General features: G+C 40.9%; 37 protein-coding genes and 1 non-coding gene across 60 annotated transcripts in view; 14 read left to right on the top strand and 24 right to left on the bottom strand.

The window, feature by feature from the left end:
• Nucleotides 1-1,535: 1,535 nt before the first annotated feature.
• LOC108059820 (uncharacterized) lies at nt 1,536-2,514 on the bottom strand. Its single transcript, XM_017145254.3, has 2 exons — nt 2,353-2,514; nt 1,536-2,298 (listed from the first exon to the last, which is right to left on the bottom strand). Exons 1-2 carry the CDS (start codon nt 2,375-2,377, stop codon nt 1,604-1,606), a joined length of 720 nt encoding a protein of 239 aa, XP_017000743.2. The 5' UTR covers nt 2,378-2,514; the 3' UTR covers nt 1,536-1,603.
• Nucleotides 2,515-4,799: 2,285 nt separating this feature from the next.
• Nucleotides 4,800-5,853, bottom strand: LOC108059823 (uncharacterized). The gene is made up of 3 exons (XM_017145258.3): nt 5,695-5,853; nt 5,459-5,638; nt 4,800-5,393 (listed from the first exon to the last, which is right to left on the bottom strand). The coding sequence occupies exons 1-3, from the start codon at nt 5,743-5,745 to the stop codon at nt 5,109-5,111; spliced, it is 516 nt and encodes a 171-aa protein (XP_017000747.2). The 5' UTR covers nt 5,746-5,853; the 3' UTR covers nt 4,800-5,108.
• Nucleotides 5,854-11,575: 5,722 nt separating this feature from the next.
• LOC108059821 (cilia- and flagella-associated protein 299) lies at nt 11,576-12,535 on the bottom strand. The gene is made up of 2 exons (XM_017145255.3): nt 12,119-12,535; nt 11,576-12,064 (listed from the first exon to the last, which is right to left on the bottom strand). Exons 1-2 carry the CDS (start codon nt 12,422-12,424, stop codon nt 11,669-11,671), a joined length of 702 nt encoding a protein of 233 aa, XP_017000744.1. The 5' UTR covers nt 12,425-12,535; the 3' UTR covers nt 11,576-11,668.
• Nucleotides 12,536-32,270: 19,735 nt separating this feature from the next.
• Nucleotides 32,271-103,309, bottom strand: timeout (circadian regulator timeout). Its single transcript, XM_070216236.1, has 18 exons — nt 103,145-103,309; nt 102,761-103,084; nt 98,639-98,896; nt 98,170-98,489; nt 96,120-96,305; nt 91,855-91,978; nt 90,954-91,120; nt 83,700-83,871; nt 81,308-81,441; nt 81,084-81,164; nt 76,231-76,331; nt 38,063-38,152; nt 37,896-37,944; nt 37,065-37,206; nt 34,838-35,043; nt 34,476-34,564; nt 33,918-34,121; nt 32,271-33,754 (listed from the first exon to the last, which is right to left on the bottom strand). Exons 1-18 carry the CDS (start codon nt 103,244-103,246, stop codon nt 32,349-32,351), a joined length of 4,155 nt encoding a protein of 1,384 aa, XP_070072337.1. The 5' UTR covers nt 103,247-103,309; the 3' UTR covers nt 32,271-32,348.
• On the top strand, nt 40,505-57,239 carry LOC108059827 (uncharacterized). Of its 2 annotated transcripts, none has more exons than XR_006412380.2 (3): nt 40,505-40,660; nt 41,451-41,834; nt 56,607-57,239. It is a non-coding gene; the product is annotated as an uncharacterized protein (transcript). The 2 variants fall into 2 exon arrangements; XR_006412381.2 differs by lacking the exon at nt 40,505-40,660 and adding an exon at nt 40,683-40,718.
• Nucleotides 57,301-64,706, top strand: 2mit (leucine-rich repeat-containing protein 2mit). The gene is made up of 2 exons (XM_044394298.2): nt 57,301-58,287; nt 61,301-64,706. The coding sequence occupies exons 1-2, from the start codon at nt 57,319-57,321 to the stop codon at nt 63,758-63,760; spliced, it is 3,429 nt and encodes a 1,142-aa protein (XP_044250233.1). The 5' UTR covers nt 57,301-57,318; the 3' UTR covers nt 63,761-64,706.
• On the bottom strand, nt 101,984-102,761 carry LOC108059829 (E3 ubiquitin-protein ligase RNF125). The gene has a single exon (XM_044394297.2). The coding sequence runs from the start codon at nt 102,693-102,695 to the stop codon at nt 102,138-102,140; it is 558 nt and encodes a 185-aa protein (XP_044250232.1). The 5' UTR covers nt 102,696-102,761; the 3' UTR covers nt 101,984-102,137.
• Nucleotides 103,310-105,126: 1,817 nt separating the features above from the next.
• LOC108059817 (uncharacterized) lies at nt 105,127-105,795 on the bottom strand. Of its 5 annotated transcripts, none has more exons than XM_070216880.1 (2): nt 105,721-105,795; nt 105,127-105,650 (listed from the first exon to the last, which is right to left on the bottom strand). In XM_070216880.1, exons 1-2 carry the CDS (start codon nt 105,755-105,757, stop codon nt 105,313-105,315), a joined length of 375 nt encoding a protein of 124 aa, XP_070072981.1. In that variant the 5' UTR covers nt 105,758-105,795; the 3' UTR covers nt 105,127-105,312. The 5 variants fall into 5 exon arrangements, with proteins under 5 accessions (XP_070072981.1, XP_017000740.2, XP_070072980.1 ...); XM_017145251.3 differs by having other exon boundaries at nt 105,127-105,671; nt 105,733-105,783; XM_070216879.1 differs by having other exon boundaries at nt 105,127-105,677; nt 105,733-105,783.
• An 8,879-nt stretch (nt 105,796-114,674) lies between these two features.
• Nucleotides 114,675-137,941, bottom strand: sim (single-minded). Of its 3 annotated transcripts, none has more exons than XM_044394188.2 (8): nt 137,518-137,941; nt 120,728-120,922; nt 119,342-119,511; nt 118,922-119,023; nt 118,592-118,783; nt 118,241-118,440; nt 117,210-117,316; nt 114,675-116,691 (listed from the first exon to the last, which is right to left on the bottom strand). In XM_044394188.2, the coding sequence occupies exons 2-8, from the start codon at nt 120,900-120,902 to the stop codon at nt 115,382-115,384; spliced, it is 2,256 nt and encodes a 751-aa protein (XP_044250123.1). In that variant the 5' UTR covers nt 120,903-120,922; nt 137,518-137,941; the 3' UTR covers nt 114,675-115,381. The 3 variants fall into 3 exon arrangements, with proteins under 3 accessions (XP_044250123.1, XP_070073664.1, XP_070073663.1); XM_070217563.1 differs by lacking the exon at nt 137,518-137,941 and adding an exon at nt 132,652-132,835 and having other exon boundaries at nt 118,592-118,759; XM_070217562.1 differs by lacking the exon at nt 137,518-137,941 and adding an exon at nt 132,652-132,835.
• A 1,173-nt stretch (nt 137,942-139,114) lies between these two features.
• Nucleotides 139,115-144,139, bottom strand: pic (DNA damage-binding protein pic). Its single transcript, XM_017145288.3, has 7 exons — nt 143,838-144,139; nt 143,289-143,700; nt 141,690-142,614; nt 141,279-141,630; nt 140,022-141,216; nt 139,565-139,961; nt 139,115-139,502 (listed from the first exon to the last, which is right to left on the bottom strand). The coding sequence occupies exons 1-7, from the start codon at nt 143,896-143,898 to the stop codon at nt 139,422-139,424; spliced, it is 3,423 nt and encodes a 1,140-aa protein (XP_017000777.1). The 5' UTR covers nt 143,899-144,139; the 3' UTR covers nt 139,115-139,421.
• A 709-nt stretch (nt 144,140-144,848) lies between these two features.
• On the top strand, nt 144,849-146,881 carry LOC108059853 (methanethiol oxidase). Its single transcript, XM_017145310.3, has 5 exons — nt 144,849-144,892; nt 144,998-145,161; nt 145,376-145,845; nt 145,911-146,403; nt 146,462-146,881. The coding sequence occupies exons 1-5, from the start codon at nt 144,880-144,882 to the stop codon at nt 146,780-146,782; spliced, it is 1,461 nt and encodes a 486-aa protein (XP_017000799.3). The 5' UTR covers nt 144,849-144,879; the 3' UTR covers nt 146,783-146,881.
• A 312-nt stretch (nt 146,882-147,193) lies between these two features.
• Nucleotides 147,194-148,844, bottom strand: LOC108059854 (uncharacterized). Its single transcript, XM_017145311.2, has 5 exons — nt 148,681-148,844; nt 148,176-148,430; nt 147,789-148,121; nt 147,379-147,704; nt 147,194-147,320 (listed from the first exon to the last, which is right to left on the bottom strand). The coding sequence occupies exons 1-5, from the start codon at nt 148,837-148,839 to the stop codon at nt 147,230-147,232; spliced, it is 1,164 nt and encodes a 387-aa protein (XP_017000800.2). The 5' UTR covers nt 148,840-148,844; the 3' UTR covers nt 147,194-147,229.
• A 900-nt stretch (nt 148,845-149,744) lies between these two features.
• On the bottom strand, nt 149,745-152,630 carry Hsc70-2 (Heat shock protein 70 cognate 2). Its single transcript, XM_017145278.3, has 2 exons — nt 152,221-152,630; nt 149,745-151,561 (listed from the first exon to the last, which is right to left on the bottom strand). The coding sequence occupies exons 1-2, from the start codon at nt 152,392-152,394 to the stop codon at nt 149,828-149,830; spliced, it is 1,908 nt and encodes a 635-aa protein (XP_017000767.2). The 5' UTR covers nt 152,395-152,630; the 3' UTR covers nt 149,745-149,827.
• Nucleotides 152,631-152,809: 179 nt separating this feature from the next.
• LOC108059846 (small lysine-rich protein 1) lies at nt 152,810-153,217 on the bottom strand. Its single transcript, XM_017145301.3, has 2 exons — nt 153,010-153,217; nt 152,810-152,939 (listed from the first exon to the last, which is right to left on the bottom strand). Exons 1-2 carry the CDS (start codon nt 153,199-153,201, stop codon nt 152,871-152,873), a joined length of 261 nt encoding a protein of 86 aa, XP_017000790.1. The 5' UTR covers nt 153,202-153,217; the 3' UTR covers nt 152,810-152,870.
• A 140-nt stretch (nt 153,218-153,357) lies between these two features.
• On the bottom strand, nt 153,358-155,528 carry LOC108059844 (venom protease). Its single transcript, XM_017145298.3, has 5 exons — nt 154,978-155,528; nt 154,630-154,739; nt 153,764-154,181; nt 153,529-153,658; nt 153,358-153,466 (listed from the first exon to the last, which is right to left on the bottom strand). Exons 1-5 carry the CDS (start codon nt 155,503-155,505, stop codon nt 153,381-153,383), a joined length of 1,272 nt encoding a protein of 423 aa, XP_017000787.1. The 5' UTR covers nt 155,506-155,528; the 3' UTR covers nt 153,358-153,380.
• A 251-nt stretch (nt 155,529-155,779) lies between these two features.
• Nucleotides 155,780-158,240, top strand: snk (snake). Of its 3 annotated transcripts, none has more exons than XM_044394023.2 (4): nt 155,780-155,938; nt 156,006-156,389; nt 157,263-157,530; nt 157,586-158,240. In XM_044394023.2, exons 1-4 carry the CDS (start codon nt 155,860-155,862, stop codon nt 158,169-158,171), a joined length of 1,317 nt encoding a protein of 438 aa, XP_044249958.1. In that variant the 5' UTR covers nt 155,780-155,859; the 3' UTR covers nt 158,172-158,240. The 3 variants fall into 3 exon arrangements, with proteins under 3 accessions (XP_044249958.1, XP_070073679.1, XP_070073680.1); XM_070217578.1 differs by having other exon boundaries at nt 157,263-157,526; nt 157,586-157,751; XM_070217579.1 differs by lacking the exons at nt 155,780-155,938; nt 156,006-156,389 and adding an exon at nt 157,000-157,032.
• A 177-nt stretch (nt 158,241-158,417) lies between these two features.
• Nucleotides 158,418-160,156, bottom strand: LOC108059845 (trypsin). The gene is made up of 5 exons (XM_017145300.3): nt 159,618-160,156; nt 159,256-159,398; nt 158,956-159,191; nt 158,734-158,891; nt 158,418-158,591 (listed from the first exon to the last, which is right to left on the bottom strand). The coding sequence occupies exons 1-5, from the start codon at nt 160,134-160,136 to the stop codon at nt 158,418-158,420; spliced, it is 1,230 nt and encodes a 409-aa protein (XP_017000789.2). The 5' UTR covers nt 160,137-160,156.
• A 415-nt stretch (nt 160,157-160,571) lies between these two features.
• ry (xanthine dehydrogenase rosy) lies at nt 160,572-183,062 on the bottom strand. The gene is made up of 5 exons (XM_044394189.2): nt 182,815-183,062; nt 178,991-181,585; nt 161,013-162,158; nt 160,779-160,946; nt 160,572-160,713 (listed from the first exon to the last, which is right to left on the bottom strand). Exons 1-5 carry the CDS (start codon nt 182,866-182,868, stop codon nt 160,663-160,665), a joined length of 4,014 nt encoding a protein of 1,337 aa, XP_044250124.1. The 5' UTR covers nt 182,869-183,062; the 3' UTR covers nt 160,572-160,662.
• A 1,415-nt stretch (nt 183,063-184,477) lies between these two features.
• On the bottom strand, nt 184,478-185,220 carry l(3)87Df (lethal (3) 87Df). The gene is made up of 3 exons (XM_017149517.3): nt 185,086-185,220; nt 184,830-185,017; nt 184,478-184,766 (listed from the first exon to the last, which is right to left on the bottom strand). The coding sequence occupies exons 1-3, from the start codon at nt 185,113-185,115 to the stop codon at nt 184,652-184,654; spliced, it is 333 nt and encodes a 110-aa protein (XP_017005006.1). The 5' UTR covers nt 185,116-185,220; the 3' UTR covers nt 184,478-184,651.
• A 333-nt stretch (nt 185,221-185,553) lies between these two features.
• LOC108062746 (traB domain-containing protein) lies at nt 185,554-189,198 on the top strand. 2 transcript variants are annotated; one of them, XM_017149529.3, is made up of 5 exons: nt 185,554-185,790; nt 186,046-186,272; nt 187,419-188,083; nt 188,147-188,266; nt 188,325-189,198. In XM_017149529.3, the coding sequence occupies exons 2-5, from the start codon at nt 186,140-186,142 to the stop codon at nt 188,988-188,990; spliced, it is 1,584 nt and encodes a 527-aa protein (XP_017005018.2). In that variant the 5' UTR covers nt 185,554-185,790; nt 186,046-186,139; the 3' UTR covers nt 188,991-189,198. The 2 variants fall into 2 exon arrangements, with proteins under 2 accessions (XP_017005018.2, XP_017005019.2); XM_017149530.3 differs by lacking the exon at nt 185,554-185,790 and adding an exon at nt 185,820-185,974.
• Nucleotides 189,199-190,135: 937 nt separating this feature from the next.
• On the bottom strand, nt 190,136-205,502 carry CtBP (C-terminal binding protein). 10 transcript variants are annotated; one of them, XM_017149537.3, is made up of 8 exons: nt 205,363-205,502; nt 196,820-197,298; nt 196,451-196,756; nt 195,335-195,595; nt 194,774-194,905; nt 194,440-194,662; nt 191,244-191,470; nt 190,136-190,947 (listed from the first exon to the last, which is right to left on the bottom strand). In XM_017149537.3, exons 2-8 carry the CDS (start codon nt 197,012-197,014, stop codon nt 190,864-190,866), a joined length of 1,428 nt encoding a protein of 475 aa, XP_017005026.1. In that variant the 5' UTR covers nt 197,015-197,298; nt 205,363-205,502; the 3' UTR covers nt 190,136-190,863. The 10 variants fall into 10 exon arrangements, with proteins under 10 accessions (XP_017005026.1, XP_017005024.1, XP_017005022.1 ...); XM_017149535.3 differs by having other exon boundaries at nt 191,259-191,494; XM_017149533.3 differs by having other exon boundaries at nt 191,244-191,494.
• Nucleotides 205,503-205,934: 432 nt separating this feature from the next.
• On the top strand, nt 205,935-208,736 carry LOC108062750 (protein MEMO1). Its single transcript, XM_017149544.3, has 6 exons — nt 205,935-206,105; nt 207,528-207,609; nt 207,670-207,738; nt 207,793-207,905; nt 207,966-208,077; nt 208,140-208,736. Exons 1-6 carry the CDS (start codon nt 206,057-206,059, stop codon nt 208,600-208,602), a joined length of 888 nt encoding a protein of 295 aa, XP_017005033.1. The 5' UTR covers nt 205,935-206,056; the 3' UTR covers nt 208,603-208,736.
• Nucleotides 206,146-207,366, bottom strand: LOC108062751 (uncharacterized). The gene is made up of 2 exons (XM_017149545.3): nt 207,180-207,366; nt 206,146-207,064 (listed from the first exon to the last, which is right to left on the bottom strand). Exons 1-2 carry the CDS (start codon nt 207,257-207,259, stop codon nt 206,281-206,283), a joined length of 864 nt encoding a protein of 287 aa, XP_017005034.2. The 5' UTR covers nt 207,260-207,366; the 3' UTR covers nt 206,146-206,280.
• Nucleotides 208,737-208,806: 70 nt separating the features above from the next.
• On the bottom strand, nt 208,807-220,610 carry LOC108062749 (uncharacterized). 2 transcript variants are annotated; one of them, XM_017149543.3, is made up of 15 exons: nt 219,581-220,610; nt 218,942-219,025; nt 218,693-218,871; nt 218,472-218,633; nt 218,266-218,411; nt 217,285-217,867; nt 215,977-216,789; nt 215,882-215,908; nt 215,377-215,457; nt 215,130-215,266; nt 212,593-215,064; nt 211,727-212,536; nt 210,379-211,235; nt 209,908-210,094; nt 208,807-209,442 (listed from the first exon to the last, which is right to left on the bottom strand). In XM_017149543.3, exons 1-15 carry the CDS (start codon nt 220,106-220,108, stop codon nt 209,063-209,065), a joined length of 7,446 nt encoding a protein of 2,481 aa, XP_017005032.2. In that variant the 5' UTR covers nt 220,109-220,610; the 3' UTR covers nt 208,807-209,062. The 2 variants fall into 2 exon arrangements, with proteins under 2 accessions (XP_017005032.2, XP_017005031.2); XM_017149542.3 differs by having other exon boundaries at nt 218,693-218,883.
• A 1,715-nt stretch (nt 220,611-222,325) lies between these two features.
• LOC108062855 (cytochrome c oxidase assembly factor 4 homolog, mitochondrial) lies at nt 222,326-222,587 on the top strand. Its single transcript, XM_017149700.3, has one exon. The coding sequence runs from the start codon at nt 222,393-222,395 to the stop codon at nt 222,585-222,587; it is 195 nt and encodes a 64-aa protein (XP_017005189.2). The 5' UTR covers nt 222,326-222,392.
• Nucleotides 222,571-223,044, top strand: LOC108062854 (peptidyl-tRNA hydrolase 2, mitochondrial). The gene has a single exon (XM_017149699.2). The coding sequence runs from the start codon at nt 222,571-222,573 to the stop codon at nt 222,988-222,990; it is 420 nt and encodes a 139-aa protein (XP_017005188.2). The 3' UTR covers nt 222,991-223,044.
• Nucleotides 222,983-224,267, bottom strand: LOC108062853 (GTPase Era, mitochondrial). The gene is made up of 2 exons (XM_017149698.3): nt 223,287-224,267; nt 222,983-223,231 (listed from the first exon to the last, which is right to left on the bottom strand). Exons 1-2 carry the CDS (start codon nt 224,221-224,223, stop codon nt 223,044-223,046), a joined length of 1,125 nt encoding a protein of 374 aa, XP_017005187.2. The 5' UTR covers nt 224,224-224,267; the 3' UTR covers nt 222,983-223,043.
• Nucleotides 223,468-227,217, top strand: yellow-f2 (L-dopachrome tautomerase yellow-f2). Of its 2 annotated transcripts, XM_070216936.1 has the most exons (5): nt 223,468-223,606; nt 225,167-225,277; nt 225,487-225,876; nt 226,171-226,826; nt 226,901-227,217. In XM_070216936.1, exons 2-5 carry the CDS (start codon nt 225,178-225,180, stop codon nt 227,039-227,041), a joined length of 1,287 nt encoding a protein of 428 aa, XP_070073037.1. In that variant the 5' UTR covers nt 223,468-223,606; nt 225,167-225,177; the 3' UTR covers nt 227,042-227,217. The 2 variants fall into 2 exon arrangements, with proteins under 2 accessions (XP_070073037.1, XP_017005114.2); XM_017149625.3 differs by lacking the exon at nt 223,468-223,606 and having other exon boundaries at nt 225,029-225,277.
• Nucleotides 227,218-227,286: 69 nt separating this feature from the next.
• LOC108062798 (L-dopachrome tautomerase yellow-f) lies at nt 227,287-229,119 on the top strand. The gene is given in 5 exon segments (XM_017149626.3): nt 227,287-227,554; nt 227,846-227,972; nt 227,974-228,182; nt 228,249-228,904; nt 228,962-229,119. Coding segments are annotated over 5 exon segments (1,296 nt in total). The 5' UTR covers nt 227,287-227,391; the 3' UTR covers nt 229,103-229,119.
• LOC108062796 (uncharacterized) lies at nt 229,100-235,264 on the bottom strand. Its single transcript, XM_017149624.3, has 8 exons — nt 234,883-235,264; nt 234,602-234,822; nt 233,948-234,528; nt 233,407-233,458; nt 230,909-232,291; nt 230,658-230,799; nt 230,137-230,295; nt 229,100-230,079 (listed from the first exon to the last, which is right to left on the bottom strand). The coding sequence occupies exons 1-8, from the start codon at nt 235,099-235,101 to the stop codon at nt 229,864-229,866; spliced, it is 2,973 nt and encodes a 990-aa protein (XP_017005113.2). The 5' UTR covers nt 235,102-235,264; the 3' UTR covers nt 229,100-229,863.
• On the top strand, nt 232,348-233,495 carry LOC108062799 (uncharacterized). Its single transcript, XM_017149627.3, has one exon. The coding sequence runs from the start codon at nt 232,403-232,405 to the stop codon at nt 233,396-233,398; it is 996 nt and encodes a 331-aa protein (XP_017005116.2). The 5' UTR covers nt 232,348-232,402; the 3' UTR covers nt 233,399-233,495.
• A 330-nt stretch (nt 235,265-235,594) lies between the features above and the next one.
• On the bottom strand, nt 235,595-240,098 carry Paip2 (polyA-binding protein interacting protein 2). Its single transcript, XM_017149683.3, has 4 exons — nt 239,800-240,098; nt 237,372-237,523; nt 237,202-237,302; nt 235,595-237,141 (listed from the first exon to the last, which is right to left on the bottom strand). Exons 2-4 carry the CDS (start codon nt 237,513-237,515, stop codon nt 237,012-237,014), a joined length of 375 nt encoding a protein of 124 aa, XP_017005172.1. The 5' UTR covers nt 237,516-237,523; nt 239,800-240,098; the 3' UTR covers nt 235,595-237,011.
• A 634-nt stretch (nt 240,099-240,732) lies between these two features.
• On the bottom strand, nt 240,733-243,389 carry LOC108062864 (sialin). The gene is made up of 6 exons (XM_017149710.3): nt 242,851-243,389; nt 242,166-242,399; nt 241,795-242,103; nt 241,443-241,725; nt 241,048-241,289; nt 240,733-240,989 (listed from the first exon to the last, which is right to left on the bottom strand). The coding sequence occupies exons 1-6, from the start codon at nt 243,142-243,144 to the stop codon at nt 240,825-240,827; spliced, it is 1,527 nt and encodes a 508-aa protein (XP_017005199.2). The 5' UTR covers nt 243,145-243,389; the 3' UTR covers nt 240,733-240,824.
• A 7,294-nt stretch (nt 243,390-250,683) lies between these two features.
• On the top strand, nt 250,684-261,494 carry LOC108062848 (prion-like-(Q/N-rich) domain-bearing protein 25). Its single transcript, XM_017149690.2, has 10 exons — nt 250,684-250,795; nt 252,195-252,502; nt 252,564-252,681; nt 258,504-259,106; nt 259,468-259,587; nt 259,647-259,766; nt 259,830-260,234; nt 260,480-260,611; nt 260,675-260,827; nt 261,010-261,494. Exons 1-10 carry the CDS (start codon nt 250,732-250,734, stop codon nt 261,108-261,110), a joined length of 2,124 nt encoding a protein of 707 aa, XP_017005179.1. The 5' UTR covers nt 250,684-250,731; the 3' UTR covers nt 261,111-261,494.
• A 96-nt stretch (nt 261,495-261,590) lies between these two features.
• The window catches only part of grsm (granny smith), a 24,267-nt gene continuing 8,055 nt past the window's right edge, over nt 261,591-277,802 (top strand). Inside the window, exons 1-4 of one of the 2 annotated variants that reach the window (XM_017149630.3) lie at nt 261,591-261,800; nt 261,864-262,091; nt 274,528-275,561; nt 275,631-275,787. In XM_017149630.3, the coding sequence (XP_017005119.2) occupies nt 261,654-261,800; nt 261,864-262,091; nt 274,528-275,561; nt 275,631-275,787 (1,566 nt within the window). In that variant the 5' untranslated portion in view covers nt 261,591-261,653. Of the gene's footprint in view, nt 261,801-261,863; nt 262,092-273,295; nt 273,475-274,527; nt 275,562-275,630; nt 275,788-277,802 lie in introns of those variants that run through there. The other variant, XM_017149631.3, reaches the window with a different exon arrangement.
• On the top strand, nt 266,542-267,569 carry LOC108062806 (uncharacterized). The gene is made up of 2 exons (XM_017149635.3): nt 266,542-266,731; nt 266,937-267,569. The coding sequence occupies exons 1-2, from the start codon at nt 266,682-266,684 to the stop codon at nt 267,538-267,540; spliced, it is 654 nt and encodes a 217-aa protein (XP_017005124.2). The 5' UTR covers nt 266,542-266,681; the 3' UTR covers nt 267,541-267,569.
• Cyp304a1 (Probable cytochrome P450 304a1) lies at nt 267,891-270,313 on the bottom strand. Its single transcript, XM_017149632.3, has 4 exons — nt 270,188-270,313; nt 269,877-270,128; nt 268,376-269,232; nt 267,891-268,321 (listed from the first exon to the last, which is right to left on the bottom strand). Exons 1-4 carry the CDS (start codon nt 270,279-270,281, stop codon nt 267,992-267,994), a joined length of 1,533 nt encoding a protein of 510 aa, XP_017005121.2. The 5' UTR covers nt 270,282-270,313; the 3' UTR covers nt 267,891-267,991.
• On the bottom strand, nt 271,302-272,792 carry Spc25. Its single transcript, XM_017149634.3, has 3 exons — nt 272,630-272,792; nt 272,348-272,564; nt 271,302-271,862 (listed from the first exon to the last, which is right to left on the bottom strand). The coding sequence occupies exons 1-3, from the start codon at nt 272,754-272,756 to the stop codon at nt 271,535-271,537; spliced, it is 672 nt and encodes a 223-aa protein (XP_017005123.2). The 5' UTR covers nt 272,757-272,792; the 3' UTR covers nt 271,302-271,534.

The raw sequence follows: 277,802 nt of genomic DNA on the forward strand, positions 1-277,802 counted from the left end.
AAAATATTTACGATTTTTAAATACTTTTTAAAAAAGGTCTTCTTCCCTACGCTACAAACTTCTGACGAGACTTCTTATACCCTCAGCAAGGGTGCAAAAATAAATAGCTAAATTTCGCTAGAATCTAGCCCCACAGACTGCACTAGTTCGACCGTTGGCTTCCGTAATTATGTATACGTCATGTGTTACATGGCGGCATAATTTAAGTTGAAATGTCTGCCCAAGCTCGGTGATATTTGGCAGAAAGACGAAAGGGAACAAAGTAGCACTCGTGACGAGCAATTTACTAGCGCTTTGTTGTTCAGCAGGCGGAAGATTTTAATGATGCCACCAGAGGCTGAAGGCTGGAGGCAAAAAGCAGGAGCCGCTGGCTTTTGGCATTTCCTGCAGCCATTGCTGATTTAAATTAATTACTGCTAAATATTTGCTCAGGCTGCAGACGCCGATCGCAGACGTCGCTCAAATTGGCCAGAATGGCAGAGAAACTAAAGCTGAAAGTTGGCTAAAAGCCGGCAATCGATACACGTAACTCGGAGCTAGCGTCATAACGCCAGACGCCCCGAGAACAAGGCAAACAAAATTAATTTAATTTGCACACAGCGCTGGCTTTCGGGAGCGTGTCTGTGTGCGAGTGGCTGGGATTACGTTCCATGGAATTTAATGCAATTTAAAACGCATCAATTTTCTGTGATGCTGCAGCGGACATTGTCATGTCCTCGCAGAGGCGGAGAAAGGATTTTCCATTCTCCATTTTCCACACACTCACACATGCAGGCTGCTGGCAAATGCCATTTAAGCTGCCATAATAAAGCTGAATCACAGGATGCATCTGCATCCGCTTCCTTTCGATGTCCGTGTCGCTTTCTCCACGTAGCTGTCGCATTAACTTCTGACGCTTGGCTTGCGGATATATATCCTTACGGATTTCTCGGCACTCGCTTAATTAATGATAAATATTGCTCAGAGCCAAGCCACCAAGGCCAGCACGCAATTCCCATTCCCATGCCCCCGATAGAGCTGTCATCGAGTGTTCGTCCCGACAAAAGGCGTATAACAACTTAATTGGGCTAACCCAATTCCCGGAATATTCGGTTGACCATGGTTCATTAGCCGGAGTGCTCGGTTGACTCCTCAGGTATGAGCACTTTAAGCCTGCGACTTTAAAGCAGCTTACTTTCTCGGGCCGACTTTGTCTGGCTTCCTAACTGCCCCTGGAATTTATTGTTTCAGCTGGCCACGACGCTCCGGGACTTTGCGATGTTGCATGCAACAACTTTGACTTGGCCGGAGAGTTCATAAAATATTTCTGTGTTTCCTCCAAGTTGCAAGAGCCGGTTCTAAACAAAACTCTTGGCTGCAAGTTGTCTTGATTTCGGTTTTAATACTAACACGAATTAACACAGAAAAATCTTCACAGAAGAAATCCACATTTGGGTTAAGAGGCGCAGATTTAAAATATTTCTAGCTCTTCGTTTCTTTAGCTACCTGGAATTATAAGAAAAATGGTATAGAGGAGAACAATAAATGTAATAAAATTAGGTTTTAAAACGCCTGTATTTACAGAAATTTATTGCGGTATTGTCAACTCTAGCCAAGCATTGATTTAAAAGAAACACGTCCACCCATTAATAACGAAGTAAATTGAAATAAATAGCACATTTACCTCTGTGCTCAACGAGGAGATGTACCACATCAGGATCATAAGGATGGCGCAGCCCAGTTGGAACCACCTGAGGTATTGCAGTTGAGTTCCGATCCAGGAATGTTTCACAGGCAAAGACCGCACCGCGGAATAAAAATCCCTCTCCCTGGTCGACTCTTTGAATATCCATTCGCGCGCCTCCCTCGGATCGTTGACCAAAAACCAGCCGGGAACCTTCGATTCGCTGAGGTACAGGCCCGTGGGTCGGGGCACCGAATCGGGCTGGGCCAGGATTTCGTTATCATCTGGCTTGGCATTGGGCCCCTCGGCGTGGAACGGCATGATGTCCTCGTGCAGGATCAAGCGTTGCCCACAGCTCGGGCACCTCGGACCCTTATCGCCACTCACTTTGGGCCACAAGCAGGCCCAGCAGAAGAGGTGACCACAGATGGTAATCACGGCACAACGCACATACTCGTGGCACTCATTACACTTATACGGTGCCAGGTGTCTGATCCTGCGATGGCGACGACGCCACGAACCAACTTCCGTGTCTCCGAGGCCCAAATCAACTAGAGCCTGGAGCCTAATCTCCAGCTGCGCGAAATCATCAGCAAAATCCAATTCGGGTTCCCTTCGAATCAGCTCCGCCACATCTAAAAGCCAATATATGTCGATTGTATTAAATTCAGTTTACCAATCTTTCATACCTGGTTCCTCTTCTCTGTGGTTCATTTCTCAAGCATAACCGTCCAGATTAATATAGTTGATTCGAGGTAACCTCTTCAAATTTTTCGGAAATAAAAAATAAATGCTGCCACTTGGACAAGAAAATACAAGTTTCGGACCAAATTCTAAACAGGCAATGCCTAATTGAGCTTGACAGAAAATTAAGTGGTTACTTATATTTATAGGTTTTATTTTCTTATTTTACGTTATATTTCGGATAGTTCTATTAACCAGTGCTTTTTAAGAAACCTTTTCAAGCAGGAAGCGTTAATAAGCCTACTGGGATTTTTGTTACCAATAAATAAGATTTGTATATATCTTTCTCTATATATGTTAGACATAGTTTAATTTTAATTTAAATTTTTTTCCCCTTGGTCACCGAGAGAAAAAGGCAAGTGACAAGACATTTTCAGTGATTGACACTGGATGGTATGGAATTGATGACACATTTCCAACGCAGTGCAGTTAATGCCTGATTTGGTTGGTTGTAAAAAGCATTTAGTGACTAGTATTAAATGTAGCCCTACATTTGGCACACTGCCAGTCGCAATTAGACGAAAGCTGTTGCCGCCTGTCCAAAGCTCGTAAAATGGCGACCTGACAGCTACGAAAAAACGGGGGAAAATCGAAACTGGGAGCCCGAGCGTTCATTCGCCAGATGTCTGACATATGGCGGCATAATTTATGCGAACATTGAACCGGATAGCGAGTGGAAACTTTGCGGTCCACTGCCGCTGCATTTAAATTCTGACAATTGTTTGCATTGTCCTGGCAGCACGTCTGCGGCATTGTTTAATCCCGATTTTTCGACATCGATTCGACGGGGACCCAATACGGCGGCTTGTTAATTGACCCACTTTTGTGATCGGAGTACATAATTAAAAGAAAATAAAGCGCCAGCCGAACCAAATAAACCCACGGACAAGCGTTCGCAGTGCACATAACAATGATAATAATAATAAAAGTGAAGCCTCACAACGGAATTACACACTTGAACAGTATTAAATAAGTGATGATTGCGTGGCTATGTAAAATATTCCGTACGGATTAACTATAAGTGAGAGTGTTGTGCGGTAAAATATTAAAAATAAATTCTTTATATGTGATTTCAAGAACCGGATGGCTAGAGGCACTGAATGGTTTCTGAAAACTCTGGACCTGTCGTGCCACATTTAATTTGGCCAGTGAATTGACAACTAGGGGGAAATAATGCATATTAATTGCGACTTTTTCACATTTTACCAACTGCCGACATTTATCAGGCATTAATAATTACGTGTTAATACGCGAAATATGATTAAATTTTTATCAGTTTACATGAATCACTTTCGCACGTTTGCGTGCGAACAAGGCCGTTTTATTGGCTTCATTTGGCGACGGACCGCAGCGAAACTGACGTTTGCCCAATCGGAATTACAATCGCAATGCCTGTGGTTCTGCGTCATTTGGCATCCTATATTCCTGTCCACAAAGCGGATCCTTTGGCTGGGTCATTTGCATGGGCTGGGTCGAAGGGCCGTAATACACTGCGTATACGCGGTGGCGACTTCGCTGCGTATACGCAATAAAAAGTGGTAAAGGGGTGGGACAACCGAAGCCGCCTGCGCTGGCCATTAAATGCAACAATAAATTCAGCAGTTCAACTTCAGTGGACTTCTCCCGCTGGCATGCCCGAAATTTAATTAGTTGGCATTTAACATTAAGCATTTCCACTGGCGCCACTCGCGGCTGTCATTCGGCTTTGTTTTCGTTTTCGCTTTGCTTTTTATGTTATTTTTCAGTTAATTAAACGCACGCCAACATTTCGCCATTCTAAATTGTGCGCAATTAAATTTGGAATTACTTTTAACTGAGTAGCCTGCGTTGCTTTTGGCAGCGGCGCGGCAATAACTTAACTGGAAATTTTATTGTAAGCCCCTGCCTTGCCAACTGTCACTTTTGATGGGCGGCCATTGGAGCGTAATTAGGCTACTCCGCGGCCCCCTAACAACCATCCCTTCCCCAGGATACCAACCTCCTTGAGTTGAAAAGCCAACTTAAACTTTTACGCCCGGCAAGCCTTTAAGTTTGTTGTTTAACTTCGTTTGTCTGCAGCTGAAAATTGCACTGTCTGCCGGTTTCATTATGCAAAATGCAATAGTACACACGCCGCTGTGAAGAGGCTGCTTGTCTTCCTTATGAGTTCCACTGCTCCGACTTATCCCAGATGGATTTTTCCTTTTTTCGGCTCTGAAGGTGCCCCAGCACTCACACATCAACAGCATCCGTCTGATAGCATTTTCCATACTCTCTGGCAAAGAAATGTTCACGTTTTTATGACCATTACTCTTAAAGTAAAATGAGGAACATATGCTTTTTCTTTCTTTAAAAAATACATATAGTTAAGCCAAAAATATTATTTAAATTATTATTTTTCAATATATAAAATACAAAATATATTTTGTCTTAAATCCTATGTTTTCCTTGCAGTAAGCGCATACATCCTGCGACCTGTGAAAGCAAAGACAGAGGCCCTTTTATATATTTTTTATATCACCTGCGAAGAAAGCACACAGACAGAATCTGTGTGTCAGGGGCGAAAACATAAAGGAGGTGAGCGGCAGTTCGTGTCTGTCTGTGCCAAACGACGTGGGAGTATAATATTTATATTATTGCAACTGCGGCGCCACATTGCAGCGACATGAAATATTTGGCGTTGCATGAAAACCAAACTTAATGCACACTCCCGCTTGGGTGACTACTTTTTCAGTTCCTGCGACTCGATACTCCCATGTTTATCCTCGCGATTGTGTCTTCTCCTTGACTGCACCATCGTCACAATGACCACCACCATGATCAGGAAAAGCAGCAAAACGGTGACGACCGATATGCCCAAGCTGACCGACTTTGAGGCGACCGAAAATTTGCTGAATAGCAAAAACAGATTCATCGATTCCTCCAGCCTGGCAAAAGACACTTTCTTATAGAACAGATAGGTGGTTATGCAGTTGAACAACACCGTAAACACAATCATGGTCACCAGCTGAAAGAAATAGATATATTTAAACACTTGGCAGAGACTCTCCCCATCGGAATTGAACCACCCACCACCATTCGCATGTGGAAACGGGTCCTGGAATAATTCGAGTGGTAGAGCCAGGTGCTGAAGGCGTAAATCAGGCAAATGTAGGCGGTTCCCACGCAGACAACCTGGTGGGCCAGCTGCTCATAACTGACGTGGAGGGGCAGGATATTCGCAAAGACCGACGCGTTCAGCACACTAATGATCTGCGGGAATTCAAGAGGGGGACAAGGTCAGTCGTTTTTACTCAGGTGCAACTAACCGCCGTTAGCAGGAGCAATAGCGATACGATTTCCTTTCGGGAGAGAAACATAATGGACCTCAAACTGGTAATTTAAAAGTACAGCAGCAGTAAATGATGTTAAACTCATGGAAATAATCTGATACCTTTTTATTGAAGTGGGGAAAATGTTTTGAAGAAATAACATAAAATATATCTTTGTAAATGCCCTTATATTGTAACAAAATATTAAATACGTTACTTTAGAATTTTCTAAAAAACATATCAACTCCAAACAATATTTATTTAAAGCTTATGTACTTCAAAATTAAATATAATACTTTAAATATTATTTTCTCCTTTTAGCACAAACTATACCCTTTTGTATTTTCATTTGTGCGTTAATGGTGTAATTATACCAAATATATACGCCTGCATTTCCATCTCCTTTTGATCGATTGCCCCACCTTTTTGCTTCCGCCTCGGTTCGGTTTCTTTGCAGCAAGGTCGTGTTGCTGTCTTCCTAAATTGCCGGCCTATTTGATGAGCGCAAAATCATTCAGAACAAATTGAAATTTGCACCCATCGGAGAAAGCTTATCTGCGCCGCGCAGGCACTTGCACTGCCGCCCATTCCGCTCAAATGGGAACGGCAGGCAGCCGGCGCTAATTCATCAACAGTAAAGGCAATTTAGATACTCATCTAACCGGATATCGACAGCCAGGCAGCCGGCAGGAGGCATCCATGTAAGCAGATACCCTCGTCCTGCTCCAAGGACCCACCATCCAACCCATTTCGAACCATTCCTATCCACTCCTATCCATTCCTGCGGCTGCGAGCATCGCGGAGCGTCCTGCAGACAGGGTTTCATAAAATATTGATGGACGTGAAGTTGGCAGCGCATACTCGCTTCCTGTTCCGTGTCTGTCGCAGCCATAAATAATTTGCTGTAAATGCAATCGTGGGGTTACATGGGCCATGGGCATGGAGTTCCGTGTGGTTCAAAGTGGGTGTTTTGGGGGTGGATGGTGGCTTTTTGGGTGGCTGGGCGACCGCCCAGTGGCTGGGGATACGAGTACGATGCTAATGGCAAGGCGCACGGTGCGAAAGTGTTTCGTATGAATTATTCGCCGGCAGCCAATTTGGAGTCACGTTTGCCGGCACAATTGAAACTGAACACCGACCATCGAACCACCGGCCATAATGCTGGTCCAGTGCTGGCGATAAAAGATAAATATATAAAAATAATTTGAGAATACCAAAAGACTCTAAGGAGAGATTTAAATAAAACAATAAGTAATTATGAGAACTTTATAAGAAAATTATAGATTTATCTGCATTAATAGTATGCATTACTTAACTTTGTTTGATTTAATTTGTAGAAAAGAAAAATATATATTACACTGTTTAATATACATTTTATAGTATAATTTAGTAAATATATGCATTTTTATTAAGTTTTCCAACTAGGAATATTGTTTATATGAAACATGAAGCACATATAAATATTTCATGAATAAAAATTAATATTTAAAATATATTTATAATTTCAGAGCATAAAATTCAAACTGTTTTAAAATGTTTTCCACTCTCCGGCAAAAAACACCAAAAAAAAAATAGAGCTAGAAAAAAGCCCATTTGGCCGCACTGTGCTTCTGTTCAGAGCCGCCTGTCGAAATGGTGTAATTTGTTATGTCTGCCACTGTAGCCGACCATGTCTATCTTCGGGCCGGGCTGCTTTTTAATAGCCATTCTCCCGCTGGCCGACTGTTGCGTTGCGTTGCTCGGCGGTTGTTGTGCCTTTATCGCCGGACTTTCCTCCTCCGCCGGCAGGGTAATGTGTATTTAATGACGCCATCTCATGTACAATGCCCGTATCCGTGCTGCCATGATCCCGGCCTTGTCCACGGACACCGGTTGTCCTCCTCCAGCGCCTAATGTCCAGTGACCGCAGCCATCTGCAGGATAATGCCCCACGGTCCTCCACGACTCCCGGTCGACGGGTGCCAATAAAGCTGCGCCTGTTGGCGAGCATTTCAATTTCGTGCCTCCGCCGCTTTTTTCAATATTTTTAAAACGGCAGCCATAAAACGTGAGCGGTAATGTGCGGACAAGGCAGTTTAATTGTACCCCTGCCCTAAGGGCAATCAGCTGCTGCTTGTCTCAGATTATGAGGGCTAGTCCTCGATGTGTTTAAACAATAATTCAATTTAAGTCCGTTCACCAAACAATGGCAGTCGGGGCAAGCAATTGAAAGCTAAGGCTGAGGTGCACTGAAAAAAATATTCCTATAAAAGCTATTAGACAAGCACTTGAAATTTAAAATAATAGGCTTAAAAGTAATTAATTTCATTTTAAAAATGGTATTATTGGTTGTTTCTTGAAATAAAATAAACTATTAAACATTTTAGAATTTTATTTTGCATTTATTTGAAAAGAGTTATTAATAAAAAGTTAAATTAGTTAGTTTTATTTTTATCAAATGGTCCCAAAAAGTAGTAATTTGTTCATATTTTTATTTTTAAAATAATATTAATTTTAATAAATTTTCCTTTACTACGCAAATTCAATTACTTTTTTTCCTCCGTGCAAGTCTGCTCATTTCATGCAAGAGCACATGCAGTAGTCCGACTAAAATTAATTAATTCGCCACACTTATCTTGCCGATCCAATAAGAAGCTTTCGGATGGGTTGTTGCTGGAGTAATCATAATACTCCTAAGGAGGGTTAATAAGTGCCCTGCGTGTTCAAATGCTTAGCTGAATGACACTTCCTCTCAAACAATTGCACCTAATTGCAGACACTTCAGCTTAGTTGCACATCCATGTCCGCCCCCCAGGCAACCCCTCGATATAGGGTCTATATATAAATGAATTCAAACGTACATATATATAAACCACCCCCACAATGCAATCTCGTCCCCCAGTTCAATACAATTTCCATTCCTCTTGCAGCGCAGCAAAGGGAATATGATAAGAAGCAAAGGAGAATTTGCATAAAGCTTTTAACCTAACGACGCGACATTTGCTTTTTATGTGATTCATGGACTACTCCCCTTCTCCATTTTTTTCCATTCCAGAATGCAACAGCGACCAACTTCCGCACAATTATTCAGCAATTTTAAACACAACAATCGGTGGGCGGAAAGGGGAATCTGAGGAGATCTGGCTGCACGGCTGATTGCCTTCGGGCCAAAAAGCTAGGGCCTTCGATTGCAACCTCGACTTGGTCGCTTAAGCAGATTGAAACAATCTCCGGGGTGGGTAAGAGCTTACAGCTGACGAGGGGTTTTCCTTGGCTTTTAACTTTCGCCTCGCCACGGCTGCCATTATTATTATTCTCCGGCGTCTGCCTGCAACTGTCAGTTGGGTAATTTATAATGAAGTTTCCTTATTGACAGTGGCAGCCAGGCAGCTTCCAACTCCGACTCCGAATTCCAACTCTGCGTTTTGCACTTCCGCTGCAGTGATTCCCGATTCTCCTGCAGCCGGGCATAAATTATGGATCCCAGCTACTTGTATAATATATCGCCATAAATTGCTTGTCAAGTCGCGAGTCGACAGGCGGGCAGCTAACTAAGATGCCGGCAAACAAATAACAATCAAAATCACTTTTCGACCCCAAGTCGATTTATATGGGCGAAAATCTCGGCACTGAGGCCTTAATCGCTGAGGCCAGCCGCATCATGAGATCGTCAATCGTTTTGATTTATTGCCATTTTATTTGCGCATATCCTTATTTGCCTGGGCATTCGCCGCAAACTTCGAACCCCAATTCGAAAAGCCGGGGCGAGGCTATTTTATTGTTCGATAGCTTATCAGGCAAAGCAAACAGGCCGAGCGGCGAGCGCCTCGGAGGATGGCAAATATCATAATTTTCGCAGGACACGCTGGCTTGTGTTTGCTTTCGTCCTGTCACAATGCCGTGCAGGGCATAAATCTGAATTAAATGCCTTTTTGAGCGGCTCCCAAGGAGGCGGGAACGAGGAGAAAATGTTTATATTCAGCACATTGTCACTTGTTGTGGCCACTTTCTTGGACTCGGGCCCTGAAATTCCACCGGGAACGGAGAATGGAGAACGGAGAAACGGGAGCCGCTGCTCAGTGGCCCGGGCAAATAAATATTAATCATTGTGTAATAATTTTCTGCTGTCAGCTAAATTCAAGCAAAGTATTCATAATCCACAAGTAAGAACCGCCTTTGACAAATCGCTTTGCGGGCCACTCGCATAAATATTTATATTTGTATTCCAAGTTTGCGACGGCAGTTAAAATGCTTTTAAAGTTGCCGAAAGTTGGGCGCCACTTGCTGATTTGATTTTTTCAGCACCGGCGATGTTTCCATTTGTTTTTTCCGCCGACTTTCGGCAACTGTAAATCAGTTTGAGATCCTTTGATGTGTTCACGGGTCCTGGGAAACGAGATTGCAATAATCAAAATGTAATAAACAGGCCCTCGCACACACACACACACACACATCCGCCTTCAACTCCTTGGGTCAAACGAAAGCGTTGTTTATGCACGGGTCCTGTGGACGTGATTGTGTGAGTGTGGGTGTGGGATGGCCTCTCGTCTTGTGTCCTTTGTGCGGCTCTCGGTATTCGATGCACGTAACGCATTGTTTGAATTTCATGGCGACTTTATGAGTTTTGTAATCAGGTTTGTGAGCAAACAGACCCAAACACACACGCCGCTTCGTACTCACGTGTTAACCTGCACATAAATATTGTTTCTGGTCGTGGGTTTCTCGGCTCTCAGATGTGGGCGTGTTGACAACCCGGCCGACCAGCCAACCGCCCGTTAATGCTAATGAAACCCAAAGTTTTGGGTCCCCTTCCTCGCTCATCTCCTCTCATCCCCATCAGCCTATTAAGCCATTTTGTGGTCTACAAAATCCACTTAAAACGTCTGGCGGCAACAAAATATTTTATTGCATACCTTTATGCGCAGACATTACCTGCACCTCAGCCTTAGCAATCGGTAAAAATGCTCAACAATGTGATTTATACACGCTGGAAGCACTTAAAACTAGACACACACTTTCACAATAGACTGTCCACGCCCCCAGAACGCCCCCTTTGTTGTTTGCTGGCACTTTTGGAGCTCTTCCAAGGCTCCGGGCTTAGTCAGCACACACAAAAAATATATATATATTGGTTGAATGTCCGTTCTATAAATAAATGTAGTGATAAATAAAATATAACAAAAATATTCAGTATCGGTATTGGAAATTCTTGATTTTTAAGTTATCTATAAAACATGATCGGGCTTTCTTTTTTTTACTTTTTTAAGGTATTTCTAAATGTATACCTTCTTACAATTTCTTCCGGTGATGCCCCATTGTCTGGGTGCCAAGCAAAAGCCGCTCTGCAGTTGATGACCAGAAATTAACTAAGCAGCAATGGCAGCAACAAAGTTGCCAAGACCGAAACAATGGGCCAGACTCAAAGACTAGGCCCACCCCCAGAAAGCAAACAAGTAGCATGTCCAACCCCTCGGTTTGCATGTCTGGCTATCGGCTGTCCACTCCGGAGCATTAAATAAATATTTGCCATGCTCTGCAGGAATTTTGAGACCCCAATCCCCAGGAACACATATCCCAGGCTGTGCGGCTGAGAAAAAATGTTCTAAATATCATATCATCAGCATTTTTCGATAGAGTCTCGCCCTGGACATGGGGCCATGTGGTCTCGGGGGTTGGGATCGTCCAGTGTTTACCATTTATTTTTTGATTTGGGTATTTAAGGTGTGGATGGATGTGCGAAGGCGGGCGTGCGTGTCCAACAGAGTGTCTGTGTGTGAGTTTGGGGGTGACTGTATGTGTGTAGGCAGCAGATTGTTGACAACTTAAGTGGAATTTTGCTTGCTCGAGCGTTGCAAGCATTAGCTTTTATCAGATGACATTAATATGAAACGAAGGACAGTTATTAGTTGGGATAAAAAATTCGTATTATTCATTCTATATCCCAGAATTTGCATTTTAGTAAAGTCAAGTTTGAACTCTAATCAAAAATAAGTTAGGTCTTCTTCCGTACATGATGGTCATACAATATTATAAAACCATACAGACCAGACTTGATCATGGAACGCCTTACGTTGGAAGAAAACGGATTCTTTTTGGTGGTCACCGGGATGTTCTTGTGATCGCCTTTGTGGGCAAACATGAGGCCATGCTCCGGATGAGCTACCACTGTATAGTTGTCGTTGTCATTGGCAAAAATTTTCCTGGTTTTCCAGTCATAGAAAACGATGTCGCTCGGCTGGGGTTTCAGCATCTTTCGCTCCTCGAAAACTGCACGCCAGTCGACGGCGTTTGGTCCCTTGAATCTATAGTTACGCAGGCTGGCCTCAAAGTCGATATAGCCGGACTTGGAGAAGCCACTTCTACCGCTAATTTCAAGAAAGATAATAGTCTGCAAATTGGGAATAATTATAATCTTATAATTTAATATTAGCTAATGACTTACCGATATCTCCTGCTGGACATTGCCATGTTCGCGTTCGGCCAAAGCCCATAGAGCAGGATCGGTTCCCTTGAAGTACTGACTGTAGTATATCTGGGCAGAAACTGTGGGATTCAGGAGCTGTTCCACCTGCTTCTTTACGTTCAGGAACTCATCCTCCTCATAGAAAGTGCGGTGCTCCCGATAGCCGAGTTTCGTGAGAGTAGTGACTGTTTTGTGGAACGGCAAGTACCGAAAGTCCTCGACGGTGGTAAAGGAGAGCAAATACTCCTGATAGTTACTAAACTTGGCAATGCTAAAGTCCGTCATTATGGGTTAATATTGGTAGTTTTTATTTCGTGTTTTTATAAAAGTGTTTCTTTTCCTGAGAATCGATTTATTTGATTCAATAAGGATTACTTATGACTGCATGAATACGGACTACTAAGTCCACATTGTTTCATACCTATAACAATTTCTATACTGTCAATTAGCTTAATATCTATGGTGAAGCCAACCACAAATTATGGTCCTGAAGTTTTTGAACACACTACACCAAATACGCATTTTATATAACAATAGGAATTATGCATTAAAAATTATATTTCAAACATTGTTACAAACTTTATATCTTTAGTAATGGACAACATTATTTTATCCCAACTACAGATTAATATTTACATTTATTTATCCGTCATCTAGAACTAATTTTCTTCAGTGATTATAATTTATTTTCATTTGGTATAGGGCCGGACTTAATTCGATTTTGCTACGGTGGCTCCAGCACGTTTTGGCCAAACCGCAAATATTAAAATAGTTTAAATAATCCGGATCATGAATATGTCGATTTTGTGGAATTTTTTAATAAATTTCGGTTGAACAGCACTCGTTGTGGCGGATTTTCATTTGGCGCATTATACAAATACCGCAATGGGCAAAAATATGCATTTATTCGTTTGTTTTATTTTCCTTCGCTGCCGAGCGTGTTTAAATGAGGGTGTCCGAAAAATTCCACACAGCACAGAAAACATGTTCTTATAAAGTTCCACTCCTCAGTGGTGGAAATAATAAATGCTCGACATACCATATTTGGGATATGTAGATGCCAATGGAGGGATTGTGGGCTAGAGTTCAGTAACCTGCGGAACATCCATTTAAATTTATCAACACTTTCACCAGTGACGTAATTTCCGGTTCGGCACGCACACATAAACAATCGTGCAGCTGACATAACAATAACAAAATGGCCGACGCGTGCTCAACATTTGAATTCGAAATAATTAACTTGAATGCTAATTAGTTGAATTATCAATAGCGGGCTTTGTTCATAAGTCCGCGTCCACGAGTATTTATTGACATTAAATCGACACGAACACGCACAAGGGGCGGGGGCCACAACGTCAAAGGGGCGTGGCAGTCGATGTTTATGGCCCAATGGGCTTTAGGCCCGTGATAACTAGAATGTGTTTTAGCCGCATAAATCCCCATTCAGGCGGTGGGCTCTCTGGCAGGCATTTAAATATATCAAGTGGCAGCCCAGATACTCACTATTATTTACATGGCCCCCATCAACAACTGCAATATCAGCAAGTTCTCCTCTCGGCGTGTGTAATTTAAGACCTCGGCATAAATCATCAGGACACCCGCTCAGACAATTTTGTAAAACACTCTGAGTGTCCTTGCCTCTCCCTTCGTTTTGTTTCCTTTCGCTTCCTCGGCTGACTTGGCATGTGTTGAATAAATTTATTGTTGTGCATAATGCTGCCCAAGATCGCAAGCGTAAAAAATTGCCATTATGAATATGAAGTGCATTGCGTTTAAGGATGCAAGATGACTGCTCACACGCATGCGAGTGTTGGTGTGAATGATGGCGGCATTTAAGGACACGTTGCATCAGCAGTCGCAGCTCGTAATTATGAATATTAATTGCAGGGTAAGCGCCAAAAGTGCCAGCCGCAGGATGAAGGCGTGACCCTGTGGAGCTATGCAAATGTACGCAAAACTAATGGTGCAAAAACGGAGTCTATGAATAAATCACAGAAGATTAGGTCCCAAATGATGTGAAAAGGGATAAGGGCGCAAAAGTGTCCATCTTACCAAAAAGCAAACACACACGCACACAAAAAACACCACAGAGAACCTAAACAAATAGGACCAAAAAGTATTGGCTTAGAAAAAGATACGAGACCAGAGGAAGCACACAGTTCATATCTGCCTAAATGCAAGTCTTCATTAAATTTGCATATGTCGATATTTTGGGGCTTGCCACATGCCTCCATACAGTATATCAGAAATATATGCGAATGTCTGGACGGCTTTCAAGATTCCCCATTTGATGGATGGAAATCGTCAGTCCAATTAAAAATCCCCCTACACTTCTGATCCTCTTACTCGACTGCCTGTAAATGGTGAATTCTAACGAAATTATTTCATAAAGCATTTCACAACAAGCTATTCCAGCTGCTCAATATAAAACCATAAATTCCGAATCGAATGACGTCGAGTCGAAGTCGTATTTCATGGAATTCGGTTTACGGGTATATTGAATTTTATTTTGCTACTTGGCAGGGCTGTATTTGGATTTTCTGTAATTATTTGCCATGTGCGTCGAAAAACTTTGCCATTTTTGTGAACGAGTGCACTTCAAAGTTTATGCGCCAAGTGTTACATGGCGTATACGTTATTTTTCATTTCGTACCCAGATTCAAGGCACTCACAGTATGCCTGTATCTCCATCCCTCCCCCTTCGACTGTCATGTTTTACATGGCCCTGTGCGTGTGTGTAGTTTCGAGTGCTCCTTTTCCGTGCCCTGTTGATGTTTAGTTTTTAGACAAGCCGGCAAATATATTCGAATTTTATGCAAATTTTAATTGCTTTACTTTGCGATGGAAATTTACGACCGCAGCCGTGGCAAAAAAAATGCAGGAAGAGGAGTTCAGTGAGGGAAAGGAATCATCTGCATAAATATTTTAGTGGTGCTAAAATAAATAATAGCCATTCTCGGTGGTTAATTCTCGACGTTGTCGGCAATTAGCCAAGGAGTCAATGGGGGTCGGAAAAAACCGGGATAAAGACCATGCCACTCAGAAAGATTTTATTGCCCATCTCCTTGGCGAGTTAAGGAGCTTTGCTCGCACAAGCTCGCCAACAAACCCCAAGGACTGGCGAAAAGTTTGAAATTAATTCGCAGAAATCACTCAAAAGGATTGCCAGCTTCACAGCAGCACATGTGTCCATTTGACTTCTACTCCACAGTATTTCCGGCTTTTTTATGTCCTCCCACCATCCTGGACAGTTGACTCGCTAGACAATTGACCCAGCTGAGTTTTTTATTTGAATTCCTTTGACTGACTTGAATGCTCTTTTAATGGTCTTCTAATGGCCGACCATGACGTTTTTATCGTTCCCAACTTGGACAGTTTGTTAATTTATTTCTTCTGCTTACTGAATTGAAACATTTTGTTCTTAGATTTTTCAGAGGCACCTCTTAGCAAACTATTATTTAACATATTCTCTTTGTCAGAACCATTTTTTATGAAGGTATTTAATTAATTATTTGTTTAAGTCTGTAACATTATTACAGGAAGAATTTAAATCATTTTTATCAGTATTTTTTCGTTGTAATTATGTTAAAATGGGTTTCCCAGCTCAAAGCCGAATTGTTTTGACCAGATAATAACCTATGCTAATGATTCCTATCACTTTTGGGTATATTTTAAATAATTGATATTTTGCCATATTTTTGCTTTTTTTATAAGGGGTGATATCACATTTTTTTAAAAAAAATTGTCAAAAAATAATGTTTCTAGATTTGAACGCCAATTGATTGGGAATTTCATTACGAATCTAATAATCATATTTGGACACTTGGTTGCTTTGTTTTGAACCAAAAACTGTTTTTTTTTATGTAAATAGGGATATAAAATTTATGGCAAAAAAAAATTTGTTTTCTGCGTCTTTTGTTTAATTTTGGTTTAATAGCTAAACTTCCGAATGTTTTGTTCTGTAGTTTTTTTTTTTAACAAAGTGAATTTAGGTATTAATCAATAAAAATGAACAAAACAGCTTCATATGCGAATATATTTTTTATGAGACCAAATCGAATATGAATTCAGCTCGGCCCCTGTTTAATACACATTTTGTTAAGCCATTTAATAACATTTTAATCTTTTACGACTCGCAATATTGAAATAACATATTGTATTGGCCCCAAAGTCCTAAGTCTGGGCCTTGGGGGCGTTTCCCTGCAGTTGTTACTTTTTACGAGCATCAATTTCTGCCACATTGACATAAATGTGCATAATAACCGAAATGCTTTTTACATTTCCGCTGCAAAGGAAGTCATAAATAAGCCAAACGCTGACGGGGCAGCCGAGAATCCGGCGTCTTCGTTGTCCGGCTTTATCCGGAAAGGAAAGGGGCGTGTCCCCGCCCCGTTTTTTTCTGCTGCATCTGCGTCGCCACAATGGGCGCAAATCAAGTTATTACGGCCCATGGCTGGACTTTGCGACTGCGTCACATATGGCGAGCATAAATAGCCCCAGCACTTTGCACCCATTCACCCGATCACCCATCCGCCCCGTTGGCCGGCTGGCTGGCTCACTGGCTACAAACTTTCTTTATGCGCTTTCCATGAACATTTCGTGGCAGGTTTATGTATTTAATGGACTTTGCACAACTTTCTTTTGCTTTCGTTTTGGACCCTCACTCGCTGGCCCTTTCTTTTTGGCAATTGAACGGGCTTCTGCATCGCAGAGGGAAGTTTGGAAGGCTCGGGCGCATTATGTCCATTGGCAAAGTTTCGTGACGCCAGCATTTATAAGCGAACCGCTTCGGCGTCCATTTTGATTATTAGCCAGCGACACAAAGGCACAATGCGTGGGATTTTATGTTCAATTATTTCTGTCGCCTGCGCAGCTCATTCTCTTTATTCGCGGCGCCAGACCATCCATAAATAGTTAGAGTGCATTTAATGCGCTTTATGGGATCAAACATCGATCAAAATTACAAAATTAATTTATTTAGGATGACATGTTCAATGCTTTTTCTTTGGAAAATCTACCAAAATAACCATTTTTAGTTTTTCTCTTATATTTAGAGAAATGCTTTCACTCTGGCTACCGCTGGAGGCCTTTCACCGTCAGCCTTGGCCTTTTACGCAGCTTTCGGTTCACCTTGAACTTTTTTTTTTGCCAGGAAAAGGAACTGAGATAGCCCAAAGGCCACTTTTTGTTCGCTAGGTTTGAAAACATCTTTTGAATGGCTCGCTGAAATGGAAAAGTTCAAAAGTTAAACCAACAATTCGCAGGTAAATATGGTAAGCTTTCAACTGCCAATGAATATGAGAAATATTCCTTCTAAATGCTGAAGTTATCTCAGCGTTTAGGTATGTGGATATCTGCTCCTATTGCGATGTTTAATATCCAGCTTGTAAATGCGTGGTCATACATTTGCCGATTTCACAGAAGGCATTGGACTTGGCAAAGAGCCTGCGTCGAATAGACATCGTGAGGCAGCAAAAAGCCAACACATAAGATGGCATTCTGCTGTCGTCTTTTGCCTCCGGCGAATGTACTCGCAACATTATTAAAATGTTGTCAGGCATTCCGAGCAAGTCAGTGTGCAGTTGCAGTATATTTCATATTTGCAGGCACACAGGCCCTACTCACTTATGTGTATGTTGCATGTAGCGATTGTAACACCAAACGCAATAAGAGGCAAACAAGCTGCCTTATTGCTTTAATAAACCTTCGACGTTGCTCTGATATTGAAGTATTTTCACTTTTAACTTTATTCAATTGATCTTTTATTTAAAATAAACTCATTTTATTTAAGCTCAGAAAGCAATATTGATTTTTATTTCAACTGGAAAGATTTTAATAGATCAACAAAATGATGGTATGACTAAGTATTTGCTGATGCTATGGAGTGAATAAAAATCGAACATAAATGGACGAAATGAAATGGTGAGTATCAACAAGCGCTGACGACACTTATCGAATGCGAAATTGATGAGCTAGGCAAATGACAGTCCGGCTGGGATCGTTCACGTCCCTCGTCCTCATCAGCAGTCCCAATACCCCAACCAACCAACCGACCCCAAGGCATAATGAAAGCCCCGCGGACTGTGTTCGATAAATTCCCGAAATTGGTTCTGACTTAAAGTCAATAAAAGTCCACTTAAGGCTTCATTGTTGCCCGCTTTTCGTCCGAGTCGGGGTTATCCTGCTGCCGCTTTGCTGTTCACAAAAATTGTTTTTTAATGCGCGCACATCAATAGACAAGCCAAATAGTCCATCGCAAATTTAACTACTACCATTTTCGTGCTCAATTTTGTAGCTTCTGCAGCGTTCAGCATCAGATATTAAGCGACAGCATGAATGGAGCTGCTATTCCAGGGGTTTGGTTGGGGGACGGCATGGTCCAAGGAGGGTCCACTTGGGGGATGGTGTTTTCACAGTCACCCTCACCGCCTTTTACCTGCGAGGGCAGGGATTAATAACAGCGATGCCCAACAACTGTCAGCGTCTAAAAACCAGGGATGAAAAGATTTCAAACTCTACCAAACTGAACCCTTTATTCAGCTCACAAAACTTAACATTTTGAATTTAAAAATAACTTCCCTTAGTTTTTTAAACTGATATGTTAATAAAGGAAAAAATACAAATAATAATTTTATAAATATATTTAAAAAAACAATTTTCCATTAAATATTTTATACACTGAACATAACATTTTCTTTGCATCCCTGACTCAAGCTTTCAAACTCGCCCCCTATAATTGAAAGTAGCCCCAGTTTACGGCTGGAAATTTCGGAACGGAAGCCTATTGCTCTGTATCTTTGTAGCGCAAACAATAAGTTTCGTATGCCCCTTTGCTCTTCTTCAACGGGCTAATGCGAGTTTAACAACAAGTTTCATCAGCGCTGAAGTTGCCCCGGCGAAAACAGGTTGGAAAACCGGGGATGAGGAAGTGAAGGCGCGTGTGTGGCTAATTAGAACACATTTCTTCAATTTAACCCCCACAAAAGTCAGGGAAAGCACGAGCAAGTTTCGGGGAAAGCTAAAAACTCCGGGTACAGGTAGCTTTAATGAAACCAAATGGGGGTTGAATACGCACTCATGATGAATATACGCGCAATTATGCCCGAAGGTAATACACTGTCATACCTTTGTTAAGTCCTTTCCAATGAAAACGCTTGAAACTTTTCCCATGAATGTTATTGTTGTTGGCTGGTTCACGGGCTGCGTTGTTGTATTTGACAAATATTTATGCTAATAAAGGCCGCATCACCGGAGCGGGGAAGGGGAATCTGGGGAAAATGTGACCTCCCCTGAAACAATGTAGCTGCTCTTTGCGGCCAAAAACTTTCCACGAGAGTTCAAACTCCAGTTGTGAGCCAAAACAACCAAACAACCGAACAACCACTGGGGGACAACACACTGCTGCGGTCGATGGAGCGGACTCAGTTAGTCCTGGCTTTTATGGTAAAATTCATTTACGAATTTAAATGTTTTTTTTTTAGGTTTAAAAAGGCAAAACTACAGGTGGGACATGTTTCAAGCTAAACTTTAATTTATGATTTTAAGGAATATCAATTTTCTAATGTTATTTAACGCTTCTAGCGCTTGACTTCAAGTTTAATATTTTTCAATAAATAAATAGCTCCCCGATGACATCTGTAATCATAATATCTTCAAAAACTGGTGATTATCCACAACATATAATAAACAATTTAATTCGCCTTTTATGTTATTTTGCTTCTCATTTACCATTCGCCGAGGAAAACCGAACTGTTGCTCAATTAGAAATGCCACAACCCTCTAGCCAAACGGGCTTCCCGGCTCGACTTTATTAAATTAACGTTTCATGTTCGTTTAATGAACAAAGGAAGACGAAAATAATGATGCCGCCAAGAAGGAGGCGTGTTCCACAAGGAGGAGATGAAATTTGGGGGGCAAGTAAACGTGTCGCATACTCACCGAAATACAAAAATAAAAGACGCAAATGCGAAAAATGCCGCAAGATGTTGCCGATGGTGCTGATGTTGCTGCTGCTGTTGCTGTTGTGGCTGCTTTTTGCGTAACAAGCCACTCTAATGACAATATTGGCACTTACAACAACAATAGCAACAACCACAGCAGCCGCAACAACGACAACAACAATAATAATTTTTGTGGTTATTACCAAGATTACAACGGCAGGAGCAATGGCAACATTTTGTGCCCCACACCAAAAACATTTACACTTGGAGATAATAGGAAGGTCAAAATGAGAAATATTTTCATGATTTCGTTCTCGAGAACTAAATTATAGAACCAAAACTATTTATAGTTTTAATGTATATAAAGTAAAAAAAAAAATATCCGTATGTTTAATTGAATAAATCAAACTATAACAAATAGAATTAAATATTTTTTATTTATTTCATTTAAACATTTTTAAAATATTTCTATAAAATGTATTATCTTAGTTTTTATTTAATGTATTAATTTGAAAGTTTCCTCACCTATTTTTCACAGTGCACTCATACAAACCGCCGAGAAAAGAAAGAGAAACATGTCGCACCCAAGGAAGTCAAACCCACACACGTGCAGACGTACCTACACATGTACAAACATTTATAGTCTACTTAGAATTTAGCGACATTTGCCGTGGAGAACAAGTATCAAAGAAAGGCAAGAAAAGCGGGCAAGAAAGAAGAGCCGACGACGGAATGTTTTCATTTTTAATGAAGGCACGTAAAATGCGAAAAAGTCCTACGCACACTGAGGCGCACACTCGCACACATGGACGGGCTTTCATAGATTTGCTTTAATTATAATTCCAGACGCGTTTATCACATCAACAACAATACGAGGAGACCCGCACACTTGTACTTGAATTATTATATGGCACTCACACAGTAAGCCATTACATCTGTGTGGCCACAAAATGTTTTTTCATAAACTAACACACACACGCGCAGCGGGGCTGTTGAAATTTTAGAATGTCCTGTAGGTGGTAAAAACCCTGAATGAGACCACCCAGCCACCCCACTGTTGTCTCGCCTGTTATCCTGTTTTTTGGTATTATTTTTGGCCCTTTGTTCGGCTGAAATATTTATGCATTCGTATGACAAAAATTTTACAACAGTTGTTTGGTATACATATTGTATATTTGCCCTTTTTGCATGCTACTCATCCAACTTCTTGGGCTTGTGAATTCTTGATGCGGCAATTTTGCAACAGAAATTATCTTTTCTCCCTTGGATTATCACAAACTTTTGCCAAATTGCAATTTGCTTAAAAGAAAACATAACAAAATAATGGTGTAGTAAAATATGTTATGCCTTACGTGCTGAGTTTACTTGCACGAAAAATTGAAAGTTCTAATTAGTTCTTGATTTTATGTGTGCAGCCAGTGAATGTAAAGCTTACTTATTTTTCAGTGAACTTTATTCTGAATGTGTAGAATAACATGAAGTATACCTACAATTTAAGTTATTTATACAGTAGCCTTATTTTGGAAAAGTACAGAATCTGTCCTTTGTTTACTTTAGTCAGTAAGCAAGCAATATGTAAATTGTTTGGTATTCCTAACAAAATATTTATAAAACAGAATGAGCTTCAAAATGTAACTGACATTCCGTCTAGCAAACCATTTCATGTGTTTTATTAAATTTTAATTTACAAAATACGAACAGTAAACCAGTAAATTCTAATGATTGTTTTTATCATCCATTTTTTCATTATCCGTGCAAACAGAGTAATGTGTATGCTTTGGCAAATAATTTTGGTATTTTGAAAATTTATATTGCAGCATATGCAACAAAAGGCACTAATCCTGGCCTAAGCCTAATGTGTTTCAAATAGCAGCTGTGCTTTATGGTCCCATCAACCCAAATAGCAGACTCCCAGGCGACACAAATGTTTTCTGGCTGCGGACAGATTATAGGCGGAATTTGTAAACACAAACTCATTTTCAGAAGTGATAAACACTTGACTCTCAATTGGAGAATCCACAGACACCTGGATGTCAAAAATATTCCTGCCGTAAGGGGGTTATGCAAACACTTGAAAGCCACGCCAAAGACTAAGCTGACAAAGAATGTACTCAAATATGAAAGGCAGGACAAGAACGATATGCAGCCAAGATTGGAAATAATATTTATTTGATATTTCCCGTTGCCATCGAGGCCAACAACAAATGGCAAACATTTGTGCAAGTTTGAAGCAGCAAACTTAAGCCAAAGTGCACACAATCCATCCTTCGATTCCATCGGCCCATAGGATGTGCTTAGGCATGCAATAATCTAATGTGCAAATATGAATAGTGAATGTGCGAGGCGGGCGAGCACAACATGTTACATGCCACTAAAAATCTAAATAAAGTGGCAGAAGGGCGGCGAGGAAAGGGCCTTCTTTCATAAAGCGCAATGCAGTGAAAGACGTTGGTTCAATAGCTTCATCACACACACATGCAGATATATGTACTCCATGCCAAATATATGGAAACTTTGCCTTCGGCCTGTTTGCAGAGACCCCGCCGCAGACCGCCAGACACGTGCACTTGAAAACGCCAAAGTCAAACCCAACATCGACGCCAACGCCCGGGCCAAAAGTCAATAATAATAAGTTGGGGGACCCGGAATACAAAAAAAATCCAGCCAGCATCTGGGATAAAGGGAACCAGGGGAGTACAAAATACTCAGACAAATTCGCTTGAAAAGGGTAAAGGAATGTAATAATACTTAAAACTTGAAATTCGACTATGTTGAGCCGGCTGCAAGAGCAGTAATGCCAAATTGGAGACAAAATATAAGAAATTTTGTACTCTAAAATGTATAAAAGGAAATAAATTATTAGAAAAATATTATTTCCATAAAAAATGTAATTTCATTGTTTTTGTATTTAATGATTTTTTTTATATATAATATAAAAATTACAAATTTAACTATTATTATTTTGTAAAATTAGTTATCAAAGTATGTATTTTTATTTATTTTTCGGAATACCTGTTTTTTTGTTTTGAATAGGTTTCTGGCATCACTGGGCCGCACTGATCCCTTCCCCGGCCCACTAGGCGTATGAGTTATAAGCGAAGTTGCTATAAGCCTTTCAGTGAGTTCTGTCCGCCCCGTTGCCCTGCCCAACTGTCTGACTAGCTGGCTGCCTGGCAGGATTCGAGCCCAGAGGAGAACGAGGACGAGGACTGGTGGGCACGTCCCTATCTTCGGCTGACTGTTAGCGCTGCCTGCTTGACTTCCAAGTGGCATTTACTCATTCTTTTCTTCACATGTTTGCCCTGCCTCCACAGTCGCTGCAGTCTGCCTGCCTCGATTTGTCATTTTGCTGCCAAGACGAGACAGAGGCTGGGCGGCTGGCAAAAAAAAAGAAAATAAAATTGAAAAAGCCCTCAATTCTGTGCATACTTTTGTGTGTCGAATTCGAATTCAATTTCCGACGCTGAAAGGTTTTTAATCTTGTTATCAGGCAGCTGCTCAACCGCCCCGCATGCAAAACCCGAGGATTTTCTGGCCAGCAACCCTTGTTAAACGTTGAGCAGTTGATTAGCTTAACCTTTTTGCTGTTATGCAATGCCCTGTGGCAGGCGATTGTTATTCACATATTAATAATTCCACATATTCAGTTATTTTGAAGCTTGGTAGCAAGGAATTCCCTTATGTCTTCTAAGAGAATAACTTGGTTATTGATTGTGGGGGAAATTTCACACCCTTCCCCATAAAAACACTTCCTGATGCTCAAACGGAAATAATTTAATCATATAAATAAGATTGGGATCAGCTATTTCTATAAACAGATTGCATGTAATGACCAGTGGTTTTATATTCGCCCACATTTTAATGCCAATGGGTTGAAAGGTAAATTCCGATCTATCTGATAGGACGGGCCCATATATCAATCCTCAAAAAAAGAGCATTTATCAAACAATTTGGAAAAGATGGGTAAAAGGATTCCAATGTCCAATGGTCAGCGGTTGTCAGGCAGTTAGACAGCGTTCAGGTGTCCTTTTTTGGGGCTTAATTAATTTCTTGATAGTATGGTGACCGCACACGTGACATTCGCCTGTCTGAATCATGGAAAATTCCCAGGCAGCAGGGGAACTCGACTTTTTTCTAAATTTGGCAAAAAGGAGATTCCGTATAGACGAATGGTGAACCGAGCTATCGATCCCGCGCTGGGACTTTATTAAAACCACCTGCAGTTGTATATTGCCAGTCACCGGGATTTATTTGCGGCCATTAAATGTCAGAGTGGAGTAACTGGAGATTGCACCGGCCTATCCCAAAATCGCAGCCGGATAGTCAGCTCACGCATTTTGCAAATTTACCACCGCCCAGCGGGCCAACACCAGAGTTGCGGCAGATTATAAACGTAATCCCGGGCGCGGGCCACGTATTCCGGCTCCTATAAACCGTAAACTCACGCACTCGCCCGCAGCGGTGGCAAATGCCACGTAGCTCGGGTAACGGAGGGCCCAGAGCCCAGAGCACAAAAACATAAAAGAAGCGATGCAAAACACACATTAAAAATGGCAAACAAAATGGCAAACATATTTCTCCTCGACGCGTCGCGTTGCCACAGAGGTGAATAAAAATAAGCGCCGTTGCCAAATTCCACATTTGTTTAGTGCTTAATGTTTAGCCACCGCCGATTTGCATGCCAAGCAGGTGCTACATAATTTATCAGCGGGTGCCCGTCGAGAAGCTACGGATCTGATTTATATAGTCCTACTATTACGCCGGCTGTAAAATGCTCGGGCGGAAATTGTTTTCGACATTTAAATGCCAACTGACAATCGGCAAACCGACACCTGGGTCGCCATTTTGTCTGGGCAAATAAGGGAAAAATTCGGTGATAAATGGGGGAAAAGCCCTTAGTGTTCCCAAGAACTCAATAGCTATGGGAAAATTAAAACTATTTGAAGATGTACAATTTTACTTAATTTATTTATGGAAATTAAAATAGGTCTTGGAATAAATGATTTCATGTTAGATTTTAAAAGTAAATCTTATATTTATACTAATCACAGTTTTCATATAATTTTCAAAACCCACTGAGGTTTTGGGAACACCCCAGCGACTGAGAAAAAGTGCAGTGATTTCGATCTGCGATTGCAATTGCCATCAATTTAATCAACAAGGTTGCAACGCCAGTGCAAATAAAAAGCGAGGGCCGCCGCCATAATTTTGGTTTATAGCCGGGAATCTGTTAATGCGATGACTCTCAGTCGGCGCTTTACCCCGCCTCCCCGGGCCACCTCATCCATTTCCAGCCTCTGTCCAATGGCGCTCATAAATAAAAATCACTGAGGCTTGAATTTTGCATAATTCCATTTTTTACTTGCTTTGGTTGCACGCGTAGCGCTGTGAAAAAAAAAAATGGTTGGGAAAATTGCCCGTGTACATATAGCCAAAAGGTGTGGGTAAAAATCTGGGTGTGTATTTCTGCATGGACGCAGGAGAAGGGGCGTGTCAACGGCCTCTGCCACTCCCCCTGGCTCGTGTGGTTCATGCATCATGGTGTGGCAATTTTCAGCTTGTATGTATTTATTGCACATGAAATGCATTCCACAATGCGCCGGTAATTTACGTAGTTACGTAGCGTTACCACCTCCACAGCCCACTGGCAAGCACTTTCAATGCAACTGCAATGTGCAAATACCAGATATTTGCAGCTAGGGCTTCTGGGAACAGTGAAAGCCGGTTATTTCATTTGTGCGTTCCAATTTGTTTCTACGAAACCATGCTTTCAAAGCTTCCATGACAAATTTCGACAGATTTATAGACGATACAAGACATAAGAACAATTAAAATGGAATTCAAGGATTTTGCATTTAAAACAAATAGATACTATTTATATCATATTGCTAGCCTTACACGTAATATAATTTTAGTATTTTTAAGTAAAAATAATTTTTTTTTCGATAAGATTTTTTTCTTTACTAGGTTTGTCTCCGAATCCACTTATATTTATTTTTTGGCTTTTAGTTAATTATGGACTATTAAAATTAACAGGGACTTTATCTGTTCGAAAATAGTTAGCTGGCACTTAAGAAGTTATTAGTATTTTTGAGTGGTGCATATAATATGTTAGCTGAGAAAAACTATAATAATATTCTTTAACCACAGCAATTAGATAAGCACAGTAAAACTTTCTCATTCGTTTCCTTAATTCCAGTCCCTTAAAAGCCGAACAAAAACACAAGTTTCCCAGCTTTGCAGATCACGAAAATCGTTCCACTCCCAACCACACTGCTCACTTCAGAAAAAGAAATTGGCACATTCGCCATCCAACCGCATTTCGCCTACCATAAATCCAGACAAAGGAAACTTTTTGGCAAGCGAGAATTTATGCCCGGACTGCCGGCCGACTTCTTAGCGATTTGTTCGGGCTTATAATTCATGTTTTAATTGGCAAAAGTCGAGGGGTGAAACGGCGACGTCGAAGAGGCGCATTTATTTATGACTCGTTAAGTGTAAAATATCTGGCGCAAAATCAAAAGATGCAGAGAGCCCACTCCCAACCGCCACGCAGTCCAATCTAAATCATATGTCTGTTTATGGGGAGACTCCTCTTGTAAAACCATCAAAATAGGGCTGAAAAGGCCGCTGCCAACTTGGCAGCCATTAGGCTAATTATAAGCGTTCTACTAAAAGCGGCCAACACAATGCTAAGCCCCCTACGAGCATTTGAAACGATAAGTCCCGTATACGGGATCACAAGGGTCACTAAAAGCCCCTTGTACCGGGGCGCAACATAAACTACAATAACAATTAGTCGGCTTACGAAGTCAGAACTCGGGGCCCGAGTCCAAAACCCAACCCTCATCAGGCGTAAAGGAAAAGTGTCCACAAAGTTTGTGCGTAAGCCGTTGCAAACAGAGTGAATTTTTCGGGGGTTAGGGCTGGCTAGTTAGTTCGATCCATTGGGGTTAACAAAGGCCGTTCGAGATTGTCATTGTGCCAGAAGTGGGCCGGGCTAAAGAGTGCATGGCATACGCTTTTTACAATTATTTACTGACACTTCCGAGTCACGCCCTTAGGTGTCCTGAGAAGGGACCCCAAAAACAGAGACTCGGTTTGCTGCTGTACACATGTGTAGATTAAGGCCTGCTTTTTGCTGCCCTAAAACAAAGCATCTGCAAATAGATATCCTGAGAAGGACACTTAAAGAAAATCTTAACATCTTTGGATTACCTTAGTATTTATTAGGCATTATTAAAAAAATATTAGGGCCCCTTAAATAAATTATAGTTTCAGATAAGGCAAATTTCAAACAATGCCAATTAAGTCGTATATAAAAGAGTTTTAAAATAAATTAAATTTATAAAAGAATACTATTTTTTTTAAGCACTGCTAAAAAAAAATATAAATTGATTGAATGATTTTTAGGTACTTTTTTCTGTAACTCTTTCGATTGCATTTACAATTCAAGCACCTCGTTTGTAAGAAGATATGCAGCATCCTATATTTAAATATAGGTAAATGATTTCAAGAAGCCCGATTTATTTAAATTCCCAGCTCCAATTCACAGTTTTTGGAGAAGTTCCTCTGCAGCGGGCTGCTAATCAAAGCCTCTTCATCCGGAGTGCAAAGACTAAGAACGCCGGCAAGTGTATCTCAGCCTCAGCGTTTTGAAAACAAACTTTGCCCGGCTGCCTTTGTTATGATTTCCCAAAAGCCAAGACGGGACACTGAACTGTGTTTGTCATCGGGCGACAACAAAGACTGGGAAGAAGAAAGACTTCTCCACAGGCAGTCGGGGAAGTTTTTGCCAAAGTGCTTTCTTTGCTCGCAGTTCTCTCCCAGCGAATCCTGTGAGTCCTGTGAATCCGGCGAATCTGGCAGTGTGTTTATCACACGTCAAAGGCGCTTTTTGTCTTTGCCCAAATCTGCTTCAATTTGAGCCGAGATGAGCGGCATATAAAAAGTTTCTGTTGTATAAACATTGTGTGATTGTTAGAAAAACATGTGCCGGGGGCACAAAACACACGCTCGCAAAGAGAAACGCCCACACAGAACAGAGACTGAACAGAAAATCATAGAATGGAGGTCTATTGTTAAAATACACTGCCCAATTTATTAATCATTTATTGTAGAATAAATAATTATACCAAACTTTTAAAAGAATTTAAAATTTATAAAAATAACAATATTGTAAGCTTTTTTGCTCTGATAAATATTCCATTCTTAATAGTTAAATTGATTTCATTTGTAACTAGGGTTTAACTGTTATTCCTAACAAGTTAACTAACTAAAGTAGTGATTCCACTGTTAGTGTATAATGAGAGAATAGTAGAGAAAAATCGAGAAAATCCGGGGAAAGCGGTGAAACGCAAAACGAACTCATCAAACAACGCCATCATCTGCATATGCCACGTCCTTGTCAGCGACATCCTCATTCCCGTTATGATGAAAAGTCGCAAGTTTTCCGAGTGTAGAATGACAGGGTGTGTGTGTGTGTATGGGTCTGTGTCACAATAAAGCCGCCTTTATAGTCCCCAGATTAGGTTAATCCGCTGGCTGTTAGCTGTTGGCATCGCTATCTGCACGGCCTTTGTTCTAATGATGGAAATGAGCGTGTGAAAAGCCCGGGCAATAACTCTTTCTGTTTTGTTGCCCTAATGAAAGCAGTTACAGTTTATTGTGCTCACGCACACACATTCCACAGCGAACTCGGTTTAATGAACCGCTCCTGCTCACAGCGAAAAAAGGATATTCAAGTCCCAGGCCGCGCTTTATCATAATTTACGATGCATTAAGTGATTTTAAACATGATGTTTGCTGTTGCCTTTGTCATTACTGCTGTCTTTTGCAACCTCTTCGGCCCACTTACAACTACAATTTGTTTTAAAAGATTAGAATATTTATTTAAGAATAAGTTAAAAAAATAAATTTGTTTCTAAATATTTTATTTCAAACTAATACTTTAACTACAGAAGTATATTTTGAATTTTATTACTTACAGATCAAGATTTAAATTCGTAAGAAATACTATTCACTTAACCGCTGCTGTAAGAACCGCCACGCTTTCTCCATAAAAAGGTGTGGCATTCTTTTGAGGGCTCATGCAGTTGACATGTGCCAAGGAGGTTGATTAAATTAATGAAATAAATTATGAGCTGCTCATCACCGGCTCACTCGCTGTTGCCTTTTAAATTGAGTGCGCGCCATCTTGAAATTAATAATGTGACATGTCACAGGACGAAGTGGAGGGGGGGCAAGGGTCCTTCGCCTTGGCAGGTGCCACACACGTGTGTCGAGTCCTTTTAATTCTGTTGCAAAATAAATGAAGTGCCTAAGCCAACGCAGAGGTAAGTCGCCTGTCTGGGTTCTGATTTATGCACGATCTTGAATTTTTCGCAGCCCGCTCAAAATTTATGCACTTAATTTCATTAATCCGACCAGTGCGACATCACGCATTCGCCCCGTTGCAACCCAGTTGCGGAAGCAGCACAGACAGTTGGCTCTGATTACACTGGTCGACAAAAAAAAAGCCCAAGAATAAAAGCTACCAATCCTGAAAGGATTTTAGCTGTAGATTACTACCTCATACTTGAAAACTTTCCATCACGTCGAAGTTTTGAGAAATCCGTGGTCAAAGTTCCAAATTTTCGATTTTTAGGCACTTTTTGCGACTTAATAGTAAGAAAACCTTTCGTAGCCCAGAGCAGTGCTGCCATCACTCAGCTTGAAAAACAGGACAGATAAGCCAAAAAAAACAGGGAAAAAAAGGACAAAAAATTTTAAAAAAGGACAAAAAAAGGGACAAAAGTAAATGCGCCTCCATTTTTCTGTTTTACCTATGGGTTATATAATTACTTAATTTAAATGGATTTTATATTAAATTCAATTATGTAATGACCTACTGCGCCCGACTCACATCCTTCTTTGTTTGATCATTTTACCATGGTTAATTTTTGTGCGTATACGTAATAATCTAAAATTATTAAAATAATAAAAGCATTTCAAGTAACTATATTGGTAATACAAAAAAATGCAATATCTGCGTCAAACCCGAATAAGAGTCGTTAAAATCTGAAAATTTTTTCTGACAAAAAAGCAGAGAGTAAAAATTGAGAAATTTTTAAAGTGTTTTCCTCTTTTTTTGCTACAGAAAAAATCGTACTATATAGAAAATCCATCGACTGCTTTACGTCTCTTTGATCATTTGTAAAAATAATTATTTTTTAAGTGCCGAACTGTAAGATTGATGGTTAAAAAGGCGTTTTAGCATATAAAAACAGGTTTACACACTTTCGACTGGCAAAAATAACACTCAAAACCTTATTTTTGAAAAAAGGACAGATTTCCGGATAGGGGATGTTTGAAATTTTTTCCGGATAAACCCGTTAAAAAAAGGACAGATCTGTCCGGAAAGAGGACAAAATGGCAGCACTGGCCCAGAGCCACAATTTAGCGGAAAAGGTACTTCGAACCTTTAACTTCAAGATTGTCCAATCACAAAGTTGGGCGACCTCTACTTCTTTAGCTACAATGGATTTTACTGAAGTACTTTTTGTCACTTTTTTTCATCTATAGTAGCCTGATATTTTTAATGTATTGAATGTGTACGGGTCTCAGTTCAACAAGGAAAATATCAGGCTACTATAGATGAAAAAAAGTGACAAAAAGTAGTTCTGTAAAATCCATTGTAGCTAAAGAAATAGAGGTCGCCCAACTTTGTGATTGGACACTCTTGAAGTTAAAGGTTCAAGGTACCACTTCCGCTAAATTGTGGCTCTGGGCTACGAAAGGTTTTCTTACTATTAAGCCGCAAAAAGTGCCTAAAAATCGAAAATTTGGAACTTTGACCACGGATTTCTAAAAACTTCGACGTGATGGAAAGTTTCCAAGTATGAGGTAGTAATCTACAGCTAAAATTCTTTTAGGGTTTGTAGCGTTTATTCTTGGGCCAAGAAAAAGTCTTGATTTTGTCGACCTGTGTTATTGAATTGAATTGAATTTGCTTTTAAAGTGGCTTCCCAATCAAACCACATTCTCATCTGTGGCCGAGTAATTTCCAATAAAAGTGTCACAAAATAAAAGTTCCTCTCCGACTGCGAAACGCACCACAAATTCGTTAGACGTGCAGCCCCAAAAATCCAATAAAAGCACAATAAGACTGAGGCCACTGGCCAGTGACTCGTGCTTTGCTCTCTGCTCGCCCTCAGAAGCTGCTACAATGCAATGCATTTAAGTGCGATTATTTCTTCCGACAATGTGGATTGTGTGCGAATTGCAACTGCCGTTGCACAATGCTCAACTGGAGCATTTGCATACAACGGAGGATATGTGGATGCTACACCTGAAAAATAGCATATCTGGAAGGTAGGATGTTTTACAAGAAAAATTAAAAACTACACGACAATACATGTTCCGAACATTTAATATTATAATAGTAACAGTGCCTAAGAATGAAAAAAAATAACTCGATATATGTTTGAAAAATTCTATAAATCTTTCAAATAAATATACTTATTTTCTGTGGAGGCCGATGAGCTTCTAAGTTAGATTTTCCCAAGTGCATGCCTTTTGAACCTCGATCCCGAAGTGAACCTGGTACATGAACCGCCTCGCCCCGGCCAGAAATTAACAAAATGCATTGCACGAAGCGAGGCGAATGCTCACCCCAGCTGGAGCATCGAACCAACAAAAGCCACCAAATTAGCAGAAGCACACAAAAGGCTCCGGAGGTGGAGTTGTATGTGCTTGCTTACAATGGACCAGCACGAAATGCCATCAAGTCGACTGGGGAAATGGCAGAGGTAATAGAACTTCCCTTGAGGGGCGTCGGTGGTAAGAAGGGGCTGGAGTCTAGGCCATGTTTGCTGCCAGACAGTTACAATGGCGTTGGTTGACTCTTGTTACCCATGTGCTTCCCTGAGGCTGCCACATTAGGTATATACCCTAAATAAATGGAACATGATAAATCTAAACACCCAAATTTAACATATTAATTAATTACGAGATTTAAGCATTAACAAAAATAAAATTCCAACAAATTTAATATTGTATAATATCTCTGATAAATCTTTAAAATCTAGTAATCAAATAGAATAGAAAAACATCCTTCTATCCATCTTGATACCCTTTTCTAGGGGAATGCGTAATGCATAAAAACAACACTCAGTTCGGACGAACATGACAAAAGAACAAACAAAAGCAGATATGCAAATTAAAAGTTACATTTATTCGAACTTCCATTCCGGTGAGCTATAAAATCACAAGCAGAACGGGGGAGTGCATTAAAAATCATCCTCATCATCGTCATCGATGATGGCCAACCGACGCCGCTTGGCCGGCTCACCATCGACTTTGGCTGGCTTTTTGCGAGCCAGAAAGTTGGCCTCCTCGTCCTCGCTGTCCTCGTTGGCGTGGGCATCACCATCCCCATCCTCCCGATCGTCATCGCTGCGCGGGCGTTTGTTTGTCTTGTCGGCAGGCAAGGCGCCATCATCGTCGTTGTCGCTATCCGAGTCAATTACATTAACGCGACGTGCACGCTGCAGGGACTTATTGGTATTGTTCTCTTTGTCCTCATTGGCACCGGCATCCTCGTCCTTCTGCTCCTCCTCATCCTCCAGCTCGAGCAGCCGGGCACGATAGTCCTCCGAGTTGAAGTTAAATGCATCATCGTCCGCCTCTTGAGCGGCCTTTGTTGACTCATTTAGAGCCATATCGCTCAGCTTGATTTTAGTGGCTCGCTTGGCTCTCAATTGATCAAATAAATCATCCGTGTTGGGTTTCTCCAGCTCTGGTTTATCTGCCCCTTTGTCACCAGAGTCCTTCGACTCGATGCCTTTATCTTTGACCTTTCGCTTGGCCTTCTTTTCGCTGGCCTTGGGCTTGTCCTTGGCTTTTGGCGGAGCACGCTGCTCGGTTTCGTCATCGCTCTGGTTGAACATGAGGCTATCAAGTTTTCGCTGCTGCTCAGCCGCTATGTTCTTCTGCCGCTGCCTGCTGTGCTTCTCTAGGAAGTCCTCCTCTTCCTCGCTTTCCTCCTCCTCCTCATCATCATCATCGTCGGCTGCCTCGTCTTCGGCATTCAAATTCACCTCTTCTCCCAACAAAATCTTAGAACGGACTTGCAAATCCGCAGCATTTAAATAGGTGGGAATTCGCCAGTAGGTTTCCATGCCCACAATGGGCGGCTGCATGCCCAGGGCGACCAGTACCTTTTGAAAGTCCCCATCCTCCATGGCATCCTTTTGAGCCTCCATTAGGGGCAATAGTGGTACGCCGTCGTCATCCTCGGCTGGTTCCTCTGTATCCTCGCTGGCATCCTGCAGACATTCCTGTAGCCACTCAATGGCGGATTGATACTTGTCGCCATCCACCTGAGCGATTAGAGCCTTGACAGTGCCCACATCCAAGGGTGTTCGGACCACCTGGCGTTTCTGGGATTTTTTAGGTTTCGCCTTGGGCTTTTTATAACCCTCGTCCTCGAACATGGGCTCCTCGGCAAAGTCGTACTCATCGCCCTCGCCTCCAATTTCGGGCAACTGCTTCTTGGCCTTGCCCTTGCCACGCCCCTTTTTGGCGGGCAGAATCTCCGACTTGTCCGCTATCAGGTGAATCTCCAGCATCCGCTTGATGATCTGCTGCTTGGAGCGCCGCTCCTCAAACTCATGGACAATTCGCTCCAGGCAGTCTGAAAGGATAAATAAGTACATTAACCATATATTTCTAGCCTACCATATTCTATTAAATTTCTTTTCAAGAAATAAAGAGCTAAAGAGATTTTGTCTTATGCCCTCAATTTAGGCCTACACTCCATCATCTCCCCTTGGCACTCAAACTGATTGTCCACTTACCCGGTTCAATGCGATGCTGATCGTATAAGCTCCTTAGCTCCTCGTCCTCTTCCGGCTGCCAGAGGTTTTTGCCGCCCTGGGCCGACTTGGTCGAACGTTTGGTGGGTGCCTTGAACAACAGGCCCAATTCCTTTAGCTTCTTCAGTACTGTGCGACGATTGCGCGTCTTGTCGACCAAATTTTCCAGAATCCAATCAATCACATCTGAAAGAACAGACAGGAAAATGGCTAGTTGTTTTCTGTCTATTTTTGGCCTGCTGCATTTCGAGTGGCTCGAGTGCCGGAGCTCTGATTGCTTCTATTCATTTACTCCGTATCGAGTTTTAATTCACACTCTAGGTGAGTTTCCGAAACTGCAGATGCAGGACAAAAAGGCATGCAAAGCCGATCAAAAATTAGCCTATATTGGGTTGGGAATTTTACTGGATTTTAAACTTTTCAATTTTGGTCTAATTTGATGGCAACAACCCAAAATTGACTAACATTTTTCAAAAATTTCTGTTGGTTGGGCTTAGAAAGGCTTTGTGTACCCTGAATACCTAGACCCGTAATAGTTACCCTTATCGGTCTCAGGATTGCGTTGGTTCTCCTCGAAGAGGAAGCGCAGCTCCGACTCCTGTTCCTCGCTCCAGGCTCCTTTGGTGCCGCTGCAAGTAAAGTTAATACAATAGGGATATAGGAAGGACTTTTTAGCAGACTATCTCCCCGTGATTTTGACTCCCCATGCTGAGGATGTGACCCTTTGGGGGAGGTGCAAATACAATAGAGACTTCAGGCCCGGCCGTTGGCCATCATTTATCATGTGCCAACTAAACGACAGACGATGAAGTCCCGGCTCAGTCAATCATGCGCCCATTGTGATGGGTCAGACCATCCCGACCACCCGAGGAATAGACAATGCCAAAGTGACCCATACTCACGCTTCGTAGGCGTCACAATAGCCCGTCTCCAGCTCATTCGCCTCCCTGATGCCTTTGTAAAATAATAACTCTGCATAGATTTTGGGATTAGTCGGGGCCACCTCGACAAATTTGCGCACCACAAAGATGGCCAGGCGACGCAGCTCCTCCTGATGGACGTCACGTTCCACGCTGAAGACTTGTTGAAAGATGCGAAACAGCTTGGCCTGTGGAAGGCGGGAGAAGACGGAGAAAAGCGGGAAAACGCTGGTTAGGTTGTGCTTGAAATTCAAATGAAAAGTTTCTGGAAAGACAGCCACAGCAGCCGCCACCTCGTCCTTCTTCTCGAGAATCTAGAATCCTCTGCGGTTGCCGCCTGCGGTTGTCTCTCTGCTGAGCAAGATATCATTTGCAGTTGGCAAAAACTTTATAAATGCCACCCCAAACCCCGACAACTAACCCTAAAAACCCTCTCCACACATCTCCATCCACCGACCATCCAACCGAAAGCCCCTGTATCGTTGTCGACTGTCGTCGTCCGTATTTGGAATTTAATTTATCCTATGATTGCGCAGACCCATTAGTGGTTTTGACTTTGCATATGATGCTACTTTTGTTTTGCTTGTGGCCAGACTGGCAAGCAGCAGTCTGCTCCTTTTGATGGCCTCATGGACATGGATAGCTGCAGCCGTTGCGCACTGGGGGAAAAATCTCATTTAAAATTAACAAACCAAAAAAAAAAAATTAAAGGCAAATAATATTAGTAAACAACTAAGAAAAAAATTCATCGTGGATTGACTATTTATTTTTAAGATATACCAAGATATTCTTTGAATTTTTTGATACCGCTTTCTTACACTTTTTAAAAGAAATAAATCATTTAACTCTTTATAACTCTGTTTTTAGCATATTTCTGTTCTTCTTTTCAGAGAATCATTATGAAATTTTTTAAGTTGATTTTATCAGGTATTTATAGGTATTTCTCCCAGTGCCCGGTTCCTCATTCTCGTCATCGTCCTCGTCATTGTCGTCTCTTAATCGTCGCTTGTGCACAGCAGACAGTGAGCCGGCTTAGATGACGCTGATAGGGAACCAATGCCGCCTGAAGAGAGGGACGCGAAATGGACGAAGGATTGAAGACGGAGGACGGAGACACTCGACATCGGCTTTGTTTCCCCCCCAAAATGCGATGCCGTTTTTGGCCGCTCCAGTGATTAGCCATTCTCCGTTCCCCCGGCGACTCTGCTCTCTGCAGCGGTTGCATGCCACTCTGTGCTGCCCGAAACCAAAAACCGAGGGCTTTAAGCACCGCTTTAAGCCGATGAAAACGGAAAAGCCTCGCTGGTGGGCGAGCGAAGGCCGCGCAGCCTGCTGCTGAATGTGATTTATGAACTCTGCCCGAAAAGAAAAGTTTAATTGCCAGCCGTGAAAAGCAGCATAAGCAGTTGAAAAGAAATCCGGAAAGAAGCGAAAGGCAATTTGTGTAAGGTACAAAGTGAAATGCTCTTTAAAATAATATTTTAAAATTGGTTAAATTTAATAACCTTATTTTACTTTCGGAACCAAAAAAATGGGAAACGAAAATGCTACAACAAATTAAAATTGTAATGCAACTAGGGACAAGACGAGCTCGCATTAAATTCAAAGTAAAAGCGTCAAATAAATCTGGCGAATATCTAGAGCGTCCAACTTCAAGACAATCGCGTTAGACTTCTCCCAAGGGTCTGCGCCCACCCAAACTCAAACACAGACATTTGAATATTCGAGTCGCTATAGAACCCAACCGATGCTGCGGCTCAAGGCAGCGCGTGAAAGGCTTAAAAAGTTCAAATTCCAGCTGACAGCGGAGGGACCAGAAAAGCGAACCCGCCGAGCCCATTGCCAAACCAGCTTAAAAAAATATATATATGTATACGTACGGCGTACGCGCAGAGCAGTAAATATCGTTTGTGGCTTTGGACAAATAGAAAAAAGGTCCGCTTAATTTGTACAAATTACCATAAAAATGAAATGAAAGCAGCGACAGTAAAAGAATAAGAGAGCAAAAGGAAAATGAGCGGCAGCTAAGCTGTGGCATTTGTTTTTTGCATTTGACTTTGATTTATGTACAGGTTCTTTAAATGGTTTAAAAGAAAAAAAAGGCATTGCATCGTTTCATTGCTGAAGAGTATCTACTTTAAGTAGATTTAAATTTCGAAATTATTTTTTTAGATTTAATAGTATTAAGTTATTATTATCATTCACTCACCTGAAAAAGCATTCCCGAGCATTTGCAGCCGTAGGCGATGCGATGTAATATAGTAACTGCCGCCTTTAAGGATTTCGTGGGTATATCTGCCCAATCCGATAGCACTAATGTGCAGGCGCGAACAATTTTCGGATTCAGCAATCTAAAGATAGGGGAGAAGCAGGAACATTATAAACCAAACTCCAATCAAATTATGCTAAATTTAACTAATTATGATTTAAGAGTTTATCCAGGCAGCCGGCACACCCGAAATAACCATCGACCACGACAACCGCAAATGTTCTACACTCGGCACAAAAGTTTTAGAAACATTTGAAGCAACAACAGCAACAACGAGGGGAATGGCAGCGCAATTAAAATACAACCGGCAGGACCAACTTGACGTCATTTTATTATAATTGTTGTGGCAGGGTGAGCTGATGTTGCTGCCGTGCGGGTGATGTTGCTGTTGCTGCTGCCATTCTAAGCTGCCCGCGGCATCTGTGTGCGCCGGTTTCGAGTTCGAGTTCGCGGCCATAAAACTTTTGGCACAAGTAATTTCTGACACTAATCCTTAATTAGTAGCCACGAGCACTGACTCTGCTCGGCTCTGCTCTGGTCTGCCTTTCAATTAAAAACACAATTACAATTTTCAACACGACCATCAGCACACAAAACCGCCGTTCAACCGAGCGGGCGACCATGATAACTTTTCAAATAACGGCAGTAAAATTTAAGCGTTCGTCCCCCACTTCCTGGTTTATATTTCCCCGAAATGGAAAAGTGTCCAAGCGGTTTGGCCTTGATTCGAAAACTTTATGGGCTTGAGGGCCTGGGTCTAGGCCTATTTACCTGCGAGCGAAATCATCAAATTTGAACGTTTTCTCGGTGAGTCCATTATCTGTCCAGGGGGAGGAAACGGAAAAAGGGGGTGGGAAAACAGGCAAATGCCATTTATTAGTTGAAATTTCCTCAAATTATTTTCATATTTATCACAGATTTATGCGATGAGTGCTTACCCTGCTCTCCGAATTCCTCGTTATCCAAGTCATCGTCCTCGTCTTCGTCCTGCTTGTCCCCGTTTTCGTCTGCCTTCTCCTCGGGCTCAGCTGAAATTGAAAATATTTATAGAATATCAGGATCTAACCAGAATGCCAGTAATGGGGATTAAATTTCGCTGGAAATACTTAATTGTAGTCAGAGATTTAATGACGAAAAATCATCAAGGAGTCAAACATTAAACATTATCACTTAAATACATATTCTGAAGAAGTGTCAAAGAAATCTAAAGAGTGGAAATAAAATACAAATTTTACCCAAACCCATATTAAACTCTACTATTTTACAATTTAAGGCCAGATTTTAAATTTAAAGCAAACAAGCATCCTTTGTGATTTAATCAATTATGCAGGAGGTGCACATAGAGATAGATGAGGGTCCTACGGGGAGGACTCACTGTTCTACCGACTGCAACACAAATGGCCATTAACAATAATTATGACTGCTGCAATGCATAAACAAGTGTACTTGTGTGCCAAACAACCGGGCTCAAACACACAGAGAGTTATACAGAGCGGGATAGCGAGGGTCCTGTTCTGATAAAATGCAAAGCCAGTCGAAAGCACACTTCACAGGATCCCTTTCGAAACAGTGCAATTGGAATGGAATAGGCACTGCACTTTCGCATGTATGAAAGGCCATCCGACCCTGGGCTTTCGCTTGGAGGTGGAGGTTGCTGCTGATGTTGCACCTGCTGCGGGCCAAATGCCCCAAAAAATGTCAGTCGCCGGACTTTGGGCAGGTAACAACTTCATTTTGGAAGTGCCATCCCCTTTCATCCCCTCACACCTTTTGGCACCCTACACCCATGGAATGTGCTGCGTGTGCGTCGCTTTATTAACGTCTTGAATGGGGGCTCCACTGGCATGTCCTTGTTCCTGTTCCTGCTCCTGTCCCTGTCGTTGGCAGTGACGCTATGCTCCGTCATTAAAATACAATTTTCTGTGTCAGGTTCAAGCTGTAAGCCCAAAAACATGGCACACAGATGGTGGATGGGCGAAAGGAGGCGAATCTGAGGGGATTGGGTGGAAATGCAACACGGACAGCACACGATATTAGTGCATGTCTTTTGGGCTGCCTTTGTAGCTGCATTTGTTGGCCCGACACCCGACAGGACTGTGGATATAGCCCTCCTCTCCGGCACAACAACACCTTACTCCATCCGAAGGACTGCGACTGCACGGCCATTAAACATGAACCTCGTTACGGCGTTGTTGATGTTCTTGTTATAAGCGGTAACTTCAGGGTAGTCAGGCTATGTTCCGAGCAGAACTAAAGTCTGGAAGTCATGATGGCACTTTCAAACTCTCCCTGACAGGCTTTTGTAAGAAATGTGGCTGGTTAACGGAGAATTACTGGTTAATAAACAGGGGCTCTACCGCTTTTCAAGGGAAAAGGAAGCTGGTAAAAGGTATAATCATTTAAGTTTTCTGTTTCCAGTATTTTAAAAACTCAGCTTTAATATTAACACTAGTAATAATAAATATTTTATAATTTTGTTTTACAAAAATCTGCTGTAATTTGAAAATTTATTTTTATTAATTTTTTGTAGTGTTTCAAGTAGTCTAGTGTAGTTGTAATCTGAATACTAAGAGTTTAGCGGCTAGTATAAAATAACTTTTTAAATGGATCAGTTGTATAATGGGTACAAAAGAGGTCCAGTTAATTATGCTTAATAGTTTGTTCAGCTTTGCAGGCCACACTTAATGACTTTTGCGCGTCGCTTGCACCTGGACAACACCTGAACGCATTCCTGCCACGCCCTCTATGTTGTGAGACCACCCACTCGCCCCTCATCACATGACCTTCACTGAGGGATATTATGCACACATCCTGGTAGCATGCAAAACGGGAACGTGCCTGGTGTTTGGCCTGCGGTCAACAGCAGACAATGTCCTGCCATCCTGTCCATCCAAGGACCATGTACTCATCTACTCATCTACCATACCCACATCCAAACCCACACCCACAGATTCCTATACTTTTGGGTAGCAATTAATTTGAAGTTTAGCACGTGTGTGTGTCTTTGTGATTATTACATAATGGCAAAGACAATGTCAACAACAGACTCAGCTAACCGAGGTGGGATGGCCGGGTGGATTTTGGTGGCTCAGGTTGTGCAAGAAGCCTGAGCCGGATTTCAAGGACTCGCAAATGCTAACAGGTGATGACAAAAACACACAGCGAGAGAGACAGAGAGAGAGACTAACATCCTGCTGGCAGGGACATAAACAAAATAATAACAAAACGCAGTCAGCAGCTTGAAGAGCAAAAGTTCTTGGTAGCCGCAATACGAAAGAGAAACCGCGCCGGCGCCCAGCGACCATTTCGAATTTCGAACTCCACAGGCTGGCTTAAAAGCATGTCCTGGCCGAGTGAGGAGCTCAGTCTAGTGCTGAATACATCGAGGCCAGGACACGCGACCCGTGACAGTGTCGAACTAACCAAAAAACCCAAGTGCCAAGTGCCAAGTGCCGTGTGAAGAGGCCACCACAAACAACTAACTAACTAACTGCCTCCAGAAACTGTGCGATTTAAGCTAAGAGCAAAACAGAAAGGTAGCATAGCAGTCCCACTGTGTGCTTTGCGTGTGTTTGCGGTGTGCGTGCTGTGTTGGTATGTGTGAGATGTTAGCCAACTTCCGGTGGCAGAAGCCGAAATGTCAAACTTTTTTTGCTAGCAGACAGCAAGGCGTCGAAACGGGAATTGGGATAGGAGCATCCTCGTATACAATATATTATTTACTTATGGGTTAAATAAATATAGTGATCTATTGCCCAGTAATAATATTTGTTCAAGCTTTAACAATATTATTTTTTCTTTAACCAGATATATTTATACATCCATGAATTTCTAAGATACCGTTTGTTGTTCTCTAAAGTGTGAAAGAGGATTTAATAAATAACAAAAGAGGTATCCGGCGATGCTCACTCGTAATCTGTTGTTTTAGAGTTTAGCAGGCAAGAGATTATATACTTAATATATAAATTTCACATTGTGCAGCTTTTTTGGCTTAAGCTCAAGAGCTGTTCATTTAAAATGTCTAAAAATTAAACAAAATATACTGCATATTCACAATGAATTTTACTATTTTTTTTAATCCTAAATAGTAAAGCTTATTTTATAATCCAAGCTGTTTATTTTAGATAAATTCTCAGGACTTCACAAGCATCCCTGCTAAAGTATTTCGCGTATTTCCCTTATTTCCGACAGCTGCATGTCTGTGTGTGTTTGAGTGTGCATAATGCGTGAGTGTGTGTGTGTGTTAGAATCTGCTCATTTCCGCTCGCCTGCCAAAATCAGGTGAAAGCTAGCTCGTAAAGTTCACGGTGAAATATCCATTTGCAGTGCATCAGTGCCCGGGAAAAACCTTAAAGCAAACAGCCAGCGAAGTGAATTAACCATAAACAAAACCCCCCAAAAAAAATAAACCGAAGCAAGGCAAAAACGAAATTTAAACGTCTGTGCATATTAATCAGAACAAGGAACGTGAAACGTGAACAGGATCAGGTCCTAGACAACTTATCACAGAGGATTTACGCAGCAGACAAACGCAGGACACGAATGCGAGAGTAGAGCGAAAGGCGGCGCTAATCAACGGCCAAGGCAGACGACATCCTTACCACGCCCACAACTCCCCCTTTGGAAAAAAGAGAAGCGAAAAAAAACAGGAGCCACCGAGCTGAAGAGCAGGAGCCGCCTCATTTGGCCACTGCGGATTATGTTAATTAGGTAATTTTTGCTTTGATTACTCATACCTTGGGGGCTGTGCAATTTTGTTTGCCTTACTCCCGCCTTTTTGTCCACGGACCCTGTGTTCGACACCCCCACAAAGCGCCCACTGTCCAGCTTACATATTTATGAAATTCTCATGCAAATCGAGCTAATTCATTCACATTTCTCCTCTGTCGCTGCTCAGCTTTTAATTCGCTACCCTAATTGCAAGACGATTTTTTCTCGCCCGCCTGATTTGTAGTTAAAAACTCATAATTAACAAGCAGCGGCGTAAATTGAAAAACTTTTCAGTATCTCGCTCCCCTAAAATAAACAGGAATTACAATTATTTTTGGCAAATGTAACGACAACACCGTGAGTTCATTAGGAATGCTAATCAAGAGCAAATGAAAAAGTTAAAATTAAATGCAATATAATTATCACTTGGCAAATCGATTTATAGCCCAGCAATTATAATGTATAAAATAAAATTACTAAAATTCGACTCTTTTTGAGTGCTGCTAATGGAATCGGAATTAATTACAGGCCCGATAATTTATTTAACAGCTGACATTTCATGGTCAAATAGTTACGGCCTGTGTGTCAAGTCGTCCGCATTTAGATTTGATTTAGCAAATAAAACAATTTGCAGCCACAGCACTATCAAATATTTCTCAAAACTAAATACGACCCAGGATCCCAATTGAGTTGCCAGTTGAATTATTATGGCCAGAACAGAACAGCCAGTCAATTGCACAATTCGATAAATTGAGGCCTAAATTCGGGGAGCAGAATGGAAATTGTGGGCTAAAGTCCAAGGCTCCTGGGACAGGACAGAGGTCAGGGGTTCGGAGCCAGGACAAAGCCGAAACAAACTTGCGAATGGTAATGGAAACAAAAACTGAAAACTGAAATTCCCAGTTGCCTGCCGGGCATTCAAAACTTTATGCTCTACCATTTCAGCATCGATAATTAAATTGTGAAATTGTGAGTTTTGCATCGACTATGAAAATGTGGCCAGAAATCATGCTCAAGTTTCTGCCATCCGTTCACTTGAGTGCTGGGATGGAGGATGTGGGATCGAGTGGGAGCTTTGCGATTTTAATTTTCAATTTAATTTGATTGATTTTTGCCTTGTTTGGGCGACGGCACATGAAATTCATACTCTTGAATTATGCATGCAAAGCCGCCTCGCAAAAGTATTATGAAATTCCTGTGGGCAATTTATTTATTTACGAGTATATTGCGCACAAGCGAGCCAAGAACATAGAACACCATGGAGGGTAAATTATGTATTTATAAATACCACTATATATACTGTATATATTTCACCGACAAAGAGAGTGTGTCTATTCTCCGGTAAAATGTCAAGCGCAAATTAAGCAAACGCTAATTCGACTTTTATCTGTCATGGCAATAAAACTTTTCGTATCCGCACCAAAGAATCATCTGCCTCGAAATGCCATAAAGTCCAAGTTTCTGGCAATTAATGCAGCCACAACGTCTAATTAGTCGGCAACAAAAGTGCCGCCAGTTGAACTCAGATAGCGCACGCACCCCAAACTCGGGTTGGGACGTCTTGTACAGGTAGCTCTCTGTATAGGGGATGCTATTTTAAGGGCGGCGGCGGTCGCCCCAATTAAGTGTGCCAGGGTGTGGCGCAAGTGCCTCTTGTGCGGTTAAGATGCCGGCACCATGACATCGTAACCTGATATCACATCAAAACACACGCTCACAACTCAATTTATGTTGACTTTCAATCAAGTCGGGGGGCAATAGAATTATGGGAATTCATTGACAGCAACGTTATTTATTCATTTAATTAGTCACTGAAATAACTAATTTTTTGCTGACGACTTTGTGAAAATTAATAAAAATAAAATTTCATTTGGTACTAGTATATAATTTATAGATTAAAACAAGAGAGAACGCTATAGTCGGGTGCCCCGACTATCAAATACCCGTTACTCAGCTAAAGGGAATGCGAAAAAGATGGAGATAAAAACTTTGATCCGTCGTAACTTTTTAACGAATGGACCGATTTAAAAAATTTCTTCTACATTTCGATAGGTATTGATAAACACAACAAAACTGCATTTTTACTTTTCCAAAATATTGAAATTTTTAAAATCGTATATAAGCGATTGTGGGCGTTAGAGGGGGCGTGGCATCCTTTTGAAACAAACTTGCGCTGCGTAGGAACTCCTAGAATCTGCATGCAAAATGTCAATCTTCTAGCTTTTATAGTTTCCGAGATCTCAGCGTTCATACGGACAGACAGACAGACAGACAGACAGACGGACAGACAGACGGACAGACGGACATGGCTAGATCGACTCGGCTAGTGATCCTGATCAAGAATATATATAGTTTATAGGGTCGGAAACGCTTCCTTTTACCTGTTACATACTTTTGCACGAATCTAATATACCCTTTTACTCTACGAGTAACGGGTATAATTAATAATTCCTAGAGCTTTTATTGTTATCTGAATAGCTACAGCTTTATGTTTTTAACAAAATGCAATTTAAATTATTTGATCTAAAGTGGTTCATTATGCTAATTGAAATTCATATTTGTAAAATAAAACTCTAATTGAACTCCATTTATTATCATGAAAGGTTACTCAATTTTAATCATTCAATATAAGAAGGTTCATTAGGCTAATTTCAATACATATTGGTAAAATTAAACTATACAAAATTGAATTCAATTTGTTACTTAAAAAGGTTATTAAATTTGAACTTTTACCTAATTATTTTCTTCACAGAAAAAATAGGTAAATACTTACACCTTTTTGTCAAAGTCTAAAGTCGTAAAATGGTGTTAAAATTTAAAATATGATATTAAATAAAATCTGTATTTTTAAAGCTGAGATTTGTGATTAATTTTAAATGAGCGACCAGTAATAACTGCAAAATGAATGGAAAATTCAACCAAATACCAGTCGCTTCCACTGTGCGTATGAGTGATGCGGGTGGCAGGCAACCGCAAGCCGTTCCAGATGGACCGGGTTTGTCAGCACACAGACAGAGTGGCAGCATTGTTTGCGGCCAACTCGGGCACTTGCAATCACGTGCCCCGTCTCGTGGCAATCAAAGTCGTTAGCTGCAGCCCAGGGGGGAAAGCAACGGAAAGCAAAGGAAAGTGGGTTCTCGTACACCCATCGGCGCCGAATAATCAAATATTTCCGTGACTACAAAGGACTCCGCCCCGAACCCACACGGATGGCAAAAGACAGGCTGCTGAAACTTAAAGCCAGTAAAAGTAAATCCGATTTAGAACTGGCAAACGGCAGCGGCAGCAGCCGCAGCGGAAGAGAAATGCCGAGAACGAAGAAGGCTCCAGACAATTTGCATATTTATGAAGAAGAACGGCCTTTGATAAAGCTGCAAGACAGCCCGCTCTCGGGCTGCTTTAAGCTGATTCAAATTGAAAAACGCAGACAGCAAAGGCAAGAGATACAAATGTAAATGGTTGTGAATCTTTGGGGGGCTAGGGCTAGCAACAATAATCTGTGCTGATTTACGATTTACAGGCGCGAAATAGACAACGAAAGTTTCCGAATGGGGAGCAGGCAGACAATTTGCGTGCGCAATTTGCAGTTGATGGGCGACACACGCCTCAAATCCTCCCGCCCCACAAAAAGAAGAACGGAAACCAACCCCCCAAATGGGCTAAATTGTTTAACATTTTTGCGAATGCGAAAAAGCGAAAAATATTACACACTGATTTTGATCGCTTCGCTTTTTTCTTTAAAATCAACGGCTGCTGAAAATGGCAAATGGAAAGCTGTCTATCCACGGCAAATGTTTCACGCTGAGTTTGCACAAATATGCCACAATTTGAAGCAATCAAAAGCAAATGAAGCATCGGGAAATGTTCTATTCAGATTTTTCGTATAATATTCAAATACAAAAAAATAAGAAAAGAAGTTAAAATTTATTGATAGTCCTCCTACAAATTTCTAATAATCCTCCTCGCTCTCGAATACCTATAAATAAAATAATCTAATTACAGTCGAGCAGCTTATAACAGTACTCAAAGGACACTCCCGAGAACACATTAAATAATTACCCAAAACTCACACACATAATTTTCAATCGAAAAGTCAGCCACATTTGCACTTTACTCATTTCGAAAACTTGTCTTCATTTGCAAATATTTATAATTAGTTAAATGCATGCAAATCCCAAAGTCCCCAACCAGTTCACCTCAATCTGTCTGTATGAGGAACTCATTTCGCAATCACTTCTGGTATGGAGCAAATTTGGGTTTTTGTTCAAAATGTGCAGTAAAAGCTTTCGGCTTGGCTTTCCCACTTGACATGTTCCCTGGAACTGTGTCAACATAGTTTTTCAATAACGCTCCGACATGTGTGCATTTACGTATTTAGTTCAAATATGGGTAAGCAGTTGGCATATGAGGTTGATATTACCAAAAACCCACTTCCGTTTTCCACACATTGCCTTGCACTTAGGCAAACACACACGCTGATGCACATGTAGAAATTTGCCTTCCACAGAATGACTTTAACAATGCAAATGGAGCACTCAAATATATATGTTGAGAGTAAATATATAGAAGAGATCTGCTAAATAAAATCAGGAGCGTAGTTTTCAATCTAAAGGGGGTTTATTATTTAAATAAAAATAATATTGGAAAATTTTTATGAAAATACAAAAAGGTTCCCATTGATCTTGAAAACGTTTTGTTTTCCCTTTAACAAATATCTACTATTCTTTTAGAGGTATCCCCTTAACAACGCTCCGGTATATGAAACACTTGGAAATCTCACCTTAATGCCTAATCCCTGACATTAAAGTGTTGCGCCAGCAAAGTGATTTGTTGTATACAAAGCGGCCGCATGCTGAGACACCCGGGCACCCAGAAAACCCCCCTTAAGACCCCTCGGAATCACCATTATTCCCCTTCATCAGCATCGCACAATGGGAACGAGAACGAGTGCGAGAACGACGGCATTGCAAATAATCTTTGCAGTAAATACGCAACAAGAATGGAGAGGAAAAAACCCCCGGCTGGGGATCATTATTTGGCCAAGTGGGAAACAAAACGTTCGTTCGTTGGGTTGAGTTGGCAAAAAGAGTCCTGCGAAGCAAATGTCGCACATGACTGCGGCAACTGTGTGCGTGTGTGTGTACGTTTGAATGTGTAATTTAAGCATTAGAGACGCGTAAAACCTTAACTCAGCGCACACGCACGCATACACACAGAGACATGAAAATTGAATCAATTATGCGTGTCATCACATGCCGGGAACGGGAGGAAAATGGGTGGAGGACGCTCCCCCCAGTCAGCCTGGATTTTCCTAGGAAAATCGCAATTTGTGTGCGACGACGGCATTTAATTAAGCATTTTGTATTCATCGGAAATGTCATAAAAATGACGACGACAAGCCGGTGGCATTCACGTTGGGATTTCACCGAGGGGCTGCAAATGTTGCAGGATTTAAGTACCTTTCATGTTGCATCTATGCCTGCAATGCGACCGGGATTTGCTAGAGAATAATTACCCAGCATCTGTAGGATTTTTGACTTTTATATTTTTGGTAGCACTGGTAACTTATCTTCTATGCCTTTGGGCATCCCTTAAACGCAAAGTCACGTATCTGAGCGACAAACCAGAAAGAGGAATAGTGAAAATATGCAAAGTAGTTGGGCGCTACGAGAGTATCGGATTTCAAGGTCTCAGCTATCCAAAAAATGTATGTGTAAATCGAGCTATCGGATATCCTGGCATTGGCTTTCAACCTTGTTCTGGGCTGAAAACCTTTCCATTTAAAATATATTGTATTCGTACACCGATGAAAACGAAAACAATCGAACAACAATTTTACTTCTACGGTTTACTACTGTTTACTACTATTTACTACGGCTTACTACGTTTTACTACTGTTTAATACGGTTTACTACGGTTTACTACTGTTTACTACGATTTACTATGATTTACTACGGTTTAATACGATTTACTACGATTTACTACGATTTACTACGATTTACTACGATTTGCTACTGTTTACTACCGTTTACTACGGTTTACTACGATTTACTACGGTTTACTACGATTTACTACGATTTACTACGTTTTACTACAATTTACTACGTTTACTATAATTAGCTGCAAATGTTGCAGGATTTAAGTACTTTTCATGTTGCATCTATGGCTGCATACTACTGTTTACTACGATTTACTATGATTTACTACGGTTTACTACGATTTACTACTGTTTACTACGGTTTACTACGATTTGCATCTATGGTTGCAATGCGACGTATCTGAGCGACAAACCAGAAAGAGGAATAGAGAAAGTATGGATAGTTGGGTTTACTGCGGTTTGCAACGGTTTACTACTTTTTACTACGATTAACTACGATTTACTACTGTTTACTACGGTTTACTACAATTTACTACGGTTTACTACTGTTTACTACGATTTACTACGATATACTACGATTTACTACGGTTTACTACGATTTACTACGATATACTACGATTTACTACGATTTACTACGATTTACTACGATTTACTACGGTTTACTACAATACATACAAAAAACTCTGTATTTCTTTTATGCATTCCAAATATTTCTTTTGGTGCATTAATGTTTTGTTACCCTTCTGCCGAATGCGCCTCCAACGAATGTTAATCCGTGGGAGAAAGCGGGAAACAAAAACAATAAGCACTTGGGCGACAAAGTTTTGGGTCGCATACATATCCTGCTTCCGTATGCACATGTATGAGTGGGTCGTGTAAAGTTATCCTTGAAAATATTTAGCAGCCACTCAACTGCGTTACGTATACGCACAGTTAACCTGGCATCATCACAGCTCAGGACACCCGGGGGCACCACCTACAAGTCACCAGGCACCTATTCCTGCTGTTTGTGCGAGTGTAGAAAACTTTTTTAGACAGCAAACACTTTCGCATCGATTTTCCTGGCCTTTTTTTCCTTTTTCGTTTCAGTTTGCGTCTGCGGTGGCTGCTATCTGCCAGATGCCTTAGTGCTGTTTGTTTTTATTTTCACACTCTGGCTTTGGCTTTTAGTGCTTCGCACAGTCAGTGAGACGGGAGACAGAGCATCATCATTTCGTATTCAACGTGGCATTAAGGTCAGGATATCTGGGATTTATAAGTTTTGTTAGCAGCTCCTTGAAGGCCGACGGCACGCGTTTATTTATGCAGGTCAAAGGAAATTCCAAGAGGCATGTGTTCTGCACTTTGCCACATCATTCATAAATACGTACATACCTAAGTGAGCCAGCTCCTTTCGGTTGGCTTTCATAATTTAAATCAAATTAAACGCCTGGTTATCAAATAAAGTTAAGACTTGCCGGCAACTTTCGGGGCACTTTCGGCATAATTTCCTTTACATTTTTGCGAGCGATCCACGCATAACTCCTACGTCTTTTCTTTAAACTGTTCTTTTGCCCGCCATTGTTGGACAACAAAAGTTTCGTGGCACGCCCACTTGGCCCAACGCCCACCGCCCCCCACTCGCCTGCACTTTCGACACTTTTATGCCTCACGGTCAAATTGTTATGGCTTATAATGAATGCCGGGGAACTCGAGAAAGGCGAACAATAAATGTTGGAAATAAAATATGCGAAATGCAGCACACAGCCAGTGGGCGTTGGGAAACGCAAGCAGCATAACAAATTAAAAACTTTGCCCAGTTTTTCCGTTTTTTTTCGTCTTTTCGTTTCAGTCGAGAAATGACAGCAAAATGTTTTGCCATTAAAATATGAAAAATTGCTTAATAATTCAAGCTGGCCGGGGGCACGTTAAAACGGCAGCAAAACAATTCAGAAGCTACGGATGCCGATGATTTCTGAATTCGATTTACAGCTTACCAAATGAACAGAAATTCTTGACAAGGAACTTGTCAGTTTAAGCATCATAAAATGCCAATTTTATCTTTCAAATTTAAAATGTTTGGCAGGAATGAGAATAAATAAATATAGGAAGTACAATTTAATATTAGAAATCGAAAAGAAACTGTTTCTAAAAATATATAATAAATATGTAAGCAAAGAGAAATATGCCAGATATATCTAATTAATTTTAAAATAATCCTTAAAATAAGCAACTAAGCAGGGGATTTATAGGAACAAGTTTGTGTACTTTCAATGATTTTATAAATTCCCAGAAAACTCATTTAAAGATGGCTGCCGCCTGACAGGCCTCATTTGAAACACATTAGACATATTTCGTATGCTAATTCACTAATTGCCAGTCTAATCATCGGCGCACAACGGGAATTACCAGCATATATCAAACGGCTCAAGTGCTCTGCTCTGAATGGGACGGGTGAACCCTTGCAGGCCGCGTTTCGTGCTCAACTTGTGATTTCCGCCACATTAATTTCAATTTCACAAAAAGACGCCCCCGGAAAGGCGCAGCCCTGCTTAGAGGAAATGACAGGGCGAAAAAGCCAGGCCAGTTCGGGGACACGGAGCATTTGGTAAATGCCTTAATGGCCTAATTTTTGTTTTCCAGCGCCGAAGACAAAACGGGCGAAGAGCAGAGCAACAGCAAAAAAATATACGACAGTTATGCGTGTAATATTTTTCCTTTTGCCAGGACCCCGGGAAAATCCGGGGGTGGAGCTGGCAAATTATCATTGAAGTCGAGCGGAGAGAAAGAGAACAACAATCGTTAAGGGTTCGTCGTGGGCCGGGGCTCGTCCTGCCTTGTGGCCCATGAAATGATGTCGTAAAAATTTAAAGTTTGCCGTCTGCCTTTTGTTGCCTGAAACCTCGGAGCAAACAACGGAGCCCCAGAGCTTTGCCATAATTTGATACTCGAAAAATTGAGCGTAATGTGCGTTAATGTAAATGGCGCGTATTACTGACAAGTGCCCCAGCCTGATAAATGGCCCACACTGTAGATTTATGCGCAGACACATGCGCTAATTGTCAACGCAACTGGGGTTTAAGTTCCTGTTTCTGTACCACTTCCCCGTTCCAAAAACCTTGGCATATCAATGACACAACTTGTTAGTCGGGCAAATAAGGAGAACTGAGCACTGAGTTTTCCTTTTCGCCAGCCAATCTGTCAGGGGATCCGAAAACCAGAGCCCGCCAGCTATGAAAATTAAAAGACACAAAATGCCAAAAGTTGAGGACACAGCCGGCAGGAGGAGGTGGAGCAAACAAGCGCCGTTGACAACCACAATCAAAATAACAGACGAAATTTGCAGATGGGGATTCAGTGATGTCGAGAGGCGAGAGGACAAACACAAATCTACTTTAACTGCTCGGATTTGCTCTATTTTTGGCACTCTCAGCCGCAAAAGTTATACACACAAATGTTTACCTCGTTTGAAAACAAGTATTGGAGCGGATAAATTTGGCATCCAATAAATTTTTTGATTTTTATTGCTATATTTTATTTATCCCTAGCTGAACTGAATATTTAATTAAAGAAATATTGCTGATTCCTTAAAACCAATCTTTAGAGAATATATATTTTTTACATATTTTCCTCTTCAACTACTAAACTTTTAGTAATGCTTCTCAATTTTACTCATAAGCCGCCATCAATTTATAGAAAGAACACTTTCAAGAGTATCATCCGCTTCGCAACTGGAAATCTCCTTTCGTCAAGAGAACAATGGCTCTGGACCAAGTCGACGACACCCAATCCGAGTACATTTTTGGTGCAGTTTTTTCGTTTTTCCCTTCTTATTTTTATTTCTCGATTTTCCTTTGCAATACGAAACCACTTGAAAGGGCGGAAGGAAAAACGCACCAGCCCAGCCAAGTTATTGATTTTGCACTAGTCACAGATTTATTTTCACGATTTTCCATGACCCGCTGAGCAAAGAACTTTAAGGACCACGGCTTTAAGGGCCCAGGAGAAGGACGTGGAGGCGAAACTCGATGACACCACACTCGAGGCGAAGGATGCTGCCAAAAGTCTCGAGTTATGTCCTGGCCAGAAGAATTTCGTCTAGCTGACTGCTCAGACATGTGGGGGCATGTGGGCGTGGGGGTGTGGGGGTGTGGGCGTGGTCCTGTGTACAAGAGTATCTGTGTGAACATAATCCGGCTATCACACAGACACGTATCTCAGATTTAATGGTCAACCAAAGGCAATTTGGCAAATTATTAGAAAATCATTGTGTCACTTTATGTGCCGGACAAGGAAATATGAGTGCCAGCGGCTCGGAATCAGGTCCACTTCAGTGTCTGTCAGCCGCACAATTTGTTGGGGCTGTTGACCCAAAGTGGAATTGGTTTTCGCATCACCAAGATGGCATTCCATATTACTATATTAGCCACGAGTAATATTTTAGCTCGAGAGCTGGACAAAATGAGCCCGAAAGATGGGACTACTTTAAGTAATCGAACAATGGAGTGGGGGTCAGCAATTTATGCGCAGTTATTGAAAAAGTTTTTCAATTTCATAAAAAGCTTTGCCACAACCAGAACTAAGCCACGACAAAGGGGTTAAAATATGAGAAAGATAATAAAAATGAGTGTACCCATGGCACTCAGCATCAGCGTTCCCTTCTCTTCTCCTTTATTTTTTATCACAAATATTCTTTTGCCGCATTCAAGGTCCCAGGGAAGATAAGCTGCTGCGAGCAAAACCAAAATTGGGCTACCAAAATAAAGCCCAAGACGAAGTCAAGCACACAAACACCCAAAAACCCAAAAAATAGAATGAAACGGAACAAAAAGCGACCAAGTAAACATACACAAGAGGCCCGGCTCTGTTGCGGCGGCCCTGAGCCTTCAGCGATTTTTCACAACACAATTTAACAAATAAAAGCAGAAGGAAAACTACAAAAAAGAATAAATAAAAAGAAAAGCAGAAATAAAAACTTGCCTGAAAGGACGCACACAAATAAAACAATAAAAGCCCCACACACTCACCCACTGACAAGGAGAGAGAACAACAACAAGTTTATTACAGATTTTACTTATGTGTTTTTGGTTGCTTGGGATGGGCCTTGGGTGGGTGGCCTTTTCCCGGTGTGGGTTGTCCCCGTTTTACCGCAGGGCATTAATAAGGAGCACAACATGGCGGCAGAATGCGAACGGAAGTCAATGACATGTGCTCCCCAGAAATCTCCCGCTGATGGGAATGACAAATCTCGTTCATATTCTAGGCCTCATATATTTTCAAGAAAACCAGAAACTTGTATATTACAAGGCCATGCATAATAAATATTGTAGAGATTCTGGCCAGGCAATGTTAGTATTTACCTTTGGAAATATTTTAATTACTTTAAAAAATGTATTTATTTCTTTCTTTTAATATTTTAAATTAAGAATGACAGAATAATTTCTTAAGTCAAATATAAAATCTTAAAAAATAATCACAAGTCCTCCATCCAATTCACTCAATTGCTATACATCAATAAATCTCCTAAACTTTTTGTGCGAAACATGAAAAGAAACCCATTTCCAAACACCTACGACTAGGCGCACAATTTTGCTCGATTTTTCCTTATCGTTACGCTTTTTCTTCCACCCACTTTATCTGCCAATATTACAGTCAGTCTAGGCCGTCGAACTGATGCTGCTGCCAAATTGCCAGCTCGTTCTGGCTCGACAGTCGAAAGCCAGAAATAAACTTTAATTTGAAAACTTTTATGCTCAGCAAATAAAAACAAATCGATGGCTGAAAATCGACCAAGTGTCGTGGCAAATTGTTCGCCAAGTGTTGGACATTTTGCTTAAAGATGCCAGACCTAAAAGCGGTTTAAGTCCCACATGCATATCCACGTGCCCGCACGTGCCTGACATTGACACAGATGCTGGGTTGCAGGGTTCTTCTGCAGGATAGCTGACGCGCACAAATTCCCGAACACTTGCACAAAAAAAATGGACAATATATGAAGAAGGATATTAAATTTTTTTAAGCCAAGCATCCAAATTGTGTCTTAAAAATCAGGAATAAATTGAGATATTTTTTAAAAACGTGTTTTTATCTTAAGGACCTCTAGAAAATTTTAATTATTTTTGATTATAGTTTTCAAGACATTTTTTCCAGTGCAGTACCGCACCAGCATCGAAAGCATGTCGCTCACACAAGGCGAACTCTATGAAGCCAAGGGTAAAGCGGAAGTTTATTAAAACTACAGCAAACAAAAGGGCGCAATGGGATAGTAGGTTGAGAGAAAAAAGGAGGGTAAATGCATTGAAAGAAGCGCAGGAAGCGCACTTAAACAATAAACATGCCGTTCGTGCTGAGCAAAGAAGATCCAAGTACAAAGACACCGCTCGGGCCAGCAGTAACATTTCCATACAAATAAAGCACACAGAGCGCGATAGAGGAGTAAATGCAGTGCATTACGTATACGCCAGCGTGTCTGGAAAAATGCAACCAGCCGCGACGGGCATAGAGATACAATTTTTGGCTGTGTGTGTGTGTTTTGTTGCACCATTGAGCGCACCACTGAAGCAAAAAGCAGTTGCAAAGGAAAAGAAAAAAGCACCGACTCAATGAAATGCAATGGCGCAGGAATGGAAGGACTGCCATGTGGCCATGTCCTTGCCCCGTCATCTGCATTTCGCATCCGTTGATAAAGCCATGTTTGGTTCGGGGATTCCGGTTCGGGGAACTCGGGTTTGGGGCATCTAAATACGTTTAAAATAAATCACAGACGTATGCTGGGCGCTCTGGGAAAAAAGGAGGGGCTGCGAAATCCAATTTCAGCTTTCCCACTGAGTGCGCCTTGACTTTATTTAAGCAGCTTCCTTTCTATATCCTAGTAAAGGGCATAGAAAGTCTCTATGAGCCTTCAAGCTACCCACTAAAAAATGTTATTCACAACTAATGTAAAATAATAAATTTGGTAAAAGTCTAAAAAATAAATCGGCTTATTAATAAATATATTTTAAATTTTTGTAACTACTGCTATTGGGATAAGATTTCAACCATTCATCCTTTTATTTAAATGTATTTTTTTTAAATCTTTGTGAAAAGCACTTAAAAATATTTTTTTTTTAAACTTCTAAACTAACAGAAAGGAAATTAGAATTTTTTCGTTTCCATGCTGCACTTTTTCCTTTCATGCCAAAGTTTTCTTCTTCTTTGTGCTCTTCTGGCATTTGCATCTACGAATAATGTACTTGAACATTGCAGCAGTGCAAGTTATTTGCTTTGTGCCGGGCATTTGATTAACTTACAAAAATATGCACTAAAATAATAAAGAAAAAAAGGGGGCAGGTCTGACATATAAATATGCAATAAAGTCGCTGACAAATTTGAGCAAACAACCCTCGCTTATGTCTGATAATAAAATACAGGCCAGAAGTACGAGAAAAATATGGCACAGCAATTTGCAAATTATTTTCAAGCTGGCATAAAATAAAATGACAGGCACCCTTCGAAGGCCCCTTTCCCACACAAATAAAGGACACCACCCCCTGAGAAACTGTGGGATGCGTCAATCTTCTCCTGGCAAACAGACAGAGCTCACGTTGTTGCTGCTGCTTCTGCTGTTGATATTTCCCCCATTTGTTGTTGGTTTTTGAAATCGACTTTCATGTCAATTGACTTGCGTACATCTGCCTGTCTGAATATCTGACTGAATTGAACGTCTGGGAGCAGGGGTGTTACGTATTAGGGGGGTGGGTGTAAAGGATGGGTGGCTGAATGTCGCCAAACTTATGGCCCAAATTTTACTGTTATGTAAGCAAACGGCAGCAGATGAAATGAAACGCCAGCTTCTTGATGATATTTGTCAATAAATTTAACGGAAACCAGCCAGAGCCTTTTTGTCCCCGTATTTGTGTTTGTATATAATATATATGTAAGTAAAAGTCTCTGGAATGTGGTTCAACATTTTTGTGTGTAATGGCAAGGAAACCATGTACAAATAAAGCTAAAATATTGATAACTAAGTAAAGCTTTAAATTTTTGGTACTTAAAGAGTCCATAAAAAGTTCGCAACAATATTAGGAATGTAAAGCGATAAATATTTAAATAAATTCAGCAATTTTTTTACATACACTCTCTATAAATCCAATACTATTTTGTAATCATATAAGCAATAAAAACTTTCCAATCGCCTTTCGAAACCATCCATGAATGGGCTGCAATCTTCCGAAACAAGTTATTAAATCTCGCTGTGTTGGGTTATCAAAATGCCATGCTCGATTTTAAGTAGACATTGACAAATTAATTTGCCAGAATTGGGTTGTCCAAAGCCCAAAAGAAGGAGGGATGCCCGAAATACACTTGGGAGGGACGACAAGAAAGGCCAAAAACGAACGTGTAGCATACATTCGAGCGTCATTAGGCCGGCAATGAGTAAATCAAATTTGCGTCGTTTTGGGGCCAGCTGCTGTGGGTTTTCAGTTGACAGTCGGGTTGCTCAGTGGCCTTCCTGTCGCTTGTCTACGCCGGAAATGAAATGACCCAGTTAAATGATTTATGGCAAGAGCACACAGACAGTTGGCTGGGGTTTATTACCGGGGCTTAGTGGCAAGCGGCTGACAGGATTGGAAAGTATCCCCTTTCCCCATTAGCTTGTATCGTGAAAACCGTGGCGTGTTGAAATTATAATTTCATTAGCTGCAATCAACATAAAAATAACACTAAAGGCAACTGCCAAAGCGCTCTGAAGTCGTAAAGCCAAAGTAGAAATTAAAATGCGATGAAAAGAGGAGAGAAGAAAAGGAGAAAGATATTTAAAAGCAAGTTTTACCTTTTGCCACCTTTTTGCATTCACACACACAGAACAGCACAGCACAGCACAACACAGCCAACAAGAGCGTAATTACAAGCAATTTTTTCACGTTTTATTACAGATTTTAAGCACGCGACGACAACGACGCCGGGGGAGCACTTGGCATTGTAATGTGACAACAGTTGGCTAAAAACAACAACAGGACCAAAACCAGGGGCGTCAGGAGTAGCAGGAATGCTCGCTTTTTAATTGACATTTGCTCGAGTTGAGTTGCGTTGCGTTTTGTTCAACAGCAATTAGCATCACGAAAAAAAACAAGAACAAAAAACGCAGAAACAAAACACAAAGGAGCGCAATTAAAATTGTAAAACAATTGCAGAACGTTGAATTGAAAACGCGGAGGGGGTGAAAGAATAACAGACGACCCGGAATAGAATGATCAAGTTGATTTAATTAAAAATTCACCATCAGCATCACAAGCATCCCGGGTGCAATGGAATTCGAGCACGCAGCTTGAGCAATGGCCGCCGGACCGGAAACGCAGCCATTGCCCTCGGGCAACATCCGCCTCTGACTGCCGCCGACACTTGTCACATGTTTGGCCAAAAAGGCGCGCACGTGACGCCCCTGAGTTCCATAGACCGATGAGCGAACGGATGAACGAGGAAATGAATGAGCCAGCAGCCATATTCAAAATTGAACGTTAAACGTTCGCACGTACCGAGCATAAATTCCAAGTGAAATAAAAGAGCTGGGAAAAAGGACAAAAACGGAAAACCTTCCCATTTAAACCAAAAAAAAAAATAAAAACGAAAAAAACGACGGGGCGCAAAATGGTGAAATTGGTAAACCAACACTGTGATCTAGGCCTGGTCCTACTCCTGGCCTGGACATGGCTAACAAGGCTGGTGGTTTCGGCCCATCTGCTCGAAGTGCCCACCCCATCGCGCCTGGCCGCCGAGCGGGAGGAGCGACAGTTATCCCAGCAGGATGTGGGTGGTCTCAGCTACCAGAGCATCCATCGAATGCTGAGGGACGAGAACGAACCGGCCAGCTTTCGGGGGGAGTTGCGATACCAGCAGAAACGCCACAAGAGGGAGCTGGAATTAAATGCCCCGGCGAACAAGCTAAATCTCACCCACCGCGACCTGAGAACCTTCAATAGCAGCGGTGGTCAGTGGAAGGGCGACTTCCAGGTGATTACCGCCATGGATCTGAGTGGCAATCGACTCGAAAGCCTCAGCTTGGACCACTTCAATCAGCTGAGGCAGCTGGATCTGGGAAACAATTCGCTGGAGGTTATACCTCTCAGCCTTGCTGATTCCAATGAATCACTTGCGCTCGCCACACTCGATGTTTCGTGCAACAAGTTCAGCCAGATTTCCACGAGCTTCTTTGCCCAGCGATTGCCGCAACTGAGAAATCTAAACTTGGCTCACAACCGATTGATAAACATTTCCCGCGAGTCTTTCTACAATTTGGTGGAGCTACAAACGTTGATTCTCAGTCACAACAACATTTCGGACATAGACTACGAAACTTTTCTGGCCCTGCCGAATTTGCAGCATCTGGATTTATCCCACAATCGCCTGAGTGGCTCTGCCATTCGAGCTCTGCAGGGAATTCCCGATCTGGTCAGTCTTTCGATCGCCTTCAATCCGGAAGTGGGAGTGGCCATGCAGGAGTTCGTCGCCTCCTGGAGTCTCAAGGAGTTGGATGCCAGTGGCACGGGATTGTGCCAGGTTCCCGCTGCTCTGGCCCAATCTGTGAGGACCCTCAAGCTTTCAGACAATTGGTTAAAGGTAAGTCAAGGGAACTAAAATATTAAAATTTAAAGAATTAAGCAGCTAAAAAAATTATTTTATGTATATTTATAAAATTGTTTTATGTTTATATTGGTTATATTATTTTTATTTTTATTGAGTAATAGGTCCATCCTGACTTGTAGAAAGGTTGGAAAAATTATGGGGGAAACGCTTTGCTTTGATCGATAAATTACCAACTCGACTCCCCGAGTTGAGCAAGCCAATGAACCGCAATTCGACGCATTTGTCGGCAATTAACGGCACATTCCCGACAGACACTTGCCATCTTTGTCCTTGTCCTTGATTCAGTACTCAGTACTCGGTACCGAGTTCCTGCATCCTGCAGACTCCTTTACGGTGGCTCCCTTTGCCGCAGCCGCCATTAATTAGCATCTGTTATGTGGCCTGTGCTCCGTGCTTGAGTGCGTTTTCCTGGGGCCCCCTGAATTTTCGCTCAGCCCTGGCCCCATCCACATAGATTTTCCACCCACTCACCAGCGGAGCAACCGCCAGGCAATCTTACCACGCGTATGATTTACACTTTGTTATTTTTAAATTTTTTCCCCCCACGCCATTTTGTGCGGGTTCCTCTTTGCTTCCGCCTTCGGGGCGGAAGTAGGAAGAGGAAGCAAGAGGAGAGAGCGTGGAAAATTGTATGTGGTGTTAATTTTAGCATCGGGAGTTATTACATAAAAACAGGAAATTTATATTATTGATTCTTTCGACACTCGATTTTGGGGGATATATTTTGGCTATATCTGCTGTTGTTTATAAATACTTATGGAGATGAAGAATGTATCGAATATTTAGAAAGAAAAATAAGTTTGGCTACTTAAAAATATTTCTCTTAATTATTATTTTATTACGCTAGATAAATAAAAGAACAATGCCTCCGCAGTAAAGCTATATACATGAAATGGCTCATTTTAGCCAATAATCTCCAGGGAATAATCCAATTTAGACCGTTGGGCGCTGTGAGAATGAGACTAGAAAAGCATTTTCCTTGAGTGGCAGTTGCAGGCATTGTTAAGCTGTTAGTCCGGCTAAGAGGACACGCCACTCAAGTCCAGTTAAGAACGTAATTAAGACACAATGTGGCCACACAATGGAATAGCAAAGTGCACTTCTCACTTTTCAACAAATGCGAGTGGAAAACAAAGGGAAAATAATAGAATGGGCGCTCAAGTCTTAATAAGAAAGGAAAAGCAATAAGAAAGGGAGGCGGAGGTTGTCCAACTGGACGAGAAAAATATAGAATAGGGGAGGCACAGAGCGCCAAGTCTTGATTGACATAAGCAGCAACACGAGCTGCAGATTAGCGCTCCTCCCTTAAATTGCCTCAAACATTTACACACACACCGAACAGCTAGAAAAACAGCAAACAGATTTATAAGGGGCACAAAAATAGACAATCCCGATTGCATTATGGGCATAAAGCTCAGCAGGTCCGCAGGCTTCGTTTCCTTGCGCCCAGGTATTATCCTTAAACGGCTTCAAGTGTAGACAAACAAATGCGGCGCATAAATTGAGGCTGCCGCCGTCGCTTTTGCTTTGGCTGCCTTTGTCGCTCTGTCGATTATGGCGGAAGCCATAAAAGGTGCAAAAATACCGCTTCGTAAGCTGTTTAGGGCCAGAGACAAAGGCTCCCAGCCGGGGAGGTGGAGGCGAGGGAGGAGCAGGATCCTGGGCCTGGGCATTAATAAAATAAGGATAATTGGCATAAGCATAATCACGTTTAAGCCAACAGCCAACGTGCAGCTGAGACGGCTGAAACGGTTGAGACAGGAGCTGGAATTAGAAGTACACTTAAAACAAACAATTTTTAATGGGGTTTAGATTAGTAGCCGACATTGCCTTAAATTTCATGTAGGTCTATTAAGATTTTATGACAATTGCAAACCTAAATTCGACTAATTTACTGGATATATTTTTTTTTAATTTTGTCTTTGAAGGGAATACTCAACACAACATGAAAAAATAGTAAAATGGCAATATTTTTCCTAACTCTAATCTTAAGGTCTTAAAAATCTCAATTTTTACTGTATTTCATTTTTATTTGATAAAATAGTTTAATTATTTTCAAAGAAGCTATGGTATTTAAGTGTTTTTTTTTTAAATTTCCTGTACATTTCATTTAAAAGATGTTTCGTCATTATGCTAGCACTGTTATTTATTATTTTACAAGGAAATAATTGTTGGTGACTTTTTTTCGAGTGTACTAGCCAACTATCTGTGCAGTCGCTGCTGCCACTCCTGCTGCTCCTGGAGTGGCTCGTCACTGCTCCCGGGTGCCTTTGTTGCCAAGCCATTTTAATTTGTTCGCCGGGCCAGGCCGACTGCCTTTTGCCACCGCCTTTATCGGCAGTCAACACGCAGCCTTTTCATGGCAAATTATGGCGTTTAGGGGCCGCTGGCTGCCCATCCTGAGCCCCTGATGCTCCCCACCCCAATTTCTATACCATAGACTATCATACTTTCATTTCTTCGGTGGCCCCAGGACAGAGACGACGGCAGGCTGTCTGGCTTCCTGGTTGCCTGGCACTCGTTTCATTTAACGAGTCGCGTCTATGTTTACTTTGGTGCCAGACGAGCATGGCTCGGGGCATTTCAGGCATCGCAGGGATTACAAAAGGGGCAAGTTCGCTGTCGAGTCGAGTCCTTTGAAGTAATTATAATGGCAGATTTAAGTTAATTTTTAAACAATGTCGCATGGGGGCATGCATCTCGCACTTTCGCTCTTTGTCAGCCACTAATCAAATTTCCTCAGACTTTCGCCCAGAACAATAACTTTCTGAGTGCTGGCAAAGTCAGTGGCTAGACGGGGATTAAATCAGAAAAGTTTTTCCTAACCACAAAAGGGGTCAGATTTTGAAAGGAAAAAAAATTAAACATATATTAAGGAGTTATTTTTTAAATTTCAGAAAATTTTAAAATTTTTTATACAATTTTTTAAGTTTCTAATTTATTATATTACATTAAAAACTTATAGAATTATTTTCTCACTTTTTAGGCAATCAATTGCGGCGACATGGACAGCTATCCACTGCTGCAGTACCTAGATCTCTCGCATTCCCGCATCGCCCAAGTGGAGGACGATGCATTGGGGCGACTGGAGTTGCTCGAATCCCTTTTCCTCGATCACAATCTTCTGCAGCGAGTGCCCCAAAGTCTGCCCACCTCGCTGGAACACTTGTTCCTGCAGCACAATCAGATAATGGAGCTACCGCCACAGGCCTTCGTGGGTCTGGTCAATCTGCAGACCCTCGACCTGTCCAACAATCGTTTGATATTTCTGCCCGCCCTCTCGCTGCCCAAGCTGCTCACCCTGAATCTGCAATCTTCTGGCGTGGAGAGCGTCAGCCAATCGATAGTGCACACATTGCCCCAGCTAAGGGATCTTTTGCTGGATGAAAATCCCATCAAATGCAGCGATTTGCTGGGCATTGCCGAGTGGGCCAGTCCCTGCAGGTCAGTGGATGTGGGTCAGTCGTCGTCGACGGGGGGGAGTGTGCTGAGTGGGCGGGTGGATCTGAAGCAGGAGTATCTGCAGTTCCACAATTTTTACGACAGCTTCAGCAGGCGAGAGTGCGGCAAAAGGCAACCGGAAGATGACACAAAGCCGCCATCTTGCAGCCTCGCAAGTGCAATGGCAGCACCAACAAAAACAACAACAGCAATTCCGAGAACTATTTCAAAAGTTAAAAAGTCAAAGGGAGCAGACACGGCAGCAGCAGCAGCAACATCAGCAGAAAAAACAACAGCAGCACATACGACGGAAACACAGGCTGCAACAACAACAGCAATCCCAACAGCAACACCAGCAATGCAATCAGCTGGCAACAGCGTTGCCCAGTTAACCACAAAAACTTTGCGGCCAACAGAAACAACTTCGTTAGAGCAACTGCAGCAGCGGCAACAAATGCCTGGCATGCCAGCCAAAACAACAGCAACGCCAGCAAAGAACCTGCCAAGTTTGGTCCAGACAAAGGCAGCAACAACAGCGGTTCCAACCATTTTGGCAACGCCAGCAGCAACACCAGCAACAACAACAGCAACACTAGCAGCACCAACAACAGCAATAAATTCCAACAGGCCAACGAACATTAGCGGTGCCACAAAAACAGCAGCAACATCAGCAACACAGCCAGCAATTGAAGTGCCACAAACAATTTTGGCCAGTAAAAAATCTGACAAAATGCCAGCCGATAAGGAAGAAGCACAGGAGACTTTATTAAAATACCCAGGGATACCGAGGGACACTGCATCCGGTCAAGTGGCAGCACCGACACACAAACATGCAACATTGCAGCTGCACGTTAAGGATCGACATCTAATTGGCACACCGCTGCTGATGCACAAGGGCGATGTCCTTTTAGTGGACGCCGAACAGTTGTTGCTGCCCGGAACGGCCACCGTGGCGGATGAGGATTCCAGTTCGCATTCGGAAGTCCTGGCCGCCAGCCAAAAGCAAGAAAAGCAGCAGCAGTCAGCGGCTGATAAGCGACTAGCGGAAGCAATAAACGGCGACACAAAGACGCCGGCGAAAAGCCACAAGAAGAAGCCATCGCTGAGCATCAAGAAGATGACCTACAGCACCAAGCATGCGCCTAAGACCGTTGAGGAACTGGCAGTCACCTCAAAGTCACCAATATCAGAGCTACAGCAGCTGCATCAGCACAGCAGTGTCAACACACCGAAGGAGGCCTCGCCGGAGGAGCTCAGTACTTTTGCGCAGCTAAAAGCCTATGTCGAGCTGAAGAGCGAATCGAAACCGGAACATTTGATGGACCAGCGAGAGGAGAGTCTACACAATCTGACGGGAAATCATCCGGGTGTCATGTTGCTGGTGGCCTGCGTTCTTTTCATCGTTCTGTTGGCCGGTTTGGCTCACGTCTATCGCTGTGAGTTGCCCTGGCAGCGGAGCAATCGATCCGGCCAGCTGAGACCGCATCATCAGAGGCATCTCAGCGAAACCGATGATGCCCATAGCTTTCTGCACTATCAGGGATCCGTGAGTTCCGCGGGAGATCCGGCTCGGCTGCAGAAGTGGCATCACAGCACCAGGAGGGAGGCTCCCTACAGCTCACCGCTGCACAATCTGCAGGCTCGCGAGTTGCAACAGCAGCGCTGTCAGCAGTTCTACAGCTCATCCCTGGCGGACAAGAGCTCCTCCACAGGGTCTTCCTCCTCCTCCTCGGGTAGCAGTCGCAGTAGCCTGCATTCGCCGAGCAGAGATGACAGCTACTACATAGAGATGGCGCCCAGCAGTCCAGCCGCCACCCTGCCCAGTCTGCCCATGGAGCTGCTGGGCAGCAGGAGTAATGGTAATGGTAATGGTCGAACGGATCGAGTGGCTGCCACCGATCTGGGTGGTACAACAGCAGCGGTACCTTTAGCAGCGGCGGCTCCCATCAAATCGGTGAGCAGCAGACTGATGGCCCCCAGTTCGCGGCGGCTGGGCATCTGGTGACAAACCGTCTTTGGCCAGCGGCAATACGCACCCTTTCAGTAGAGTAAAAGTGTAGGAAAGAATGGAGTACGACCGACAATCGTCAGTTGCCAACAAACCCAAATGAGTCAGAAAACCAGGCCTAAATAGATAACCTCTGAAATATCCTAAAAGATTCCGAAATATTCCCAGTTCATAGATATAAACATACAATACTGTAAATGAAAATCGTTTTCGTTTAGCTAATAACTCTGAAATGCTATTGAGAATTAATATTTACGTGTCGCCTATTTTTAGGACGATAATCAAAAATGCAAAAGGCTACAAATAAAACTCCCTAGAGAACTCCAAAAAAAGGAATCATAAATGCCAGACTCTCTCTACATATTTTGAGTTCCTGGCTTGATTTATGATGCCTCAGTGCCCACACGTTGCAGGCCTCTTAGCGATTCGGTTAGCAGCAACAATTTGTCATAAATTCCTCTTACGTTAAGTTACGTATACGCCGCGTAGACAAGCGGCCGAGCCAAATGGCCAACGGGCCAAATAGCCAACGCCAGCAAAGTTTTTACGAGCCATCCGAAGTCAATGTCCATCTTGCGGTCGTATTTGGGTCAGTTTACTGGCCAACAGACCACCGTGTGCGGCCCAGTTAACTTTATATAAGTGCCTGTCCGTTTGCCAAGATTAAGTGTTTCGATAGTCATGCATATAAAAATGAAATATCGATCAAGTATTAAATAACAATTTAGTTTATGACAGCCCCAATTCAGTAATCACAAGTTGTGGCAGCAGATGCTTGAAAGCAAGGCGGATAAATCGAAGGAAATTGTTCGAGAGTAAATTTAATATGGTAGTTGACACTCAGCAGGGATATAATTTCAACTAAATTGGTAATTGTGTTTTTAATTTATTTTGATTACAAACAAAAATGTTGATAAACATGTTACTGGGACTTCTGGAGCTAACTAACTACAGAGTTTATTATATTTTCTGTGTACCAAACTTTCAAGCATTTTCCTGCTTGTTTCTGTTATCCTTCAAGGCTGCCTGTTCTCCCAAGTCCGGTGCTCGGCCAGATCTTAACCCACTTTTCCTGCTGCTTCAAATGCCAGAGTTTAAATTGCAATCTAATTAAAGTTTCGCCCCTTGTTCCTTCGAAAATTTCCACCCACCCTCTGGATGGCAGAAGTGTTTTCTCTATCTGCACTGGCATCTAGCATTCTTCACCCCATTTGAAAATGCTGCAAAGGGGGGAATTGGGCTTCAAGAACACCCTCCCTCGGAATCAGACCCGCACTTAACCTCATTTTACAAATTGACCAACACAACATATGGTGTAAATCCAGCCAAATGGCCAGACATCTAATCCGCAACGCCAAAAGTGAAATGTTGTAAAACTATTTGGGGGCTATATGTGGTGCTATGTACATGTATCTAACGGACATCAAAATAATGTGGCAGCAAATCAAATTACAAGACACGCGGCTGGATCTCCGGGGGTGGGTTAAATGTTTAAGGGAATGGCCAAAGGAACGTTGAACGAACAGAGAACACAACAATTACATTAAGACACGATAAAAAGTTGTGCAACAATCTTGCGACCCCAACCACTGAACTAAACCGAACTGAACTGAGCTGAACTGAAGACGGACCACAGTCATTGCACAGCTTTTTCAACTTTTTGTGGCTTTGTAATTGGAATACAAGAAGAAGGCGCGTGCACACAAGCGACAGCAACAGGAAACAGTCGGCGAAAGTGAAAGAGAGAGGTTTGGATTCGGGTTAGAAAGCACTCGGAAAAATAATGATTTCTAATGAACTTGAATAAGGTCACTAGGGATTTACTCAGCTTAAAGTCTTTAAGAACTTTTAAAAATAACATTCTCTGAAATGTAAGCTTTAGAAATAATTTTTTAAAATTTGCAATCGTATGAATATGAAGTTTTTAATGCATACTAACTAAAGCAAAAATCCCAAAATCTTTAAATTTGTCCTTATTCGAAATATAAGATTCTCATAAAACCAACAAGATTCTGATATTTCGAATTTGTGCTGAAAATGAACCAAACATTTTGAAGTATAAAATTCGATACCCAATTTTGTCAAAGTGCAGATAGATAAAACTTTTTTTGGGCAGGAGGTTGGAAGGCGTTCTAGCAGAGTCCGCTTAAGCAATTCAGAAGGATTTATTTTCGGCCACAAAAGCGAAATGCCCGACAAAGCGCTCCGAACAACAATTAAAGTAATGCTGACCAACAGCCCACGCCCGATTGGGTGGGATTAGATGACGAAGGCAGCAGAGAGAGCGAGCTGGCGGGGAGTCCTTCTCCTTCGAGTGGCGTCCGATGCCAGGACGCACAAAATCTTAATTAAGGAACTTCCACTTCCAAGTGGGCAAGTGTCGAAGGGTGGAGGGCATTTTTTGAGAGTTCCGCAGGAGGGCGAACCTTTTTATTTGCCGACTTGCCAGCACAGCACAAAATTCGCCTACAAAAGAAACCCTACGGCAGAGTGTGTGGGGCTTGAGTGACCCAGAGAGTCCGAAGTCCGGTTGGATTTAGTCCTGGAGCATTGTCAAATTTAATGAAGGTTTCCCTTTGGACTTTTTGCTTATGACACTGGCCAGCTGGCCAAGATTTAGGAAGTTCTCCAGAGCAGCGGCGTAGCAAGTGAAATGAGTTAATTCGATATTTGACACTTTCGGAGCTCGCATTCCACACAATCTCGGCATGTGATGGGTTCCAGACCCCGGGACCCTCGGCTTTTGTCTCCCTGCGCAGTTAATAAAGTTGGTCCGGGCCAGGACGTAATTATTTGCCTGCTAAATGGCTTTCGGACGACATTTCGGGGCCGTAAATGGGGGCGATTTAGAAAATTATGTGAAAATAAGTTGCCTTTTGTTTGGCCATTGGGCAGTTGGCGGTTGTTGGGATCGTAAATAACGTTCATAATTGGGCAGACTCGAAAAGTGGTCGAAGGGGAGGAGAGGAAAATAGAACTCGAAACAAACATCTCGACCGTATGGATAGCAAACAATAATTAAACTTAATTGCGCTGTACATTGAAACGTCAAACTGTAAATTATAGTTATAACATTTACTTGTAGCGAAGTTTACTTGAACTAACATTTCAATTCTGAATATTGCATGTACAATTTCCATAGAATATGTATTTAAAGTTTACCAAGGCAAAACAAAAGGATTAAAAGTAAAATAGAACAAAGCGAGAGACAGGAGAAGCACAATTCGAGTAACGTTAATATTTGCATTTAATTTGTCGAAAATCAAAGTAAAATGCGATAAAAACCCACAATAACTACAAAAACTAATTGCCAAATATTTGACGTACAGTTTGTAGCGTTAGCCATTAAAACCATTGTATGTACGGTTACAGATACATATATATATATTATACAGAAACAAGGAAATGAGAAAAAAAAGAGATACATTCTAGCATAAAGCCGAGCAAATAATTATTAAACAAATACTTCTATTTACAAAAACACAGCAAATATTTAGTTAAGCCCAAATGACGCGCGCAGCATTTTAATTAAACAACAGAAAATCGAGAGCTCTCAGAAACAGATGCGAATTGCAGAAATTCCAATAAGTAAAGGTAAACAATAGTTGCAGCATAATTTTTCATGTGTATTTGTAAATAGACAACTAAAACCGAATGTGAAAATATAGTAAAAAACGCTGGGGCAACCAGCAAACAAACAAAGAATATTCCACAAAAAATATCTGCTGGAGGAAAAATTCCAAATATATACATATATATATTAATGTTAGATTTAGTGCTGCCAAAATCGTAGCGTAAAGGGTTGATAAAACAAATTAAAGAATATATGTATGAAGATTAAAAATAACAGTAGCATTAAGTGAAATGTATTATTGATATAGCAAATATGGATAGCATTTAAAAGTGTAAAGATAACATGGCAAACATTTTATGAAATCTTCTCGAAAAAACCCAAAACAATTTTAATGCAAACAAAGAAAAAACCGAAAAAATGTGAAAATAATAAAATTGAGAAATTTAATTTGAAAGAGTAAAATCACTATGGCATCACTGGCATTCTCATTTCATTGGGGGGAGGGGATTAAGTTAACATATATTTTATATAATGGCAGAATGGATAAAGACCGTTATTGTTGTGCTGCGAAAGGGAATATCAATTAAGTGAAAGGAAATTCCATGAAAAGCCAGGGAAATTGAAGATGGAAGCAGTCGAGCCAATAATATTGTATTTTTACGGTTTTTCAGGACTTTAAACGATTCCATATGGAAAACAATTGCCTGCCAAACTCCTGGAAAACTTTATAGTGAAATTTAAATCCGCTTATTATTTTCAGAAATGAAATAAAACCCCCGTTTACCGTTTAAATAAATTAATTATATTTTTATTTAAGCAATTTCAATTCCACTTGCTAGTTATTATTATTTTTAATGCTTGGTATTTAACTGAGAAATTAACTATATTTATTGCAGTGAAACAAATGTAAATCATGTACTTATTTTAAAATATTTCAACTATTATTGGTTGGGGCTTGGCTCGAAAAACATGCAGTTACACCTTTAAGATTAAGAATTACAACCCATATTGAAAATGAAGATCAAACCAGGCGAGCAGGGCAATAAAAATAAACGTTAAATTAGTGACACATGCGCCAGTTAAAAAGGACGTAAATGTGAATGAAGCCACGGCTAAATTATGCCAATACACACAACCCAAAGGCCAGAAACCCAGAGAAATTCCCGGGAGGAAGTCAAATGGTCAGGACCCAACAAAACGGGGGGACATTTTTATTTCAAATCCAATTATTTCACATCGAAACTGCAATCAGATGATTGCGTTCAGCAACAGGAAGCGTTCACATGTACATAAATACGTGGGATGTGAGTTTGTGTACAAACGTATGTGTATTGGTGGACAAACGACGCTGTGAAAATGGCCGACAAAATGAAAGTCAATTGGTTCTTTTTATTCTTTTTTTTCCTGTTTCTCCTTCTGTTTTCATCTTTTTGTTCTCTTGCCCTTTTGTGGCGTTTTTGTTTCTTTCGATATATAAATGTCGTTAGCAGCGAGGAAAAGCGGGGGGAAAAAGAGGAAAAACTGTCGCCACATTGGGGAACTCGGCGCACATGTCAAGAAATTGTTATGCGCCCTTGGACATTCATTCGTATGGGCGGGAATTAAATATTCAATATTGCATCGGGACAAACACCCGGCATTCAATATCGTCAAAATTCCTTCATGTGGTCGAGGGGGTGTGGGGAAATGCGTGCGTAATAAAAAGGTTAATGGTAAAATAATAAAAATATAACGAAATTTGTGACATGCGGCGACAGTTTGATGAGGAAATGCCATTTCGTATCAATTTTTTTGCTTCAAAGGTGAGAGGCAGTGTCAAATTGTTGCCCACTGGCTTGGCAATCCACTTTTTGCGATTCCCATCGCTGGTTTATAAGTGCCCTGTCAGCAGTTAATGCAGTTGGCATTTGACTGATGGCAAAGCCATCCACAAAGTCTAGGCCAGAGAGACACATTATCTCTGATTAACCCAAATAAGCACTGAGCGGTGGGGAAAATGAGAGATGAAACCGTGAAAGTCCTTCCAGACCACACGGAAAAAATATGACTTTTCAGTTGATGTTCTCAGCTTAACTGTTAAATGACATGTTAATTAAAATTAACCAATTGATTACAAATTGCATTTATTGCATTTATTAAATTAATGTAAATTCTTCCATGTTTTCCTTTAGCAAAAATAATTTATAATTTAAATTAACTATTTCGTACAAATTTATACTTTACTTACTTTTACATAAAAAATGTAAATATATTTGAATTATCATTACAATACTGCTTGATGACTCATGACTGCTTGATTTAATTTCCAAAGAAAAAAAATCATGATGACATTTTCCATGTTTTCTTCAGTGCAAAACCACTTTAAAATGGTCTTAATTTTTCCCCTAATGAGCATGAGAAGATAAAGAGAAAGCGGGAGATTCCGAGCAGTAAAGTGCAGGGCAATGGAATAATTGCCCGGGCAGCCATTGAACTGTTAATTTTTATGCAATTTACTGCAGCGGCTGCCCAAACTGAAATGAAAAATGTTTGACTTTGTTTGAGCGAGAGAGTGTGTGCATTTTTTCTCCATCTATATATATGTTTGTATGAAAGCACACAGCTGGGGGAAAACTTTATCTAATTGATTTTCGGAGCAGTGCAGCCAAATGGTGCTCCATTAGCGTCACTCATGCCGAAAAAAAGAAACGGAAGGCAAACTAACGTGTTTTTTCCGTTCGCTTTTTATATATAAATATGCAAAAAATTCTGCGGGTTCTTGATGTGCTTTGGGACCCAAAAATAAACACACAGATAGCCATACACCGAGGGGGTGGCGCGCTGGCAACTTTAAATTGCATTCATTTTTAATGCATCGCCGCCAAAAAGCACGGCCACATTACGTATACGCAACGTAGTGTACTCTAGGGACACATTGCTTAATTTCAACCACCGCCCCGGCCATCATCCGCCCAAGTGCGTGCAGGGAGCAGGGAATCGGGAGCAGCGATCCTGGGGGTGTCGCATCCATGTGTGACACTCCCAGGACATCCAGCACACACTACTACACACCGGCACACCCACAAATGTCGAATGTAAAAAAGGCGAGCTCGCATTGTACAATAAACCGCGAGTTTTTATACGCTTGCAGAGAGTATTTTCAACCTGACCAAAAGTTTGCAATCCTATTAAATTAATTGAAAAAAATTGAGATATCATTTTTAAGCCAATATTAATGGATTCCTGAGCTCTAGCTTTAAATTTGCATATAGAGTTATATTTTAAACCTGTTAATATAATAGCTATATCTTTACTTTATGATTTCAACATTTATTACATTTTAAAATTAATTTGTGCAGATGTTCTACAAAATTAATTTTATAACCCTAGTTATTTTTATTTATTTTAGTAGAAATTGTGTGGTATTTTTAGGCATATATTTTTATTTAATAATATTATGGCTTTTCGTGGTTAGGTTTTTGAGGCTCAGACCAGAAAAAATAAAACCCACATGTGTCAGGGCTTGATAAGGGTATTCCAATAAGGCCGCATGTTCGTGGAAAGTCAGGTGTGTGGGTTGGGGCGGGGTAACGATTTCATTTCATGGTTTTGCACTCGTTATGACTTTTGCCTCACGCTTTACCTCTTTCTATTCCCATTCCACAGGACTCCCCTATCGGGTCTCTCCGCTTTGCTTGCTTTTTATTGTCGCCCAGTTGCGAACTAGTGTCCCCAAAGTATGCAGCGTTTTATGTTTACTAGAGGTAAAATTCCGCACACGAGTTTTTCCGTTTTGTTTTTTAAGCAGCAGCATTGTAAAGTCGCTGAGAACAAACTTTTTTTTGTTTTTCAATTTAAAGTTACATTTTTGGCTACCTTTTCACATTACATATTTTGAATGTCATTGCCGCCAACTGTGGCCGAACAGTGCGAGGCCCGAAAATCCCAGGAGAAAAGTGAGAGCGCAGGTGTGGTTTGTTTGTGTGTTATTTATGAATAGTAGAAAAAACAGCGAGACGAGTGGACAAATGAAAAAACGGAAGCTAAACGAACAAGGGCAATGTAAATTCAGGTAAATTTAATCTCGTTCTATCCAGAGCTTAATTTAGTAGATTGTTTACAGCCTAATGAAATTTAAAAGCTTACAATAAATTATTTATTTTAATTTACACTATACTACAAATAGATTTTTATATACTAACCATGCATAACTAAACAAAAAGGTCTTAAATCTCGATCACTTGATTACAGTAACCAAATGAAAACATAACTCACAAAATTAAAATACGAGAATGAGGCCTTATTGAATTATTTGGAAAATTGAAAAACTAAAAATGAATTCTGTATGATGAAAAGCCAACACAAGAGACGACTAAACTAATCAAGGTAAACGAACAGGATGGCTCTCTGGCAAAAAGTTACGACCCAATAAAAATGGCCAGCAGAAAGGCAAATCAGTGTCGAGGAAAGTCACCTAATTGAGTAAGTGTCATCACCGGACCATCCGCATCCAGAACCGGAACTCTGAGATCCCTCCTTACACACACATATGCACATATTGTGTGCTGATGGGTGTTGTGGTTGACGTCTGGTATCGCACTCTTTGTGGCACTGGATTTGGAAAACGGGGACAGCAGACACGACACGTCAACTTGCAAATATACTGCTGAAAGAGGGGCTAAGATTCTTACACCCAGAAAAAGTATTTCAATATTTCGAGATTCGAATGGGATACCAAAGAGTATTGAATTCAAATCAGAAAATTGTTGAACAGAAAATGTTTTAAAGGTTCAGCGGTTGATATCGCATTTGGGTATCATAATTAATTTTTCATTATTTGATCAATGATATTATATTTTATGTATGTAAGGTCCTGCTTTTCTTTACTGTGTACCGTTCAGTTGTGGCCAAATGACTCTGTTCTTGCTGTGTGCTGTTGTGGATATTTTATTTCATTTTATTGTATTTTATTCCTTTCCTGGCTCGTATTTTTTTGCGCACTTTCTGTTGTTCTTGGGCGAGCTTTGTTGTGTGCTTTTGTTTTTATTTGTGTTCATAACATAAACTTTGTATTTTTATGCGAGAGAAAGAGCGGGGACAGTAGACAGGGGACACAGGATTCACAGGACTCGGGACCAAAACAACGACAACTGGAGAGACCAACTTGTTTGCGCTGGGAAATCAGTTAAGGACTTGGCGCACAGACTTGGCAGGACTTGAAATAATACACATATACACAAATATATTCACTGTCCCCGTTAGCGCTTGGCACTTTTTTTATTCTGCTCCTGGTGTTGCTGTTGTTGTTCTTCTTGTTTTAACGCTTGAGTGGATTTTTGTGTTATTTTTGTACGAGTCCTGGGCGTTGATTTGGCTTGCCGGGGGAGTCCGGAAGCGGCGGGACAAAGGACTCCTCATTTATTATGCGCGCCACAAATCGAAATCAACGAAGCAACTTGATTAAGATTTAACTAAGCAAACAGACTCGCATGCAGCAATCTCACACCTCCTGCGATGCTCTCTTTTTCCTACGGAATTAAGTTTGCATTTCAATTTGAAATTGAAACAAGGACTGCATATGGGTATATGTGTATACACTGTATATCCAGGGGTACGAGAGAGCACAGGCAAGTGTTATAAATTATGCAAAGTGTCAATGCACTTGCTGTTTGTCTTGCCCATTGGCCGGGGCTTTTACACAAAGCCAATTAAATATAAAGTGCAATAATTAAATGGGAAGGATACAGTTCGATACAACTCAATTACACCCAGTTGGATGGATAAATAAATGATTGGTATTGTAAATAAATGTTTAAGGCACTTAAGTAAGGATAGGAGCAGTATTAATACAGATATAAATGTATACAATTTATCAGTTAAATTTTTTAAGTAGTTTAAACCTTTCTTAAATTTTCTTAAGGATAAAATTTTTATTTTTAATTATTTTGCTTTACAAATAACTGATATACACCGCAACTCAAAGGGTACACTTTATGTAAAAAATATTAATTAAAGCCAAACCACAGGCAGGGAGCATACTACACGAAGTTTGCGGTTGCCGGTAATTAATAAAATGTTCGAGGGCAAAAAGCGAGAGGGACAGACAGTTCTATTCAATGGCCACTTTGGGGACTGATTCGGTTTTTATGGCCCGGGCATTAGCATGAGCATTTTATATAAATTCTGTGGCTGGCGCAGGGGTGTGGAATGATTTTTTTTGGTAAATTGCATATTGTTGCAGCCGGCAAAACTGTCAACTGAACATCAATCTATTGCCGGCGGGCGTTAAGCTGGCCATCAAATCCCATGGTCGCTATTAGATCGAACGGGTCACGCTTTTGTTCGGGAGCTTAACGAGCTCAACCCTCTCGATGGGTTGGTAAAAAATAAAACCGATGACGCAGACATAAAAGAGGGTTTCAAATGCTTTAAGCGCTGCGTTTGAACGCCAACGGAGACTCTTTCATGTGGACTTCTGGACGGATGGCAGGACTAGCGGACGGATTGCAGGCGCTCCAAGGCACAGACACGGACAAAACAGTAAAAGGATGCGCACCTCGCCCTCGCCCACGCACACACACGCCCACACAGCCCTTTAAGCCACGCCCACTCGCACACCCAAAAGGGGCAATGTCCGACCATTGTTCAATCCATTTGTAAGGGAATATGGGTATGCTACTTTAAATTGAAATTTAATTAAATTTACCACACAAAGAGATTCCTTCAGCACTAAAACCCTTGTATGACGGCGTATTGCGTTTCTATTATATTAAAATTTATAAATAAAATAGTGTTTTTCGGTTTACAGGAAGGATCTTTCTTAAGACGCTGTAGTTAGATTTCAATAATATTCAAAATGGCAATGGAATTGGCTAAAAATTTTCACTTCAATAATTTACTCAACACATTTTTTTATACCCGTTACTCGTAGAGTAAAAGGGTATACTAGATTCGTGCAAAAGTATGTAACAGCTAGAAGGAAGCGTTTCCGACCCCATAAAGTATATATATTCTTGATCAGGGTCACTAGCCGAGTCGATCTAGCCATGTCCGTCTGTCCGTCTGTCCGTCTGTCCGTCTGTATGAACGCTGAGATCTCAGAAACTACAAAAGCTAGAAGGTTGAGATTTCCCACACATATTCTTTGGCTTCCTACGCAGCGCAAGTTTATTTTAGCCGAGCGCCACGCCCCCTCTAACGCCCACAATCGCCCACTAACGGTTTTCAAATGGGTCCTGCGCCCACATCTTTAAAGATTTCCGAGAAGTATAAATGCAATTTTGTTGTGTATATTTATACCTATCGAAATGTAGAAGACAGTTTTCAAATCGGACCATTCATTAAAAAGTTATACGCAATCAAAAATTATATATCTATCTCCCTCGCACTCCCTTTAGCTGAGTTACGATTATTAGTCGGGACACCAACCCGACACAGCGTTCGCACTCCCTTTAGCTGAGTGACGGGTATTAGATAGTCGGGACAACAACCCGACTATAGCGTTCTCTCTTGTTTTATGACTAAGTTTTTACTGCTTTAAAGCTCTCATAAAGATTATTCGGTTTTTTTTGGGAGGATAAAGTATGAACTTTTCTCAAATAAGTAGTTCACTTGGCTCGTAACTCTTTGTTTAAAGACCAAACCTCATATATACGGAACACAAAAACTCATGATATAAGTTTGCTTCTACGGCGGAAATCATAAATTTTCGCACACAAAAATCCCGATTAACTGCACGGCGCAGTCGAAAAGTTTTCCGTTGGCAGCGACATCTTTGGCGTCTTTGTATTGTATGGTATATATTTCATTAAAAGACATAAAAAAAAAGTGTCAGCCATGGATGCGCTTTAAAGCGCTTGTCAAAAACTTATCCGTGCTACCGCTGCTTTCAAATTCTGCGAAGCAAAATGCACAGAAACTCAAAACTGCACCGAGACGATAAGATACACAAATGTGGGTATATATATATAGAAAAGGTAAAGAGTCAAAAATGCAACTTATGGAAAGCTTGTCAAAAACCGAAAAGCCATTAGACATGTCTAAGCAAAATCGCGGGGCTTTTGCATTTCAGGTGCTCTGAGGGCAAATTGAAAAGTCATGTCAAAAATCAACAAAATATTCAGAGCGACGGCAGCGAATTGTCAACGCTCCGCTGACTTTCAAATTGAACGAATCCAAACAACAGGAATTTCACAAACCAATGCACTTGGCAGGATGGGAAAACAAAAAAAAAATAGAACAATTACGCGTTTAATATATTTTCATTTAGTCCGGCAAGGCGAAGCGCTGCCAGAAAAACAGCGAAGGAAATATGTATAGGAATAAGGGATCAGGGATAAAGGGAGTGGCAATGCTCGTCCTTTGCTGCCTCATTTTTTACTTTTAATGAAGCGCAAGAATTTCTGTTGGATAATTTGTTAAGCGAACTTCGGCGGACCGAAGGACGGGGCTTCTTGGCCAGAAGGCAAAAAGCCAAACGGGGCCTGCAAAAACTTAGACAATGCAACAAGGACATTCACACACACACCGACAGACAGCGAGAGCTGAAAGTTGCGCTATAATTTGGCTTATTTCAGCTAGCAAATTTATAGAGTGGAGATGCAAAATGCTGCACCGGAAGTGGCCCCAACTGTCCAGGACTGCGAGAGGCAGCAGCAAGGACGAAGGACGAGGGACGCAGGTCAGGGAATCAGACAGCGCAAGATAAATGACACGCAAAAGCCAAGTGGCAGATTTTCATTTTTAATTAAAGCAACGGTCAGGCGAAGCTTGTGCGAACACGCTCCTCCATAATGTATAGTAATAAACAATAATTAAAATGCCGTGCAGCAAATGGGTGGACTTGTCCTCTTTTTTACCGCACCTCCGCCACTATTTTTTTCACTCCCTCACCCAGTCGCTTTTTTCCACTCACCTGTTGTAATGTTGGACATGAAAATCTCACGCAGGAGCAGCAGCTCGTCTTCCGGTGCAGCGGAAATTGCACCGAACACTTCGTTCTCCGGCCAAACTTCCCTGTGGAATATAAAAACACAAAGGGGATGCGTTAGAATAAAAGCAGAAAAATATATACCATTAAAGTTAAAGCTTAAAAGTAGAGAGGAAATTGAATTATCAACCAGGATATGCCTTTACCATAACTAATATAAATAAAACAAGAGCTAATGGAAGTGTTGACTGCTTGCACTGCTGGAATTTCATTATTTGGTCATAAGTTTGATTGGTCCGATTTGAAAAATTTTCTCATAGCAACTCGAATTGGGGCTCTCAACTTTAATATATTTTCTTATGTTCATTATGTTCATGCAATCATTTAAATATTTTTTTATTTCTACAAACAGATACTGCTAGCTTTTGGCTTCAAAATTAAGCAAATGTTTTTCCTAAAACACAAAGCTTGTTTATGGATCAAAAATATAAACTCATGCCATAAATTTCCTGAAGATTATTCCTTATTTTGCATGGAATGCAGAGGCAACCAAGTTTTGATTACACGGAATTATGGGGCTTGCCATTCATTCGCCCTGTTTTCGCTTTGATTAGCAGTTATTCAGTTATTTCATTTATTGAGCCAACCAATAAGCCAACACATAAAACGTCATGTAAATGCCGAATTTCCATTTAATTCTCCATTGGAAACATAGACAAAACCTAATACTGGCAGCCTAATAAAATAGTTCGATTTAGACGAAAATTCCCCCTAAATTCAACAAGCATAACTCTTTCAATAGGCTCACAGAAAACATTATTTCCATCTACATCGCATTGGTAACCAAAAGAAAAAAGTAACTGAAATAACAAGCGCTCAACCACATCATGCTGCAAAAATCGGTGCGCTTTTAGCCCTGCCAAACTGAAATTGATGCGTTTAAAATTGCGTCAGTATACAATACACACCCCGTTCTTCTTGGCCAACATTTCAGATGTTGTGTGTGTCCTGCTTTCCTTCATTCCCTTTTTGGAACCCAACCCCCCACACAATATAATCCCCACCGCTCTCTGATGATGCAACGCTGCAGGCTTTTCGCAACGTTGCCGCTGTTAATTTAATATTTGAAAGCAGCTTAATATGCAACGCACAGCAAAAACGTAACGAGAAAGAGATGAAACAAAGAATGGAGAGGAAGAGATAGAGGAAGTGTGGGTGCTTGCGATACACTATAGATTTATAATATTTTGCATGTTTATTTTAATTCTATTATGAATATTTTTAATACCTATAGTTTTAAATACATTTAAAATAAGAAAAGGTTAAAAAATAGTTTAAGTATTGGTTTGCCGTAATATTACATAAATATAACCAAATGAATACAATTTACTAAAATGTCTAAGAATAAAATGATTATTATTTTCATTCATTTTTCACCCGAGTGAGGGGGATTTATACCCCATATCCCATACCATGGATTAGCGCATGGTTTCAATATAATAATTTGGACTCCAAAAAACTCATACTAAATTCCAACACTTATTTCTTCAAGTGCCAAAAGCTGCCATATTTGTGTTTCAGTGCCGTAGAACGGCCTTGCCCGCTGTGCCAGTTCAAAGCGCGATGTTCTTGGCCATATCAGTGGCTGGCAGGCAAGCCAGGCAGGAGGGAATATGGAGTAAGTCCCTCTAAGCGACATATTTATGCTTATTTGTGGCCATGCTAGTAGGCGATAGTGCAACTTATGTTTCCCGCTGTCGCCCAGCCAATAAATTGACTGACATGCCCATGGCCACGCCCCCTGCACATTGTGTCCTGCATACGCTATGTGCTCTCCCTTGTAATCCTGCGGGTCTCATTTTCGGAGCTCGTTAGTTACCACCAGCAGGATACGACAATGTGCAACACACCAGCATCATCCATGGAATGGACAGAATTTTTCGCTTTTCGGTTAGCGTCAACATTTGCCTGCGCTCATTTAAAAGTTATGCGACATATTTTGCGTACAACTTTTACAGCGATGCTGCCTGGCGATAATTAGCGGTTTTTAGTATGCCACCATACTGGTCGGCGGGGCGAATATTGGTTAATTATGGACCATGAAAAATCTATGAAAACCAACGGGGCTAGCGGTCTGGGGCTTTTGGCTTTTTAGTTCGATTATATTCAATATTGTTTGGCTGCACGGCCGGCAGATAAACTATTTATTGCAATGCAAAAAAACGAGCGGGGTAAATTCGCGGAGCAAGGCTAAACATTTTTAATCACATTGAACGAAACTGGATTAATTATGAATCGATATGGTGACCAATGCTGGATTATGTGAGCTCAAATTCCAGGTGTTTTTAACACAAATTCTATGATTAAGTTTATAATAACGCCCGTAATAAAATGTTTAAAAATTTTCTGCGCTTCTCACTGAAACCAAATTTAATTTTGGATATTAGGAGAGTAAAATGTCCTCTGACAAACAATTAAAAATAGATAGCACAGCAATTGCATTAAGGTGATTAAAAGCATAGGCAAAACATTTTTAGAAAAGGCAATTTTCATTTTCTAAATTGCATTTTAAATTAATGCTATAGCAATATTAATATACACAATTGATTGAGGTGTAAGAAACCAAAAGGGGCATATTAAAATCACATACATTAAACCTGTTTTTTGGCTTTGGATTTTCTAAACTTGAGATGGTTTATTTGCATCAGTAATGAACGTTTGTTGAAATGGGCAAACGCGAAGCGAACACTTGCTTAAAAGCTGCAAATGCTAAATATTTCCAGTCAACAAAATCAACAAGAGATGTGCAAAGGCGAAAGCCGTTGCTATGCTAAATAAGCGCATCAGCAGACGCTTAAATAAGCTCAGTTAAAAGGCGGCCAAAGTGGGAGGAGCGGAATGGTGGGAGAGGAACTAAAAGTTGCAGCCAAAGTGAAGTTTGAATAAACATTTTGCGCATTTACTTCACTTAAAAGTTTGTTTTTTCCAAGCACATATTTCTGGGCACCCATTAAGCCAACGTCGGAGAAAGCTAAAGCAAAAGCAGCAGCAGTAGCAGAGGGAAAAACCAGCAACGCTACCAATTTTATTTTTTCCCTTTCGCTCAACTTAAATGAAAAACCCCTAATAGTGTGACTTGGCAAGTATTTAAAAATTCTGGACAGACACACACATACCCCCCACACATCATCCTCAATGCACTTACATGCCAGACCAGACTCAAATTTACGAATGTGTGTTGTGCCCACAAACTCCAGTTTATTTTCAATATTTTCCTTACCCAAAAAACGCTCTCATTGCCAGCAGATAGAAAATAACGCAGAGACAAATAAAGTATATTATATACCCTGAAAAATATATTTATGCATGTTATATTTTCATTTCAAAGAGCTTTACAAAAATATCAAATTTAATATTGGAACAATGTTGATATTAGAGCCCGGAAAGCCATAAGAATATAATAACTATAACACCGCTTCTTTTGAAATAAAAAGGCAAGTTAGTTGGACTCTTCCTTAGGGTATGGAAAATAAAGTGAGTGTAGCCCCAGGACAAAAAGTGCTAGGCAACGGGGCACAAAAAAGTCCCAGACAATGGCCAGACAAAGGAGGGGGTCCCGGGGGCGTGGGTGCAAGCTTCGGGACTGCTCTATATGCATATCGCATTTTAATTTATTAGCACAAAAAGCGTCTAGACCTTTTTAAGCTACCACTGCAGTAGCAGCAGCAGCAGCAGCGGAGTGGCAAGCAAAAATTGTATTCATTTTAATGCAACAATTTTCGCTGGCAACAATTAAAATGTACATAAATTTCGAGGAAGCATGTACATGATGGAGGCGGTGGGCTTCACACTGGCAAACACTTTCTCCCAGTACATCCAATCAATTTACACAGAGGGCACTGGAGCCTCCAGCAACACGGTCTCCTATTTGCAGATGCCATCGATTGGATTCCTTTGAGACGAATCCTCCGACCAGAACCAACAGGCAGGCAGCAGGTGGAAAATTTTAATGAGGTTGTAATTAAATGACTTGGAAATATTTAAGCCACGTTTTCGATTGCTCCGGCACAAGCAGCCTTTGACACTCGGCGACATCTGCCGATGTTTCTGTGTGCGAAGGCGAGTGCGGGTGTCGGCCTTATTTAAATGTTGACGCGCAAAAGATAAATTATTTTCACGCAATTTTCCCGAGCAAACAATAAACATTTCTTGAGCGCGTCTTCAATGGGCTTTACATAATTGAGCGGGCAATTAAATTGAAAGACGAGCAGCACATCCACTGGAGCTCCTCTGACCTGGTTGCTCCACCATCTCGCACCTGGCCGACTCTGTGGTTTGTTGACTGAAAAATTGCAGGCGACTGGGACAAAACCTGGGCACCGAGAAATTGTCTGCCTGAAATGCAGGGCACCGCCGCCGACTCTTATTATCTGGGGAAAAAAGGAGAGCAAGGACAAGGAATTCCGGCACTGCCATTATCTGTAGTTACCGGGGTGCCAGCCAGCCAGCGTGCTCTGCCTTAACAATAAATAAAAACTATTTAATTTGAGGGCAGTGCAGAGCAGCAAAAGGCTTCGTGGCAGGGAGAAAAAATATGAAAAATAAACAGGAAGAAAATAAAATTCGATAAAAGCCAGGAAAGTCGCGCAAAAGGACGCGAACCAAGCGGATTTTTTCCCGTTTCGACTAGAGTTAATTTATTTTGCGAATTGCTTTCGTACCTTTTCTGTTTTGCAGTCAATGTCAAGTTATTAAAGAGGGGGATTTTCAAAGGGATTACGTCTTGAGCCCTAACAACAGGGTTCAGAGACCAGCCAATGGCATTTTTAAAAACTCACCTGGCAGCCCGAAGAAGGGCGATGGCCTGGTCCACTTTCTCGGAACGCAGCAGTTTATTTATGCGAATCATGCAATCCTCGCTGAAAGTAGAGAAAGACGATGGAACATAATAAGAACACGTTATACAATGGGAAATCGAACTGGCTCTGCACGTTATAATAATAATGGGTTGTTCGGGAAGGTAAAATAAAAGAAAAAATAGGAATAGTTGCAGCTAACTCACCGCTGATCATCGATGGATTTCTCGGATGCGGCGTCAAAGGGCATCGGCTGCTCATCCTCCGGCATTTCCAATTCTGTAGCCAGCAGGCTGCACACTTCCGTTGCCAGTTCAGCCCATTTGCTCGACAATTCTTCCTGCAATTATGCAGTAATAAATTATTTATGGTTCGCCATTGTTTGCAATTGGATAATCACAGAGGGAAATTAGTCGTTACGTAAATATGAAAGCAGCAGAATTAATTATACCATAGCCATTGGTAATTATAACCAAATATCTAATAATACTTGTCAGGCATTTGCAAGTGACAGGGAAAAAAAAACCAATAAAATAAATCCAATGAAATAAATATATTCGGTTGGAGGTAAAAAGCCAATAAAAGAGTTTTTATAATTGAAATTCTGTTTTGTGAAATAACTAACGTACCTATGCTTTTGACTTATAAGAATTTTGACATCGGTTCATAGTAAACATTTTTGCCTTTTTGCGGGTATGATATTTGGGAATATAAAACACATTCAATAGGAAGCAACGTTACTTTTCTATCATTAATGAATATTTAATTTATTAAAGTACTATACATTTTTTTGTAATTACATTGTATTAAATCAACATCTGAGGTATGTATGAATTTTAAATTTGATGATTGCATTACTCTTTGCAAAAAAAACGATTCACATTTAAACAATTGTTTTCGCTTTTTTGCCTTTTTCGACCTGTTAACAATGCAAATTAATTGAACATCAATGCAGAAATCCTTCTAAATACAAGGACATAATGGCAACGTATTTTTATTTCATTAAAATTGTCAATGGAACGGGGCAAATTACTATTTAAAGGCAACAAACAATTTAATACGGATTAAAAATAAAAAGAGTTAACATTTCAAACAAATTTAAACATTTTAAGGTTTATCTATTAAATGTTTTTCACTCATGTATATCAAGGCAATCTGAATGTATCTTTAAATCGGGTCCCTCAACAGAAATTTTTGTTTTACTTGATGTTTGCTTATTTTACACGTTACACAATTCCATCCTTTTTTTTAACGCCCGTTTAACTTTTTGCATGCTGAACTGGGAGGAACATGCAAATATTTGTGTCCTCGTGGCGTTTGTCATGTTTTTCGCTCGCCGGCAAGGACAAATATTTATAAATTAATTGTTGAAAAATTGATGCGCTGAACGCATGTGCGTGGACCAAAAACAATAGCACAGCAACGCGACCGCAACTATACAAATAAATATGTCAAAAATTAACACAATTGAAGGTAGCAGCAAAAAATAAAATTAATCTTGTTCGCGTCAGGCTCCGCATCCCTGTAAAAATGTTCATGTCCTTGCCCGACGACCACCTCCCGGCCAAAAGGGCTAAATCAGAGGCCACAAAAATGGTCGGAAAATGCCCAGCCCTCGCAGGTTGCAGTTGCAAACAGTTGTGGAAAGCTCCAGAGGCCAGTGGCTACTGCCCGGAAATCACGCTCAGCGGTGCGTCCCTTACCCTACGCGACAAAGTGTGCAAAAACAAAAGATGGTTAGGAAACAAAAGGTTCTAGGGATACTTCAAAATATGCGACTTCAAAATACTCTAACAAGTTGAAAATTATTTTTTTGTTTGTTTTAATATCAACACATTTTATTATATTGTGTTTTAGGGTTGTTCTTTTTGAAATTAAAAGATTTTGAATGGTAAAGTAGCGCAGTAACAGTTAGAGTACTATAATCTAACTGCATGACTGAAAAATAAAAACAAACAGGTCTTTAACGCAGAACAGAACGTTTTGAAAAGGGTCAAAGGGGCGTAAAAACAGCGGAAGCTTGGAAGGCCCACTGGGCAAAGTTTTTCACAATTTCCGCGAATGTGAGAGTAATGTGGTGAGCAGGAGTGTTAACTAAGGTCACATGAAATTGTCCACCATTAAACTAGTACGCAGACGAAGTAGAAAATACAAAAAAGCCGCAGTCATAAAAATTGAAAACCGTCGCTGAACCAAACTTCTACTTTTTTTCGGTCTGTTTTCCTCCATATTTTCAGTCAATTAAATTTCACGATCAGGCACATAAATCTTCAACGGTCACAGAATAGACGACAATTGTTTTTTCTGTAGGGCTTTCTCTTTGCTTTGGCTTGCAATTCGTTTTAAATTTTATTGGCAATTTAGGGTATATTTTATGGCCTGCACAGCGGGTGCTGACCAGCGGGGTTAAATAAAGTTATTTAATGCGGCCATTTATTTTTAAAAATCATTAAACAGAGTTTATGTATATCGGGCAAGCTGTAATATTTCCCTTTAGACAAGAAATTTCGATGGTGCAAGTAGATAGATTTGATTTTTAATAGTTACTTAAACCTTTGAAAAATAGCAGTCCCGTTATATAACTAATTTGGCTCTTACCTCAGTGGGTTGTGGAATAGTTGACGGTTTGGACTTGGTCGCCGTCTGCTTCTTCTTTCGGCCACCGCCACCACCTCGCCTTTTGTCCTGCACCACCACAGAGTCCTGGCAGAAGCACTCCATCATTTTAATGAAAACGTTGGCCGTTTCCACCACATCGCGCAGAAAAACCCTGTGGAGTTGGAGAGTAGAGGTTAGTTAACAAAATGAAAATATATTGTAATTAAATTCTTTATTATATGTGTGCACTGCACACGTATCCAAATTGAATTTGTTGCCTGTTGGCCTCGTCGTATATTTATGAAAAATGCATGCCACATTGCTCAAAATTCAATTAAATGTGGCAAATGCTTAATTTTTTCAACTCAATTTCATTGGGTTGCATTCAATATACAAATAAATATTTATGTTCATTCTACACCCTCAGTAATTAAAAAGGTGCGCTGTCCAATATCGAGATCGACTCAACATTTAAATGGGCCGGCACACTTATATTTTAGTTTTAACTGATTAACACCTGGGTTTTTAATTTTCAAACAGAAAATGAAAATTATTTGACAAAATGTTAATTAAATTTCAGTATTCAGCCAAAAGTTTATATGAATAAGTCGAAGTCGAATAAAAGTTTTGCAGCAAATATAAATGTGTTATTCACACAAGTCGAAGAGAACACTTTAGAACAGATATTATGTATATTATGTAGAAAAAGGTCCGTCGCTCGAATAATTTTCTACCATCTATATAAAAGGGAATTCCTTTGGAAATGTTCTATCAATTTTCTTCTCTTTCGAAGAATTTCATTGGAATAAATCAAAGTCGAACATCAATAACCTTTTGGCCGGCCCAAAAATATTTATTGAATATCATCGAGTACATTAAAAAAAGGGCCAAAAGCCTGCCCCGCCCATAGCCTTTCCGCCCACTCACCGGCCCCGAGGAAAATTCCCCATCATCACTGACTAACTAACCCAACTCGATTCGGGCTGACTGATGATGCGGCGCAGCCTTTGCTGTCGAAGCCGATGACGCCTCCAATTAGCAAATTACCCTCAAAATGTGAAAAGGCAACCGACAAAGGGAACAAAAAACCGTGGCAGAAGACAGCCGCCAAACTGCCAAATTCAGCTGCCGCTATGCAGAGCTAACTTCCGCTTTGTTTTTAGCCAACGCGAACCCGAAAAATAAAAGCCAACGTCATTGTGCACGTCAATTTGTTAAAATGATTGATTGCCGTTTGAATAATGAAAATCGCGCGAGTCACCGAAAAGGACAATTCGAAACAGGCCGAGTATGCAAAGTGGGTAGTCTGTAATGGGAAGCTAGAATTAGTAGCCCATAAATAGATATGAAAAGAAGAACAGTTTTTAAATGTTTTGGTTAGGAGGGCTAAAAATAAATGTTGAAACATTTTACTGAATGGAATCCCTAAAAATGTTATACTTTATTAATTCTGAAATACCAATTATTTATTATACCATTTAACAAAAATGCTATAAAAAAGCAAGCCTTTTGTGGAAAATGAACGGTTGTACCCTAAATACAGAAGCCCCACTTTAAACATGATTTTCAAATATTTTCATCAGCATTCGTGGGAGTAATCCATATTCAAGTCGTTCAGCATTCGCCACTCTAATTGCCGGGTCCCAGGTCCATAAAAATGACAACATTGCGTTGGCGATGAAAATGGCGAAATGTCCAAAAAGGTCGCTGCGTTGGCGCCGAAATTTATGCAAATTCATTGCGAATTTTAATGCCCCGCGTGAGCTGCGCTGCAGGAGCTTCCGACATCATCGGCGTTTTCGAATGCGGTCAATGTGCCACAACGCAGCTGGCCTGGTGATCATAAGAGCAGGCGACCGGGGAAATGAATTTGTAACGAAAGTGGTTATCCGGCATTCAGTGACCCGGCCAACAGGAATCGATGGCCCAGACGCATAGACATTTAGCCAAATGAAACAGGCAAATAATTCAAATGTGTGGATTTCTAGCAATACCCAATAAAAATCAAACGCATGTTTTTCCCATTCATGTATGTCATTTTAATGGACAAATCTGATTAGTGGATGACCCAAAAGTTACAGTTTAGGTTCCTGAGGGGGAGGGTTCAGTTTTTGCCATTGTCAATAATAATTGGGATTCATTACTCCTAAACTTGAATTTAAATTCTTTGAATAGATTTTCGAATCTAGAGAAATTAAAATTACTAGTCACAATTAGAAGACGACTATGTAAAACGAGTAAAAGTGATCACAAATCTTAGAAACCCGAAGAAAGTAGCTTCAAAGCATATACATAGTTCAGCCCCTGGAAAAACCACCAGAATTATTCAATGCAATTAGGAGTCCGATAAATTACACGTCTATAATAGAGCTAAACAAGCCCGAGATTGAGCAGCCGCATGAAGCAGCAGATGAATAGAAGCCAGTTAGCATTCGCATTCAACAGCCAATTCCAAGATATTTGACCATTTGTATTGATCAAGAACTGTCAGCAGTGACCACAACTGACAGGAGGTTGAGTCTGGAGCCATTGGCAATTGATGATAAAAGGGCTCAGTTGACTGCAAGGCGCAACCGATGTGGCATGGGAATGGGTATGGGAATGGTGTGTGGTGCACGTGGATTTGAAATTTGAGTGGTGCTATGTGGATGTGTGTGAGTCCCTGTCTCCCCAGTCCGTATCCATATCAGAGCTCCTGTCTAGTTTGCGGGTGCTGTGTGGTGCACATTTGATGATAACTGAAATGCGAAATGAATCAAGCGCAGCCACGATGACGGCGATGTTACCGCAAAGATGTCCGTGGTGGCAGCATAAACAGCAGGCGTAGTGCAAAAACTGCTGGTAGCTGCGGACAATGATGGCTTCTAATATTAACTAGGGCTGTAAATCTAGCTATTTTTGTTTAATAAAAAAAAAACTAGGAAAAATACAAATCATATACCGATAGATGTGGACTAGATGTACACGGCTTTCTAAAATGAGCAGCTTATCAAAAAAATTATAAAACAAAAATTCGACAAAATATTTTTAGATATTTAGAGCCGTTTTCTCGTCCGCATGTAAAATTTTAAGTCGTTAAAGCCTTGAAAATATATGGCAATTCGGAGTTTAAAGAATTCTTAAAATCTACCATGCCCTTAACAACCATAGTAATTATTGGTTTTATTCATTATTTTTCTCTCGGAATCTTTGTATTTTAGCTTTTTTCTATTTATGCAACTGCGCAACACTACTGTTGGCAGACGAAGATGGAGGTGGCGGTGGTCCTGCTGCAGATGCGGATGCTGGTGGCACCTGACCACAACGCCAAGTAACCGCAGCGGATAAGCGGGTGGGCGGTTTGATAGTTGCACAACATATTGCATGCCACAAACCATTTTACAAGCGGATCCAAATCGATTGCCCACCTACTCTGCCCTAATGATGCGCAGGTGCAAATCGAGTCACCCCCACCTATTACTTCAGCTCCCATTTACACTTATGCACAAAGAGAAAATGTTTAAATTTCACATCAAAATTTTATTTTTAAAATTAATTAATAAATAAATCGTAAATTTTGAACTTTCATCACGATTTTCTCATAATTTGATTTGATTTCGTTTCTAAGTTTTGAGTATTGGACCAAGAAAAACTCACATTTAAAAAACATGCTTTTAAATTCACGAATTCCATTAACTTTTTTAGTGCATTTCGAAAACAACTAAAATATCATTTTTATAATCATTGAAAATTCTAGTAAAATCCCTTTGTTTTTCTCTCTGTACACATACTCAATCTCAAGCACATGTGACCAACGAAGCCTGGCAGCAGGACAAAGATAAATCGTTAATAAATTATTTATAATTAATTTGTATGCACGCGGTTTTGTAACTTCTGGCTGCTTTTGCTATTGCTCTTGTTGTTGTTGTTGTTGCGCCTGATTTGATATTCGCGTTTACGCTGATTAAATGGGCGCCAACCGCCACAAAATGCGAGGGAAAATGAGAAGAAGAAGTTCAAGTGGCAGCAGGTTGAGCATACAGAATTAATTAGAACACTTGGGTGTTTTTGGGGTTGGTCAGCGTTCATGGCTTTGTTTCGAGGAGGTCAGGGGTCGGGGATCGGGAATCGCTACTTGAGATTCGTGAGATGGGGATTGTCTTCGCGCCGAGCTTGAGCGCATGTTGAATAAATGATAAAATGTAATTGCGCCCAGACACCCACTGGCAAGCCGACTATTTGCGGGTTGTTGTTGGCATAAGACGTTTATAATGAAAATATTATTAATTATGACAGCCACAACAACAATGACTGATGGCCGTCGATTGCAGGTCGGAGCTGGCGGTGTCGTTTTAGCCTTTTAAAGGATATTTTCAGCGGTTTTTAAAAGTGAAAAACAAAATTACTAAAGTGTTTAAGAGCAATACAATTTTATATAATTTTAAAACACTCGATAAAATTAACTAGGTAATTTTTAAATAATTTAAGAGGTATTCCATAATAAACTATTTTTAATTACTTGAATTTGTTATGATAATTTTGCATAAAACTATATTTCAATACAAACATCCCATCAACATTTTTAAATTCATAGTCATAATGGTCGCCAAAATCAAGACAACACTGCTTAGTGCCTCCAGATCGTCTGCCAAATGGGAGGCATTAATGTGATAGTGGGCAGATAGGTGGCATGGAGCCCGCTAGCCGGGATCATAAATTATTCATCTTGACACCGAAAAATCTTTAATCTGTCAGACACTCAAAACACTGATTGCACGTTCAAAAGGCATCAGGATTTACATGATTGGCCCTGCTTAATTGAAAGCTGTTCAACTCGCTGATGACGCAACTTAATGTTTAATCGATTAAATTGTATAAACCAACTATTTTCAACTCGCTCCGCATTAATCATGCTCCAATTAAGGCACAGTTGCTGTTCCAGCAACATCCCACAGCTGCAGTTACATGCGAGTAGTATCTATATATGCGTTTTGTATCTGGCATCGCAACGAGCTTCCTGAACCCGACTCACCCTCTCCTGCGAACCTCTGTCAATTTCATGTTTGCGCGCTAAATTAATTTAGTCAAAGCTTCGAAATTGCCAGTGCCCCAACTAACAGACCCTCAGACAGACTAACTAGAGCCCGTCCGACTGGCTGATGTGATGCGTTGATAGTCGACAGTAAAACCCAACAGGCACACAACAATTTGTTTATCTGTTTATGTGTCATCTGATACAGTGGAACGTGTTTGAAATTGTATCTCATACTTTAAGATCTACATAAATAATTTTGTAATATATTTGCCTTATTAAAATCATGTAGTAGCTGAGTCTAAATTTATGCTTTGTATAGGAAATTTCAACATAAGAGTAATAAGCTTTAAAATGCCAATATCTAAAACTTTAGTGAAAAACATTTGCATATTGGCATATTAAAGAATGCAAAGCATCGCATTAATAATTCAATTTAATCAAAAATTTTAAAATGCTTTCGGGCAAGTTTGTTTTTAGTTTTGTGTCAATTGTTTAGTGTTTTATACACAAAACAAATCTGAGACCCCAGTTGAACGCATTAAATAATAAATAATACAATTCAGGGTTCAAAAAGAATTTTGATTTCATCTATTTTTCGTTTGCAGAAAAACGTGTGCTTTTTAGAAACTTTTTAAGCCAGCATAAAAGGTTCTTATAAGCACGATTTAAATAATTTAATTGAATGCAGACTGACAAGCCTACAAACTTCATCGACCCATGGTATATCTTTATCGAATCTGTGACACAGAAATACATTTTCAGGCATTTATTGCAGGTATCACTCTACACAGAGCACTCGGAGTCGAGTCTGTTTGACAGGCGAATTTGTGCAGCCATTTAGAAATATTCAAGTGAGTCTAACTCTTCATGTTCGGCACTAAAAAATTGCAATTATTCAAATGGATTGCGCAGTGGGAGACACTTTGAAAAGGGTTGCCAATACCCATGTATTTATTTTCTTTTCAGAGCCATTTTAAAGAGCAAAACACGCTATACGCTGATATAATTTGATGTCTATCCAATTGCTCAAAATAAATGGGTGTTTGCTGTGTCAATAACCCCAATAAACTCAATAAAATGTAGGTAATGTAGGTAAAATACTGCAAACCTGCGAGTAAATCATGAAAATCCTAGTTGAATCTGTTGATTCTGCACTATATTCAATGCTCTGCAGCGATTTATCAAGTACCCGCAGTGTGGCACACGCTTCGATTGAAATAATCCAGATTCAGCTTTCGTGCGGAGAACGCGCTGTTAACCTGGCAATTAGGATGCAGCCAAGGTGCACGATTTACCCTTAAAAAATATTCTGAGCTACACTGGGTTGGCTTGTGCGAAATGGCATAATTTTTATGCCAGAGCACGCGTACAACACATGCTTGTTAAATCAATTAAACTTCTAGCCAACTCCCAATTCCCACCTCGCGAGGAATGTGCAACTAGTTCATTTAGCGATGCCAGCTTTTGGGGGAACACACGCATATATAAACCACATTCACCGAACCTATTTTGAGGCTAGTGATACCGGGTATAAGTTGGCCTAAAATAGCTAAATAAATACTAAATAAATAAATAAAAAATGGGATTATTTATAAAAGTTTGATTTAAAAACCAAAGAACTTTTGAAAGCAATATTATTCACAAAATTACGTTTAAAAGTGAAACCATTCAGTTATGCAGCTATTAGGAAATGAAAAAAAATATAAGCATTAAAAATAAATATATATATAAAATGTTCCTAAGCACTATGGAGTTGTCTAGATAGAATGAAATAGGGAAACCACCAGTTTGGCAGCTCTAATAGGATGCTTTTGGCGACCCAGCAGACATCTGTGCAAATAGCCGAACAAACAGAGCAGGACTCAAGACAAAGGCATGCCGCCAAGACAAACAATGCCTGATTGTCGGGGCTAGAGATCCTGGCAGAAAGGGCGATATCCTGACAGCCGGCACTGCATATTTCGGTGGGGAGCAACTACATCGAGTGCTCGTAGTAATCCCATTAGAGGATGTGTGTTTGGCTTGCTTATTTGCGGATGCCACGGGGTCGTGCCCTCCGTTATCTATCAGAAATGCAGCCAGGCCGGGATGGTTTCCAAATTCGGGTCGGGATGTGGAATTGGTTGGATGATAATGGGAATGGCAATGGGGATGAGGGCTTTAGCATGGCCGGAAGGGCAAGTTATTTTCAATCGGAATGTATGTGCATAGTTGGAATGGTTATTCGCTCGGGTACTCACTTTGTGCTGTGCGCCTCATTGTAGTTCATTAACAAATGCAGCACCGTCTCCCGATACTCCAGGACATAGCCGACGTTGTTCAATAACATATCGAAGAGGGCCATCGCGTTGTTGTCATCCTTTAGCCTTTGCAGTGCCAGCAGGCTTTGAAGCAATTCCCGGAATGTCTTTAATTAAAAAATTGGTAAGCATTAACTTGGCAGACGTTCAAGCACTTGATTGCAAAGCGGTGGTGCGTGTGTGTCGCATTGTAATGAGTCTTAGATCTGACTATTAAAAGGAGACTTCACACATGTGAGTAATTATAAGAGGTCCTTCTTGCTTGTGGCCAAGTATCCTAGGTGTGAACTAAATTGATTGGGCTTTGAACTAGGTACTGTGTCTTATAAATGTTAATGAAGCTGTTCCTTGGATAATTATTTTAACATTTCTTTAATTTGGTTTACAGTTTAAATTCTATCTCCTTAAATATAATCCAAATATATTTGTAACGCCATTTCTTAGTCATTTAATTGGCGTGATACAAAAGCTCATATCTTCAGCAAACGAAGCAAAGAAACCGTGAGTGCCAGGCATTTTTAGCTAATCCCCGGCAAAGCTCGCTGTTCATTTGAAGTTTCTCCGTCATTCCGGCGGGATTAAAGGATGCGTGGAGCTTGGCTTGAGTACTGGGAACGGAGTACCGAGCACCAGGCCTTAAGCTTAATCCAAGGCAAACGTCGAGCGGCAACAGAGTGCCCCCAAAAGTGCACTTACAGCGCCAAGGCAAACAACAACAGACCCGCACACACACACTCTCTTCACACGAGGGGCTTAGATGGCCACCAGGATCAGGATGGCGAAATGGAAGGATGGGGCCTGACCTGGAGCTGCAGATGCTGTTGCTGCGGGAGTGACTTACCAAAAGGGCTACATGCAGTCGCTTGGCCCAGAGACGCGCCTGTTTCTTGTCGCTCACAATCATGTCCATGTCATGTTGCATGCGCGTCAGGACCCAGTGGAAGCATTGCACGCTCAAGGATTCGCTGCGAATGAAATGGAAAAAGCCAACACGGTTGCGTTACACTCGCTTATACAGACAGATAAATTTCAGATGAACCTATATATAGAAAAAGTACTTAAAAACTTACACTTAAACTATAAACTATGATAGGAATATTAAAACAAAATTAAAATAAAATGTGTAGCATTATACTTCAAGTAAATAACAATTTTAAAAATATTTAAATTTAATTTTTAATAAAATAATAAAGAATTAAACAAATATCTTGCTTGTAGCCGAATTTTTTTTAAATATAACCTAAATCTTTATTTATATTTAAAGATTGTTATAATTAAAATATTAAGGAAAAACAGTTGTTTCTTACTACTATTATATAATATAAATTATAATACTTCTAACGGCAAGGTAATAAGCAGATTTTCATTTATAAGTGTACGATGATTCATCATATATGGTATAAATGGTTGTGTTTGAGTGCATATTTAAGTAGTTGAATTCTGCATTAAAGTTGGCCAAAGTTGGCAGCAAGGAGCAGAAAAACAGGTAAGCAGCTTGCCGCCGTCTGCCACTCGCAACTCGCACAGCGAAAAACTCATTAACAAAATTAATTTTTAAGTAGCGCTAGAATTGAGCGCCAGCCAGCCTAAGTTTCACTCGCCCCTTCGCCTTCAAGGAAGCGGGGACCAGTGGGCGTTGACATGCCGCACGTTTCCTCCTGCGCCACCCAAAACTAAACCACCCACTTCCGGTGGCTGCAGCATTTGCCTGCAACTTGGCTAAATTAGCAGCGCAACGTCGGCTGCGACCACCATTAAAGTTTTGCGACAACGTCGAGAGCGTTTGAAGAGGCATTAAAAACAAATTAATTACAGATGTGCGGCAGCAATAAGAACCTAAATAAATAAATTATAAAATCAATAAAAGTGCAATGAGCAGCAGCACGATAATGTGGTAAAGGGAACCAGCGGAAAAACGCTTTGATTGATGCTGCAACTTTTATCGCAAATTTGTAAAAAGCAAGCAAACTAATTGAGATTTTACTGGAGCATTTTTACGAAGCAAGCTAACAAAATACAAGTTTTAAGGAGCAGAAGTGCTTTGCAACATAAAATTGCTGATATACTTTTTATTCAAATATATTTAATAGTTTGTAAAGCTCTTATCCCTTTGATACGACAAGTTCTTGAAAGTTTTTTAGGGAGCCTCAATATTTGATTGTTTTTATTTTACTTGGGCACCGCCATTGATTTCATCAATTGAATATGTGAGCCTTGTTTTTCTCCATAAACCTGATCACTCTCAGACTTCAGCGATTGATTTCTGTATCAATGTATTGTACGTGTACTCGCATAAACAAAATGACAAACTCAATTTCACTTTTTTTTCGGGCTGCTGGTTGGAAAAGTTTGCCCATCCGAAAGCCCATACATTACAGCAATGCCATGCTTTATATAGTGCAAAATCAGTAGAAAATGGCAGACGATAAAGAAAGTTCAGGGCGGTGCGGGGCCAGCGTCAAATTGCATTTGAGGAAATAAACAGAAAGTTTTATGGTTGGCGAGTATATATACATAGATGCGTACTTTATATATATATCCAGAGAAAAATGAGACTAAAAAGTCTGATAAAAGGCAGAGGGACATTGCTGAAAATGAAAAACAGGAGCAGGAGCTGCAGAAGCAGAAGCAGAGGCAACCAACTTAGAATAGTGCGAGGGAGTCGCCTACAACCGGGAAAGGGCGAAAAACGGGTCTGGGAAAACTTTGCGCCAACGGAATGACAACATTTTTGCAAAGCTTCATTGTTGTCATTCAGAAACTAATTTGAAAGTAACCAAAACAATTTTAAAGAAATTTCCCACCACACAGAGCCACCGAAAGAGACCAAAAGGGAGCCGGATACGGATCCGGAGAAGGAGGAGGAGCAACGTCAGCCGGATGACAACATAAAGAACGCAAAATTTTATTAACAGCATGCTGGACAAGAATGAAAACAACAACAGTAGATCAGAAATACCGACGAGGGGCAAAGTATCACAGAAAAATAATGTGATATGAAATAGGATCAATTCTACCTTAAATCATATCAATAAAAACCCGTTTGATATATTTCATATGTATGATTTAAGCTTATTAACTTGATATTTTATCTTATCCTTTAAAATCCCAAATTAGTATTTTTTGAACCAATAATGTAAAATAAGATAAACATAATCCTCATTCATATCAAAATGACATGAATAACTTGATTTTGAAAAAATATAAATTTGACCAGCACATATCAATCTGATCTTTTGTCAATTATTTTTCTTCGCACTGAACAATATACCTTATAAAATAAAACAATTTAATTGATATTTTTGAACAGAAAAATAAATATACAAGATTTTTAATAAATGTCATTTGCTCAAAAAAATAATAAAGATGTAAAAAAAATCCTAAATATGCATAATATCATATATTTTATAAGGTAATTGTTTTCTGTGCCCCAAAATCGCGGTATCGACACGGTTTGTTTGACAACTTTGGCCAAGAATATTATGGGGCATGTTGTGCAGTCCAAAGTGGAATTCTGGAGCCTTGCAGTGGTTGAGCAGAAAAGTGACCAAGTGCCGTGGGTAAACAATTGGCGTCATGACTTTGATTTGTGCATGTGTTTGTTGTCCGCTGCCAAAAAGTAATGCAATAAAACTCTAGTGACGAAGCGCGGATGTCGAACAAGCGAGGAATGACATACAAATTGTGTTGTGACCGCACAAAATATTCTGGGGGTAAAAGCAAGCGAGTCGCTTCACATTTCACATTGACACTCTGCTTGACCATTTTCGTGGCAAGTGCTAAAGGCAAAAGTGCGACTGCCAATGGAAATTGTCATCATACTAAAGTTTATTTGCTGCGCACTTTCCACTTTGTTATAAAAAAAAATAAGAGAAAGAAAACTAGCAAATGGAAACCATTGAAAATACCCCCATAAGTGGTCCCTGCGTTTCTCGCCTCAACAGTTCAGATGATGGATTGCCCTTTCGACAGATAACAAATAAGTATTCGAAGCTTATTTGCTGGCGAAAACATTTCAACGAAATCAATTTTAAGTTTATAGAAAGCGGTTGCAGAAAGTGTCTGAGAGTGAAACAAAATCTTTTCTTAAAGTTTTAAATGAAGACAGTAAATTAAACTATAAAATATTAACGGCATAGACAATTTTGAAACATAAACCGCTCATTGAAAACGATTTGCTAAAATAATAATAATGCTGAGCTGTAAAATCAAAAACTAATCCTATAATTAATTTGCGTAATCCTACTTGCAATTGGGGTATGGAACTTTCCTAATTTCTTCAAAGCTGCAATTTAAATTATTAAAGCATAAAATAAATTTATTAGGTAAGCACTTTCTTAACTTTTCGTATTTTTTATCCTATGGCTTTAGCTTTAGCTTTTGCGTTTTAAATTCCAACACCAGTTTGATTTGGCTTCTTTGCAAGCAAAAATGTTCAAAGTGAGTGAGTGGCCACCGAAATAAAAGTTTGGGTGAAATTCCCATCATTTGAAGAGTGTTGCGAAGTAATTTGATTAAAAGCCTTGATGGAGGCGGTTTGAGAGAGTAGCTTGTGTGCCCGGGATTTGCATATCTGCTGACTTGGCCAGAGGACGAGGTCAACGTTTCATTAGCTATTGAAGGCGGAGCTCGTTCATCAGCAGCATCATCATCATATCACTTGTGAAAACTCGTCTGGGTCTCCTTTGAAACTTGTAGGCAATTAATTTGAACACTTTAGGCCACCAGTCGCATATTTGGGGCAAGACATAGAATTTGGCCAACGGAAATCATACGGAGTGATGCTAAAATATCTCTAAACCTAAGAGAATTTTCCGTTTGATTAAATTAAATTCGAGTACTAAATTATATAAATAAAAGGTCAGAACAAAATAATATTCAAAAAAAAAATTTAAACAATTTTTCTCTCTCTTTGTGGTGATTTTTTCTCAAATTTTAAATGTATACCTTACCGCTAAATCTACTTATATAGATTACGAATTAAAAACTTAAAACAATTGTGGAATTTTTAGGTGAAAAACCACAGCTACTTTTACTTTTGTTGTCGGCTGCATTCGTTCGTTAAAATACGCAGCTCTGTTGCAGACCCACTTGAACGGCACTCACCTGACTAACTGCAATTGTAGACCACTCAAACGATTGAACTCCATGAAAAATCGTATGGCCCACAATAGATAGGAGTCATCGTGACTCGACGAGCCGGCGTTGCGTTCCAGGACTCGACGCACCTGCCTCACCAGCGTGTTGTAAGCGGAGCGCAGCACCTCGATGCAGTATTCGCGCAGGCACAATCTGCCAAAGCCAGGAAAAGTACGGAAAAAATGTGAGAAAAATCCAAAAGCTAAAAGCTGAAAGAGGGGCTAAGAGGGGGGCGAAAGACATGAAAAATGGTTATACCACAATAATATTGATTGAAAGCGAACGCCCTCTATCAGTTTATATAACAAATGCGGACGGTGCAACGGCATTTGGCAGCGCTGATGCAATAAATTTCGCCTGGCCAATTTATTTGTGCAAAGCTGGCTAAAAGATGCAGTCAGCCAACCAGCCAACCCAACCCCAATCCTTTCGAGCGGAGAGAGCAATCTCTGCCGGCAGGCGAAACACAAATCCAACGCATCGATGCCGACGCGGATTAATTTATGCCAAAAAAGGAGGCGAAACAGAGGAAAAAAATGGCTTGCCCCCTTGGTCGGCTTATTGCAACATGCACTTGTGGTTGGCTAACAAATTGTTGGGGCGCACGGTGCTCGGTGCTCCAGCACGTGACATTGATGAACTTTCGCCTTTTCCGCCTACGTGCCTCGACGGCCCTCTGACTTGGCCATTCGTTTGCGGTCTGCAACTGGGACATTTGGAGTTGTCTAATCACAGCCACCGGCGTCGCCCCGGTCACATTTGTTCAGCTCCATCAATTTATGGGCGCCTAAAGATTTGGCCAACCGACGGGGCTAAGCATCTTGGCCCATAAACCAGGCCAACCACTGGCCGACTAACAAGCAAAAATGTTGCCAGCCCGTTTCGAAATCGCAGCGGCAAATGGGAGAAAAAACCTTTTGAGGATTTTACTTGAAAATCCCAATCCTCGCCGGCCAGAGATCCCAAAGTCGATGCCGATGGCAATGGCGATGCAGAAAATGCCGATGGCGCCGCCAAGTTGCTGCTGCAGTTTTATCTCTGCACGGGTTTTTATGCTCCATGCCACAAATTGAGGAAGAGTCCAGCTTATCGCAGGCGAACTACAAATGCTCTAAAGGGTTGAGAAGAAATATTTGGAAAATATTAAAAAAAAATAAATATTTAACATTGAACAAGTAAAATAATAAAAGCAGTTAATATTTTTAAGTTGAAGCCCTTTAGAATTCTAATAATTGGCCTGAAAGCATAAAGCTACTTATTGGGAATCAATAAGCGGATAAAAATGTACTTATAATTGTATTTTCTTGGTTCTATTAATAATTTTATACACCTAAAGCTGCCTCATTTTAGAGCCACACCTTTTATGAAAACATAAGATAGGGTATATTTTTCTGTAACCAAAAAGAAAGCCAAGACCGCGGCGAATGCATTTACTGTAACTGTTCGAGAAGGCCCCGATAGCGGCATCCCGAGCATCTTGGTCTGCGGGCGAGGAGGCAGATCCTTTAAGTAGTTTGTTGGTTAGCGGAGGAGCATAAAATAGCTGCACCTGGTGGCCATTAGGGGGAGCGGCGACAGAGGCGCTCGGCGCCAAGATATTGTTTAGCCCGGCCAAGTCAGGCGGAACCCGAGAGCCTGGGCGCCCCTAGCAGCCAATATCGTTTGTGCGATTCTATAAAACAGCAGGAATTACAGGCACTTGGGAGGGGCGGGAAACCGAAAGGGCCAAAAGGAAATGGCTTAATTTATTATTGAATATTATTTTATACGCTCGCTCGGCTGCTCACTCGCTCCGGTTCAATCTCTCGGATACGGCTGTCCTGGCAGCGTAAAATCGAAAATCAATGGCCGGGATGTGGCCCGCAGTCGTTGGTTGGTGGCCATAACAATTCCGATGCTAATGGCCACACCAGCAGCCGCACAATAGGCACTCGGCCCGGTGCCCAGAGCCAAAGTGCAGGAAGTGGCCACAGACAAATGGATATGGCTAAGGGGATACGATGAACCCGTGACTCACCTCACGGTGAACGCACTGCGGCGGGTCACCTGCGCCTCCTCCTGGACGTGGCGATGCGAGCGCTTCTGGTGCTCCTTCTCCCGGTCAAAGTCGATCGATGTAACGCGCTCCAGGGCCTGGTGGCATATAACGTCCCGATCGGAGACGGATTTCATGTTCCGGATGACGTAGGTGCCGCCGAAGCGCGAGTGACGACCCGGCGGCGGACGAGCCTGACGGCGGGCTCGCTCCCGGCGACGTGCCGCCAGAAGTTCCTGCTGATCCCGCTGCTTCTCGCTGAGACTGCGCTGCAGGGAGGCATCCGCTAGGGATTCGGCACTCTGAAATTATATAAACTTAATTAGAGAATTTATAAAAAATATATAAAAAATCATTGAGCGAATTATTTTAGCATTTCATATTTTTTTGGGAATTTAAATGATATTTTCAAATATTTTTTACAACATTTTTGAGATAATAATTATATTACCTGTTCCCTAAAAAGCAGGCACACAATCTCCAGTCCGTGGAGATGGAACTGCTCCTCATCCGGCGAGGAGATCACAAATAGCACCAGATCCAACATTCCAGTTTGGTGCAATGCCCAAATGACCTGATCGTGGAGACTGGCATCGTTGTCCGCCCGGCACTCGGCCTCCGGATTTGCTGGCACCTGCAGGACATTCCGCACCAGGACCAGGATGCGTTCAATCAGCAGATTCTGTTCCTCGCTGCGAATGGCAAAGGCCTGGAAAGAAAGCATCAAGGCGTGCCATTAGATGTCAGTGTAATAAAATGCTGTAGCAAATCCCTGTGTAAAAATCTAAGCACCAAATCCCGCGAGTCAAGTAAAAATAATCAAATGAAATTAAATTAAATTAAATTGCAAATTTATGTAGCTCGACTGTAAAACGGAAGCCCCGACTCAGAGGAAGACAAGCGATGGGACCACAACAAAGTCAAGTTGAAATCAATTTGAGAATGGTGTGGGCGATAAGAGGAAATGCCTGGGTGGTGGCCTTTGGGGTGGCAAAAAATGTGGGTGGATGGGCTCCAGGGTTAGGGTTGGGCGGTTCCGGGTTCGGGGTTCCAGGGGCGCAGCAGGACATTACAGTTGCTGCTGTGAGCTTAAAAATAAATACAACTAATGCGGCTTTTGTGCCTACAAGCCAGCTGTGACTCCTCCGCCCGGACATGGACACCCACACCCACGTCCACATCCACTCCGCTCCGCCCATGTGCCAGGGAACTCGGGGCTCCAGACCTCAGGACCCCGAGAGCCCATCTCAAAGGCAAAGTTAATAATGACTTCCGTTTTTGGTTTCCCTACGCAACAACAACAAAAACAACAACAGCAACACCAAGAGCCGGGGGGCGGCGGCTCATTCAAAACTGAAAGCTTTCCTTCGGATCGGAGAAAGTGGAGGAAAGGGCAGAGGAGTTCCTTCTATTCCCGCCTGTCCACTTGGCTGCTTGCCGCGCATACATCAAAGCGTGTAAGTCGGCGCGACGCAAATAAAGAAGTAAAGCATAAAAAGTCAGCGGCAACGATACACTAGGGATAATTCTACTGAATTATAAATTATATAATAATTTAATAGATAAATAAAAATTAAGGAATCGATATGTGTGACAAATATGTGTGCATAAATATGTTGTCTAGATATGCTATTTTTTAATAAAATATTTCAAGTTTTAAATTTTTACTACTTTAAACAATACAAGTTATGCTTAAATGCTTTTCATTTTTTTCTACAAATTCAATGTTCTTAAAACAATGTATATATCAACCTATATATGTGCTTGTATATTATTCATTTGTATTCTCGCTAGCTTTCATTTAAAATAAGAATAAAAGGCGAACTAAAGTTTATTATGTTCAAAAAATATTTTAAAATTTTAGTAACGCCAAGAGCGCAAGAATTTTTATAAATAATTTATAGTTATCATTTATTATTTTTTACCGTGCACTAACTAGGAGGAGGAGTGGCTCCGCTAGAGGCAACAGCGGAAAAATCCTCGTACACATTCATTATCAACGACAACAGCCACACAGCAACAAGAACAAATAGACAGCGTCCATATAGAAATTCGCCTGCATTTAACCTAACAAAAAAAAGCGGAAAACCGAGGAAAACGGCACAAATAAACGGAAAAGAGCTCCCTAAAAAATGGAAATGTAAAGAAATCCTGGGGCGACTCTTTGGCAACGCAGTGCCATGAAAATCCTTTGGAATTGCTCCCCGGAGTGTTATGAATGTCGATTCAATCGGCTTTAAATGAATTTATTTCGTTGTGTTAGGCGGTGGTTGGTTGTGGAGACCAGGAACTTTGGCGGATGGCTTCGCTCTCTCATCTTTGAGATTTACGTTTTTACTTTCCGGTTACCAGGGTTTAACTTATGATAATTGTTAGGAGCATCTATCCTCCGTTTGGTTTGTGTTGGTCGCTGGGGAAAATAGTTGAAACCCACAAACAAACAACTTTTCTACTCAATGTAAATTTTCAATTAGATATTTATGGCTATCCAGTCGGAGCTCATGCAAAAAAAATCTACTATTTCGGTTTATATGTGGAATATTTTGTTCTAACCATCCGCTTCTAATTTTATGCTGCTGGGAGGAACATGTTCCCAAATACCCTTAAAGGATCTTGTAAATTTTTTTTTTAATTAAATTTTGAGACTCTTAGCAATAAATAAAAGTAGTTTTTAAAAAGATAAATCTAAAGAATTGGAAAAACTTTACTAAAACAGGTAGTTCATTAGGGGATTTCCTTCTTTAAAAACTAGAAGATTATTCAATAAATTTTGTAAATGATTAGATCCTCAAAACAAGAACGAAATGCCTATTCAAGAAATTTTTAAGGGTATTCAGGTCCTTGGTAACGTTTTTTAATCTAACCACTAGCAATTGAAACCATTTGAAAAACGCAGACTGCTCCCTGCACAACCTCCCACCGAATGACAATCAATGTTACCGGGCTTTTGCCTTTGTGGTTTCGACAATGTCTCGACCCACCGATGTTGGTTCAATTCATTTCGTTTTGGTTTAGCTTTTTTTTGGGCGGCCTTGCTGACGAACGATTTTTTTTGAGAAATCGTCTAGGCCGGAATGAAATTCCTGTCCCCAACTGTGACGCGTTTGATTTGAAGGTGCCTTGTAGTCATTGGCACCACCGAAAAAGCTCCCCAACCGCAAACTTGTCGTGGGTGTTGATTAAATCGACTTGTTGCGGCTGTTTCTTGTGTTGAACGTCGAGTAAAAGGCCGGAACCCTTTGGAGATTTGATTTCATATTGAGAGATATTTTAAATTAAATTCCATTTTTGGATTTCAGAGCTCACAAAGGAAGAGGAGAGGAGAACTACACTTAAGCAGCACAACTTGAAAGAATAAAAGAAAAAAGGGTGCAGGGTACAAATAAAGAAGATAAAAGCGAGTAGATATGAAGTTCAAATTAGTTATGAACCCACAAAGGAGACGAGCTGAGTCATAAAGCCAGATCTGGCCAAAACAAACTTCAAGTGGGATGAGCAATGTGAAAAACATTTTCTCTCCCCACGAAAACTTGACTGCTGGCAGCTGCAAGGGCCATTAAAAGTTTTGCGTACCCGCTTGCCCATTAATACATAGATTAAAAAGATTACGGGAATAGTTGCACAAATGCCCGAACGATAATTGCCTGGGCTTTAGAACAGGAGTTCGGTTAAAGAGTGGGTGGGTCCATTTATAAAGATGAGTCAAATTTTTAGGGATGAAAAACCAGCTAATAAAAGCTTCGAAATAAAAATAATTGTTATTCACGGAATAAGAGGTTTAAGCAGATATCATTAAATATATATATTTCTGATCTTATTTCTGGCATTGTTCCTAATTAACCACGAATCTTCGAAAATTGTCTATTCCAACATTTGACAGAACTGAAAAAATATAAATTCAGCATCATCGCATTTTGAATTTGGAAGGTTTAAAACCAATAAAGCCAACGCTAAGTGGTATTCTGGTAAATGACGAATAGGAACAGCACGATGATGAAGGTAATCCCGCGCTGGAAGACCGTGGGGCTGAGGAAATGTCGCCGGGTGGGATTCAGGGACACCTGACGGAGCATCTGGGGCGGCAGGGGCTTGATCCTGGGCATCGGTGTTGGCGGATATTCGATGTAGCCGCGCAGGAACATGCCCGCCTCGGGTAAAATGGCCAGTTCCCTGATGTAATCGCCGCTCATGAGCATCCGACGTCGATGCTCGTCGATGGTGCGGCACGAGACCGAGCGTTCCAATGACTTCGAATGCCGAACGGTGATGAGGGTATTCTCGCCGATCCTGGATAGACAATAGGGGCACTTGGCCTTGGCACCCTTTGTCTTCATCCAGTTGCGGATGCACCAGGCGCAGAAGTGGTGGCCACAGAAGCTCACGCGGGGCGTGCGGGCGATGCGCATGCAAATCAGGCAGGTGAAATAGTTCGCTGAATCCCTCAAAAGCTCCTCACTATCACTGCTGCCCCTTTGTTTAGAATTGTCTTCCAATAAAACCTGCTCCATGATTTTGGTCGCGTCTCTTGTGAAGTGGAGTTTACTTGTGTGTATATCCTACAACTAATACTCACTATTTCCAGCGCCTGCTTGAGCTTCTCGAACAGGGAGCTCCAGATTTTGTCCCGGGCAAAGGCTGCCTTGTAGCCCTGCAGGATGTCGATGAGCTCCATGAACACCTTGCGGCCATGGTTGTCCTTGGGAGCACCCTCCCTGTAGAGCAGCAGCGTGGGGTTGGTCAGGATGACCAGCAGGCGGATCAGCAAGTCGGATAGCTCCTCGTGGTGCACATAATCCGGCAGCATGTAAACCAAATCCGTTTGGAGCACCTTGGAGCGACCCAAATGGCGGCGATACTCGTGGTTGTCCAGATCCCGACGTAGGATCCAAATCAGGTGCTGGAAGGCCAGAAAAGCGATAGATATAAGGGGATATGGGTAAATAAAAGGAAGAATTACCTTGAGACCCTCGGCTGCATCGGGTTCCGCCTGATATTTCTGGCCATCGCTGTAGCCCAACGCCGCACACGTGGCATCAATGTCCGCCAGCAAGACAGACATCTCGAAATGCACTAATCACTCTATTTTTACACCAATAAACAATTATTTTACTGCGCGATATAAACAAACAAATTTTCACAATGCTTATTGCATGAAAAGCGCGCGAATTTGATCAGCTGTTCGCAACAGCTGAGAGATCAATTATTGGTTCAGCACCAAACTAAACGTTAGCAGTGACACAAACCTTTAAGTGAAGACGCAATTTTCAGATTATCGATAATTAGATATATGATCTTAACTTTTAGTACATTTTCAAACGGAAATTTAAATATATGGGGATTCAAATCCAAAACCCTTTAAAGTACAAATAAATTTATAAAAACATATAAAATATTAATCGTTCTATACATAGACTTCCTAATAATTTTATAACATATTTTAATATTAAATGAACAAAACATTGTATTACCCGAATTGAATAATTAATTTAAAGCATTAGAATTGCAAAATATATCTACGAATAAATGTTTCCTCTTCGCAAACAATCTATATGTGCTTTTGCATAAAACACATTTCCAATGCGTGTGTACACTCATTCGTTTCCATTTTAAATCGATTTAAATCGAAATTATTTGCTTGCATAAGTCCCCATGCCCAAGCTGAGCATTTTATTTGCGGAGCTCGGGCATACATATAAGATCCCCAAGAAAGCAAAAGGAAAGTGCCTTTTGTGTGTCCTTATCTCCCAGTGCGGTAAATTTAAATCTTTTCACCATTTTCATTAGTCATTGGAGCAGGAAATTGCCGAGGCCAGGCCATATGAGTCATGCAAATAGCCTTGGTCAGGATTGGTCGGGATGCAGTCGCTCTAATCACCCGGACACATTAAAAACCAAAGGCAAAAGAAGCGGCAAGAGAGAAATTAAAAGCAAACATCGAGGCTGCCGACCAGGATATATATTTACCTATGATATGAACAAATACGACGGCCAGACCGGCAAACTTTTCCCAGGCAGGATGGAAAACTTGTGGGCCAGTACCAGTACCTGCTCGCCCTGCAGCGCTCCACTTGCTCGCTCTCCTGCCTCCTCCGCTGTCATTTCCCTCGGCCGAAGAAGTTGAATTTAATTAACTAAGTAAATGCCCAGACATGGGCTTGCTTATTTATCAAACTTCTCAGGACTGCGATGATGGGCAACTACTGCAGTGCAAGAAAAGTGTAGATTTATCAAAATAATCTAATCTATATTCATCAAATGATTGAATTCCAATCATTAAGAAAAACATTTCTTATGTTGACTATTATATCAGAGATATTTATTAAAAGCTAAACACTTTAAAATTAATATATAATATTTTTCAAATGGATTTCGCTTCTTAAAAAAATTGTTTTACTAAAATATTATGTTAACATATATATTGTTATTACTTTAGTTTAGTTTTCTATTCTTTCACACATTTTTTCATTATTCAATCAAAATTTAAATTCAAAACATTTTTTTTTTATCTTGTAAATTTCTACTATAAATCAAATTTTAATTTTTATTTAATTTTCTTAATATTTATCACTGTGTAAGACTTGAGCTAACTACAACAACTTGCTGACCAAGTAAGCAGAGCACGTCAAAGAGCCCAAGTTGCCGGATTGCTCGAGGGACCGCTCGACTCGACTCAGTGACTGACTGACAGACTGAAGACTGGGCGAAGGACACTATGCAAACCTGATTATAATGTGTCAAATCCATTATGTGCTGTCAGGCTTTTAGGCACAAAAAGCGCTCCCCTGCCCCATGATTTTCTGGGGGTCGCCGAACGAATTTCTCAACTTTTGAGACAACTTTGGCCCCGTCAGGTTTTGCTGGCCAGACAAAGTTAATTACAATTCTGGGCCTCAGTTAAGCTGTCGAGTGCCGTAGGCCCAATTAAATGCATCGCCACAGTGCAGAAAATATTATTTAGGCATTTACTAAACTGTCAATACATTTTCAAAATATTTTTAAATGCTTCTGACAAGTATTAAATCAAATGTGATTGAATGGCCATCATAATACAAAGGAAATCCTTTGGCGTTTCAATTATCAGAATATTTTAGGCACCTCCGATCATTTAGAAAGTAATTAGGATGGTCAATCACCTTTACTTTCGGGTACTTCAATTTCGTTATGTCGTTGATTCTTCACAAACTGGCCATTGAATTGGAAGTCAAATGGATATTCGGCCATATGCTTCCAGGTGTGCGGAATGGGGGGATGGGCCTGGTAAATCCAGAAACAGCAATAGTTTTCAATCATTTTTCCCGTACGGTTTGTTGTATCGAGCAATGTTCGCACTTGACGAGTCCTTCCCTCGATGCGAGTCCTTCCCTTCAGCTGCACAGGACCAAAAATATTCTTGTTATCACGTAATGTGGTTATTTCCACAGGGATTTCGAAGTCATCCAGGGCTTCCAGCGAATAAGTGATGTCTAGTAGGAAAATAACTGGCACTATAACTAAATTATTCCAAATTGGCTTCTAAATAAAATAAAAAATTACCTCTTTGCTTACCTAATATATAAAACTGTCTTTTCATTTTGAGCGTCTATTCAATGAAAAATCTGCATTGTAAATAATAAATTACGAAGAAAATACATAAAATATGATATGCAAACTTGAACGTGAAATTATAATTATGTGATTCGTCACACGAACGACTAGTAAAGTGTTCAATGCATTTTTTAAATAGTAAGAGGCTAGATTTAAAGTATATTACTTGTTGTTTACTAAAATAAATGTAGCAGTATTCTAAATAAAAATAGCCATTCTTAAAAAATTAAATAGTATTATCTATAAAATAATCTTTAATAATCTTATTTTTGATTTTTGTTAAATACGCAAGGAACATTGCTCGACTCAAATAAAAGACTAACGAGGCAGAGAGAGAATAAATACTCTGAAAACCCAGCTGGTCCATTCAGTCCCCAAAAAATGGTCCACTATTCCCGCGATCGACGTCACCACATGGAGCTGCTCGTTAGAGGCTCCTATTTGGCTCCGGGTGAGCCATTGTGAGTGCGCAGTCGGGCTAGGCAAACAAAGTGCGGCCGGAATAGGGAGCCCAGATGCCCGACTGCAGCCCAAAGGCAACCAAAGTGCAGCGGAATAACAGCATCTGACAGATGTCAGCTGCCATGTTGGCTTTGCAGCTTGTGGCCGCCATTTTGCCAGCATTTGGGCCACCTCACAACCCGACGCTTCTGCTGGGTTCCAAATCCTGTTCCCAGTGCTGTGGGATCCCGGGTACATTTATCCTTTCCAAGGTACAATACGTTAGCCCTATAATTATTTCATCTTTCATAAAAATTTTAAGTTTTTTCAAAAAAAAAAATTATTTAATCCCTAGCGTTTTTAATCATTTATAAAGATGTCTAAATGCTATGCAAAACAAATTTTTGATTTAGTTTGTACATTTTTTTTTTAATTTCTCCAAGTATTTTTTAAGTGGTTTTTAAATCTTAGTGATTAATTTAATTAGAAAAAAAGAATTTTGGTACAGGAACCTTGGCCATCACTGGCTGTCCCTTTCGTGGCCGAATTCAATTGTTTGCCGAGCCTTCATCTTGCATTCTGATTGCGTGGCTTAATTGCATAGCAGCCGCGAACTGGGCCAGATTTGGTTTGGGTCTGAGTTTGGGCTTCGGTTTTGTGTTTGGCCGTAAGGTGAAAGCGAAAGCTGAGTGCACTTCTATGGAACCGCAGCCAGGACGAAATGAAATTACCGCCAGGCCACAAGGAAAACAGACCCGAACTGCGTGCGGCTTCCTTTTCATCCTCTCGAAACAAAGCAAACTGGGCAAAAAAAGAAAAAAACAGGCGGACTCGGAACAAAGCGAAGAGAAAACAATTTCCAAACAAATAAAACTCACACCTGAGACTTTGGGCCCACAAGTGTTCTGGTCAGCTGGTTGGGGTCTCACAGCGGTTGCCCCGGGCGAAAATGGATTGTTGTAAATCAATTTGTACCAGACCAGGAGAACAACAACAATGCGCAATTACATGGGCATTTTTCAATCTGAATGACGGAAAAATGAGAGTACTCTAACCAATTTGTTCTGATGGCCTACGATTTGTTTTAAAAGTATTCGCAACAAAAAAAAGAAAAGTTCAATTTCCAAGCATATTTTTTGGGGCTGTCGAAAAAGTGGTATTTCTGTCAATAATGGTTGTCGCTATACAAACTATTAATATAAAACTCGTTAAATTTTTATATCAAATCAAATACATTTTTTATTTTCATTGCGTACATGTTATTCCAATTGTTTTTATATCAATGAGAGTGTAAAAATTCTATGCCACAAAACAAAATAAAACACAAACTTCTTGTTATTCTTTTATTTAAAAATGTTTTTGTTTAATTGTTTTCAAAACCGCTTTTAGAGGGAAAAAAATGTTATTTTTAATATTACAGTAAAAATACAGAAAATAATACAATGAATATAACATCCAATTAGTTATCATCATCAAATGTAAATAAAAACCAAGCAACCAATGTACCTTTCCCCATAAAGGGCATTCCAGCGAAGTGCATTTCCACCACAAAAGTGTCACGAGATGAAAGCGAAAGTGCCGCAAAGGCAGCCCTAGTCTATATATATATATAAGTTAGACCCGCACTTTACCCCCAGGACAGATATACAATGTAGTCCCCACACCCGTTGGAAACAAATCAAAGGGAAATTGTAAACGACAAGTTAATCTCGCTTGAAGTATAACCGGAAGCCATTTTATGACCCAATGGACAATGAGGGGAGATCCCCGCATATGGAGCTGCATTTGCACGGGGTAAGCACTTAAATGGAACCATTTATTCTGCACATTTAACTGAATATGCTGCAAAATGAATTAAAGTTCAATAAAAATGAGGAGGAAAAATAGGGAAAAGTTTCCTTTTTGCCTTGGCTGCCCTGCGGCTTGTAAGCGTCTTTATCTGCCTTTGGCCTTTGTTTCTTGGCTCGGTTTTTCCTTTTTCTTTTTTTCCCCCCGATGTTGTGGCAGCGTTTTTCATGATGTTTGCACATTCGCTCCTTGTACCGCCCCAAATTTTGAGTTACAAAGCCAAAATCTCAGCAATCTGGGGCCGGCAACGAAAAAGCTGAAATACCTTTTGCATGCTTCATTGGCGTTGCCTTTCTGCTGAGTGAACATCAAATGGGATTTGTCTGCCTCTGCCGGGCTGCCGAACTGCCGAACTGCTCCAACCGCCGGACATATGTATCTGCTGGATATCTGTGTATCTCTCTCTGTGTGTGGCTTCCTGTTGCGTAACAGTTCAATGGTGTGTTAAGCACACATCCACGGAACCCGAAACCAATTTATAGATGGATGTTTATGTGCCAACAGGCACATCTCCATCGCCTAGCATCATCGCCTGGCCCATAAAAATAACCCAGAAAGGTGTCGATTCTATTTGACTCTCGGTGCAAATGTGGCATTGCAGTTTCTGCCGAGCGTAGACTGCACTTAGGCAAATTAATCCCATCAACGAGATGATTGTTAACCGCAATCGTAAACCCAACTCAAACGGCGGGCATTTGACTTGTGTCCCCGACAAAGAAAACCTTTGAGCCCGACACACACATCTCATCAGGCCGACACATCGAAAGCAACCCAAAGGAATAAACAGTCATAAATTGGGTCGAGATTTAGGTTTGACTACAGTAATAAGAAAGGATTCGGAAATTTTAAGAAAAGTTAAATAAAGTCGGAAACCTTATACCTTTCAACGTCCTTAAAAAAAAATGTAGGTACATAAATTTGTTTGTTTCAAGAGCAAATCGCCAATCATGTTAAAAAATATTTTTTTTTTAATTAAATATTTTGTTATTTTGGTAAAAAAACTAACAAAGTTTTTGAAAATGGTACATTTGGGATAGATTGTTTTTCCTAATGCCATGATCAAGTTCAAGCAATATTTGTCTTTTTCAGATGAAGCCGACATATGCTTAAGAATACATTTCATGAATTTTATATTGATGTGTCCGTTCAAAATATTAAACCGAAACTAAAATTGAAGGATTTATTTACAAACTTTTCAAACTTCGAAATAAAAAAGCCGGTAACATATTTAATGCCATTAAGAAAAACTTTCAATCTACATTTAAGCCTGCATTGTCTTAGATCTAGGAGTTTCTAAATCTTCGTCTTGGATTTTGGGTAATAAAATACCTTATTTATCCGTATGCGTGCTGGAACGTATATATCTGTGGGGTTTTAATCGCATCTGGTTTCTTCCACCACTTTCTCCCCTTTCTCCCTTCGCTGACTACGCCTGTGTATCATTGTGTACATTTCGTTTTTCCCTGCCATTTATTTGTTTTTTATGTTTTTTGAGCGTCTGCCAGGCGCATAACTCAAAGTGCTTGAGTCTGAGCCTTCGATGCCGTGCAGATAATGATGCTAAAAGTGTCGCATCCGATGGAGGGAGGAAAACTCAGGGGAGGGGCCATCTCAGATTCAGGTAAACCGAATGCCTCACACGTGAAGCGGGCAGGAATAACATATCGAAAAATGAATTTCATTGGGTGGGTTGGAAAAAAAAGAAGAAAAAAGAAGCCCCGGGGCTGGGGAAAGTGAGCAAAGTCAGCGAAATCTGTTTCAATAGCTTTTGTCGGGGGCTTAGGGCTCTTGGAAGGGGTATGGGGTATATGGTATGGAATGCCTGCCAAAGTCATAAAATCGCGAGAGGAGCTACAAAACATAAACAAGAAGACAGAGGGTGAGGTAGCCGCTATAATGATGTAAAATATATCGCCGAGATTTAGGCGACTTGGAGAGTCAAGGTCTGTGCGTGTGCTGATAAAAGCGAGATGGGGGGAGCAAAAAATAAAGCCAACTGGAGCAAAATAAAATAACAGAATGGGAAAAGTGTTGAGAGCGCGTGGCGAGCACTTCAAAGTCACAAACAAATGCATAAAATATCAGCTCGATATTATTCAATTTGTTCTAATAGCCGCGCTTAACTCACCACCACCCAAAACCCAGAACACATGGCGTATGCGCAACGTTTAGCGGTCGGAGCTCAGGAAAAGATTTGGCCTCACTTAATGGCAGAACCGTCGGAGAAGAGAGAAGTGTATTGATGATGTCGAGCATTTCAACTTCAATGATGCGCAATTTTATGCATAAGTCCTTTACATAAATTTCGCTTCCCTCGAAAGCGTTTATGTCTGCACGAAAGGATTTGCAAGCGCCAGCAGGGAGATTTTGTCTTCCCGGGGCTTTTAAGTCACTTTCTTTACTTTCGGAAAAGGAACGATGGGAAGTGCGTAAAAACGTTAATACGCCTTTGATATGCGCCTCGTATTTTGCCTGCCGCCTCTTTGATTCACATTTATGACATTTACTGATACAATTTAGCAAAAAGCCAGGCCTCAGGAAAATACTTTGCATTTATGCAGATCAAGGCGAATTTATTGAAATTGTTGAATACTTGCCGAATTTATGCGTCGTAAATCTGCTCAGATTTGGGCCATAAATCAGGCTCAATAGGAATATTTTCGAAAATACATTTGATTTTCTGTTTATAGCACTAAAAACTCATAAAAGATTTAATTCATTTTACCTTTTTTTAATAACAATAAATAAAATAATTTAATTTAAAACATTTTGGTATATCAGAAAAAGAATAAATATGAAAGCATGTGAAAATTGAAGCAAAAAGGAATTTAAGTTTAAGTCGCCGTTAATTTTTTTTTAAATAGAGAAATCAGAAATTAAGTTGAACTATTTATACATATTTTCCATGATTTTAGTTTACATTTTTGAAAATATTTTCAAGATAATTAAAAAAGAAAAAAATGAAACATAAATTTATTTAGTTAGATTGATTTACTCGCATATACCAAAATACTTAAACTTTTGGCCCACTTTCTTTGAAAGTTCATCCTTTAATAAGATTTCAATTATCAAACCCATAACTTGAATTTGCTTAACCCACAGAGTTGAGACATTTATCGTAGGCTTTAGTTTACCCAAGCCGCAATTTGTTCAGTTTCGATTTCAGCAGTTCCAATTACCATTCGTGGGAAAACAGATAGAAAGCGTTAAAGGGGTTAACCGGGGTAAGGGAAATTTATTAAGTGATAAATTTCGGGGCATTGCGAAAAGTGTCAGAGAAGGTCAATCGAAAAGGGAAAACTGGCGTTGGAAAGGAAAGGTTGGAAAGCTACGTCTTTGGCACCCACATCGAGCACACCCAAAACTCCCGAAAAACACACTCAATCAGAAGTCCGTCCGTTGTCAACGAAGCGAGAAAGGAGGCGAGAAGAAGGATGCCGCCTCCAAAGTTGGCCAAAACGAACCGAAATGAAAATGGCGCACAAAACAAAAGCCGCTCAGAACAAATTACCAGAGACGTATTTTCTATGGCTTTGCCTTTCTTGCCTTCGGAAAACGTTGACCATTTGGCCAGGTCCATTCCCTTTGCAACTTTTCTGTTTCAACTGTTTGCCAATTGCACTTTTCAACTGGCCCCATTCGGTGGGTTTTCCTTCTATCTATCTTTCTTTTTTTGTGTCCTTTCGAAGATGGCCAACGTCCAGTTTTAATGCCACCGTTAGTACTACTATATGTTGGGTTGCTCCCTGGAGGCAAATGTGTGTACAGCTGCGTTTCACGTTCACTCAAGTGAAGGGACCCAATTCGGGGTTGGGTTTTTGGGCCAAAATGGCCAAGTAGACACTTTTTCCCGGGACCGGGGCCAGTCAACCCATTCAACCATTTAAACATTTATGTAATAGGCCTGAAATTTCCATTTGGCAGCCGCAAAAACTGCACAGCTGTATGGCCACAATGAATCGTTAGAATCTCCAGCCGGACACCTTCGAGTCTTGGCCAGAAAATGGAGTGGATTGTACGGATCTATTTTATCCTGCAGCTGCACCTGCACACGTCTATTAAAAATTTAAAGCAGTTACACAGTTTCCCTCGCACAACCGCAAAGAGTCTTAAGCAGGTAATCCTGCCGACTATGACCCACTCACTGCTGGTTATTATTCAGTTAGAGATGAGCAGGCGAACTGGAACTGGAGTATCCTGAAGGACAAAGGGATCCCAGTGAGCTGTAGGGACAAAGGATTTAAGGGAAATGACAGCTGGGAAATTGGGGCAAGCGAAAATAAAGGGTATGAGTAATAAAAAAAAGATTTAATTTAATTGGGAAGTTTTTTTTTAAAAGCCTAAGGTACAGGCCTTAATTACTTACCTAAATTAAATTTTGATGTTATTTTATTTTTCAAAGCGAATTTTTTTATCGTTTACATTGTTGGTGATTTTTGACCTAATTTTTTTTAATTTAAATTTTTTTTAAGCTTTATTTTTGATTTAAATTATTTATTATAATTGTTTTCCATAATTTGTTTATTTATTTAATTATAAACAATTAAGATTTTTTTCCTTTTCTAAAGCATTATTTTTATATTATCATTTTTAAAGATTATGGTAAAAAAATCATGTTTAATCGGATGGATCAATAAAATATTCGATTTACATTCATTTTTTTTTTTGCGTTCCTCTACTGCCATTGAAGTTTCCCATTGAGTCCAATGGATTTAAAGTCTGAAAAAACATTATAAAATTGATTTCGTTATAACTTTTACTGTCACTCTGCAGGCGCTGCCATGAATATATATTTTGAATGGATTATATCACCATGGGATCGCCGCCTTGCATCTCTGAGCTCGCATTGCATTTAATTTCAGTATGCCAGTGGCACACACTTTCGGTCCTGCATTAATTTGAAATGCGACCTGGTCGAAGGAGTGGGAAAAGTCCTTGCTGTTAACCAGGACAAAAGTGCAAGATCTGACCAAGCTGGCCAAGCCAGCTGGCACGTAAGCTCGTTACGAATTTTAAATTGAAATACTTTGCTCCGGCGGACGAGTACTTGCGTTTTTTAAAACCCAAAATTAGGTTTTGCATTCCGAAATGCCAGCAATGTTCCCCAAAAATGGCGCAACTTTCATTATTAAAGTGCATTTCGTTGGGTTCGTTGGGGGGCAAGGCCAAAAACCGCAAAAGGAACAGGAGGATGGCTCTGGGGCATTGGAACAGGAATTGGAGCTCCAGAGTTGGATGCAACTCCCACGTCTATTTTTTGCATTTTGCTTTTGTTCATTTTTAATATGACTTCTTTGCCTTTCGGCCATTTTCCCTCCTTTTTTCTCCGTTGGCCAAGTTCTGAGCTCTGTGTTTTCTGTGCTCTGCGTTTTCTGTGTCTGCGAGTGGGTCCTGTGAGTGTGCGTGCTTCAGCCAGAAAGTTGCGGTTTGCTTGCACTTAAATTATTGCATCGGAGAAAAGTCCTTGAGCCACAAAGGCATTCGCCTTTTAGGGGGCATGGCCAGATGGCAATTAAATAATTTGCGGTCTATGTGCTGCCGAGGCGTAAACTTTTCAAAATGCTTCAAGAAATAAATTAGCCAAGGGCCTGCCAGTTGGAACACACAAAGTGCAAGTGCTCTGGCTGGATTGAAAAACGCCAATTAGCCCGGCCCAAAAGAGGTCAGGCTTATCTGCAGATAGCACATCCTATCCCTAAAAAAAGAAAGCCCACTCGGCTCGACTCACACAAAACGGCAGGCAATAAATCAATGGTCTATTTCTGCCCCACCCCCTCTCCCACACCACACACAAATAGGCCAACTATTTCATACCGGGCCAACAACTTGGTCAAAAGGGTTTCGTTCGCTTTGGCTTACATGTTTATGCTGCACCAGCAGGAACTTTGGTCGAAAGCAAACAGTCTGCATTACGGATATGCGGCATGTGAGACATTTGGGATCTTCAATAAGTTTTCATTTGGATTAATTGCTGAGAATAGAGGAACAAAAAGAATGCTATTATCAAATTAAAGGAATTTTCCATATTGTATGCTGTATTTCATTTAAGTTTAAAAAAAAAATAATCAAAAGTCCAATCAATTAGTTACAACAAAATCACCGCTGAGCTTAAATTTTGTTATTTCTTTAAACCGGAAATTAATTATTTTCGTTGGAAATTAATTTAAATTTCCGTTAGAAATGTAACGAGTACAAAGAAACGAGTAACTTTTCATGTAAATATACATGCTCAGCTAAAGTTTGTGTATGTAAGCAACAGATGGCGTGAAAACAAATGTATAGCAAATGTGTGTAAAATGTATATAAAGTAAAGCAAAACGGCCGGTTTCAGAACTAAATTCAGCATGTAAAAGTACACGAATTCAGCGCTTAGCGATTTCTGTAGAAGAATTTTATTTAATAGGAAGTTCCGGAAAATGTTGTCTTCAGTTGTAAATACGGCTACGATAAGGATCATGTAAGATTATTACCAACAATTTCCAAAAAAGTATAGAGCCTGCAAAAATAAAATCAATAAAATAAAGAAAAAAATACGAAAATATAATTTTTGTAAATAACATTTTATTTGTTAACTAAGATTACTAAATTAAATAAAAACTCTAAGCTATAGCAAAGCGGCTTCTAAACGCGGCCCATTGAATAAACGAGCACTTGTTCTTTTATTGTTCACCCACGTAATAATTTGTTTATTCAAATTAGAAAAAATTGCGATAATAGTTAATTTTACATTTACAATTATTTACTTGACTTATGAAGATCATATTCGATATCTGCATAGTGGAGCGGACCCTGCACTATTTACACATTATTGCATATTTATGTACATAGATATATCCATAGATCGTACGTATTCAAGATTACGAGGGCGGGGCCAAATGTATGCGCATTACGATATAGTTATGTATAATGTTATGTGCAATTAATTTAAGTTAGTTTGTATGAACATTTTACAGTTAGGTCTTACGGCTATTTATTATAGAATTTGTATTTGCTTTTGCATTTGTTAACAAGGATCTTTCTGTTTTCTTCCCGTTTCTTTGATTTCCCATTTATATTTCGACTTTATAACTTTACACTGAACTTTTTAACGCAATTGGGGGTTTGGGGACTTTAAGATAATTAATAAATAAAACAGTATAGAGAGAGGTCTAGAAATTGAGATGGTTTTGTGGCTCAGCCACATATTACAATTTGGAACTGAGAACTCAGAGGTGTGTGTGTGTATATAACATTGCAACAACTTGAATCCGGCGGATGGGGCAGTCGACGTTTTAGAAACAACAACAACAACAGCTGTGGCAGCGGCAACATCGAGTTGCTGTTAATGCACAAAATCGTTGGGTATATAATGCTGGGGCTCCACAATGACGCTGGTATAATGGGGCGTGGCCACCAAAGCTGCCGCCGCAGCAGCAGCATTTACGCTCTTGAAACTCTCGGCAAAATCGCTAACAACTCTCTGATGTTGCTGCTGTTGCTGCTGCTGTTGCTGGTGGGGCATTGCATAGTGATATTGCTGGTGTTGCTGCTGCTGCTGCTGTTGTTGCGTCTGCAATCGCTGCTGCTGCTGCTGTTGTTGCTGCTGTTGCAGGTGTTGCTGCTCCATGAGATGTTGCTGCTGCTGCTGTTGCTGTTGCTGCTGCGAACTGTTGTCCGAAAAGTAGCTCAGCTCGAAGTTGTGACTCAGATCGCTGTATGTCGTCTGCGAGGGCGATGTTCCGTTGACAATCGAGGCATTGCCGTTGGACAATTGCCGCTCGCTTTCCGAACTGCTCGAGCAACTATTCGAATTGGCCGAAAAGGGCCGAATCATCGAGGTGGCCACATCCACCGTGGCATCGTAGTCATAGTAATAATGATTGTTATTATTGTAGTACAGATTGCCGGTGGTGGTGTCCGGATATTGCATTTCCGTGGAGTAAACGCCGGACGAGGAGGCCGAGGCACTGGAGCCGCCGCCCGCACTTGAGGCGGTGCCACCGCCCACACTGCTGCTCGAACTGACCACAAGGTCGTTGAGGGGGGGATAAAGTTGGGTGTAACTCAGGCTATCGTGATCCATGCCGCCCGATTGCTGCTGCTGCTGCAACTGATGGTGGTGCCACACGCCATTATTATTGTTGCTATTATTATTACTGCTACTATTATTCGCTGAGGGCACGGGCGTGACTGCATTGGGCGGCTGCAACGGCAACTCGGGCTCGAAGTAGGGATCCAACTTGGGACTGGCACTCAGGGCCAGGCTTACGGGCGTTCCCGGACCCACAGGCTGACCCGTTGCTCCGGCACACTGCGGCTGAGGCACCACGACCGCCTGCTGCTGTACCGCTTGAGCCGCCTGAGCTGCCTGGGCGGCCTGAGCCACAGCCGCCGCTTGAGCTGCCTGTGCCGCTTGGGCCGCCTGGGCCGCCGGCGAAATGGGCTCCCGCTTCACAACGCCCGTCTGAATCTCGTTCAGCACCAAGTCTTTCACCTCTCGTTCGCTCAGCACGTAGTTCACGCTCACGATGAACACTTCTCGCGAGGATCGCGAATTGTGCACCAAGGTCGCGTACGACTGCACCCACACCCAGCCGCCGCCTTTGGTCAGGAAGCGGTAGTATTTGGTGGTCACTTGTCCTTTGTACAGCACTGTAGGAATAAGAGAAAAAAAATATTAAATGAAGCATGAATAATTAAAATTGCATTGAACACTCTAAGCCAATAAACACTTTTGTGTCGATTTAAAATTTCAAAAGGGCTGAATACTATCTAAAGTTGTAGTATTTACTGAAATTATTTTTCTATTAATTAAAGACTGCTTTTTATGGTCAATTTTCTTTAAAACAAATTGTATATTACTGAAAATTTTGAATGTATGTACTAGTATTATTAATTGAATTAAAATTAGCTTAAGTCTTATCAATTTATTCTGTGATTTCAAAGAACAAAATGATCTTTAGTTTTTAATTCTTTATCATATTCAACAATATTTTGAAAATCGAAATATAGAAGCTCTGTTATGATCCTAAAAGTTATAAATGCAGCTTTCGAGAACAATGAATTTTTATTAAAATATTTTATTTAAATAAATAAAGGTATTCAGGCCATTTTTTAGTGTATGGCTTAGGGCTCAGTGAATTGCAAAAGATAAGAGTGTATTTTCTTACGGATTTGATGGGAGCATCGCATGGCCATTATGTCCGCGGCGTGGATGTACTGATACAGGGTCTTCTCGATGAGGTCCTGCGGTTCGTATCCGGTTAGCTGCGATACGCTGTAAGCAAATAAACAGGCGACAAGAGTTAGTTGGATCATTTCCGAGGTCGAGGGCACCAGTTTCGCTGGCTTGTCCAAACAATGAAAGAATGGTCATTGGTGTTGCCTTTGTTGCTGGTGTGTTTTATTCGGCTGGTTTACTTTTGTCGACTCCAATTCAATTATGCAGAAAAAACAAAAAAGCGGCAAAGAAAAAGGGGCTGATTTTTGCTCACCACTTTGGGGTTGTTCGGTGCGAAAAAGGAAGGGCGCCAGAACAGGATGGCAATATGCCGTGGCATCATGAGGGTAATTGAGTGACAATAATGTCAGACAAAGTGGGCTGGTTTTTTGGTCCGCCAGGCACTTACACAGACTCTTTTTCCCCCCTCAACACACACAGACACTCGCATACTCACTGACAAAAGGAAAATCAAGCTCAAGAGGGAAATGATTTGTTTTTCTTTTCGTCATGTCGGCCCCGTCTTGCTAACATTTCCTTTTTCCTATTCATTTATTTTTTGTTTTTTGCCACTTTGAAAACATTATCTTTTCGGTGGCGGTTGCCGTTGCCAGTACTTTTTATCGTGGTGTAAAAAGCGAATTCTGCGGCCCGTTTAAATATTTGCCTAGTGTCGAATATACGGCAAACAGGCAAAGGATACTTTGCTGAAGTGGTTTGGTATTTATCTACGCGCTGTCCAGATTAAATAAAAATCATTCTTGATAAACTTTGTTGTGCTATTCGTTAAAATGTAAATTATTTTAAAATGTTATTACAAAACTGATTTTATTTTTAGTTTCTTCCTTTTTGCAATAAATGTAAAAATAATATAAGCTTACTATCTTCATATAAATCTTTTTAGGGTGTTATTAAGATGATATCTTCCCTATTTATATTTTTTAAAATTATTTAACATTTATTTTTCAGAGATCCACTTACCGTGCATCGAAGAAGATGAGCTTCATGTCCAGCTTGGCCCGGAACATGAACATATTCTGGTGCAGCTTGATTTCTGTGATGGCGGATGAAGGCAGCGAGTGACCGACGGCCACCAGGCCGAGATTCTGAATGAGGCTGCCCTGTCCATCCCCGCGATCGGGATAGATGCGAGCCTTGAGATAACCGGAGCAGTGTATCACCTATAAAAAAACCAAGATAAATTAATATAATAAATATCATATTTAGTTGTATAGTTCTGTAGATATTTAAAAATTCATGAAGTAAAATTACTTTCTTCTTTTTAAATAATTTAGAACTTTTTTATTAAGTTATGAGTGATCATGATCTTACCTTAAACCCTGAGGTGGTCAGTCCCGCATTCCTCTTGGCCAGGACACACTTCATGCGCAGGAAGAAGGTCTTCTCGATTTCGATGGTGTGCGATCCGCGATCGTGGTCGTAGGCGGATGGATGCTGGACGCCATTTGGACTGCCGATGGGCGTGTGCGTCTGGGCGAGCTGTAGGGAGTTGAGAAAGGCGGCCTGTGGCGTGAGTACAATGCAGAATGGGATAGACAGAGAAGTCCAGAGAGAGAGAGTGTAAAGAGAGAGAGCGAGAGGGCAAACATTTTGAAATGTTTCGAATTCGAAAGACTCTGTCAAAATTTAGGCTGTACTCACTGGATGCTGGTTTATGTGCGGATGCAGCGACAAAATGGCGTTCATCTCGTCCTGATCGTAGTTGTGGATGTACTCGAATATCGAGTTGCCCGTCAGCTCAACCTGGTAAAAATAAAAATTATTAAATTAGGATTAGAATTTATAAATGGGTAGTACCTAATCAAAAAAACTTGAATTCATTTTCTTTTCTTTTCTTTTGCATTACAAATTTTAAAGCACCTTAAAAATATTTTAACATATTTTTTAACCCGCAACGAGTGCCAATTAGTGAGCAAATGCAAATGAATCGTCTTTTCTAAAGCCACAACACTTGGGTCCCATTGACTTGCAAATGCAAGTGGGGGCCAGGATACAAAAAGGCAAATTCAGGTGGCCCGGCAATTTATGCGCATAAATCAGGACAAGAGATCCGACACTCACCTGACTGAGGCCCAAATGCACGGAGGCCGTTTCCGAGATGTACATGATTTTGCCATCCGGAGCCACCACGAAGATGAAGCCGTCCAGCGTCTGCAGCAGATGGGAGCCCAGCTCCTTGATGGTAGCACCACGTTGCATGGCCGGCGAGGAGCCCCAGGCTTCACCAAGTCCTAGAAAATAAGGAATTATATTTATTATTAATCCGTAGAATATTTTAAAATTAAGCAACTCCTTTTTTAGGGAATTAAACGTAATTGTTGACTAAACAAAAATGTTGTAATTATTATGTACCCATAAAAACCCGTTCTAAATTTCTTAAATAATACTCTTCGATTTCGTTTGAAAACTATAAAATAACTATAAAATACTTAAATCTTCAGTTTAAATGTCAGCTTAACAAACTCCGCTTGCTATTTTATTGACAAGTTACCCTTAATGCCTCGAATTAATTGTTTGTCATCCGGGCAAAGTATCTTAATTCGCAAAATTCCCACCAGCGGCAGCAACACACGCCCTACTTGCCACTGCTGACGTCTAAATATTATTCCCAATTAAAGTCATCGAGCGCCGTAGGTGGCCATTCACAGCCCACCAGCCTCCCACTTTCTCACCCTCACCCTCCACCTCACTTCATTTGTTCTCTATGTACCACATATATTGTCATGTATATGCCATAGCACTTCCTTGGCCCGTCCGGATCTCGTTGTTTGTTGCCTATTATTAAAATAATTATTTCAATAAAGGCAGAAAAGAAAAGCACAAAACGGTGCGGCAACAATGGGAGCGACACCCACCTCCACCCACCGCCCACTCCTCTTAAACAACCCTCTTTGTCAGCAGAAAATCTCAGTGGCGCACACTCACACACAAACTAAGGGGGGTTGGAGGAAAAGCACCGGGAAAATGAGAAGGGGAGCGAGATTTCCAGTCTCCGGCACTCGCTGCTCGTTGCTCGCTCCTCGCTGCTTTTTGAGTGAAACAACAGACGCCATTGTGTTTCGGCCCACCCACTTTATCCCGCTGTTTATTGTCTGCCCATTGTTGAGTGGTTTTCCCCTCGCAAACATATGCTTTAAACAAACATCACCGTTTAAACTTGAAAACTTGCAGCGCAAAGAAAATACACGTTGGAGTTAAAAACGAAAACAAAGGACTGTGGTGTCCTGCTGTGAGGATACGTCGAGGTTGGATTATAATGAGCGTGGCGGTCGCGTGGCTGTCAAACATTCCGCATCATTTGCCATAGCCGCAAGGCGTAATTCACACGAGATGAAAAGCCAAGCAACAGAGACCGGCGACAAATTGAGCGGCAATCAAACCGAGTTTTCCTCCCAATAAAAAAAACGGGAGTGGAAAAAAGGGGGGAAATTCCAAAAGAGGACTTACCATCGGGAAAGACTTGGCGCATTTTCAAATACGATGTGGTCAGCCGGATGACGGAGGCCTTGTCCAGTTGGGAAGTAATCGCCGCTGGCAGCGGCAGTAATTTGGCCAATTCACAGAATTCCGTGTTTTCCTTTTCACGTCGCGTGCGTGCCGCATTTTTGCTTTTCTCCTTCATGGCACACGTTTTGGCTATATCTGGAAAATCACAAAAAAAATCCAAGATATATAAACTGAGTAAACGAAGGGAATTTGTTAAAAAATTATTCCGTTTCAGAAAACCACAACCGACCATGTAATCTGCTCTCATAGCAATCCTTGCGCACTCGTCGATGGTTTGTCATTTTATATGTTTCTTTTAACGGTAAAAAAAAATATATTCCTTGTTTAAAGATCCTGCTTTAAAACTATTATAGCACCTCCTTAGAACTTGCTCATATCCCTGCAATCACCTGTTTGCAACTGAGCTGCTTTCTTCCAGGACCAGCAGTTTTAACAGTTTCCCAAAAAGAAACCGGAAAAGGATCTTCTACCTGATCGCAGGAAACCCAACCTGCCATTGGCTGAACTCAATTCCTACCTGTTTACCTGGGCAATTGACTTTTCGCAATGCTACTAATTTGCCCAGATCCTTTTTGCAAAGGAAATAGTTGCCATCTCACTCGGTCTGACTCCTGCATTCAACAGGTTGACTTTGGCCGACCGCAGGAGTTTGACTTATATCTATATACAATGTATATTCGTGTGTCTGCATGAGCACATAATACTCAAATGATGTCCCACGCACACACTCGCACACAAAACGAGAGTTTAGGAGGTGGCAAAATTTATGTGTAGCATATCCCATAGCCCATACATTCTCGCATTCAGGATGACCCACAGCCAGCGTCTTGCCATTGATAGTTTTCGAACGTGATTTTGGCGCAGTTTTGGCAAAATCTAAGCCATTGGGTCTCCTGCTGCTTTATTTTCCAGCGAGACACTTTTTTTTGGGAGTTTTAAAGAACTTGGCCCGCCGGAGAGTGAAGAATTCGCACGTAATTACAAGTTTATTGACATAGGTCACGTACTTTTAAAATACATAGGTTTGCCCCTCACTGAAAGAGTTAGATCTAAAAGAAGTCGGAGGTCTTTCAAGGTCACTTTGGACGATATTCATGAATAACATTTATCTATACGAGTTCATAAAGAAATAAAACCATCATCATCTAAATACTTACTTAAATAAATTGTAAAACTTCGATTAAAAAACCAAAATTATAATCTATTTTTATAATTTTATGTTTACAAAAATGTTTTGATGATAAAAAAGAATCTTAACTTCATAAACTCGAATTAAATTTCGGTGTTGCATTGCTAGTGCTTTGCATTCGTTTGCTATAAAGAAATGAAACATTTGTCAAGAGTCAGAGATTGAGGGAATTGCCGACATCCGTTACGCATACGCAGGAGCAACAGATTTGCTCAACGATCATAATCCTAAAGAGTATGCCGCGCTAATCCGCAACGCAAATGTGGCAACATGCACGTCTGAAGTGAGGTTGCTTCCCTTTCTGTGCGGAGAAAACCAGGGGAAATAGGGAAAAACAGCGAGGCGTTCCCATTTAGGCCGCGATTATTATAAATGCCTCGAGTCGCGGACGAAATGCGGACAGGAGTCAACCAGAGGGTTGAGTATCATAGGCTGCGAAATCCATTTAATAGGATAGTTTACGAGCAGTAAGTGGGTCAGAATTATTCAGGATATATGCTATTGTTCCTTAAGAACATTATACTATTTCATATAGCCATAAATATAGGCATATATCCAGTGATATATCAGCATTGGTTTCCATAATCTCAATCATAATCATACAAGAACGGAAGTGAGAACTTTAAGTCTAGAAAAAAGAATCCAAAGGCATAATCTAATAATGTAAGATATTGCTAAGTCATTTCAACATATTATTAATTAAGAATTAGAGCTCTGATACCCAAATTCTTTTAATTTCATTTAATCATTTAAATATTAAAATATATTATTACAATATTACAGCTTCTGTCATGGGAGAGAAATTGAAATTTCTAAATATTTTTGGCTATAAATAAATCGGACAGTTCCCCCCAAAGACATTATCTAATAAAGTTAGATATTGCTAAATCATCTTTGGCATATTATTAATTAAGAATTAGAGCTCTGTTACCCAAATTATTTTAAATTAATTTTATCGTTTAAATATTATAATATAATATTATAATATTTCAGCTTCTGTCATGGGAAAGTAATTTGAATTTCTAAATATTTTTGGCTATAAATAAATCGAAAAGTTCCCCTTAGCAAAGCAAAAAGTAGAAACTCAATTCGCCAGCGGTTTTAACGAGCAACTCAATGATCTTTTCCCGGAAAGTGTATAAAACTCCGACTCATGCTTCGAATGGCAACTCAATGAACCGGATCTCAAGCCGAATCCCAGCCCCCGCCGACCAACTTGACCTTAATCTGGTTACAGGCAAACAGCAAGCTAAAAACAAATGGGTAAAAGTTTAAAAATAAAGTCAACACAAATATTCACACTGAACTTGAACTAGAGAGTTGCACATACATTACAGAGGAAGAGAATGATGGGAACAGGATGATGACAGGTAGGATATGAAAGATTCCCACGCAGTGGAAACTAGAGAGTCCATAAAGCAATTAACAGGACACTGGCCGCTGGTCCGATGCTAATGTGGGTGTTGCGGGCGAGGCGCTGTTTCCTACATCCCACTATACCATCTAGCCGATCCTGCTGCTTCCCATCCTAGCTTCCCATAAGGACGATCCACAGGTATGGATATGCTAAGAACCCACTGCTCGCAGCTCGGTTCTCACGCTAGCGCATAGCCATCTATGCCATCCGGGAATTTCCAATTTCGGCCAATTGATAACCAGTCGGGGAAAAACAGGCGAAAAAAGCAGCACATGTCCTGGAAGTGTGGGAAACTTCCGAGGCGGTCAGGTATACCTTGTATCTCACTGAGATTCCCACACATTTCCGAGGTGTCCTATCAGGTGGGAAGCTGTGGAAAGCGGAAAGCGGAAAACTCGCCATACGCTGCAAATGTGCGTAACATATGCCGGGGCCAAAACGATAAGAGCTCTGCTCCTGTTAATGCCAAAATGTTCAGGCACTTGAAAAAACAATTGACGGTCAATGAAATTATTCACTAAATGGATTTCTACATATTGAAATTTATAAAAATGCCCCATTTATTTTTATTGAATTTTTGATAGCCAGATAAAAAATAAAATAAAATAAAATAAGAATACTACTTTAATGGAAGAAGGTATAACTATTTTTTCTATAATTGAATATTGCTGAATAAATTATCTTAACCACTTTACAGAAATATTAAATATATACAAAAACATTTAATATGCATTTGTGTGGAATATTATTCTGATACCTTTTTCTCTGTGCACTTTTTCCACCCAACCCCCACATTTTTGGTCCTTTGCTCTTTTCCCGTGTGTTTTTCCAACGCACATGAAGTTTTTATCTTGAAACAACAGTCGGCGTCGCGTCGCTGAAGGGGCAACCTCCCTCGAAATGGGTCGCAAATTTTAATGCTCAGCTCGCGCTTAATTTTCGGATTAAAACCCGTAAAGCAAACAACGGCTAAGGACACCAGGACACCAGACCAACTGGAAGTGGATGCGGATGTGGATGTGGATGCGGACTCGCATCCGGACTGGCTGCCTCCGTACATTAACCCAATTTCAATATGCTTTTTGATTTGTTTGCGCGGCACTTTAACATTATCAAACAAAAGTTTATGCAATCCGAAGGGGCGTATGGTGTATGGTGTGTGTGTTTGCCTGTTTGGGGGTGTTTGAGGGTGTTGGGCGTACGTTTTTAATTGCCTGCAATAACAAGTAACGACGGTCATAACAACAACAAGCCACTGGAATCTCAGAAGCGAGGGAACAAAGCGTTGGCTTTGTTTTTGGTTGCCCAAATCCGCTAATTGCGCACAGTTGTCGTTGTTTTTGCCCCCGTTAAGATTACAATTGGCCCTTTTAGGGTGCTCTAAGTTATGCAGGGAACGGCCTATTGATTAGCATAATGGTTTATGAGCAAAGAATTAAGCAAGGATTGCTCTTTGGGATCCAAGAGTTCGCCGAAATAATCGTCTTTTGACACTTGAGCATACAAGTCGCTTCTAAGAAATGTATGAAATTTATACAGCTTAAAATTCATAAATATAAACATTTTTAAATATTCGTAGATAAAATGTTCCGTCAAATAGTTACACTTATAAATGCAAAAACTTGTAAAAAGTAATCAAATTAAAATTTCAATTAAAAAATTAATTATTTAAAATCAAAAGAAAACCGCAAATTCCTCATTAAATAAATTGCTTTTATTTGTTCTGTTAACGCACTTAGGTAGTTACATTTCCAAAAGACCCACCGGTGTAAATGTACACTTTTAATTGCCAACAATAAAAACCTCGTAAAGCTGGGCCAAAATCAACAGAATACATTTTAATCCAATGGTCGTGCATCGGTTGCAAATGCCAGTATAAACAACAAATAAGAATTTAGTGTTGGGCTCTTTTGTAAATTTGAGCCGAATTCCACCGCAATGAACAACGCAACCAATATAATTTATTTAATATTAATCCGGCAAATTATTTTGCATGAACTTTACCGTAAATCAGAAATAAAACACAGCCAATGCAAACATTGGCAGGCAGCGAAGTGAAAGCAAATAGAATCCCATCGATCCGTCTGACCAAAGCCATAATAATCGTAATAATAATCAACCAGCACATCATAATCATTGTTTTCATTACACTATATTTTCAAAAATAATTATGCATGTATTTTATTTGTATTTGTTCAACAAACATAACCAGAGCTGCCGGTTCACAGCATCCAGTTGGGAATTATGTGGGGTTTTGTTTTGCGTTGGGGCTGGGGAAAAAGTGGAAAGGGGGCGGACAAATAGCCAGAGCAAATACGCAAAGCGATGAGGCGTTCAAAATGCGAAAGTAAACTTTCAAATGAAATAAAAAAAAAAAGAAAACATACATATATATGTACAGTGTACACAAGCAACAATAACAGGGGAACAACAAATACGGCAGCAGCGAAATGTGTACCAGGAGCAGCCAAGCTATAAATACGGAAAATCTCGGAAATATCACGTAAAATCGATCAACAATACAAACTTGCAACCAAATGGCCGATGGGCCCCATAGGCCATAGAACAATACCGAAACCAACATTCCCCCTGCTCGTGGAAAATCAAACAAGTCAAAATGTGCTGCACGCCAACAGCTTCCAAGGGTCAAATCGATAATCATAATTTGAGGCCCCGAACTTGCAGCATATGCACATGTATCGCAAGTATACAGACATATGTCCGACCTCACCTACGCGTAAATACCCAAACACCTCCATTATCACTTGCTTCACGAGGTGCAGCCAGTCCATCGCAACTGGACTTCCAACCGAACCGCCGTCCATTGTTGTCATTGTTGGCCGTCGTCCGTACGTGATGTTCACCATAAATTTGAACTTGATTTCGAATTTGCTCCAAAACACCAGCAGCAGTAGGAACAACAATAGACTGCCGTACTTGGAAGCCGGTCAGTGCTGCCATTTTGTCCTCTTTCCGGACAGATCTGTCCTTTTTTTAACGGCTTTATCCGGAAAAAATTTCAAACATCCCCTATCCGGAAATCTATCCTTTTTTCAAAAAAAAGGTTTTGAGTGTTATTTTGGCTAGTCGAAAGTGTATAAACCTGTTTTTATTTGCTAAAATGCCTTTTTAACCATCATTCTTACAGTTCGGCACTTAAAAAATAATTCTTTTTACAAATTATCAAAGAGACGTAAAGCAGTCGATGGTTTTTCTTTATAGTAGGGGAGAGGTCTGTAGGTTGAGACGGTCTGTAAGTTGAGACACTCAATTTTCTCAAAACTTTTCCACTAAAAAAATTTTTTTTATTTTTTTTTTTGTAGTCCTTTTTAGTGACACAACTTTTGGGGAAAACATTATAAGCCAGGCTCTAGCCAGATTTAAGCTGTGAGAGTCGTGTACCATTTTGCACCAAAAAAGTTTTTGTCTACTTTTTTCAAAATTCCATTTAAAATTAATAACGTCCTTAAATTAACTTGGTAAGAGATTTAAAACATTAGTATATTAACTGTTAACTAATTAAAAAAAGAATCAGCTTAATGTGACAGTCAGAACAAAAGTTATTAATTTTTTCCCGAAACATCCCATTTTGTGTAAGTTGAGACACCCGTTTTTCATAGAAAAAGGCCTTAGGCCAACAGAGGTCGCTTTCTGCCTAGCACATTTCTTTGATATTAGGGGAAAAGTGAATGTTCAAAGAGCCTTTTGATTTTAATTGTTATTTGGTCGAAGTTCTTAAAAAATGGATGGGGAATAATTTAGGACGAACTAAAATTGATTAAATTAACATAAATAAATAGTTCCTTATAGTTTGGAGTACTTTTTGTGTGAGTATTATTGACTTTAAAAAGTGGCTCAACCTACAGACCTCTTTTTCAAATTGTCATTTTTTGGCACTTTTCAAAAAAAATTATTTTTCAGTTTTCCCAAGGGGAAAAAATTTTTTTTGTTGCTTTATTTTACAGCTAAAAGACTAAGCTTTCGATCGGTACCTAACACGTGAAGTTTCAAAAGCGAATGTCCAAATGGGAGACTAAAAACAAAAGGTGGCTCAACCTACAGACCTCTCCCCTACGATTTTCACAAAAATTTACCATGGTAAAATGATCAAACAAAGAAGGTTGTGAGTCGGGCGCAGTAGATCATTACATAATTAAATTTTATTTAAAATCCATTTATATTAAGTAAATATATAACCCATTGGTAAAAACAGAAAAATGTAGGCACATTTACTTTTGTCCTTTTTTTTGTCCTTTTCTTAAATTTTTTGTCCTTTTTTTCCCTGTTTTTTGTGGCTTATCTGTCCTGTTTTTCAAGCTGAGTGATGGCAGCACTGAAGCCGGTTACCATCTGATGGCTGATGGTGGACACAGAACAAATATTCTGGCAAATAGACCAACAGGAACTGAACGTAAACACGTTACACATAGGTAGTAGTACAGCAAATAAAGCTCAAGAATTTGGTTGACAAGTTGAGAGCGTAGTAGTATACTAAAATACTTAAAACTTAATTTAAAAAATATTTTTCAAATTTTGAAAGCTCTTTAAAACTATTTCATGAATATTTACTCTAACTATTTAACTAATATTTAAGCATTATCTTACATTTATGTATATTACATATATATATTAAAATGCTTTCCAAAACAACAATATGTAACTATTTTAACTTTAATAACACTTTTTCACTTACTCTAAATTATTTTACAAAAATAAAGATTGATAAATAAAAGCCTTTAATAAATCATTAAAAATTATATGAAATATCCATTCAGATTCTAAATAAAAATATAAAAGTAACTTCCGTCGTTCATGAAATTCCTAGAATTGTAGCTCTGTCGTTTCGCTATTAATGACAATATTAAATCCATATCGAAATGGTTCGGTAGCCAATCTACTGCGTATTCATTTAGCAGTTGACGATACCATTTTTCCGCTGCAATGAAAACGGCAAAAGCAAAAACAGCGGCAATAAAAAGAGCAACAACAAAGGCAGCTACAACTACAACAAGAAATATTGTGGCTCAGTCTTACGCTTGGGTGTAAAATGAAACAAAAGTATGGTTGGAGAAAAATCAATACAAAGTCACGTTTTAGAGAAAATCACGTTTCATTAGATACCTATGGGTATACACAAACGCAACTGCAATATATATATATAGTGAGAGAAATATATACATATACACCGACAAGGCATTAACATTCCATTGTGGAATCGTTTTATGTAAGCGAAAACTATAGTTTAAATTTAATTGAATTACTGTCAAACAATATTCCGAAATTCAAATGCGAGTGTTAAGTGAAAGGCAGACATATTGAATGTCTCTATTTGGAAAATACATAAGCAGCAACACCTAGAGATTTTCTATGAATATATAATTTCGTTTTTCCCTGAACCGCAAGCTCACCTTGAAATTTACGATACTTTTCACTTTATTATCAAGCCCAACGCTTCTGTTTTCGGCCTTAAGTGCCTAAAAATAGTTGGAGTACCAACTTCTGGGGGATGATCGGCAGGAGTGACTGCAAGTTCTTCCCCCAAAATAAAATGCCACAGAAAGTGGAGGTGTTAAAGACCTTCTAAGTCCGGGCAATTAGTTGGTTCCCCAAAATGGTGTTGAAAATGCTGAGACTTTGGTGTTTTCATGCTGGGATTAAGGGATTTTATGAACGGAATCTTTTGGATGATAAATCGCTTTTTATTGACTTTAGATTTAAACATTTTGGTCAAAGGATTTAAAGAAATTAAGAAAAAAAAAAGATAAATTAAAAATAAAAAAACGCTTTTTGTCTTGATATGAAAATAATTTCAATAAACATTAAATAAAAATGAGATTATTAGTTATTAAACAAACATCTAAATTAACTCTAAATTACCTAATCATTTGTGTTTTAATTTCAGCCGACTTATATAACAAATCAAAGCACCAAAACCTTTATTCTTTTTATTTCCAATAAAAAGGATAGAGAATATTTCAACGTACCTCACTTTACCTCATAAAACCTGAAATGTAAAAGGAATTTGCACATTTGCTTTGCTTGAAATTGTTACACTATCAAAGTTGACGTGTTCGTTTGAACAGCGCAGCAAAATTACAGCATTAAGCGGATTTCCTCACTAGAAGTCAAACACGCACACACACATTGTCGTACCCATACCAACAGCCAAGATAAACACTCACCGATGCTGAAGAACAAGAAGAAGAACCCGAACAAACACCCCCAGAAAAGAGACAAAGACCCTACATGCAACGTACATAGAGCATTCATCAAAAAAAATTTACGAGACAAAAGAATTTAAAAAGCATCAAATCCTAGACGAGACCAGAAATACGGCAAACGAGCACAGGAAACAATCCAAAGCACGCGGAACTCACACAGGCAAACAAACACATTGGGGGAAACAACAATACAACAATAAGAACGCAAGAAAATGGTGTCTCAGTCCCATTCCCAATTCCATATCAAATCCCATTCCCCAGGTATAATTTTAGAGACATTAGAAGACAGGCACAGTGGTGCATCTGTTATCGAATACAAGACCAAAAAAGATGTGCCAAAGGTCGCTGACACTTAAGCGTAGGAAAAATTTCATTGGGTAAGATAATAATAATATGTGGATCCGGTTTTTAAATAGCAAGTCACATGCAGCAATAAGTAAATAAATAAAAGCACCACTTATCATTAATTTAATACCTCGATTTTCTTACAAAAATTGTCATGAAATTTCCCTTGCGTTTTTTTCTGTATAATAATATTGTGTGAATCTTTAAAAAGAAAAAAGTTCCTTGAATTTTGGAGTTTTTCAATTCTCCTGATTCGGGTGAAAATTATTAGATAATATTGCGTTGAAAAGTATGCTACAAAAATGTAAGCAATCTAAGCAAAGCCCTTTTGAAAGAAATCCTGAGTAGGGCACTTAGTTTTTACTTAATTTAACTTAATATTAATATTTGTGAATACATATAAATGAATTGATAAATGGTATACAAGCAATAATTTGAATTTCAAATCTTGAAATCACCCCATGTCGGTTTTGTTCAACTAGTCGTATACGTAATATTGGCAACTTGCGGTATTACAAGTGAGTTTATGCACATTTTAACAAAATTTCTTACGTGATGTTTAATTTTGTAAGCAATCTACATTTTTATAACGCTATTTAACTATTTAAGAACATGCATTTATTCCATTACTATATCATATGAAAGTAGATTTTTCTCAATAATAATAATGATATAAGAAAGTATTAATTTTAAGTAAAAAAGGGTGCAAAAATACGAAAAAAAAAACAATTTGTAGCTGCATAAATTACCCATTAATATTTTAACATTTTGTAATATTAATAGAAAATCATGGTGCTACGGCCACTGTGCATGGTTCATTCACCGACCGATGCAATACGACTGCGCTGCTTTTGCGGCTGTTTCAAATTCTGTTGTTCAGTGTAACAGACTGTGTTTGGGTGAGGATGGGGGGTGGGGGGAGGAAAACGGGTTCCGCCACTCACACACACACACTCGTTCAGTCGTGGAACAACCACCCTCTCCGGCAAACAACAACAGTGCGCGCGAGCGAGAGCGGCGGAAGAAGAAGAGCGGCGAACATTACACAAATACACACACAAACACGCAGGCAACAACATTTTCTCATTGGCTGACTTGACACACACAGACACACACTGGGGCCTGGAAACTGGAAGTGGAATTGGTGTGAGTGTTTACGCTTGTGTTTGTATTTCAGTTTCAGTTTGTATCGCGCCACCGCTCCGCCCACCCACACAGTGGCACATAATTGTTGTGTTTGTGTTGTGTGTGCCTGTCTGGCAACGCCTTAATAATTGTTATTTGAGTTTCATTTTGTTTTCCATGCTTGTGTGGGTGTTTTGGCCGTACATGTGGATATGTAAGTGTGCGTCTGTGTGTGGCCTGTTACACTCCATTAGCGAACATTGCTGGCATACGAGTTTTAAGCTTTCCCCTTTCGTTATCCTTTTTTAACACAGAAGCAATCTTTTTTGCATTTTTTTTAGACATTCCCTCTGCGCGCACTCCTACACTCTCACATTGAGAACTTCCGTTCGTCAAAATTCAATGTCACTTTTGTCACTTCCGTTTGTATTGGTGGTCCGCTTGTCATTGTATTTGTGAAAGAGAGAGGGGACTTCCCCCCGTTTTACATGGCCGCCATTTTTATTCGTTTCTGTCTTTATAAGCTCGTAAACATTTGATTTTCCCCTTTTAAATGCGTAACTTTTTATGTCCCATAAAAACGAAAATTTCATTTATTTCTCTCAAAATGTCCATCATGGGGTCCATAAATATGTACTCAACGAAACTAATTAAATGCGACAAATAAATAAAAATGTATTGGCAACGACATTTGTAAATCTCAGAATCGTAAAATGATGTGTCTGATAGGTTAATAAACGACTAAAGATTAAAGAAAATTTCAAGAAAATCTTTTTATAGAAAAACAAGATTTAAAATGTACAATTTTTCTAAAAATATTCGTATTTTTGTAAAAACAGAAATAACCATTCATTTATTTTAATTAAAGTTTTTGTTAATTAAATTTAACTTTCCATTCAAGGTCCAAATTATTTTTGACTTTATAAAAACTTTCCGTGCTTTCCTAACTTTACAGCTGAAATTGTAATTTAATATGTTGCAGATTCGATTTCGAATGCACGTTGCCATAAAAACAAAACGAAGGCAGTTGTCCCCAACGACAACTGCAAAGAACATTGCCAATCCCCTGCCCGAAAACCTCCCCCTTACTTTGCCTGTCGCCTGGGCAGACAAAACAAATCATTTTCGGTGGCTACCGTATGCAAACAAAAATCCAAAAAAAAATGGGAAAAACAACAAAAGCAGGGAACAAGAATCCCGAGACTCAGTAAAAACAAACACATTGCAGCTGCAATACACAGTAAAAAAAAAAATCAAAGTGTACTAATAAAATATTCTTGGTCCAAAATATGAACCATTTTCTGAACATATCATATCTGAACGCAAAAATGTTGTTGGTTTCAAAATATTCCTAAAAATATAAATATTTTTACAATATTATGTTTATCGAAACCTCACAAATTTAGGTAATAGCAAAACATATATCTCTAAACTGATATAAGTTGCACTTTTTTTCTGAAGAGCACTTTTTAGTCCTTTGGGTTGGAAAAATGTTCAAATTGATCTTTGAAAAATCAAAATATTTCTTTATGTGCAGCTCTGGTTATTCCTTTTGGCTAATGATTACTTTTGGGATCCATTTCATAAGCGGGCTGCCGGGAGTGCAGGCTGCATCGCTTGAGGGATTCGCTGGTCGAGATGAAGTTGCAAGGCGTCCGCGAAATCGTAAATTATGCCACATAAACCGCGCGCGACAAGGGGTATCAAAAAAAAACAAAACAACAAAACGGCGAAGACGACGACAACGACGACGACTTGGTCACTGGGTGCAGTGCGACTTGATCCAACACTAAGCTGACCGCAACTAAAACGCTCCAACCGTCAGCGCCGACGCCGCTGCCCAGAGACCGATCCGCTCAGCTTTTTCAATGGGTTCTGTGTTCTGGGTTCGCGGTTCTCCGCCGTTGATGACTTTCGATTGGACTGCGACTGGGTGAAAAATCATATGGAGAGCCGAGCTTCCAATGTCGCCTTCGCCGCGGACAATGTCACATGCTGGGGAAAATAAACAAACAAAAGCTGGCGAGCTGCGACCATGACTTGTGCGGCGTTAGCAGAAAGTGTTGCATTTCACCCGAATCGCAGCGACTTTACTTTCTTCGCGACATTTGCTGAGCTCAGTTGAATCGGAGGGCGACGCCAGTTATAATAAAAGTTATCCAAGCCCACCGTTGACCCCTGAATCAGATATTTATGTAGAGGTCTGATCAGCAGTTAACCCCCTGAAAGCCAACCATACTGAAATAAATTATGTTTTAAAATTTCTAGTCATGTGTCACAAGCTATGTTATTTTTAAAACATTAAATTTACTCTATTTTTAAAAATTAAAATTATTTTATTTTTTAATACTTATCTGAATTATTTAGAAAAGAATTACTATGCCTTTAACAAATATAATTTATAAATTATAATAACTAGAACAACAAAAACTCAATAATCTAGAATTTAGTATTCTAAATTATTCGATCTAGTTATAAAAACAACCATTAAATCGGGTTAAATTGTGATTTACCATTATTTGTTGTCATAGTATCGTATTTTAGACTTTACGCGATTCATTCATTGATCGATCACGAATAGTGTGAGTATCTTTTGGCACTTGTCAGCCGGCTACTTGGCACGTGTTGCCGATTTGTTGTCGTCGCCGATAATGCCTTTTTTCAGCTGCCTGTGTTTTATGTCTTACAATATTTCGGCTTCTTTTTCTGTCTTTGTTTTTTGTTTGTTTTGCTGGCGTCGATGAGCTAATCGCAAATGACGTTTACGATTTCTTGCACGCGCAGCACAATTTTTGCCCTCAGCTGCAGCAGAGCAGTGTTGTTGTTGCCGCTGCAACAGCAACATCTTTCATTATCTTGGCTCAACGTGCAAAAATTTTAAATATTCTTTTTCATTTCTAGTCCCTCCCACCTCAGATAATTTACCAAAGTGATTCACTGGCGCCGTGGCAACATTGGAAAACATAAATTGGTAAAAAAAACCTGGGATCTGGACTTCAATTTGAAGACTTGTTTTCATAAAATTCCATATCATATGAGCAAATAAATATCATACATTTGGTAAATATTATTTCAACTTACGAGATACTATATAAAGCTAGTAAATGTCTGTTAAATTTTTCTGAGACTTTCATTTTTGTATATACATTAACTACCACAAAAAGTATACAAGTAAAATGCTTTCATAATTTTCGAAAATATGAGTTCTAAGAAAAAATTTTTAAAAAGGCTGTGAGATAAAATATTTCTATGCTCTAAGTCTAGGGGATACGTCGGATCATCCCTCAACTTGTCCGCGCTTACATGTCAGCCAAGCCCACAGATCTAGATTCATATCTCAAGACGTTCGATGATGGCATAATATGCACACATGCCTGTGCACATTGGACACAGAGATTCCCATATTTTCGGCACAAAAACCTCGAACCCTTTTTTCGTAAAGAGAAAAAAACTTACAAGTTTGAAGCGCCAAAGATACGGATACATGAGGACGAAATGCGGGCTCTGTTATCCGATAGCGGAATGGCAAGGACTAAGATGAGGACAATGGATCCAGGATCTCAGCTATTTCTCGACGCTGTTCACTTGGAAACAAAGTTGCCTCTGAGATCGAACCGATTCGATATCGACGCGGGAACGTGATCCAAACAATGGACACAGGACATGTGGCAAGGACTATCCCGAAAACGTTCAGTAAAATACATGTATATACGCCACAGTGCAAAGAGTTCGTGTCTTCGCATAAATTAAGTCATTAACAAATAGTTGTAAAAATTAGAAAATATATTTCAGCAGATCTGGGTATAAATAAATATATATTTAATTTTTGGGTGCGATAATGGCTTAACTGTTGCTCCAGCTGCAATTCACGGTTGGCTGCTACCCCTCCGGTTTTGCTTTTACGGAAGCTGGCGACCGGAAAAACTCCGAACCGATCCCGGATTCATGGCAGAGCTGGGCCAACCAATTGGATTTGTGGCAGACATAGTGGCGGCAGTTGGACAGCTCAAACCTGGGATACTCAAACACTTAAAGGAATCTAGACGGGGACGGCTGTGCGGCTCAATTACATCGGCGATTGAGCGTGAAATTGTAATGCATGATTTGATTTCACGTGACAAAAGGGACACGACATTGAAGATACTAGCACATGTGGCCTAGGGGTACACTTAGCGAAACAAATACACTGTCTAAAATAACTCAATACTAAAATCACTCAAATATCTTTCTATTCTAAAATCGAATTTATAGATTATGTTTTTTTAGGACACAAAAATATTTTTTTCATTGTCTCAAAATAGATTATTTTTTTCATACATGTAATATCAAAATTCTATTATTTGTTGTCAGTCTATAATCTGTTAAATTTCATTCTATTCTTATTAATAATAAGTTATTATATTCTCTCGAATATTCTTAGACACTTGATTCTACATCCGCCGGAATAATATTTTTTTAAACTACTGATTTCCTATTTAATAATCCACCGAATTATACAAATTGAATTTTTTAATGTTTTTTTCAAATCTAATGGATTAACTTTTTTCTCAACCAACATGAAATCTTTAACCCTTATTCTCGAACACTTTTACATAATTTTCCATGTGTATTTTTCCAACTGTTTAAATATGTGTGCGAGTTTTAGGACGACTGAGTTCCAGAGTTGCAAGGCTCGTTTTCGAATTGGACACACCCGCTAATTTGCTTGGCGCGCGACACCTTTTGGAGTGGATTGCATCTGGAGACGGGAAGTCGGGGAGCTGGAGAGCTGGGGACCTGGGGATGCAGAGACCTGAGAAGCTGAAACTGGCGACCCGTCATGGTCATTTCTCTTGGCCAGCGACCAGCGACCAATGCCCAATGTCCGAGCCGAATGCTGTTTTGTTTGCTCGCCGTGCTTTACGCCCTTCGGTCGGCACTCTCTTTTTTTTGCCTTCCTGGAAGTATTATAGTAAATTTCTCGCATATCTCTCGTATGTCATTGTCGCCAGGTCCCCGTATCCGTGTCTCCATCTCCATCTCCATTTCCATATCCATCTGCGTTTCGGTTTCCGTTCACGCTCTTCCTCCCTCTCGGCCAGATTATTAGTTATTATTTTTGTCATAAATGCAAATTAGCAATGCGCAATTTGCATATTCTACATTAAACTTGGAACGCATACTGTCTCGGCAACTCTCGTTGGGCATTGTGAGGACCCGTCTGAAGTCTGGTCAGTAATGTGGATATCTCTGTGCTCCTGCTTGGGTTTACTTTGCGATTTCGCTGTGACAGAGTTGTTCACTGGCTAGGCATGTATATATTGTATGAAAGTATGTTTAACTTTCCTTTTCCACTCTAATCAAAATGGAGTTGTAATTTAGTTTTATAAGCTTTAGAAGTATTTACTAAAAATCTGTCCCATTTGCAAAGTTTTATGAAACCATATTTTTAAGTTCTTCAACATTTAGATCTATATAATTTAATTCAAATTAATTCTTTTAAAAAATCAATAATAGACCTTTTACAAAAATAACCACATTAAAAGCAGAGGAGAACGCTATAGTGCCCCGACTATCAGATACCCGTTACTGAGCTGAAGGGAGTGCGAGAGAGATATAAAACTTTGATCGCGCATAACTTTTTAAGGAATGGTCCGATTTCAAATATTTCTTCTACAATTCGATAGGTATTGATTAAATGATTAAAGTTAAAAAATCAAATAGACCAAACTACAGTTACTTATAAGTAACTAAACCAAATTTTTTCCAACCAGGGTTAAAATCCAAATTCGGCTGAATGAAAGCTCTATAATACCACCGATTCTCGGAGAGGACCATAAACGAAACAAAAACATTCGTTGACTTTTGTTTTATGAGGACTACAGCGGATTCTGTAGAAAACCCGGGCTGATGACCACAGCGTCTGGGATTGGAATCCGGGATCTGGAGTCTGAGCGAGGGGACACTTTTAAGTGCAATTCGATTTGCTGCTTTTCCCTTTTCATAATTATAAAAAGTCTTTCGGTTGTTCTCGCTTGGGCCCTACGAAATTTGCATTTGGCAGTGGGGCGTTTCGGTTTATGGGTTCCCTCTTTTTCGGGGCTATATTATTTCGTTTTATTGTTATTGTTGCTAAACAATTATTTCTGATTCTTGGTCCCCGAACCCCAAGGAGAACGGAGCCAGAAGTAACCTCCGCCGACGGCATCGTCGCAGTGGCGAGCGTCATATTACAGACGACTGTGTGACATGCCCTCGATGGCGATGACGCTTTCGTACTCTTTGTTTGCCCTGCATACATAAAGTATGTTTTTTTCAAATGTCGCCTACGACAATTCGCATTGAATTTCACTTGTTCACTGCCCTGTTTTTCTTTCCTCTTCTTTTTGTTATTAATTTTTATGGTGTAAGAAGGTTCCTTTGAAGGGTTATGCGTCATCCAAGGCTCACTCACCTCGGGCAGCTATCCGTTTTGCCGCTGGTATTGTTGCAGTTTGGCCACCGTCGATAAATCCCAATAGGAAAGATCCGCTGAACGAGCAAACAAACTAAATAATAGGCGCCTTAACCGCTAGCACATTTTTTTGTAAAATCGATGATTTAAAAGTAAATAAATTTAAATGTGTTGCGACCGAACGATTTTTATGTTTTCGCCGGAAACGTTTTTTTAATGGGCCCGTTAAGGGGGATTATTGGATTGCGTTTATGGCACTCGAGCAATTAGCTTGTTAGAATTCCTTAATTATTTGTAATATACATTTTTTTAACACTTGCAGGCACGACGAGCAAATTATCCAGACTGGGATATGGATATTTTATATTGGATAGGTGTATATATAAATATGGACAGACGGCGTGGACGCGCAGCTGAACCAGCGAGCGGGCGGCAAGCGAATGAGTGACTACTCAAATGGACCGACTCAGCCTGCAGTAACTGGGGGCAGCAGCAGCAGCAGCAGCGGCGGCAGTACGGCAGTACGGCAGCAACATCATAGCAGCAACATCGGCACGACAGCAACACCAACACAAAGGCAAGTGATGTGGAGGCGCGACGAGTGCGCACGCACATGCACACAGACACAGCTCACCCATACACTCGGAATTTCAATCCCTTGACTGGAAGTTGCTGGTGTCGCTGGTGGTGGCTGAACATGCAACTTTCCAGCCTCCTTCCAGTTTCCTCTTCAGTGTGCGTGTATTAATGAATGAAACGCCAATGCCGCCGCACCACCCCGCCTTCAAAAACACCCCTCCCACCTATTTATCATACATACATATGGACTCACGTTTCTGCCGGATCTGGATGATATGGACGTGCCCGTCGACCGGTGTCAAAAGAACTGTGCTGCGCATGCGCCCGGTGTGCCAAAAGGTATTAGCAAGGATCATCATTTAGCCAGGATTCAAATATAACATTTTTATGTTTTCGATTCCCAGAATAACATCTTTATCAATAAAAGTACTCTAGTTATCAGCCTAGATGTAATTCAATTGCATACAACAATGTCCAGTTATTAGGCTCTTAACAAATATATTAAAAGAAAAAACCAGGTGACAACACATAACTTTAAATGTGTAAATGTAGAAGTCCAGTTATGATGATTAGCTATTATTGGAACAAAGTTAAGAATTTTTTCCTTTAATTTAAATAGTATTGAGGCAAACCCACTCAAACTTTGGAAATAGCTTTACACATGATACCCTTTATTCGTCGCTTTTAGTAAGCAATAAAAAATAATTACTTTTCTACATTTACGTGCATTTTAGCAACTAAATTAAGTACAGAACATCTTAAAACAGCTCACAGAATCAGCAGATGTATAGGTACAAAAGATAGGAAGTTTTTAAAATCGCTAAGTATAAATTAAAAAAATAAAGCAACCCTTTGGTTTTTTTTCAAATCATTAGTACAGATTTTTTCATTATTTAAGAAATCATAAATCAGAATTAATAAAGTAATTGTGCGTAATAGTATGCTAATCAAAATTGAAAAAATGTTTGGATCAACCAGAAATCAAACGAATCAGACCAGAAAAGCCCTAAAAAACACCTTTGCTTTCATTTAAAATTGGTTTTTATTAAATTAATGCGGGACTGTGGCGCAACTTTGAAAGAGCGCGTGAGACGCACTTAAAACAATTTTTTTGCTACATTGTCAATATTTTTTACGAGCAAACACAAACGAGGAACTCGTGAAACATCGCGTGTGCGACAGTCGTAGCATCTAGCACGGAGAGCTTCGAATCGGTAGTTTCGTGGTTAAGCGGGATACATGGTATCGAAGTTTCATGTACATTCAAATAAATCGCGTCGAGACAGTTCCTTTTCCAATACTTATATACAACTGACCAAAAGGCCTCAATGCATGCGTGTGAGGTCCTCGACGATCTTAATGACATCTTCCACATCCGCACCCTTTCGCTCGCCGTTCAGTGTAAACTACAAAATAAATGTAAATATTTAACAACGGGCTAAAAATTAAACAAGGTAAATAATTTCACCTCCAATCCCTGAACGGCATCGCGCATTTTCTCTCGACTCAAGTCCAAAAAGCTTTCGATTAGATCTCCATCGATGAATCCCTCGCTGGGCTCCACTTTGGTGTTGATTTGGAAATTGCGGTAGTACGTATGCTCAATCTTGCCCACCGACTTGATGATCTTCTTTAGTCGCTCCTCCAGTCCGTGCAGGAAGTCGTAGAAGTCCTGCGGTATCTGGGTGACAATGCCAATGGCTCCGTTGCATGTTCCGTACAGCACACATCCATTGATTGGCGTTGTCCGCTCACCCACGTTCTGCATCACCAGGGATCCGTGGCGGAAAACGTTGACCGTATCGCCCAAGTGGAAGCGGGCCAGCTCAGGCAGCAATTGACGTTCCTCGTCGGTTGTGGCGGCACTAAAGTAATAACAAGTTAATTTATGTCATAAAGCTTTTTCATTTTTCGGTAAAACTAACCTGTCTTTCTGGCAGACAAACAGATTGCCATTTGTCTCGGAACCCAGGAACGTATCATCGTCTAGAATCTCAACGGCTCTCATCCATTTGGGCTCACAATCGCGGGCAATCTCAACAAAGATGCCCTCCATCTGCTTGTGCTGCAGCAGCGTAATGGATCGCATCAGATCCCCGACCAAGATGAAGTCACCCTTGGCCTTCAGATATAAGGCGGCAATCATGTTTTGAATGTTGCACTCCATGCGCAATTCCTTCTCATTGGTCCACTCGTATAGACGCACGAAACTTCCGATTCCGGCCAGAACTTTGCCATTGAACTCAACCAAAGCATAGCAAGTGCCATCCACCTTAGTTTCAGCCACTTGGGTGAGCTTGTTGTCGTGGTAATGGAAGATGATGATCCTTCCCACCTTGGGCTCCGGTTCTTCGGGAATTACCAATGAAGTGGCCACCACGTAGTAGGTATTGGGATCATCGCCCAGCTTGGCGGACATCAGAGAGGATATAGTTTCGGGCGACACGAATTGGTGGGCATGCAGAACCTCAAACGTGTTTTGATCGATGACCAGTAGGTTGTGCACATCGATCTCTTGACCCACTTCCGCATTAGCAGCCGTGGAATTGCCACCACCCGGTTTGGGCAAGAAATTTGAGCTACATGTGATATTCTGGGCCTGCGTGGAGGCACTATTCCTCAGTGGCTTAGCTCCACCTCTTCCATGGACATCGATTCGCAGCGTGGACACAGCGAACGTCTGCGAAGCCTCCTGGTAGGCAATTCGTCGAGGTCCCTCCCCCAGCGGCACTGTTCGAATGTGCAGCTTCTGGATCTCATCGATGGTGCCCAAGATAACGGCGTTCTTGTTGGCCAACGCTAAGCTATCCGGATAGGCCTGTGCATTCAGCGAGCACATGTGATTGACCTCCTTCAGATTTACATTTGAGAACACTAGCTTGTGATTCGACGAGTAAATCACCGTGGGACGATCGGAGCAGGCAAATACATTCGTGGTGGACAAGGAACGGAAAGTGCGCAGCGTGGTCGGTTGCGTACCCAGGGTCACCTTTTTCTTGTCCGTCAATTGCCCAGTTTTTTGGTCCATGATAAAGTAATACATGGATCCGTCACCCAAGGCGCAGAGGAGATAATGGATTCCCTCAAAGGTGGTCATCAAAATGGAGCGAGGAATAATTTCTGAAAGAAGAAAATAAGAGATTTAAATATGGAATAAGATTCCATTCAATTTAATCGCCTACCTCCGCTAAGTTTCTCGGTGTAAATGGTTTCAAGATCGGGCAGCGACAGGATTACAGCAGATATATCTGTCCACAGGCCCACGGCCACCAAATCCGATTTCTTTTGCGTCTCATCCAAGGGAGTGATATCCAGGCAGGCCACCTCATAGGCCAGAGTCCTGCGCGACTGCTCTCTTAGGCTTCCATCCTCAATGATGATGTAAAATATGTCGCATGCCGAGGCCACCACAATTTGAGTGGTGTTACAAGATACGACGCCGATGGAACGATCGCCCTGCGGACGCCACTCAGCCACGAGAGCCTTGGTGGCACTGCTTACCAAACGAACGCTGTCCGAAGTCACTTGAATCAACTGAAATATAAGTTAATGGTTAATACAATAGCATATATCTTAGTAAAAACCAGACTTACCTGATCATAGTCCACATTTGAACAGAGGAAGGTCTGCAGGTCGCTGGCAAATCCGGGAATCTCGGTTTCCTCCACCTCTTCGCCGGACAGGGTGAGGATTCTAGTGTGACCCACAAAGGCCAGGACCAAAGTGTTCTCGTACGGACTCTCATCGACGCCCACCTTCAAGGACCACATGCCCTTGATGCCGGGCAGATCAATGCAGGCATGCTCCTGAATGCCGATTCCTATGCGAATAATGCGCAGAGATCCATCCTTGAAGCTGCCCGAGCACGTGATGATCTGGCCCTGTCCCTGGCGATCCAGATCAACGACAGCAATGTCCAAAATGGGAGCCAAGTTGGTGAAATTCTCTACGGGCACGACATAGGAGCCATCGATGGCTTCCGAATTGAGACGCACCAACTGCGAATCCCCATGACGAGCTCCGATGTAGAGGAACCCATTGTCCAGGTAAGTAATGCACTCCGGTATAGAGATCTCGCCCAGCTGCTCCACCTTGATGTCCTTCACAGTCACTCCCTTGCTCGTTTCCGAGGTGCCCAGGAACAGCATGTACAGCTGGCCATCCATGTTGCCCAGCAGATAGCGCAATCCATTGCTACTCACACGAGCATAGCAGTTGATGGTGCTTTGGCGGAAGGTGAGCGGCGCTACAGCGTGGTAGTTGCTCCCATCGTGATACACAATCGATTCCCGCCCGATGACGATCACTCCGCCGATGGGCGACGGCACTGGGATCAGCATGGTGGCCTCCGTCTCCACGTTGTCCTGCTTCCAGGCGATCTTCATGAACTCCTTCTCCCGCAGGTTGATCTCGTGCGACTTTACGTGCCGGCCGTCGTTGTCCTTGTGGATCACTATGACGGTGGGGTTGAGGCAGCCGTGCAGAAACTCCACGTCGTAGACGTTCAGCTCATCCATTCTGGAAAAGAGGAACTCGGAGTATTATAAATAATATTTATAATATGTATAAATATTTTAAAAATAAATTATGTGCAACAAATTAGTTTTACAATATATTAAATATTATTTCGGCAAATGTGGAGTTGCTGATAAGGAATACAAGTTTACGTAGACCCATTCAGATGTATATGAAATAGAGCCCTGCGTGAATCATTCAATTTTTGCTTTATCATAGTATGCCATGAAATTTCTGATTTGTTTAATTCAATTCTATGTGAAATAAATTAAATATTTTTCTAATTTATTTAAAATTAAAAGAATGAAAAAAGATTTCTTGAATTTGTCGGATTTTTTTGTGCTTTTTTTTTAAAAAAAAAAGTGGAAAATTTGTAACAAATCTATGTTAACTGCTTAGTAAATAAAATTCAGGCATATTTAATTACAAAATTATGAGCCTTTCTTTTTCAAAAGAAATTGTCGTTTGAATTATTTCAGAATTCATGCCATTCATTCATTCAATTCTATTAAACTCAAAATTCAAATTCATTCAATTCTATTAAGCTCAAAATTCTAATTAATTCATTCATATAAAACAAAAAATTCAAAATAATTAATTGAATCCATTCTTGCAGGGCATCATATTATGAATTATAATGAGTTTTAAAAGTGGATCAGAATAAGTTTCCAAGTTACCGCAAATTGGTGGCCTTCAGCTCGCTGGCATCCTTGTCCATCGGGATGATGGTGAACAGGCCTTGGTACAGGCACATTCCGATGACCCTCGCCTTGGGATCGATGGCCGCGATGACACCGCCCTCGGAGGGAATGCCCACGGAATCGGACACATTGCCATTGGCCTTGGTCACCACCGTGATGACGTCGTTGACCATGCGAGCCTCGAGGATCATGACGTTGTAGCGACGCGTCAGGATGAAGAGCAGATCCTTGTTGCTATCCGGCGGCCGGAAGTGCCGCATCACGGCAATGGTGCCATTGATGTTGATCTCTTTCAGGGGACGCAGTCCTTCCGGCGTGACCAGATCAATTTCCACCTGGTTATTCCGGGCGATAATGAGATTGAGATCCGTGGGCGAGGTGAAGTTGCCTGTGGGAGGTTGAGATGTCGGCGTTTAGCTAACATATTTACTTTTGGCTTGTGTAATCCGGCAACCGGCAAGCACGCTTGTTTCTGTTTTCGCCGGGGAGACCACATAGGGAACCCCTCCCCGCGCCCCTACTTACCAGTTAAACAGGCAACAACCGCTGTCGGCTTTTGCGCCGTCACCACGTAGTGATGCGACATGGCTGCACGCTGTCCAGGATGCGGATGCTGTCCTCGATTCGATAGAGCTCCTAAGCTGCGGATTGATCGGCCACCACGAGGATTACAATTGCTTTTTCACTGGTCCGTCGCAACGCGCTAAAATATTTCCTGCCTGGCAATCGGCGTTGCTTTTAGGGATGGACAATAAATATGAAGACATCAATATATCGATATGCAAGGAGGGTGTCTCTGCTGCGGAAGGTTGGTGACTTGGCTATCTCTGGAGGGTGTACTAAGAACTAAACATTTGGAATGATCTAAAATTTTGAATTTATTCATGTTCGCTGTTTTCTTATCTTATTTCAAATTTAAATTGTTTGATTTAGTGTGACTAAGATATTGTAGCGTAAAAGGAAAACAAGAATTAATATGGTTATAATAAACGCCTCATACACCCGAATACTCTCTCAATAATCGCTTTTTAAATTTTTGGTCTTGTTCTTAACTCTGCGAGCGGAGACATTCCCAAATGAAGAAGGTTTCGATTTTTAAAATGCATTTCATTGACTTTCAGATATCAAAAAGATCTAAAAACCTTTTTAAATCGTTAGTTAGTTCCTTTCTTAAAAAGTTCGCCTTATCATTTTTTGTTTCCCTCCCTAAATAGTAAGGAATAAGAAAAACAATCAAAAAATAGCACCCAAGTTTCACCACCAAATTCCACTATCGCATTCAGCTTATTTTTTGTTTTTATATATTTATTTTTCTTGTTTTATTTTTATGAACTTCTTTGCTCAGCAATAAGAGATAACTTTTAATCTAAACACATGCACAAGTGTAACTGACCTAAGTGGTATTAGTGATAAGAAAGCCGGCGAACCGGTTCTCTTTGGTAATTATTTGAAGCTTATATAGAGAAATATATGGTGCCGGGAAGAGAGCCCCAGTATAAAACTCTCGCCAAACATCGTCTGATTTTTATTCCGCCGCTGTTCTTCGTTCCACAACAACCGCCAAGCCATGTCGAATAAATGTAGGAATCTCGTATATACTTTGTATTACAAACACACGCCTCGAATCTTTGATAAAGTGAATACAAATCCCGAGCAATTTTGATAATTAAATTGTTTTTCTGCAGCCTGTTGCCGCGGACCGGGTTACGCAACCCCGCTAGACGCGATGAGGAGTGGTCCCCGGGAGAAACTCCTCTACACGGTCACCGTTCAGCCCAACTTGGATGAGCCCCACGGCGATTATCTGTCCACAGTCGATGTGGATCCCGAGAGCCCCACCTACTGTCAGGTAAATAAGTCAGGTATCATCCAAACCTGACACTATTCTTAATGAGCAATTTCAATCAACGTAGCGAGCAAACAAGATTAAGTTCATTTATCATTAACTTAAATGGTTCTTATGGATTTGGAAAAAATAGAAGTTCTTTAGACAATTTTTTCATATTTCTTTACTTTATTTTCATTTCCACAGTTTACTATTTTAATAATATTTTCTGTTAAAGATTGTTCACCGCACATTTACAAATCGAAAAGGTGATGAGCTACATCATTCTGGTTGGAACGCCTGTTCCAGTTGCTACTACGTTGATGAGAACTCAAAAAGCGTGCCAAAAAGGGACCGACTGGTACTGCCAGCCTTGAATTCAGACTTTATCTATATACTCGATGTGGTCAAGGATCCCCGAAAGCCGGAGATAATCAAGACCATCGATGGCAGTGTGTTGAAGAGTCATAATGTAACGGGTCCACATACCACTCACTGTCTGGCCAATGGAAATATTATGATATCCGTAATGGGCGATGCAGAGGGATATGCCAAAGGAGACTTTATCCTCTTCGATTCGGAATTCAATTGCATTGGCACTTGGACAAAGGGAGAGAAGAAGGCATTGTGTGGTTACGATTTCTGGTATCAACCATATTTCGATGTAATGGTCTCATCGGAATGGGGAGCGCCCAACAAATGGCGACGGTTCGTGTTATATTAAGATATATATATTTTTTTAATTATTAAAATTTTATAAATTATTATTTTAGTGGCTGGAAGAATGGTGACCTCGATGACATGACTCAGTATGGCTGCCGTCTCAACTTCTACAAATGGTCCACGCAGACTCTCTATCAAACCATCGATCTGGGATCGGATGGTATAACCCCCTTGGAGATTCGGTTCCTTCACGATCCTAAACGTGCGGAGGGATTCGTGGGTTGTGCCCTCAATGCCAAGGTGTTCTACTTCAAGAAAAAAACCGATTCCGATGAGTTTGAGGCCAAGAAGGTGATTGATATTCCCGGAAAACTGGTTGATACCGGCAGTGGAAAGGCGGAGGATATGGGCGGCATGATTTCGGACATTATTATATCCCTGGATGACCGATTTCTCTATGTCAACTGCTGGCGACATGGCGATGTGAGGCAATACGATATTACAGATCCCGAGAATCCCAAGCTGACGGGTCAGCTTTTCCTGGGCGGTGCCATATGCAGCGATTTGCCCAATGTGATTGTTAAGGAAGATAAGGAACTGAAGGTAGATGAGAGATTATTTTATATATGATAGGTATTTCATAATCTCAAATTATTTTTAGGAACGACCCCCTGCTCGTTATGTCAAAGGTCGCCGATTGGAAGGAGGTCCCCAGATGATGCAGCTATCTCTTGATGGCAAGCGCTTATATGTCTCTTCCTCATTATATTCCCCCTGGGATAAGCAGTTCTATCCAAAAATGGTCTCCCAAGGCGGTCACATTGTCCTAATTGATGTGGATACAGTTAATGGTGGTATATCCCTAAATGAAGACTTCTTGGTGGACTTTGGCAACGAACCCTATGGTCCCAGTCTCCCCCATGAAATGCGTTATCCTGGCGGTGACTGCACTTCCGACATTTGGCTGGCCAATGATGCTTGAGTTCAATTTTTTTTAGATTCTTAGGCAGACCTGATATTCCAATACATTTTACCTTAATAAGCAAAGCTTTAATAAAATCATTTTTATAACAACCCATAATTAACATAACTTAATTTAATCCAAAGTTTAAATAATTTCTTCGGAGACATCTCCATTTGGTGCAGTCAGAGAATAGGAGATATCTCCCATTTCTCTAGTCACAGATATCGCAATTAATTTAGGGGCTCGTCACCTTCCAAACCCGTTTTGAGATTAGATACAAATAATTTATGCGCATAGCTTATAACGTAATATGGTTTATAAGTATGTGACGATTTATGTTACAAACCTTAAAGCCAATTATGATTTGCTTCTGAACATCTAAAAAATTTTAATAGTATTTATATATACACTATAAAATCTATATTAATGTATTAATAGCCAGAAAAGTCTAATTTCATTTTATTATTACCAAAACGAAGTTTTTGGTGACTTATTCGCCGTTTCTAATATGGTGTTAATATTGGGCAGATTCATCAGATCCAACAGTCGCTGGCCACTGTAATTAATTTATAATGGTTTTATATGCTTAAAAAAAGTTTGTATCATAAACTTACTTTTTATCACATGTGCAGTCTATAAAACTCCGGGCAAGTTCGTTCAGATGACGTTCGTGGTAAAAGAAAATGTGCACTAGGTAGGCCAGATTACAAGGTATCAGCAGCTTTGACCAGGGAATCTTTTGCACCTTCGAAAGTACCGGATCTTTTTCAGCATTAAGATTACACACCTGTTGCCAAATCACCTGGATGGCGGTTACAAAAGCGAAACACATGAAGGTGAGACGATTTGGCAGAAGGGCAAAGGAAGCTCCACTTATAAAGGATGCTAGAGCATTGGCTTGTTTTACATTCAAATTTTTTAACGGAAGCAATTGTACCAACTGGAAAAAGATTAAAAAATGAACACTTTAATATACATAATATTTCATATTTAATATCTTTAATTGTCTATTTAATCATCTTACCTTAAACAATCCAATATAGGCCGCCAAAAAACTCGTCATTTTTGGTCGAAAGAGTTTTAGGTTTCTTTTGGTTATGGGATTTAGTAGATCCAATCCCAGTCCAATTCCCAAGTAGGTTTTCAATTCTCTGAGCCCCTGCAACAGTTGCTTTGAGATGGTCCACTCCTTGTGATCCTCGGGCAAAGAAGCTGGTCGTATGAACCAGAAACCGGAATACTTTTTGGACTGCTGATAATGCAGGACCACCATCGATGATATCATAAATATCAGAGTCTGAGAAAAGCGGGAATGAACCAAACCGACGTCAAAATATCTTAAAAAACTTTCGATGGCCTGTAAATGACTTACATTTTGTATCGTTCTTCTAAGATTAATGCATTTACTTACTGCAGGAACTATTCCAGTCACAAAGAAGTGAAGAACCTGGGGAGGCATCAACCAGCAGAGGTGCGAGGCAACCCAACAGGGCAGATAAGGGATAAATAATAACACAAATCGACCATTATAACGCCTGGCCACGCACATTAAATAAAAGGTGACGGCATTTATGCAGGCGGCAAAACTGGCGGATTGCAAAAAGTTCTTTAACACAGAAGATACCAAACTTTTGGAGAGACGTCGAATGTTTAGTAACAAGGGTAACTGCAAGTAAATAAATATTTTTAATAATATTTTAAAATATTTGAAAGTATTTCTTTTTCTCGAATTTACACCATTCAAACCCTTTAAATATAATATTTAATAACAAGAAAGGAAGTTAACTTCGGCTAGCCGAAGTTTATATACCCTGGCAAATATGACTATTTAAAAGGTTGTTTTTAAATTGTCAAAAATCAACTTTTGACTGAAATAATTAAGGTATAAATGGTATAAAAACAATCTACTACCAGACCAGCAACAAGGGTAAATAGTACTTCGCACTGGAGACATGGTTGCGGTACAGATTCCAAAGCAAGGCCTTTGTGCAACTCTGACCCGGTCGACTGTGCAGAATGGCGCAGTGCACCCGATTCAGGGGCGGCTCCAGAAGTTTGCTCGGTGCGACGGCCATTTCACGACGAAATTCCCGGTGAAACTGATCGGTGGTCGAATGGAAAAAAAAAACACGACCAGCTGTGCCAAGCTTATCAAAGGGATCGTAAGGTTAATATGCTAAACATTGCAAACACACTCAAATACATTTAAATGTTTAAATATATTAGCACAACAATTTAATCGTCAAGCTATTCGCTTGTTGGAAAATAGAATTTAAAATTATTTTTAGTACCTGGAAAATCAGTTGAACTCACTAGTTGGCTGTGGAGCTTTTAAGTCTACTTGGGACTTTATTACAAAGTCTTTGGATGAGGTAAGGTATTATATAAACACAGTGCTTCAACGATTCCAAAAGTTCTAGGGTGAAAAAGTAAACCAAGTTACATTTAGTTTTCAAAATTACACTTGCAATAGTCAAACAGTTTAGCTTAGTCCACCTCCTCCACAGTGGGATGGGCACCATTTCCCGCCGTCGACTGTTTGGATCCCTTATTAATTATTTTCTAATTTAATTTAATTATTTTTAGTACCCGGAAAATCAGTAGAATTCACTAGTTGGCTGTGGAGCTTTCAAGTCTACTTGGGACTTTATTACTTTATTATTATCTCTAAAGTTATTGGAAACACCACTGGATGAAAAAGTGAACCAAGTAAGTTACATTTAGTTCTCAAAATTAAATATTTATTAATACATTTGCAATAGCTAAAGTTTAGCTGAGTCCACCTCCTCCACAGTTGAGGATCCCTTATTAATTATTTTTAATTTAATTATTTTTAGAACCCGGAAAATTACTTGAGCTCACTAGTTGGCTGTGAAGCTTTCAAATCTACTTGGGACTTTATCAAATGGTTTTTGGATGAGGTAGACCAAGTCGAAACGCTTTTTTAACGATCTCTAAAGTTATTGGAAACACAAATGGATAAAAAATTGAACCGAATAAGTTACATTTATTTTTCAAAATTAAATACTTATTAATACATTTGCAATAGCCAAATAGTTTAGCTTAGTCCACCTCCTCCACGGTGGGATGGGCACCATTTCCCGTCGACTGTTTGGAACCCTTGGCTGCTCCACCATGTAGCTTCGCCATTATGGGACTGCAGATGCGCTGGCACTCCTTGAGATGATGCTCGAACTCCTCCTTCTCGGCCAGCGAGTTCTTGTCCAGCCAGGCAGCCTCGGAAGTGCACTTTTCGCGCACCTTGGAGCGATCGGATTCGGTGAGGACACCACCGGCTGGAGCCTCGTCGACGGCCTGACGACAGCTGTAGATGTAACCCTCGAGATTGTTCCGCGACTGAACCCTTTCCCTCTGACGATCATCCTCCACCTTGTACTTCTCCGCCTCCGCGAGCATGCGATCGATCTCCGCCTTTGATAGCCTTCCCTTGTCGTTGGTGATGGTGATCTTCTCGGTCCGCCCAGTGCTACTATCCTTGGCATTCACATTCAGGATGCCGTCGGCGTTCAAATCGAAGGCCACCTCGATCTGGGGCACTCCTCTCGGGGCAGGCGGAATGCCGGTGAGATTGAAGGTGCCCAGCAGGTTGTTATCCTTGGTCATGGCCCTTTCGCCCTCGTAAACCTGAATGGTCACCGCATTCTGGTTGTCACTGTAGGTGGTGAAGGTCTGCTGCTGCTTGCAGGGAATCCGAGCATTGCGCTCCACCAACTTGGTCATCACACCGCCGGCGGTCTCGATGCCCAGCGAAAGAGGAGCCACGTCCACGAGGAGGAGATCCTGGATCTGGGAGCTGCCCACGCCGGTGAGGATGGCCGCCTGCACCGCTGCTCCATAGGCCACCGCCTCATCGGGATTAATGGAGAGATTCAGCTGCTTGCCACCGAACAGATCCTGCAGCAGTTTCTGGATCTTGGGGATGCGAGTGGAGCCGCCCACTAAAACCACATCATCGATCGCCTTCTTGTCCATCTTGGCATCGCTGAGGGCTCGCTCCACTGGCTGCATGGTGGAACGGAAGAGGTCCATGTTCAGCTCCTCGAAACGAGCCCTCGAGATCTTCGAGTAGAAGTCGATGCCCTCGTGCAGGGCGTCAATCTCCAGGGAAGCCTCCGAGCTGGAGGACAATGTCCTCTTCGCTCTTTCACAGGCCGTCCTCAGACGTCGCAAAGCCCTGGCATTTCCCTTGATGTCCGACTTGTGCTTCCTCTTAAACTCCTCGGCAAAGTGATTGACCAGCCGGTTGTCAAAGTCCTCGCCACCCAAGTGGGTGTCTCCGGCCGTGGCCTTCACCTCGAACAGGGAACCCTCGTCGATCGTGAGAATGGAGACATCAAAGGTGCCGCCACCCAGATCGAAAATGAGCACATTGCGCTCCCCCTTGAGATTCTTGTCCAACCCGTAGGCCAAGGCAGCCGCCGTGGGTTCGTTGATGATCCTCAACACATTCAGACCCGCAATGGAACCCGCATCCTTGGTCGCCTGTCGCTGGCTATCGTTGAAATAAGCTGGCACTGTGATCACGGCGTCCTTCACCTTGCCACCCAAATAGACCTCGGCGATTTCGCGCATCTTGATCAGCACCATCGAACTGACCTCTTCGGGTGCAAATCGCTTGCGTTCCCCCTTGAACTCCACCTCAATCTTGGGCTTGCCGCCCTCGTTGATCACCTTGAAGGGCCAGAGCTTCAGGTCCTCCTGGATCTTCTTGTCGTCGAACTTGCGGCCAATCAGACGCTTGGCATCGAACACCGTGTTCTTGGCATTCATAGCGACCTGGGAAATCAGATTTTTAGATGTACTTTTAAAGAAACGCATTTTACAATGTTTTTGATAAGTGCCCTTCCCATTTATTTCCGTATTGTATATTATTTTTAATTTAATAAAAATATAATATAAATTTTTTTTAATTTTAATAAAGCTACTTTTAAAATTAGTTTCCTTATGAAATGAATTTATTTTAATTATTCATCATTTTATTTTAAAAGGAAGTAAACACAAACTAATATTTTTTAAATATTTCATATTCTGATATTGCCCTTAAATGTATTTTGTAAAATGATATTTTGTCGATTTACCTGCATAAATCCAAGCGGATTCACTATTCCAATTTAAAGGGAAATAAACACAGACTAACCTTAAAATTTGACTTTAACTGTATTTTGTAAAAAAATATTTTTTCGGGATCTTTTACCTGCATAAATTGACTTAGGCCAATCGGATATATAGATGTGTATGTATATATCCAAGTGCTCGAGAGAAAGACGCCCAACCACCCACATTTTCCGCATCTCTCGGATTTCTTTATGTACCTATACGATTCCAATTAAATCACTCGCATCACATCATTACAGGCGGCTGGCTATTCTCATCTGGCCATATCAGCACTCTACAATCGACGTATTTGGAAAATCATAATGGGGCCCCTGACTCACCTGGTTTTTGGCCGCATCGCCAATAAGGCGCTCCGTGTCGTTGAAGGCCACATAGGAGGGCGTGGTGCGGTTTCCCTGATCGTTGGCAATAATTTCCACCTTGCTGTTCTGCCAAACTCCCACGCAGGAGTAGGTGGTGCCCAAGTCAATACCTATAGCCGGTGTTTTAACCATTATTTCTAAGTATCTTAAATATCCTCTCCTTTAGATGCTGCAGCTGGTAATGCTGATTTTAGACTGAAAAATCCGCGACTGCTGCTCCTATTTATATGGTGCAGCCTTCTCGCATTCCGCGAAACGAATACAATTTTGCTTTCCTATATTTTTCACACGCCGAATTCGAAAAATGTGTTCGTATTTTGGAGATTGTGACGTTTGTTCTAGATGTGTGTTTGCCACTGACGTTTAACTTTGGGCAGGCTGCGTTTTTTGGAATTGTTTGTTTCTTGATCAATGATGTCTTGTTTTGGTTTCATAAAAATAAATATGAGCATTGCTCGTTAAGCACGTACATATGTTCTCAATTTTACAGGTCGAGGGGGATGATCTGAAAACTTTTACTTTCGTTTTCTTTTCGAAAATTGTTTTTCTTGTTATTTAATTTAAAAATTATATTACTGTAAAGAAGCCTTTTGCTTGTAATATCTCTCTTAGCGCTTTCCCTTCTTTTTCTTCTTTTGTCCATCTGGCCAGGCAAATCCTCTGGACTTAAGAACGTCCTAAAAAAATTAATTAAGTATGTAAAAATCACATGTTTTGTTTAAATCTGGAATTGAGTTTCTAACTCACCTGCACATTATGGCACACATAATAGGCATTTTCCATGGCAGCATCATTGAAAATATCACAACCAATGGACTTTCCTACGCCACCTTTCTTTTTACCTCCCTCTTTCTTTTTCTTCTCCTCACCTTCGCCACTTCCGGCATTACTGGATGTGGAATCCTTGCTATTTCGTTTCTTCTTGCTTTTTCCAACCATTTTTTATAAATTTTTGTGTTCGAAGACGAAATTATTGACCAAATAAATGGCACCTAGCAACCAAGACATTTAATCTATATGCAGGAAAATACCAAAGATATTTTTTTAACGCCAACTGTTTTATAAAACATTAGCAAACGCACTTTTTTCTGATTGCACAATTTTATTAATGACTATTTTTAATTATTAGTAAACTCGCTATAGTAATTGGGCCACACTATAGATGCTATCCAGTCGATGTAGGATGAAACGCGCGTGTAAACACCTGAAAGATTCATGAGTTTATAACTGAATTTAAAAATTGCTTATATATTCAAATTAAATTACCTGGCAATTCACTGCGGCAATAGGCTCCATAGGAAGTGATGCCCACGAGGTAGTAGCGATAATGCCTGCGACTTCTGTGCCGGCGACGTCGTCGCTCCAGGTTCAACTGAAGAGGTCCACCGGAATCGCCCTGTAAGAATTTATAGGATTTAGTACTAATCCTTTTAACTTTTTTGTTAACTTAAATAAAGTACCTTTTTTAAGCATGACCTGTATTAAAATTATTAACACTCACTTGACAAGTATCCCGATTTTTCTCATAGTCATGGGCGCATATCTGACTAGTGAGTATTCCCTGGGGAGAACCTTCATCGGCGGGCAGACTGGAATTGCACTGATCTGTTGGCACCACCGATAGGTCCAGTTCCGTAAGGATGTTGGTTTGCGGCTGAGCGAATCCTGTCGATCCATATCCCATGGTATGCAGCTTGCCGTAGGGTATCTCATTTTTGGGCCACAAACGAGCTGGCTTTACAAACCAGGTGTATTCCACCGGTCGATTCAGCTGGATAAGTCCGATGTCATGGTAGTTAAGTGTCGAATTGTACAGCGGATGCAGATAAATTTTCGCCACTCGTCGTCTTTGAGGAGCGACATCGTCCTCCCATTCCTTCAGTTTAATGTCGCCGATTTTTACCACGTCGGGAGCGGTTCTACAAGAAAGTAATTTAAATATTATAATTTAAATTAATTGAAATTTAATGGAATGCCATGGAAATACCAGCTATTCAAAGCAGATATAAAATAAATATTAAAACAATAAAAAAACATGTTTTGATTAATATATAAAATGTAATCCAGTTTTTAAATGGACATTGTCCATTGGACAAATTAAAAATTTATCTTTTTGAACCTAATTTGATTAAAAATTCATTCTATTTTTTAAAAGCTCCTGTCTTTCATCTTCAACTTTATTTATTTAATTTTTCTTTGCTATATTGTCTAATCCTTTTAAATACAAAATCGTTCCTCTTAGTTTAGGTGTGTCTCTCCAGGAAAATATTCTCTCAGTCATTGTTAAATCACTCGAATAACGAAGGTGGTTTCGCCAAGTTCTGAGCAAAAGCGATAGTAATAGCGAAATCGAAATCGAAAGCTTACCCGTGAGTGGTCAAACAGTGGGCAGCTGTGAGCACAAAGTACTCACTAATCAGACTGCCTCCGCATTTGTAGTCGATCTCGTGGTTCTCATTCCGGAATCCCAGAGCGGCCTGTGGATCGTAGAAGAGAGAGGATTAGTAAACCCCCCAATAACTGTTATCAGATGGCCCAAGTCTAGGTCTTCGATTTGCAAGTCAGCGATCGGTTTTCAGTCGTATTTGTGTTGTGATCGGCGGTACTTTGGCGTTTCCCCCATTCCGGTTTCATGTGATTTTTTTTTTGGTTTTGTGTTGATCTTTGATTTGTTTGTTTCGACTTTTCGACTGCACCTCCATACAAAATACTAACCATGTGCGGGTACTGGCCAGGTGCCACAATGGATCGTCCGTTGAAATCATCGTGCAAATCCTCCGTTTCCGCCGTCTTGTTGTAGTTCTCCTCATCCACTTTGCGTTCGGTGTTCAGGAAGATATTGTGAAAGTTCCTGTGATGATCGGGGGGCGGACGACGGGGTTGCCAACGCCGAGGGCCATTATCCCAAGGCGGAGGCGGGGGTGGAGGACCTCCCGGGCAGCCGGGCGGAGGACCAGGCGGAGGTGGACCCGGTGGCGGTGCTCCTGGCGGTGGGGGCCTTCCGCAGGGCGGAGGAGGGGGTGGCGGCTGTGGTCTATAATAGCCGTAGTTATTAACGTAGCCCGGCGACCACTGACCGTTGTAACCGTAGCTATTGTAGTTGTTGAAGTCCCACCTGCTTGGATCCGGCTCGGGATTGGGATTTGGATTGGGAAATGCCCACTGCCCTTGTCCCTTCACTCGGAATCCACACAACAGCAGGCACAGTGCGATCCAAACGGAAAGTCTCTTCAGATCCGCCATCCGTATAACATAGGTCTTGCTCGATTGACCGATTTAATCCGACTGGGATCTTCCAATCCACAATTCAATTCGATGCGAAAAGAAACACAGCGGCGCAGGCAAACAGTTTTATTGAAATTCAGCCGAATTTATAATTGAGCGCCCGCATTAATTAATAAAAATACATTAAACAAAAAAACATTCACACAGACAGACAAGGGTTTGTTTTGGACACAGTGGTGGCTGAAAAATTGAAGCCAATTTACCACATTTTAGTGAATTTAAAAATATTTTATTAAAATACATTTATTGCAGCTCTTTATTTGGAATATGCACTAAGAAATAAATAATGAATCCCCATAAATTACCAATAGAATGATAATACTTTGGTCCCTAATCATACATCTTCAATTGACCTGCTTGCATTTGCTTCTGCAGACTCAGCGGCTTGAGGGTAAATACTGAATTATTACAATAAATATATTTTAGGAATCCGTAAACCACTGATCTATTTTCCACAGCTCTCGATGCCCTGGAAATAATCAATTACCAGACCACCAAGTACACAATCCCCGAAGTTTGGGAGGATCAGGCCATTGCGTCCACGGGCGAAGATAAAGATGCTCAGGAGACCGAAGAGGAAGGGGAGAGTTTTTTGAAGTTCGGCGACGATGGAGAGGCAAGGACCCCCGCTTCCGAAGGACTTCCCGAGGGTGCCTTCTGCCGTCGCAGTTTCGATGACCGAAGTGGCTACTGCATCCTGGCCTATCAGTGCCTCCACGTCATCCGGGAATATCGGGTGCATGGCACCCGCATCGACATCTGCACCCATCGGAATAATGTGCCCGTCATTTGTTGTCCTTTGGCCGACAAACATGTCCTGGCACAGCGAATCAGCGCCACTAGTGAGTATAATTTTTTAGTTTTAATGAATTAAATTTTTAAAACAATTAATTAACATTAAAGGGTTTTCCAAAAAAATATACTTTATTTATTTAATTTAAAACAATTAATTAACATTAAAGGGTTTTCCAAAAAAATATACTTTATTTCAGTTCACACTTACAAAATAGATATATTAGGTTTTTAAACTACACACAAAAAAAGCATGTTTCCAAAAACCGATATCATTATACCCTTGTAGAGGGTAGTATAATTTCAGTCAGATGTTTGCAACGCAGTGAAGGAGACGTTTCCGACCACATAAAGTATATATATTCTTGATCAGCACCAATAGCCGAGTCTATCTAGCCATGTCCGTCTGTCCGTCTGTCCGTCTGTCCGTCTGTCCGTCTGTCCGTCTGTCCGTTTCTATGCGAACTAGTCTCTCAGTTTTAAAGCTATCGCGATGAAACTTTCCCGAAGGTCTTCTTTCTATTGCAGGTAGTACATATGTCGGAGCCAGCCGGATCGGACCACTATATCTTAAGGCTCCCAAACAAATATAAGAAAATTCATTGTAACTTTGTAGGAAGTAGGCGTTTTGATTCTTGACTTAAAAACAAAATTGAAATAAATCGAAACGCTGAATCCCTGGAACTGCACGGAGTGAGTATTCTTTTATCTACAAGGGTATATAAGCTTCGGCTGGCCGAAGGTAGCTTCCTTTCTTGTTTTTACATAAAACACCCTTTTTGACCAGTTCAAATTTACCTGGCCGCATTTCAAATTAAAATTTATCTTAAATAAAGTAAAATCGTTCAACGTTTCATATCGATTTTTTTGGGTGTATGTACAATTAAATTTGTAACTACTGAATACTTTATAATATTTTCTAGAATGCCAGGAGTACAATGCTGCCACCAGAAGGCTTCAGTTGGCCGACACCGGACGCACTTTCTCCGGGAAGCAATGCGTGCCCAGTGTACCTTTAATAGTGGGCGGAATTCCCACCCGACATGGACTCTTCCCCCACATGGCGGCCCTGGGATGGACGCAGGCCTCCAGTGGCTCCAAGGAATCCGTGGACATAAAGTGGGGCTGTGGCGGCGCCCTGGTTAGCGAGCTCTACGTCCTGACCGCCGCCCATTGTGCTACCTCGGGTAGGTAAGTTTCAGGATCCTTTAAGATAGAACTAAATCAATATACTTTGATCTAATAGCAAACCACCGGACATGGTTCGATTGGGCGCCCGCCAGTTGAACGAAACCAGCTCGTCCCAGCAGGACATCAAGATCCTGATCATCGTGCTTCATCCAAAGTACAGATCCTCGGCCTATTACCATGACATTGCGCTGCTCAAGCTGACCCGGCGGGCCAGGCTTTCGGAATGGGTTCGTCCCGCCTGCCTGTGGCAACTGCCAGAGCTCCAGATACCCACCGTTGTGGCCGCCGGCTGGGGACGCACCGAGTTCCTGGGCGCCAAGTCGAATGTCCTGCGACAGGTGGACCTCGATGTGATTCCCCAGATGAGCTGCAAGCAAATCTATCGCAAGGAACGACGTCTGCCCAGGGGCATCATCGAGGGTCAGTTCTGTGCGGGTTATTTGCCCGGAGGCAGGGATACTTGCCAGGGTGACTCAGGTGGTCCACTCCATGCCATCCTACCCGAATACAACTGCGTGGCCTTTGTGGTGGGCATCACCTCGTTCGGCAAGTTCTGTGCGGCTCCCAATGCCCCCGGGGTTTACACCAGGCTGTACAGCTACCTGGATTGGATCGAGAAGATTGCCTTCAAGCAGCACTAAAACGATCTTTTGATACCTTTAATAACTAATTTAATTTATTAAATATTCTCTTCACAAGTTACAAAATATTTTATTTATTTTACAAACATTTTCACATGATTTATCAAGAAAATAACGTTTAATATATTACTGGTAATTCAATAAATATTTCTATATAAAAAAAAAATACTCGAAGGTACTTTTTATAAATGTTTAATACAATTTACAGTAAGTTAATTTAGAATCCCAATATTTTTAAGAGAAGGTTCAAGGCCACACCTGTTGTTCTATCCACTGAATGTAGTGGACTATTCTCACATACACACCCGGCTGTCCAGAGGCACAGGCTCCTCCAAATGAGGTTAGGCCCACCACATAGGGAATCCTATGATGCTGATGCCGCATTTGTTGGTGGAGCAACAAAGGTCCTCCAGAATCTCCCTAAAATACAAGAGGTTGTTGGTTAATACTAAATATTTATATGAAAAATTTAAAAATATCAAAACATTTACAAGGAACTATCTATACAATATTTTAAATATTTAAAATATTTAATATTTCTAACTTTAATTTTTTAACTCACCTGACAAGTGTCCATATTACCGGAGTAATCCCCCGCGCATAGTTGCCCCGATCCCAGGCCATTAACCAATTTGTCATCGTTTTGCAAATATCTCTGGCATTGTTGAATGTTCAAGTGGTGAAGCATTATTTGCAGCAGATGGTTGGAGTGCGGACCAGCTGTTAAATATTTGATCAAATTTTTAAAAAAATTAAAGGGTTAATACTTTTTTGTAATACTAACCGAACTTGGTTTGCCCATAGCCCAGGGCAGTCAGCGGGCTCTCGGGCAGTGATTCCTGGTTCCACAGGCAGGCCACTTGATGGTGGGATCTTCTGGCCAATTTGATCACCGCCAAATCGTTGATTAGGGTCTCCTCATCGAAGTGCGGGTGCTTGGTTATCTGCTTGATTTCAATGAGTTGCCCGCGACCGCTGTTCAACTCAACGCCACCAATCAACGCCACGGACGGGGGTTCCCTGTTCGTTTTGAAGAAACAAACCCATTAGCATTTCGAGTATTTGCTGTATTTCTGCTGCTCACCCGCCGACGTTGGCACAGTGGGCGGCCGTTATGGCGAACCGAGGCGAAATCATGACACAGCCACAGTTAAACATATATCGCCGCTTGCTGGAGCCGTGCTGGTGGATCCATCTATTTGTGCGGGATGGCCAACCGAGGGCACACTGTAAAATAAACGAACGAAAGTAAATTACAAAGCAATTCAAATAATTTCTAAGGAAAAAGATAAGATTACTTTTAAAACAGCAATATTTATTTTCACATTTAATCAGATGTAAAAATGAAATTTACATTCAAGAGTAAAGTAATAGTATAAAAATTATATTTTTCAATACTCTTTAAAATATTGATTTCTTTGTTTCCTTGTATTATGATTTACTTACCATATAAGGATGCTCGTTATCCAGGGTTAACCTGCCACCCACCAGGAAATTATCGCTCTGATTGCGCTTCTGGATAATTGGCTCAACTAGTTCCACTTGCTCTTTATTATGGTTAGTATTTCGACGACGACGTCGACGGCGCTTATGATGAGCTCTTGGATAGGCCGACGAACAGGCTTCTTGGCTCTTCGAAACCCTGGGTGTCGGAATCACGTAGCCGCCATGTGGACAGCACACCAGTTGATTGGGCCACACCGATGGGCAGAGTAATGGCGTCACTCGGGGCACAGATTGCATGGCACTAATGCAATCCACGTACCTCACACATTTTCCCACCAAAGGACGATCGTGGGCCTGGCAATTTCCGTAGGTATCAATCGAAAGATACGAGGGATTTACTCCATTCCACGGCGAACTCTGTGTATATCCATTGTAGTAATAGTTTTGTGGACTGGCCCATAAAAATGACGATGCTGAAATCAACACGAACTCAAGAAGCAAGCAATTAAGCGACCTCATCGCTGATGTCTACACTCCACGGCGTTCGAATGCCGAATAAGTTGCTTGCGAAGATCTCATCTCGCATAACCTGAGACTTGCGCTTAAAATTTCGCGTCAAAAAACGAGAGAAAAACAGAAAAATAAGTACATTTGCACTTTTATCGTTATTTTTATGATCATTTTTATTACTTCAATGTATTTTATTTTTTCTGCAACTTTTATTTGTATTAAATTTTATCCCATTTTAACCCGACCTTTTTTTTCTGTGTATTGACTAAGAACCTTTAAAGTACACCATTCTCAAGTGAGTAAACTATTAAGACATGTGTTTTTTTGTTTACTTCCACAAATTTAAGATATGGTCCAATATTATGTGTGTTCGAATATTTTATACATATGTATATTTATTATTTAAATTAAAAATAAAATGTATTTTAAATTAATGGTCCCAATTTATTTTAAAACATTTATTTGCTACAAGTTTATACAAAAACAAATTTAAAATTAAAACCGAAATTACACATTTATTTAATGGAAACAATTTCTAAGGCACAATGTTCCATGGGGTGAAAGTTCCGGCCTCGGGTGTATCAAGCTGTGAAGATTAAAGTATAAATTGATTGTTCTTTCTATTTAAAACTTTTCTTAAGTAACACCTACCAAATTGGTGAACTTATCCTGACAGGCGATTCGAATACGCGCCGAGGTGGAGGGCGCCTCCAGTGGGAAGTCTCCACTCAGACCCTGATCCTCGCGAGCAGCTGCAATGGCCTCCTTGATGGCAAAGAAGGCTGATGAGCCTATGAAGAGCGGTGGTTCCCCAACGGCCTGTTAAAAAAATATAGGAAATCAATATCGTTTTAAAATCGCAGATCATTAGCAATAAGTTCCTACCTTGGAGGAGTAGACAGCCCTCGGATTTGGGGCCCCAGTCAGCAGACTGACATTGAACTCCCCGGGAATGTCGGCGAATCCTGGCAGCTTATACATGCCCGGTCCCCTCGAGTAGAGCATTCCTTGGGGCGAGTACATAAGCTCCTCCAGCGTAAATAGTCCATAGCCCTGCATAAAGGCTCCCTCGATCTGTCCAATGTCAATGGCCGGATTCAGACTCGATCCGATATCCATTACGATGTCCGTGCTGAGCACCTGATGGTCGCCAGTCAGGCAGTCGATCTCCACCACACTGACGCCCACGCCATTCGTGTAATAGCTGTAGGTTCGGGCATTGGGATTGGTCTCCGGATGATAGCCGATGCCTGGCATGGCGTAGAATCCGGTGGCCGAGAGGCTGACGCGATCGAAGTACGCCTTGTTGATCCACTCCTTCCACGTGCCGCCGGGCAGAGCCTCCTTGATGGGAGCCAGCCGCTTGTTCAGCTTCTCGCAGGCATCCAGAACGGCCATTCCATTGAGATCGGATCCCACACTTGCCGCCGTGGGAGAAGTATTAGGCACCTTATCCGTCGCCGTCTCCGAGATGTGAATCAGTTCTGGGGGAATACCCAAAGCCCTGGCGGCGCACTGAATCATCTTGGTGTTCAGACCCTGTCCGATCTCAACGCCTCCGTGGGACAACAGCACTGAACCATCTCCATAGATATTGATCAGGGAACCAGCTTGATTCAAGTGCATGACACCAAAGGCAATGCCATATTTCGTGGGAACCACTGCCATTCCACGCTTCCTCCAGCGATTCTCCCGATTGAATCGAGCGATCTCCAAACGCTTCTCCTCGTACCTCGACTGCTTTAGGCAATCATCCAGACACCGCTCGATGGGGAAGTGCTCCAGTTGCTGATGGTAGTGCGTATAGTCGCCTGTTTTGTAGAAATTCAATCGCATCACATCCACCACATCGCGTCCCACTATCCGGGCCACATCCCGGATAATGTGCTCGCCGGCGTACATTCCCTGGGGACCTCCGAAGCCACGGAAGGCCGTGTTCGAAGGCAGGTTCGTCTTGCACACCCATCCGCCCACGCGCACGTTGGGAATCCGGTAGCAGTTCTCAAAGTGATACATTGCTCGCTCCAGAACCTGAAAAAGTTACGTAAATGAGTTTATTGTAAGTATAGAATAATGAAAATTTAAAAAGGTATTTAGTTTTTTTTATATTTATCCAGTGTAAGATCTGAAGTTGCCACGAGATATTTCAGTTAGTTGTTTTAAGTATAAATGAACACAAAATATATCCGATGACCAACAGGCCAATATTGTTCTTTATTATTTGAGTTCCAGATTGAGAGTGCTCGCTTACAATAAGTATTTTGCGGCTGAGCTGTCGACTTACGCCGGCAGCGGTCAGCAGCGGCTACATGTATATAAGAACAATATATATGAATATCTATGCTCACACATAAGGCTAAGAGCGCGAGAGAAGTTGTATACACATGTACTGTATATATGTGCACTCAGGCAGTGGGAATATGCTGACACTTGCATTTCCCATGTTAAGCTCTGAGGCATGATCATATTTCGGCTGGCCACTTGAGTTTGATGGCCGGGACTTTTTATATATTTTAGTACACTGTTGCACAATGTTAGTATTGGTACAGTGGGTATTCGATACACAATACATGCATATTACATCTCCCTCCTTTTGAAAAATAACGTAATATTATGAAGTTATTTTAATAGGAATATAGATATATATGTATAAAAATTGTAAGTGTAGTAAAATAAAATTATTTTCTAGTCATAAAATGTATGTTTGAAAATATTTATTAAAAAAAATTAAAAAATTTTTCTCTTTTTTTTTTTTTATAATATATATTTTAGAACTTAAAAATTGTTAAAAATTGTTTTGTATAAAAAATATAAAAATTGGAAAATATAGATAAAATATATTTTTTTTTTTTTTTGTTTTTTATTATATATTTGTAAAAGAAATTTTTTTTTCGAATCAGAAAATGTTGATTTATTATTATTGTATTTAAAACCTATGATAATTATTTTTATTAATAAAATAATTTTAAAATTTGATTTATATAAAATTTTTTTTTGTTTCGGTTGATCAGGCCGTTTTTTTTTTTTTTTTATATACGGATGTTAATGTCTATAAATTTTTAACCTGTTTTTATTTACTACTTGGAAGTTCTTTTTTCCTGTATCTATTTTAATGTTATTTCTATCTTCTACATTTATAACTTTGTATGGTCCTAAATATCTATTTTCTAGCTTATGAGCTGTTTCATTTTTTAGCATAACTAAATCTCCTATTTCTAATTGTATATCATTAATTTGTTTGTCATATTCAGATTTTCTTTTTACTTTTTCTTTTTCTATTAACTGTTTGGCTCTGTTTTGTGCCATTTGCAATCTGAATTTAAATTCTTTTGCATAGTCATCTATATTATAGACTGGTTCGACTACAGTTGATTTGTCGAATTCTTGGAATTGTTTTGGCATTTTTCCATAAACTAGTTCGTAAGGACAGTATTCATGGACTGTCGAAGGTGTAGTATTGAAACAATAGGTAAAATAATTCAACCATATATCCCAATCATTTTTATCAATTGAAATATACGAACGAATGTATTCATTGAATGTTCGATGGCTTCGTTCTATTGTTCCTAAAGTCTGGTGGTGATAAGCTGTGGATTGTATATTACTTATTTTCATATACTTGCATAAGTCTTGTATTAGTTCATTTTTGTATTCAGTACCTTTATCCGTTATGAACGTCTTCATAGGACCGTACTTGAGTACAAAGGATTCAAATATTGCTTTAGCAACTGTTTTTGCGCTTTTATCTGCAACTGGTACAGTAACAAGATATTTGGTGAGGTCACAGATTATAGTGACTGCGTATTCATTGCCATTTATCGTACGAGGTAATGGTCCAATGGTGTCTATAAGAACAGTGTCAAAAGCTTTGTCAGGGGTGTTTGTTAAAATCATTGGTGCTTTTGTATGTCTTGTTGTTTTTGCTTTTTGGCATTTCATACATGTTTTTACATATTTTGTTATTGTTTTAGTCATTTGGGGCCAATAGTATAATTTTTTGATTTTTAACAGGGTACGCGTAATTCCTGTGTGGCCTCCTTCGATTGGATCGTCATGGTATTTTGACAGGATTGCATTTATAAGATTTGTATCTTTTTTGTCTATTTGGGTCACTTTTGTTAGTAGCGCTACTTTTAAATTTTTTAATAATTCATTGCCCATATTTTTAAAATTGTTGAGTGATACATATTCGAAAATTTGTTCACTTGGTGACACCTGTAAATTAACAATTTTTTGTAAACTGGCTTCTGAATTAAGCCTTTGAAAAAATTGAGCTAGGTCAAGATTCTCATTAGAATACAAATCATTAATTGGAAATTGTGAAATAATTATTTTTCCTTGTTTAAATAAACATTTGGAATGATTTATTTTTAGTTTCACGAATTTCTTTACATCGTTATTATTAACGACTTCATAGACATTGGGCTCTTTTATATTTTTATTGGGCTCCTTTATCATTTGATAAGGTTCCTTTATATTTGTATGCAATTTTTTGTTTTCATCTGGCCAGATGTTTTCCTGTCTTTTTGATGATCTAGTTTGTACCATCAATATGTTTCTATTTATTTCTTTTAGTTCGTCTATATTTATGCGGGATAATGCATCCGCTACGTGATTGTCTTTCCCCTTAAGATATTCTACGGTAAAGTCGTATTCTTCCAAATCGAGTCTCATGCGAGTTAATTTTGAACTTGGGTTAGTCATTGAGAACAAATATGTTAGTGGTCTATGATCTGTTTTAACTGTGAAATGTTTGCCATAAATATATGGACGAAAATGGTTTATTGCCCAGTGAATAGCTGCTAATTCTTGTTCTGTTGTGTTTTTATTACTTTCTCCCTTTGTGAATGATCTTGATGCGTATGCAACTGGTAGTGGTGTTTCATTATAGTTTTGACTTAAAACCGCTCCGCATGCTTTTTTGCTTGCATCGGTTGTTATACAAAATTCTTTATCAAAATCGGGGTATTGTAGTAATGTGGGTTTCATCAGTTGGACTTTCAGATAATCAAATGCCTTTTGACATTCATCTGTCCATTCGAATTTTACATTCTTTTTGCACAGTCTTGTTATATGACGTGAGTAGTCGGAGAAATTTTTAATAAAACGCCTGTAGTAATTACAAAATGCTACGAATCTTCTAGCGCTGTCTGCGTCGGTTGGGACTGGGTATTTTTCTATAACGCTGTATTTTTTACTGTCTGGTAGAATACCTTTGTCAGTGCACTTGTGACCTAGGAAGGTTACTTCATGCCTGAAAAATGAACACTTTTCGGGGTGTAATTTAAGGTTGTGCTTTCTACATAAATCAAAAACGTTTGTAAGGTTTTTAATCATGTGTTTTTCAGAACATCCGATGACAATTAGGTCATCCATGTACAAGAATGCTTGAGAAGGTTCAATGCCTGAAAATGCGATTGTCATCATCCTTTGAAAAGAGTTAGGTGCTATTTTTAAACCGTAAGGTAATCTAGTGAAACGATAAGAGCCATTACTGGTGGAAAAGGACGTTATATTTCTAGAATTTTCTTCGAGTTCTATTTGATGAAATCCTGACATCAGATCTAAACATGAAAAGTATTTAGCTCTACCCAATTGGTCAAGAATATCGTCTATTCTTGGGAGTGGAAATTTATCGGATAAAATTTTTTTATTTATTTGGCGATAGTCGATTACTAAACGCCATCTTTTATCATTTGAATCTGGTAGAGATTTCTTTGGTACAATTAATAGTGGGCTATTATACTCTGAGACTGATGGTTCTACTATTTTATCTTTAATAAGTTTTTCGACTTGTTTTTCTACTTCTTGTTTTTGACTGTGTGGAATTCTGTAATTTTTAATATATACTGGTTCATCATCTTTCATTCGTATTTTTTGTTTGTAAAAATTGTTAGTAGTTATTGATTCTGATTCTACTCCGAAAATATCTGTATATTTGGTGCATAATTCTGTGAGTACTGATTTAAACTGAGATGGAAAGTTTTTCTTCAGTTTGGTTAGGGTTTCTATGTGGTTGGGATTTGTATCTGGAATTATTATATTGTAATTATCTAGCTGTTCAGTTTTTATTGCATCTAATTTAATTATTGTGTCTTTATTAGTTGTATTAAGAATTCGGATAAATGTATTTTTAGAATCTGCGATGGAGTTTCCAATAAAAATTCCATTTTCTATTTCTTGGTTTGGTATGAATATATACCCGGTTGCTGATTGTAAATTAATTTTTCGGACAACTTCGGATCTAGCTGGTAAAATTGTTAAATTGTTTTCAAGTGTATGAAGTATTTGAATGTTGATAGTATTACAAATATTGCTTGGTCTCAAGATAAGCCAATCGCTTTCTGGTGTGAGGTCTATTTGACAATTATATTTTTTCATAAAATCTATTCCTATTATTCCATCACATGGAATCGGAAATTGTGCATCTACTAAATGAAAATTGTGTGGTATAGCGTAATTATTTGAAAGAAGTTCTATTGATACTAATCCTTTTGAGTTTGTTGTTCCCTCTCCAATACCAGATATTTGTGAAATTTCTGTGCAATCTATATCATGAAATGAATCTGTATTTTCTTTTAATAATGATATGTCTGCACCTGTATCTACTAGTAATGTATATGATTTACGTGATTTTTCATTTTTTAGAGAGACAAATAGGTTGAAATTTAAATTAAGAGTATGAACCGTATTTTTTATTGTATTTTCTATCTTAAGGGTTTTTATTGGTTTTCCGAATTAGTTTGTATTTGACGAACGTTAGTGTTCTGTCTGTTTGAGTTATTATTTGTATTGTTATTAGTGTTGTTGTTGGCATTGTTATTATTGTTATAATTATTATTGTTGGATCCACCACGGTTATTACCTCTATAACTTCCACGACCTCTATTGGTGTAGTTATTATAGCTTTGATTATAACCATTGGATTGGTAGTATCCGTTGTTTTGGTTATAGCCATTATTGTGGTAGTTGCCACGGCCATTTCCTCTACCGCGATAATTTCCTCTGAATTTATTATTGCGATTTGAATGTCCTCCTCGGGTATAGAAAACAGTATTTGTACTGCCAGTCATTTCAGTACTACATTGTAAATACTTCGTGACTGCTTCATTCATTGTTGAAAAATTTCCTGCTTCGAGAATGGTTTTTATGCGGTTATGCTCACAATTTTTTACCATTGTGTTTATAGCTTCCTTTGTGCTAAATTTATCCGCATGTTCGGCTGGTAGTCCTTCGTCAATATACGATGCTTCGAGTAGCTTTCGTAAATTGTCAATTTCAGTTGTAAATTTTTCTGCCGTTTTACCCTTTTGGGTAGTTTTTGACATTTTTGCCTTAACTACGTCGGATGTTTCTCCGATAATAGTGTCTTGCAATTTTTTTATAATGTCGTTTATGGTGGATTCATTTTGTACTTTGTACAGGGTTGATCCTACTATTTTTGATTTTATTACTTCAACAGCTATCGCTTCAAATGTCCCTTTTGTTAGGTTTACCAATTTCAGGGCTGTGATAAATCTGTGAAGTTGAATTTTTTGTCCGTTAAATTCAGGTATAGCGTTTACTATATCCTTGATGTATGCCCGTTGGGCAACGGTTTCGTCTGCCATTATTATTGTTGGCTTTTGTTCTAATTCGCTATCGGAATCTGCTATTTCCTGATCTGATATTTCAGGTCGATAGAGTACAGCTGGGATAGTAAGATTATTTAAATCTTTTTCTTCTATTTCTGGGCTATCAGAGTCAGAGTCTTCTACTTGTACTGAGTCGACTGCTGGTGGGTCTGATTCTTCTCCAGTTTCTACTGTTAAGGGTGTGTTTAGGATATTTGGTATTGCAATATTTAAATTGTACCTTTTCTTTATGGTTATTAAATTTAGTCGTAGTCTAGTCAGAAACCTTGATACCTTAGACCAATGATTTCTATTTAATCTATCTCTGTGCTCATATATTAGTATACGCGCCTTGTTAAAGCTGGTTACTAATATTTCTGTATGCTTGCTTATTGTATTTTTCTGTATTGGTCGCTTTTGTGTTAACGACTTATACGATTTGTCAAAATCAGTTTTGAATGTATTTAATTCCTTATATATTTCATGCCATTCCATTATATTATAAACATGGATTAGTTTCTGTAAACTACAGGAATTAGAGCTCTGCCTAACAGGTCGTTATCTTCTCTAATTGTTCTCACATGTACACCTGGGATGGTGCTCAATATCATTGCTTTTTGTTTAGTAGAGCAATGTATTAATGGTGAGGTCTCTAAATTGTATATAGACATATATAAGTATTCTAACTGATAGATGGTTTTGGGGGTCGTTGAGACCAGGGCTATTATTCTTTCACTAAAATTAGGATCTCTCATGTATGTTTCAATTACTGCCTCTACTATATTCATTTTATTTTGTTTATTTAAAATTGTTTATTTAATATTAAGAATTTAAAAAGCAATTTTTTTTTTTTTTAGATATTCTTTCAATAATAATCGAAATTATAACTAGGCAAGTTTTTGTTTATATTTTGTCCAGGTCATTTGCTTTACTCCGGAATCTCTGTTTTAAACACCTATTGTGTAATTTATAAAGTTTGAGAAAAACACTTGCTGACATTATGATTACTATTATTATCAAAAGTATTGTTATAGTTTTTACATCAACTTTTTCGGATTCTACTTTGTTGACGACGTTCGCCGTAGAGTCAACTACTTTCGTGTCTACAATTCCCATCGTGTGAATATTTTCCAATGTTCTATATTTTATGCCAAGTATATATGGTTGATTATTACTTTCAATTTTGTATTCTTTACTGATGTTATTTTTCATGAAAGAAAAATTTTTTTTTGAAAAAAAAAGGTATATTGGAATTTGAAAAAGTGAAGAAAAAAAATTGTTTGTGTTAAATTTTCACATGGCAGATTTACAAAGTGTCTCTCTATATAATTAAAATATCTGCCATATGATTTTAGTATGAAAGCCTAACAGAGGTTAGTAATTTTCAAGCAGCGTTTTCACGCATCGGCTTGATTAGAAGTGTTTTTAAATTAAAGGTAACTTAGGCATTGGCAATTAATGCAGCCTTTGTTACGTTACTTCGCACCAGTGCGAAGTTGGTCCTCGATTTTCCTTAGTTGCTCTTCGTGTTGTTTTTCTTCCTCGGTTGTCGCTGCCGTCTTTATTAAATCCTTAGCCAATCTCCGTTGGCGCAAAAGATTGTGTCTCCTGCCGCTCCTCTTCTTCTTTATTTTAATTTTCTTCTGCTGCCGTGCCCTGTACTCAGCTATTGTGAGGGGGCGTGGTCCATCGGTTGGACACACCTCTAAAACTTCTTTTAGGCTTGGTGCGTCCCTTTGCTCGACAGGAGCAGCGTCTTGTAGTTCAGCGTCTTCTTTTTCCCACGTAGGTGTAGGCGGCTTTGCCATACCTCCCACACTTTTTTTTATATTGATGGTTTCTTTCTCATTTGATGTTTGTGTTTTTTTTTATAAGTTCATTTTTGTTGGTTTTTAGATGTAAATTATGCGAACACCACTCGCTTAAAACTTTGTTGCTGCCGTAATCGGCGGATTCCGCGAATCTTTGTTTTCGCTGTCAGCAAACGCACTCGAAGAAGCCATTAAATTATTAAATGGCAGGCCAAATTAGTATATTAGTGTATTTGCAGTTCACTGCACTCACGGTCGCCATGTAAGATCTGAAGTTGCCACGAGATATTTCAGTTAGTTGTTTTAAGTATAAATGAACACAAAATATATCCGATGACCAACAGGCCAATATTGTTCTTTATTATTTGAGTTCCAGATTGAGAGTGCTCGCTTACAATAAGTATTTTGCGGCTGAGCTGTCGACTTACGCCGGCAGCGGTCAGCAGCGGCTACATGTATATAAGAACAATATATATGAATATCTATGCTCACACATAAGGCTAAGAGCGCGAGAGAAGTTGTATACACATGTACTGTATATATGTGCACTCAGGCAGTGGGAATATGCTGACACTTGCATTTCCCATGTTAAGCTCTGAGGCATGATCATATTTCGGCTGGCCACTTGAGTTTGATGGCCGGGACTTTTTATATATTTTAGTACACTGTTGCACAATGTTAGTATTGGTACAGTGGGTATTCGATACACAATACATGCATATTACACCAGAATCCATTAGTTTCTTTCAATCTCTAATTTAAGTAGGTACTTGAAAATTCCCAAACTTGGCAGATGTTACCATGTTCCATGTTCCATGTTCCATGTTCCATGTTCCATGTTCCATGTTCCATGTTCCATGTTCCATGTTCCATGTGCCATGTGCCATGTGCCATGTGCCATGTCCCATGTGCCATGTTCCATGTGCCATGTGCCATGTTCCATGTGCCATGTTCCATGTTCCATGTTCCATGTGCCATGTGCCATGTGCCATGTGCCATGTGCCATGTTCCATGTGCCATGTTCCATGTGCCATGTTCCATGTTCCATGTTCCATGTTCCATGTTCCATGTTCCATGTTCCATGTTCCATGTTCCATGTTCCATGTTCCATTTTCCATTTTCCATGTTCCATGTTCCATGTTCCATGTTCCATGTGCCATGTTCCATGTTCCATGTGCCATGTGCCATGTGCCATGTTCCATGTGCCATGTTCCATGTGCCATGTTCCATGTTCCATGTTCCATGTGCCATGTGCCATGTGCCATGTGCCATGTTCCATGTTCCATGTGCCATGTGCCATGTTCCATGTTCCATGTGCCATGTGCCATGTGCCATGTTCCATGTTCCATGTTCCATGTGCCATGTTCCATGTTCCATGTGCCATGTGCCATGTTCCATGTGCCATGTTCCATGTGCCATGTTCCATGTGCCATGTTCCATGTTCCATGTTCCATGTTCCATGTTCCATGTTCCATGTGCCATGTTCCATGTTCCATGTGCCATGTGCCATGTGCCATGTTCCATGTGCCATGTGCCATGTGCCATGTGCCATGTTCCATGTTCCATGTTCCATGTTCCATGTTCCATGTTCCATGTTCCATGTTCCATGTTCCATGTTCCATGTTCCATGTGCCATGTTCCATGTTCCATGTGCCATGTGCCATGTTCCATGTTCCATGTGCCATGTTCCATGTTCCATGTGCGATGTTCCATGTGCCATGTTCCATGTGCCATGTGCCATGTTCCATGTTCCATGTTCCATGTTCCATGTGCCATGTTCCATGTTCCATGTTCCATGTTCCATGTTCCATGTTCCATGTTCCATGTTCCATGTGCCATGTTCCATGTTCCATGTTCCATGTGCCATGTGCCATGTGCCATGTTCCATGTTCCATGTTCCATGTGCCATGTTCCATGTTCCATGTGCCATGTGCCATGTGCCATGTTCCATGTGCCATGTTCCATGTCCCATGTTCCATGTGCCATGTTCCATGTGCCATGTTCCATGTTCCATGTTCCATGTTCCATGTGCCATGTTCCATGTTCCATGTTCCATGTGCCATGTGCCATGTTCCATGTTCCATGTGCCATGTGCCATGTTCCATGTGCCATGTTCCATGTCCCATGTTCCATGTGCCATGTTCCATGTTCCATGTTCCATGTTCCATGTGCCATGTTCCATGTTCCATGTGCCATGTTCCATGTTCCATGTGCCATGTTCCATGTTCCATGTGCCATGTGCCATGTGCCATGTTCCATGTGCCATGTGCCATGTGCCATGTTCCATGTTCCATGTTCCATGTGCCATGTTCCATGTTCCATGTTCCATGTTCCATGTTCCATGTTCCATGTTCCATGTTCCATGTTCCATGTTCCATGTGCCATGTTCCATGTGCCATGTTCCATGTGCCATGTTCCATGTTCCATGTTCCATGTTCCATGTTCCATGTGCCATGTTCCATGTTCCATGTTCCATGTTCCATGTGCCATGTTCCATGTTCCATGTGCCATGTGCCATGTGCCATGTGCCATGTGCCATGTGCCATGTTCCATGTGCCATGTGCCATGTGCCATGTGCCATGTTCCATGTGCCATGTGCCATGTTCCATGTGCCATGTTCCATGTTCCATGTGCCATGTGCCATGTGCCATGTGCCATGTGCCATGTGCCATGTTCCATGTTCCATGTGCCATGTGCCATGTTCCATGTTCCATGTTCCATGTGCCATGTGCCATGTTCCATGTGCCATGTTCCATGTTCCATGTTCCATGTGCCATGTTCCATGTTCCATGTTCCATGTTCCATGTTCCATGTGCCATGTTCCATGTGCCATGTTCCATGTGCCATGTTCCATGTTCCATGTTCCATGTGCCATGTTCCATGTTCCATGTGCCATGTGCCATGTGCCATGTTCCATGTTCCATGTGCCATGTGCCATGTTCCATGTGCCATGTGCCATGTGCCATGTGCCATGTGCCATGTGCCATGTTCCATGTTCCATGTTCCATGTGCCATGTGCCATGTTCCATGTGCCATGTTCCATGTGCCATGTGCCATGTTCCATGTGCCATGTGCCATGTTCCATGTTCCATGTTCCATGTGCCATGTGCCATGTTCCATGTGCCATGTTCCATGTTCCATGTGCCATGTGCCATGTTCCATGTTCCATGTGCCATGTGCCATGTGCCATGTGCCATGTTCCATGTTCCATGTTCCATGTGCCATGTGCCATGTTCCATGTGCCATGTGCCATGTTCCATGTGCCATGTTCCATGTGCCATGTTCCATGTGCCATGTTCCATGTGCCATGTTCCATGTTCCATGTTCCATGTTCCATGTTCCATGTTCCATGTTCCATGTTCCATGTGCCATGTTCCATGTGCCATGTTCCATGTTCCATGTTCCATGTGCCATGTGCCATGTTCCATGTTCCATGTGCCATGTTCCATGTTTCATGTTCCATGTGCCATGTGCCATGTGCCATGTTCCATGTTCCATGTTCCATGTTCCATGTTCCATGTTCCATGTTCCATGTGCCATGTGCCATGTTCCATGTGCCATGTTCCATGTCCCATGTTCCATGTGCCATGTTCCATGTTCCATGTTCCATGTTCCATGTTCCATGTTCCATGTTCCATGTTCCATGTTCCATGTTCCATGTTCCATGTTCCATGTTCCATGTTCCATGTTCCATGTTCCATGTTCCATGTTCCATGTTCCATGTTCCATGTTCCATGTTCCATGTTCCATGTTCCATGTGCCATGTTCCATGTTCCATGTGCCATGTGCCATGTTCCATGTGCCATGTGCCATGTGCCATGTGCCATGTGCCATGTTCCATGTGCCATGTGCCATGTGCCATGTTCCATGTGCCATGTGCCATGTTCCATGTGCCATGTTCCATGTTCCATGTGCCATGTGCCATGTGCCATGTGCCATGTTCCATGTTCCATGTGCCATGTGCCATGTTCCATGTTCCATGTTCCATGTGCCATGTGCCATGTTCCATGTGCCATGTTCCATGTTCCATGTTCCATGTGCCATGTTCCATGTTCCATGTTCCATGTTCCATGTTCCATGTGCCATGTTCCATGTGCCATGTTCCATGTGCCATGTTCCATGTTCCATGTTCCATGTGCCATGTTCCATGTTCCATGTGCCATGTGCCATGTGCCATGTTCCATGTTCCATGTGCCATGTGCCATGTTCCATGTGCCATGTGCCATGTGCCATGTGCCATGTGCCATGTGCCATGTTCCATGTTCCATGTTCCATGTGCCATGTGCCATGTTCCATGTGCCATGTGCCATGTGCCATGTTCCATGTTCCATGTGCCATGTGCCATGTTCCATGTGCCATGTGCCATGTTCCATGTTCCATGTGCCATGTGCCATGTTCCATGTGCCATGTGCCATGTGCCATGTGCCATGTGCCATGTGCCATGTTCCATGTTCCATGTGCCATGTGCCATGTTCCATGTTCCATGTGCCATGTGCCATGTGCCATGTGCCATGTTCCATGTTCCATGTTCCATGTGCCATGTGCCATGTTCCATGTGCCATGTGCCATGTTCCATGTGCCATGTTCCATGTGCCATGTTCCATGTGCCATGTTCCATGTGCCATGTTCCATGTTCCATGTTCCATGTTCCATGTTCCATGTTCCATGTTCCATGTTCCATGTGCCATGTTCCATGTGCCATGTTCCATGTTCCATGTTCCATGTGCCATGTGCCATGTTCCATGTTCCATGTGCCATGTTCCATGTTTCATGTTCCATGTGCCATGTGCCATGTGCCATGTTCCATGTTCCATGTTCCATGTTCCATGTTCCATGTTCCATGTGCCATGTGCCATGTTCCATGTGCCATGTTCCATGTCCCATGTTCCATGTGCCATGTTCCATGTTCCATGTTCCATGTTCCATGTTCCATGTTCCATGTTCCATGTTCCATGTTCCATGTTCCATGTTCCATGTTCCATGTTCCATGTTCCATGTTCCATGTTCCATGTTCCATGTTCCATGTTCCATGTTCCATGTTCCATGTTCCATGTTCCATGTTCCATGTGCCATGTTCCATGTTCCATGTGCCATGTGCCATGTTCCATGTGCCATGTGCCATGTTCCATGTGCCATGTTCCATGTGCCATGTTCCATGTTCCATGTTCCATGTTCCATGTTCCATGTTCCATGTTCCATGTTCCATGTTCCATGTTCCATGTTCCATGTGCCATGTGCCATGTGCCATGTTCCATGTGCCATGTGCCATGTTCCATGTGCCATGTGCCATGTTCCATGTGCCATGTGCCATGTTCCATGTGCCATGTTCCATGTTCCATGTGCCATGTTCCATGTTCCATGTTCCATGTGCCATGTTCCATGTTCCATGTGCCATGTGCCATGTTCCATGTTCCATGTGCCATGTGCCATGTTCCATGTGCCATGTGCCATGTGCCATGTTCCATGTTCCATGTGCCATGTTCCATGTGCCATGTGCCATGTGCCATGTTCCATGTGCCATGTTCCATGTGCCATGTTCCATGTTCCATGTACCATGTACCATGTTCCATGTTCCATGTTCCATGTGCCATGTTCCATGTTCCATGTTCCATGTTCCATGTGCCATGTTCCATGTGCCATGTTCCATGTTCCATGTGCCATGTGCCATGTTCCATGTGCCATGTGCCATGTGCCATGTTCCATGTTCCATGTGCCATGTTCCATGTGCCATGTGCCATGTGCCATGTTCCATGTGCCATGTTCCATGTGCCATGTTCCATGTTCCATGTACCATGTACCATGTTCCATGTTCCATGTTCCATGTGCCATGTTCCATGTTCCATGTTCCATGTTCCATGTGCCATGTTCCATGTGCCATGTTCCATGTTCCATGTTCCATGTTCCATGTTCCATGTGCCATGTTCCATGTTCCATGTTCCATGTTCCATGTTCCATGTGCCATGTTCCATGTTCCATGTTCCATGTTCCATGTTCCATGTTCCATGTTCCATGTTCCATGTTCCATGTGCCATGTTCCATGTTCCATGTGCCATGTGCCATGTTCCATGTTCCATGTGCCATGTTCCATGTGCCATGTGCCATGTTCCATGTGCCATGTGCCATGTGCCATGTGCCATGTGCCATGTGCCATGTTCCATGTTCCATGTTCCATGTGCCATGTGCCATGTTCCATGTGCCATGTGCCATGTGCCATGTTCCATGTTCCATGTGCCATGTGCCATGTTCCATGTGCCATGTGCCATGTTCCATGTTCCATGTGCCATGTGCCATGTTCCATGTGCCATGTGCCATGTGCCATGTGCCATGTGCCATGTGCCATGTTCCATGTTCCATGTGCCATGTGCCATGTTCCATGTTCCATGTGCCATGTGCCATGTGCCATGTGCCATGTTCCATGTTCCATGTTCCATGTGCCATGTGCCATGTTCCATGTGCCATGTGCCATGTTCCATGTGCCATGTTCCATGTGCCATGTTCCATGTGCCATGTTCCATGTGCCATGTTCCATGTTCCATGTTCCATGTTCCATGTTCCATGTTCCATGTTCCATGTTCCATGTTCCATGTGCCATGTTCCATGTGCCATGTTCCATGTTCCATGTTCCATGTGCCATGTGCCATGTTCCATGTTCCATGTGCCATGTTCCATGTTTCATGTTCCATGTGCCATGTGCCATGTGCCATGTTCCATGTTCCATGTTCCATGTTCCATGTTCCATGTTCCATGTGCCATGTGCCATGTTCCATGTGCCATGTTCCATGTCCCATGTTCCATGTGCCATGTTCCATGTTCCATGTTCCATGTTCCATGTTCCATGTTCCATGTTCCATGTTCCATGTTCCATGTTCCATGTTCCATGTTCCATGTTCCATGTTCCATGTTCCATGTTCCATGTTCCATGTTCCATGTTCCATGTTCCATGTTCCATGTTCCATGTTCCATGTTCCATGTTCCATGTGCCATGTTCCATGTTCCATGTGCCATGTGCCATGTTCCATGTGCCATGTGCCATGTTCCATGTGCCATGTTCCATGTGCCATGTTCCATGTTCCATGTTCCATGTTCCATGTTCCATGTTCCATGTTCCATGTTCCATGTTCCATGTTCCATGTTCCATGTTCCATGTGCCATGTGCCATGTGCCATGTTCCATGTGCCATGTGCCATGTTCCATGTGCCATGTGCCATGTTCCATGTGCCATGTGCCATGTTCCATGTGCCATGTTCCATGTTCCATGTGCCATGTTCCATGTTCCATGTTCCATGTGCCATGTTCCATGTTCCATGTGCCATGTGCCATGTTCCATGTTCCATGTGCCATGTGCCATGTTCCATGTGCCATGTGCCATGTGCCATGTTCCATGTTCCATGTGCCATGTTCCATGTGCCATGTGCCATGTGCCATGTTCCATGTGCCATGTTCCATGTGCCATGTTCCATGTTCCATGTACCATGTACCATGTTCCATGTTCCATGTTCCATGTGCCATGTTCCATGTTCCATGTTCCATGTTCCATGTGCCATGTTCCATGTGCCATGTTCCATGTTCCATGTTCCATGTTCCATGTGCCATGTTCCATGTTCCATGTGCCATGTGCCATGTGCCATGTTCCATGTTCCATGTTCCATGTTCCATGTGCCATGTGCCATGTTCCATGTGCCATGTGCCATGTGCCATGTGCCATGTTCCATGTTCCATGTTCCATGTGCCATGTGCCATGTTCCATGTGCCATGTGCCATGTTCCATGTGCCATGTTCCATGTGCCATGTTCCATGTTCCATGTTCCATGTTCCATGTTCCATGTGCCATGTGCCATGTGCCATGTGCCATGTTCCATGTTCCATGTTCCATGTTCCATGTGCCATGTGCCATGTGCCATGTGCCATGTGCCATGTGCCATGTTCCATGTTCCATGTGCCATGTGCCATGTGCCATGTGCCATGTTCCATGTGCCATGTGCCATGTGCCATGTTCCATGTGCCATGTTCCATGTTCCATGTGCCATGTTCCATGTTCCATGTGCCATGTGCCATGTTCCATGTTCCATGTGCCATGTGCCATGTTCCATGTTCCATGTTCCATGTGCCATGTGCCATGTTCCATGTGCCATGTTCCATGTCCCATGTGCCATGTTGCATGTTCCATGTGCCATGTTCCATGTTCCATGTGCCATGTTCCATGTTCCATGTTCCATGTTCCATGTTCCATGTGCCATGTGCCATGTTCCATGTTCCATGTTCCATGTTCCATGTTCCATGTTCCATGTTCCATGTCCCATGTGCCATGTTCCATGTGCCATGTTCCATGTTCCATGTTCCATGTTCCATGTTCCATGTGCCATGTGCCATGTTCCATGTTCCATGTGCCATGTGCCATGTGCCATGTGCCATGTTCCATGTTCCATGTTCCATGTGCCATGTGCCATGTTCCATGTGCCATGTGCCATGTGCCATGTTCCATGTTCCATGTTCCATGTGCCATGTGCCATGTTCCATGTGCCATGTGCCATGTGCCATGTTCCATGTGCCATGTTCCATGTGCCATGTTCCATGTGCCATGTGCCATGTTCCATGTTCCATGTTCCATGTGCCATGTTCCATGTTCCATGTGCCATGTTCCATGTTCCTTGTTCCATGTTCCATGTTCCATGTTCCATGTTCCATGTGCCATGTTCCATGTTCCATGTTCCATGTTCCATGTTCCATGTGCCATGTTCCATGTTCCATGTTCCATGTTCCATGTTCCATGTTCCATGTTCCATGTTCCATGTTCCATGTGCCATGTTCCATGTTCCATGTGCCATGTGCCATGTTCCATGTTCCATGTGCCATGTTCCATGTGCCATGTTCCATGTTCCATGTTCCATGTTCCATGTTCCATGTTCCATGTTCCATGTGCCATGTTCCATGTGCCATGTTCCATGTGCCATGTTCCATGTTCCATGTTCCATGTGCCATGTGCCATGTGCCATGTGCCATGTGCCATGTGCCATGTGCCATGTGCCATGTGCCATGTGCCATGTTCCATGTGCCATGTTCCGTGTGCCATGTTCCATGTGCCATGTTTCATGTGACATGTTCCATGTGACATGTTCCATGTTCCATGTTCCATGTTCCATGTTCCATGTTCCGTGTTCCATGTGCCATGTTCCATGTTCCATGTTCCATGTTCCATGTGCCATGTGCCATGTTCCATGTGCCATGTTCCATGTCCCATCCTCTTAGTTTTTGCGATACCTTTCGATCGGACCATCACAGCAGATTTTCAATTCTGCGGCTATATATAGTAGTCGCCTTCGCACACTCTCCTTGTGCGCTTCGTCACTACTTGGACTGCCGTTCATAGTGATATTAATTTATTATAACACTAAATATTCTTTATAAATATAAACTTTAAAAATCTTTCTGTTGCACTCACCGAAAAGGACAGATCCATGGACCATCCGGCGTTGTTGTAGCACTCGATGTCGCAGGCAGTGATCAGACCCTCCTTGGTGAAGCCCACCTTGTATTTGAACAGGAATGGGTGGCGGGTGCCGGTGATGAGCATGTCCTCGTCCCGATCCAACATGCAGCGCACAGGACGACCCATCCGGTAGGCAGCCAGTGCCACTGGGAGTGCAACGGAAATGCCCCGCGATTCCTTGCCACCGAAACCTCCACCCAATCGCTTCGCTCGACAAACCACTCGGTGGGAAGGAAGAGTGGTCACGTGGGCCACTAGCTTTTGCACTTCCGATGGATGTTGGGTGGAGCAGAAGAGCTCCAGCTCATCGCTATCGCGAGGAACGGCAAGTGCCGCATGGGTTTCCAGATAGAAGTGCTCCTGTCCGCCCATTCGGCAGGTGCCCTCGAAGATGTGATCCGCCTGGGCCATCGCCTCCTCCACATTCCCCTTGGTCACGAAACGCGGATAGTCCGGAAAGTAGGACTTGTGCTCGATGGCCTGTTCAATGGTCACAATCACCGGGCTCAGCTCCTCGTACTCCACCTTCACCAGGCGAGAGGCCCTCTGAGCCAAAGCCTTATTATCCGCAGCGATGGCTCCAACAATCTGACCATAACAATGAACTTCGCCGGCGGCAAAGACGTGCTCATCATGGAAAACAGGACCCACTTCGTTCTCATGTTCGGTTAGATCCTTGTACGAAAAGAACTGATGGACGCCCTCTAAAGCCAGAGCTTCACTGGCATCCAGTTTGGTGATCTTGGCCCTTGGTTTGGTGCTCAGTACAAAAGCCAAGTAGACCTCCCCATCCATTCGAGGTATATCATCTGTGTAGATGGCTTCACCGGTGGCCTGTTTCAAAGCAGCTGCATGAACTTGGGGTCTTCCAATGGGATCGCAGGTGGGTTGGTCACTACAAACCCTCTCGAAGAGCTGAGCACTTTTGAGGACCGGCGTGTGGAAGGTCTCGGCACCACTGCGCTCCTCGGCTGGCAACGCATCGGAGGCTATAATCCCCGACTTGCTCAACTTCAGAGTGATGGAAAGGTAGGCCTTGAAAAAGAGGCTAACTACGAGCGCCCTTCGATAGGCGATCATGCCACCGGGAGCAGAGGCGGCCAAAGGTAGCTCCTGGCACAAACTCTCCGCCACTTGCTCCACCAGCTGATGATTCCATTCCTCACCAGCCATTATTTGAGAAGTTCGAGGAGCCAGTACAGTTGTAGGAGCCATTCCACCAAAGGCCATGGAAATCTCCTCTACAACATTAGATTTCTCCCTAAAACGAACATTTATGGCGGCATTCACGATGGCTATGTCATCATCCCTTCTTCTCGCCTGCTTGAAAGCCACGATATATTGATCCGGAGAGGTCTTCTTGAAGTGGATGCCCAGCAGAACCTCATGCGCTTCAATGACATTCCTTCGGTAACCAGTGAAAAAACCAGTTCCCATGTGCACCGTTCTCCGCTGAATCTTGCCATCCACAAAACTGGCCACATCCAGTTGAGCTCCTGCCGCCGAGAGCACGGGATTCATATCGGAAATGGGACTACCAGTCATGATATTGCCACCCAAACAGGCGACATTGCGGATCTGCTTGCCGGCAAAGTAGTGAAGCATGTCCACGGTGCACTGAAAGAGTCTCGTTTCCGATTCCGGCAACTCTTCGATTCTCTGACGAAGCAAAGCATCGATCTCCATCAAACTGACTGCCGATCCGAAGTAAATGCCCTCCTGGGTCTCCCTGATCTCCAGCAGATCCTTCACCTGGGTGGGATTGATGAGGTGCGGGTAGAGGAAGTGCTTGAACTTGACCTCCACGCCCACTTCCGTGTTGCCCACCACCAGTTTGGCCGCCGGATGCTGGGCCTTCAACTGGAGGAGCTCCTCCAGATTGGTGGGACGATACCAGGTCACTCTGCCCGAACTGAAAATCAAGCTCTGCGCATCAAAGGAGTCACTCAACTGAAGTTCCGGCGGAAAGATGGGTTCCTGGCTGGCGTCCAAGGGCTGGAATTCGCTGCGCTCGAAGAGCTTGTCATCGGTATCCGATCCACATCCCTTGCCACTGATTTTGCAGCATTTTTCGCCCATCCCACAGGCAAACTCCTTGGTGAAGGTCTTGTAGCCCTCGAGAATGGGTCGATAGCCGGTGCAGCGGCAGAGGTTTCCCTGGAAGGCCACCTCCAAATCCCTCATCGAGGGTTGCTCCGCATTCCGCAGGAGAGCATACATGGACATCACAATACCAGGAGTGCAGAAACCGCACTGGGATCCATGGGCCTTGGCCAATCGCTCCTGGACGGGATGCAAACGGGTCTTGGTGCTCCCAATGCCCTCCACCGTGGTCACCGCACATCCGTGCATGGCACAAACCGGAGTGAGACAGGCGTTAACCGCCAGGTGACGGATTTTATTGGCCCGTCTGTCCAGGCGGGAAACCATCACGGTGCAGGCACCGCATCCGCCCTCCGCACATCCCAACTTGGTGCCACACAGCCGCAGCTTTTCCCGCAAATACGTGAGGAGAGTGCATTCCGGATCCGGTCTCACTTCGGTAACCTAAAATGGATATAACAGGGGTTTGATTAAATTTTACTAAAAAAATAAATATTCTTGTTATAAAAAAATCCAAATTGCCTTATTTTTGCTTAATAAACCCTATTATATATTTTATTTGCCGAATTCTACACTTAATAAACTTTTTTCGATCCAAGTTAATGGTAAACTGTAAATGATATACAAAAATTTAGAAAAATATGTTTACAGTTGTTCTTACTTATAAGTTATGATTAACCAGATTTTCAAGACAATGGTACAAAAACTTTTTTTTTTATTTCGTTATAAAGCTTTGCATATTAAAAATCCATTTTATGAACTTTTAACTATTATTTACTTCATTAACGATTGTAATAAAAAAAACATCTTCCCGTAAAATCGATATGACCATGTAAATTTCAGGTCATGAAAACCCCATATCGTTTTTACATGAAATACTCTATTCGACCAGTTTAAATTTACCTGGTCGCATATCAAATTAAAATTGATTAAATAATTTAAAATCGATCTATGTTTTATATCAATTTTTTTTTGGTGTAGTCTTCTTTTCAATTCCATACTTTTGATCTTAAGATCTTTTAAAAACCTGTGACTAATTTTAAAGTGTGAAATTCAGTTGTTAGTCTGCCAGCCCTGTGTAGATACAGCCCACTATCTATCACTATCAAATGCCGGCAACACGAGCAACAGGTTATATTTATTGCCATACCACTTGTGCCAAAGCTGTGGGGGTAAATTTAAGAACTTTAATTGCACTTTTCCAACACCAGTTGCTAAATATGGCCGGTTTTATCTAGATAATCCAGCCGGGCTTACTTTATTGTGCGCCACAATGTAAACATTGTAGAGCCAGACGGAATTTGTGGATTAGAAGGCCGGGCTATTACGCAGACCCACATTCCCATGTGAAACTGCTCCCATTCGATTGGCAAATGCACGATCTTGATAAGGTGATAAGGGGGCCACCAGCAAACAACGATGCTCTACATAGGGGTCAATTGTTATCAGCGCTGTATGCTCAATAAATACTCAGTATTTGCTACGTATTCGACACAATCAATTGGGCAAGAAGTCGAATTCCTTCGAGTGCCAGTTAAACGCAATTAAGGCAATAAAACAATAGAGAAAATCGATATGGGGATAGCACAGCTATCCCAGCCTAAGAGTCTAAATTTAAACGACACTAAGAACACGCGACGTATCTTGAAGTGTCTGAAAGTATCTTAAAGTACCTTTTTTCCATTCACAAAAAACACCAGAATCGAGTTCGTTTGATTGACCGACATGTTGTTGTGCTGTTGTATCTCTCAGTACCAATGCCTATATAAAGTGCGAGCCTGCAATTACGTATCGTTTACATATATGGGAGGTTCGTTCTTTGAATGTAAAACGAAAACAAGTTTTTTTTAAATTAGACAACCGAGAACCTCATGCGCCCGTCGAATAAAAAACACAACCGCCTCGCGCCGTTAACGAAAACGTAATGAATGTGCCAACGACCGAGCAATCCATCCAATCGCCGACTTTTATGAGATAAGGCTGACTGCCAGACGAAATGCAGGATCGCATGTGTGTACAAAAAAAACCATGTCTATGGGTTTCGAGGCGGGAGTTCCAACATCTATCATCTCAGACGAGAGCAGCTACTCATTACAGATGGGAATAGTCAGGTAGAAGATCTATCGTTGAACTAAACATGACTTTCACTATCTTGACGTGTTAAAGATACAGTTTATAGAATTTCAGTTCGATAGGATAGCATTGAAGATTACCGAATTATCTTAAATACTTTTAATCTGGTTTAAGTGGACTAAACTAAAAAATAATAATGAAAATTAGTCATAGCTATATATATACTTTTATCTATAAATATCTTTACACATACAAATGTATAATAAGATATCTATCACACCATCTCAGTTGAGAGTACCTACTAATTAGAGATCCTATCAGTAATGAAGAATGAAATATCATGTCAGAAAATATGGCAATCACATGTAGTCAAAATGTTATCAGAAATATTTGGTCTAAGGGCCGGTTTCTCGAGTCCCTGTCAAAGTCCCTGATAGCTATCTGTTCGAAAAACTTAAATACCAGATAAACTGTTCGTAAAAGCAAATCGGCTTTCTCGACTGCTTTAATTTATCTGAACGAGAAACAATTACAGAGTGCTGTTAACGCACAGAATTGTGCTGTGAAGGGTAAAAAATGGCGTGCTTCGATTATTTCATCAGCTGTTTGGGTATAATTTAAAGGAAAAGTCAGCTGTGATTTCGTTTCATCTTCATAGTTGGCTTTGGGAAATCAGCTGTCATTCTATCGAGTCGAAAACGCTTAACAGGGACTCCGAGTCCCTGTCAAAGTTAGCTCTCACATTTATGCTCGAGAAAGCCAAAATGCCTTAGCAGGGACTTTATCTGTTCGAGAAATGTTAGCCGGCACTCGAGAAACCGGCACTAAATAGGCTAATAGGACCCTGTCATGCTAAAGATACATTTAATTTAGGAATAAAACACAATTAAGCTGCAGATCTTTTCAAAAATGCTTAGTAGCTTGAATATTAATTGAAGCTATTTTACAAAATATTTACGATTTATTTTTAAAACTCGCCTTTTATTATACGTTTATTAATTTTATTTAGTCCACAACAGGAAAGCACAAATATCTATAAATCTTTAACCAGTTAATTAACATGCCAGATTTTCTAATGAACATTAAAAAGAAATAAAAATGTATATAAAGTTTACGACAAAGAACATAAATAAATTTGACTAGTTAAAATGAAAGGAACAATAAAATAATAACAGGTTTTGAAAAGTCCCCTACGATTTGACTAGGATTCATTGGGTTCCCTTAATTACTTCCTGATGTAGTTAACTAAAACACGTCAAGTCATAAATTTCTTCAAGGTAAGATGTTACTTACAATGTAATATATTGGCTATTATAAAGCTGTTCAGTAACAAAAGGTAATTTACAAGAAAAGGGTTTTACAAATACCTAAATTATTTGGTACCCGAGTACAAACACAAGAATGGGAGTTGTTCAGTGGGATAGGAACTGACTTATGCTACGCCGACTTAAGATCTAAATCCCGTTCGACTTCGGTGCCCTCATAAAGGGCTTGTCGTCGCATCGCCTCCCGAAGTTGCTGCTGCTCGAATCTCCTGGAGGACCACTGATATCTGTGGGATTAAAGTACGTGTATATAAGACTTATAGGGATTAGTCAAAAACAAATCCATTTACCTACAGGACATCCAGTAGGCGATGGTGCCGCAGAAAAAGGATCCGAATCCCACGTGGGTAGACAGATGGGTTCGCGAGGTTCCCAGGAAGGTTAGCAAGCCGATTCCGATTCCGCCGCTGATTCCGTAGAGAAAACTGTTACGAAAGCACGGAATTTGCGCCACATCGCGGCCAAAGATAACGAAGCTCTGTGGGGATGAATGGGGATATGGTTTTATTCAGCAATCCTTGGCGAATCGGTTTATGTAATGCCCACCTTTGCGGGTTCCTCAGGTTCTTCGGCCATGCTGCAATTGCAATTTAAAAAGTCGTGTGCGAAGCTAAACAAAACAAAAGTGTGACCCCAACGAAACCGTTAAAAAACACCATCTGTAGAATATTAGTGGCATTCTTGAAAAAGATTTAATAAACTCTTATAAACCGATAAATTGCAATAAATGCTGAGGATGTATGATAAGCTGTAAATTATTAATAATAATCTTTATTTTTAAATTATTTTAAGAAATTTATAACATAGAAAAGAAGCTACCACAACATTAATTAATAACACACATTTTTTAGAAAATACCTCTTTACATTTAAAAACTAAAACTATTTAATATAAGTACACACTAAATAACACAAAATCTTAAAAAAACAATTTTAAAATTTAATCGACCGATAAATCGATAACTGCTCTTCCGTATAAGAGCCGCTCTTATATTTCCCATTCAGTCAGTAGGCAACACTGGTCGACGCTAGGAAGAAGAAGAAGAAAATAATTTGCCACAATCACAATTTAATTTCTTTAGTTTTTTGGGTTTTTATTAAAATTAAGAGCACGCACCGAATCAAAAAGGCGGACAGTGGCAGCCGAACTGAGTTTTCAATCAGAAGATAATAGTCAATTAAGTGGTTTGCCAATTTGCCCCGAACACAGAGCAAAGCAACAACAACACCCACACTAAATACAAATTTTCAGGTGAGTTAAGTAGAAACGGAGAAATGCCCAGGTGAATTAAACAGAATCGGGCATATAAACAACATATGTTTACATGGCCGGGAGTTAAACGTCAGTCGAGAACAATCGACTGCCCAAAATCATCTGGCAATGTACGACACGTAGGCAGAAAAGTGATACAAATTTGCAGTTTGCAGAGAGTAACGTAAAGGCAGCGTATTATCTATATGTACTATATGTCTCTGATAATCGCTCTTCAACTTTTGTACTCCACAGTTCTTCGCCAGATGTTCATACGTCGCCTCGCCATCAACCGAAACCGAATTTCCACTCGCAACCGATTCTTCCAGGCTTCCAACTGAACTCCACCATGGACGTATCCGCATCCACGTCGTTTGAATCCTCGCCGGACAAGCGGAGCAGCACCTATGTGGGCGACAATACCTTATATGACAGTGCCCTGGACCACCAGCTGTCCACCACGGCCTACAAGTCCTGTAATGGTAAGATGCCACACCAACTCAAAGTCGTGAAAACAGACGGGATTCAGGGAGTGGAGAAGCTACCAGATCATTCCTTTGCCCACGAGAGCCATCAAATAGATGGGGATAACGATTTAGACCAGATGTTCCAGTCCATTCTCAGTCTGCCTCAGGATACCGAGAGCTATGACCTTTGCAGACGCTGGCTGGACGCCTTAAAACACTCAAATAAGCTGGAGAAGCACGCTGTTCACCGTCTCTTGCGAAAAATGGAGTACCAGTTAACCATAAATAGACGACTCAGCGCTCCCTTTACAGACTCCGTCAATCTAGAAGATCTTTTGGAGGATACCAGCAACGAAACCAGCGGCAGAACATCCGATTCAGGAGCCTTTTACCTTCAAAAAGACCTCAAGGAAGAACATGCCCACCTCGAACGCAAGATAAATGCTCTAAAGCTCAAGATTGTTGCCCTGCAAATCCAAACGAATCATCAGCAGCAAAAGCTAAGGAAACTAAACCTGCAGAACAGCCACAAGTCAAGCTACAGCAGGGGTATAAAGAAAAACCTAATGGTGGCAGCTCGCAACAGTCTGCAATCCCAAACTCCCGAGACCTTTCCCAATCATTTGTTATCCCAAATCTTTACATCCTTTGCAGGCGATGAAAAATTCAAAGATCATTTGAAAACCTTAGACCATGAGCTAAGGAAAATTGTGCAGAAGATGAGCATTCACGCCTACGAACAGAATAAACCATCGCTAGAAGCCACTATCAACGAGAAGATTAAAAAGCTGAAGCAGAGGCTAATTCAAAAATATGAGAATCAGTTGGTAAAACAGGAAGAAAGCCAGCAAAGAAATGCTTTGGCCATGAAGCAAAAATGTTTCGATCTATTAAAGCAGTTCCTACTGACCGACTGTCCGGATGGATGTTGCGGAGCGGAATATCTAGAGCAGCTGGAAGTTCTTTATGAACAGGAAATCTTAAAGGAATAATTTATATTTTCGTTCTTATATTTTATTTGTTGAAAAATCTTTGAAGAATCTGGCAAACACTCCTTGAAACCCCACATTCATACACAATTTATATATATTTTCTGTTATAAATCAGTAAACATGACTTGCATCTTGATAAACTCATTTTTTCTTTTATTCCAATCCACAGAGAGCCTTGTCAGCCCCTTAAGTTCGGCCAACAAAACAGCCAGTGCGGAATTTGGCAATGAATCGGCCGTCTTCAAGGCTTTTGGATCCCCGGCGTCGGCAGCTTTCAACAGTCCTACGCCAGCTCTCAATGCCAGCATGCTGCTGATTCAGTCCGAGAGCACCGACACAAATACCTCGCAGGAGGAGGTGGACCCCAAGTCGCAGCTGGCCAACAAGACAATATTCAAGACGGATAATCCCAACCTGTCAATTATAGAGATTAACGATAACTCGATTAAGGAGGAGGACCTCGAGAAGGTGGTGCTGGTGGAGGGCGACAGTGTAAAGAACCTACTGAAGAAGTCGCCCAGCAAAGACACTACGGCCAACGCGGACAAGAGACGCCGCAAGGAGTCGCTGCTGCAGACGAGCAAGCAAAAGCTGGACATCTCCATTGCCGAGGCCTCGGCGGCCGCTGATGGCGATGGCGAGAAGCGGGATCTGGTGCCGGTCATCGATCAGCCGCCGCAGACCAAGCGCGAAATCACAATCTACGACACCATCGAGGAGTTCGAACAGAATCTGCCGTCGACGGTGACGCTGCTCAACACGCCATTCGGCAGCAAGGTCTATCTCGTGGGCACGGCCCACTTTAGTGAGGAGTCGCAGGATGACGTCTCATTTGTGAGTGCCTCTTATTAATTCTTATTTACTAGTCCTAATGTGGAATTATCCCTAATACTTTAGGTCATTCGCAATGTCCGTCCAGATGTGGTCATGGTTGAGCTGTGTCCATCGCGTATACACATCCTGAAGCTCGATGAAAAAACGCTGTTGGAAGAGGCCAAGAGCATCAATATTCCCAAGGTAAGAATACGAAATTAAGGGACTAATAGCCTTGCAGAATGACACCTGATTCTCGTAGATTCGCGGAATCCTGCACACTCATGGCTACATCAACGGCATCTTCTTCATCCTGCTGCTGCAGATGAGCGCCCAGATCGCCAAAGATTTGGGAATGGCACCGGGCGGCGAGTTTCGGCGTGCCTTCGAGGAGATCCACAAGCTGCCTGGCTGCATCCTGCACCTGGGCGATCGTCCCATCCGCATCACACTGTACCGCGCCCTGCGTGCTTTGTCCCTGTGGCAGACGATGAAGCTGGTCTGGCGCCTGACCTTCACCGACAGCATCAGCATCGAGGAGGTGGAGGAGTGCAAGCAAAGCGATCTGCTGGAGAAGCTGATGCAGGAGATGGCCGGCGAGTTTCCCGCCTTCTCTGACGTTTTCGTGCGCGAGCGCGACCTTTTCCTGTGCCACTCGCTGCAGCTGGCTGCACTGCCACAGGCGGCGCCGGGTGCCCAGCAGATCCGTCCGGTACGCGTGGTCGGAGTTGTGGGCATCGGCCATGCCAATGGCATTGCCAAGATGTGGGGCACCGTGGACCCCAAGAAGATTCCGGCCATTCTCGAAATTCCACCGGCCAGCCTGGGCCAACGCGTCTGCAAATATACGCTGAAGTACGGGTTAATTGGCCTGGGATGCTACGGTGCCTTCCGCTTTTTCCGGCCCCGCCTGACCCGCTTCTTTTAGATGGACTGTGGACCAAGCATGAGGCGACTGTGTATCCCCTGCGTCTGCTACGTTGTTGATTTTGTTTTTAGTACATAACGAACGAATCCCTGCGCTGATTTACACATTTAGGCGTACGCAGATGAAGCGAATTAGTTGTATTGTATTTTATTGTACAATGATGTTTTGATAGACTCGTTTATATACGAAATATATCCCTGGATGTATATACCTGCGTACACAGATACTACCAAACACAAACAGAAAAGACCATTACACATAATCTTAGTTTTAAAAGTCCCGAATTCGGAATATAAACTTTAAACATGTCAGAATTTCGGAAAATTGCCTGAAGGCATTTACATTTTTCTTTTATTTAATAATTAAAAATAATAATATTTTCCAAACATTACTATAACAGTTCGAAAACGCTTCGATCTGAATTTGAAAAAGTATAAGAATCGTAGGCAACCTATTCATGGGTTTTATCACATTGTTATTGTCCACCTGATTGTTAACCCAAAAGAACCACATGTAAATGAAACTAAGTTTTGGATAGTTAGGGCATCGTATTCCATGTTGTATGTACAAGGTTTCCTAGCAGGCCTGGCTTGTGTTAGGCTCGAGAATGCAATGTAAATTCCAAGAAGAACTACATATAGAACCCGCCTCTGCATTTGCATTACATTATCTTCCACTCCTACTCATAGATGTTTGTTCATTCCGTAGAGAAAATCTAAAAGTTAGCTAGTACTGTTCAGAATAGAGGGAATTCGTGATGGACCTTCCAATGGCCGTGTGTTATAAATGTAAAACTAATGCTAAATGCTAAACAAAAAAAAAGAGGAATTTTACAAAACGAAAACAGAAACATACCAACCCTACATGTACTTTATTACCTATAACTATACTATATCTGAGCGTTGTAAACGTAAAAAAAATGTTTTAGAAATACGAATACCAAGCGAACTTTAGGCAGTCTGTATGTATTTTGACGCATCATTAGCTGCGCAGATTCGCTAATCCGTAAATGGTGTTATGTAGCATTTAGAATAGAACTTACCACCCGAAGCAGACGAGCCTCTGTTTGTAACTGACTCAAATAAATGTACTATATGTATTCCAGTCGATAAAACACGTGTGTCAATTCCATTAAAATACAGGTGTTTTCGCTTTTCTTTTGTTTTTCTTTTTATTATGTACTTTAAACGTATCTTAGCACTAAACGTCTCTCTTGTGTGTTGCTTTTGTTTTGTTTCTAATGTTTTCTTTTGTTTGTTTTTTTTTTGTATGCCATAATTGTGTTTGTTTCTCGTAATTAAAATTTTCCAACATTTGCATTTGTTTTTGCGTATTTTCACTTACAATTTGCTGCAATACAAATAAAAATCTTAAATTGTAACTGTAAAATTCTAAATAGTTACAAATTAAAGTCTAAATATGTAGTAAATTTTGAGGCGTGTTGTGTGTGGGGATCATCATAACTATACTCCTCCTCCTCCTTGTTTTCCTGCGTTGTTTAATTATGTTGTATTGTTTTATTTTGTTTGGGTTGGTAATGCAAATATGTATTGTATTTTAAATTAAAACATAGAAACTTGGAAAAATTCAAATCAAGCGCTGGCACAGGCGCGCAACGAATCCGTTTGACAACCGGAACAAAAGAACAACAGCACGGATACACGGGACTCCACACATTTCACAGACAGACAACAGATGATGATGACTACTGCTGGGGGGTTTTATCTTTTATTTTTTTTAATCCTTGGGGACTGCTCCTGGGGGTTTTCTTCTTTTCATTTGATCCTTCTCCTTGGCCAGTTGTTGTGCTGGACTCCATTGCGCCTCTGCCCGTTGCCATCATCAACTCCAGCCACTTGTGGACAGCAGATGCCTACGGCGCCTCCGTTGACTCGGCCTTCACCTCCGTTTTTATGCTCGATGACAGATGATTATTAGGGTCGGGCGCACTCAGGGGCTAAAAGCAAGAGGGGGTCAAGGATTAGCAACTGGGATTAGTCCATTAGTGGGCACACAGGGTGAGCAAAAAAGCCCTAGCCTAGCCAACACTCAACTACGAGACTAACTAGCAACACAAACACGGACTAGAGCTGGGAGAACCACGCACACTATTACCACAACAATCGCAACTTGGCCAGCTGCTGAATAGCAAGATGGTTTGGTAATAGATGGCAAACGTTTGCTGGCAAACAACACACACAAACACAAGACAACAGAGGGGTTTTTTTTTTGTTTTTTGTTTGGACTACCTACCGATTGGCTACTCACAATTCCAAGCGGCAATCCACCGACCTGGGGCGACAAGTGCGGCGGAACCGGCGACGGCAGGAGGGCGGCGGCGGCTGCCGCAGCGGCCACGGCTGCAGCGGCAGCTTGGGCGACTGTCGTCGGACCGCCTCCTACTACGGTGCTGCCCAGGTTGGTTGTACTGTGGGGGCCATCGTGCGGCGTGGTGCTGTGTGCCCGGTGATGCAGTGCGCCTGTATAATAGCCGCCATTTAATCCTGGATTGTATTTCGATTTGGTTGGTATTGGTATTTGGTATTGGTAGTTGAAAGTTAGGTAAAGATTATGAAATGTTGCTGTTTGGTTGGTTGGTATTATGTGTTTTTATCGGGTTCTGAATTGCCGGGGGGTCGGGGTCTGTGTAATCAGGCGACTGACTATACAAATATGAAAGAAGTCTTGGATTGGTTTGGTTTGGTTTTAGTGATGCAATGATTTAAGAGGAACAGGCGCTGGTATAACCGTTTATACGAATCTCGGGGCCTTCCGTTCCTTAGAGCTAGATACAAATTGGCTAAGGCTACGGGAATACGAATACGAATTGGACTACCAGCGTTTCCATTCATTACTGACTTTCGACTTAATTGTGCTCTCTGCTCTGCTGCTTGCTCACAATGATGCCATCATCCCAGGATTATATACAAACATTTAGGCGGGAAAATAACATTTCAAACAAACACTGCCACACATAAAAAAGGAGGACAACAATTTGACAGCTTCCAATTGGCAAGTTAAAACAATAATGGGTTCATTAAAGATTTTGTTTTATTTGTTTTTATCTTTTGTTTTTTTGTGGTTTTTTTTTTCTCTGGAAAGGTTTTCTTGGTTTTCATCAAATCAACTTCTCCGTCTCAACTTTTTACTTTGTTTCGTTTCGTTTTTGTTGCTTCATATCGTCAATTGTTACGCTTTTAATTTTATTTAGCTTTCACAGTTATTAAAAATATCCTTTTATACATTACAAAATAACAGTATTTTATTCTTTTGTCTCATTACTCATTACTTTTACTTGTTTACGTTTACTTTTTACTTTTACGCTTATGCTTATTTATGTTTTACTTTGCTCATTTGTTGTTGCAGCTTGCTATATAGGATCGCGTGTGTGTGCGTGGGTGTGTGTTTGATGTGTGAGTATACTGCTCCGTATATGTGTCTATGTTGTGTGTGTATGCGTGTATGCTTTGTGCTTGTAAATGTTTGAAATATTACAAAAAAAGTTTGTCCCTATAAAAGTAGTTTTACAATCAATTAAAAAAAAAATCGGGATTAAAGGATCGGATCGGATCAGGGATGTTCTTGAGCGTTATCGGATAGACTTTAGATAGAGTTAGATAAATAAAAAATAGGAGAGAAGAAGGATAGATTCATCCAAACTGCTTGAAGCTTTTCGTTTCTAAACTTAAATTGCAAAATTGTACAAAATGATAGTCTTACAATTGTTGCGCACTTCCGTTTACATGTAAATATATATTCTCGTTAAATAAAATTACAATTTACACGCTAACAATGTTTAATGTGCCGCTCGCTGACGATTATATGCTTGTTATCATCGTCGCTCAGCTGCCTTTTATCGTTAAGGTAAATCTAGGTTCATTAATATTACATGTATTATCTTTTTTTGTTTTCTTTTAGCATTTTATAGTTTTTTCTGGGTTGCTTTAATATAATTTCTGTTATATTTTAAATGTACATAGACTATGCGTTAATTTAATTGTAGTTTTCTTCTTTCTATTTATAGATGTGGTTGAATCTAACGCGCCGAGTTGTCATCTATTTAATATATATAGTTTTAATTATTTACTTTCTCGCTGTTTGTTTGTTTGTCTGTCTGTTTGTTGTAGCCAATCGAAAATACAAGAATGTACGTAAGGCGAAAATAAACTTGAATGATGAGATCATTTTGTAATATAGAGCAGAGCTTGAGCAACAGAATAGTAATTTCAGTTAAACACGATGTCCTCGGGGGTGTGTTCTCATATCTTAATCGAACCATTTTTTAACAATTGAAAGTCAGCAATGAATGGAGCAAAATAGGTTAACCAATTTTATTCTTAAGCTTACAAAATGTTTTGACGTGGGGAGTTACTCGTATTGGAATCATTTGCTTGGTTTTGCATAATAATATTAATTTGTAAATACATTGAATACATGGCTAAATACACTGAACATAATTACTTTACATACTTTCCGCTGATTGTTTCTAGTTTCTGTAAAAGTTAAAGCCGGATACTTGTGGGGTTTTTTTTGTGGGAGGGATGAAGGGAGGTCGCGAAACATCAACAACAATAATCCATCATATTGTTTACTTTCACCTTGTTTTCATGTGTAAATTATCTTGAAACTTATTCTTTTAAATGTATATTCACTATGTCACTATATATGCACGTAATTGTTGTAGACTAAAGTGAAGATAACTGGCCACATGCAAACGCTGAATTTTGAAAGAAATTTGAAGCTCTTCTCTGGCTAAATTGAAAAATGTAATTGCAAAGGAGTTTGGAAACTCGGTGAAAGCTCTTTAAACATTTCTTAGAGGTTTGGTTTTTCAAAGCGTTTTCTAGATCGTTTTTTTTAGAGCCAAAAACAATGCATATACATACACAGACACATATTGAATAAACGTAACTTTTGGCCAACATCGGCTGCGTTCTAATCCTCCTCATCGACGTCAAACATTCTGATCTTGGTGCAGCGCTTAGCCACTATATATATAAATATATATATATATATTTGTATAGCTTAAACTGTGTAACTTATATATCAACTCTTATAGCGTGTGTGTGTGTTCTTGAATCTTGCTTCAAATGTTATATACTCTCTCTGGCGCGCTCCACTCCCGTCGTCTATATATATATACTTTCGAATGAGTCAGAGAAAGAATAGAAGTATGTTTTGGATGCTTGCTACATCTGTGTGCGTGTGCGTGTGCTTGTGTGGGTGTAATATGGATGGTGTGAGTGTGTGTGTGTAAAGTATGTGTGTTTAAACGATTTCTGGTACTGTATTTTTGCTTGGATTTTGTTGGTTGATTTCTTATGTTCTTTTTTTTTTTTGTAAGTTTTGTTTTGTTTGTTTCATTTTGTTTTGTTTTTTACTTAACGCTCCCTCGCTCGCCTGTCTCTGTCTCTCTACTTTTCTTGATTTGATATCATTTGTAGTTTACCTTCGGGATAAACAGCCGCCGCCACGCCCCCGGCGGCAGCGGCAGGCGGCGTGCGCATGAAGTACTCCTTGTTGACGCAGTTCCTCAGCACGTCTGGAATATTGCCGACGATCGCCCGCCGGATCTCGGTGGCTGCCATTTCGCGCAGCTCCGTGGCGGACGCGTCGCTGAAGAAGGCGGCGTGCGGTGTGCAAATCAAATTGGGGGCATCCTTCAGTGCGCCCTAAAAGTCAAAAGAACTCCGGTTAGTTGCGATCAATAGCCAACGTAGGTGCGGCGCCAACTCAGATTGCGTAAAATGTCTCGTTTTACAACAATCTCTTACTTGAAATACATTGTAAGGTTCGTTTTCGTGAACGTCCAGGGCGGCAGCTCTTATCCTTCCCTGCTTCAGCGCCAACGCCAGGGTCTCGTCATCAACCAGACCGCCGCGGGCGGTGTTCACCAGAAATGCACCAGGTCGCATCTAAAACGAAGCAAATTATTAGTAAATATGTTATAAATTTAGTCATTAACTTAGAAACAAATTTACTGTGGATGTTTTAGTATTTAATCTATTTAATTATTATTTAATATAAATAGTGAATATAATATTATTTAGCTCATTAATTTAGAAACAAATTTATTGTCTATGTTTAAATGGAATAAATCCTTCATAGATATAGTAAAACATTTAATGTTTTGTAATGTAATGTAATGTTCTTAAAAGGTTAATGAAGTATTTTTTAATAAAAAAAACAAGTTATAGAAACATATTCACATATTAAAAATATAAACTTATTATCAAGTTCTAAATTTGATTGATATCTCTTTAGAAACATTATTATACGAGTATCTCTTGAAATACATCACTACTAATTGGCTTCTAAATCTCAGATAGAATTCTCTTACTCACCTGTTTAATTGTGAATTCATTGATTAAATGATGGTTGTGCTCATTGAGCGTGCAATGCAGTGAGACGCAATCGGACTGGAAAAGCAGGTCCTGCAGCGTGTAGACGCGAGTGAGGCCCAGCGACTTGTCGATGCCGTCGGGCAGGTAGGGATCGTAGAAGATGACGTTGAAGCCGAACGCCTTTGCCCGCAGGGCCACGGCGCTTCCGATGCGGCCCAGTCCCACCAGGCCCAAGGTGTCGCCGCGGATGCGTGCACAGCCCTGTGGAGAGAAAATGAACAGATGGTGTTCCAGTTAGATGCATTCAAAGGTGTAGAAGAAAGTACGTATATATCGATTAAATGTTAATGCCGCTTATATGCAGATATTCTACATCACCACCTATTTCTGTGTTTACCGAGGAGCTGTAGAGCTTGCTTATATGCAAATACTATTTTTGAACACAATTTGCATTTGAATTTGATGAACCAATTTGTATACGGGTTTTAGCCACTGAATTTCATCAGCTTTACAGTAAATCCAAGTGCATAATGGAAAATAATCAGCGTTATCAATATTTTATGATTTAATATTTAATTTACTCAAATAGAAGTTGAACGAATGTCACGGTGACAGTTTACAAATGTATTTTCTAGTTAATTCGTAGCAGTTACAGTTTTTTTGAACCGAACACTTTTTAAGTCAAAAACACATCTTGTTAAAAACACATTGTGTAAAAATCACGGTGTGTTAATAACACGTTGTATTAAAAACACAAGTCGGTTGTGTGTGTTAACAATTATTTTTCACATTTTACACTTTTGTATTTGACAGACATGTCAACAACTTTGCTCACACTGTAAAATACAATTTTTCATGTTTTTAACATGTGTGTCAAATTCCGAACCCTGTTTCTAATTGAACTATTATCAAAGCGTTAAGCCAAAAAACATACGTGATATCTGGACACTAGCATAAGTAAAATCAACTAATTTTAGGCATGAAAACTACAGCTATCGAGAAAGGTTCGCTGGGGGCTGTCAACACATTTAGGAATGCCTAGATAAGCATGTTAAATTTAAAAGCGATAACAAACTATTTTTCTTATGCTCCCAACTAACTAAGCAAACCACTTACATGCGCTGCCTCCCGCACTTGCTCGGGTCCAGTGAACTTTTTGCCCTCGCGCACCATGTTCGCTAGCCAATACGTCCGCCGGTAAAGGTTGAGGATCAGGCACATTGTCGTGTCCGCCACCTCCTCGACTCCATAGCCGGGAACATTGCACACTGCGATGCCCAGTTCGCCCGCCGCCTTCACGTCGATGTTGTCTGTGCCGCTGCCGATGCGCACGATGATGCGTAAAGCTTTGAACTTCTCAAGATCCTCCTTTGTCAAAATAATGGTGTGCCACATCAGAGCTCCCACTGCCTCGTTGAGAACCTGAGAAATACCAATTATTAGAGTTGTAACCACATGAAGGAATCAAAATAAGTGTAGACTCACCTTCTCGTGTATTTCGGAGGTGCTCTGTGCATCGCAAAAGGCCACCGTGGCCACATCCTTCAGGATGGGCATCTCGATGGAGCAATCGCGTCCATCGAGCAGGGCCACCAATGGGCGTGCTTGCAGCGGTCCGTTGGCAAAACTGCCCTTGACATCGATGCGCGAACGCTTCGGCATCATCAGATTTTTGTCCATTTCGCTGTTTCTGTATCTGTCTGTCTGCTATCCTCTGCTCGTCGTCGTCTTCGTCGTCGTAATAAAACTTATGTGGTTCCTTTTGATTCTCTGTCAGTGGTTACCGTGTTAAGAGGGCGCTGGGCGCAGGCTGGTGGAGGAATCCCTTTATCCCTGGTCGCTCGTTTTTGCTGGCTGGCCAACCGCTTTCGGTGGCTCTAATTAAATCAATGAAAAAAACCTTTTCAAGACTACGATGCAAACGCTGCAATCATTTTTGGCGCTTCATATTGAAATCGAGAATCCTGCAATGAAAGCAACAAAAACACACATAACACATAAATTAAATGGAAAACATGAAATGTGATGTAGAAACAAAAAAAGAAAACCAAAATATAAAAAAAAACAGCTCATGTCAGCAAAATTCGGCTGATGACAAGTTTCGTTTGGATTTCGCCAACATCAGCGATAAAGCTACGTTATTGCCGCACTCACATCGCTGCCCTCTTTTTCCCTTTCCCGCCCTATTGAGTGGCTTAGGCGCAAAGGGGTGGGGATTGGGAGTGGGTGGGGGGATTTTGGGGGAGGTGTCATTGCAGAAACATAGAAATTTAACGCTGTTCACATGCGACCATCGAAATCGACTGGAGCGGAATGGCCAGTACCCGGTTTCCCTGTCTGAAGTCCCCCCTTTCGATTGTGTTCGATAGCATGAAAGGGCGTTTCTTGTTGGCCAGCTGGCTCGAATACACCTCGTCACAGGGTCCGAATTAAAGACCCCTACTGCTCCAAAATCCAAGTGAACTTATCGTACGGTTGATTAGACACAAGAATGGTTCTCGAGAACCCAGAAGAGCAAGGTACTGTACCCACACATCTGGTTTGTCACCGAGTGGATACGGATTACGTGTAGTAGCCCGCCTTATCTTATCACCCCGACACTTCTTGGTTATCTGACGTCGTGGAATGGCGTGGGGGCAATGGATGGTGGGCTTCCAGCTCGGCGTGATGGCAATGTGACCGATATATTTGAAGGGCTTCAGGTAAGTGTGAACATCTATAAGATGGTCTGTACATTCAGAGATTTTATTAGATGAGTTTGGGATTAGATTACTTTAATACTTTTCAGTTGCGTATTTTTACTAAGAACTTTAGATTTAATTCAGGGTTTACTAACTTATCAGCAAATCCCTTCTAAAGAACTCAATTGACATTTTTGGTATACATCGAAAACTAATCATCGTACTTTAACCACTAATGATATTATTTTGTGATAAGCCAAAGCATTAGGCAAATTTCCAAAACTTGTTTTTCTTATCGCCATTAATAATTAGAATGACTATCGTATTTATAGGAGGGTAAGCAAAGCAAACAGCTGAGTGAGTGGCTATCAATAAAATGATAATTGTAGCGATCACGTGAAATTACTTAAAGCGACATTTATAGTCCGAACCCAAATACGAAATATATATCGCATGAATTGCTGGGTTGGCGCTCTTATAGTTTTTATTTTTTTTTTTAGTTATATATACGAGCGGAGATTCACTTCGCAGCGCGCTGATAAGAGAAGCAAATCGGAACAATAACAAACACTTTGACAGCACAGATATATTTCTATATACTGGTATATATATATTTTCTGTGCGTGTATCTGCGGTGATAAGCCGTCAATGACTGCCTCTATAGGCTATAGGCTATGTTTAGACACACATCTGCCCCGACCCGAGACTGCCCGCTTCCTCCGTCGGACACTTCCCATCAGCCATGTGTCACGTATTGTGCAAAAGTATGAAATACGTTTAAATGCGGCAACCGACGAGACTACAATAATAATAGCAAAAAAAAGAAAGAAAAAAAACTTGCACAGATACTGCGGGGGGAAGAATAACGCTCGAGCGAACGTTCGCAAAATCGCAAGCCAAAATACAGAAATACAAAAATAAGCAACGCAATTATGACATCGGGCAATGGAAAAAAAATATCCCAGCACAATCACATCACCCCGAGAACCTCTCCAACCCCTCCTCCCTATGACTAGTACTACACCATGCCATACCATACAATACACAATACACATATATATATTTATCAAGTGAATAGCCAAAGTCAAGTGGGCGCAACGCTTTGTTAATTTTCAAGCAATTTCTCTATGCCCAGAATTTGTAGCTCTCATGTGGCTGCGGATTTTTGATTCGCATTTGTTTACTCGGAAATATATTTTTTTGCAGAGATTATCTGCGTGGATAACCGGCTCAAAATGAATGATTCACTGCACTTATTGGGAATTCACTAGAATATGTTAATCCAGTTTATTGAAGGCACGAGCTTTCTTCCAACTCCGCTTTATGATTCCAATGTGAAAGTGTTCGAGAACATACATTATTTTGTGGTACAATGACCATTAAAATATGAACCAGCTTTATCTGAACTAAACTGCCGATAACAGCATGAGAATTATTTAAAACGTAATATTTTTGGATTTAGGGAATGCTGTAGATAAGACCTTTCTGGAACTTTACTGACGTGGTGATCCACGTAATTCACTCACATATTATTTACACAAAAGGAACATTTATTGGTTGCCTCTACTGAAGCTAATTCTTCGCTCAAGTTACACTCTTGCACAACTTGGCGGCAGAAAGACAAACTCTTTCGAAACACAGTCGAAATGGAAAATGTCAGTTAAGAGTGTTTAAAGCGCGCCAAGAAACCAGTTTCACTTCAGCTTGCTTTTATTCGTTTTTTTTTTCCTTTTTTTTATTTTTTGTGAATGCCTGAAGTTGCCACAGGATGTGGCATTCGCAATGTGCGAGCGCCCACGCCTGCGGGAGAGGCACTTTTCACCCGACGACTCGACTCAACTCGCCTTTGCGAAACCACCGAATCTCAACCGAGAAAACCTGTTGATGCCCGCGGGCAGTGAATAGGAATAAATATCAAATCAAAGCATATAATGCAGCAGCGAGCAGAAAATCACATCCAGCGAGGCATTATAAATCACAACTAGCGCCAGAGTGTACAGTAAGTCGTGGCCGCGTATCTAACAGATACATTCATTCCGAGTGTGACGCGCTGCTACCTGAGTCCGAGTCCGGTGGCCCGATGATTCTGTTTCTGATTCCCATTCGGATTCCAATTCTACCGATTCTACCGTACAAACCGACTAGCCGCCGGCTGTCTAACAAACAAGCCGGCCACATTTGGCACCAGAGCAGCAAGTTTGGCTGGTTTACTGATGGTTCTACTTCTTTATAAGATGAAAATACCTGCTGGTACCCCAATAAATCATAGCTAATTACAAAATGTTTAAGTTCAGTATTGAATTTTTTTTTATTTCAAGAAAATTTACTAGGCGAAATGGGCTCTGTTTCTATATTAAGAGTAGTTGAAATTTTCGTATACTAAACACCAACTTCCCAGTTTTTTTTTCAACTGAACTAAAATCGCTATTGAGGATTGAATATAAATTTTTTTGTTATTTTCAAGAAAATGTACTAGGCAAAATGTAATCGTGTTTTAATAAGAATAGTAGAAATTTCAGAATACTAAATACAAACTTCCCGGTTTTTTCAACTCAACTAAAATCGCTATTGAGGACATATTTATGACCGATTGATATGAAACTTGGTATGTGGTTGTACTTTAGAAAAACCAATGATTTGTCTCTTGGATACAAATCTCTATCTCATAAGCTTTAGCCGTAATTACATATTAAGTATTATAATTTTCTTTAATAAAAATTGCACAACAGTTACTGTGGCCGGCTTTAAAACTCGGGCAGCACTGTCCGACTGAAAGAGCAGTAACTCCGGCACCGATGACGATGGCCGCGTACATATCTTTTTATGGACAGGGGACAGCAGCAGGCGGCACAGCAACAAACCAAACCAAACCAAGCCAAAGCGAAAAACCGGTTTATCAACATGAAACGAGGCAGACGATAACAGAGTGGCGGCAAAAGAGGAAAGTCAGCGCTAAAGAGCCGCTGGCAAACTCAATGGCTGGCTTTTTTCACTCGATTTTATTTTTATTTATTTGCTGCCTCTTTTTCTGTTTCTGTTTCTTTTCCTTTTTTTTTGGCCACAATTTCAAGCAGGAAAAGCCATGTTCGCTTAAATTGTTTGTTGGCTTACTGCGAGTGTGTGTGTTTGCGACTGCTTAAAACACGTTTAAATAAGTCATGCGCATTTGTGGGCAACTTTTAAAGCCCAGCAGCAGCAGAGCAGAGATGCTGGGGGAAAATGGAGGTGGAAATTCAAGGGGTAGGAAACCATCGGCAACTGCAACTGGAAAATTCAAAGTGCAACTGCTCATGCGTCGTTATTGCGACGACTGCCAGTGATTTTTCAACTTTAGGTCGGTGCTCGTAACTTGTTTTTTGCCTGAATTAACGGATGCCGTTTGGTCGTAACGTTGCGTTCCCGCGCTTTTCCACCCGCCCCCGCCCCCTCCTACTGGTTTCCATTTCTGCTTTCTGTTTCATGCATATGCATTTAAAGCCGGCTTTTAAGATGATGACGCCAAAAGTCTCGTGGTTAGCAGAAAATACGAATATTGTTGTCCATATCTAAGATGTTAATGCCACAATATTATTGCTCTGGCTATTGCGATTTTTAAAGCCGAATGGCGAAAGTTGTGAGAATTTGATTCATGGCCTTACATCATAAATCATTTGCAAATAATGCAGTTGCCATTACTAAGTTCGATTTGAGTGGATTTTTCAGTTTATAGGTCTAGAAAATATACTCTTTTAAATAAATTCGTAATCAGAAAATCCTAAAAGTAATAAATAAATACAAAATGATTTACAAAAACCACAAAAAAAAAAGTTCTAGAAAGCAAACACAAAACTCCTGATAGTCTACAAAATCACTAATAAAAAACTGCTCAAATCAGATTATTCTACCGATAAGTCGGTTATTGGTTAACACCAATAAATGGATAAAGATCCAGACCTCTATTAAACCAACAGACTTGGCCAAGTAAAATTCCGAAACGTTAATTGTCGGTGATATTTACTGCACTGCCATAAAAAGTGCAGATAAAGCGATTACGTTTGGACCTTCAGCAATAATTTAAGCGACGATATTTACTGTACTACCAAAAGAAACCACTTAAACTGTTTGCCTGACATTGGCCAATGTTTTTATTTGTCTGTATTTGTCATTCTGCGTTGCTTTCTCATTGTTTTCCCTCGCGTTTTTCTCGTTTTTCCCACTTGTTTTTTTTTTATAATATTGATTGGTGGTGCGCGGTCTGCGAATGACGCAAATTGAAAAACTGCAAGCCAGCATAGCGAGTGGCAAGTGACCAGAAGTGGGAAAAAATCAAATGAAATACAACTTATATACGTATATATTGCCCTCGCACGCTTACGAATTGCTGATGTTGCGTTGTGGCCGCTCTTGCTATTATTATTGCTATGCTATATCTATTCGTTTAGACGGATTTTGGCTGAGCCATCTGAAAGTGTGTTGTCTGTTTTTATTTGAAATACGCTTACGTAGGGGATAATAATTATAGTGATTGGTTTGTCAGCTATAAAGACGTGATCTTTATTAGATGAATAAGTAAATATTTGAACAAATAACAATTTTAAAGAGACTGAATGATTGACTATAGAAATCTTTTGTTAAAGAACTTTATAAATCTATACATCTAACGAATTTTTAGAGTATTAAACCCTTGGCTTGCCAAAATTGGTTGTATTTATTTCTCAGATCGATAGGGATAGAGGAAAATGGGGAAACAACACATGGCTGCCATTGTGTTTTTGCCCGAATTTTAGTTTCACAGACTTATATTTAAATTTAAACGTTTTGCTGCTATTTCTGTGGCTGCTTTCGCTTTGTTTTTCCCCGCGCGCACCACAAAGTGTGAAATTCTTTGGGCAGGTGTGCATTTTTTCACGCGCGCAGTCGGCAACAAACACAAAACAACAAACATTGCGCAAAAATACAGAGCATCAAAGTGATAAGGGGGCGGTGGGTTCGGTGGGTGGGTGGTAATGCCTGGCATTGACAATAAATAACGGTTAGAGTGGGCGGGAGCGGGGGCGGGGGCAGCCATACACAATCAAATTTATTATTGCCCAAAAAAGGGCAGTGACAACGAAAGGCAATGGAAAATGTTGTTGCGCCAAAAAACGAGTAACAACAAATTCAGCAATGTGTACAGTTATCGATGGACTACATATAAAATTCCATGGCAATGCAAATATTCAAGTGGATACGAGAAAAGGGGTCTCTGCAATATATTTCCATATTTCTATCCATTCTATTTGCCTTGTGTGGCTGACGTAGCAAAACAAGAAATGAGAGGGGGGAATAGGAATTCATTTAAAGATTCTTGTACAAACTTACTGAAATTGAATTTTCAGTAAATAAAAACCAATATCTATGGCTAATAAAAAAATTTAACTTATTTTGTTTTCCTATCTAAAACTCATATTTTTTAAAGGTCAAAAAATGTATAATAACCGCTTTTTATGGTATCGATTTTATGTGCAAAGTTCTTGACTTGTTAAATTAGTTTTCTGAACCCTTTACAATATTTGTAATTATTTGGTGTACATTGCATTTATGTATCCTAATAATCAAATTACATTCAAAACAGGAAACCAAACTATAAGGAAATCTAAAAATCGGCCAATAAAAATTAAAGTTAACTGTTTTGGGGGAGACTCTTAAGAACCCTTTAAATAATTTCAATTACTCCCGCTTCCAAAGGACCTTAAATTATTTTGATTACCCAAAAGTGCGCAAAAAGTTGCAGAGGAAGAAAAGAAACCAAATAAATAACCGTCCGTATAACTTGAACTCTTTATGTTGCAGAAGTTTGTCTGTATTTCCGTTTTGGCAAAAACAACAACACCATTTGTAATCCTCTCCGGAGTTTTGAGTACTGCAGAGCAACACCAACAACATTCCCGTTGCAAATGCGAGTGGGTGGGGGTAGGGAGGGGGCGGGGGGAGCCCAGAGTTGCTTGTCTGTCTGCCTCTTCATGTGTGCGTGTGTTTCTGTCCTGTATGTGTTTGTGTGATGGGTACAGGCACGTCGAACAGTAAAAGGGCGAACGAAAAAAGAGAGAGAAGAAGCAACGACAAAAACACGACAAGCGCAAAAATTTGTAATAAAACTAGAAACAAGAGTCAATTTGAATGGACATTCGCAACTTTATCAAACTTTTTCACTTGGCATTTTGTGTATTTCAATCGGCATAAACACACGCACACAAAGGCACCGCAATTCCAACGGTAGCTGCCTGTGTGTGTGTTTGTGGGCTTGTAATTTCCAATAAATATGCGAAAAAAAAACAAGAAAACTTTAAAGCTTTGATTCGCGGAGAAGAAACGTCAAAGCGATAAGCAGCACTTTCACCCTTTAAAGGCTTTTTAATCCGAGCGAAAGAACGAAAACCCGGTTGAAATGTGTCAACATGAGGCTTTAGTTGGTTTCCAAACTCGTTGCTTTCGGCCTCTCCCCCTCTCTGTCGCACCAAATGTGGCGGCGGCAAAACAACAACGATGAGACAGCATGTTGCAGTGGCGTGGGCAAAAGGGGGTGGTGTAGAAAAGGGGGGCAGGGGGCGTTGCGCAGTGAACCTTGCGTGTGTATTGTCACTAGGCGGGCGCAAAATAAAAAAAACACATATTTCAAAGGGAGATTGTATGTATCTGTGGCTGTGTGTGTTCGTGTGTGGGGAAATTATTGCACAATTTTATTTATGTTTTGCATAGAATATGGCAGGCGTTGCTCACTCGCTCACTCACTCACACTCACGCACTCAACTTTGCATTAAACCGCAACAATACTTGGCCAAGTGTGCGTGCACCCACTCTGAAAACACGCAAACATACATATATTTCACCTATACATGTAAAAGTAGTTCCGCTTTAAAATTCATCAGAATTCTGCACGTTTAAATTTTTCTTGTACACGTTTATCGCACACTCACACACACACACAGAGGCACAGGCGCACACTCGTTGCAAACAGAAAGACAGTAAATGGAAATGTATAGTGTAATCCGTGGAAAAATCGCCGCTGCCGTGGATTTTAGTATTATTAAATTGCTGAAACGCAATCAGCGGCGCACAATTTTTGATTTTCTTTTCGCTCGCCTTTGCCTTTTTCTCTCGCTTATTCGCCTATTCCTTTGTGGCGGCGGCGACGGCGGCGTCGGTTTTTTCTTTCTCTTTTCTTTTCTTTTTTGCGAGTTCACAATTGGACTGAAATTCACGTGCCAAAAACGCGGCCACACACCATTTTCGGGGACAAACACTTGGCGGCGGGGTTCACACGCCGTCGCCGACCACTTTTCACAAATTTTCTGCACTTTTCGGACAGTTTTCCCACAATTAATTTACCAGCAACGCGTCCAAATTCCACTCGCAGCTTTCAAAATGGCGGAATACGAACACGGCGGATTTTTAGGTTTTAGTACAGCAAAGCAATGACGCTATGCGGGCAGAGTGACCGCGGAACGGTTGTGCCGAAATACCGCGGTGCGCGAGGGTCACACTGCAAAAATACCTGGGATATAGAAAAATAATGGTGGCGAACTCGATTACAATTTACGAATTCGGCTTTTCGAGTATTTTAGGTGAATCGAAAAACTTTCTTTCGTTTATGCGGGTAAGGAATAATTGCAACCGTAGTTAAAAAATATGAAATTTAACAGAATTTGTTGTGTAATTTTTAATCATTTTGAGAAAATAATTATTTGTAATCTTTAATTTTGTATAATAAAAATAAATTTGATTTTAAAAATTGGTTATTAGCAATAGAAAATAATAATAATAAAAGATAATTACACAACTTATAAAATATATAAAATAATAAGAAGGATATTTAAATATTTTTTCGATCGGTAAAAAGTGTGACCGAAAGGCAGGACTTTCAAATGACTCAACTCAAGCAGCAGACGTTCGAGTTTCAAACACCACCTCCACGGTCACACTGCTGGAGGCCAATAACAAAGAAACGGGGTTTTTTCTACAAGTAACTGCCAGTTAATTGCACTATCTGACTAAACATACCGATTAGGGATCTCGCACTAAAATGTCGGCCAGAAGAGCAACCCACGCAGGCAGCTGGTACACCGATTCGGGTGAGTAATTGCCCATCCATAGAAAAGATAACACAATCAATTGCAATTGCACCGTGTGGGTGTGGGGGATATATGTATATGTATTGCACCTGTGTGTGTGTGTGTGAGTCGGGTAATGAACTTTAGGATGAACCATAAAATAACATATATCTTTAATAACTAAGTAATTGCTCATTCAGAAGTTCTTTTCCGGATCAGAGCCCACCGCATTGCGAATCTCGTCCATGCGATCGTAGGCAATCTCAGTGGCCCAGCACAGGCGCTTCTCCAGCTCGCTGTTGCGCCGTCGCTGCTGACGCAGTGCATCCAATCCGTGCTCCAACTGGGTGCACGCCTGGAAGAAGGTGCTCAGCTCCGGAATGTCCCCAAATTCACCGGGATGCCGGCGAAAACCCTGCGTGGCATCCGTGGTTATCTTATCCAGGCGATTCTGCAGATAACGCTGGTCGAACATCTTCTGCAGCTCCGCGGTCGTCGCCTTGCCCATCTCGTTGTTGGAGTCGTTCAGGTGCAAATCCCTGATGCGATTCTTCAAGCCCGTGAAGCTAACTGACTCGAACTTCTCGCCAATGCCCTGGAAGAGCTCGTAGCTCTTCTTTAGCTCCAGCTGCATCTTCTGCACATCGTCGTCGATGCTCTTGGCCGCGTGCGATTCCATGAACTCGGAACGGCTTTTGGAATCCTTGGGCGGACCCTCGAATCCAGATTTCAGCGAAAAACTGGAGGAACTGGAGGTCGGATTAGTATCCTTTTTCTGGCCATCTCCACCCGCCATCCGATCTTCAGATGAACCGGTTGCAGACGAAGAACTCTTGCCACTGCCGGCGGATGACGGCTTGCCCACCTTCTTCTTCGAATTCCCCGCCTTTGTGAGCCTACTCTTCCTTATTTGCCCGAAAATGGGCAGCGGATTGGGACTCAGGAGTAGCTCATTTGATATCTGCCTATCATCTGCTGCCCTGTTATAAAAAGAAAAAAATTATTATTGTAAAATGTAATATCCTAATATTAAGATTATATATTTTAAGATTCGGATATATTTGTAATATTTCTAAATATGTATTTTAAACTTACTCCTGCGATATAATGGCTGTCAGCTCATTTCGAATGCGATTCATGAGCTCATCGCTGTGCTTTTCCTTATCACTTTCCATGGCGGAATGTTTAACTAAAATTTTAATCAGTATTTAATAACTTGGATCGCAGCTGTATTAAGTCGATTCAGCAAAATTCTAATAGAACTGTTGATATTTTTTGTTTATTTGCTGCTAGGCAACGCAATGCCAACTAAGTTGGTTTACTGGAATACTTGCATTCTTTCAATTAATTTAATTATATGCAAAAATATCATTAGTAAATGGTGTTTGAAATTTACAAGTTATAATAAGAATTACTAAGTAATTATTTTTACTCGTTTTTCAGGCACTGAGCTCTCTAGGCAGTTGGACCGCTGGTTGGGTGCCGCTGATCTCTCCCATGGACCGGCTCGCGCCATCATTGCTCCGTAAGTTTTAACCAAATTCCTATTGAAAATCCTTATAGTATTTTAAAAAAATCTCCACAGACACGCTGGATATACGTACTGTGGTGCCTGCGGTGCGTTCGCCTATCGCCAAGTTAGCCCTGTTGTCGTGTAAGGACTTGAAATTATAGGTTTCAATCTAGACAATTGAACATTTGCTTGCAGAAAGCGAATCTTCATACTGGGTCCCTCGCATCACGTGCGCCTTCGTGGTTGTGCCTTATCCGTGGCGAAGAAATACCGGACTCCCCTCTACGATCTCAAAATTGATACTCAGAGTATGATTGTTGAGCGTACCAGGATTCCTGATTTTTAATTTAATTGCTTACTGATTTTAGTCAACGCTGAGCTTGAGAAGACTGGACAGTTTTCTTGGATGGACATGAAAACTGACGAAGATGAGCACTCCATTGAGATGCATTTGCCTTACATAGCTAAAGTGATGGAGGAGTAAGTTAAATTGGTTATTTTCCAAAACATTATTAACTAATAAAATAATCCTATTTCTTCAGCTACAAGGACCAGTTCACCATTGTGCCTATCCTGGTGGGTTCGCTCAATCCCGAGCAGGAGGCTCAATACGGCAGCCTGCTGTCCCCTTATCTAATGGACCCCACCAACCTGTTTGTGATATCCTCCGACTTTTGCCACTGGGGCCAGCGCTTCAGTTACACCTACTATGATCGCTCATGCGGCGCCATTCACAAGTCCATCGAGAAGCTGGACAAGCAGGGCATGGACATTATCGAAACGCTCAGTCCGCAATCTTTTACCGAGTACTTGCGCAAATACAACAACACGATATGCGGCCGCCATCCCATCGGAGTGATGCTGGGCGCCGTGAAGGCTCTGCAGGATCAGGGCTACGACAAGATGAGTTTCAAGTTCCTCAAGTACGCCCAGAGCAGCCAGTGCCAGGACATGGAGGACTCCAGCGTCAGCTACGCCTCCGGATCGCTTGTCTTTGAGTTTTGAACGCAATCAAGTATTTTAGCCACTCCACAGCATCTTATACGTGAAACTTAAGCATAACGTTTTTATAATTACTAGCATCAAATTGAAAATTTAAAATAAATGCAATTATCTCAAGAAGCTGTAATTTCATTTAATAAAGATTAATACCCCCTCGTAATTCTAATAACCAATTAATTTACAACTAAAACCATTTCGCATGTGAACTTCCATTTAAGTTAATTTTTTCTTTATTTTTCTCTTTTTTGTTGAAACATTGAAATTGACTCCTAAGCCATTTTAAATGATTTCTTGGATGCTTTTCTGTTTTTTGTATTTTAATGTTTCTTTTCTTTTTTCTGGTTTTCATTTATCGTTTGTTTTCAGCCCTATCGATGAAATGTCTGCGTATGTGAGAGTGGGATGAATGTAAGGAGTTCAAATCAATCTGCTGGCCATGCAGCAGCACCTCTTGTCATGTGGTTCACCACCAGGCGGCGGCCGCATTGGCGGCTCCTCCGGCGGTGGCATCCGCCGACGGGGCATCGCCCGGTCCTCCTCCTCCTCCGGCTGCCGTCCCGTTGAGCCGCGAGCACTGCTCGGCATCGCTCGCGATCTGCAGCGCACTCATGTTCTGGACGAACGTTTCCAGGGCGGCGGCACTCTCGTCCTGGCTGTACGGCGAGGTTCGCTGGCTGAGCGGACTGCGGCGCAGGAATTCGTTCAGGTCGCTGGCCACGCTGGCCGCCTTCGAGCCTCCGCCCGGCACCACCGAGGGGTCGAAGTCGTAGCCAAAGGGATCGGGCGGCGCTGGAGGCTGTGGCATTCGCGTCAGCAGATTGTTCTGGACAAAGAGGTGGGAATCTGGAAGAGGAATGATCGTTATATAGTTCAGGGTTCCGAAAATAACACACACTGTAAATAACTTGTGTTATTAACATGTTAAATGTCAAAGTGTTAAGTTCAAAAAAAGTTATTGACATGTGTTTGTAAAAAATTGTAGCCTATATATGTTAGAAACATAAATAACACACACATGTCATTTGTGTTACTTACACGACGTGTTATTAATACGACGTGTTTTTTACACAGCGTGTTTTTAACACAATGAGTTTTTGACATTTAAGAGACCGCTCACAATGTATGTAAATAAGTTGATTCTGTCTACCGTTACTAATACAATGTGTAAATTTTATAAAAAATGTATATGTTTTTGGTTATGGATAGGGATAATCCAAATATCTATTGAATTAAACAATTTTGAGGGGTAAAAAATGTCCTACTTTAAATTATTTAAATTGGGAATTAGATCTCTCCATGAATACTCACCACTGCCGTAGTCGGCGGCTACGCTGTCGCAGTAGTTGGCACCTGGACCTGGACCGACCTGCTGTGGATCATAGGCGTTCGAGGAGCGCACCCGGTTGCCAAACACGCTGGTAATCTCCACGTGGTGCGGCGATGGCGACGCGTTGTTGCGCGTGAAGTTGGACTCCGATATATTGTGTATGGAGACCTGTGAATGGGAATGATACAAATTAGACAACTCTAGTGTCAGTTTGACAATTTAAATTCGTTGATAATAATTTTTAAAATTAAAATTGTAAAATGGTTAGGAAGTAAAAACTAAATGAAATGATCCGATCAATTTATTTGTAAATTTCTTTAATTCCCTCTAATTTGTCATCGATCATTATATGTTCAAGATGAGAAAAATGAAAAGAATGGATAGGTCTGGTGATTCCAATAGGACACCGGATAGTTGGGGTAGCTTGAATAGATCCAATCCCCTTCACGCACCTCGTTGTTGAGATGCTGGCCCGGTATCAAGTTCTTGAGAAAGGCGGCGTCGTCGTAGCGAATGACCCCGGTATTCGGGATGCCCTCCAGGTAGGAATTGAAACCGGTGATGGTGGGCGGCGGAGAGTCGTCGCCGCAGCTGTGATGCATGTGGCATTCGCTCGATCCGCCGCCGCTGCCAGGACCTTGTGAGGCGGCCGCCGCTGCCGCCGAGAAGACCTCGAAGCCGTTGTAGTAGCTCGACTGCTGGTACTTCTCCTGCAAGGGAACGCCTCCTCCAGCTCCTCCAGAGTTGTAGTCCGACGTCGGCTGCTGCTGCTGGCCATAGCCCGTCCACTTGCTGTCCTTGGCTTTCTGCTTCAGCTCACTGCCAATCGCCGAGAGACATTTCTGCGATTGCTTGGGACGGGCAATCACTGCCGCGTCGCCTACCAAACGGCCGGGACTGTTGCTTCCGCTTTCGGTATTGCTCGGGGGAACGTTGGTACAGCTAATACTGATATTGTTGTGCGTCCCGTTGCCACCGTTGCTGCTTCCGCTGCTGTTGCCACTGGCCGATCCACTGGAAAAGTAGGAGAAATTTGAGGTATTGCTGCTGCTGGCGGCAGTAGCCTGCTGCTGCTGCTGTTGCTTCTGCTGCGTGGCCCGGGCCGCCTCGGCCACAGCCTCCTGGGGCGTATAGTAGTTGACATTGCTGCCGAACTGTCGGTAGCCGCCCATGGCCAAGCCATTGGTCACCGCCTGGTGCAGCGCCGGATTGCGTATGGTGAACATGCCGTTCTCGTTCTTGATGATTGCGGCAGGTTGATCCATGGCCATGGGCGGAGCAGCGGGGAGGCTGGCGCCAAAGTTTCGCACTGCAATAAATGGTTAATTATTGAATTATTTACTTATTTCATATATAAATTACTAGACCTCGGATTTGGAATATTTTTATAGGATAAAGATAGATAAAAAAAAATTAAGTTTAAAATTAATGGCATATTTTATTATTTTTTGCATATTTGCATAAAATGCATATGCATAAAATACGCAAAATATACGAAAATATAAAATAAACTCAACTATTTCATAGCGAACCTAATTTACCCGAAGAAAATTGTTTGTTCCTTTTCGTCATTTCTAAGATATCTATTTTTTTCCAAAAGTTAAAAAAAAACCTATTTATATTTCCAACGAGTAGGCGATAAGGGGGCATATTTTATGCATATATTTTGCATATTTGCAATATGTATTCGAATTTATTACATTTAAAAATATGACACCTTCCTATAAATTTTGTTAAAAATCGGACCAAAAATGGACAAATATGCAAAATCCGTGGTCTAGTTATTTATAGTTTACTTACCTGGTGGCATTGGGTTGGGATTGGGAGGCATCATACCTCCACCGGCCACTGGCCCATTGGCTTGGTGGAACATTGGATTGCGCAGGGTTATAATTCCACTGGCATTCGCTTCGATAGTGGCTGCACTGGCTGGCGAGGCCGCTGGTTTTTGGCTGTCTCCAGAACCAGCAACTCCTCCTCCCGATCGCTGCTTGTTGGCCCCTCCGGAACTGCCAATGTTGCCGCCGCCGCTTCCACCACCGGACTTTCCACGATTCCTTCGCCGGCGTCTCGAGGATTTTCCACTGGCACTGGCCGCCGATGCCGCAGCAGCCACGTTAGGCGGTGCAGAGGGAGCTTGGCTATTGCGATTTGGCCGCGGATTGGCCTCAACCATGATTACACCATTGGGATCCATGCCAGCGGCTCCAGCTGCTCCATAGTAGCTTTGCAGTAGGTGCGACGGCTGCTGGAAGTGATGCTGCTGTGGCTGCTGTTGCTGCTGCTCGGCCAAAGGCTTCGATAGCAGTCGAATGGACTCGCTCTTCTGGCGCAACTGCTCGCTCTTCGCGGGGTCCACCTTGGTCAGCGTGATGCCAGGCGGCAGCGAGAGGTGCTCCACCTGTACACCGCGGTTCAGCTGGTCCATAATGCTGCAGTTGGGCGACTGCGATGGCTGCTTCGAGCTGGAACTGCCGCCCGACTGGCCGATGCGCAGGTGCTGCATCTGCTGGGTCAAAGTGCTGGCATAACTTCCAGTCTGCGGCGGAGGTATGGCAACTTCGTTGGGGTTGAAATAGCCCATGTTGTGTGGAATGCCCGAGAGATCCTCTGCAAGGGGAGAAATATGAGATTTAAAGTTGGGATAAGTTGACCAAGTTTCTTACCCTGCTTTTGGCGATGCCCGCGCTTGCCGCGCTGCGATCTCTTTGGCGGAGCGCTCGCCTCAGCTGAATGGGGATTGGAGTGCTGCTGGACCTGCTGCTGCTGCTGCTGTTGACCACCAGCCGAGGGCTTCGTCCGACCATTACCACGACCACCTCGCGACTGCTGGGGCGCCAGGTTTGGAGCATTGCGGTTGGATTCGAGATTAACAGGAGCCTGTTTCTGCTTCCTCGCTGATTCAGCTGGACGCTGCGACTGGCTCTTGGCAGGCGGTATCTTTTCCTGCTGATACTGCTGCTGCTGCTGTTGCGGAGGATTGGACTTTCCAGCGGAAGCAGACGTTGCCTTGCCCCTTGCCTGAGCTTGAGCCTTGGCGGGAGCTGCAGGGTGTTGCTTTTGCGGAGCCACCTCCTGTTGCTTAACCTTCTTGACAGGTGCAGCAACTGGTGCGGGAGTTGGCTTCGCCTTTGTGGCTACTGGAGGAGCAACTGGCTTGGGCGCCGGAGCAGCTGGCAGTTTGGGCTGCTGCCGGATGGGCGGCGGCGCCTCGGCTTCCTCCGACTCACTGCCCGTTTCCCATTCGCCCTCCGATGAATCCTGCATGTGCAGCGACTTGAAGGGATTGTTGTCCAATTGGCCAGGATCCAGCCGCGACTTTAGACGCTTTTGCCTCTTCGGTGGCTCGGGCTCTGGAATAGGTGGTGGTGGTGTAACTTCCACCACCTTGGGTGGCTTGGCCGCCGGCTTCTTGGGTGCAGTCTTTGGCTTCACACTGCACACCGAGCTCTCGCGCGTGCTCTGCGGCGTCTGCGTTTTGGAGGAGTTGCTGCTCGCCGTGGAACTGGATGCGGTGGTTACAGCTACGGCTGATTTCTTCGCCTGCTTCTTGCTTTTCAGCTTGACTTGCTGCTCCGCCGCCGCAGCTGCTGCTGCTTCAGCCTCTGCTGCCGCCGCCGCTGCTGCCGCTGCAGCTCGCTTAGCCTCTTTCTTCTTGGCCTTGGCGCTCTTCTCAGGAATACTGGGAGCTGCTACAGCCTGAGGAGGAGCTTCTTCCGGCTGCGCCGGACCCGAAGCCACCATGTGACCGTTGACAAAGGTGTAGAGCAGCTTGTCCTCGTGCGGAGCACTGCCCTTGGCCACCACGGTCACCTGCTGCTCGGCTCCCGGATGGGGCAGCTGCACCCGGCGTATGGTCACAATGCGCTTGGAGGGATCGGCAGTGATGGAGTTGGCCGCCATGGCGGCAATCACATCCCGTGAGAGTTGAGGCGGATGCTGCGACTGCTGGGGAGGAGCAAAACATACGGGGGTGTTTTGTCCGGGCGGTGAATAGAAAGAGTTGCTGCTGCCACTGCTGAAATCGGGATACTGCGGCGCAGGTTGTGGCGCAGGAGTCTCCTGTCTAACAGCGGGTGGGCCTCCATTGAGGATCTCCTCCAGCTGGGCCATCTTGGCCAGCTGCTGCTGCTTGGTCGGCAGGTAGGAGAACTTGAACTCGCTGTTCGTCTGCTTGACGGTGGCTATAAGCTCGAGGATCACCGTCTCCACCTTGGCCTTCGCTCGCTGCAGGTTCTTGATGTTCGCCTCCAGCTCACCGATGCGCTTCTTCTCCTTTTTCCTGCCGCCCGCAGCCGTCAGAGCCTTCATTTCGTACTTGTCGATGAACTCCTTGAAGTAAATGTCCAGAAACTGGCCGCGCAGATCCTCCAGTTCCTTGATCCGTTTCTCCTCCTCCTTGCGCATCTTCTGCTTGGCCTTCTTGGCCGCCTTCTTCGGGTTGGCGGTCTGCGGCTGCTGGGACTTGCCCTCGATAAAATTGAGGGTCTCGTTTATCCAGCGCTGTTGGTCCTGTTCCCGGGTGTATGTATAAGTGCCCAGGAACTCGGCAAAGTCCTGCATCATGTCCTCCTTGCTGTAGTCGGCGGGAAAGCCGCCGCCGCGTTTAAAAGCGGCCACTGCCGCCGCAGCCTCGGCCGCCGTGGCCGCAGCAGAGGCATCCGTGGCATCTGTGTGCATCTGGAGCCTCTTGCAGAGGCTGTCCAGGCGCAGCAGACTATTGTCGCCCCCGTCCTGCTCCTCTTGGTCCTGGCCAAACTCGTTGAGAGCCGCCGCTGCAGCTGCTGCGGCTGCCGGAGGCATCTTCCGCGGATTGCTGGAGGACTGCAGCTGCGCGGTGGCGAACACTTTCAAGCTGGGTGGCTGGTTCGGCGGAAGGGATTCGGCCTTCGGAGGCCGCTTCGGTGGGATCGCTACCGGCGCGGGCACAGCAGCTGGCTCCGGCATTGTGGTCTTAGTCTTAGATGGCGGCGCCTCCTCCGTCGACTTGGTCTTTCGATCGTTGACAATCTGCGAGAGCTTTTTGCGCAGCCGGTCACGCGTCTCGTTAAAGCGCGCATGGTTGCACTCCTTCTTCACGCGTTTCTTTGAGTGATTCTCCTTGCAGGGCTCACCAATGTCCGCGTAGTCGGCACAGCCTGAAGGTAGGAAAATTAATAAAATGTTAATAGTCCACAGATAAATTTAGTTTATTGGTACCCACATTTGCGCATCTTTTCCTTGCTCTTCTTGTTGCCTCCCGCTTCGCCATTTCTGCCTCCTGATTGCGACAAATTCGAATCTCCGGCCTTGGATTTGGCACCCGATAAGCCCGTAGTGCTGTCCGGTTTAGTGCGTTTTCTGAAAGGATTTATTTCATAAGTTTGGAAATCTTTAGTTATAATAATCTACATATTAATCTTTCATTACAAAAATTAAGAACCTTGGATATATTTCTTTATAATACTTACATTATCTGAGAATCATGCAACATCATTAGCTGATCCACTCCGAACTGCATCTTCTCTATGTTGGCGTCACCCAGCGTAAAACTGCAAAGGGAATCACAAATATTATCCATTTCGGAACAGTACAACTCAAGTTCTGCCTTTTCGAGTCCCATATTCCAAATGTCAGTTTCTGTCGTGCAAAACAAAAGCCTGCTGTATTAAAAATCGTCCAGATTATTCTAATGTGTTTTTTTACCGGATTTTCAGAGAGGTAAGGTTTAATTAGACAACAATCGATAGATATTTACAGGATTGCCGAGTCACTCTATTTTGTTTTAATAACACTGAACTCATTTTAAAGAAAAACGAAAGAGTATTCTAATTATATTACTTTACTAAAGTTATATGACAACCCTATTTATCTGCTCAATGTAAAGTGAAAAGCAGTAATAAAAGTGCAGTCCTCGCAAATTGGGTTTAGTTTTTAGAAAATCGTACATTTGTGGATTTTAATCGTTATACTTACTCATCAGTGATTTTGAAAGGTGAGTACCTGAGGAAATATAAACAGAATTGTTTTAAGGGACAACCGTTTTGGGAGAGACTTCCACAAGTACTTACCCAATAACCTGGGCCAAAAACTGCTCGAACCGGCCGTCGTCCTTGTCGCCAACCACACTGTTCAGCCGCAGACGAAGATCACCCTTGAGCAGTTCCAGGTGACCAAAGTCCGTGCTGCTCGAGTTGAATTTCACAAAGAAGTTGGCGTAAATGGAGAGGACGAAGGTCCAGTAGGTTTTGTACACGTAGTGCTGGTTCCTCAGCTCCTGCAACTCGGCGGGACTGGGAGCCAGCTTTCGGTTGAAGAACATCAGCGAGGGCAGCGTGGAGCGCAGCTCCTCCCGCGTGAACGACAGCGGCTGGAAGCAGCGCAGCAGATACTTGGTCAGCGGCGGCGAAAGCTGGTTGGCCAGGATCTTTCTGGCCAGCTGGCAGGCGGAGACCCGGCAGTTCTCGCCACAGAAGAACTGCGCCTCGATCGACTCGTGGCGATAGCGCTTCCTGGTGGTCAGGTGCTGGAACACCGCCCATGCGATGTGATATGTGGTGCGCAGGGTGTCGGTCGTCTCCGCCTGTCGCCGGTACACCGAACCACTGCTGCTGCTGCTGCCGCCGCTTCCGGATGGTGACTCATCCTCCGGGAGATCGCTGGTGCGTCGCTGCTGCTGGGCGGCGGAGGAGCTCGAAGTGGCCGCCGCCGCCATAGCCGCATTGTGCTTAGCCTCGTCACTGGTGCAGGTGCTCAGGATCTTGGACTTCATCAGCTTCGGGTCCTTCTCGACAATGCCGAGCGTTGTGCACTTGGCACAATGGCCCGCTTGTCGCGGTCGCAAAGGAGTGCCGGCGATGGAGCAAGTGATGCATTTACAGTTCCTGAAGGTATAGAAATAAGTAAGTAAATATTGCAGTAATCAAAATAATATTTAGCTATCCATTGTAATTTATTTTGTAATCTATTTTAGAGCCTTGCGTGTATCATTCAATTTTTGTTGTATCATAGTATTGCATTAATTTCTGATTTGTTTAATTCAATTCTATTGAATTATAAATTGAATGTTTTTCTAATTCATTTTGAATTGGATGATAATTTTCCACATTTTTTTTGTGCTTTTGAGAACAAAAAGTGGACAATTTTTAACAAATCAATGTTAACTGCTTAGTAAACAAAATTAAGGCAGATTTAATTACAAAACGATGGGCCTTTCTTCTTTCAAAGAAATATTAGTTTGAAATATTTCGAAATTTATGACATTCATCTATTCAATTCATTCATATAAGACAAAAAATTCCAAATAATTCATTGAATCCATTTATGCAGGGCTCTAATCCATTTATACATATTTGTTGTATTTTCCACCCGCTACTCACTCGTTATGGTGCTCGAGAAGCGAATTGCACTTCTTGCAGAGATCCTCGTGCACCAGCTTATTGGGCGGATCGTAGAAGCCGTCGGGCCACTTGAGCTTCGTGAAGGCCATGATGTTCTTCCAGGCCAGCTGGCGGTCCACGATGCGCTGGAAGTCGATGAACTCATCGTCGCTGATGTCCGGCAGCGAGAAGGAGGTGGCGTCCAGGACGACCTTGTCGAATATGTTGTACACATCCAGCAGGCCCATCCGGCGCTCGTGCTCCGTGGGCGACAAGTTGAACTTGTTTAGCTCGATCCAGATGTCCGTCCAGCGCCGCTCGATGGAGTGCATGTGCTCGTCGAAGAGCATGTACCGCTTGATTAGCGCCGTCGTCTGGGCCGATGGAGCGGCCTCCTTCAGCGACAGGATGCAGGCCAGCATGGTATCGCCCAGGGGCGTGAACACATGTTGCTGGAACAGACGTTGGCACAGGAGCACCCACGAGAGCTTGAACTTGCGCAGAAAGTCGTTCTCGAACGCAAACAGGCTGAGCGAGATCTTCTGCGAGATACAATTCAGATCGGAGTAGCCGTCCAGAATGTCTAAGTGGGAACAAAAAGAAGAGAGATTCATTAAATCAATGTGAAAGTACTACTATTATTTTTATTTTAATACAGTTTAATATTTTCATTTATACAAAATTCCTTCCCCTTAAAAAATTAAAAAAGAAATTTTTATGTTACCATTAAAAAAAAACAAATCGAATTTTGGGGTCTTTTTTGTTCTAATTTGTACCTCACACGCGGCTCCTAAATATTTTAGTAATTACTGTGATTTTTTTAGATTTTTATGTCAATCATTTCTGGGTGGAATTTGCTACTGACCGTTTTTTAGAGGTCGGATTTTATATTAGTTTAGATAAAGCAATCTTCAGACATTATTCAAATATCTATTTTAAACCCACAAAATTTTTCATATATCAAAATTATATTGCTCTTACATGTCAGCATCCTTTCTGCGGAAATCTTTTCGTTCTCCTGAATATTCTGGGCAATCTCGATCATGCCCTCGGAGAATGCCTTCACAATGCATTCCACATTATAGGCGAGTATTTGTAGCAGCAACATCGGATTGTTGGCCATTAAGCTAAAAAGGCAAAAGATATTGAAGTTAATGTTTTAATGCACAGAGAAAGTTTCCACTTACATGGCGCTGAATAGCACTAATATCATATTATCGGAGATCGCTGTGTCATCAATAAAATCAAGATATTCGGCATTCTTATCGTAGAGATAGCCGCTAGTAATCCAATAGATCTCCTTGTTGCACTCAAGCAGCTTCTCAAACTTATTGTAGGCAGCATCGTTTCTGTGAAATACAATTTTAAATATCATTAAGATTCTAAGAGCTTTAAAGACAATCCTTACTTCAACATGGGGCTGTAGGCCTTGATCAAAACGTCCAGCAACATGACCACCATGTGCGCAGCCTTAAATTGATCCATCATGATGGCCATGATGGTTTCGCGGTATTCGAGACATTCCTTGCAGGAACAAAATGTGAAGAACTCCTCCTTCCGGTGTTTCACAAATATGAAGGCAAGATTCTGGAAATATAGCTACAATGGATTAGGAGTACGTTTCATGATGGAGCTCGTTTATTTCAGGCAAACGCACCGTAATTGCACGCAGCTGTCCGTCGGCGTCACGCAGCGGATTCTTTGGATCCTCGGAGAAGAGACGCATGTTCTCAATGGCCATCTGTAAAAAACACCAAATTATTAGGTATTTAAAAACAAAACAAATTTGAAAATAATTAGTTTATTAGACATTACGTTTATTATTATTACGAAGACAGGAATTACTGAAAAACGATCCAATAGGATTATTTTCTGTATGCTTTAGGAATATTTGTACTGTTTTTTTTGGGAAGCCCAGAATAGAATATAAAATAAGATATACCACTTTAAAATTTAGTTAATTTCTATATCCATATAATATTTATCATTATTGCGATCCAATAAGCTCATTTTCCTATTTACCTAAACCTCTATTATCGCCTTTCTGAACCCACTAAATAATTATTATAATTCAACATTGATCCAATAAATATAATTAAGCAGTTCTACAAAGTAAAACATACCTATATTCATACCTATAATCTATACTTTATTATTTATGGATATTTTATATGTGAAGAAGCCAAACTTTGTACACCTTATAACTAATTATAATATTTTTTTTTTTCCTAGACCTATATAATACTCAATTAATACTATCTAATTCCCCCATTGGAATTATTTCTGATTAACCCACCAAGTAAGACCGCGTCTCGTCGTTGGGATCGCCGCCCTTGTGCTCGCACTCGTGGAGCAGCTTGTCGCTGACCTCCAGCTCGATGGCGTTGTCCTCCCGCTGGCTCCACTGCATCAGCGACACGACCTCCTTGTAGACCGTCTCCGCCTTGGGGGCGGGGGCATAGGGGTCGAAGGGGGGCAGGGCGAGGATCGTGTGCAGCGTGTTGATGATGTTGCCCTCGGGAAAGTTGAGCCGCTCCAGGAGATGGCATGGCGGTGAGCTGCTCCGCGCCGGCTTCGCCTGTTGGACACCAGCAGGCGGTGGCGACGGATTCAACTGGGAAGTGGAGCAGGATGTGGCTTCCGCATCCACATCAACGTCCGGATCCGCATCCGCATCCGCATCCACGTCCATGGAGGACAGGGACATCACATGGCAGCAGGGAGGCGGCAGCGGCGTCGCCTCCTCCTCCTCCGATGGCAGTTCGCCATTCACCAGCGGCTCCTCCGCATCCGTTTCTTTGGTGTGCGCCACCTGATCGGCCATTTCACGGGGGGGTTTCACGCGGAGCCCTGCCCAGCCCTGGCCAACTAACTCAATCCCCGGATCCGTATCCTTATCCGGATCACTTGTTAGTCTTTGGTGCTTCTGCTGGCCAAATCCGCGTATGCGCGACGCATTATTATATACGAAATCACAGATGTAGATGCACTTTCACTCGTTCACTGTATGCGCGCGCGTGTCTGTGTGTGTGTGTGTGTGTGCGAGTGTGGGGATTGGATTGGTTTGGTTTTTGGATTCGGAATCGAAATCGGTTTGGAAAAGAACGCAACGCGCTTCGCCCCTCGAAACGCGCCAAGTGCGCCTCTGCTGTTGCGCTTTTCACTGCCGTGCCATCCGATTTTCCGGGCTCCTCTTTGCGTTGCCTCGCTGCTCGTTTTCCGTTCCGTTTGCACCCACGATTGTTGTGATTTTCCGCTTTTTGTGATTTTTCGCCTGCTCGTTGCAATTCGTTCGTTTTCTCGTTGCAATTGGAGCAGTGTGACCGTTGTGCCCCCGCGTCGGTACACCATAACGCATTGAAAAAACGCCGCGGTGCAAGGGTCATACTGCATTGCACTTGCTTTTAAGGGAAATTTGTTTTTCAATATGTTTTCCGGGCCTGTGGAGCTTTATTCACTATGAAAAGGGCCACAATTTTTAAACATACAAAGAACGGTAAGATATTGAGCTGTTAGAAAATCGCGCGCCAAAAGCTGAGGGAAAATCCTGGATAACCATCGTTGCCAGACTGCCGCCCGAAAATAGCCGTTACTTACGATTTTAAACTTGTATAAATTTTATTTAATTAAATTGATTGTTTATTAAACATTGTGTATTGAACATAACGTATATCTGCACAAAAAAGGTTGCTTATAAAGTTGTAACATTCCCACAAAAACTTCTTCAAAATAATCTGAATTAATGGAAGTATTGACTTGATCCTTTTGTACAACTTTAAACCTTTAAAGTACAAAAACCTTTCGAATTTCTTTGTGTGTCATCTAAACTATGTTCCACTAGCAACAATTATATATGATAAATTACCTCAAAACTGTGAAGTGCTAAATACTATTTAATATATTTTTAATTGTATAGAAATGAAATTTTACGCTTTAATGGTTTTTGTGCTAATCATTTCAGTATTCGTTTAACAACTCGGGCTTTAAGATGAATATTAAGTTTGTTTTTCTTGTCCAATTTTTTTTATTCACCTTTTTAGCCATTCAGGTACGTCTTTATGGAATAAAGGTACAACTACTTAACAAAATAATAATGTAATTGAAATTGTTGTTAATAAATGTAGATTGAATCACATTTTGAGTTTACAAATTTCATCTGCGAATCTTTCGATAAAACATTCGGCGAATTCGAATATTGCTTCCTGAAATCAGTGAACCGTACCTACAAATATATTTCCGGAAAATTTAAACCTCATCGACTTCCAATAAATAAACTTAGGGTGAGTGCGCTTGTAAAAGAACGTTAATCATAATCAAAATTTATCTAATTCATTAAGGTGAACTTTGCTTTGTGGAAACGATATAATGGATACAAGCCATTTATGTATAATATAACATTTGATGTCTGTTCATTCCTGAAAAATCGTAATTCAAACCCCGTAATAAAATTTATTCACGACTCACACTCGAACTACTCGAACATTAACCACTCATGTCCTCTCAATGTAAGTATGTGTATATGAACATTTTGCTATTAATCATATTATTTTTTAAGCACGATGTTATTCTGGAAAAGCTTCCAATCGAAATTCTTAATCACCGACTAACTAAGGTTCTTCCTTTTCCGGAAGGCGATTACCTACTTCGAATGTACTGGCTTATTGGTAAGAATCGTACTGCCTTGGCCGAAATTTATGGAACACTCTCATAAATAGTTAAGGTGTATTTTTCTGAATAGCTTTTAAGTATAACTTTTAACAAAAAGAATATAAATACTAAAAATATTTCATATAATTTAATAACCTTAATGTTGACCTATTATAATAATAATTATTTTTTTATAATATTAGAAATTTCTAAGAAATCGAACAGTAGTTAACTTTTTTTCAGAAATGAAATATTCACGTTTCTTCTAAAGAGTAACGATTTAAATATAAGAAATATAAAAATTAGTAAACTCTTTGAAAGGGTATACAAAAGTCGAACAAGTTTGAAGAACACATATCGCCCACTAATAATCGGCACTTTCCCTCGGTTCGTTGGCAACCCTACACGAATTTCGTAATTCGAAACGAACTGGTGCGATTTCAGCCGGCGAGCAGGAGAAAATGTCCGCAGCGGATCAGGACCCCGTGGAACTGATGCTAAAGAAGACCGGCTGCATAGAGCTCCACTACAAGGTGCAGGAGTGCATCGCCGAGACGGGCGACTGGAGGGCTTGCCAGGACAAGGTGAAGGAGTTCCGGGCGTGCATGCAGAAGTACGTGGAGCAGCAGAGCCAGAAGTATGCCCACGTCAAGTAGCATCCTGCAGAAGTTCCTCAGCAACGGTTTGGCCTTTGGCAAGTCCAGCAAACTGGCGCTGGTGGTCCGTGCCGACCTGAAGATGTCCAAGGGCAAGACGGCGGCCCAGTGCGCCCATGCGGCGGTCATGTGCTACCAGAGCTCAATGCAAGGAACCAAACTGCAAAACGTTATACTGCAGGAATGGTGCCGCCTTGGCCAACCGAAGATCGTTCTCCGCGTGGACAACTTTGAGCAGCTGAGCTCCCTGGAACGGCAGGCCCAGCAGGCCAACGTGGTGGCCGCCTTGGTGCGGGATGCTGGACGCACTCAACTGGAATCCGGAACGGCCACGGTGCTCGGATTGGGACCTGCCCCCGCCGAGGATCTGGACAAACTGGTGGCGCACTTGAAACTCTTGTGAACTCTTAGGTTTATGCAAATGTTACAAATAAAGTACAAGTAATTAACAACTGTTTATGAGGCGCTCTTCTTGCCCTTGGAAACGGTGGATATGGTAAGGGACACCGCCTGGCCGAACATCTCCACCAGGTCCGAGGTGACCCTCTCCGTGATCTGCCGCAGCTTTCCATTGGCCTCGCCGCAGATTAGACGCTCGATTCGCGTGGTGGGGCACTGAACTTGAACAGAGGTGTAGATCACATCTGCAAGGGGAATTAGAGATTAGAAGGGAGCTCGGTTTCTGAAATATATCCCTACGTTTCTCCACACTGTAGTACTCCAGCTCGCACTTGAGGTTGTAGGGAATCTCCTGCGGCAAGTAGTCCAGCAGGCGGGCCCGCACGCTCTCCACAATCTGAGCTTCGGGAGTCGTGTCCGTGCGGATGTCGGCTGGGTATTTCCAAACCCTCGGCTTGGCCTGGCTTAACAGGTAGTTCTGCAGCTCCGGCAGGCCATTGCCCGTCAGGGCGGACACAAGGAACACATCGCTAAAGTGGCTCCAACTCGTCTCCCTCTTGTTGAGCCTTAGCTCCTTGGTTTGGACATCCTGGCCTGCTGCTCCTCCTCGCTTGCCCGCAGTAAGTGTGTCGTTGGTGAGCGTCTTGATCAGATCCAGCAGCAGGCGCTTCGACTTGAGGGCGTCTATCTTGTTGAGCACCAAAAAGCTGGGCAGGTTGCTATAGGCTTTTAGAGTGTCCAGCACAGTGGGATGCAGTTCCTTCCGCGTCCAGCCATTCGAGGCATCGTGGACCACGGCAATGATGTCGGCATGCTGAATGGCATGGCGATAGGCGCTCTTGAAGCTCTGGTCCAGGTGATGCCGCCGAATCTCGTGCTGGGTGACCAAGCCGGGCGTGTCGTAGAAGACCAACTGCGTCTGGCCGGTGGTGCAGATGGCCGTGCTCGACTGGCGGGTGGTGTGCACCTTGGCCGAGGTGGGACACACGCGGTGGTTGACCGTGTTGTTAATGAACGTGCTCTTGCCCACATTGGGCACTCCAATTACGGCGATATGCAGCGATCGCTGTTCCTCTCCGGGATTACCGGACTCCGCGGGCGGTGGTCGTGCGGTTGGAGCCACTGCATCATTGGTCTGGGCGGCGCCCGTCAGGCTGCGCACGTTTACCACCAATAAGTTGTGGTTTTTCGAGCTATTTAGCAATTTTATGGCACTGGCAAACAAATTATACCGCATTTTATTTCATTAAAATTATTTACTTTACTATTTACTTTACACAACGGCTCAGCTGACATCGATACCGATTAAGTAATCGATTTACCATGAGCAATCGATTTTCACTCGTTGCTTTCAAATGGTTTGGCGCCAAGTTATAGGCTTTACTTTTTGATTTAGCTTTTCGAAAGTTTAAAAGTTATTAGTGCTTCAAATGAATATTAAATGAATAAAAAACCTTAACTTAAATTTTAATCAGAATTTTATTTCAATACAAATATATAAATTTAACTCAAAAACAGCTTTTAGGAAAAGTATCCAAATAAGTTTATTCACAAAATTTGTAATTATTTTATTTTGTGTTTTGTTTGCATTGCAGTGTAGTTATGTTTCAAGATTCCCCTTTTGTTTACCTTGTTTCACGAGCAATGGCAATGAATATGAAATGAATGTAAATACGAACATTACAAATCATGTCAACAGTCCCGTTCTTCATAATTTTGCACTTGTTGTAGACTTACTTTCATTGAATAAAAATTATTTTGTTTTTGGAACCATGTGTTGAATGCCTAATTGATTGAAAAGCTTTAAATAAAAAAACCATAATTAGATTATAAAAAAATACAAAAAGTAACTTAATTTTTAAATTAATCATATTTCTCCCGTGCGACTAATAAGTATGTAAATAATTTGATTTTTATTGCCGATTAGTATTGGCAATATTATCAAGCTAACAAGGCATAGAACCGGTTTGAGAACTCGTGAGAGTCTCTTATCAATTGTAATATTCAACTTTCGAGCCACAGAGTGTAGATTTCAGATGAGAAAATATTGGCTTTCAGTCGCTATTGAAGTCTCAGCTTGGAAAGGCGAACTTGATTGGGTTCTCCAAGCAATCACTAAGCAATGTTATCGCCACAATTTCTGATTCTCTGCCTAATCTCAGGAATACTTTCCTTGGCAGATGGCGATCCCATGATAGAGGTCTTCAGATGGAAGCAGATGGACTTTTATAACCGAGGAGATGGCCATTCGGCGGGATTGGGCGCCAGACCAGACAGACCGAGTTACTCAGGTGAATATCTAAAAAATATATACTTTCTAAATTTCTAAATTTAATATACCCTAAGCTTATAATTAATGTATCAGCTCCGTAGTAAATTTGTTACTACGAGTACTAACACATTAAATAAAAGTTAAAACATTTAATTTAAATTATTGGCAATTTAATTATTTAAAACTTAACTTGTTTTCCTATAATAAATGTATTCTCTATTTAACCAGCCCCCGTTGTCTTTCCTGGGAGATATTCTCGCCAGAAGCGTGAGATTATGACCTCCCGCGATTCTCCAATACTCATAAACAGCAGAGTCGCCAGTGATGACCCCAATGCCTCCTACATTCCGTACAACAACGTGCCCATGGGAGCCACCCATTTCCGGGGGCGACTCTTTGTCACGATGCCCCGGCGACGGTTGGGCATCCCGTCCACCTTGAACTACATCGATATGGGTCAGGAGGGATCGAATCCAAGCCCAAAGCTGCGGGCCTATCCCAACTTTGCGTTGAATCAGTATAATGCGAGTGCGGAAAATCTGGTCTCTGTCTACAGGACCTCAGTGGATGCCTGCCAACGCCTGTGGTTCATCGACACTGGAATGCTCGAGCTCCCAAGTGAGTTTACTACACTCAAATTGTATTATTCTTTTCGAATTTCCATAGGGCTGTCGCTAGCGATTTTTGAATCAGATTGTGTAAGGAAAGATTAGTTTATTTTTAGGGTTTCATGGTTTGTTTGTAGCTTGTGCCTTATCAGTAGCAAGGTCAGGTCCAGCCTTCTTATTTTGGGGACCAAGAACTCTAAAAAAATGTAATTGGGAATATTTAAAATTTTTCATATTTTTGTTAGGCGGTTTTTGCACTTCAGTTCGCACAGTTTTTAAAATATTTTTAAATATTTTTTTTTAGATAACCGCCAACAGATTCGTCGTCCCAGCATTTGGGTAGTTGACCTGGCCACGGATCGGGTGCTGAAACGCTTTGATATTCCGCTGAGCATTGCGGAGACGGGTCGTGGATTGGCCAGCATCACCGTCGATGTGAAAGCGGGTCAGTGCGGCGATGCCTACGCTTATATTCCGGATCTGGTTTACCGCCGACTGTACGTCTATCACCTGCGAAACGATCGGATGTGGTCCTTCGAGCATAACTACTTCAACTTCGATCCGCTCTCCGGGGATCTGAGCATTGGCGGGCAGACCTTCCGCTGGGATGACGGCATCTTCTCGGTCACCTTGGGAGCACACAAGTCAGATGGCAGCCGGGATGTCTACTTCCATCCCATGGCCAGCACAAATGAATTTGTGGTTTCCAACCGAGTTCTCCAGCAGGAGTCCAATGCAGCACGCTCCGATCATGGGAATGATTTCCGGGTACTGGGAAGCCGTGGACCATCTACCCAATCGACTATGCATAGTTATGATCCCGGAACCGGAGTGATTTTCTTCGCCGAGATCCAGAAAAATGGAGTGGGATGCTGGAAACCCACCAAGCCAATCTCGGCGGAAAACTATGGTAGTGTAGATTCTAATGCCATGGACATGATTTATCCCAGCGACTTGTCGGTGAGCAATAGATAAATAATATAATATAGTAGAATTAATTTATATTAATATTTTATTTATTGTTAATTTTACAGATTGACGAGGAGGGAACCGTTTGGGTCATGTCCAACTCCATGCCCATCTTTATCTATTCCACTTTGGACACGAATATATACAATTTCCGGATTTGGAAGCAAAAGGCATCGCTGGCCAAAAAGGGAACAGTTTGTCAGTGATTTGTGTGGAATTGTTTTTTTAAGAAATTTGCCAAAATAATTAAATTTTAAATTAATTGTATTGCATCCCAAAAATTGAGAATCGTTTTCAAGAACATCTTAAATAAATACTACACTTAAATAATACAAAATGTAGATGTAGAAAGCGTCGAGAAATAAAGAGATGCAAAACAACAGCTTGAGAACTGAATGAGATTCTTCTCTTATCAATTATTTTATTTACTTCTGAGCCGCAAGGCACGTATAACTCAGTAGAACACAAGTTAAGCACCAGTCGCAAGTGATATTTCAGCCTGGAAAGGCGAACGACCGGATTTTAATTCAGTTTCTCAAGTAAACCACATTTATAAATGTTATCACCGCGAATTTTGCTCCTCTGCACAATCGCTGGGCTGCAATTGCTAGCCTATGCAGATGGTGATCCCATGATAGAGGTCTTCAGATGGAAACAAATGGACTTTTACAATCGCGGGGATGGATATAAGGACTTGTGGAGCAGGCTCTGCATACCAGGTAAATCTTATATCAATTAATTATATTACACTTAGCACTTGTATTATTTTAATTGTAATATTCCATTACGTCATCAAAAATAATAAATTATGTGAATCATGGTGTTTTTCAAATAAATACATTTTAAATGTGTAATAAAATTTTTTTAAAATTTATTTTACAAAAATATATATGTATCAAAATTATTTTAAAGTTAGTGTTAGACTAATTATAAAAAATGATCCAAATATTTACTAAGAACTTTATGAATAATTAAAAAAAAATAATAAATATCTTAACCTTTTCTTCAAGATCCGCATGTGTACAATTCCCGTACATGTTTGGGTGCTTCTGGTTCCGCTGCCAATCTAAATGGATCCTTTATCCAATACAACAATGTGCCCCAGGGTGTAACTCACTTCCGAGGACGCCTCTTTATAACGACACACGACGGGCATCCCGTCCACCTTAAACTACATCGATCTGGCCAAGGATGGTTGGAGCCAGAGTCCCAATCTTCGGGCCTATCCCAACTTTGAGTTGAATCAGTTCAATAGGAGTGCGGAAAATCTGGTTTCCGTCTACAGGACCTCAGTAGATGCCTGCCAGCGCCTTTGGTTCGTCGACACCGGGATGCTGGAGTATCCCAGTGAGTTTAAAATGATTATAGTATATAATGTGACACTATAAATGAATTTAAAATTCTACACTTAAGATAACCGCCAGCAAATCCGGCGTCCCAGCATTTGGGTCGTTGACCTGGCCACCGATCGAGTGCGAAAGCGCTTCGAGATTCCACTGAACATAGTGGAGGTTGGACGTGGACTAGCCAGCATCACCATCGATGTGGATGCGCGGAAGTGCGGTGATGCCTACGCCTATTTACCGGATCTAGTCAATCGCCAGTTGCACGTTTATCACCTGCGAACCGATAGAATTTGGTCCTTCAACCACACCGCTTTTAACTTTGATCCGCTTTCCGATGATCTGAACATTGGCGGGCAGACCTTCCGCTGGGATGATGGCATTTTCTCGACTACTTTGGGACCCCATCAACCGGATGGCAGTCGGGATGTCTACTTTCACGCCATGGCCAGCACGAATGAGTTTGTGGTATCCAATCGGGTCCTTCAGCAGGAGTCCAATGCAGCACGCTCCGATCACGGCAGTGATTTCCGGCTCCTAGGAACCCGCGGACCATCCACACAGTCCACGATGCACAAATACGATCCGTGCACCGGAGTAATCTTCTTCGCCGAGGTCCAGAGAAGCGGAGTGGGTTGCTGGAAGACCAGCAAGCCGTTCTCAATTGAAAACCATGGATCTGTTTACTCCAATGCTACGGAAATGATTTACCCCAGCGACTTGACGGTAAGATTAATAAGTTCTGGTTTTAAAAGAATAACTCTAAGTTTCTTATCTGCATAGATTGACGAGGAGGGCACCATTTGGGTCATGTCCAACTCCATGCCCATCTTTGTCTATTCGACGCTGGACAAGGAGAAGTACAACTTTAAAATCTGGAAGCAAAAGGCATCGCTGGCCAAGAGGGGAACAGTTTGCGAGTGATTTGTGTGGAATTGCTTTAATAAATGTTTCGCAAGGTCGTTACATCAGTAATAATAATAATATATGTGTTTATCGAAATTACCCACTGAAACTTAAATATAAAATAAATCAAAAAGCATTTACATGTACCGTTAAAAATTGCCTAAATTTGAGTACTCATTTTTATCACATCTTAAAAGTTACGACAGATGCTTTTGTCTTTTCGCACGAAACAAACGGAAACATGAAAGAAAACAACATCAATGAACAAAATCAGAGGCACTCCAATATTGCATAAGGATACTAAGTTGCACAGGTGTGTGTGTGATACGCGTGTATATGTTAACCTAAAATACTTGAATTTCGTGTTGTAAATTTCTTATAACTTTTCCGCATCTAAACAAATTCGAGGTGTAAATTTGGTAACCCTTCAAAGTGTCTGCTATACATTATGGTGTATATATATATATGTTCAATTTGTATATATATGAGTTGATATAAAATTTTGCAAAAATATATAGGTTGTTTTTGTATATGTTCCTCAACGCTACTCCTAAGTCCTTTAAGTAGTTTCGATCATAGTAAGTGAAGTGTGTAGTACGTAATATAGCGAAATGTTTCTACCAGTTCTAGTTGACTATATAGGGGATCCGTTCATTGACGTATACGCGAAAATGGAATGATTACTGGCCGAGAGCTATTCGAAATTACTTCGCGTATAGCAACATATTACAGTTACGAGTTATGTGTGGTTATATGGAATCGATCGTTATTGCCGGGGACTACTGCACTAAGTAATCCTTGTAGCCGCGCAGGGACTTTAGCTGCTTCTTTAGCTTGGTTATTAAATCCGACGGTTGCACCAAAATGGATATATCCCGGCCCACCGAGTTCAGCCGATCGCGTATCTCCAAATCCTTGAAGAACAGATTCAGTGAACGCCCATTGATCTCGGTCAGCATCCAGAAGGTTAGTGAGCTGCCATCGCACGATTGCGTCTGAAATGGATTTAATTATTAGTATTTATTAGGCTAAAATAATTATTAATCGCCTACCTTGGGTGGCAGGCCGTGTCGTGCGGCCAAGCTGTTTGGCACAACATCCACGATTGTCGAAGTGTTTCCATCCCGAATCAGTCCCAAACATTGACCCTCGCGGTCACGTCGAATGGCATAGGCCCGGCCAAAAGGAATGCGTCGAAGCAAGACCTCAACCTTGAAATCAAGGAATTGGAATATTAGCAAATTAAATATTAGTATTTGAAAAAGAAAATATCTAATTATATTTGCAAAAGATTGAAAGCATATTTTAAAATGAAATAAATAATTATGCATAGACTCAAAAAATGATTCGCCCTGAATTATAGAAATTTGCTTCACTGGCGATTTTTTTCTATATTTCATGAAATGTTCTTATATTTAACAAATTTTCATTAATTTGAAAAACATTTTCTTTACCAGTATAAAATTTTTTTTATTTTAAGAAAAAAATCGCCAGTGAAGCAAATTTCTATAATTTAGGGCGATTAATTTTTTGAATGTAGGGAAATACACTATTTTCTTTTTAAAGATCTTACAAATAGCGTGTTGGTGTTCCTGATTATTTTATTCGCCTCCGCAGCACTGCTGATGTTCACGCCTGCTATGGAGAGTAGCTGATCTCCGATGTGAAGGGCATTGTATAGCACTGGATGCTCCTTTTGCTTCCAACCCGCAATCCTGTGAATAAAATTCGTTAGTAAATATTACAAATAGTTGAAAAATTCAAACTTATGATTAGACTACATACAATCACACTGACGATGATTCCGAGTTGTGCTAAACTTACCAAACTCCGCCGAAGGCATCCACCCAGGCGATGGATCCAACGCAATCCTTGCGCCGCAGATTCAGTCGCACTCCACCTGGATGCATTATCTCGCGCCGCAGCTGCATCACCTGCTGTTCCCTCAGAGTTAATCGCTTGTTGGGCGACTGCTGCTGGGCGGGATTAGTGCTGGACGGCGGTGCTCCCTGCGGCGGTGGCTGCATGCGAAAAGCTCCGTTTCGGGATGGCGTAAACTCGTTGTTGTTAGCGTTTCGTTGCGTCACCGGCTGTGAAATCCGCTGAAGAGGCGCCTGAGCATCCGAGGTGGACGAGCTGCGCCGGCGCTGCTCTTGGCTGTCACCAGTGCTGTTCCTTTGTCCTGCAGTTCCTTGGGTCTGGTTACTCGTTGAACTGGAAGGCGTGGACTGTTGCGGTTGCTGTTCGATGTTGTTATTCGCGGCGCTCGTTGATTTATTGGATGTCTTAGTTTTCAGTGGAGTGTTTAGCAGTTTCAGGTAGTGGAAATCCCTTCTACTGGGCCGCGAACTAATCACCAGTTCCGTAAGTCCTCGTGTTAGCTGCGGCGTGGGTCTAACTGCTGCACTGGGGGCTACTGGCGAAGCCAACCGGCGGCGTGGCAAAGCTGGACTTCCGTTGACCACCGGTTGGATGGGATTATTGCTTGCCGCTCTCGTCGGACTACTTCTGCTGGTTATGGGAATGCTCGAGGAGAGGAAGACCTTTTCGTAGTGGACATTTCCACTGATTATCGAGTCACTGCCCTGCTCACTATTCACACTGATGTTCGTTATGCCCGAGGTGTTGGCACTGAGTATTATTTTCTTACTTAATCTCGGTGTCTGCGGCTTGGCAGGATTGCTAGACGAGGAGGCGGTGGAGGAGGAGGTGGTGGGACTGCCACCGGGCGCCGGGTAGCAGGTGCCGTAGACAGCTACCTCGCCGTCACCCAGCACCTTTACTTTCGTGGTGCCGGAAACCTGCGAACTGGCGCTATTGCTTTGCCTTACTGGCGTTGTATAGGGATTACTGATGCTGGGCTGTTTGCCCAGGACTTGGATGGTACTGGTACTGCTACTGGTATTGGACGGAATGATTTGTACATTGCTTTTATACTCGTGATGGGGCTGAGATGGCTGCTGCTTGGTCTTCACCTCTGGAAAACGAAACACCTCGGCTGCGGTGGCGTTCTTGGGCGGCAGTTCGGGCGGCTTTTCCTGGCCATTGTTGCTGATGTTCGACACCTGGATGATTGTAATATTGTCCTGAGAATCCTCGCTGTTGGCAGCAGCGGCGACGCTGGAAGATTGCGATTGGAGAGGTTTACGTGGCGGCCGCTTTGATTTGTCAGCCGCACCAGCGGACATGGATCGTGATGTTTGTGGTCTGAAATGAAGGTAAGGATTTCATTTAATTAATGAAGAAATAGGCTTAGTAGTCTGCTTCAAAAAAAGCAAGTCCTTTTGATATACAAAACTGTATACAATTTTATGAGACATGGCCAAAAGGTTTTCGTTGACCGAAGAAAAGCTGGACGATCTTTTTGTGGAGGAGGTGGCAAGTGTGGTGAAACTGGTTGGTCGACTGCCGGCCAAAGATCAGATTGCGCCCACCTGCACAAGGTGGCTCAATATATTCCAGCAGGCGACGCCGAAGGAAAGGTTTTCCCGAAACTATATGCTTCTGCTCCTCCACAAGCAACTAAATGAACGATGCTCTTTGGGTTCTCCATTTACGAGTGCAGATAGTTTCCAGATGGATTTGCGCACTCTCCACCAGAAGACCTTGAAGATGGACCAAATCGATGTAGATGATGCAGAGTGCATATCTAATGAGACCTTGGAGGAGGAGGAATTGTCCTCTTTCAGTTCGTGTGAGAATCTAGAGGAGGCCAATCTCAGATTGGTTGAAGAAAATACAGTGCTTTCCAAGGAGTTGCAAGAGCTTCAAAGTACGATTGAAAAATTGCAGATAAAGCGGGATAAGGGCGAGAAAGCCATCCAAATGCTAAGTGAGCAGATTTACATGCTCGACAAGGAGAATCGCTACCTGAAGCGTATTTTCGCCTGCTCATCGACGTACGCTTTAAAGCAACTTTGCACTGGACAAGATCCTGCGCTGTTCTTCGATACCCTGTACAGTGTTCTCTGCGAGGAAGAATCCGACTATCAGCAGGTGAAACATTTTAATGAGCATTTCAAGGCCTTGCTGCAGGCGCACATGGATCACCACCAGCGGCAGCAGAATGCTCCTTTGCTGCAGCAGGCTAGCCAAAGGTACGACAAGTTGCGTTCCAAGGTGAGCAAGAGATACAAAAGTGTGATGGCCATGAAACTGGATGCTCAGGGTCAGGAGCTGACCCTCAATGCCATGCGCTATTTGAGCGTTCTGCGCAGACTGTTCCTCGCCACCTTTGAGGGCAAATCAAACACCAAGAAGGCAGTCGTCATGTTTCTGCAGCAGAGCTACGACCAAATGAACGGCATGTTGTAGAAGCTCACCTGGGAATCAGCCGTTCGCATTGCAGCATGTGCTCCAAGTTCAGGATTTGATCTGTAATTGTAAAAATATATTTTATAATTATACTGCAGCTTTTATTATAATAATTAGACTTCGGATTTTGCATATTTGCTCTCTTTTATAGGACAAAGATAGATTAATTCCGAAAACTCCAAAGTTCGTTTCAGTAAAAATACACATAGTTTAAAATTAATGGCATATTTTTTTTTTGCATAAAATGCATATGCATAAAATATATATATAAATATATGCAAAGTATAAAATAAAATCAACTATTCAAGATTGACCATTTAATAGCCAACCTAATTTACCCGAAGAAAATTGTTTGTTCCTTTTCGTCATTTCTGAGATATCTAATTTTTTCCCAAATTTAAGGAAACCCTATTTAATTTTGCATATTTCCGATATGCATCCGAATTTATTACATTTGAAAAATATGACACCTACCTAGAAATGTTGATAAAAATCGGACCAAAAATGGACAAAGATGCAAAATCCGAGGTCCAATAATAATAATCTTACCGGCAGAAGCTCGCTGTGCAGTGGCTGCCACCACGTCCACGCGGACGCCATTCTCGGTGAGCACACAGGCCTTGCGCAGCAGCGGCGACAGATATTCATCGTCCGATAGATTCAGATCAGCATCGCTGCTGGACGGTTGCTCCTCTGCGACTGCTCCTCCTTCCTCCTGACTGGAAGCCGGTTCTACTGACTCACTGATCTGCTCGCTGTAGGTGCTGATGGGATCGGATAGCATGTTGAGAAGGTGCTGCGTCAAAGTGTTGGACATGGCAGCAGGAGTAGGAGCAGGTGCAGGGGCAGGAACAGGAGCTGCTGGCGTTGTGGCTACCGGACTGGAGGGCTGCTCTGGAGGCGGCGCTGCTGACTGAGCCTGATGATTGGCGGCCACCACGCGCTCCACTCCGGGCACCAGAGCAGCCGGAACCGGAGGCGGTGGAGGCAGTGGCGATGTGGGATCCCTTGTGGGCAGCAATGGAGCGCGCACTTCAGGTAGCTTCGTGTAGAGGTTTTCGCGCGGCGACAGAATCTTCATTTCGCGCAGCTTGGAGCGCAGCGTTTCCACCCACTCTTGCATAATCTCCCTGCGAAAAAAAGCGAAAGTAAGCTTGGTTAATTGGTGTTGCGTGCGGGGAGCTTTTTTTTTTTAGACTTTACCAAGAGACGGCATGGAAGCGCAACACCTCGTGGCTGAGCGTGACCACAAACTCGAACTCATGGGAATTGGGGATGAGGGCATGGGAGATGTGGAGCGTTTCCCGCAGAGAAACGGCCCACTCGGGCAGATGTCCAGCTGCTTGACGAGGTTCCGCATAGCCCTCCAGCAGGGCGTCCGTGTCGTCGTGGACGCAGAAAACCACCCAGCTGCACTCGGATTTCTGTGGAACACAAAGAGATTTTGTAGCCAAGGAATAATAGGTAACCATATGTACACCCACCTTGGGACCCACAGTCAACCGTTTGCCATCCGCCGTCAGCCGCTTGAGCCATGTATTCTTGTGTATTTCCCGGAACTGGGCACCTGCTCCTCCAACACCTGACGCGCCCCCTCCCCCGCCGCCGCCGCTGCCAGGGGCAGTCGAAGGCAGTGGAGCAGGTGCACCACCACTCGCATTCCCGCTGGACGTTGCTGGCGCTGCCGTCGCCGCCGCCGCCATGTCCGCTTGCCAAGACTTCGGTGTGGATTCCTGGTTGGGATGGGCTTCTTTTGCATGCCTTGGGCTCTTCGCTCGCCGCCAATTAATCTCACATTTCACTCGCTTCTTTGCGGGGGCACAACATGCATTTTCTTTTCTCACGGCAACTGGGAAATCACGACGCCATTTTTGGTATCGGTATTTGGATATGCGAACCTATCGATATTTATCGAGAGTGCAGTGCATTAGGGGTGTTGTCGCAGTAATGAAATATTTAAAAAGTATGATTTTTTCATTTACAAATTTGATTTAATAATTTAATGAATTTAATTTCATTCAATAAAAGTTCCAAATGTTTTTGGAAATTAAATTTTGACAAAACTAATAAAACTTTGTTTATCATTCATTCCACTTTTGATTTTTTAATTAATATTCAGAAGAAGAAATGCCATCCAATAAACCCCATTTTAAACCACTTTTACAATCATATTTGAAATAAAATCCAAACATGACATTTTTATGCTATAATAATACTTCTTTTTATTGAGATTTTTAAAATCATTTTTTGATATTTTTTTTGTTGGGTTTTTTATATCTTTATATCACACGTAACGTAAGTAATGTAGTAGATCTTTTAATGCTGTCTTAAGTCACTAAATCTAAGCTGATTGAAAAAATAGAAATTCATCTTTGTCTACATGCCGAAACGAGTTTTAACGATATCAACAAAATCGATTTGGGACTTGTGCATTTGCTCCAGGGCAAACGTTTCAAAAGAACTTTTTCACTTAAAATTACAGAACTATTTGTTATTGCAGCATTGGTTTTGTCTGTTATCTTTTCCATTAACACTAGATATACATATTTATGCAGGCTTTTTGTATAAAGAGGCGTTAAACATTAGTATCTCAATTCGTTTTAGTACACTAAATTACAATTGTAAATTACAAGTATTGCGAGAGTCAGAAGGGAAGTTAACAAGCGCTTCTCATAACTTGGGCTTAGAACGTACAACGAGTTAACAATGGTGCAAAATTATTTTTAAAAAAAACTAGTAAACACGTACATATATTCCACAAAATGTTCAACTTAAAATGAGTGTAGACAGTGGGCGGGACGTTAAATTAAATACAATTTAAACTACAATTAAAGTCTTTGAATAGAATTTCAATTTAACGACATGACAACTACAAATTCTGTTCGTTTCTTGGTTTGTTTCTAACACAATCGAGTCTTGTTTGTTGCTTACAGTTGCTTTAGCTGGAAATTGGCATAGTTTAGTTGTAGTTTTTGTTTTAGTTGGTTGACTCCTAGGTCGATAGAAGTCGCGACTCCGTTTGTCGCGTGTAAAAAGTCATTTGTTTTCGTTTTGTACGTTGATACCAAAGTTTTCACTAGCTTCAGCAAGCGCCTGCGTCTGCATTTCTCGGTAACATTTTGGGTTCGGAATTTCTGGGGCTCCGAATTCTTCGGCAAACAATTCGTGTTTAACTCTAATTACAATGTACTGTGATGTACGCGGCATAGTTGTTAATTGTTATTTGTCGGTTCTTAGTTTTTAGTTGTGTTTTTGTTGATTTTTTCTTTTAAACATTTTTTTTATATTTCTGCAGTGATCTTGTGTTGTGTTTTTTTTTATAATGGTTTTTAAAAATATGATTCGTTTGCATTTCGGTCGCCAGCATTTGGAGTTTGTTAGAATCTTTAGTTGTTTTTTCCAGCATTTCGGTATCTAGAAATTAGATAACTACGAGCTACCTCCTCCGTAAGCTCTAGCTGCTCAACTTGGTCAGGATATCAATCTCAATCTCATTAGCGGAATTTGTAAGTCGAGTCTTAGCAAAGGATATTCAGTTAATCGCATATGAGGTCCACGTGTTATGGGTTCGGGGTGGTTTGTGATTCTGTGGCGGGCAGGGAATGAGTTGGCTTTATGAGGCGGGAAAATCCAGAACATGACTACGCGGTATGAACTCATCGGCCATGGGATTCAGAACCGACTGTTCCACATTACATTGGCTTTTGGGCAGGGCAGAAAGCGCCGTGTTCTGTTCGTCCGTTCTGTTAATTAATTAATTTAATTTTAATTTAATTCATGGCGGCCAGATGGTCACTACTCACTTGGCCTTCTCCCACTCATTGATCTGTTCTTCCAGCTCGTCCTCGATCATGGCTTCAAAACACTCCTGCATGATCTCCTCCTCCTCCAGGCGTTGAAGTTCCTATAACCAGATAGTTAGATTGCTTTGTCAGTTAATCTCCCCAGGTTTTTTCAGCTTGATCAATCTTACGTTCTTGTCAAACTCCTCCTCGTTCTCCATCCACATGTATTCGGAGAAATCTGGCTCATCGTCGATGTCTGACAGCGAGTCGTCGTCTTCCACAACGTAAATTATTTGATCCGTCCAGTCCACAGATGGCACTTTTAACAACATGATATTTGCTGCAAGGAGATAAGATTCGGATTACTTTGTGCCAACTTGTTAGCCAAACGGTCTTATAGGTACATCTATCTTATTAGCTCAAAATCGGCACAATTAGGCTTATAAAGAAAATATACTCAAAAAAGCGAATACCAGCTTATTCAGCGGTGCCACGGAAATGTCTAAGGATAAAGCATTCGATTGATTTATAAGTAGATTGAAAAACCTTCAATTACCACATAATCTCAGGAGTTTTAGAGATCTTGGGAGTTTATGAAGATTTTTTCAATGCCTACTATTATATTGAAGTTTCGTAATGATAGCAAAACAGATAATTAGCATTACAAAATATGTTAATTAAATATTTGTGAAACTGGCATTTTATTATTGCTCAGATTGACTTAGGCAAGCTTTTCTGTATTTGAATATATAATCGCATTTGACCGGCAAGAAGCCGACCAGTTTTGTTTTTGTTCTAAAAAACCGGTTTTCCGTCAATCTTACGAGATAAACAAAACAAAAATCGCACCTATACAGGTAAAGTAGTATTACACTAATACCTATTTGTTTTTATAAATAAGCGAACATTTTCTCTTTTCTTTTTGCGCAACGATTTTTTGTTTATGCGCGAGCGGTGTCTATTTTTTGCGTTGTGGCCGCGGCACACAAAAATTTGAAAACAAAATGACTCAGCTTTTAGTGCAAGAGCGAAAAGAGCCCCAAATAAGTGGACACACTTGTATATTATATGCTTTATACTTCACTTATTTATTATGCCGATTTTATTACTCGTATCACTTCTAGCCCCGTTAAACATTTTATGGCGTATAGAAATGCCGTTATCAGTTAAAAACAAGCAAACGTGTGAAATGACACGAATGTCAAAAGTGGAAATTTATGCAAAAACGCAATTAGCCAAAGGCGACGATCGTCATCGGTCAAAACTAGGGGTTCATGGTTGTAACTATCAAGTTGGCCGTGGCTGTGCTAGTGGATTTATGTTTTTTGTGTAGCCAAATTTAAATGGATTTATTTAAGATCTTCAATACCTTTTTTTAAGATACATTTTTAATTTAAGGTTTAGGAGTACCTAGTAAATCTCCCTCGACTGTGCTGCGATTTGTTTACTGTTTTCTTCAAGTTTGTGTGGGTGTTTGTTGGACCTTAGATTTTATAACAGTCGATTTTAGGTTTTTATTGGCTTTTGCGAGTCTTATCGCACTATCAATAAGTGGAATTTTTTGCTTTTGTCGACTTGTTTACTTAATTATTTATAGAAATCAGCTGGTATTTATCAGCAAAACAAAACACTTGCAATACAAAAGAAAATTGGCTGGCAACTCTGGCCTCTTGTTGGTGTACGTGCCGCCTCACACACACCCGCGCACAAGCACAGCTCATCGAATTGCAAGTAGAAGTTAAGTTAAGCGGCCATATTTTAAGCGAAATTGCGAAAATTAAAATGTATTTGCACGGTGGACTCGACGAAATTCATGCATGCATTAAGTAAATATGCATAAAACACAAAGGAGGTAAACAATCACACAAACACACAGTTGGGCTTTTCAAGTGCACTGGTGTTGGTGTGCCCGATTGAATGAACCTCCCTCAACCCAAAATAAAAAAAAACAAATACAGCAACGGCAATGATAATACAACACCGCGTATTATTCAAGGTAACAAGTGTTTAAAGTTTAAACATTAATATTCTTTGGGTTCGTGTACTTGGAGTCTAGCCTACGCACACGTACACTGCAAAAAAAATTGAAAAATAAGCTGAGGTACAAATTTTTCCCAACTCTAGCTACATATTTGAACCCTTTTTAAAAAATATTTAATATAAATGAGTATGGTTTAAATGAAGTTAAAATAAAAATAGACGATTTTATTTGCTAATCAAGATCCGTAGTTTTCATATGGTTTATGAAAGTAAATAATTTTAAATGTTATAAAATAAAATTGAAATTATTTGAAAATACTGTATATTTTGTATTTAAATGCTCCCTAAATAATGAGAAAACTGTAAAATTTATGATATGATATACAGTTTTCTCAAGTGTAAGTACGGGGACCCCAAGTTAATGCCCGATCCGACAGTTGGCCTTTATTGATTTGTCAAGAAGCGGTTTTAAGTGAGCGTTTAAGTGTTTTGGCGGAAGCGCCAAAAGGCAAATGAAAAACCAGGAAGCCAAGTTCTCTGACTTCCGCCTTTCCCCGCGTCGGCGTGTGGGATTATTTAATTTTCGAGATGATTTTGTACCCGATACGATCCCTTCGATCCGATCGTTCTACTCACTTCCAATCCCGTCGAGAAGCTTGTCCGATGATTTCCACTTGGTTGCTTGGAGCCACTTCCTCCGGTCGACTTGTTGTTATTATCGATGATGGTGAATTTCTTATGTTGTCAATAAGGCGTTCGGTTTTTGTCTTGCACTGAGAATTTTGCGTCGTTAGAAAATCGGGAAAAACACTGGTAATTTAATGTTGCATCCAATCCAGATAGAACCCACACGGAGAATTTTGATATATCTATTGCGAAATGTATTCGAGTATGAGCTGTGTGCGGATACACGTCCGTGAACGTCAAGCAAACGAATTGAAAAATTGAAATGATTAATAAAGCAAGTGGGGTAGAGGCGGAGAAACATCGATGACACTATCGATGCATCGATAGTTGTCTATCGATGTTCTTCTTTCTCGAAGGAGAATTAGCCCAAAAATATTCAGCTTCCAGAGCTTCAAAATAGCCTTTACTATTTCAATTTAAAAAATAAACCTTTAAAATTGTTCAATTTACGGTTTTTGCCCCAGCTAACTTTTTATCCGCGACTCGAACCCAAATCGAGACCGCCAAAAATATTCGTTAAAGCACACAGCTATCGATAGACTTTCAAGTGATTGATCGCATGGCAGCTAATCGATACACTTTCGACCACCAATAAGTGTTTGATTTAACGCATATTTTTGTCAAATTTAATATTTATGAATAGTTGACATTAAAATCCGAAAGTGTCTGTTTAAAAATTAATTGTTGGACTGCTTTGGTCTGCACCTTAAAAATATCGATAAATATTCAAGATGAGCTTACATTAGGGATGTTCCATCATGGCGGTTTTTTCAAAATTGAATATGTATTTATAAATTATATCATTATTTTTATTAGTTTTTAGTATAAAAAAACAATTTGTTTTTACTTTAACCAAAAATCTAGTTAGGAAACGTTTAATCGTAATCTTTTCTAAAGAAAAATTTATTCGAAAGGCACAGAGTTAAAATACAGAAAAGTAAAAACAAATAAAACATAGGTATAAAATCATAATGCTAACTATTTACTGCTTTTGCTGGCTTAGGCCTAGTTTTCCCCTTTTCGCTGCGAGGATCCCATGGCTGCAAGTTGGTACTACTGCAGAATCCAAATACCAACATGGCCATCGTATTAAAGGCAATCAGCGTGATCATCACCACATTCCACTCACTTTTGCTGCCCTACGAGGTATACAAACCGTTGAATTATAAATTTAATTATTAATTTACCAGATCTTACGGTGTGCACCAAGGCGGCAACGAGATGAGGCGCCAGGAAACCGGAGAGATGGGCCATTCCATTGGCCAATCCTGAGAGTAATCCTGCGAAAGAGGGTGCAAAGTAGAGCAGCGTGGGCCAGTAGCCACTGAAACCCATATCCGTGGAGGCCATCATGAAGGCAAACATCAAAAGGACCATTATTTTGTCGCCACAATCAGCCATGATGATGATTCCAATAAAGCACGATGTCAGAATGCTGCCTGTTATAAAGTAATGATATAATATATAAAAAGATGTGTACAGGGGTACCGCGGAAATCTCTAGAGGTTCTCCTGGGTTCAATATAGATCTCAAATTAAATTTTAAACCTCTAGAAAATTTCTATGATTCCCCTGATATCCAGTGAATCTTACAGATCCTGTACAGCATTCTTCGCATAAAGTTCTGATCAGGACCCACGCGTCGTTCAACGTAGCTGCCACCCAGGATGCACAGGGCTTTGGAACAGATCCCGCCCAGATACGGAGCCGCCGAGAGGAAGCCCACCTCCCGCAGATCGAACTGCATGGCCTCGCGCATAAATCGGGGCATCAGAAGAACTATCACCAGGAAGGTGTAGGTATGAAAGACGTGGGTCAGGACGAAGGCATATGCGGGCGAAGCAGTCAACAGTCTCTTCCAGGGAACCCTCACTACCTACAAGGAAAGATAAAAGCAGCTTAAAATTCTAAAGAGGCTTTAAATATTTTTATAGTCCCCCCTCACCTGCTGTTCTCGAATCCCTAAATCACTCCTTCCTAGCAGCAGGTAATCCACCTCCTCATCCGAGATGCGAGGATGCTGCTCCATAGTGTCGTATATGAGAAAGCAGCAAGCGATACCAAAGAAAAACGTAACCCCACCGACGACATAGAAGGACAGCTCCCAGCCAAAGTTGCTCAGGTAACTGGCCACCGGGTAAACCAACATGGAGCCCATTAGAAGTCCACTATAGGCGAAGGACAGGAGCGCCGTTCGCTCGGTGGGATGAGCCCAGGTGACAAAAAGTTTGTACATCGCCGGATTTCCGCAGCCCTGTGAAAAATTAGAAACAACTTTAGTAGAGTTTAAACCATCTGATCTTTGCTTCTTCTCACCGCTAGCAAGCCGCAAATGACCAGATCAACAACCGCTGCTTCGAAGCTGAAATGGGCCATCGCTGGGAGCAGAACGTAGGCCACTGCCTCAAAGATCAGCGACACGATGAACAACACCTTGCTACTGCACCGATCTGCCAGATAGCCGGACAAGGAGATGGAAACCACATAGCCATAGTAGTAAACTCCCGGAAAAGTCAGCTCCTGGTTTCGAGTCCATGGTAAGTCACCCGACTATTACAATAGGTGTTAAAGAATTTTACATGCTTAATTATTTTAAATTTAAATACAATAAATAAATACAATAAATTACACAACTTATAGTTAAATCACCGGCTTATTTAAAAAAAAATTGGAAAATATATGAAACAAATATATAAAATGTTAAAATACATTTTTTGTAACTTATTTAGAGGTAGAATACTTCTAATAACATTTTCAAATTTTATAAATTACATCCAATAGTAATATTTCTGTAAGTGTAAGCAATTGTTTATGGTTAAAGTCAATACTAATTTATGTTTTGTTTGATTTAAGTTTGTATGTGAGCATTAATCAGTTTTATGACTTTAACTCATGACTTTCTGTTTGCTAACATTTATTTTTATCTCTATAAGGTCTTTAGTATATCCAATTATGATGGTAACTTTTATTTATTGCCTTTTTTAAAGGTAAATCATCTTGCCTGAGTCTCTCGGATCAGCGGGTTGGGAACCATCCGAGGATATCCACATCGCCCCACCGAGGTGATATTGGTATCCGGCAGTCCAGCCATCTCCTGTGGAATTTCCAGGGCATCATCCGGCCGTGGCATAACCATTTTGAGGATAATCATGCCGAGCATATTCCGCATGGCAGCATGCAGACAAGTGGCCAAAAAGGCGCATATCGCGTAAGTCAATCGCACGGAGCCCAGGAGCCTGTGGGTGGACACACTCGATTGCGAAAGGCGGGGCAGAGTCCACGACTGGCTGCCCATGGTGCCAAAATATTAAACAACTCTTTCAAACATGTACACAAAACACTAATTTGAGAATTAAACAAAGCGTAACCCGAGTTATGGAGCGACTGATTGGCATTTCGTCGGCGATGCAACTGCAATGCAAACGCCTGTCGATCGGTTGGAGATGTTACAACGCGAAATTATTTGCCATTTGTCACGATTTGGCGGCTAGTTTATCGTCGCCCTCTCGCCGCAATATGGAGAATTTATCTGGCAACTGTAAACAAGAAAGCAACACATGTAAAACGGACAGCGTCGATAAGAATTCGCCACTGAACCAAGCTTCAAAAGCTTTGTCGTACTTGTACCTTTGTAATTCTAAATTTTGACCGCCGAAAAGCTCAGACTTAAAGATAACTTAATCTATATAAATACGGATAAAAACAAATTTTAAAACATCTCAGAATTTTTGTAATTAATTTAAGAACTTTTGTGGATGTCCAAAATGTGGCAATAGATTTTTTTTGAACTCGCTATTTTAAAATTGCATGAGTTTTACTTTAAGCTTTGCTTTCAAATTTAAGAACTTCAAAAAGCTTGTAATAAAATAGTAATTTATTTAAACCTTGTTAGCGTATTATAGAAATAAGACCATATAAGATTAAATTCTAAAGCACTTATTTTGTATAATATTTTCTAAAGTGCCTAAGTATTCCAAAATTGCAGAAGTTGCCAAAAGAAATATAAAATTTCAACTTAAAAGGTACAAGTTTTTTTTTTAAATACACTTGGTTTAAGAATTCTTAATAATTATTAATCGTGTCTATTCTTTTATAATACTCCCATTATTATCTCTTTGGCCAATTCATATGTATGTTAGAAAGAAAAATGAGAGAAAATAAGAGAGTGAAAGTAATATTAGAACGAATAGTAAACAATAATGTGTTGGTGTACTGTGCACGGCACCGATTTGTGCAATCAACTGGGCTGCACTTTGTTGGGGGACAGAAGAAACGGGGTGAAGTCGGGTCAAAGTGCACGCTTTGAACAGTCCAGTCCTGACAGCCAATTGGCTTTCGCATGGCCCATGTCAGTCGTGTCTTCCCCCATAAATTTGGATTTAAAAACGTGGGGCACTCAAGTAGCAACACTACAAATAATGGGTAAGGTGATTGACTAATATTTACTATTGGTATAAAATTTTGTTGTATTTAATAACTGATTTTATTTTTAAGAATGCATTAATCTTAAAAACTTCTCATAGGCCACACTATTAAGGGGGGTTTTTCGCCGTCACGAGATTTCATTGTAACTTGACTACTTAATCTACTTAATTATTCGCATATTTAGGCGGTAAATTTATGCAGCTTTTTTGCAATTACTTAACAAAAGTGTATATATTTTTAAACTGCATTTTATTGTTTAGCGGCATTTTTGAAATATCTGCATAGCTAAATTCAAAAACCCCACGAGTCATAAATAAGACATTTTTGAATAAATTAATGTGTTAATTTACTAATCGGTATTAAAATGAAATTAATGCCCTACTGGGCTGTCGAATAAGTGTTTCGATTAGTGATGTATTTGGCATTGCTCTTTTCCCTCTCCATAAACCATAAACCCATAAAAGCATTTGCAGACAACCGCATGCACTTTGCTTATCTATTTGGACGCATCGCTTAGAGTCGCATTGTGCCGTGTTCTATTTTTCGCCTCGCCTGCACTATGTTTCGATTAAAATTTTGAATTTTTTATGAGCCGCACATGTTAGTTGTCGTTGTTTCTTGTTTCTGTTTCCGCTTTTCCGCTGTTTTTTGTTTTTGTGATGTTCTGTTGTTAGCTCATTTGGCATGCATATGGGAATATGGGGGAGTGGGTTTTTGGGTAGTGGGTTCTAGGTTCTAGGTCCTAGGACATTTTACATATTTACCGACTTTTTGATTGATTTTTTATTTATACCCCGCATATGTCGCCCCATTCGAGTGACTAAACTTCGCGTCCTCCATTTCCCATTTCCCCATTTGCCACATCTTGGGAAATACCTTATTCTGGTATTCCTATTTGCTGTGAGCGCATATGTCGACATCGAATCTCGAGGGCAATGCATTGTTTGCATTTGCATAGCCAAGCCATAGCCACTAACATGTTACCATATTCAGTTACCTGTAACTCTACCGTTGGCGTTACCTTGTCCTGGTCGCGTGTCCTGGCCAGCAAAACACTTTGTTTTCGGTCTAAAAATAACCATTTTGGCCGCCAGGGAGTCCAGTTTTTGCCGAGCCAACTGCGAGCGGGAAAATCCAAACAATTTCCCCACTCACATTCACCCACTTTCTTTTCTGGTCGTAAAAACAAATGTTGTGTACGCTGGACATGCATATGGTTTTCCTAAAACGGAGAATGACAAAAATTAACACCATACGAGAAGGTAACACTGCGTATATTAACCAAATTTTAATTTACAAAATAGTTCAAGGAATTTCCGATTTTAAGAGTCTGACATATTTTAATATTTTTGTCATTCTTCATATAGATAATAATCTTAAATAAGTGGATATTTATTTACAATTGTTTAATAGCCTAAAACTTTAAAACTGTATATTTATTATTCTCAAATATTTACCTTAAATGACTTGTAATTTAATAGCAAATAGTTTAGGAAACTTTGACAATTGCACAGCTGGAAACCGCAGAAAAGTTTATAAGTCAAGTAGTTAAAGTCATATGGCGACATCTCCCATGTACATAAGTGTTTACGTTGTTAGTCAATCAGTAGACAGAAGTTCGACAGATGGCATAATGGCGCCATTTAAGGACCTAATGACCTAAACAATGTACTCAAAGGAACTTAGGAAGAGTCCATACTACAGAGCAGGACATTTATTTATATTTTAAGACCAATTATGGGTTTATATCAAGTATTATTTATTAGGTTTTAAAATTTAATACTTTCCTGTTAGACATAAAAAAAAATCTAAAGAATTTACGGCAACGAGATCGTAATAAAACCATAATTAATCTTAGATTAGCTCCTGTATATCCTGCAGGAAGTCGCACGCTTACACCCACCTAACTTTTGCTGACCATCAGCATTATCCTGCCGAGCGGATTGCCTTCCAGTGGTATTGGGCTAACCCCAGCCCCATTTTTTATACACTCTCGCGCTCCTTTTTCTCTCTGTAGTTTTTTTAGTTAGTGTTTTTTTTATTGTGGTTAAACATTTCCGACGAATCCTTTGTATTCCCACCTGGCCAGAAGGAAAGAGAGCGAGAGAGATGGAGAGCAAACAAGTGCTGTCCGAATTTCGTAGAGGGTTCAATTCCAATGCGGCCACTTGACCCAAATTTGTTCCTTCTTCACTTTCTGGCAGGGATTTATTGCGGCTTATGTAGAGTGGAGTTGTTGCCTGCTTTTGGAGGAAACCATTTCGTAATAAAAACGTGGCTAAGTGCTTAAAAGTAATTTTCTATAATTTATTTTCGCTGTTCCATTTTGCTATCTTTGGTGGGAAAGGGTGCTTCCTTTTTTTTTGCTGCGAGAACTTTATGAGCCCCCTAATAGTGCATAGTTTTCATGACACTGCCACGACACTTGAAGGGCGGAAAATTGTTGCTCTGCCAGCGGGTCAAAACACGGTTACCGTTAGCTTAACAATTAGGGCCCGAAGACGTGACTGAATCGCGACTCGAGTTTTGAGTGTCTCTCTCGACACTGTAAAAAAAATTCCCTTTTTAGTAATTTTAAACATTTACTGAAGATCAGTTTTTTTACTTTATTTTTTAACATTTTATATAATGTTTTTGAAAGTATAGTTATATTTTAACTTACACTGATGTTAAATTTAAATTTAATTTAGACAAATTTTCAAAATATATGTTTTTAAAATTAGACATATTTATTTTAGACTTTATTTTATGGGTAGGTATACTATCTAGAAAAATTGATTGACAAAGCTTTTTTAATTTTTCGTTTTAATTAGTCTGAAAGAGGGATTTAAAATGGTAATTTTAAAATAAAGGTAACTTCAAAATAAAAAATTTGTTAGTTGAATATCTTAAGGATATTTCTGTGGGTGTATTTTCCGCCTTCCTTCTGCTTTGACTTTCTCACCTGCTCTCACTCTCACTTTCGCAATGCGCTCAATTTTCGTTAGAAGTCGCTGAGAGTCGTAAACATACGAAGCCGAAGTAAAAGCCATTAGTAGCGGCTTGAAGCTCGCTACGAAAGGATCACGTTACGTTCGTCCTTGGTAACGTCGCTTCAGGAATAAGTCCTGTAATAACGGAGTGCGCGTAATCGAATGCAGTGATATTTTAACAAGTTACCCATCGCCAATAAAAAGAAAACATTTTTTTAAAATAGTAAAATAAATCAAAATAGTTTAAAAACAAGAAATATAAAAATTTAGAAAATATTAACAGTGTGTAAATATAAATAAAATATTGAAAAATCCTTCATTACATAATTACACAAATTTTCGGTGCGATTTTATTTAAAAACTTTAATGAGTATCGATTCAGTGTGAGGAATAAAAACATGCTTTGCCGTGGACGGGTCATGGAGGTCATCACATTCGGCGCGCCAACGCTTAACGTATTTCAATCCATTATATGCATAACCACACCAAAATCACCAGCACACTAACCAACCAGCTCACCAATACAAAGCCATTAATAGGGCGTCATTTATTACATATCGAATGTGGAACTCATTCCCATTTCGATTCCCATAACCATCCCCATATCCATTCCCATTCCCAGCTAACTAACGAGCCCAATAGCATGTGTTCTTGAAATCCACTAATTTAGTTTATTATTAGTATTATTTGTTCACTTCATTGCTGCATGCATTAGGTTGATTAAAGATGGACTCGAGATGTTGGGCATTTTTAATCAATGATAAATTCAAATTATTCAGTGATCCCTTGATGGCATAAAAATATATATTTAAACAGTGATAAGAAATAAAAAACAGTGAATAGTATAGTGTGTGTGAAATACCTTAAAAATCTTATTTAACTTCTGGACTTGGATTAGACTCAGTGCCTGCGAAAGGAGCGTCCCTTTAAGCCAAATGTGAGTAGAACAAAAATCCCAGACTGAACTTAAATGGGACAATACAAAACAAGTCGATAATTCCAGAGTGCGTCCTTGCACTTGTACCGAATAACTTTGGGGCATATACAAATCCATATCTAAGTGTATATAAAAAGTTGTATATAATATGTGTCGCTGGGTCGGAAGGTTGGATATAATTTCTCTTGCACCTGTCGCTGCTCTTTTCACTTTATCGCGTGCGTGGCAAAGCATTTTTATAGCCACAAAATGTCCTTTTACGTTATGTCTCTGAAAAAAAAACCGAAGGGAAAACCACAAACAATAACAATGCTAGCCAGCGGGAAAATTGAAACGCGGTCAGGAGAAAGCAACAAACAAATAGAGAGAGCCCCACGCATTATCACAGCCCTCGAAACCCCATTCATTAGGGTCTGGATTCCGCTGAAATCTGACGAAGTCAGTACCTATATGTTTTGAATGGTTTGGGGGGTTAATTTATTGCAGTTTGCACTGATTGAACTGAATTGGTTAGCCAAAGGGCAGAGTTAATTCCTCCGCGGATGTCACTTATTTGGCCCCAAAATTAACCCCTTTTACATCGATTGCTCTTTACCTATGGACATTTCGATAAACACATTCAAGGCCGCCTCTTGCGACACTCGTGGACGACGCTGTTCCGCTATTTTTAACACATAATTCATATTGAATTATAAATACACTACAATTAGTAATTTACAAAGCCGTCATCCTCACGTCCAAATCGGTGGAACCTGAGGACACTGAAGCGCAGGCTCAGAAGACGACGGAATGAAATTGGGAACACGCAGAGTGACCTTCCAAGTGAAACGCCCCTTAAAGAGTCTCAAAACTTTTTATACCCGTTACTCGTAGAGTAAAAGGGTATACTAGATTCGTGCAAAAGTATGTAACAGCTAGAAGGAAGCGTTTCCGACCCCATAAAGTATATATATTCTTGATCAGGGTCACTAGCCGAGTCGATCTAGCCATGTCCGTCTGTCCGTCTGTCCGTCTGTCCGTCTGTCTGTCTGTCTGTCTGTCTGTCTGTCTGTCTGTCTGTCTGTCCGTCTGTATGAACGCTGAGATCTCAGAAACTACAAAAGCTAGAAGGTTGAGATTTCCCACACATATTCTTTGGCTTCCTACGCAGCGCAAGTTTATTTTAGCCGAGCGCCACGCCCCCTCTAACGCCCACAATCGCCCACTAACGATTTTAAAATGGGTCCTGCGCCCACATCTTTAAAGATTTCCGAGAAGTATAAATGCAATTTTGTTGTGTATATTTATACCTATCGAAATGTAGAAGACATTTTTTAAATCGGACCATTCATTAAAAAGTTATACGCAATCAAAAATTATATATCTATCTCCCTCGCACACCCTTTAGCTGAGTTACGATTCGGGACACCAACCCGACACAGCGTTCGCACTCCCTTTAGCTGAGTGACGGGTATTAGATAGTCGGGACAACAACCCGACTATAGCGTTCTCTCTTGTTTCTTTGACAAACTGACCATAAGATGTATTAGTCCAAACTTGTCCAAAGATCCCTGGTGTTTCTATATTTTTGCAAATAAAATAAGAAAGAGATTATAACGACGATTAGGTTTTACTAGAAAGATGTTTTAATCCTCTAAGACCCGTTTTCCCATCGACATGTTCAATTTAAAGCATTAAGAGTTTGAGGTCTACTTTAAATTTAAACGGACTGTAATTATATGTGTAAATATGATTTGAGTTAAATATTACATTTTCATATTATATTATATGTTTTATTCTATCCTTTCTTTATTACTTTTAATGGTTTGACAAATTTATTCTAAGCTGACAATTTATTCTGAAAATTGTTATTATCACAGATTAATATGTTTCGCATTTAAATTACCCATAGTCTAGGAATTAATCTATGCTATCATAATTTATTATCAGTGATACCAACCCGATTATAGCATTACAAGCACTAATCGCATTTAAATGTGACAAATAGTAAATTATGTAGTTTTCTCAATGAGTGATTCATAGATTAGTTATTTTATATAGCACTAAAGCAGTCCAAATAAAACCTTACCATCGATTTAAAACTGCCGCCTCAGCGTTATCAGCTTAACTCTTGGAAAGAGACCACAGAAGGGGTTAACATTATTTTACTACAACCATTAGGCCGACGAACAGGTGTGCACAGCCAGGTGTTGGACGCTGATAAGTGATATCGGTACCACTTAAAATGTCCAGAGAACCGATGACGGCGACGACGGGCCAACAAAGTGGGTAATCACTGTAGCCCTGGCAACCAATTCCGGTGACATTTTGCTTGAAACTCCACATTGCGATAATTCAAATGGGGATTATCGTGAAAAACCACCGACCAACACTCCAATTGCCACCGGTTAATCATCGATGTATGAGTGTTTTTACGGCCTACGAACAGATAAGATTAACCGGAATCGGGCACTCGATATAGTCCAATCCCCAACCGAAATGGTCAGTTGCCTTTTGGCCATATTAGCCAGCAGTTCGGGGAAATCAATTTCGCTCTCTGACCAGAAAAATGTCAAACTTCCATTGGTCTCTAACGCTCGGCGTCCTTTTCTGTGCGGTTCTCAATCCTCAAGGTAAAAGAAAAAGAAACAGAAAAAAAAAAACAGAGAGCGAAATAAAAACAAACAATCGGTGGGAAATCATGTGGCCAAATGTTGCGAGCGATTTCCGGTAATTGAATTAAAGCCGCGATTAATCGGGTGTGAGGCCATCGAAAGGGCAGCAGACCAAATATCGTAGGCGTACGACAGTCATAACATTAAAGAACCAACGAGTAATTAATGCAAACGCAATCAAGGTCAAGTACTTTGCCCTATTGACCCCACCCACCACCACTGACCCCCCCAAATAGGGTCTCTCACGAAAGTCCAGGTCCCAAGGTCCTTTGCGGTTTGAGAAATTGTTTTGCCGGCCACGGAAAATGGAAATTAAAGTGGCCAAGCGTCGAGCGAAATTCAGCTTTTCTTTTGTGTGTGCTATTGTTATTGTTATTGCCATTTTTCGCGTTATTTTTCTTGTTGTTATTTCTGCGTTGATACTGTTTTGTATGGAAATTTTTTCGTTGCCGCAACCTCATCCGGAAGTCGTTGGCGTATACGTAATAAATTGCGGCCCCGACACGTTGCGTGCCAGAAGAAGCTTTCGCCGTCGCGACGCGGGGAATTCGGTTACAGAAGGATGGGGCCTGGCTTTTATAAGGTTAATAATCAGCTGGCCAGGTAGATAAGAAGGCGTGGCCACGCCAAGATTGACGAGGATGTTCAATCAATTGGAAATTTATCGCATTACTAATGGCCTAGCAGAAAAGGATTGTAAGAGAACACCAGCTTAAAATTTGATATATAAAGTTAAAGCAATAACAAAAACTAAAAGCTTGAATAGCAAAAATATTGAAAAATTTAAGGGATACATTTTTATATATTATATGAAAACTCGTAAAGGCGTGTGCCTTATTATCAAAAAAATAAAAAATACCTGTAAGTTAAAATTAAAATTATTAGAAAATAGGATTACTTTATCCCAGTCTTCCTATATTTTTATAAAATTTCTCAATAGGAAATATTTTATCAGTTTCTAATTGGTTTATATTTTTATACGAAAACTTACTTAATCAATTAATTATTTTTATTTCTTTTAAAGAAATTTTCTTTTAAATATACATTTTGAATAATACATATTAATACATATTATGTATGGTACGTTTATTTTAAACTTTCGCCTTAAAGATGTAAGATTTTCAAAAATCGGCTAACTCTCAAGAAATGAATGAAAATGTGATGGATCAAGTGTGGGAACTGGAGCCCGTTTTGAATAATTAAGGTGGCTCGAGGGTGGCCCGAAATTGAGGCCCGTAACTAGGTCGGCTCGACACATCCGAATGTGTGGTCACAGGCACCGGCGAGACGTTAATTTTTAACCAACCAGGCTGGCGATTGGTCCGATTCATAACCCATTCTTCTTAACCCATTGCAGGCGACGGCGGCGCGTTGGCCGTATTTTGGCCATGTGAAAGCGCGGCGGACTGCACAGCTGACGGTTCGAGCTGCGACTTGGCCAGCGGCCAGTGCGAGTGCTCCACATTCGACTCGGTGCTCGCCGAAAACTTCACCCAATGCCTGGCGACGTCGCTCATTGGCGATAAGTGCGACGACAGCGTCCAGTGCAATCTTATGCCAACGGGGGCCAGTTGTAAAGCCGGGGTCTGCGATTGCGCCGATGGCCAGAACTATCTGCGTGGCAAGTGTCGCCCACTGAACGGACTCGGCGAGTCCTGCGAAACGGTGAGATCCGCTCTTTTACATCCTCTTTATATGTTAATTTAATGTATTATTGCCTTGCCAGGACTTGGACTGCTATTTTGGCTACGATCGTGCGTCTGTCAGTTGTCAGCAAAACGTGTGCGGCTGTGCAAATGGCTATTATAATAGATATGGAAACATCTGCCGTCGCAAATCAATGGGTAAATATTTTAATATGTACACTGTTGTTCAGAAAATTCGCACCAGTTAACCCACAATAGTATAGATTTAATAAATTGTACATGTTACATTGTACATTGAATGTAAATGGTAAAATTTTTTTTTTTTTTTTTAAAAAATATAGTAGTTTTGAATCATATATTTTGAATGTAAATAGTTATTTATATTTTTAAACAGTTCAATTTCGACAGTCAATGCGAACGGTTGTGCCTTTCTTGTGCTCGCTCAAGTAAAAACACCTTCCAGTACCCGAAGTTAAGCTACGCGTAATCTATTTATAGATCCCTTATCGGTTTGAAAGACAATTTGACTCACGCTCGTAACACAACAAGTACAGCTTAAGTCACCAAAAACCAACAATGCTCGACCCCCCCTGGAAGAGGCCCCCGGCACCCGATGGGAAATTCCTCGTGGTCTCCAGATCGGACAATGAAACATTTAAAAAAACCTCACCGTTTCTAATCAAAAAGTCAATCGACTCTGCCGTAGGTGGAGAAGTCTCAGAGTGCAAAAAAACTAGAGAAGGTCACCTATTGATTAAAACAAAAAGCCCAAACCAAACTGAAAAACTCTGCAAACTTAACATAATGGCTGGAAACATACCAATTCAAGTTTCAGAACATCGATCACTAAACTCTTGCAAAGGAGTGATATACTGCAACGACTTAAGAGATATCGAAGAGGCAGAAATTTTGGAAAACCTAAAACAACAAAATGTCATAGAAGTAAAAAAAATTTTGAAAAAATCAATGTTTGGAATCCCCACCGAAACTGGACTTGTAATACTTACATACTCGCTACTCAACCTACCGGAAAACATCAACATTGGATATGAAAGAATCAAAATTCGACCATATATCCCACAGCCAATGCGTTGTAGCAATTGCCAGCGTATTGGACACATTGCAAAGTTTTGCGAAAGATCAGGTGCCTGCCCGAATTGCTGCCGCTCTATTCATACCGACGTTCTGAATGGAGAAGAATGCAAAGAAACTCCACAGTGTATCAATTGCCTAGAAAACAAACACCCTAATTGCAATCATCACGCAAGAGATAGGAAGTGCCCTGTCTTCATAACCCATCAAGAAGTTCAAGCAATAAAAACCTTACAAAAAGTGGACTACCGAAAAGCCTGGTCAATCTACAAGGAGAGACATCAACACGATGGGTCGTTGTATTCATCAGTTGCAAAGTCTAGCCAAAATCAAACACACCAACAACAGGAAGCAACACAAAGCCCAACCAAACCCACACCATCAACAACCTTGGAGAAACCATCAACAAGCAACCAACGGAAAATTATCACCTATGAAGACGAAGATGGGATGTCCACCAGCTCCATCAGCTCGGAACAAAATGCCAACGATAAGTCTAACACATGCAAAATTTACCCAAAAAACCTATCCAAAAGAGATAAAAGACTTTTAAAAAAAGCCAACGAGAGCCCAAAAACCTCAATGCTAACTAGATCTAAAATTAAGAACTTAATAAACACAGAAGGAATTCATAATCTAAATTAAGAAAACCTCCAACATAGCTCCATAAACTCATTCCAACCCTTTAAAATGTCTCTTAATATACTACAATGGAATATAAACGGTTATAGTAACAACTATAACGAACTCTTAATTTTAATAAGACAACACAATCCAAAAATAATTTCTATTCAAGAAACCCATATAACACCTTCCCAACACATCCCTATCCCAGTCAATTTTGAAATATACCACACAACATCTATCGTAGCTAAGGGCGGAGTCGCCTTATTAATTCATAAAACACTACAACACAGACAAATCCCTACGGGACATATATTCGAGACCATTGCGCTCGAAGTTCAATCAGCAAAAAAATTTAATATATTCGCAACATACATTCCTCCTAATCAAAAATTCACACATAATGAATTGAAAACAATGTTCCCAAGCGCTAACACACCATCTATTATCACAGGTGACTTTAATAGTTGGAATAGTATGTGGGGATCACCCAAAAATAATAAAAGAGGAAACATTTTAGGGAAATTTATACTCAACAGCAACTATATCATTCTAAATAATGGTAAACCCACACACTTCTCCACACATAGCTCATATACCCACATTGATTTAGCCCTCTGCTCACCTGACCTTAAAATTCACACCACGTTTAAAATTAGCGACACATTGCAAGGAAGTGACCACTTCCCCATCAGCATACAATTGTTCCACTCACAGGAAAAAAAAGAGAATAGATACATACCTAGATTTATTATAAACTTAGCCAATTGGGACCAATATGAATTACTTACAAACAACTTAAACTCTTTCGTACCTATTTCACAAAATACTAACAAAGAAGCCAGTAACATCCATAAAATAATTTTACAAAGTGCTTATAAAAGCATCCCCCAAACTAAGCCCCCTAAACAACACCACAACGTTCCCTGGTGGAACAAAAACTTAGAATCCTTAAAAAAACAAAAAAACACAGCCTGGAGAAAATTTAACCAAAATATGAACAATGAAAACCTAATAAACTTTAAACGAACTAACGCACTATACAGAAGGGAAATTAGAACAAGTAAGAAAGAAAGCATACAAACGTTAACATCCAATATCAACCCAGACACCAAATGTCAAACAATTTGGAACAAAATTCGAACATTCTGTGGCTTACATAAGTCAACGACTATTCATTGTATAATAGACCAAAATTCAAACAACCCCTTAACAAATCAAGAAGATATAGCCCAAGCTTTCTCCAACCATTGGTCTTCACGATCCGAAGACAATAATTTCTCAACTCCTTTTCTTCAAGCCAAAAACGACATAATAAACAACACGCAACTCGATGTACCGCACAAAACAGCAGAATTTATGGAACACAACATTAATTTCATAGAATTCTCTGCAGCCTTGAATAGCCTTAAAGGAAATACACCAGGGTACGACAAAATCAATTACGCAATGATAAAACACGCTTCAAAACCCGTAAAAAATAGAATAATAGCCCTCTTTAATAGCATCTTAAAAACACACATACCCCAAATATACAAAGTCAGCACCATTATACCAATCCACAAGCCCGGAAAGGACAAGACATTGATCGAGTCCTACCGCCCCATATCGCTAAATCCCTGCATATCAAAAATATTAGATAAAATTATTTCCAAACGACTATGGTGGTTTGTTACAACAAACAAACTGCTTAATAATCACCAACTTGGCTTTAGAAAAGGCAAATCAGTTACAGACTGTCTACTGTACGTAGACGCTTTGATCAGCAGAGCCCTCTTCGAAAAACGACACGTATCCATTATATCATTAGATTTTGAGAAGGCATTTGAAAAGATAGGATTACACACAATACTAAGCCAATTACGGACTTGGGGTTGCGGTGAAACCATCATAAAATATGTAAGCAACTTTATGACGAACCGGAAAATTCGAGTACGTACGAATCAGGTACACTCAAACATTAGAAATCTGTATAATGGTATTCCGCAAGGATCCCCATTATCAGTTATCCTATTTCTAATAGCATTTAACAGCATAGCTGACATCATAGAGAAACACAAAAACCTTAAATTCACGGCTTATGCGGATGATTTCAATATACTTATTGACCTAAAAAGAGGAAAATCCCTAAGACCCAATCTAGACACTCTTTTCACTGAAATAAACAACTGGTGCTCAATTTCCGGCGCGTCACTATCCTTAAATAAATGCAACCACATTCATATATGTAGAAAAATCAACTGCAAATGCAAAATAGACATAAGCTCATGCGTGATCAAAACATCTAAAGAAATAACCATTCTAGGACTAACCATTAACTCAAAATACAGGTGGAACTCCCACATTAATAAACTAAAAAAGTCACTGTCTAAACCGTTAAACATAATTAAATGTCTGTCAAACTATAAGTACAATTGTCACCCATGCACCCTAGTCCAAATAGCAAAAAGTCTATGCATTTCAAAAATAGAATACGCCCTACCAATATACGGTAACGCCCCAAAGTCTACTTTAAGGCCAATTAAGACTTACATGAACTCAGCTCTGCGCTCTGCGTTAGGAGCATTTTACTCCACACCAACCCACAACCTCTACCTCGAGGCGAATGTATGCCCACTGGAAAACAAAATCCTATTTGCAAAAGCCAAACTTTTCAACACAATAGTACTCTCCCATGACACCCCCCTTAATTCATTAGCGAAAAAAATTATAAATAAACACAATAAAAAATACAAGAACTCAGTGCTCCAAGACTGCATCAACATTTGCTCCAATCTTAACCTAACAATTACATTAGCTAAAAAACTACCTAAAGCCAATCCACCATGGCACATTAATCCCGACACAATAGACACCCACCTTAATAAAAATGAAAAATCAATTACCCCAAAGGAGGTATTTTTAAAAGAATTTTTTGAAACTAAAAACAAATTAAAAGACTATACCCTTATATACACAGACGGATCTTTATCAAAAGAAATAATCGGCTATGCAATAACAACAGAGAGCTCAATCTTAAAACTGGGAGTACTCCCGGAGTACTCTTCAGTGTATACAGCCGAAGCTATAGCAATTCTTGAAGCGATCAAGATATCCTTAAAAGTGAGAGGGAAAACATGCATTTGCACTGATTCCCTATCGGTAGTTGAAGGCATAAAAAACATAGAAAATTCTACACATATGATCTCCCAAATTCGAAGTCTGCTAATAAACAACTTTCCAAAAATTAAAATACTGTGGATACCAAGTCACGTAGGTATAACAGGAAATGAATTTGCCGATGAAGCTGCTAAAGCAGCCACGATTTCCCCCTTAATAGCATCACCAAACATAAATAAATCAGACATAAACAGATATTTAAAATCAACACTCCTAAATTTTTCTTCACACCTGCTTAATCAAACTTCTACCTGGTACCAAACGTATAATGACGGCCAACTCAATATTGCCCACTACACAAAAAACACTTTCTTTGCCAGGCTGACAAGAACTGAACAAATCAAACTTATACGGTTACGACTTGGTCATACTAAGCTGACCCATGCAAATAGATTCCTTCAACCTCCTTCCAACCAATGCCAATTCTGCAACAACCCTGACACATCAATCAAACATATTTTAAACGAATGCCCATCGTTTCAAAACATTAGACCCTCAACACCGAACTCCGATCTCATTCCTCTATTAACTAACCCAAAACCGGAAAACCTACTTATCATTCTTACTTTCCTTAAAAAAGCCAACTTACTTAATCGCCTTTAAGATATACTTCTTATCAACATATACCTATTATACCTATTATTACTAAAATCAAATGTTAATCTTAAGACTACTATATTACCCATTATATCAATTGTCATTTAATTAAACGTTAAATGCTAAACGTTCTAGATAATAAGATGGAAAATTTATGAAACGTTAATCAGCCGAAAGCCACAGCAGCTATGGCTGTCATCCCCTACGGTAGCTTAATTTTGTAAAATAAGCATACCCTGTACAAATAAATAAATATTTTTAAATCTCATAGTTAACATGATAATTTTGATAAATCCGAAATTTATTATTTTTCAAGATCATTTTTAAAACTTTTATTTAAAAAAAGTGTTCATATGTTGGAATCCCCATATTCCAACAACTTAATACAAAAGATGTTTTATTGGAAATAATTTTTTAATTAATTAAATAACAAAGTTTGGAAACATATTATTTATTTAACTGGTCTGTCATTTGACGTTCTTAAATGTAAATTTTTTTTATAGTATATTTTAAAATATTCTGTTAATAATTGCATTTTTTACTTGCAGAAGAAAACGATGCCTGCGTCGTTAACGAGGACTGTGATGCACTGGGCGCCGGTGCCGAGTGCGTTGGCCTAGTATGCACCTATGTGGACGAGATCACAACGACTCCGGGGACCGGGGAGGGGGAAACGGAGACCACCAATCCGGAGTGGCCGGAGGATGACTCGACCACAGCGGAGGCGATCACCGAGAGCGCCGAGGCAGAACAGGAGTCGACCTTCCGGAGCCGCAGGCAGCTAACCAAGGCCTTTGTCCACGCCCCCCCGCCCACTCACAGCGATGCCGCCGCCCAGGTGTCCTTCGCCCAGCTCACCAATGGCGACACCGAGCCACTCATCTCCCCGCGATCGCACGAGATCGCCGTCCAGACGAGCATCGAAAAGTACGAGCTGCGGGAGGTGGGTCGCAGTGTGCGGAATGTGGCCACCACCACCACCGCCTCCACGAGCACCAGCAGCCGGCGCAACTCCAGCCGGAACCAGAGCCACGCCCTCAGCCAACAACGCCGCCGATTGCCCGCCCTCTTCCGCTTTGATGACGAGGACATCAAGACCTACTCCACGCTGGGATCCAGTCGCGATGACGACGATGTCGATGAGAAGAAGTGTAAGTAGTTTTAAAAGTTTCATTTTTTATTTGAAAAAAAAACGCGAATTCTTCAGAACAATTGGTAATTTGCTTATAACTTCAGTTTGAAAAAGAAAAAAAAACTCCTTAAGGAAGTGTTTTAATTTTAACCTAAACAAAATGGCTCATATTATGTTAAGATCTTATCTTAATCCAAAATATTTATCTTAGTTATAATTAATTATATTTGTTTTTAACACAATTATATAGTTCAAACCCTACTTTAAAAACATTTCGCAAAAATATTTAAATAATTTTTTATTTCTTTTCGATTGGTTTTGTTAACTTTAATTATTAATAATTATATATTAATTTTAATAAACTATATTTTCTTACTCAGATGGCAGCAGCTGTACGGATAATGGAAAGACATGTTCGGGTCTGCCGCACTCGATTTGCACCAAAAATATTTGCCTATGTCGCCAGGGCTATTATGCCCGCAATGGAAAATGTTTTGCAGGTGCGTAAAAGTTTATTTTAATATAAATATAATATTTTAAATAAAAATTTATTTTGTAGAACTTGGAGAAATCGCTGAGAGCACGGACGAGTGCGAGTATGAGTTCGACGAGCTGTCGAAAACTTGCGTATGCCAAAAGAACTATTTTTACGAGCGGGATCTGCGCAACTGCAGGAAACGTGAGTGGATCTTTTGTAATTTTCTATAAATATATTTTAATATATTATTATTCCCCAAAACAGCCATCCAATATCACTTGTCCTGCACATCGAACAGCCAATGCAGTCCGTTCGGAGCCTCCTATTGCCACCCGGAGATCCCGAGGAGGTGCACCTGCGAGGAGTACGCCCTGTACGATGCCATCAAGCAGCTCTGCGAATATAAACAGGGCCTGGGAGCCGAGTGCGAGTCGAATGATGCCTGCCCCGTGGATCACTCCGTCTGCTCCAACCGCCTGTGCGTGTGTGCGGATCACTACTTTGAAAAGGACGAGGTCTGTCTGCGGGGAATCGGGGCCGACTGCTCGGTGGAGGATGACTGCATAGCTGAGAACACCACCTGCCAGGAGAAGGACGAGGAGGACCAGTCGCGCACCTGCCAGTGCCGAAAGGGATATGTGCACTTCAAGGATCAGTGCCTCAAGGAAGGTTCGTATTTTCTGAAATATTTGTGGGAAGCTAGCAAATAGAAAACATTTTAAAGAACTAAGCTAATTCATTATTCCAAAGTCGATTTAAATATAAATAACTATTATTCTTTATTCGGATATTATTTTCTAAAACATTTTGCAAAAAAAAGGAAAATAGAAATATTTTAATAATTGCTTTCTTAGTTCCTTAGTTTATGATCTATATATGCTGTATACTATATACTAAACCTATTTTTTAAATAGCTGAGGAGCTAGAGGACGAGTGCGTCGAGGACGAGCAGTGCAAACCCCTCCTGGCCAGTTGCAATTCGGAGGGGAAGTGCGGCTGCACCGATGAGCAGCACGAGAAGAACGGTGTCTGCGAGACGAAGCGAGGTAAATGATTCCTTTTTGAATTAACGAAGTATTTTACTAAAATATTATTTTTTAATCCCACAGTTCTTGGGGAATCGTGCACGAAGGCCACCGAGTGCTTTATAGAGAAGGATCCCGAGAATGTGGAGTGCCGCAACTCAGTGTGTCAATGCAAAATCGGTTATTCGGCAAACTCCGACCAAAAGCAGTGCATTCGCGTGATGCCCAATAAGAAAAGTAAGTTTCCATAAATTTAAATAGAAATATATAGACAAGAGAAATAAATTCTTTCTAGTTTAAAGAAAAACTGTTTAATGTTAAAATTTATGCGGAAACAATAATTATTTTTAATTTAAAGAAAGAAATAATATTCGACCAATCGTTACTAAACTCTTCTTTATATTTCCCTCTATCCATAGATTCTTCCGGTAGACCCAGTGCTCTCAAAATCATCACCTTCATGCTGATTGGCTCCGCTTTCCTGATCACCAGTGCGGCTATAAAGCAGGCCTACTACTAAAAGCAAACCCAACCCCTTTACATGCGTTGTGAGGAATGGCAAGGATAATTGGATGAGGGGCAGCAGGCCAAGGACCCCAAGGATCGGGGAAAATCACCTTGGGTGGACTGGAGTGGCCAGTATTAGCCAAGTTAGTGGCATGGATCCATGGTCCATGAATAGAAATCAAGTAGTCCGTAAGCTGATATTTAGGAGTCGAAGCAATATTTGGAGAAGGGTCCTCAAAGGGACATTCGCTTATCTAATACGACTAACCATAACGACAAATTATCTCTAAGTTTGAAGTTAAACTGCTTGTTGATAGGCTAAGCGAACAGTTTTTAACCAAATTGTAATATACATCATAATAAACTAAGGCCAACGAAGAGTTGTATCAATCCAGAATCTTGCGTGTATTTATTTTAAGCCAAAAGGCTTTTGGTTGGAATAATATTTATTTTTTCATAATTTTTTCAACGCAGACAGCCTTGAAAATTGTATCTGTATTTTTCTTATTTAAGCACTAATTTCAAATTCTAGTAAAGCTAAAAAGCCAAAATAAATATGGAACCTTATGTAAATGGATATTTTAGTTATCTGATGGAAAATCAGCTTCAATGTGAGGACATTCCGATGAGGGAAGCACTACGTCAGGGAGCAGAGGAGTGGAATGCACTAAGCCCAAGTGAAAGGACCAAGTATAGGGGAAAGGTGAGTTGGAAAACTTATATTATACACCTATTTTATTATCTCTAAAAAACCTAATTCCTGCAGAACAAAAGTCGTCATCTGCATAAATGCTCAAATTGTCGTCATAAGCGTCAGCCAGAGAAACAAAAAAGCTTAAAGCGATGTCCAAAGAGCCCGACTCTAAGCTATAGTCATCGATCCAGGATGCAACGTCCTTGCAGCCCAAGGAGCTTTAGAAATAAATATTGTCCAAGAAAGTGCAGTTCTCGGCGCACAAGACGGGTATGCTTACTGAAGAGAACAACTAAAGTGGTAAGTCCCAACATTTTATTTAGTTATTTATTTGGTTGTATCCTAGCCAGGGACCGTAACAGTTATAAGTTTTACTTTAAAAGTCATCGATTAATCGTTATTCAGCACCTTTTATTTATAAGTCATGACGTAACTGTTATTTCAGACTTTTAAAATAAAAGTCAGAAAATAACAGTTATTTTTTGACCGAAAAAATAAAAGTCCTCCGTAACTTTTATTCATGACTTTTATAATAAAAGTCTAAAAATAACTGTTATTTTTAGACTGAAAAAATAAAAGTCAAGATAACTCTTACGAAAAGACTTATAGTAAAAAAATCATTAAATAACTTTTATTTGGTGATCGAAAATATATAAGTCTTAAATATCTGTTGCTCAATTGGAATTGGAATTTTAAAGGTTGCAATTTGTACTTATACACATGAATTCTTCAACATAATAAGACCTCGAATTCTTCAGACCTAGAGGAACCATTAATGACCATTGTAACAATTTTTAAAGTTCTAACCAATACAGCCATTCATGAATTCTTCAACATAATAAGACCGCGAATTCTTCAGACCTAGAGGAACCATTAATGACCATTGTAACAATTTTTAAAGTTCTGGCCAATACAGCCATTCATGAATTCTTCAACATAATAAGACCGCGAATTCTTCAGACCTAGAGGAACCATTAATGACCATGGTAACAATTTTTAAAGTTCTAACCAATACAGCCATTCATGATGTCATAAACTCATATAGCGAGCCTTGATAATTACTAGCGCGACATTGAATAATATGCGTATACATAATCGAGTATTCATATGTTATTCAAATATTTTATTGTCAAAGGTTTTGTTGTACATCGTTACATTATTAGTTGAGTTCAACATAAAAGGTTGTCATAAATTTTTACTAAAAATGGGTCGTAAGAAAAACTTAATTCATCGAAATTTTTTTGAATTCGATTCCGTAAAAAACCTGTCGGTATGCAAAATTTGCCACAAAACTTTTTTCGGAAATTTTGTCACGAACTTAAGGCGCCATCTGGAGTCAGTTCATGGAGACAGCGTACCTGACGAAATGGAAAAAAAAAATGATGAAAGCCCCGAAAAAAAAATTAAATTTTCCGTTTGTTTTGCGGCGGAAGACGTAAAGGACGCTTGCGTAGAGCTAGTAACGTCCGAAAAAGTACCATTTTCTCTATTTGACTCGAAGGCATTTCAATTCTTTACGGATCAAATTTTTATGGGCGTGAACATCCCCAAAATTTCTTCGCGAAATATAATAGAGTTGGTATCTCACAAATACGACAGCATTAAAAATAAAATGATTTCGGGCCTGAAAAATCGGATGGTGTCCCTAAAAATTGATGGAGCTACCAGGTTAAATCGAAGTATTCTTGGCGTAAACTTGCAGTACTATAATGGAAGCAAAATTGTAATTCATACTCTTGCAATAATAGAGTTAAATGTGCGATCAACAGCGGAGAATATTAGTGCCACAGTGTCCGACATTTTAAAACAGTTTGCGATTCGTAAAAGCCAAGTTTTCTCAATTACGACTGACAATGGACGCAACATGGTTAAATCAGTGGAGCTGTTGAATACTTGCGAAGATAATGAAGGTGACATTGCTTCCCGGGATGATGAAATGGACATACTTGAAGGAGTTTCAATAGACTCTGTAAAGTCCGTAAAGTGTGCAGCACACACTCTCCAGTTAGCAGTGAAGGACTTCATGGACCAACAATCATGCCAAATAATTGATAATGCCAGGACATTAGTAAAAAAATTAAGAACCCCTTCTTACAGGTAACTAAAAATCAAATTCTTTACATTATTTAAAGATAATTTTTAAATTTGATAATTACAGGAACCTGCTAATGAATGGATCCTTTACGCAACCTCCTATGGACGTGTCAACTAGGTGGAACTCCACATACTCGATGCTGAAACAGCTTCTAAATCTAAGGGAGCTTTGTGAGATGCATGTACCTACCCCATTGGCGAACGAGGACTGGGACTATTTGAAGACCTTGGTAGCAACACTTAAGCCCGCCTACATAGCCACAAAAAAACTGCAAAGCAGCCAGCTATACATGGCAGACTTCAACAAGCTGTGGATTGAACTCAAGCTCAATATTAAACTTATGAAAAATAGTTGCAGCGATCTCTTAGCCGAGTGCCTCGAAAAAAGAGATGAAATTTTGTTAAACAATTCTGTGGTTCTCTGTAGCCTATTCCTTGACCCTAGACTTCGGCGAGTTCTAGGACAGAATGAAGCTAACCGAATATCCGCAGTACGTCATTTAAAGGACCTCATGCAGCAAATATTTGCTGTTAAAAATTTTGTATGTAAACATGAAAAGATTACAAAACGTTGTTAACAAAATTTTACAACTTTTATAGGTAAATTCACCAACCAAAAGTTCATCATCATCATCATCATCATTATCATCGTCATCATCATCATCATTATCATCATCATCATTATCATCATCATCATCATTGCTAAATGAATTTTTAAATTCAATACCTAGCGAATCTAATGAAGAGGATAGTAGTGACGAAGTAGGAGCCAAACTCAGAGAAGCTTATTGGGAAATTGAAAGCTACTACCCTAAGCCAATCGATACCACTATTGACGTAATGGAATATTGGGAGAAGGTTAAATTTAAATTGCCATATTTATATCAACTGGCTAGGGTCGTGCATTCAGTGCCGGCCACACAAGTGAGCGTGGAGCGCTCGTTTTCGGCACTGAAACTAGTTTTAAGCGACTTAAGAAGCAACATAAGCCCTGAGTCGCTTGAAAAAATATTATTTGTAAAACTCAACAACAAATTCAATGAAATATAAATTTTATATTATAAAAATACGTCAAATGCATTTTTAATATTGAACATATTCGGTAGCACTGCGGGGTTCGATTGGTGAAAAAGTTTTACTATGTAAGAGCCTATGGTTTCTCTAGGTCTGAAGATTTCGCGGTCTTATTATGCTTATGACTTTATGAATGGCTGTATTGGTCAGAACTTTAAAAATTGTTACCATGGTCATTAATGGTTCCTCTAGGTCTGAAGAATTCGCGGTCTTATTATGTTGAAGAATTCATGAATGGCTGTATTGGTTAGAACTTTAAAAATTGTTACCATGGTCATTAATGGTTTCTCTAGGTCTGAAGAATTCGCGGTCTTATTATGTTGAAGAATTCATGTGTATAAGTACAAATTGCAACCTTTAAAATTCCAATTCCAATTGAGCAACAGATATTTAAGACTTATATATTTTCGATCACCAAATAAAAGTTATTTAATGATTTTTTTACTATAAGTCTTTTCGTAAGAGTTATCTTGACTTTTATTTTTTCAGTCTAAAAATAACAGTTATTTTTAGACTTTTATTATAAAAGTCATGAATAAAAGTTACGGAGGACTTTTATTTTTTCGGTCAAAAAATAACTGTTATTCTCTGACTTTTATTTTAAAAGTCTGAAATAACAGTTACTTCATGACCAATTTCAAAAAAGTTACAAAAATTTAGGTCATTGCGGATCTGAATAGACCGCATTAGATTGGTTATGTGACTTTTTTCTCTGATTTTTAGTGGGATCCGAAGTGCAAGATTTTTTTGATTAAAAATAATAAAATAACTGTTATTTTCGGTCCCTGATCCTAGCGTTACAAGTTTAATGAATTAATCCGCTAGTCATCCAGTTATCCTTATATTTATTTTGAATACATAAACTTACATGTGTAAAACACATGCAAAACAACAAATATCATTTAAACAAAAGCCAGAATTTGGGTGAGGGGAGTTTTCGGTACTGAATTTACTTCTGAAAACCATTTTTTGCAACAAAAACCTCCATGCTACGCACCTGTCTTAAACTTGTAATCACGTCTGTTTTTTTTAATTACTTACTACTTACTTTACCACTAAATTTTTACTTTCATGAAGATTTTTTCAGGATTTTTTGGTATTGTTTATAGTTATTATCATATCTTGATAGCTAGATAGGGTTACCTTGCACTTGTGGCAGTTGGTTTTAAAATTCTATTTGCAACAAAAGATATGATTAACTTTGGCTATCAATTTTTCCCTGTTATCAACTCTGTTTCCTTTTTTTTCATTTTTATAACGTCTGATGTGTTATTTTATTTGTCTTATCAGCGAAGCTTTTAAAATTATCAACAATCATTTTGAACAGATCTTGTTTTTATGGTTTCTTTGATGGTTCACTTTTTTGTTTTCGTTTTCATTCGGTTATCATGGAATCGACGACACCTGAATCGCCCGATTTCTTTATCAAACTTCAGGTGGCTTAATGTGTCCAATTAGTAGCCAGTATTGATTTATAGTCCATAAAAATATCGTTTTTTGATAATTTGAAAAAGTGTTACCTTTTTCTAGTCATATTGGAATATTTAGTCAAAAAGTTTTGGATTTTTAAAGGTCCAGTAAATCGTTTGCACTGAGATCCAAGACACTCAAGACAACGGTGTCAAATTATTCTGGGAGAAATTTCGAAGTACAAATAGGTGAAGTCGATTTTTTTGTGAGACAATTGCTGAATTGAATTGCCTGTAAATTTCAAGTCTCAAAATGTCCCACACTTGCCCGGTCCATAATAAGGACTCCAATGCTTTAGTCATGTAAGTTTTGAAAGGATCTCCCTTTAAAGATAAAATAAACAGATTTTGAAACCGCAAGCAAATTGAAGATATCCACTAGTTAGATCAATAAATAAATTCCTACTGTCTTATTAATTTTTTAAAAAAATTTTTTAATGGTAATTACACACGTTTTTTGTAATATTACTTAAAAAAAATGTTGTGTAACAATGTGGTTTGCACCCAGCGCCAAATCGGCTAATTCGGACGACACCAAGATCGCGATGTGCGCCTCGTTGGAGTTGGACAACTGCCGGGCGGAGAACTCGCAGCTCAAGAAGAAGTTGATCGAGTACGAGGCCACGATCAGGAGCCTCGAGCAGCTGGTGGCCACCATTGCCGAGAAGCAGCACCAGATCCTCAGCGAGGTGGTGGAGCTGCGCAAGGAGAGTCGTGCCGCATCGATGGAACTCACTCCCCAGGAGGACACGTCAGGCAACTCGTCCGTGATCCTGCAGAATGACGACGGCGATGAGGATGGCTACAGGCCGGATTCGGAATCGGAGGCCAACGATACACAGTCTCCGGTTCTTTCTGCCCACTCCTCGACGGCATCGCTGGTTTCTTTATGCTTTTCATCGACCAGCTCACTGGGAACGTCCTTGGTCGATGGTAGCTCGGATTCCGAGTATGAGAGGAATCTATATAACGAATTGGAATTGGAGTGCTATCCCGACCACGAGTCGGATCAATCGGAGGAGAATGGGGAAGCCGAACCGCTTCCAAACACACCAACTCCCGAAATTCTGCAGCAACAAGATTACACCTCTGAGTCCGATACCGAACCATGAGCTCACTGCTGATATAATATTTACTGAAATGAAAAATAAATAAACGTTGTGTTGAAAAAAAGTTAAGCTTATTGTATTTATTTTTAGAGAACTATTAAGATGTTTAAAACGGTTTCTTAAGTTTTATATTAGTTTACAGATAACCTCTTATCAATATAAATATGAAATAATATTATATTATTAAATGATATAATAAAATACCAAATTTATATGTTCAGCTGATGAGAAATAAGCTGTAATCTTTATTCATATCGAAATGACATGAGCCACTTTATCTTTAAATTTTTTTCTGTGTTCTTATATGAAACAATTACTTGTTTATTCTCACCACACTTCGCATGACAACAAATTGTTTATTCGTACAGTTTTACATTTCTTGTCCCAATTCTAAAAATGTCTTAAAAATAGTTAACTCTAATATCTTGGATATTTTCATTGTACTTGAGGGACTTCAGTGCCGATCCTTCAGTTGAACCCAGAAATCGGGCGGCGAGATAATCAGACCGTTGAGGTTCTGGGAGAGATCAGGCAGTTTATCTTTGGGGCCCAGGACGAAGTCAAAGTGCTGGCACATGGTCGCTGTCACCAGAAAGAGCATGTTACGGGCGAAAGTCTCACCGGCGCACAGCCTTTTTCCCGCTCCGAAGGGCAGAGAAACGTCCAGCTTCAAGCAGAGTTTGCCCTCCGAATCGAGGAACCGCTCCGGGCGGAATTGCTCCGGATCCGACCAGACACGAGAGTCCGAGTGGAAGGCATACAGGCTGGGCACCACAATGGTATCCTAAGGAAAAAGTTATCAGAACTATATAAAATAATAGTGTTTAAATTAGGATACCTTCGGTATCCGGTAGCCCAGCAACTCGGTGTCCTCCAGAGCTTTGTGCGGCACATCGGAGGGAACCAGTGTTTCAATGCGCAGACCCTCGCGAACTGTGGCCTCCGTAAAAGGCAGATTCTTGCGGTCCTCCAGAGTGGGCAGTCTTCCGCATCCCACCACCTCGTCGATTTCCCGCTGCATTCGCCGCAAAACATCGGGATAAAGCATGAGATACTGAACGAGCAGCGCCAACTGAACACCGATGGCAGTGAAGGCCGGAAAGGAAAAGTCCACCAGGCCCATTATGAGCTGATCCCTGTTGAAACCATAGCCTGGAGATCGGCGCATTTCCGCTATATAGACATCCATAAAGTTTCGCTCGACACCCTCCTCGTAGCTATCCAAATATCGATCCACAAAGTCGGCAAAGAATTGGCGCACAAACAGATTGGATTCGTTTAGCTTGTTGTAGCCACTCCATTCGGGCCAAAAGTGGCGAATCCAAGGCATTATGCTCAACATCCGGCCATAGTCGTCCGCATTCCTCTGGAACTGCATGCCCATTTGGCAGAGCTTCACCAATCTGGCCATTTCCTCGCGACTCTGGCACTCATTGTACACAATGTGAAAGTGGCAGTTGGCCGAGAATGGATTGAAGAGCAGCGGCAGAAGCACGCGGTATCCGCCAGGTTTCACCATCTCGTGCTCATGCGGATACTTTGGTCCATTGCGGATCAGGTCGAGCATGTCCGTCAACTGCTCCTGGATGACCAATTCGAGTTGTTCGAATCGTCGCCCGAAACCAAAGTCTCGTAAATAGCGCAGGATAAAGCGACGCTGCTCTTTCCAAAGGGGGCCATCCTGAAAGAAGATTCCTGTAGAGGGGAATATATTATATTAAATTTAATATTATTAACTATTAAAACCCCTTCGACTTATCGGTCATGGTGGCGGTTGATAGATTAAGTTCTTATAACATACGGTTGTTAGAAAAAGTATTGTGGCCTCGATAAAATTCTGTAAATACCGTTTTGAAAAGTATTTTTATAAAAAAAAAACATTTTAAATATTTAAAAAAACGTTATTAAAACTTCTGAAATATTTAAAAACAAAATAAAACAAAATTATGCCCAAATTAGGCTCTCTATAAATAAATAAATCACATTTAAAAGTGTAAAAAACATTATTTATCGAAGAAAATATATAAATAATAATAAAATAATTATATTTTTTAAATAAAAGTGCGAAAAACATTATTTATCGGAGAATAGTAAATTGAATCTTTAGTTTTAAAATAACTCAACTAAAATATAAGATAAGAGGAATCTATAAAATACCATAGACCACTCAAACGAACAATTTTACTTTCTTCGGCTAAAGTGCACTCAGTGTTAATCGGTTTTAAGCGATAAGAGTGTTTTGTTCGCCTGATGCGACAATTAATTCACGATTGACCCCGATATTTTCAACAACGCCATTATAAGTGTCCATTATCAATGGCCGATATGATTAGACTCACCTCGTACATCTTGGCCGGGATCTCGCATAGCGGCCACGAAAAGTTTGGGACGTCCATCGAAGACCTTGTTGTTAAGGATCTCGCGGACTCCCTCCGAATTATGGACGACGGCCACCGGGAAAGGACCCACATACAGCCCGATTATATCCGATTTATACCACCGACTGAGGGTCAAAGCAGCCTTATGCAAATACTTGAAGTTGATGATCAGCATAAAGAGATAGCTTCCGAACATCGGTATCCTTGGAGGACCTGTGAATAATCCAGTTAGCCTTTGGACTCCTTGGGAACGATTCCAAGCGAAAACGAACCGGGAGGAAAACCGCAGGGTCGACCGACTGCATATCGATACGAAAGGAAAAGGAACACTGCGGTGCAGACCGCCAGGAGAATTGCCGTGATCATCTTAGAGTCCGGACATCAACTGAATCCGTAGCTGCCGTGCAGCCGCGTTTTTGTAGCCACGATAAGTCACTCACACTTTCGACGGACAATAGCAATTAAGCAACGCCAATCTATATGGATCGGCGTTTATTCATAGATCGGTTAGCCGGTGGAACTCTGTCTCGCTTATGACTTTTGTGATTTCTCGATTAACAGCGGCCGCCACGACAAAAGCTCAAAAAATCAAATCTATAAAAACAATTACTTTCTTCACCTTTTTTCGCTCATAGCAAGGAATTTTTTGTAAGGTCTCTTGTGGGTTGCATTATCCTTGGGATATAACTTAATCCTGCTAAATAATTGTCCACTTTTGGAAAATATATGAGCAGACTAAAATACCCAGATACTAACTACCAAATAATCACTGGTTCATTGGACCTAGAAATAAGCAAGTAAATTGACAATATGATTGATTAATTAAATTAAATATAGAACGATACAAAAAATGTAAAACTTGCTTAGCAAGTATTTCTTCTGAGCACTTAAAAATCAATCCATCAATTCGACAATTTTTATATACTATACATATTTATGGGATCAAAACCATTCGAATTATAACGGCATGTAGAAAATTAACAAAATGTTAAGATATTTTTTAGTGTCTTAATGTTCAAAATATATTTATTGGCTATACTTGGGTGTAAGTGATATTATTTCGTTGTAAGCGAATTTGTACCTCGTTCGCTCAATAAACTGGTTTGGAATTTGAATATTTTTAAGCGCCGTTGGAGAGATTAGAGATATCTCCTATTGGCTTGACCTGATGGCGACGTCTCCTAAAATATCATATTAAGCTTCCGGTAAATTGAAGACAAATATTAAAAATTTAAAGGTTATTTAAAAAAAAAACGATCAAAAAACATATAGGAAAAACGCAACCACTGAAAAGATAAAATTATTTTCAAGGAAAAAATATATAATTTTTTTTGATACTTCATTTTAAGTAATTTGTAGTCAAAATTAAATATCTTAAACGGGAACTTTAGTAAATATATTTATTAACGCTTCTTATCGTAGAATACGTGCAAAATAATTACGAATGATATTAAAAAATTACAAGCTTTACTTAGCACGCTAAAAATAACTGCAGTAATTCGGATAAAACCCCTTAAACTTAAATAGCAATTAGAATTAACTGTGCTATTATTTTGTCGCCAACTATTTAAAGTGCTCTAATGGCAATGGGGCTTCACCAGGCCAGGCCAGCCGGCTAATCAAATGTGACTCGTCGGCGAGGTGAGATCAATCTCAATTATGGACTTGCCCTCGGCCGCCTCCTTGGGTGGCGTAGTAGGAGTAGTAGGCGATTCCATAGACATTTCCGTGGCCAGCGAGACGAGCTGTCGCCACTGGAATACGTCGATATTAAGGCTTTGAAGGTGCTGACAAAGTGACTCCAGTCCCTCCACATCGGTGGCCTTCAGATCAAAGGGTATCAACTGGTCGCCTTTGTCGTCACGCAGCACAGTGACCCCTTTCACACGTGCCGGCAACGCGTCGTGATTTAAATAGGTCCCTGTTGTCTTCGACAGCGTGTGAATGCTATAAAATTAAACAAAAGAACATGTATTGCTTTCATTATTACATTATATGCTTGATAATTTTTCGAATTCAGAACAATTACGCATGTGAAGTTGAGCAAATATTTGATAGGTTTGAGTTTGTTTATAATACTAAACTGGGCTTCGACCTGAATACCTAAATTAATTCTTCAGTCGTTATCGACATTTCTTATAATAGTCAATGGGTTAAAATATATTAATAGAAAATCATAAATGATCTTACAAATAATTGTATTAAAATTGGCATTACACTTTTATTTAATATGATTTTTAAGGCACACATTTTAAATATAATTTTGAAAAATATATGTAAAAAAATATTATTTTTTTAGGGTTTATATAAATTATTGAAATTGGGGCCTAAAGATTAATTGATTTTCTTAAAATCTCATTTGGATAAATAGGAATCTATAGTTTGATAAAAAATAAAAAAGTAAGGTAATACAAAAAATCCCATAAGCTGACCTTTCCATGGCTTCGTTTCTGTGCTGCCTGGCCAACATATTGAGCTGTTTTATCTGATCCCTCATCACGAGATTCCTCTGTTTGGTGGCCTCCAGTTCTTGAGTCAGTTCCTCCATAAAGTCAGCTCGCTTCTCCAACTCCCCGCAGCGCAGCATTTTAACTTTCTGTACTTTTGCCGCCTTTTGGCGATGGCGAACTACTTCCTCCTTGAGATCCACTAAGATATTCATAGAAAATCTATTAATTAAAACCATAAAATGGAACAACATTATTACAACTCACACAGATTGCTGTTGAATTTGGAGATTTTCTTGATGACACTCGCCTCACGCGCCTCCATGCGTATTTGTTTGTCGTACAAAGCCCTTATGCGCTTTTCGTAGGACGATTCAATCACGGTTATAGCCATATTTTGATTTATTTATTTAACTTAGTATATTCTTTAAAAATTCAGCGCCTTTTTGCTTTCCAGACGCTTGTTTTTTTATTGCCTTTCCAGTAGAGATAACACTTTAGCTAGGGATGGCATTTCCATGCCTCGGTAGAGCTGCCAGACCTGTAAAAAAGGTTTTGGTTTACATATCGATAGTTAACAACGGTTTATTGTTTTAAAAGTTGCATCTCGGAGAGCGAAATTTTGGAAATATAGAAATATAGTTTAGTAATTAAAAAAGATTTGTTAGAAACCAAAAATGAGGGTCCCCTCTGACGGCAGTAAATGGTTAACACACGTTGATAGATAAACATGGCCTCTCTAAACACATTTGACGCCAATAAAATGTCGCATAAAACAGTAAAATATTTAAAATCAGTAAACGGTTCTATTTTTTTGTAAATTCTAAATAAATTTTAAAAACGACATTCACAAATGTCAAAAAATAAGTCACGATAAAAATATTTACTTGGTTGTCGATATATCGATATAATAAAACTTGGCACATCCCTATGAGCCGGCAAGCAAAAAAAATTGCAAGTCAAATTGTCAGAGCGAAAAACAACTAATAAGCCGCATTTTCTGCAACAATTTGTGCAATTTCTAGAGTAATTAATTAATGCGTTTGCTGTTTGGTGTAAAGGCAATTCGCTCCCATCTCGCTCGCACTTACAGCAGCAGCCGCTTTGGAAAGGTAAGCAAACAATCAGGTGCAAATTGTGCAAAAAACATTTCGCAAAAGAGAAAAACTCGAACAAAGGTTCTATAAATAGAGCATATGGAATTTGCATAATGCCTCAAGCCAATATCTAGTTCTTTTGTTTTTATTACTGGTTGCAATGGATGGATAAGATATTTCTCCACTTATTTTTATGGAAACCCCGCGAATCGGTCAACGACCCACTTGTTGTTCTTGTCGCGCCGAATTCAAGGTCACGCTGACATTTATAATTTTTAATTGGTGCAATATCTTGATTTCAAAAAAATTAAAGTTTATTATGCATCATATAGACGGTTGGTAGCTTCTTTTTTAGTACTTTTCCACAAAAGATTGTTTTTTTAATTGCAAAAAAATGTTGTCTTTAGTGTTTATCGTGCCTAGAAAATAAAATATCATTATAAAATGTTATTAAAAATATTAAGAAATTTCTTATATAGAAACCTATACGGATACTATACTTAAAATGAAATTATTTTCGAAATTAATTTTTTTGGATATTAATTTATACAATAAAAATATTTACCGTTTAAAAAATAAAATTTTTTAATACATTTTATCTGTGTTGTTGTTTTATGTAGCAATTAAAATTTAAATTGCAGAAATTTTTAACAGTTCAGAACGGTGTTTTTGTTATTATTTACAAATAACAAGTAATAACAAGTGCCAAGTTCCATTACTTTAGAAAGGGTAAATATTATATTCCTCAATGAAAATTCCCTTGCAAGCTAACACTTCAATTGTAAATGGTCAGTAAAGCTTCAGTAGCCCAGATGGACCCACCCTTAACCCGAAACCCACTTCTTATCTCGCCTCCTCAGCTCTCGTGATTTATGGGTGGCTGCATCAATTGACCGCCTCTGTGTGGTGCAAAGTAGTCGACTGATAAGCAAGTGGAGCACTCAGAGTGGTAATCGCCAGATTAGCAGCGATAAGATAGTACCAATGGCTTATCGCTGGGATTGGACTAACATTCCCAGGTCTCGAAATCCGAATCTTTACTCATTCGCAAAACATCTTCTCTTCTAGATGGCCACGGACGTCAAGTTCAACGACACGCTGAGCTGCAGCGATCCGCAGTCGCATCCGGTCCTGATCATCGGCCAGCTGCGCCATCTGAATCTGCTGAAGTTCAGCCATCTGGAGAGCAAACTCAGTCCACGAGTCACCGAGGAGACCTTCCTGAATGCCGTCGCCTGTCTGCATCCGGCGCCCACCGATAAGGTTTCCCTCTATCTCGATGTGGCCACAGTTGCTGCCCTTCCATTAAAGGCATCTCGGCATAATACCGCCTCCCGGGCTCATGCCATCACCCGGCTGGTGAAGAACCATGTGCTGAACGTCTCCGAGGAGAGCGTGGTGCTGGTCTGCGAGCGGGAGAATCTATTCGCCAGCGCCTGTGCGGTGGTCCGGGCTTTTCCCCTCTATTCCCGCAAAACGGGCAATCTACTGGCTGCCAGCCAATCCAAGTCACAATTTGGTGGTGGTGACCAAGGCGATGGAAGCAAGGATGCAGGACGTAACGTGGTGAACGTTGAGTTTGTGCTGATCAACAAAGAGGGCGGCGTGGAGAGCGAACCGCTGACGGAAGACGAGCTAAATTGCCTGAATGAAACCACGCGGGCCATCCGACTGACTGCTCGCATTGTGGACATGCCCTGCAACGAGATGAACGTGGATCACTTCATCCAGGCCATCGAGGACGTGGGCAGGGAGCTGTGCATCACGCCGCAAGTAATCCGCGGCGAGGAGCTGCGCGAGCGCGGCTTTGGCGGCATCTATGGCGTCGGAAAGGCAGCGGCGGTGCCACCTGCCCTTGTGGTGCTCTCCCACGAGCCACGTGGGGCCCAGGAGACCATCGCCCTGGTCGGCAAGGGTATCGTCTATGACACTGGCGGCCTGAGCATCAAGGCCAAGACGGGCATGCCCGGCATGAAGCGCGATTGCGGCGGAGCGGCGGCCATTCTGGGCGCCTTTTACGCAGCCGTTCAGTGCGGATTCAAGGAAAACCTGCATGCCGTCTTCTGCCTGGCCGAGAATTCTGTGGGCCCAAATGCAACGCGGTGGGTTTTTAAATCTAGATACATCTAAAAAAACTATTTAAACTAATTTATTTAATTATTTTTATACAGCCCCGATGACATTCACACTCTCTACTCGGGCCGTACAGTGGAGATCAACAACACGGATGCCGAGGGCCGCTTGGTGCTCGCCGATGGCGTTTGCTTTGCCAACAAAGATCTGAAGGCCAACATCATTCTCGACATGGCTACATTGACTGGAGCTCAGGTGAGAGATACTATTAACATTTTACAGTTCCCCTCTTTCGATAAGAACAATACTATCAACACGTGATTTGTGAGGAAATTCCCTGTTTAATAAGCTTAATCAATTCAATTCTTGCTTCGGAACTTCGCGATTACATTTTAAACAGAAATACTTGATTTTATTAGGTCGATTTTCTAAGTATCTATAAGAATGGAAGAATAGAATCTAGCAGGATCTTTAAAGAATAATTGTATTTAATTATACAGATAAGTTACTGTATAATTTAATACAATTATTTTTATATTTATTATAGGAGTCAGCTTTATCTACTGACCGATTTTTTCTTCACGAAAGTCCAATTATTTAGCAACTTCCTTTCTATCCTTTTAATCGCATTAAAGGCTACAATTCAGCAGATTGAATGCACATTTCCGCCACTAATGCAGCCAGCAAATTATTTTGCCGCTGTCCAAGGTAATTTCGGTTTCGAGAGATCTTTGCGCCAGGTAACCGAAACGGTTGGCCAGGTGGTTGGTGGGTTTGGGATTGGGATGGCCTTGGATGTACTGCGAGTACAGTGCCTTGTTATGCGAGAATTTATGCCACGCTTTATAAAAGTCACGAGGTTAATTGGAAAAATAAATTGCAAATTTGGTTTTCGCTGGCAACTTGGAGGAATAGCAGCGGCAGCATTGGCAGACCAACAACAGCAAAGGATTCGTCGTTTGTGGTCGCTTTTGGGTTGCAACGGGGAGTGTGCCAGTTGGGCGGTGGGCGGTGGGGTTTTTCCATTTCCACTGCAGCGAGAAAGGGAGGGAAAACGATGGAGCAACTGAGTAGCTGCTGCGATGGCGCACAATTACCATAAATCTTGACTGCAATTTGCTTAAAATATGATGCCAATTTACGTTATTTGTGGTTCGATGGGAAATAAATCGAAACTGGTCAGGCGGGGGGCGTGGCATCCAGGCTTTTCATCCTTTTTTCCCTCTCTCTCTCCCAAAAAGCTGCATTGTTCACAGGGAAATTCCTTGGTTACCCAGCCTAAAAACGGTCAACACAATCTACTACGCTCTTCTAAAAATTTCTACATTTTGCCATTTTGTTCAGAGTTTTCGTTTTTGGCGCTTGTTGTGCTTAATTTCATTACACCCAGACACACACCTAGACGGGATGCAATAATATTAATTGCCGGCATTGGGGCAAACTGCCACTGCAAGAACAAAAAGCAGGCAACCAACACTTTTTCGCTTTTACATTTTATGTTCCTGCTGCTTGTTACACCTTTTGCAGTTGTTTTCTGCTCTGTGCGGCGGCTATTGAAGCACTGAGAAAAAATGTGGCAATCTCGTAGAATCAGGAATATAAAAAAAACATCATTCAATGAAAACCTTGTCAAATTATGAATGAATGAATTATAATTAATTATATTATATGAATAAGGTTAAAAAATCCTTAACAAAGCATTACCTAAATATTTCCGTTCTTAAATATAAAGAATTATTAAAGTAATGTAATGGTACAAAATGTATTTAAATTTTCTTCAGAATTTTTAAAAAATATCTATAATATATTTAATTTTAGAAAATTGTTATTATATGTCAGAGAAATATTATTATCCTTTGGGACTTCAATAGGTTTATATAGAATTTATTAATTTCAAGGGAGAGCCATTTTGCAATCAACAGTAATACATAGAGATCGCGACAATTAAGACCCTTAGATATTTTTTCTTATACAAGCTAGTTTATATTTTTCTCAAAGTGTACTGCTGCTGCTGTTGCTTTCGGCACTGCTGTTGGTGCTTTTGTTGCTGCTCCTGGTGCTGCTGCTGCTGCCTTCATTTGTCCAGCTGCAGTTGAACACGCGCCACGGAGTCCTTGCCTGTTGTTTGGGTGTTGCTCGTGCTAAATAACCTTGCACCTTTTTATTGCCAGTCGCGTCGGAAGCTCGCAATTTTCGTGCACCCCCCGCTCAACACCTCAGCCCCCTTGTCTTTCGCCTAACATTGTTAGTTGCTGTGCAGTTTTATTGCT

Source organism: Drosophila takahashii, chromosome 3R (genome assembly GCF_030179915.1).
Source record: "Drosophila takahashii strain IR98-3 E-12201 chromosome 3R, DtakHiC1v2, whole genome shotgun sequence".
NCBI classification, from domain to species: Eukaryota; Metazoa; Arthropoda; class Insecta; order Diptera; family Drosophilidae; genus Drosophila; species Drosophila takahashii.

Excerpts from the sequence above, each read along its gene's own strand:
- LOC108062751 (XM_017149545.3), bottom strand. The coding sequence starts at position 207,259 with ATGGAAAGTGATAAGGAAAAGCACAGCGATGAGCTCATGAATCGCATT. Across the intron at positions 207,065-207,179 it reads ACAGCCATTATATCGCAGGA|GGCAGCAGATGATAGGCAGA; the intron begins GTAAGTTTAAAA and ends TTTTTATAACAG.
- 2mit (XM_044394298.2), top strand. The coding sequence starts at position 57,319 with ATGGTGAAATTGGTAAACCAACACTGTGATCTAGGCCTGGTCCTACTC. Across the intron at positions 58,288-61,300 it reads TTTCAGACAATTGGTTAAAG|GCAATCAATTGCGGCGACAT; the intron begins GTAAGTCAAGGG and ends CTCACTTTTTAG.
- LOC108062864 (XM_017149710.3), bottom strand. The coding sequence starts at position 243,144 with ATGGGCAGCCAGTCGTGGACTCTGCCCCGCCTTTCGCAATCGAGTGTG. Across the intron at positions 241,726-241,794 it reads TAGGGATTCGAGAACAGCAG|GTAGTGAGGGTTCCCTGGAA; the intron begins GTGAGGGGGGAC and ends CTTTCCTTGTAG. Across the intron at positions 240,990-241,047 it reads TTGCCGCCTTGGTGCACACC|GGCAGCAAAAGTGAGTGGAA; the intron begins GTAAGATCTGGT and ends TATACCTCGTAG.
- LOC108062746 (XM_017149530.3), top strand. The coding sequence starts at position 185,856 with ATGTTTACATGGCCGGGAGTTAAACGTCAGTCGAGAACAATCGACTGC. Across the intron at positions 188,084-188,146 it reads CGCAGGATGACGTCTCATTT|GTCATTCGCAATGTCCGTCC; the intron begins GTGAGTGCCTCT and ends CTAATACTTTAG. Across the intron at positions 188,267-188,324 it reads AGAGCATCAATATTCCCAAG|ATTCGCGGAATCCTGCACAC; the intron begins GTAAGAATACGA and ends TGATTCTCGTAG.
- LOC108062848 (XM_017149690.2), top strand. The coding sequence starts at position 250,732 with ATGTCAAACTTCCATTGGTCTCTAACGCTCGGCGTCCTTTTCTGTGCG. Across the intron at positions 259,588-259,646 it reads CAATGGAAAATGTTTTGCAG|AACTTGGAGAAATCGCTGAG; the intron begins GTGCGTAAAAGT and ends TTTATTTTGTAG. Across the intron at positions 260,828-261,009 it reads CGTGATGCCCAATAAGAAAA|ATTCTTCCGGTAGACCCAGT; the intron begins GTAAGTTTCCAT and ends CTCTATCCATAG.
- LOC108059846 (XM_017145301.3), bottom strand. The coding sequence starts at position 153,201 with ATGGTTGGAAAAAGCAAGAAGAAACGAAATAGCAAGGATTCCACATCC. Across the intron at positions 152,940-153,009 it reads ATGTGTGCCATAATGTGCAG|GACGTTCTTAAGTCCAGAGG; the intron begins GTGAGTTAGAAA and ends TAATTTTTTTAG.
- Paip2 (XM_017149683.3), bottom strand. The coding sequence starts at position 237,515 with ATGTTGTTAAAAGTGCCATCTGTGGACTGGACGGATCAAATAATTTAC. Across the intron at positions 237,303-237,371 it reads AGGAGGAGTTTGACAAGAAC|GAACTTCAACGCCTGGAGGA; the intron begins GTAAGATTGATC and ends ATCTGGTTATAG. Across the intron at positions 237,142-237,201 it reads AATGAGTGGGAGAAGGCCAA|AACGGACGAACAGAACACGG; the intron begins GTGAGTAGTGAC and ends ATTAATTAACAG.
- snk (XM_044394023.2), top strand. The coding sequence starts at position 155,860 with ATGATAATACTTTGGTCCCTAATCATACATCTTCAATTGACCTGCTTG. Across the intron at positions 155,939-156,005 it reads GCAGACTCAGCGGCTTGAGG|CTCTCGATGCCCTGGAAATA; the intron begins GTAAATACTGAA and ends TATTTTCCACAG. Across the intron at positions 157,531-157,585 it reads CATTGTGCTACCTCGGGTAG|CAAACCACCGGACATGGTTC; the intron begins GTAAGTTTCAGG and ends TTGATCTAATAG.
- yellow-f2 (XM_017149625.3), top strand. The coding sequence starts at position 225,109 with ATGTTATCGCCACAATTTCTGATTCTCTGCCTAATCTCAGGAATACTT. Across the intron at positions 225,278-225,486 it reads AGACAGACCGAGTTACTCAG|CCCCCGTTGTCTTTCCTGGG; the intron begins GTGAATATCTAA and ends CTATTTAACCAG. Across the intron at positions 226,827-226,900 it reads TTTATCCCAGCGACTTGTCG|ATTGACGAGGAGGGAACCGT; the intron begins GTGAGCAATAGA and ends TTAATTTTACAG.
- Cyp304a1 (XM_017149632.3), bottom strand. The coding sequence starts at position 270,281 with ATGATCACGGCAATTCTCCTGGCGGTCTGCACCGCAGTGTTCCTTTTC. Across the intron at positions 270,129-270,187 it reads ACCCTGCGGTTTTCCTCCCG|GTCCTCCAAGGATACCGATG; the intron begins GTTCGTTTTCGC and ends GATTATTCACAG. Across the intron at positions 269,233-269,876 it reads TCCCGGCCAAGATGTACGAG|GAATCTTCTTTCAGGATGGC; the intron begins GTGAGTCTAATC and ends TCCCCTCTACAG.
- LOC108059817 (XM_070216878.1), bottom strand. The coding sequence starts at position 105,757 with ATGAAAAGACAGTTTTATATATTAGGTAAGCAAAGAG. Across the intron at positions 105,672-105,720 it reads TATATTAGGTAAGCAAAGAG|TGCCAGTTATTTTCCTACTA; the intron begins GTAATTTTTTAT and ends ATTTAGTTATAG.
- LOC108059829 (XM_044394297.2), bottom strand. The coding sequence starts at position 102,695 with ATGGAGCAGGTTTTATTGGAAGACAATTCTAAACAAAGGGGCAGCAGT.
- sim (XM_070217562.1), bottom strand. Across the intron at positions 119,512-120,727 it reads GCGCCAAGTCTTTCCCGATG|GACTTGGTGAAGCCTGGGGC; the intron begins GTAAGTCCTCTT and ends CTTATTTTCTAG. Across the intron at positions 118,441-118,591 it reads TGACCACCTCAGGGTTTAAG|GTGATACACTGCTCCGGTTA; the intron begins GTAAGATCATGA and ends GTTTTTTTATAG.
- pic (XM_017145288.3), bottom strand. The coding sequence starts at position 143,898 with ATGTCGCATCACTACGTGGTGACGGCGCAAAAGCCGACAGCGGTTGTT. Across the intron at positions 142,615-143,288 it reads CTGAAGGCCACCAATTTGCG|AATGGATGAGCTGAACGTCT; the intron begins GTAACTTGGAAA and ends CCTCTTTTCCAG. Across the intron at positions 139,962-140,021 it reads TTTGTCTGCCAGAAAGACAG|TGCCGCCACAACCGACGAGG; the intron begins GTTAGTTTTACC and ends TTATTACTTTAG.
- LOC108062806 (XM_017149635.3), top strand. The coding sequence starts at position 266,682 with ATGTCCCACACTTGCCCGGTCCATAATAAGGACTCCAATGCTTTAGTC. Across the intron at positions 266,732-266,936 it reads GACTCCAATGCTTTAGTCAT|CGCCAAATCGGCTAATTCGG; the intron begins GTAAGTTTTGAA and ends GTTTGCACCCAG.
- LOC108059821 (XM_017145255.3), bottom strand. The coding sequence starts at position 12,424 with ATGACGGACTTTAGCATTGCCAAGTTTAGTAACTATCAGGAGTATTTG. Across the intron at positions 12,065-12,118 it reads ATGTCCAGCAGGAGATATCG|ACTATTATCTTTCTTGAAAT; the intron begins GTAAGTCATTAG and ends CCCAATTTGCAG.
- LOC108062853 (XM_017149698.3), bottom strand. The coding sequence starts at position 224,223 with ATGCGGTATAATTTGTTTGCCAGTGCCATAAAATTGCTAAATAGCTCG. Across the intron at positions 223,232-223,286 it reads GTACTACAGTGTGGAGAAAC|ATGTGATCTACACCTCTGTT; the intron begins GTAGGGATATAT and ends TTCCCCTTGCAG.
- LOC108059845 (XM_017145300.3), bottom strand. The coding sequence starts at position 160,136 with ATGAGGTCGCTTAATTGCTTGCTTCTTGAGTTCGTGTTGATTTCAGCA. Across the intron at positions 159,399-159,617 it reads ATAACGAGCATCCTTATATG|TGTGCCCTCGGTTGGCCATC; the intron begins GTAAGTAAATCA and ends TTTATTTTACAG. Across the intron at positions 159,192-159,255 it reads CACTGTGCCAACGTCGGCGG|GGAACCCCCGTCCGTGGCGT; the intron begins GTGAGCAGCAGA and ends CAAAACGAACAG.
- LOC108062749 (XM_017149542.3), bottom strand. The coding sequence starts at position 220,108 with ATGGCCGATCAGGTGGCGCACACCAAAGAAACGGATGCGGAGGAGCCG. Across the intron at positions 216,790-217,284 it reads CTTCTCGAGCACCATAACGA|GAACTGTAAATGCATCACTT; the intron begins GTGAGTAGCGGG and ends CTATACCTTCAG. Across the intron at positions 215,909-215,976 it reads TTTTTGGCCCAGGTTATTGG|GTACTCACCTTTCAAAATCA; the intron begins GTAAGTACTTGT and ends ATATTTCCTCAG.
- LOC108062799 (XM_017149627.3), top strand. The coding sequence starts at position 232,403 with ATGGCCAAAAGGTTTTCGTTGACCGAAGAAAAGCTGGACGATCTTTTT.
- ry (XM_044394189.2), bottom strand. The coding sequence starts at position 182,868 with ATGTCGGTCAATCAAACGAACTCGATTCTGGTGTTTTTTGTGAATGGA. Across the intron at positions 181,586-182,814 it reads TTTTTGTGAATGGAAAAAAG|GTTACCGAAGTGAGACCGGA; the intron begins GTACTTTAAGAT and ends TATCCATTTTAG. Across the intron at positions 160,714-160,778 it reads AGGATAAGTTCACCAATTTG|CTTGATACACCCGAGGCCGG; the intron begins GTAGGTGTTACT and ends TAATCTTCACAG.
- LOC108059854 (XM_017145311.2), bottom strand. The coding sequence starts at position 148,839 with ATGGCCGTCGCACCGAGCAAACTTCTGGAGCCGCCCCTGAATCGGGTG. Across the intron at positions 148,431-148,680 it reads ACTATTTACCCTTGTTGCTG|TTACCCTTGTTACTAAACAT; the intron begins GTCTGGTAGTAG and ends ATTTACTTGCAG. Across the intron at positions 147,321-147,378 it reads GACTGCACATGTGATAAAAA|TGGCCAGCGACTGTTGGATC; the intron begins GTAAGTTTATGA and ends AATTAATTACAG.
- CtBP (XM_017149531.3), bottom strand. The coding sequence starts at position 197,014 with ATGGACAAAAATCTGATGATGCCGAAGCGTTCGCGCATCGATGTCAAG. Across the intron at positions 195,596-196,450 it reads AAGTGCGGGAGGCAGCGCAT|GGCTGTGCACGCATCCGCGG; the intron begins GTAAGTGGTTTG and ends TTCTCTCCACAG. Across the intron at positions 194,663-194,764 it reads AACCTTACAATGTATTTCAA|GGCGCACTGAAGGATGCCCC; the intron begins GTAAGAGATTGT and ends TTTGACTTTTAG.
- Hsc70-2 (XM_017145278.3), bottom strand. The coding sequence starts at position 152,394 with ATGGTTAAAACACCGGCTATAGGTATTGACTTGGGCACCACCTACTCC. Across the intron at positions 151,562-152,220 it reads GCGATGCGGCCAAAAACCAG|GTCGCTATGAATGCCAAGAA; the intron begins GTGAGTCAGGGG and ends CTGATTTCCCAG.
- timeout (XM_070216236.1), bottom strand. The coding sequence starts at position 103,246 with ATGTCTGTCTTGCTGGCGGACATTGATGCCACGTGTGCGGCGTTGGGC. Across the intron at positions 96,306-98,169 it reads CGCAGTGCGTTCACCGTGAG|ATTGTGCCTGCGCGAATACT; the intron begins GTGAGTCACGGG and ends TGGCTTTGGCAG. Across the intron at positions 91,979-96,119 it reads CTACAATTGCAGTTAGTCAG|CGAATCCTTGAGCGTGCAAT; the intron begins GTGAGTGCCGTT and ends TTTCATTCGCAG.
- LOC108059844 (XM_017145298.3), bottom strand. The coding sequence starts at position 155,505 with ATGGCGGATCTGAAGAGACTTTCCGTTTGGATCGCACTGTGCCTGCTG. Across the intron at positions 154,740-154,977 it reads CTGGCCAGTACCCGCACATG|GCCGCTCTGGGATTCCGGAA; the intron begins GTTAGTATTTTG and ends TACGATCCACAG. Across the intron at positions 153,659-153,763 it reads AAAATCGGGATACTTGTCAA|GGCGATTCCGGTGGACCTCT; the intron begins GTGAGTGTTAAT and ends AAATTCTTACAG.
- LOC108062796 (XM_017149624.3), bottom strand. The coding sequence starts at position 235,101 with ATGGCGGCGGCGGCGACGGCAGCGCCAGCAACGTCCAGCGGGAATGCG. Across the intron at positions 233,459-233,947 it reads TGCACAGCGAGCTTCTGCCG|ATCAAATCCTGAACTTGGAG; the intron begins GTAAGATTATTA and ends TTACAATTACAG. Across the intron at positions 232,292-233,406 it reads TGCGAACGGCTGATTCCCAG|ACCACAAACATCACGATCCA; the intron begins GTGAGCTTCTAC and ends CCTTCATTTCAG.
- LOC108059823 (XM_017145258.3), bottom strand. The coding sequence starts at position 5,745 with ATGTTTCTCTCCCGAAAGGAAATCGTATCGCTATTGCTCCTGCTAACG. Across the intron at positions 5,639-5,694 it reads TATTGCTCCTGCTAACGGCG|ATCATTAGTGTGCTGAACGC; the intron begins GTTAGTTGCACC and ends GAATTCCCGCAG. Across the intron at positions 5,394-5,458 it reads GTTTCCACATGCGAATGGTG|CTGGTGACCATGATTGTGTT; the intron begins GTGGGTGGTTCA and ends TATTTCTTTCAG.
- LOC108062750 (XM_017149544.3), top strand. The coding sequence starts at position 206,057 with ATGTCGGCCAGAAGAGCAACCCACGCAGGCAGCTGGTACACCGATTCG. Across the intron at positions 206,106-207,527 it reads CAGCTGGTACACCGATTCGG|GCACTGAGCTCTCTAGGCAG; the intron begins GTGAGTAATTGC and ends CTCGTTTTTCAG. Across the intron at positions 207,739-207,792 it reads CAAGTTAGCCCTGTTGTCGT|AAAGCGAATCTTCATACTGG; the intron begins GTAAGGACTTGA and ends ATTTGCTTGCAG.
- LOC108062855 (XM_017149700.3), top strand. The coding sequence starts at position 222,393 with ATGTCCGCAGCGGATCAGGACCCCGTGGAACTGATGCTAAAGAAGACC.
- Spc25 (XM_017149634.3), bottom strand. The coding sequence starts at position 272,756 with ATGGCTATAACCGTGATTGAATCGTCCTACGAAAAGCGCATAAGGGCT. Across the intron at positions 272,565-272,629 it reads CAAATTCAACAGCAATCTGT|TGGATCTCAAGGAGGAAGTA; the intron begins GTGAGTTGTAAT and ends TGAATATCTTAG. Across the intron at positions 271,863-272,347 it reads AGAAACGAAGCCATGGAAAG|CATTCACACGCTGTCGAAGA; the intron begins GTCAGCTTATGG and ends TTAATTTTATAG.
- LOC108059853 (XM_017145310.3), top strand. Across the intron at positions 145,162-145,375 it reads AGAGCCCCACCTACTGTCAG|ATTGTTCACCGCACATTTAC; the intron begins GTAAATAAGTCA and ends TTTCTGTTAAAG. Across the intron at positions 146,404-146,461 it reads AGGAAGATAAGGAACTGAAG|GAACGACCCCCTGCTCGTTA; the intron begins GTAGATGAGAGA and ends AATTATTTTTAG.
- LOC108062854 (XM_017149699.2), top strand. The coding sequence starts at position 222,571 with ATGCCCACGTCAAGTAGCATCCTGCAGAAGTTCCTCAGCAACGGTTTG.
- LOC108059820 (XM_017145254.3), bottom strand. The coding sequence starts at position 2,377 with ATGAACCACAGAGAAGAGGAACCAG. Across the intron at positions 2,299-2,352 it reads CCACAGAGAAGAGGAACCAG|ATGTGGCGGAGCTGATTCGA; the intron begins GTATGAAAGATT and ends ATTGGCTTTTAG.